The sequence below is a fragment of the Hoplias malabaricus genome, chromosome 12 (assembly GCF_029633855.1).
Source record: "Hoplias malabaricus isolate fHopMal1 chromosome 12, fHopMal1.hap1, whole genome shotgun sequence".
Classification (NCBI taxonomy): Eukaryota; Metazoa; Chordata; class Actinopteri; order Characiformes; family Erythrinidae; genus Hoplias; species Hoplias malabaricus.
The window spans coordinates 40,634,886-40,893,496 of record NC_089811.1 but is presented as its reverse complement, the minus strand read 5'-3'; the positions used below and the strand labels follow the sequence as shown (position 1 = coordinate 40,893,496).

Genomic DNA, 258,611 nt, shown 5'->3' with positions numbered 1-258,611 from the left:
GAGAGTGTGTGTGTGTGTGTGTGTTTGTGTGTGTGTATGTGTGTGTTTGTGTGTGTGTGTGTGTGTGTGTGTGTGTGTGTGTGTTTGTTTGTGTGTGTGTGGGTGTTTGTGTGTGTGTGTGTGCTTGTGTGTGTGTTTTAATAGTGTGCTGTGAGATTAAGGATATGGAATTTCTTCATGAACTTTCTAATCAGAATCACTGCCAGAGCTGCTTCCAGAATGCTGTAGGAAAATTAAACTCATTAATCAATGTTATAAATACACAGATACCGTCACTTTTAAACACTAATAACTAAATAATTGCCTTAAATTACATGCAATTAGTGGAAATTGTGGTGCAGGTCTCACCTTGCCCTTCCCATGTTTTTTCTTGTGATGCCCAGGCCCGTGACCATGCCCATGACCACGACCACGACCACGACCATGACCATGGCCCTGACCGTGACCCTGACCATGACCATGACCATCACCATAGCCAGGACCATGTCCTGGTCCATGCCCCTGACCAGGCCCAAACTGCCCAGGCCCAAACTGCCCAGGCCCATACTGCCCAGGCCCAAACTGCCCAGGCCCAAACTGCCCAGGCCCATACTGCCCAGGCCCAAACTGCCCAGGCCCACACTGCCCAGGCCCAAACTGCCCAGGCCCATATTGTGCAGCTCCAATTCCTTGTGTTCCCATTCCTTGGCACTGTCCAGGACCCATGTGTGGATGGCCTCCCACTCCATACCCTGGCTGGCCCGGCGGATAGGGTGAGGGTTGCTGAGGCATGTTACCGTAGGCAGCGTTTGGATTGGGATATTGTTGTCCAGGCTGCCCCCATTGTCCAGGCTGCTGTGGATAATTAGGGTTCATACTGGTGTCTCTCTGCCTTGCAAAAACAAATAAGATAAACAATACATGTAATAAACATCTTTTGTTACAAGAAAATCAGCCAGTAATTATTGTTTTCCTTCTTTAATCTAACACTCTTTTTTAATTGTAAATCATAAACATATAGTTAGTCAAACATGGTATAATGAGTAGATAGAATGGTAGAAAGGGGAGTTTAAACATTATATTATCTGTAAATATGAGTGTCCCGTGCCTGCTATTGGAAAGAGCTATAATAAAAACTTGGGACAGTTTAGTTATAAAAGTTTAAAACAAAAATAATTAAAACGTATACCTTTTGTTCATGTATCTGAACATTGACATGAAGGACAAAGGACTAAATCAATATTTATGATAGCTTTCTTTACTTGTGTGTATGTACACGTGTTTTCAGAGTGTTGAAGAGTCTTGTGACTGCTCTAATAGAGTACAATACAAGGCAATACAAAGGCAAATACAGAAAGAAATTTGACCAATAAATCTTATTCTAGGTTTAAATGAGACTGAAAATGTCTGTTTAGTTTTACTCATTTAACCAGTTAAACTCATAATCTCTAAGCTCTCCTACTCGGCCTGTTTTTGGTTGATTTTATTTTATATTCTAGTTTTTTTTCTGAATTATTTGTCTTTCTTATTTCACATTATCAGTATCATTCATTCATTCATTCATTCATTGTCTGTAACCCTTATCCAGTTCAGCGTCGCGGTGGGTTCAGAGCCTACCTGGTAATAATTGGATGCAAGGCAGGAATACACCCTGGAGGGGGCGCCAGTCCTTCACAGGGCAACACACATGAATCTGATTTATTAGTAATAATTTATTTCTCATAAATTGTTTTGTTTTTAATAAGTTGCTAAAACCCTAACTTTGTAAATGAATAATGGTCCCATTCAATGTCCTCAAAGTTTGATTTACTGTTATTGATTTACTGTTATTGATCAATTCTACTCTGCTTCAGAAAACACTTACACCGTGGTAATTTGATAGCTTTTAACAGGACAAAACTAAAGGAAAGGCAAAACATGACGTCTAATATCAACATCATCACAATCAACGTCAAACCCTCTTCATAATTATAATTTATAATAGCAGTACATTCAAATAAATTACGTTAACACTTCAAGAAATCTGTTTAAGATGTGCTTAAACCAGAGAATAAAGAGTTAATTAAGAACTTACTGCAGACCTATACACGTGTTAGAGAAGAGTCCTTGCAGGCTGTGTCCCAATCTGTCGTAGTGTAATCTGTCCAAATCTCTCAGAGTCTTTCCATTGTGGGTGACGTCTCAAATGCTTTCTGAATTCTCACCTGTGTGGGTAAAGAACAGGTTAGAGTTTAAAAGGTGCAGCTCACAAACATGATCATATTTACACCTGACAGGTGCTCAAACAGGTTTGTGGGTGTGCCTCAGTCTTTGCTTATCGTCAGAAGCATTCCCTTATGTTCAGAAATGCATTACGGTTTAAGCCCTTTTTAATATATATATATATTTATTTATTTATTTGTAATGGTTCACCAAAGGTTTATCAATGTTTGCCGAAGTGAAGTATCAATATTTGATCTCTATAAATCCTCTATTATTACATAGAAACTTGAAGCTATTACATGGATTTCATTTCATTAATTGATATTTATGTGCAAATAAAATGTAATGTAATGGCAATGGCAAATTTAATATAAACTCTCAAAAAGGTTTGTCCTTTAAGTGGGGAATCCCCTTGATCCAGTGGAACCCAAACACACAAACTCTACAGATAGCCATCAGTTCAGCACCGGTGGTAGGTGAGTGTTCTCCCACCAGTTCTCACCTGTTGAATTGTCACTTTACCAGTTATTTCCACCTTTCGGGTTTCTGGGTTTCAGGAGTTCACGGACTATTGGGGGTGGGGGGTCTGTATCTTTGATAGTGTTAATACACCACTCGTACTCCCGTGATATTTTGTTTTATGTTAATTTCACGACAATAACATTTAACATTTAACAGAACAACAAAGATAACATTATATATATATTTTGTAATTAGCTTCTTATTTATCTGAAGTGTTTTTTTTTTTATTGTGTTTTGTACAAAGTCAAAGGAAACTTGTATAAATACTTTTTATAACACTCCAGTTATTCCTTTGCAGTAGATTGGACAATGAAAAACTTAGACACACACTTTGCTATATATTTTGACACGGAAATTGTACCTTGGGGAAATGTATTTCTTTTAATCCTAAGCCTTGCAGTAAACATTACCTTGATCTAAGGCTTTTCTCTGTCATAACTGTAGCTTTAACCACAAGCACAGGCAAGTACACACATACATATTTAAGGGCATTTCCTGGAATGTTGTCTTCAGAAAAAGACAGAATGGTAAACACTTTGACCCCACACACAGAAAAGCAGATATACTTGTCTTTTAAGGCGTGTGAGGGAGGGAACCTCCCTGCACTGAAACAATTTCTCTCTCTCTCTGTCTCTCTATCTCTCCTCTCTGTGATATGGAACACCATGAGTATTCAGACTAGCCCACACAAACACAGAGAGAACACACCACACTCCTCACAGACAGTCACCCGGAGGAAACCCACGCAGACACAGGGAGAACACACCACACTCCTCACAGACAGTCACCCGGAGTGGGACTCAAACCCACAACCTCCAGGTCCCTGGAGCTGTGTGACTGTGACACTACTTGCTGCACCCCAGTGCCACCCATCAAAATAAATTTCTGAACATGAAACAAAAAACCAAACTGACATTTTAAACCTTGTATGTACAAAATTTTAATAACATTACACTTAAATTATATTTGTGTACATTCTCAGGAAAAAAAAACAGTACGGTAGAGGTACATTATTGCTCTCTAAAGGCACAAACAGTGTAAATGTACCTTTAAAGATACAGTTGTGTTCATTAAAGCTTCATTAGATTCTTTTCTCCAGGAGAGATGAATATTTTTATGTTTCATTATAGAAATGTGTCATATTAAAAACATAATATAAGACCTGGAGGTCAAATGGAGCATATGAAATCAACATGATTTTAAAATCTACACTTATAATAGAATAAGGTACAATTATGTTCATTAATCAAAGGTACAGTGTATCAAATTACATTTATATTATTTTGTATATCAAATTACCAAAAAATAATAATTAAGTTCAGATAGCAGCACTGGACTCCAAAAGAAGATACATTCTTCAGTGATGTTCTCTGAATATCTTAGAGTTTCACCTTCTTGGCACTGGAAGGATAAAGACGCGAGAAACGGCCCAGGGTCCAAATAGGGAACACATTTCTGTAGGATGGGTAGCTGATGGCACAGCTCTTGTTGAAAACACCAGAGATATTCTCCTGAAAAAATTAATAAAAATCTATTTGCAAGATCACTTTCCACAAGAAAAGTAAAAAAAAAAAAAAAAAGAACAACACAAAGAAAGGAGATAATAAACCACATATGGAAGTCACAGGGGAAAAGAAAATTACCTGTGGCCAGTCCCCATTAGGAAGCTGTTTGTCAATCAACACCTGTATTCCTTGCTCAATCACCTTGAGGTCAGGGTATCTACATAAAAAATTATGGTACTCTTAATTTCAGTTTATCGTGACTTGTGAAATGTAAAATGAGAAATACATATTTTCACCAACCAGCAGTGCATGAATGAGTAAATTCTAAATCACTCAGTGACTTACATTAACCACATCTGCATATCTGTATTGTGATGGCTAGTAACACATAACTACTTTTTCAGTAGAAGTGGCTCATATAATTTGCCACAGTGGATTTATAATAAAATAATTTACAGGGTGGGCCATTTATATGGATACACCATAATAAAATGGGAATGGTTGGTGATATTAACTTCCTGTTTGTAGTACATTAGTATATGGGAGGGGAGGGGGAAACTTTTCAAGATGGGTGGTGACCATGGCGGCCATTTTGAATTCTTCCATTTTGGATCCAACTTTTGTTTTTTCAATGGGAAGAGGGTCATGTGAAACATCAAACTTATTGGGAATTTCACAAGAATGGCAACGGTGTGCTTGGTTTTAACGTAATTTTTTATTCTTTCATGAGTTATTTACAAGTTTCTGACCACTTATAAAATGTGTTCAAAGTAGTGCCCATTGTGTTGGATTGTCAATGAAACCCTCTTCTCCCACTCTTCACACACTGATAGCAACACCGCAGGAGAAATGCTAGCACAGGCTTCCAGTCTCCGTAGTTTCAGGTGCTGCACGTCTCGTATCTTCACATCATAGACAACTGCCTTCAGATGACCCCAAAGATAAAAGTCTAAGGGGGTCAGATTGGGAGACCTTGGGGGCCATTCAACTGGCCCACGATGACCAATCCAAGTGGTCAGAAACTTGTAAATAACTCATGAAAGAAATGAAAGAAATTCCCAATAAGTTTGATGTGTCACATGACCCTCTTCCCATTGAAAAAACAAAAGTTGGATCCAAAATGGCCACCATGGTCACCACCCATCTTGAAAAGTTTCCCCCCTCCCATATACTAATGTACCACCAACCATTCCCATTTTATTAAGGTGTATCCATATAACTGGCCCACCCTGTACAATGGTAATTAATGTAAAATTCTTAAAAAGAAAAATATAATTGTACTTACAGTGACACTACATTTCATGGTGTGGAAAGACTTAAGAATCACAGATTTCTCACCTGACAGCCATGAGACCCAGCAGAGCCCAGCAGGTGTTGTGTATCTGGGAGTTTTTGCTCTGTACATAGTTCCGCTGTTCACATGACTCAAAGTCCTCTCCCCAGCCTCCATCTTCCATTTGTTTTGAGAGAAGGAAATCACAGGCTCGCCTCACCTCTGCACACACCAGCCTGCAGCACACACAAGACGCACAATGATTTGAAGTGATGTACTGAGGTTAAGCTGTTAAAACAACAAGCTGCCATGAAGAGGCTTTTCAAACCGAAGACTCCACATGACAGGTTATATAGGACAGAAATCTGAATCAGAAAACAGAACTGGTGGTGGTAATAACCAGATAGCTGAAGAGACTCTAATAACTGACTAATGTCTGAGACATTGTTTCCCAATAATCCTTAAATAACAGTCTACAATGCATTTTTAAAATACGTACATGGCATAGAGGTACATTTTGGTTGAAAATCATTTTTGGATAATATTAGGTGTACAAATAAATTTTAAGGCAGTTTTTTTTGTGTAACCTAATCTGAATTCAGAATTTAAACATTCTCCCACTATTTTTGGTAATCTGGTGTGTTATTGACACTGTAACCCCATAGCACCACAAAAAAAACTGAATCGGCAAATGTCTGCACATCGCAAAACATCTCTAGTACCAAACATGGCTTACTTTAATCAGAAATGTTATAAACCCTAAAAATGCTGATTCTCAGGTGCTTTATGAGTCCACATCTTACCCATCGTAGCCATCCCGGAAGGTATGACCCATACATGCAAATGCCTCCAGGCCAAACCAGACTCCATATGTAAAACACACTCCCCATGAACTGTAAAACACACGTATGCAGAAATTACTAGTTTTATATGGAATTAAATACAGAATTCAATAAAACTGAAGCACTTACATGGAATTAAGATATACTTTGCTAAATAACTATAAGATGAACAGATAAATAATTCCACCACAAATAGATACTGAATAGACTCTTGAGGCCTACCCTTCCCAGGAGCCATCGGGTCTTTGCGTTCTCCTGCAGAAATCGAGGCCTTGCTGAAGTGTACTCCTTTAACACAATAGAGATTATGTCATACTGTTATTCTCTTTCTGTTTTCTAACATGCTGTGAGCTGGTAATTATTTAAAGTAAATGGGTACCATTATAAAACAAGACTACAATTATAAAGGTTTATTAATGCTTTAAAAACCTGTTTATTACGTTGTTATTAATTAGGTGGTAAACACATTAAATATCATTAATAATCATTTGTAACACAGAGATAGGAAGCGTGACAGTGACCTCTTTTTTATCTCACACTAAAATAAACTCAGACCTGAGAATGTGTGTCAGACTCTGCAAACAGAACAGACGCTCGCGGGTTTTCAGCAGGAACAGGTTTAATTTACTGAAGTTTAAAGTACAATTAAGTCCAAAAAACGCCGTAAAAACAATGCAGTCAAAACCAAAGGGGAAGTCTAGAGAACAGTAAATGAACAGGCAGAGGTCAGAAACACAATGCACCAAACACTAACAGTCCGAATCCAAAAGACAGAGTCAGGAGAGACGTAAGAATGGGTCATACACAGGATAGCTTTTACCAACAAGATGCAACAGAATGTGTCACTGTTGCTCTTTCTGTCTAAGTGCTATAACTGATTATTAACGATTATTACTGTATTAATAACCAAATTAATAACTTTTAATACATTGATTTTAAACCGTTTATAAACCATTATAAGTGTAGTCTTATTCTAAAGTGGTACCAATTCATGTCATTGTTTTATTTTAAAGAAGTCTTTGCTTATTCTCTGACACCTTCTCGTGTGTTTTCTACCATGCATTAAATAAAAAATATACAAATCTAGCAGGTACCTGATCTCCTGTGTTCTGTGCTCAGGATAAACACGATGGAAGTGTTGCAGAGCTTGCATTACAGCTGAAGTGCATTCCACATAGGTATAGTCAATCATGATATCACCTGTTGCCGTAGATTATTATAGATTACTAATAAAACCATTAATACACTATAGATGCAATGAATGTAATATCATCACAGATACATGTGATACTCCTGTGTGTATCACAAAATTTATTTTGACAATTTATTAAAACCACATTAAAACCTTACTATAGCATGGCACCATGGAAAGACACCACTACTGACCAGATATTAGTTATATGTCAGTTGCTGCATTACATTGTGCCAGATTTGAAGAGTTACAAACATAATTCCTGTGACTGGTGCCCCCTCCAGGGTGTGTTCCCGTCTTGCGCCCAATGATTGCATGTAGGCTCTGGACCCACCGCGACCCTGAATTGGATAAGCGCTTACAGATAATGAATGGATGGATGGACACTCTTACCAAACACCTCTGAGGGATTGAGTAGTTCCAACAGCTTTCCTCCACGCTTGGTTTCGTAAGTGGCAAAACCACCATCAGCGTTTCTCATGCTCAGAAGCTGAAAGACAGAAAGAGAATTGGTCTAAAAATAATTGGTAGAAAAGCTACTAGTACCAAGTACAAAGTGAATTTACTGCTAATTTTAATGAAATCAAATATTGCATCTGAAGGGGAATCGCGTGGATGTTTCAGTTGAACAACTGGTATGTAAATAATGTTTGAATTTCATTGACTAATCTACAGTGACCTGCCCAATCTCAGACTCATGTCTATTATTTTATTGTATATTCAGATCTGTACAATTGTAACAGTTCCAATTCCATACTGCTCTCACTGTGTTTTTAATTTGCTCTAGTGCTGACTAAAGGAGAATTAGTTTCTCTTTTGCCTTGGTTTCTCCTGAGGTTTTTCTGTGGTCCTTCCAGTTGTCACATGTGCTTGGTTTATGTTCTGTTTTGTTTCCTGTTTGTGCTCCCATTGCCATGTGGTTGTTCTCCTGTCATGTGTTTACCCTTCCCTGTGTTCCTGCTGTCACGTGTCTTGAGTAGTTCCCAGGTGTGTCTTGTCTGCAGTGTCTTTTTATAGCTCATGTCTGTTTCCTGGTTGTGGGTCATATGTCTGTCATCAGTTTTCAGTCAGAGCTTTATGTTTCTGTCTCAAGGTCTCTCTGTGTTGACTACTGTTCTATGTTAAAATCTTCTAGCCCTGTGTTTTAGTCTTCTAGTGCTGTTTAGCTATTTAGCATCATTGTTTGTTAGTGTTTCTGTTCCTTGTGTTTCCTGTGTGTTATTGTATTCAATAAACGTTACATAAACGGCACATGCTTCTCGTTCCCCATTGCGATTCCAGTGACACCAGTGGCCTCAGCTTGCTCAGCTGGTGATAAGACTTCGTGAAAACAGCATTTGTGTCAGAAAATGTGATTTATAAATGTAAGTAAACTAAATTAAATGAATATACTGTACCACATTCACTGCATCGAAGTGTCTTTGTGAAGGGATGTGATTGGTAATGAAACTGCACTGCTCCTGCAATAACATCACTGACTTGAGTCCCTCCGCTGTACAGTCAGCAACGATCCAGCCACAGTCCCGAGTACTGAATGGAAAACCTCCCTGATTTTACACACACACACACACACACACACACACACACACACACACACACACACACACACACACACATACACACACACACACACACAATATAGAGTCACAGTTCCACTATAGAGCCCCAGATTAATTTAATGGATAAAAATTTAATGGAAGGGTAAAATACCTTGTTTGTCTGTCTGTAGTATTTTTTATACTCTGGAGGGTTTTCTTTAATCTAAAAAAATAATAATAAAAAAGCAGATATTTTAATGCTAATAAATAACACAGAGAGTTAGAATCCATATTGAAGAATAATAGCTGTGATATTTTTATACTCATTTCATGTTTATGATCTTACCTGAGTTACATTAAAGAAGTGATGGGCCTTCTTTAAGCACTCTGCAAACCTCGGGTCGTCCTGGGCACCTGCCTGCAGACAAACACATATTTTCATTAAAAAAAAACAGCAGTACAGTGTCATGTTTTGTGTGCTTTCAGCTTCCTGGTTTACAATTTAATGACACAACATTAATACAGCATTATGGCCACGTGACCCATGTGACCCACTGACTGAATGACAGACGGTCAGTGGAACAGACTTACAGAAACAAATAATATGAAAAAAATAGAAGGCAGCTAAATGCTCTTTAGCATCTACCAGAAATGTCGAGTAAGCCGTGCAATATTACAGTGCAGAAAACAGCGAAGATAAAGTAATGCAAAGACAATAAAATAGCATATTCAAAATATATGTAATTATATAATATATTATAGTTACAATACTGTACTAGTATACAGCTGAATAGAAAGAAGACATGGAGCAGTAAATGCAGATTATGCAAGAAATGTACAGTGTTATTTCAACTTAAAATATTCACACCTACAAATAAAAATAATATACAAGTACAATATAAACAGGTCTGTCATGTCCTAAATACCTCAAGAAACGCTTGTACTGCAAAGGCAGTGTCCCACAGCTGAGATCCATTGGTTCCCTGTTCAATTATATACAGCAAAATGTAACAGACACGTCTGAGATGATCAAGATTTCACATTATGTAACTAATGTTAAAGTTGTACATATGTAAATTCCAATTTATGAAATAGCGACCAACCTGCATTTTCATTCCATCAAGTCCTAACCTTCAAAAAATATAAAAAAAGCCACTACGTTGTTGTTCACATGATTTATATATCATAAACATAACTTGTAGTAGCCAGTGTCCCACTGATCACTTACCAGAGGTAGTCTGGGATTCTTGACACATGTTCTTGGAAGATCTCTGACGTAGGTCCATCAACATACCAGCGCACCAACATGTTAACTGTCTTTGAAATCTGAGGATAGAGTTGAGGCATAAATATAAGAGTTGCATGCTGTACTAAAGTTCTAGTTCTTATACAGAAAAACTGAAAAGGATTATACATTTCTATGTAATAATTTCTATGTATAAAATATGCATTTTATATTTTATTTCCCTCAGAACCAACCTTACATCTCCATTTTATCTGTCTATCCATTATCTGTAACCCTTATCCAGTTCAGGGTCACGGTGGGTCCAGAGCCTACCTGGAAACATAGGGCGCAAGGCGGGAATACACCCTGGAGGGGGCGCCAGTCCTTCACATGGCAACACACACACACACATTCACTCACGCAGACACAGGGAGAACACACCACACTCCTCACAGACAGTCACCCGGAGGAAACCCACACAGACACAGAGAGAACACACCACACTCCTCACAGACAGTCACCTGGAGGAAACCCACGCAGACACAGAGAGAACACACCACACTCCTCACAGACAGTCACCTGGAGGAAACCCACACAGACACAGAGAGAACACACCACACTCCTCACAGACAGTCACCCGGAGGAAACCCACGCAGACACAGAGAGAACACACCACACTCCTCACAGACAGTCACCCGGAGCGGGAATCGAACCCACAACCTCCAGGCCCCTGGATCTGTGTGACTGCGACACCTACCTGCTGCGCCACCATGCCGCCCAGTACAGAAACAAATAATATGAAATAAAAAATGAACATTCAAAAAAAGAAAGAATATAATACTGAACTTGCGTAGCAGAGTTGAATGACAATCCAAAAGCAAATGTTGGTAGGCTAATTGGCTGGGCATAACTGTTCAGGGTGTGTGAGTGAATGTGTGTATGATACCCTGTTATAAACTCATGGCTCATGCAGAACTCTCAACTTATGCTGAAGCAGTGGCGGATGCTGGTCTTTCAAGGAGGGGAAGCTCAATTTCGGCCTACATCATAAAATGTGTCGGTTTATTTATACGTAAATTCTACCCTCCGTTCCTTTTCAAGAAAATGATCTGTGACCCTGTCGTACCAACAACGTGTCTTTTCCAGGGACTTGACTAGTGTCCTCTCAATGGCCAGCAGAGCTAGGCTGCTTAAACGGCCTTGGCCCATGTGAAGTGTGTCCGTCTGTGCTCCCACGGATCTTTACACCAAAGGATCGCTGATTCGCTCATTTCGCTGTCAATCAAAAAGGGATTCAGCCTCAGACAGATCATCCAATCATCATGCAGAAGCTGAGCATCTGGGCCAGCCGAGGCCAGCCCACTGCCCCATAGACCCTCAGAGACGCTGAGCGTCCGATGGGTGGGACAAAGCCCAGCATTTATCCAATGACTCGTCTCGCTGCACTTCGCTATTGAACTCTGTAGACGCTCAGTGTCCTCACTGTTTAAATCACTGTGAAGCTGTGGGAATGATTGAGAGGAAAGCCGCGTCTTTACCAGTGATAAGAAGCTGATTCTGATCAAAAGTTGAGCGCGTTGTAGTGCACATTTATTCAATGACATGTACACACAACAGTATATTTTTGATCACTTATTTTTTACATTTTAGGGGAAGCTGAGCTTCCCTTGCCATCTTAGAGCAATCGCCTCTGTGCTGAAGATATGCTGATATATCAAATCTGCGATGAGAAAAGTCGCAGTGTGGAAGGAATAACTGTACTCTTTCTTAATTGTTGGTTTAATAAAGGTTTATAAATAAAGACTGTACTAACTTACCGGCCCAATGCTTATGCACTTTGTAAAGCGATCGTCTGCTTTGATGTGATCATAGAGTTCTTTAACTGCTCGCTCTCTCAGTGCAGTGCTGTGATGAGCCTCATATATGTTCAGCATGACTGTGGGATACAATGTTTTGAGTACACTTCAGACAATGCCAAAATAACAGAACTAGGTACAGGAAAAGCCAGGAAGAGGACAAAGATAAACTTACAGTAAGCAGCAGTCAGCAGAGTGCTGTGGGGGGTGTAAATATCACAGGCTGCAACATTGTTCCTCTGACTGGGCCAGTCTATAGTTGCATAGTCCTGGACATACAGCTCCTAAAAATGAAAATCAAATTTAAAGAGTAAAACACAGTGTTTCCTTTTATGTTTCTTTACATTTAAAGGGAGTTTATATAAATTGTCTATTTACAAATCAGGGCACTTTAAAGTAGTTGAATTTACATGAATATGGTGTGTATACAACTTTCAGACATTCCATGCATCACAAAAGTAATCTTTTCTCTTGCTGTTGTATTGCCCCCTCTACTGGTCTGTAACTGCACCTGTCTGAGGCTGAGCACTAGTGGGTCCTCTGCGGCTACCAGTCTGACTGCATAGCAGTAGCTCATGGGCAGATACACCTGTCTGCAGTGACACCATAGAGTGGACGGGTGGGCTGGCATCCACGTGGGAAACAACCTGGTAATATAAATAAATACCATATGCATACTAATATGCATAATATTGTTATTCATACATTACAGAACATAAAATGTGTTGTGATGGTTGATGAATAATGAAGAGCGTTGTACCACATCTCTGGAAAGAGTGTGTTCATCCCCTCCCAGCTGTACACATTCAGAATCGCAAGCCAGAATTTCCCCCAAGAAGGAATACCTACTGCACCCCCTGAAAAACAAAACACAATGTATTCATTTAGGGGCCTTCGCATCTTCTATAAAAACACATATACTATATAGTTTTTATAAATATATAGTTTTTAACTGTATGCAAATGTTCAACACCTTTGCATTTTTTCCCTTTTTTACAGTAATAACTTCTGTAGGCTGAGTTATTATTAACTATTAGAATTATACTTGTAAAAAATACTTGTAAAACAAAAAAGGCTTGCCCTGGAGGGGGTGCCAGTCCTTCACAGGGTGACAAACACTCACAAATTAAATCACACACTCACACATATGGACACAGAGGAAACCCACTCGGACACAGAGAGAACACGCCACACTCCTCATAGACAGTCACCCAGAGGAAACCCACTCAGACACAGAGAGAACACACCACACTCCTCACAGACAGTCACCCGGAGGAAACCCACGCAGACACAGGGAGAACACACCACACTCCTCACAGACGGTCACCCAGAGGAAACCCACTCAGACACAGAGAGAACACACCACACTCCTCACAGACAGTCACCCGGAGGAAACCCACGCAGACACAGGGAGAACACACCACACTCCTCACAGACAGTCACCCAGAGGAAACCCACGCAGACACAGGGAGAACACACCACACTCCTCACAGACGGTCACCCAGAGGAAACCCACTCAGACACAGAGAGAACACACCACACTCCTCACAGACAGTCACCCGGAGGAAACCCACGCAGACACAGGGAGAACACACCACACTCCTCACAGACAGTCACCCGGAGGAAACCCACGCAGACACAGGGAGAACACACCACACTCCTCACAGACAGTCACCCGGAGGAAACCCACACAGACACAGGGAGGACACACCACACTCCTCACAGACAGTCACCCAGAGGAAACCCACTTGGACACAGGGAGAACACACCACACTCCTCACAGACAGTCACCCGGAGGAAACCCACGCAGACACAGAGAGAACACACCACACTCCTCACAAACAGTCACCCGGAGGAAACCCACGCAGACACAGAGAGAACACACCACACTCCTCACAGACAGTCACCCGGAGGAAACCCACGCGGACACATAGAGAACACACCACACTCCTCACAGACAGTCACCCGGAGGAAACCCACGCAGACACAGGGAGAACACACCACACTCCTCACAGACAGTCACCTGGAGCAGGCCTTGAACCCACAACCTCTAGGTCTCTGGAGCTGTGTGGCTGCGACACCTACCTGCTGCACCACCATGCCACTTTTAATATACCGTGCCCATATTAAATATGCATACAATATTTACATACTAATAGTTACATTATTACTATATTATTATCATAAATATTAGATCTATCTGGTTTGATTTAAAGTACTTTTCACAAAGCATAGTGTACAATTTAATGTAAACACAGCACAAAAAGGAAATTTGTGTTTGGTAGATTATTTCTTTGTTGTAACAATGCTTCTTGGCAATAAATCTTATACCGTCTGAAAGCCTGTTAATTTCCCTTTTAAATGGTGCCAGCATTTAAGGAACATGCATTTGTGGAATGAGCAGTAGAGCTGAGTGTGTGGGTTACACCCATGAAACATTTGCCAGATCCTTTCTGCCAAAGCAGAGAAAGTTTACATACTTTGCTCAATAACGTCTTATATAACATCTTATATAATATGAAATTCTATTAACTTATATTAATCTATCTGGAATTATTTATCCTCAACGTATTTACCTCAAGATTTCATTACCATTTTTCAAATTTGTGGAATTCGTCAATTTGGATGCTGTACAGCTTTCTCAGTTTTATCTGTCATTCACATAATAAATCCTCTTTTTTAAATAGGGTAATGACCCAAAACCTAGAAATGAACTCAATGTCATTGAATGGCAAAAACATCATATTAGAATCAATACAAACAAACATATGAAACACAGCTGGTTATATTTTATTGAAAACATTGCTTCTACATTTTTGAGCAGAACTGAAAGAGTTAAGTCAAACCTTTGCTGTGTAGGTTATTTCTTGCCCGCACCACGTCTGGGTCATCAGGCTCAACTCCCAGAATTCTCAGAGAAATGTAATTTAGGGCTGTGCCAAACACAGTAGACTTGTCTTCAATATGCCTGAAATATTAAACATTAATCAGCAGCGAGTTTTTCAACCACATTCTTTTCTGGGTTTTATAGAAAAGTTTCTTTTATTTCTTAAGTTTACAAAACTGATTATTCTGACACTAACGGCATTAAATATGAGTCTGCCCCTTTTCCTGGGGTACTCTTTTCTCTTCTTGCTAAGAATTAAGGTGCAGGTTAGATATATTGCCGAGGAAGTCTCTGCATTCCGCCAGCTCTCAAAGTCATAATTGAAGTTACGATGTTGAGAGGTCATAAAATAAATAGTAAAATACTACTGTACTAAATCTGTGTGTGCAGGGTGTGTCTGGATATTTTTGAACACACATTGTAGTAAATTTACTTTGATAGGCAATTGCTCTGGGCAGCAGTGCATAACCCAAAATAATAAAATCATACTTACAGACCCCATCCTCCATCTGGCAGCTGCACAGAGCGCAGATACCTCACCATCTCTTTCCTCCAGGCCTGGGGCAGAGAGATCTTAGTAACATGACAAGTGATCAGAAGACCTGAAAAACACAGCAAAACACACATTGATATACATCATTACATCTTCTGAAAAAAAAAGGAAAACATAGTGAAACTACATTCCTCTTAGACGTGTTTTGGGGTTCTTTTCATTTATTGAATTATTATAATTGTTAATATTTTAATATTGTACCTGGAAGTAGGAAAAGTGGTCCTCCATAGTCTCCTGCCCAGTGGCCATCCTCAGCCTGCAGCTGGCTATAAAAGCTCATTCCCTTCAGAGCAGCTTCTACAGCCGTCTGAGCAGCAGGAGAAACTGGACATAGCTCACTCTGAGGGAACAGGGCCAACAATCACTTCAAGTAGAAACCAGTCCTAACGTACTGTCTTTTTCAGCAGTGCTATGTGGAAGACAAATGCACTTATTGTGTGTGTGTGTGTGTGTGTGTGTGTGTGTGTGTGTGTTTGTGTTTGTGTGTGTGTGTGTGTGTGTGTGTGTGTGTGTGTGTGTGTGTGTTTTAAGAACCCATTTTCTCCTTAATTGGTAGCCAATCCCACGTTAGACAATAAATTCCCTCCCAAAATCTAAGGGCAGATTTCAGTCTGAGTTCCTGTTTTGAGCGTTTAAGCTTCTGCACCAGATTGATAGAACTGACATTTATTTCTTGTGATACAATGAAATTAATTGCTTTCAATGTAGTTCCTTGATCGAAGATTAAACATGTACTTAATTCAAGAGGATTATAGAGCACCCTGCCCTCATTACCGTGTCCAGCCCCAGAGAGTGAGCCTCCAGTAAAGTCTGCTTCCTCTCTTCTGTGTCCTTGTCCTCCAGAAAACTCCAGGTCTGCCTGCCCTCCTCGTTCCTCAGCCTCCAGCGGGACAGGTCTGTGGCAGGATCTGTTTTATAGGGTCCACCCCTTCTCCGGAGACTCCTGGGACACCCGTGGATATTGTAAGAATACTAAATAAGATCTTATAATGCAATTATAATTTATGATAATAATTCATTCAATGTAATATATACAGGCGGCATGGTGGCGCAGCAGGTAGGTGTCGCTGTCACACAGCTCCAGGGGCCTGGAGGTTGTGGGTTCGATTCCCGCTCCGGGTGACTGTCTGTGAGGAGTGTGGTGTGTTCTCCCTGTGTCTGAGTGGGTTTCCTCCGGGTGACTGTCTGTGAGGAGTGTGGTGTGTTCTCCTAGTGTCTGCGTGGGTTTCCTCCGGGTGACAGTCTGTGAGGAATGTGTTGTGTTCTCCCTGTGTCTGCGTGGGTTTCCTCCGGGTGACAGTCTGTGAGGAATGTGTTGTGTTCTCCCTGTGTCTGCGTGGGTTTCCTCTGGGTGACTGTCTGTGAGGAGTGTGGTGTGTTCTCCCTGTGTCTGCGTGGGTTTCCTCCGGGTGACTGTCTGTGAGGAATGTGTTGTGTTCTCCCTGTGTCTGCGTGGGTTTCCTCCTGGTGGCTGTCTGTGAGGAGTGTGGTGTGTTCTATCTGTGTCTGCGTGGGTTTCCTCCAGGTGACTGTCTGTGAGGAATGTGTTGTGTTCTCTCTGTGTCTGCGTGGGTTTCCTCTGGGTGACTGTCTGTGAGGAGTGTGGTGTGTTCTCCCTGTGTCTGCGTGGGTTTCCTCCGGGTGACTGTCTGTGAGGAATGTGTTGTGTTCTCCCTGTGTCTGCGTGGGTTTCCTCCTGGTGGCTGTCTGTGAGGAGTGTGGTGTGTTCTATCTGTGTCTGCGTGGGTTTCCTCCAGGTGCTCTGGTTTCCTCCCACAGTCCAAAAACACACATCGGTCAGTGATTTGGCAACTCAAAAATGTGTGTGTGTGTGTGTGTATATGTGTTGCCCTGTGAAGGACTGGCACCCCCTCCAGAGTGTATTCCTGTCATGCGCCCAATGATTCCAGGTATGCTCTGGACCCACCGTGACCCTGAACTGGATGAGGGTTACAGACAATGAATGAATATATATATATACACAAACCGGATTCCAAAAAGGTTGAGACACTAAACAAATTGTGAATAAAAACTGAATGCAAAATAGCAAAGACTTTTAAGTTCTCATCATCAACCGTGCATAACATCATCAAAAGATTCAGAGAATCTGGAACAATTGCTGTGCGTAAGGGTCAAGGCCATAAAACTCTACTGGAGGCTCGTGATCTCCGGGCCCTTAAACGTCACTGCACCTCAAACAGGAACGTCACTGTCAAGGAAATAACAGAATGGGCTCAGGAATACTTCCAGAAAGCACTGTCAGTGAACACAATCCACCGTGCCGTCCGCCGTCGCCAGCTGAAACTCTACAGTGCAAAGAGGAAGCCATTTCTAAGCAGGCTCCACAAGTTCAGACATTTGCACTGGGCCAGGGGTCTTTTAAAATGGAGTGTGGCAAAATGGAAGACTGTTCTGTGGTCAGATGAGCGACGATTTGAAGTTCTTTATGGAACACTGGGACGCCATGTCATCCGGACCAGAGAGGACAAGGATAACCCAAGTTGTTATCGACGCTCCGTTCAGAAGCCTGCATCACTGATGGTATGGGGTTGCATGAGTGCTTGTGGCATGGGCAGCTTGCATGTCTGGAAAGGCACCATTAATGCAGAGAACTATGTTCAGGTTCTAGAACAACATATGCTCCCATCTAGACGTCATCTCTTTCAGGGAAGACCCTGCATTTTTCAACAAGATAATGCCAGACCACATTCTGCAGCAATCACAACATCATGGCTACGTAGGAGAAGGATCCGGGGACTGAAATGGCAGCCTGCAGTCCAGATCTTTCACCTATAGAGAACATTTGGAGCATCATAAAGAGGAAGGTGCAACAAAGAAGGCCCAAGACGATTGAACAGTTAGAGGCCTGTATTAGACATGAATGGGAGAGCGTTCCTATTTCTAAACTTGAGAAACTGGTCTCTGTCCCCAGACGTCTGTGGAGTGTTGTAAGAAGAAGGGGGGATGCCACACAGTGGTAAAAAATGGCCTTGTCACAACTTTTTGGGGATTTGTTGACGCCATGAAATTGTGAAATAATATATTTTTCCCTTAAAATGATACATTCTCTCAGTTTAAACTTTTGATCTGTGATTTGTTCTATTCTGAATAAAATATTGACATTTGCCACCTCCACAATATTCTGTTTTTATTCACAATTTGTTTAGTGTCCCAACTTTTTTGCAATCCGGTTTGTTTGTGTGTGTGTATATATATTGCATTAAATAAATTATTATAATTATTATATTTATTAATTGTATTAATCACGTTCTGTTGAACAGGTGCTGCTCTATAAAATCAGCAAAAACAGATGAAATTGCAAAAACATACATATAAAAAGAAATAAAACAAATGTGGAAGAGCAAAACAACATAATCCAAGAAAGATAAAAGATAACAATATTTTTAATCCCACATGTAAAACTTTAACTAAGTTTAACTAAAATGCAAGGATAATGAACACTTACGTGCCTTCTGTCATCATTTCGCTTTTCGAATTAAATCTCTCCCCATGTTCAAATACGAGACAAAATTCATGCGAAACCGACGCTCCTCCCTTTCGCGAAATGTACTCTGGGTAATGATGTTCATGATCGCCTTAATGTGTACCGAAACCGACGGCCCGCTATTTACTCTTAACTACATTTCCCAGTAACCTTAGCAGCGCCTTCCGAGACAGACTCCTCGTGGAGAGACATGACCAGAGGATCCAACAGCCAATCAAAATAGAGGAGGGCTTGGCCATAGGCGTGGCATGTAAACAATAAACGTCAAAAAAAATAAATAAATATAATAAATAAATATATATATATATAGTTTTACGCACTTTTATGTACCTAACATCCTGATTATCATCTTGCTGTTTCAAATCTCACTGAGTAATTAAATGTTCCTTCACGTGTGGAAACATTCAACAGTTGTTCCAGTTCCTAAGGCAAGTCCCATACTAGGTTTCTGAGTCATTTTCATTCAATGGTTCTTATTTTACAGGTAATGAAATCACTTGAAATTTGCACATTATTTAATCTCAAAGCTACTCGAGATCAGTTAGATCCGCTACAGTTTGTATATCATTCTGTCAACATGACAAAAAGAGACGTTTTTTTTTCACCTGCAGAAACTTTTAATACATATTTTACTGGAGTATGAGCTGATACGTTGGATCATTAATTTCCTGACTCCATGATAAAATAGGGCACAACTGTCTCACATCTTTTTGTATATTTCCAGTGGGTCACCTCAAGGTGTGTAGTTTTTTTATATACATTTTTATAAATAATTATAATTATTATACTGAAATCTGTAGTAGTCGTCATCAAAACCATGTAAAGAATTTGCTGATGACAGATTTGTTGTTGCTGCTCTCTGGTGTGGATCAAGACCATAGTCCAGTTGTGTAGGGGTTTGTGGAATGGTGCGATAACGCACATTTGATGATGAATATCTCTAAAATTAAAGAAATTATCATTGATTTTTTCGAGGTGCAACACTTGAATACAGATACCTGTATAAATTAATGGACTGTACAGAAAAATGGCATTTAGAAATTCTTGGGGAAAACATTTGAAGTTAAGATCAAATTTGAGGACAACATGGAGGCCATAGTTATAAATAGACTTTTTGTTAGAGCGCTTACGTCTTTCTTTGTGAAACATAATGGCTACGGATTTCATTCATTCATTCGTTATCTGTAACTGCTCATCCAATTCAGGGTCGCGGTGGGTCCAGAGCCTAAACCAGAATCATTGGGCGCAAGGCGGGAATACACCCTGCAGGGGGCGCCAGTCCTCCACAGGGCAACACACACACACACACACACACACACACACACACACAAACACCTATGGACATTTTCGGAGTTACCAGCACGTGTGTTTGGACTGTGGGAGGAAACTGGAGCACCCAGAGGAAACCCACATGGACACAGGGAGAACACACCACACTCCTGTTGTGTGACAGCGACACTACCTGCTGCACCAATTAACTACTGAAATATTGACCACTTTCTGCACAAATGTGTTCAAACCATAAACATTCTGATCAATCTCCTGATGACAGTGACAACACTTAGAATGCTGCACCAATCAGGAGTTCCCTGTTGGTGCTTTCATTGATATTCCACAGCATCAAACTCAGTGAGACCTATTTCATTACATATATCATTAGCTATGAAACCTCACACGAATACCATTTTTAAAAAGTGACGTCAAAAAAACAATTTTGATTTCCTCACATCATAACATCAGAGTTACACGGTTATTCATAGTTATATTCAGAACTGTGAGTGGGTGTAGTAGTAGCAAGAATGATACTTAAACTCTAGTTAATTTTACAGCCCAATTTGTTTACTGTGATTGTGAATTATCATTCAGGAAATTTCCGTATCATGCCGTCCCTTATAAGTTTATTAGACAAAATATTAGCTGTATGCACAATTTCGTTTCAGTACCCCAGGAACCAGCCTGTTTCTGTGAACCTCTTTCAGCATTTCAGCTGCTGCTTCAGACTGGGTAATATTTACTGATACATATTATTGAATATTTTCAATTGATAAAAATATAAAATTAATTGTAACCCCAGGAAATAGATAAAAAGAACACTGCTTTATTGGTCGCCCAAACACACATTTTATAAAGTGTATAAATCCAAACATGCCAAAAATACATTGTTATTTATGTTTCTGAAGTAACCATGATAAGGCTTTATACATACACACGTACACAAGAGTGTCAATAACAGTTAGTCCTTCCTAAAATCCTCAAACTGGCATATCAGAAATGAACGAACTCATACCACATTAATATTTAAGATTTTAATTTACATAATCTGAAAGAGGTTCCTGTAATTTTATAATTCCAATAAAACTAAGAAAAGGAAAACTACGTTTTTACAAGATCAAGTCTAACATATAACACTAAAATATTAAAATAAAATAAGTTCTTTTGCCTTTAACAGATGAAGGAGAAGTCCAGAGCTAAAGAACAGTAGAGTAACTGCACTGTTCAGTCTTCTGTGATCTCTAACAGTCCTTTTAACTTCAGGCTGCATGCGAGCTCCGCTTCTCGATTCGCTGTTAAGAGTCTGTCGAGCTCCTTTAGTCGCTGGGTTAGAGACATAGGTGCATCTTTTTGATGGGTGGAAGGAACCTTCTCAGCAAAGTCATCTGTTTCAATAACCTACAAAGAGAGATGAAGCATAAGAAAAACTAAGTGCAGAAATATATCCTGATTTGGACACAGCTCTGAATAAATTGGAACAATCACTAGCTACAGGCGTTCTACAGGCATCAGGTTATTGTCTTCAGTCAGTGTCCCACTGTCTCATGTATGTCTATCAGTGAGCTGCTGGTATCGTACGTCCTGTAAAAAATCTATACAGTGCATAGACTTGAATTTTAACACAGCAGCTCATAGACCCTAAAATATTCTGTTTATTATAGGTACCATAAACACTGCTATGATTTTGATGTTGGGTAGGTGAATTGGCTTCTGTAATAACTGTCCTGGTGTGTGAATGAGTGTCTGTATGTGTGAGCCCAGATATGGATTGGCGCTCTGTCCTGGGTTAAACCCTAGTGCCCGATGCAGTCCTCCAGGTGGACGGTCGTTCCTGGTCGAGAGTACGCTGTGCGCGTTTGGCTGCCGCTTCTCACCAGTGTGTGTGTGTGGATTGAGTGTTCTGAGCGTTCTGAGCAGTGTGGATTGTAAAGCGTCCTTGGGTGTCTAGAAAGGCGCTGTAAAAGTGTAAAGATACATACATGTGATATTGCATTTAGCACATTTAATATAAGCATTTTTAAAAGTGAGTGACCAAATTACACAATATTTACAAATTATATTTTGAATAATTGTAACAAACGTATTTTAAATGAAGCATATGACACAGCAGGACTGTTCTCACCCTGTCTAATCAGCACTATTCAGAATGACTGGTTTCAGCATGTACAAACCGGAGTCCAAAACAGTCGGGACACTAAACAAATTGTGAATAAAAACTGAATGCAATGATGTGGAGATGGCAAATGTCAATATTTTATTCATAATAGAACATAGATGACAGATCAAAAGTTTAATCTGAGTAAATGTAACATTTTAAAGGAAAAATATGTTGATTCAAAATTACACAGTGTCAACAAATCCCAGAAAAGCTGGGACAAGTAGCAATAAGTGGCTGGAAAAAGGAAATTGAGCATATAACGAACAGCTGGAAGACCAATTAACACTAATTAGGTCAATTGACAACATGATTGGGCACAAAAAGAGCTTCTCAGAGTGTCAGTGTCTCTCTGAAGCCAAGATGGTAAGAGGATCACCAATTCCACCATTGTTGCGCAGAAAGATAGTGCAGCGATACCAGAATGGTGTTACCCAGCGTAAAATAGCAAAGACGTTTAAGTTATCATCATCAACCGTGCATAACATCATCAAAAGATTCAGAGAATCTGGAACAAGGCCGTAAAACTCTACTGGATGCTCGTGATCTCCGGGCCCTTAAACGTCACTGCACCTCAAACAGGAATGCCACTGTCAAGGAGATAACAGAATGGGCTCAAGAATACTTCCAGAAAGCATTGTCAGTGAACACAATCCACCGTGCCATCCGCCGTCGCCAGCTGAAACTCTACAGTGCAAAGAGGAAGCCATTTCTAAGCAAGCTCCACAAGCTCAGACGTTTGCACTGGGTCAGGGGTCTTTTAAAATGGAGTGTGGGAAAATGGAAGACTGTTCTGTGGTCAGATGAGTCACGATTTGAAGTTCTTTATGGAACTCTGGGACGCCATGTCATCCGGACCAGAGAGGACAAGGATAACCCAAGTTGTTATCATCGCTCCGTTCAGAAGCCTGCATCACTGATGGTATGGGGTTGCATGAGTGTTTGTGGCATGGGCAGCTTGCATGTCTGGAAAGGCACCATTAATGCAGAGAACTATGTTCAGGTTCTAGAACAACATATGCTCCCATCTAGACGTCATCTCTTTCAGGGAAGACCCTGCATTTTTCAACAAGATAATGCCAGACCACATTCTGCAGCAATCACAACATCATGGCTACGTAGGAGAAGGATCCGGGGACTGAAATGGCAGCCTGCAGTCCAGATCTTTCACCTGTAGAGAACATTTGGAGCATCATAAAGAGGAAGGTGCGACAAAGAAGGCCCAAGACGATTGAACAGTTAGAGGCCTGTATTAGACGTGATTGGGAGAGCATTCCTATTTCTAAACTTGAGAAACTGGTCTCCTCTGTCCCCAGACGTCTGTTGAATGTTGTAAGAAGAAGGGGGGATGCCACACAGTGGTAAAAAATGGCCTTGTCCCAACTTTTTTGGGATTTGTTGACGCCATGAAATTTTGAAACAACATATTTTTCCCTTAAAATGATACATTCTCTCAGTTTAAACTTTTGATCTGTGATGTGTTCTATTCTGAATAAAATATTAGATGTTGACACCTCCACATCATTGCATTCAGTTTTTATTCACAATTTGTTTAGTGTCCCAACTTTTTTGGAATCCGGTTTGTATTCCTTTAAATGACAATGAGCCAAAAAGAAATCACTATCAAGAATGTGAGGCAGGCAGTCATGTTTGCTGTTCAAATTCCTGCTACAATCCAAAGTCCACATCGTATCTAATGTAAACCACTCATTCATCATGAGAGACCAGAACCAAAGCCCCAGTGCATTCATTGTGTTTACAGAGACTTTAACCTTAGAATCAGAGGAAACCGGACGCTGGATTTGCTGTATACTCGCATCAAAGATGCACACAACTCCACAGCTCTTGGGGATGAGAACAGGAGTAATCTTGCAAACAAAGTGAAACCCAAAAAACGTACATGACGTGTGTAAAGATCTCAAAGGCATCACAGGCTATAAACTACAAACTTTCCATTATATAACCATGAAACCATCCCTGTCCCACCTGAGACCACAAGTCAGAGCTGCCCTGTGCAGTTTGGCAGTCGAGAGAATGATGCGGTTCAGTTACCTACTTGCTGAACAAATTATCCTCCCACATGTAACATGGAGGAAGCTTCCACTGCTTCAGGGTGATCAACCATATTAGCACCATTACGGTTAAACATATACACATTTGACTTAATGTATAACTATAACAAATAGCACATGCAGAAACTCTCAGAGATGCCAGGAAGCGAATGGACAATGAACAATAGAAGCTGGTGTCAGCCTTTTTCTACTAGTGTAAACTGAACCTACTGAAGCTCATCGTAAGAGCTTCAACAGGTGTCACATTTTTGTTACTTTATTTTAATAATTCTTCTGTGATTGACAGCTTTCATATTCTTGAAAATTACAAGTCGGTTTTTCCCCAATATTTTTGCTAGTGTCACAGCCATTTCCTTCAGAAACAACTGTTATTTTATATTCTGTTTATACTATGTTCTCTCGTTTCTCTGCCCTGAAAAAGGCATTTTCATAATTAAATTATACCTGTGTGAGCCTGGCAGTGGACACCAGGGGGCGACGGGTGGGAGTCAACATTTCAGGAACAGATAGTAGTGTGGAAGGCATGAAGAGTGGCATAGACACTGAGTGAAGTTGATCCGCTTCCAACCAGCGCTGCAGCTTTTCCTCAAATCTAAGCATATTAACAGAAACTTTATGAAGTTTATACAGATGACAGGAGGTTAATGTGCCCTCACATTTACAAGACAATTCTCATCATTGCTTTAAATGCCAGAGTTGGACTGACCTCTGGCTCTGAGCTTTCTCTTGCTCAATGCTGGAGAGCAGGCGGTGGGGTAGTAGTTCCTGAGCAGTGAGTGTGTGTGTGAAGTCAAGAACAGATCGGCTCTCCTCAGGCTCTATCCGACTCTGAAACAATCTCTGTCTGGGAAATTGTACTGTTGGAGACAGAGTCAGCTTGGCCCTCACATTTGTCCTGGAAGAAAACATAACTGAGTTCTTAAGTAGATGAATTTCATCGACGTAACTGGATACTAAAGTTGTAATGAGGCTGGAACTGGTATTAAAAATCTCTCTTGCACCCAGTCACCTTCATTCTGCTCCAAAGAGCATCATATGACACTTTTTATAGAATTTATTTATATGTTTATTTATTTACAGAATAGTATTTTTATGGAAGTATGTTCAGTAAAAAGTACCAGGCTGAATACATGGAATTAAAGTAATGCTTAGTGGGATTCAGCCCGTTCAACCATACTAACTCATATGGAACCTCTTAGGGAACCGGGGGGATTTGATTATTGGCATTGTGTCCCCTTGTTTTGCATTCCCATGTAAATATTTGTTTATACTCAAATATTTTTGGTTCCACTCAATTGTTTAGTGTTCCAACCCAAATGTGTATCAGTCTAATGCCTCAAGTTTGACTTTTTGATTTCTCAGGTGATTATTTTCCTATGTGAAAATCATAGATTATTTGTACTTTTAATAATCACAGCCTAAGTCACAATTTATTTATTCCTGTTTAAGCAGAAGTGTATTAAAATTTACTTTTGTAAAATGTATTCTGACAGGTAAGTCATTGGGTGCAAGGCAGGAATACACCCTGGAGGGGGCGCCAGTCCTTCACAGGGCAACACACACACCTACGGACACTTTTGAGTCACCAATCCAACCACCAACATGTGTTTTTGGAGCATGGGAGGAAACCGGAGCACGCGGAGGAAGCCCACGCAGACACAGAGAGAACACACCACACTTCTCACAGACAGTCACCCGGAAGAAACCCACACAGACACAGAGAGAACACACCACACTCCTCACAGACAGTCAACCGGAGGAAACCCACGCAGACACAGGGAGAACACACCACACTCCTCACAGACAGTCACCCGGAGGAAACCCATGCAGACACAGAGAGAACACACCACACTCCTCACAGACAGTCAACCGGAGGAAACCCACGCAGACACAGAGAGAACACACCACACTCCTCACAGACAGTCAACCGGAGGAAACCCACACAGACACAGAGAGAACACACCACACTCCTCACAGACAGTCACCCGGAGGAAACCCACACAGACACAGGGAGAACACACCACACTCCTCACAGACAGTCACCCGGAGGAAACCCACGCAGACACAGGGAGAACACACCACACTCCTCACAGACAGTCACCCGGAGGAAACCCACGCAGACACAGGGAGAACACACCACACTCCTCACAGACAGTCACTTGGAGGAGACCCACGCAGACACAGGGAAAACACACCACACTCCTCAGAGTCACCCGGAACGGGAATTGAACCCACAACCTCCAGTGACTGTGACACTACCTGCTGCGCCACCAAAATGTTAATGTTAATTTAACTGTGGGACGGCAGGGTGGAGCAGCAGGTAGTGTCGCAGTCACACAGCTCCAGCGACCTGGAGGTTGTGGGTTCGATTCCCGCTCCAGGTGACTGTCTGTGAGGAGTGTGGTGTGTTCTCCCTGTGTCTGTGTGGGTTTCCTCCGGGTGCTTCGGTTTCCTCCCACAGTCCAAAAAACACATGTTGGTAGGTGGACTGGCAACTCAAAAGTGTCCGTAGGTGTGAGTGTGTGAGTGAATGTGTGTGTGTGTGTGTGTGTGTGTCTGTGTTGCCCTGTGAAGGACTGGCGCCCCCTCCAGGGTGTATTCCCGCCTTGCGCCCAATGATTCCAGGTAGGCTCTGGACCCACCACGACCCTGAATTGGATTAGGGTTACAGATAATGAATGAATGAATGAATGAATGAATAATTTAACTGTGTTTTAACAAAAAAGTGGCTGAAAACCATAGTCTTTTGTAAGAGAATGTTTGTACGGGAATATGAAACATGCAAAAAAAAAAACAGTTGAGAGCGAATGAAAATTATTTGCAAGGGAATGCAATGCCGAGAATTCCACATCCCCCTCTCTTCTCCATATATTCCTTCCACAAATGAGCCTGAAAACATAGGATTTCTAAAATAAAATGAACAACTTCAGGTAGGTAAAATTTTAAATCAGGCCCTGGAACCAAAATCTTAGACTCTACCTGTCAGTATTCTGTTGTTTCTCCCTCTGAGTGTGTTTCACAGCTGCCACCCAGCTGCCTGGTGGCTTAAAGTCCATTAGCTGTTTTTTGTAATAGTACACCAAAATCTCTCCATCCTCAGTGAAGGCATCTGTTACAGAGGCAGAAATTGGGCTCAATATAAAATCATTTTCCAAACAAAAACTATTTTTATAATATTTAGGGACATAAGAGTTAACTAAACACACACTAATATCATTCAAATACATTTCTATTTTAATTCTTAACTATTATTTCTCACCCTTTGTCACTGGGGTCTCTGGTAAAATCCAGTCCTTCATACGATGCTCTATGCAGAGTAATAATACATCATCCCATGGGATGTTGTTAAAGGAAGGTCCAGCTTTTTCATCATCATCCTCCTCAGTATCTGGCCGCATGTATTGGGCATGTACCTTTCCTAGCAAGTGCTCCAGATGAGACATAAGGATGGGTTGACTCTGAGGAGAGCTGGGTATCTGGGATACATACTGAAATATGGATGCACATAAACGGGGCCAAGAAGCTGGTGAAAGAGAGATATTACATATTTATTAATTAAATAGTGTTTTTCAGAAATACTAAATCATACATATGTATCCAGATTAATTTGGGAAAACACAACAAATTGGGAGCCTACAACAAATCACTGGGCGCAAGGCAGGCACACACCATGGATGGGACACTAGATCACAAGTATAACACAAGGCACCACACACTCACACACACACAATTACAGCCTGGCATTTTTAAAGAGGAACAGAGTATTTGGACTGAAGTACAACCTGTAAATTCAATCTATTTTTGTGTTCACCCAAGCTGGGACTTGGCTATCAGTTCTATCAACTGTTATGTAAAATGAACGTGTAAACATAGTGTAACAGATGTACCGCTTTGACGTGGTAGATACCACTCAGGGACCTGTAGGCTCAGGATGGCCCTCTTCAGCCAGTTCAAGTGCTGTGGAGAATTCCAGTTCAGGTGAGGCACATGTTCTCTATTCTCAGGCAGAGAGAACTCAGGTGGTGGCCAAGACACAGCGATCAGATTTTCAGAGCTAACCACAGATGCTAGATATGCCACCACACTGTTATACAGCTGGATGATGGCTGCTGTATTCTGGCATTTCAGTCCTGCCTGTACTCTCTCCAGCTTGTCATTGTGGAATCTGGCATGGAATTCACGACACAGCCCTCCTTCTACAAACTGCAGCAGTGGCTGAGAGGAGAGGACTGTAGAGGCTGGAGAGTGGCCCACCAGCCAACGCACTGCTTCACCAATCTGATAGTGATAAATGAAACACAATTTACATATTTATGAATATTATTATTCACATTGTAGTATTAAAGAAAAATGATCACTTGACCATCGTACATAAACTACACAGTCTACTCCACAGGAAGAAAACTGACATCACAAAATGGTCATTTCAAGCTAGATTATTACAGTACTGGACAAGATACCGTACCTTACCCTTAGATACATGAACAGTAGTTTTTGCTTATATCAGCCCTATAAAAATACCCACTCATATGTCAATTCTAGACAAGCTTTAGGGCTGGGCAATATGGCCAAAATGTATATCATGAAATATTTCTTAATTTCAGTCTATATGACATAACTCAGACATTGATATGAACAATATAAAGCCACAGCAAAAACAACCTTCAAAGGATGCTAGTAGCAAACAAAATCATAAAGAATTTGCCAAGTTTTAAAGGAGGAAACTCCTCCTATAAAACTATGTTAGAATGTGTTAGAAACAACACCATGTTGTTTACAGTTTTAATTTGTAACATTCGTATTTTAACTACATTTTTTCACCTATTCTCCTTACAATAAAATCACAAGTCTCTTGCTTATGCAAATTTTACTTGTTTCACTTTTACACAGCTGTAACACAGTAAACGTCTGTTACCATGGCAATAAAGCCTTTATGAATTAAACTGAGGGAATTGCTGTATGTACAAATTATAGCCGCCTCTGCTTCGGTATGTTATGAAATGTTATGAGGATGGCCTTTAATTTGAAACAACCGATCAGAGAATTTGGGAAGTGATGGCATCCAAGTACAGTGGCTTTCTTTCTAAATCTGCTTGAGTAAATAAAGACCGAAAGAACAGTGACAGACAAAGTACACAAACCATGTACTTGAGTTAAAGTACAGATTCTCAATGTAAAATATTACTCCAGTAAAACTAGACTTTACCTTCTAATGTATTGAAAGTACCATGATGTCTTATGGTTCTAATGTCCGTTATAATTTTTTGTAACAAGACTCATGCTTAATCAATTCATTGTAGGTGAAAAGACTCTAATGTCACTCTTGGTTCACTGGTCTTTAAATAGAATGTCATTAATTAGTCTGACACTGATGAACACATCAGAAACAGCCATAGATTAATTACAATGAATGTTATAAGATCTGTCACATGCATACGCAAAGTGTTTCCCCTTCAAACCAACAGAGGTCGCTGGCTCCTGAGATTTAAGCCCAATTTATGATTCTGCGCCTAGCCTATTCCGCATGGCACACACAACCTGACTCGCACCGCTCCAGAAAATTAACTGTGTCACCTTGACACAGTTGACTTTCTTATTACTTGGTTTTAGGCGAAGAAACCTGTTGTGTTTGTAGGAGTAGACTCCAACTGTAGGGTGACCAGACTTTTACCCGGACATGTCCTCTTTTTTAGACTTAAAAAAATGTCCAGGCGGAATTTCACAAACGTCCGGGATTTTGTTTTTCTAGAGCTTACATAGAACTTCGAGAAGTTTCGTTCACAAACTAGTCCCGCCCTCCCCTACTCCGATTGGTTCGCGTGAGTGAGAAGGTGGCGTGGTGAAGTAGCCTAAAATCTTCTGATTGGACGGTCTGACTGTAGAGCTACCGTTATTGATCGATAACCTTCTCTGTAAACTTTTTAAAAAAAATAAAAAAATTTAATTGGTCAGTCTGCACGTCAGTAGTCCTTGTTTACGTCAGGCAAAGCTCATGTACCCACCCTCATCTCAAGCAGCTGTGCCGAAACGGAAATGTAAGTTCTCGGATGAATTAAAAAAGAAATTCCCATGTTTTGTGCAGCAGATAAAGGTGTAAATGAATAAAAAGTAAGATATTTCACTTTGAAATGTAGTTAAAGTAAAAAGTTGCTAAAAATGTAAATACATTAGTAAAGTACAGATACACTGAAAAACTACTTAAATACAGTAGCAAATTACATTTACTTCATTACTGTCCACCACTGCTAAAGAACATGACAGGACTTGCCTGCTGAGATCCTTGGAGATCACTTATGCCTCCAGAGATACGGACGAAGATATATTCAGAGATGAGCCCATCATGAACTAAACCCCTCAGCTGAAGAACTGTAGAAGAACAGAGAAAATATTACTCACGACACATTGTTACAAAATGTCCAATATAATAAAAATATTAGTCACATGATTAAAAGTAACTGGAAACGTTTCATGAAACCCACCATCCTCTAACTTCTGGTCAGTTAATCCTCCTTCCTGTTGCCCAGGTATTATCAGTGCCAGGGGTAATGCTGAGTTCCAGCCACTAGCCTTTTGCACCTGCTTCAGCTGTAGAAGAGCAGACAGTAAAGGCACATCCTCTTCATCCTGCACAATATTGGAATGACCTCCACCGGGCAGAAGTGGCAACATCACCAGGAGTCCACTGGTTCCTAACAGCTCCTTCTGATCCTCAAGATGAACTTGGCCCTCCTTGTTTAGAGGTCCACGGCTCACCTGCAAAGAGATAACATGTGAAATCACATCTGAAAGCACATTTGCTGCTGTTAGATTACACTATAGCTAGAGGACATATCAAGTTTGTCACTTGATTTGATAAATGCAGTTCAATCTTATACCATCTCAGGGTCTCACCTTTATACAGACATGAACTTTGTGTGTTTTTTGTCCAACATCTCTTGGGTTATTACATATAAGTAGAGTTTCTAGTTTTCCTTCCATCTCCGATATGCTCTCCTCCATCTTTCCTTCACCACCCATCTTAACTTCTAGCCACTCTGTCAGGATGCTGAAGCACAGTGATCAAATAAAAGAGTTTTGTGTGTTGAGCCTGATACACCGTTAGTCCTAATGTACCAGTTGCCTCAACTCTTTCAAAAGTGTTGTTAAATACAAGCATTTCCATGCAACCTTTGCTCTAGTGTGGAACATGTTTGAAAATAAATGAGGCCTCTACAGTGCTACAATTCAAGACAAAGGTGTTAAGATGAATCTGTCTCATACCTGTTGGCAAAATTCATATCACTATCTTGGTTGCTGGGAAGTAGCAGAGCAGCTTTCCAGAATATTCTGTCCGGTGGGTTGGGGGTGCTTTCAGCTACCAGCGTGGGCAGGTCGAGAGGCTTCCACACACGCTGACTACATCAAGGCATAAAAACTCTTACATGTCTGATCAGCAATTAACTTTGTAAAGTGAACTCTACAAGAAATCAACCCAATTTCTATTACCTGAGTAACAAATTATAGTAGAAGTTTACTCTCATCTGATGAATGTTGTCACTCCTTGTTTTTAGCAATCTGCAATTACATCACAACATAAAAATTATTTAGCACTGCAAGAGCTTACACATTTAAACGTGCTACTGAAAACATGAACTTTGACAAGGATGGTGTGGTCACCTTGTGCAGGACACAGCCATATTCCCTGCATTACCCAGGTTTATGAGGCCATGAGCAAGTGTCTCTAAGCAGGGAGTAGATGGGGCACTTGGTGCTAAAGCTCTAATCTTGAAACGAGGGTCCACACAGCATGGGGCTGCAGGGAATCCACGCATCTGTCTCTTTAGCTGTCTGCGTACTGTTACCACATCACGCCACCTAAACATACATACACAATGCTTAATACACACCAAGGGCTGTGGTCCAATCAAAATGATCACATGTGCCCTTACATATATGGTCATCAAGAAATACTGACAGCAATAGCACACCTTTTAATGAACTTGTGAATTCTTCGTAACTCTACATCCAACACCTCCTTTGCCAGCTGTGCAATCTCTAAATCCAGAGTGTCTTCGACCAAATCGTTGCACACCTTTTCTGAGCAATGAGCCACAAATGCAGCCTTCTCCTCCAACGCAAACCTGCGGACAAGGTATTTTACTTGACCTGTTACCAAAAACATTTAAATTGTTGTTTTCTAAAACTTCACTGGAGATAATCATCTGTAGTACTACACTAACAATGATATTTAAAGCTTGATATATATAAAAATGTAATATTTGACCAAATATGTTGAGACTAACCTTATCTCTGCACCAATCAGTTCCTTGGTATACCGTGTAAGGACCTCTTCACTGATCTCAGCAAAAAGCTCTGAGCTCAGCTTGTCCAGGAAGGCCTCATGTTCCTGTTTTCGCCTGGAATCAATCATAATGTTGCAGGAAATGTTGAGCAGGACATGCAAAATGGCTATATCACCACTGGCAAGAAATTACAGTATGTGACTTAAAGGTAATTTGCATCGTTGGCATAACAAAGAGGTCCAAACCACGGCATGTCTCCTCAAATGGGGAAGACTATTTCATGTACTCATCCTATTCAAGACAGCCATAGAGTGATGCAGCTCCTGTTGTGGGGCTAGTTGCAGTATGTTAATAGCTAAAATAGCTTAGGGAGTGAGCCATCAGGATTGTACACCAAGGGACCACAACAGACAAATCAATTCAAAAACCTCATCTACATTGAGGGTATATATTTCTGGTTTTAATTATATTTCCACCACTGGAAATTCACATTCACATTAAGTCACTTATTTAAAGGGAGATTTGGGAGATAGGTGGTAATCTAATCTACATGTTAGGCATTATATCCGAATGATATTTGGATATACGAATGATACTGACTATCCAAACCACGATATTTTGTGGTTTGTATAAGGTTCTTTGGTCGGTCTGTTGCATCTGGAGCATCATGTGCTTCATTACTGCTTTTATTGTCAATTACATTTTTCTGATTTATTGTTTTCCAAAAAATAAATATATACCATACCAAAAATAAACAACATACTTGGCTTCCTCCAGCTTGCGTTTCTCCTCTTCAGTTCTCTTCTTCTCAGCCATGATCTCCGCTGTAGATAGGTCTCTCAGCATTTGAGAAACAACTTCACCAACCACCATCTCCACTTCCCTCTCACTCACACTAAGACATGTGCAGAATATTGAAATAAACAAACAAAAACACACACACATATACATATATATATATATATATAAAATAATTTGAATCCATTATCAAATTAAATAGCCCTACCTCAGAGCTAAAGAGGCATACTCAGCCACAGCTTTAGCCAAGTCTGTGACCTCAGCCTCCAGAACCTCCTCAACCACAGAATCCACCTCAGCCATTATGTCCTGAAGGGAATGCAGAGTGATGCTGATGAGACCGAAGCATTTCTAACTACATAAATAATTACAGGTACATACATACAAATCTCAAAAGTCCAAATGAAAATACAATTACAAATACTTCAAAAGCCCCATATCTGAAGTCACTAAAATTGGCCTCAAAGGTTTATGACATTACAAATCTTAATCTCCCCATTCTGTCTTAGGAACACTGCAGTTTTTAAAGCAGAAACACTAAGCCATGGTGCTGACAGTTAATTTCACTCATGGTAAATCTTCAATCCTATGAACAACACCAAAACTCGCATATTAAGAAGAACTCGAATTTCCCTTGAGGAGGCCTTTAAAAGACAGCATAAATCATCAACAGCAATTTTAAATGATGAATAAACCTGTTCAGTGTATGCTGGTTCTTGTTTTGGAGGAGGTGATGGGGATCTAACAGGTTGAAGCTGTACTTTGGGATGGAGCATCAACTCCGGGATCAGAGGCACCGTGGCCTCAGAGAACTCCCCAGTTTCTGCTGTGTCCCCAGGGTGAGCCACCTCCGCTGCAGAAGGAGGCTCTGCAAACAGCTTTAGCCCCACCTGTAGTTTGGATTTAAGCACAGGCTTTGGTTCTGTCTCCATCAGGGGTTTAATTTCCTGTTTCTGAGGAACAGCCATGACTGTAAAGAGACACAACAAAACTGTTAAACCACCATGTCATGGGTAGAAAAAGAATTATTTTTATCTATAGATAGGATTAGGCTCTCAGCAACTATTCATATAATTACTATTATTTTATTATTACTAATTTTACTTCTACTTTTTTTTTTTAAGAGATTTTAATTGATTTTTTTGCATCTATAGAGACGACATTCTAAAATCTACTAATTATACCTAGTTTATGTTTTATATTTTGTATTAAATTGTATTTTTATACAATTTCCCCTGCTACATATTTCACGCAGTTCCTACAAAATACAACGGTCCTTATTCATCAAACATGCGCGTTGTCAAATTTGAAAATAAAATGAGCACATAACATGCATTCTTCATTTTAAACTTGGCATAGGTCTAAGAGAAGATTCCCATGTGATGTGAGGGAATTAAATTTTAATTGTAACAGTAACACTTGGAAAAAAAATTAACTTAAGTGAATAAATACAGATTTGAAGCTAGTAAAAGATGGTAACACACTACAATAACATTGTTTAAATAAATTGTTTTAGGAAAATGACTGTTTACAATTCCTCAGGAACAGATGTCTTGTGACAAACTTAAAAAAAGGTTTAAGTTGGGTTTACAGCACCTGTCAGTGGCTCTAAGGGAATCATATCCCCTCTGTATTTGTTGTTTGTATCAAAGCTGCAGACTGGTGTGTGCTGTGGTGGGTTTGGAAGAGGTCCTCCATTCACAACCTCCCCAATAAGCACCATCATCTTCTGCTCGATGGCCACAGACTTCCTCTGGGGCAGATGTAGATCTGGCTCCTGATAAGCTGTACGGCTTAGCTCAACCACACTGGAGATTTTACCAGAAAAAAATTGTATAAATGATGGTATGAGAAAATTCATAATGATATACGCTTACATTAAACTTAAGTTAGAAAAATTTAGACTTAGATTTTACCCTTCAGAAACACTGAGCCCATACTGCTGCAGGAAACTGGTGGCTTCAGAGGCATTGCGGAACATAAGCATTCGGACCAAGTCCTCTACAGGGAAGGTGGTGGATCTCTGAGACCCCACAGTGTAGGCAATATTCAAGGCCTTAAGAGCAGAGTGTCTCACCTACACACACACACACACACACACACACAGCATCTTCTAATTTCTTAACATTCAGTTCATTAAACCAAATACAACGTTACCCATGTACAAACCAAATTTCCAAAAAGGTCTGGACAGAGTGCACAACGTAAATAAAAATAAAATGCAATTTAATGTATTTAAAACCTATATTGAATTTTAAATGCACAAAGACAAATTCCATCCACTGTACCTCATATCATTAAAAGATTCTCAGAATCTGAAGAAATCTTTGTATGCAGTGGATAAAGCCCATCTTCGGGCCCTTGTGGAACAGAGTTCAAAACAGACCCATCTCTCATAGTCTTTTTTTGAAAGACACTGCGTTCACAAATTTAAAGTTAAACTCTGCATTATAAAAGGTGTAAACATTTATAAATACATTTTACACACAGACCCACCTTTTATTTTTATTGGAAATGAGCTTTGTACTCTAGGTGTAAACATAAGAACATTAATTACACTCACCTGGTTAAAGTATCTGTGGAGAATGCAGCACGCTAGATAAGAGGCAGCGTTCACCAGCTTGAAGAACCTCACAAAGTTGTTGCTGTTTAGGGCAGCAAAGGCTTGTACCGCAAACTTAACCTCCGCTGAGTCTCGGACATCTTTACGAAACTGCTGCACCTCGCTTTAAAACAACCAACATCCGTTTAGTGTGAAGTGATTTTTTTTACACCCCAGCAAGATATTTAAGACTAACTTATTATTAAATTACTACATCATACCGAAGAATATCTCCATCATTGAGTTTGAGCAGTACATTGTACTGGCGGAACTCAGCCTCATGGGGGCAGTGGACCTCTTTAGTGGCCAGATCTTGATACATCTCCTTCAGACTTTGCAGGCATTTAGTCATGTTTTCATTATTGATCTTAGCATCAAAGGACATCATAGGTTCCTGACACAGGTGATGAGCACAGTGGATATGGAAGCGAGTGCACTTCTCTATCAGCGAAACAGTTGTTGGGTCACACAGATGCTGCTGGGTAATGTCCTATATGATATTAATATAAAAAAAAAAATGACATGTCAGTCACTTATTTGAGTTTAGAATTGATGGAGAAAGATACAACACCACTGATGAAATAAATCACCATCAACAGGAGGAAAGCAAAAAAAAACACACCTTCCGTATTCCTCTGGTCCTGTTCCAGACAAAGTCATACCAATCGCGGTAGTTGCCATCCCCCTGGTCCATTATCTGAGTGACCAGATAGTCCATAGTCATGCTAAGCACTGGCAGGGGTCGCAGCTCATGAGGTAGAGGCTCCTCCTGGTCAGCTGATGACCTGCTGTACTCTTTAACAGCCGCATAATGATCCACCTGTAACAGCAGAATGCTATCATACATGATTTGCCATAACATTACTACTACTTGTTTCTATAGCCACTCTCCATATTTTGTTTGCCCCCTTTCTGCTGGAATCAGACATAGCAGTGCTGCTGAAGATCTTAAAACCCCTCAGTATCACTGCTGGACTAAGAATAATCCACCAGCCAAAAATATCCTCTACCCAAATAATGTCTGCTCTGTGGTGGTACGGACTACTGAAGAACAGTGAGTGGAACAAAAGACAAACTGCACATATATCGTCAGCAGACCTCACTGTTAAAACAAGAAGGTGGTGGTAATATATGTTACATACATTGATGTATACTGGCACCGTAGCGCTGAAACCTTAATCATTCTTATAGTGAAACTATAAGAAAACTTCAAAGGCTGTGATGTTTTTAAATGGGGAAATATATTTTCAGCATTACAACAATCAGAGGCAAATTAACTCACTGTTGTGTACATAACAGCTACCAAATTACAGTCTGTAACTACGCATTCATAATTACAATTAAAGCCAGATTTTGGTCATAAAAACACGCCTGGGTCATAATTAAAAAATATTGCAATATATATATATCACAACTGTAATACTGTTCAGACAACAACTTACAAATTACAACTATACTCCCTCTACAGCTTTCAGCTAGTTCTCTCGCAGATCTAACTCTTTAAAATGTGTTTTGAAAAAGATATTTGACTAGTCCTTGTAATGTGGACCATTTTAAGATAAACATGTAAATAACTGGAATAAAAACAAGAAGAGAGACTTTGTTACAAACCTTTTCTGTTTCAGGTACAACCTCAAAGATACTGAGCTGATTGCGGGTTTCCCTCATGTAGCGCTCCTTCTCTGGACACATATCAGGGCATGTTCCCACAAACACTTTGGACAAGTCCAGGTCTGTTCTCTTTGGTCGCACTACACAAATAAAAACAATGATTCTACCCATTTTTAGATTACGCTAAGAGAGACTAGTACATGAATATAGACTGATAAAGGTTTATTTACATTGCCGAAGCATCTTGTCTCTCTGCTCAAGAAGACGATACTTTTCCTCTGAAGTCTCTGCCAGTTGACCAATCAGAGACTGCAGGGACGACGGCAGGCTGATCACTGGCCGATCCATATTCTGGCCCTCTGTGCACATTTCCTGATGTGGTTCATTCTCAAGCTGGAGGGTATTTGCTACAATGGGTTTCTTGATGGGTGATCTGAAACAACCCAATAAGAAGAAAATAATAAAACAAGATATTTAATAATAAACTCATCACCTGCATGCTAAAAGACTGCATTCATAGGTAAGCAACCAAACTTAATGTGTAATTAAGCTAACTATTTTGTACATTTCTTGGCCCACACTACAGGTTTTTGGGCTGATTTCGAGGCATTTACTCCTCCCAACAATCACAAGAGCTCTCATTCTGATTATTCTGTACTTTGGGGAGTCCACAACCCATACTTCACTCCTCCAATCTTCTCTCAGTGCAGTTGGAGCAGCGCCGATCGTGAATAGTAAGTGAAACATGTTCAATATACAACTCCTGTAGAGTCCTGTAGTGTGGGGTGGACGCCTACCCTTGGGTGTGAAACACAACGTTAAAATCATGACTGAAAGACCATAAACCACTGAGAGAGCATCTGTGTTAGTTCATCCTTTGTGTTTGTTTATATATAGACTGTGATAGGTCCAGAACGCTGTCTACTGAGGCAATATTCAGAGGGAAGAAGGTGCTGAGTTGTGTCTGTATTTATTATTACAGCAGGGATATATATATTATTTTGGCAAGGGAGCGTTAGTGTACAGATGACCTGGCAATGTGTTGAAATATTACTGTCCTTAAAGCCCGTCTCTATTGTAAATCAGTTATAAACATCTTCATTTCTAAAGGCTGTCTTGAGGGGCAGCAGGAGAGCAAGGTATTTGGTGTTTTCTGTTACAGCCAGAGTGTGCGGAAAACAGCTGCCTTCTCTTTCGGTGTAGCAACTCTCACAAGCTTTTGAGCAGAATCGTCTGTCGAAGTGTGAAATCCGAACGTGTGTGTGTGTGTGGGGTTTCATTCAGGGCAGATTGTGTAGTGTGGACCACGAATTAGTGGCATTACATTTGACAAAAAAATAGATAAAACTTCAATGAAACAACTGGCTCAAGTATTTACCCTTGAGTCAGGGAACTGTCGGCAGCTGAAGTTCTGAGCAGAGGTTTGCGCAGAGGAGTGACCTGAGAAACAACAGGTTTTTGTTCTCCATCCGTGGTTTCATATTCCTTGACCAGTAAAGGTCGTTTTGCTTTTTCACTTGGACCTAAATACACAAATACATAAAAATGAATTTGGCAGAATACACTGAATGGAAGAAAACCTTTGGTTTGACTTTGCTGATGCTGAAATGGCATTAAAAATATAAGCAATCACTCACTTTGTTTCTTTCTATTCCAAAAGATTTGAAGTTCACTGCCCTGGAAATGTTTACCCCTCTTTTTTGCTTTAGCAGCTGATGCCTGAAAGAAAAATTAATGCAGCCATTAAAATCTGTGGACTGTATTTCATTTTTGTATAAGGGTTATAAAGGATAATGAAAATGTAGATAAAGAAAACTCACATGATCAAGAAAATGTACAGTGGCACAATTTTTTGCAGGTCTGCAGTACACTTTGCGCACTTTGCCAAAGCGACCAAAATGTTTTTCTAATAGGTCTTTCCGGTTGACGCTGGGTGGGATACCTTTGCACTGAATGGCAGTGGCTTCAGAAGGAGAGAGACCACCCAGGCTGTCAGTGCTTGCCCCGCGCTGATCCCTTCGAACTGGGGTACATGTCTCAGATTCAGGCTCTGGAGCTTCAAAAAGATGTTATGATAGTGTAATGCATAGGGTTGACAATTATATCATAACAATATCAAGATAAAAATAAGAATGTGCTTTTTTTACATTACAAATATACACCAGAGTGTAGCTCTGAACTCACAAGACTTCTCTGCTTTTTCCAAAATATGTCTAATGGGAGCTGGTGCTCTAGGAGGAGTAACAAGTACTTCAGCTTCAGGAACAGCAGGCTCTTGCCTAACTCCTTGACCCCAGTCCACAGGATGATCGTCTTTCTTGACCAAGGGAACAGATGACTTCTTCAGACCAATCAAAGCACTTTTAAACAGTCCACCAGTAGGCCCTATAGGTCTATGAAGGGGCCGCTTGGATGGATGCCTTGAGGCATCAGCTCCGCCTTGGGACACATCAACTTTAGAATTCTTTTCCTGAATAACACTTGGGTCAGTAGGTTCTTCTTTCCGTTTCATGCCCTTCCCAAGACTAACAAAAGCAGCCTTTTCTGAGCTCTCCTCATTCCCTGATCTATTGTCAGTGTTCTGTCCAGTTTTTGGACCTCTAAATCCAAGATTTGGTTGGCCAAAAGCTGTACTACTAAACGAAAGCATATTAGCCTCTGTTTGGGGCTGAAGGACCTTTGCAGAAAATCTGAATGAGGAAGGACTGCTGGGAGTGGTGGTAGGCTGCACAGCAGTGGTGCTGCTGCAGCTGGGAGGGTTGGCAGGTTGAGAGAATGTGAACTGGAGTGGGTTTCCAGTGACAGCCTCTGTCTGAGAAACTTGTGCACCTGTGACTGTGACACACGTGGGTGCCCCAGGCTGGGAGAAACGAAAGCCCAGAGTGCTAGGTTTTACTGCAGAGAAAGGTGAAAAAACAGAGCTACCAGGCCCACTACTGCTTAATCCACCTGTAACTGGCTTGGCAAAGCCCAAAGGTTCAGGAGCAGAAGCAGATTTAAGGTTGGAAGGTTCTGGACTGACACTGAATATAGGTTTGAAGACAGATTCGTTTGGTGGCTTAAAGTCAAACTTGGTGTTGAAGCCACCAGTCTGTACATTGCTTTGTCCCCTCACAGAAGAGCTTGAGATGGCAGCTGGCAAGGAAAAGGCAGATGGCTGATTAAATGCTGACTGGTCAAGTTTGGGCTGAGATCCTCCAGTGTTGTCTGTATTAGAGGACAGTTGCGAATTATTAGAAGGCATGCCAAATGTAGATGTGGATTGTCCAAATGCAGGTGTTTGACCAAATGTTGACACCTGGCCAAAAGCAGGTGTCTGACTCTGTCCAGTAGGGGCTCCAAATCCTAGTGGCCCTTGACCCAAAGTTGCTTGTCCAAATACAGGTGCTTGAGCTATGGATGAAAATGACTGTCCCAATGCAACACCTTGAGTGAAAGAGGGTGTCTGGCTAAATGAAGGTGACTGGCCAAAGACAGATGTTTGTCCAGGCCCCTGTCCAAAAACTGACTGCTGGCCAAAATTTGAAGGCTGGCCAAAGCTTACATTTGGCGTCGTGCTGCTCGTGCCCTGTTGACTAAACGCTTGAAACATGCCACTATTCTGATTTGTGTTACTTGGTATTTGAAAGGCTCCTTGTTGTCTACCAAAAATATTAGAAGGATTCATTGTGAACCAAAGTTAAATCAGCGCTACAATTAAACAAAGTGTTTAATATCCAATATCCAAATGCTTTGGCAGCAGATCACAACATCACAACATGCTGTGTGGCTTATCATAGGACAATGAAAAGGCTTGATTACACTCTGATTACTATAGCTTATGGAAGCAAGTTCATGATATCCATCAAAGAGCAGCTCTTTATGATCTTCTGCCCTGTGAAATAAAGCCAGAGAGAAAATAAAATGTTTATCAAAGTCTGTTAGATTCAAACTTTTTACAGGAAATCTTTCATAAGTGAACGTAGTTTGTCAGATTGTCTACTACTACAGATGCGAAATTACCAGCCTACATTTATCACAAGGGGTAGACAATATAGCAAATATAACACGTGATAATTATTTTTCCGTGAAAAATAATACGCACCATGAGCTCATGACTCAAATAAAATGCACAATTAGTGCGACATTTATAAACTTCAATGGCATTTCATTCAGGTTTCCATACACGGCACAGAATAAATCAAATCAAATAATATTCCCTCTTTAATGAAAGACGCAGCTCTTTGTTCTACTTTAAGTTTACGTGCGGTCCAATCCCAGAATGCATTATAATGAAAATTAAAACCATGACGATACAAAAACAATAATTATTCGACTACCCACCTCAAGTTAATGTCCTTCCGTGGAGTTCATACCGTCGTCAGTTTGCTCAATAATTAATTTTGGAATTGGTCGTTTTGTTTTGTCTATTTATAAAGTGGTGCGACTGGTGTTGACGACGTTAGCTCGTTTTCTTGTCGCATATTTCAAAGCACGTTCCCACAGTTGAAACCGCCGAACATGTGTGATATTGTGCTCATTAAGTCTAACTGCGTTTATCTATTTTATTTATAGAGCTTAGGTTAACGCTGACTATAGCTACAAAACCAGACAACTAATGTTGTTAGCATTAGCGTGTTAGCAACTTTCACCAACACTGTTCTTCCTCGCTGTAATGGCGGCTGTTGATCAGGGAAACTCAAATCCACTTCTGCCCCCTGGCGTTACCGCGGGGAAACAAGTCCAGCTCGAATCACTCATTAAAAAACATTAGACACTTTCTATTGAAGAAAAAATATTATAAAACAGATCAAATGAATTCATGTTCTGTTTGTGAACTGGTTTAACGCTGTCCAAATCTCTCCTCATAACAGTTCAGTATTAATTGGGGGGAAAACAATAACAATCAAGGAGTTTATCTGGAAACAAACTTTGTTCTTCATGCTAATTAACAACACACTACTACGTTTTATAAGAAAAAAATGTTATTTCTGTTTTTGTATTTATGTAATGTTTTAATATATACATTTATGTAAATAATAAATTATATATTTGAATTTATTTAAATTACACAATGTATTATAATTATATATATATATATATATATATATATATATACACACACACACACACACACACGTAGTCATTTCAGAATCACTCATTGTCCATTCTCTCAGCTCCACTGACAATAGAGCATTGTAGTTCTACAGTTACAGACTGTAGTCCATCTGTTGCACTGCATACATACATCCCCCAAGTGTAGATATGATTTCTGTGATGTATCATTTTTAGTGATGCAGTAACACTGATGTAGTGGTAACGTGATAGTGTGTGTTGCATGTGGATCAGACACAGCATTGCTTCTGGACTTTATAAACTCTTCAGTGTCACTGCTGCACTGAGAGTAGTCCACAACCAACAATACCTGGTCATATTCTGATATGCCTAGAGTGACCAGACGTCCTCTTTTACCCGGACATGTCCTCTTTTTTTAGACTTAAAAAAATGTCCGGGCGGAATTTCACAAACGTCCAGGATGTTGTTTTTCTAGAGCTTACATAGAACTTCCAGAAGTTTCGTTCACAAACTAGTCCCGCCCTCCCCTACTCCGATTGGTTCACTTGAGTGAGAAGGGGGCGTGGTGAAGTAGCCTAGAATCTTCTGATTGGACGGTCTGACTGTAGAGCTACCGTTATTGGTCGATAACCTTCTCTGTAAACATTTAATTGGTCAGTCTGTACGTCAGTAGTCCTTGTCTACGTCAGGCAAAGCTCATGTACCCCCCCTCATCTCGAGCAGCTGTGCCGAAACGGAAATGTAAGTTCTCTGATGAATTAAAAAAGAAATTCCCATGTTTTGTGCAGCAAATAAAGGTGTAAAGGACATAAAAGCACACATGGGTTCAGCTAAGAACACAACGGCAGCGGGGGGCGTGACCTCCACCCCCCCATTCATTCATTCATCTGTTGTCTGTATCCACTCATCCAGTTCAGGTTCATGGTGGGTCCGGAGCCTGCCTGGAATCACTAGGCACAAGGCAGGAACACACACTGGAGGGGGCCCACTCCATCACAGGGCAACACACACTCACACACTCATGCCTATGGACACTCTGAGTAGCCAGTCCACCTACCAACATGTGATTTTGGACCATGGCAGAAAACCTAAGCCCCAAGGAAATAACACACACACACACACATAGGGAGAACACACCAAACTCCTCAAAGACAGTCACCCAGAGTCGGTCTTGAACCCACAACCCCAGGACCCTGGAGTGAGATTTAAAAAGCTATTTATCTGAGCAGTAAATGTTTATTTGCTTAAAAAAGCCAATTTTTGCCTTGTGTTTGTCAAAACCCTTTTCAAAGTCCTGTCAGTATGTTTACCTCTGTTTCCCTAGGAGCGCGAGAACAAGCTAGATGTGCACACACCAACACTGTGCACACGTAGTTCTTCCTTATACAGACACACCAGGGTAAAGGGCAGGTACCACCCTCTGTATTTGGGTGTTAGACTTCACAGATTACCAGAAAGGTATTGTACAAAACCCTGGCTGTCGGAATGAGCTTTGGAACCTTTAAATGTAATTCTGAAATGCTCAGCCATGACACATTTGAACTCTTCTTTGTAGCTATAATTATTCTTGGTGTGGTACTACAGTACCTGTAACTTCAGTTATGTTTATTGTCGTGCTACATGTCTCTGATTCATTCCTTCGTTTACTGTAATTACTGCATCCTGATCATGTGTTCTTGGATTGAGGGAAGGTGCTGGAGCACCCAGAGGAAACACAATGACAACAAAACTCTTTAATTTATTTTATTGACTAATACTAATACTCTTACATTTACTCATACATTTAATTAACAAAATACATTTCATTTGAAAGCTACATTTCAAGACAGAAATAGTTCACTGTGATATTCATTGGCTCTTAATCATATTTTACCCCCAGTGTGCTAGAGTTATTTGGAAAGAACTTATATAAATATGGACTGTACATTTCAAGATAGAGAAACAAATGAGTGATGTTTATGGCTGTTGACCATATTTAACCCCAATGTACCAGAGTGTTGTAAACTACATGTGATTCTCAATAGCCTCACTAACAAGTCCCTCTAAAACTGTGACAATGACTAAGTTGTTTTACGATCGAGAAAGTAAAAATTAACCTGCCTGTCTGGAACAAGCACAGTGCGATTGATTGTTTTTACGTCTCCAACTCTTGGGTCAGGCTTCACTTCAAACAATTTGATAACCTGGACGGGAATAAAATGCAACATTTCAGTACCTTCAACTTTTGATGATCACCGATGAGATGCTATAACGTAAATCAGGGGTGTCAAACTAAATCCACGGAGGGCCGTGTGGGTGCAGGTTTTCTTTTCAACCGCGCAAAAGCCCCACACTACTGAAAGTCAAGATCTATTGATTAGATCCAATGATTAAAAACAGGTGGAATGAGGTGTGGCTTCTGCGTGGTTGGAAAGAAAACCTGCACCCACACGGCCCTCCGTGGATCTGGTTTGACACCCCTGACGTAAATAAAAATGCAGTCATACCTTTACAAACAAGAAGATATTATATCGTGAAAGTGCTTCGATGATATCAGTTTATAACTAAGTAAAATATTCATCTTGTGACTTACCCTCGCCAGAGACAGATGCATCTCCAGTTCAGCAATGCGTCGGCCAGCACACCCTCTCACTCCGAACCCAAATGGGATGGATCCAAATGGGTTAGGCCTAACCCTACCATCTCTCAACCAACGTTCAGGCTTGAAGGCCCACGGTTCAGGGAAGATCCTCTCATCCTGACTGATTGCGTAGTGGTAGATTACAAATGTGGTCTGTTCAGAAAAGTCACTGATTAGACACAAGGTCAGTGTGTGAAGGGTTATGAAGTTATAGAGATGAAGAATAATGCAGTACGTTTTTGGGGAAGAAGTGTCCTCCAATAACTGCATCACTACTTGTCAGAGTCCGAGCATTAAAGGGAACAACGGGGTACATCCTGTAATAACACACCAGGACATAGTTAAAGTACATTGCGAATAAATGAAGCAGAATGCATTTTGTTTTCTGGCTGTTTGTTAGCATGTGTACATTTGTTCTGCGTGTAAATAACTGTGTAGTTTGCTGAAAGTTTGTTAAAAATAAAATTTTAATATCTACATGCTTTTGGATTTATGAGACTAATGTCACTAGAAAGTAATAGATGTTTATAACAAAATTAGTATAAGACCACGTAGAATTTCTTATGTTTCCAATGCTAAACGTTGACAATGTTGTAAACAACACTTTCTTCAAAAACTCTACCTGAGTGTCTCCTTGATGACAGCTTTAAGGTAAGGCATATTGATAATATCCTCAGCTGTTGGAATTCTGTCTCCTTTGATGGTGTTCGTCACTTCTTGATATAGCGTGTCCTGTATCTTTGGATCACGCGACAGCAGATACAAGGCCCACAGCATGGTATTGGAGGTCTTAATGAACAAAAAAAGAACAAACAGGTGTACATTTTGCTATTATTGTCAGTATTGTACAGTACCGTACACCCTGACTCTACAGTTTGACTGTTTTGTCTACAGCAGCAATTTAGAACATACACTTTCTGTCCATTGTTTGTAGACACCCGTAATAATTAGTGAATGCTGCCACGTTAAGCTGAAGTTTCCCAGAAAAAGCAGAGGCACGTACTGCAGCAAAGTTGATAAATGAGCAATTAATATCTTTAATTTCACTTGGAATTTTGGATGGTAAAGCACTCACACAATGTGTTCATGAATGTAGCAACATTATTTAAATCTAGTTGAAACTGGAGTGTGTGGTTTGTTTTAAGAACTGTTTTTCTGATATTTCTTGAAATACACTTTACATCCCAATAGCAATCATTCATTCATTCATTATCTGTTACCCTTATTCAGTTCAGGGTCGCGGTGGGTCCAGAGCCTACCTGGAATCATTGGGCGCAAGACGGGAATACACCCTGGAGGGGGCGCCAGTCCTTCACAGGACAACACACACTCACACATTCAGACTCAAAAATCCACCTAAACGTGTGTTTTTGGACTGTGGGAGGAAACTGGAGCACCCGGAGGAAACCCACGCAGACCCAGAGAGAACACACCACACTCCTCACAGACAGTCACCCGGAGGAAACCCACGCAGACACAGAGAGAACACACCACACTCCTCACAGACAGTCACCCGGAGGAAACCCACGCAGACACAGAGAGAACACACCACACTCCTCACAGACAGTCACCTGGAGGAAACCCACGCAGACCCAGAGAGAACACACCACACTCCTCACAGACAGTCACCCGGAGGAAACCCACGCAGACACAGGCAGAACACACCACACTCCTCACAGACAGTCACCCGGAGGAAACCCACGCAGACACAGAGAGAACCCACCACACTCCTCACAGACAGTCACCCGGAGGAAACCCACACAGACACAGAGATAACACACCACACTCCTCACAGACAGTCACCCGGAGTAGGAATTGAACCCACAACCTCCAGGTCCCTGGAGCTGTGACAGAGACACTACCTGCTGCGCCACCGTGCCGCCTCCAATAGTAATCAGTAAACTGAATATATGATGTTTTATGATGAAATAAACAAAAAAGACTCTATATTTTCTATATAAGCCACAGGACTGTAAAAACTCAGTCCAATCATTTGGTTCATTCCAAGTGCATGGCTACCCAGCCAGTCTACTAAATCACTCTGCCCCCATGCACCCACACTGAGACTCCACATGTACCTGAAGAATGAAGGCAGAGAGGGCTGCATCCCTCTTAACAAAGAAAATAAGGAAAGACATATAGTATATTTCCAACAAAAAAGGGTAGATGAAGCCAGAGGACACGCCAGAGTAAATATCAGTGTAGCTGTAGGGTGTTTTCTTACATGTGAATGAGACAGGAGGTAGATGTATGGTGTTTGAAAGTGAGCTGCTGCACACCTCTTTCTGTGTGACTTCAAGCCATGGTGTTTCTGAAGTGTTTGAATGTTTTAGAGGGGTATTTCTCAACCCTGTTCCTGGAGGCACACTGCCCTGCGTTCTCTTCTCCCAGTACACCTGATTCAGTTAATCAACAAGTTCTTTCAGAGGTGCACTGGGTGTGTTAAAGTAGGGATACCTCTAAAATGTGCAGGACAACGTTCTGCCAGGACCAGGGTGGAGAAAACACTGGCTTATACCTACTGGTTTCTACAAAATCCCCTGCTGTACTTACAGTATCCACCCCTGCCAATAACAGCTCAGTGACACTCCCATATACATCCTTTAGGGTCATGTTGTTGTTGGAGAGAAGGTAAGTGAGGTACTCTCCTTCAACAACTTGATTGGCATCCAGACGTCTCTGAATGTCCTCCATCTTCTTATCAATTAACTTGCAGGCTGTACCAAATCAAGTCAGTATTTCTTCTATTTAAAATCATACACATGAAATTTTTGCATTTTTCTAGGTTTTAAAAAAAGATTACAAGAGATCAAAGAGAAACGGTTCTTCTAAATAGATCTCCATCAGCTCACCAAACTTGAAAATGCCATCCCAGCCACTGATAAAGCGCCCCCAGAATGGCAAGTAATTGCGGGTCCACTTGGGTAGAAGAGACACAGGCGTGTTATAGGTGAACATTGTGGCAATGGAGTTAATGAAGTCCTGGGTTTCAGGTGGGATTGTGTTTTCCAGGCAGCCAATGCGAGTTTCAAATAGTATGCGAGAAATCCCTGAATGAAGCAGAAATAGGAACACACCAAGTTAATGCTCCAGATCATAGAAGAAAGTGGTTTACCTTCACTACTTGTACATTCCCAGTATTGTCATTTGTTTAAACCAGTGTTTCTCAACCTTGGTCCGGAGGGAACCAATGATTCATTACTGTCACTAATGGTACAAACAATTAATTTACCATTTAAGGTAAAACAGTGATGTTAAAGTCCTGTTCATTCATTCATTCATTCATTATCTGTAACCCTCACACACACACACTCACACCTACGGACACTTTTGAGTCGCCAATCCACCTACCAACGTGTGTTTTTGGACTGTGGGAGGAAACCGGAGCACCCAGAGGAAACACACGCAGACACAGAGAACACACCACACTCCTCACAGACAGCCACCCGGAGGAAACCCACGCAGACACAGAGAGAACACACCACACTCCTCACAGACAGTCACCTGGAGGAAACCCACGCAGACACAGAGAGAACACACCACACTCCTCACAGACAATCACCCAGAGGAAACCCACGCAGACACAGGGAGAACACACCACACTCCTCACATACAGTCACCCGGAGGAAACCCACGCAGACACAGAGAGAACACACCACACTCCTCACAGACAGTCAACTGGAGCGGGAATCGAACCCACAACCTCCAGCTGTGTGACTGTGACACTACCTGCTGCGCCACCATGCCGCCTGTGTGTGCTAAATCAGGGAAACCACTAAAACATCCGGGGCAGGGTTCCTTCAGGGCTAAAGCTGGAAAAACACTGGTTTAAATAATAAATACTACAAAATTTTTAAATCAGACTAGATAAATTATAGCCTGCCAATACCTTCCAGTGCAAAATGATACAGCTCATTGGACATATTAGGCACCAGGTCTCCAGTGGGGCTCATCTGGCGCAAGTAGTGAATCCTTTTCACAAAATCAGTTACTACACTGTTAACCACACTCTCATACTTCACAGAGTCTTTAGGATGAAGCATTCGTTTATTCAGCACGGCTCTGAGTTTGTACCACTTCTCCCCTTCTCTAGTAGAAAAAAAGTGAAACATTTTTTTGGATTCATGACAAAATCTCATAAAATATCAAGAAATGCTAACGCTTTTTTTATGCTTACAAAATCAAAAGGGCCAATGGCACTATTAAAAGATACAAATAAAGCTCCATATTTATATTTGAATGTATAAGAAAAAACGTGTGCAGTGGGTAATGACCTGTTTGCTGTGTATGTTTTTTTCTCCATTGAACTACAGGGAAATCTGATACTAATTCATGTTACATAACCAATTTATTCCACTCCAGTCACAAGACTGAACTTTAACTCCAATCAGCAGTTTATGGAACAGTGTTTACAGAGTAAATGCTCGAAATAGTTCACTTGTCTTACTCAGTAAAGGGACCATAGCCTAAGTCATTTATATCTCGGTATTCAGTCCAAACAGCCATGTCTCCTCTGCAAGGGAACTTCTCCTCTTTCCTCAGCAGCTCCTCTAGCAATTCCACAGTGCACAGAGCAATGGTTTGTACCTGTTCAGGTATCCCTCTAAACATGGGTCCGTACAGCTTCCTTTCATACAGCTGAGGAAAAGAACAGAGCAACACTAATCTGATCCACAGAAATAACATTTAGGAGGGCGAGGAAGAGGAAACCTTTTACTTGCTGCCTAATGTCTGCCTCACCTGCTATTAAACTACTATTAAACTACTATTAAAATATTGAAAGCTACCTCGCTCAATATATTTACTGTACCTGCAGCTCATGCATACGATTGTAATAGCCTTTAAAGAGGACCCTGTAGATTAAAGAGGGCAGAGTGATCTGAGGGAGGTCAGCCTGGGTCCTGATCTTTCCAGGGCTGCCCTGTAGTGGGAAAGTTGCAGCAGCATTTTCCCCTGTCCACCTCCTTGAGCCCAGACTTGCTGTGGTGGACCTAAGGAAGCACCTTCCTGCAGCCAGCTGAGTGGAGCGCAAAACCTGTTGGCCTGCCATCGATGGAGAAGAGAGAGAAAAACAACAGCTTGTGTTTTTTTTCCACAGGTAGGTGGAGATGGAGGTGGAGTCACAGCCTAGAACTTAACCCTTTCCTCAGTGCCTGGTTTAACTTGGTGGGATTTCTGCTGGAAAGCATTGAGGCTTTGTTTGAAATACTTACAAGAACAATTGAAAGTTTTGCTCATCACATGTGTCTCCATTAATTACATTTCTGTTAATTAAAAGTCCAGGGTTGTAGTGGGTCTGGAGGTTACCCAGAATTGCTGGGATTAAGGCAAGAACACACATTGGACACAGCACCAGTACTCCATCACAGGGTATCATGTACTCGCACAGTCACAGCTATGGTAAGTTTCACACTCTCACACCTGAGGATGCTTTTGAACAGCAATCTCCGACTCCAACTGACGAGTTTTTAAGCAAGGCACCCAACCCCCAGCTGTTGGCAATGGCTGCCCACTGCTTGTGTTCCAGCGTGCCTGTATATGTTCGCTGCCATGGAAGGGTTACACGTGGAAGCCACATATTTTTGTAAGGTGTACAATAAAAAATAAATGCACATTTATAATTTATGGCAGCTATGTCACGTTCTTCAGCACATCTAAAACTTCAGCTGGAGGCTGCAGAGGGTTCCAATGCTCTGGAAGACCTCCTGCAATTGTTCCATTACCAAAGAGTAAAAAACCTCAAAGCACCGAATAACACTGACCTGAAGTACTGATGGCATAGCTGATGAAGACAGGGAGAACCATAAGGACCATTTTCTTTGACTTTTCCAGTGCCTTTAACACCACCCAGCCCCTCCTGTAGATGGACAGTCTTCCTCACCCCGGTGCCCTGGATCATTCTCTATCTCTCCGGAATACCCGTTTGTGAGACTGCAGAAATGTGTGTCAGAGCAGGGCATGTGCAGAACTGAGACTCCAGAGGGGACAGTTCTAGCTCTTTTCTCTTCACTTTACAGGTGATTTCAGGAATGCTTCTGAGATTCCCCACCTTGTAGTAGATTTCAGGAAGAAAAAAAACTGTTGCCATCCTAGATGACCATATCAAAGTGCTTAAAACCTGCAAGTCCCTCTGTTTCAAGAAGGTCCAGAGCCAGCTCTACTTTCAAAGAGAACAAGGTCCTTTGTTGTGAGAGGCCAACTGCTGAGGAGGAATGTTCCGTTAATCTGTGGTGTCAAGTATCGTCTTGTAGGCGGTTGTGTGCTGGGGCTGCAGCATTACAGCGAAGTAACCAACAAGATCAGTAGTTCGGTCAGCTTTTTTTTTTTTGTACATACATACAATCATGTACTGAACTCTAGAGTAAATACACTGCACAGGCACTTTACTGCTGTACACAGTTCATCTGTAATGTAATACTGTACATTGTTTACAGCATATTAATTGTATAGTAAGGTGTCATAACACTTTTGGGATAATCCATCCATCCATTATCTGTAACCCTTATCCAATTCAGGGTCACGGTGAGTCCAGAGCCTACCTGGAATCATTGGGCGCAAGGTGGGAACACACCCTGGAGGGGGCGCCAGTCCTTCACAGGGCAACACAGACACACTCATTCACTCATACCGTCACTTTTTGAGTCACCCTTCAACCTACTTGCGTGTGTTTTTGGACTGTGGGAGGAAACCGGAGCACCCGGAGGAAACCCACGCAGACACAGGCAGAACACACCACACTCACAGACAGTCACCCGGAGGAAACCCACGCAGACACAGGCAGAACACACCACACTCACAGACAGTCACCCGGAGCAGGAATCGAACCCACAACTCCCAGGCCCCTGGAGCTGTGTGACTGCGACACCTACCTGCTGCGCCACCGTGCCGCTACTTTTTATCTTATCTTACCTTATCCATTTTTTTAAATCAATAAAGGTGGTTTTGGCTCTTTGAAACATTGGACACTGTGATCCATACACAGCATTATAAGTGTTGTATTAGAAACCTAGAAAGATTTTTTTTAAACCCATAATATACTAAGATTATCCTCTGAATTTAGGTCATAATTATTACATACTAAACAGGATGTATAGTGAAAAGTGTTTTTTTGTATCTTTGATCCATTAACATAGTTGGTTATGGTCTTTATCCGACTTTACTCTAGTTCTGTGGCTTGGTTTTGCTTCCATCCCGCATAATATCACACACATTTCCTTGGACAAACACATGACTCAAATTTTACAGCTGTTGATGTAAATTGTTTTATGAATTCTTGACATTACACAGAACATCACAAATAAGTTCAATAAGTTCAAATGTTCAATGCTTCCATTAATGTGTTGTGAGTGTTGTCACGCTTTAAATCTTCTCAACATTGTCAATAGAACCAGCAGGGTCCGTTTTGTAAAGCATGAAGTGACCCTGTACTTGAGCTGCAGTGAGCTCAGAGTGGACTGCTAGTGCACACTCAGCAAACCTTTGCCCCTGAGCCACAGGTTCCTGTGGGTAGAATCTTCGAAACATCTGAGCCAGCTGATAGTGTGTGCAGTGGCCAATATACTGCTTCAGGTCCACACGACCAGGTCGTATAAGAGCTGGATCAAGCCTTTAATAAAAAGGGACAAAAAAAAGAGGATAAAGTTAGAGAAAGGGATAAAAATGAAGCATTGTTCAGTTTGTATAACTACTGTGTGACAGGCAGCAGAATTATAAGTGAAATAAGTACAGTATATGCACCAGATGAATTATTAATACATCTGAACACACGGGTGTATAGACATGCTTATAAACAAAGGCAAACACTTAAGCAGCCGTGGTCTAACAGAGGAGGAGGCCAGCCCCTAGGGTCTGTTCACTGCCACAGATGGGTTAAATGTGGAGGGAAAAACTGTCATGTTCTAAGTGCCTTTGGGAATTTAAAAAGCACTGTTTAAACCAATTGTTTAATAATAATTATGGATGACAGGCAGAGATCACTTATACATTATAGGCTTTTACTCAGTCGTCCTGTTGGGGAACAGCGTTTTGGTAAATCTTCATGGGACAAGGCACATCAGTGCTCATGTAAAGCTCAGTCTTTCAACAAAGGGGACATTTTTCAGCAACATTCACTGGTCATTTATTGGGAAATTACTCTGTTTTTATTACATTCCAAAACATGGTAAAAATGACCATTTTCTAATGACAAGAAACACGTGAATGTACAGATTTGTGCAACGTGTGCAAAGGGTAATAGTGGTCCACATTACACTAATATTTCAGTGCCAGCCTGTGAATAAACCTGCACCTCATTAATATGATGTACCTCTCAATGAAGTTAGTAGTCATAAAGACAATTCTAGCCTCTGAAGAAGCAACTCCATCCAAAGAATTAAGCAGTCCACTGAAGGTTAGCCTGCCCATGCCTTGGTAGGCCATCGGGTCTGGGTAAAGAGGACATAAAAACAGAATCAGAGGTCTGTCTGAAAGATTTAAGTGGACATTACCTCTGCAGTGTGGAGATAATCTGTGAAACTGTAATTCAAAGTACATAATAATTAGTTATTTTGTTGTATTAATTAAGCTGTAGGCTGTGATTGTTATATATCTTCTGCATTTTCTAAGATACATTATAAAATATATTTGCACATAAAATATTACTGCATAATAAACTGTGTATTGAGTAATTGGCAATAACATTGAAATAGAAAACATAAAAAACAGAGGTAACTAAACAGGTTATATATTCACATGAACAAAAACATAGTGTAACCGGTTATAAAACAATTGTAAAAGCGCCACCCTGTGGACATACTTTCAGTGGGCTGCAGTTCCCTGCTGACAAAGGCAGCGTCCACGTCCTCCAGCAGAATAATGCTCTGCTGTGGAGCCACACTCAGCAGGTGGTTCAATCGATCATCAGACAGGCTGCGGTCACTCAGACTCATCAAACAGATGCTGTAACCCAGCTCCCCAGCTAAAGCTGTTCTAAAAATAAAGAAATAAAAAAGCAAAACTGTTTCTCAAACAAAATTGTTTGAACACCACTACTCAGGAAAGTTTTTTTATTATTACTATTTATTTTCATTCATTCATTCATTTGTTGTCTGTAACCGCTTATTCAATTCAGGGTTGCGGTGGGTCCGGAGTCTACCCAGAATCACTGGGCACAAGGCAGGAACACACCCTGGAGGTGGGCGACACATACACTCACACACACTTTTGAGTCTCCAATCCACCTACCAACATGTGTTTTTGGACTGTGGGAGGAAACTGGAGCACCCGGAGGAAACCCATGCAGACACAGAGAGAACACACCACAGTCCTCACAGACAGTCACCCGGAGGAAACCCACGCTGACACAGGGAGAACACACCACCCCTCACAGACAGTCACCCGGAGGAAACCCACGCTGACACAGGGAGAACACACCACCCCTCACAGACAGTCACCCGGAGGAAACCCACGCAGACACAGGGAGAACACACCACACTCCTCACAGACAGTCACCCGGAGGAAACCCATGCGGACACAGGGAGAACACACCACACTCCTCACAGACAGTCACCCGGAGGAAACCCACGCAGACACAGGGAGAACACACCACCGTGCCGCCCTTATTAACATTTCTTGCATTTCATAATACTACGAGACATCAAAACTACACAAATATTTATGAAATTGTACAGTGACCAAATTTGTTTTAAAGAACTCAATAAATAAATTATCATCTGTTATTAATTAATTTTAAGATATTTACATCATTACTCTTACATGAAACTGCTCTTTCCGCAGCCTGGTGGTCCAAAAAGTAGATATCCCCTTCTGTATGGAATCCCTTGACAGACAAAACAACAATAAATAAATACCTCTTTCTCTGAAACTCAGAGGGGTTACATCTTAAAGATAGTTATGGTGTACCTCTGTCAGTGTACCACTTTGGATTATTAATGAATTCCTTAACATCAGCCACGATACTCTCAGCCACCCCGTTCTCCAACACAACAGAGGACAAGGGGCGGCGGCGGCGGGGGAACCCAAACGGCCTCCATTCTGCTCCCATTGCAGTATACATCACTGTACGGCCTTCCTCCTGCTTCAGAGCCAGCTCTCGTGCTATGTAAGAAAATTATATAATGAAAATATATATACATTCTAAATGATATACTGACCATAAGGAGCATTGACTCAGGAGATTACAAGTTTCAAATAATGTCACAGACATCCTTAGCTGGCAGTCAAAGACATTAGAACAGATCTCATACTCTCTGGCTGGGTATGAGAGCCCTCTTCCTCTAGCACTCAGTCTAGTATTAAACAACATGGCTGACTTTTAGTTGACACAACAGAGGTACTCTAACCTGTCTGCGACTCCTAACACCGGAAACAGCTGAAATAAATGTTACAGCCATCTTACAGCCATCCTACCTTCCTGCAGTATGCTGAAGAATATCTGCCTGTTTCTACCAAATGCTGTGAATGTGACAGATTCCCATGGGGTTCCTGTGTGCAGATCCACCATTTGCTTCTCTCTGGTTCTCTCCACTCTTATCCATTTGCTTCCATACCTACAACAAAACCATATACATTAATGATTATTCTATTCAGTCAATTACTTATTGTTCCCCAACAGGTATTCAACATATTTCTTGCCTCTTTTTTCACCCTTCAATATATAATTTATACATTTGTTTGGATAATTCATATTTTATGATAATTTTCCAAACTTATGTTTGAAATTAAAGAGGTTTAAACCTGACATACAGACTCAGTTCTAAGTGATATATGGCATAAAACACAGATTTCAGGGTATCATAAGATCTGTGGCTCTAGAAAAACCCATCCTACACATCAAATAATATCCATAAAGCTTTGAACATTTAGGCAATAATTTGGACAAAACATATTCAGCCACGAATGCCCTCTACTATTATAGATTGACCTGAAGGGCCATGTAAGGCAGAGGTCACCAGTCATATGAAGAAAGGACCAGTATGGATGCAGGTTTATATTCAGATCCAGCAGAAGCAAAGCTTTTCTATTGGTTTTATCAATTTGTGTCTGTCATTAAAACAATATATTGGGGTTATATGAGAGGTTTTGTTTTTGGTGCCTCACCAGATGATGTGGTTCCCAGGACTTGGGTGGAAGTCAAACTGTGTGTGGACTCGTCCACTCTCATGCTGCATATAAGAGGTTTCCACACTTAGATGCTGGGTGTGCTTGGCATGTTTGGTGATCCAGCTCAGCAACCAGTGGTAACTCTTATCTCTGCTGGGCACCTCCAGAGTGATCATGTAATGGCGCCTAAAAAAGACCATACCAATCTGTGCCCCCTTCCTGGCCACTGCAAGAGCCGTGCCCACTCCAACCAACCCAAAACCAGCCCCGAAATAGGGGTTGTCTTTCAATGCCCCAAGAAAATCTGAAAGGGTCATTGTATGGATGCTTCAAGTGTGTCCTTCATGAATCCCTGGCTGCAGGGTAACTGCCTCAAAGTTGCACTCTGCAAATAAGAACACACAAAGTCATTCGAAACTGATCAGAAGCAGACAGTAATAATATCCAGATGTGATTACCCAGCTGTTCTCTATACTCTGCCATTGAATTAAGTCCAATGGCTTAGGATCTTACCTTAATAACATGGACATCTCAGTGGATCCTTTCCATGTCATTGTTGGAATAAACTGTTTGTAAATAAATCCATTCTTTGCTGTTAGACCCGAGGACTCCAGTTAATTTGAGAAGCAGAAATCCCCACAGAAGAATGGAACACAAAGACAGGACAAATCACATGGGCAGCACCATGACACTTCGGATGTTACTGGAAATAGTTTCCCCCTGAAACGCGAACCACCAAAACAGTTCCGGGTTACACGCGATGTCAAAGAGCAAATTCAAAAAAAATGTGACGCTTGTTAGGACGTATAAGCGCTTCATTATTTCATTATTTCCGCATTTGAAAGATTGTACAAATGTTTCATTTCTTCACCTAAGTTCGTATCGTTTTTTTTTATGTAAAGTTAAATGTTAAACAAATGGCGCCGCTCCCACGACGATTTCCTCGGTTTCAAGGAGTCTCCAATAAAAGGAGATTAACTGAATAGAAGTTTCACAGCCTTAGTTTCCACAGGTAATTCGGTGTTTAGGCGGACATTTTAAAAGCTCTAAAATATGTCAAAATGAGGTTCGTGTTGTGCTATTAGCCGGTAAGCTGAGAATGCGCTGTTTTCTGGAGAAAAGTCTTTTGAAAACTGCAGGCAGTGACGTGTTTCTGTTTCAGTTTAAAGTTTACTGTGTAACAGTGCTTCTGTTAAAACCCCGAGCTTAAAATACGGTGTGTGCCTTCTATATTCATTTAAAGAACGTAAAAAAACACGAGATGTATCAAATAAAAAAAACCCTGTGGCTAAATTTAAGTAAATAAATTGCTGTAAACTCTAACTGTGCTTTTCCAAACTATGGGAACTGGGATGTGGATTAATCATTTGCTCTTTCTGAAGTAAGGTGTTTGTGGTGAGGACGTGATTTAGCAGGTGGGCCTCCTTTGTAAAAAAGACACATTTTCTGCCTCATTCATTGTCAAGGCTTTAACAAAAGCAGGAAAAGATGGAGGAACAAAAACGAAATCATAGCAATGAAGACCAGCTCCAGGACATCTTACAAAATAACAATTCTGAGCCAAACAGTGGTAAATAATCTACAATGTTATTCTCTAAATTGTATGGCAAAAAGACACAATAATAAATAACAGTAAATGAAACATTACACACAGAGCTGACTCTTGGTATTATTATTCACATCATTTATTTTTATTAACCAGCTCCTAATCAGGAGGAAGCTGCAAAGGGCATACACGACATGTGTGAGAAAAACAAATCTGCAGGTTCAAAGAAGAAAAGTAGAAAGAGAAATGTACAGATTCATACTTCACCTTTGCCACAAAGTGCTACTGATGCTCAGAATCCCCAGCCGAAAGGACAGAAAAAATCAAGCAAAAGAAGAAAGTCCTCACTTCATCAGGAGGAAACCTCTCTAAACTCAGTCCAAGGTGGGCGACTATTTGATAAACCTTCTTTTATATATGTGTTGTTGTGTGTATGAAGGAGTAAATACCTTGTTAATGCTGGACACTCTAGCTGACACATAAATCCAAATGGATGAACCATGCTTTAAAAATGTAACGTGTTAAGATGGTGGTTCTGAATTATGTATATCATTGTGTTTTAGATCACGTGGAAGAGGGCACAGAGCATATTTTTCGCACTCACATCTGTACGGAATGCCGGCGCTGCTTTAAAACTCGCTCTCACTTGATGGAACACATGCGTCTCCATTTTCCTGACCCCAACTTGCAGTGCCCCACGTGCAAGCACTACTTCACCAGCAAGAGCAAGCTGCGTGTCCACATGCTGAGGGAATCCGGTGAGAAGTTACACCGCTGTCACATGTGCGATTATAGTGCAGTGGAAAGTAACACCCTGCGCCGCCATCTCCTCAGTGTTCACGGTCATCAAGGAGAGGACGATAGTGCCACAGACCTCTATACATGCCCGACTTGCAAGAAGAGCTTTGGTCAGAGTCAGACATTAAAGGGCCATATGAAGACCCATCTCAAGACTGATGATGGGCAGCCTCTGCCCTGCCTCCAGAAGGGATGTACTTTTCAGTGCAAAGAGAAGAAAATGCTTCAGAGGCACCTACTAAATGTCCATAGTATCAAAGCCACAGAGTGCCGTCACCATGCATGTACTGCTTTGTTTAGATCCAAAGAAGATATGGAGACTCATTTTCGCACACATCAGGCCTTTCACTGTACACAGTGTGACTTCACATGCTCCAACAAGAGCCGTTTCCAGCAGCACAAAAGACAAGGTCATGCAGGGGACACACAGCTGAACTGTGCTTTCTGTCCTTTCACCACTTTCAATCCGGTGGAGTTTGACCAGCACGTTGGCCACCTTCATGCTAATGAGAAGACGCACCAATGTCAGGAGTGCAACTTTGTGACTGCTCACAAGAGAGTCCTTAAAAGGCACATGCTGCTGCATACTGGTGAGATCACATTCAAATCAGGCATGCACACTGATCTCAGAATCACACCATTATAACAGATATACACAGATTTTAAGATTTGACCAACTTTCAAATCAGTATTTAAAGATGTTTGTTGATTATTTGATTACAATGGAAAATAAGAACATTTGGGATACGACATTTGGGAGTATTCCCCCATTTAATTTGTGTGTGTGTGTGTGTAAAGCATAGTATTAGAATCTGTGGTGGTCATACATTTACTAATTGTTTCTCACAGGTGAAAAGCCCCACAAATGTACATTATGTGACTTCAGATGTCGGGATGAAACATATCTCTCGAAGCATATGCTGACACATTCCGATGACAAGCAGCACATGTGTTCAGAGTGTGGCTATGTTACCAAATGGAAGCATTACCTGAATGTCCACATGCGCAAACATACTGGTGATCTGAGGTAGGTTTAATTCTTGTTCAATAATTTCCTTATCTGTTTTCATCTAACACTTATTCATCTCTGTGTGACATTTATATTTCAAGATATTTCCTGTCTTCAATTTTAGGTACAAATGTAACCAGTGCGTGTACCGTTGTCACCGCATTGACCAGTTGAACAGCCATAAGCTCCGGCATCAATCCAAGACACTAATTTGTGAGGTGTGTGCTTATACGTGCAAGCGAAAGACAGAACTCCACAAACACATGCAGCTCAAACACTCTTCAGCTGAAGACCACCAGCCTCCAGTTTATCAGTGCAAGTTCTGTGCATACACAACAAAGTATCGTCAAGCTCTTCACAACCATGAAAACTGCAGACATACTCGGACAAGGGAATTTCGTTGTGCCCTCTGCTCATACTCAACCTTTAGCAACACCGGACTCTTCCTGCACAAGCGCAAAGCCCATGGGTATGTGCCTGGTGATGTGAAGTGGCTGGAATTATACGCAGAGAAGGAGAGACAAAACTGTTCAGTGGATCCGATGCATAACTTTTACTCTAAAGTTGTAGGCTCTCAGAAAATAGCCGAGGAACCCGCAGTAAAACAAGGGGATTCTGGAGGTCATGATCAAGAGGAGTCACAAAATATCACTGCGACAAATGATGTTAGTGTTCATTTAAGTTATGAATCAGTGAATGATTCAGTGACTGCTGATGTCATCTTAGAACACCAAGACAGATGTTCAGATGTTGATCAGACAAACAGTGAAATGGAAAATTCAGTGAAGGTCAGTGAAGGTGTGCCAGTGGTCTCTGGCCAAGAGCAATGTTATATTTTGACCTCGGTGTCATGCACTGATACTGCACAAACAGGACCCCTGTGTACTGACTCAAAAGAACAGGTAATCACAGATATGTCCTTTAATACCTCCCCTGTATCTCACACAACATGCAGTGTTACCCAGATCCCTGTTGAGTCTGTAAGTGAAGAGGAAGTTTCAGACCATGAGGACGGTAGTGATACTGAAGAGCTGGTGGTAGACAGAGATAATGGGATTTTACTAGGAACCCAAAGCTTAGTAACTAAACAAGTTGCATCCTCATTAACCCATTCAGCTGATGATACAGGTTCAGAAACCCAGCTCCAGGTTATGAGGAGACAAGACAAAGACCAAGCCGAGGCACTAATACTGGAAGGTAGAGTGCAGATGCTGGTGGTCCAAACCCAGGAAAACCTTTATCGGTGCGATCACTGCTCTTATGTGACACGCAAGCAAGCAGCTTTAGAGCGCCATTGTAGATCATCCTGCCAGGTTATGAAAGCAGCCCTCCACTGTCAGGACTGTGGTTTGCGCTTCAAACAGTTACGTTCTTTTAACACCCACCGTCTCCGAAAATGCAGTGCAGTGCAAAAGAATATAAAGGTGTTCTCTGCTGGGAAAATTACAGAGAAGATAACAGATCATGTAAATACACAGGGGTCATACACCATCCACAATAATAATGAGACTGAATGCTCATCGTCACCTGTCACTGTGAGAGATCAGTGTGAAGACAATGAAGCTCAAAGCACAGTAGGAAATAAAAGGGCAAAGATCATCCTGGAGGACAAGAACACTAACCATGATTCTGTTTCAACAAGATTAGGACCGGCAACTGTTGAAACGTGTGGTTACCAGGAAAATAATGATAAGTTCACCTGCAAGATTTGTTTCTTTTCTTGTAGCAGGAAAGCAACAATAGATCGACACTGTGCAAGCTGCTTTAGAAGCACAGATAAAAGTCAGCTGATTGTAAACGAGCCAGAGAAAGATCACAGTGAATTAGATCGTAAGCGGGAAGTGCTAGTTGGAACTGCAGATGGAATGGTTGTTAGAAACTTGGAAGAGAAATTAGTAAACACTAGAACACGATATTCCTGCCCAAACTGTCCATTTGTTTGCCAACAAAAAAGAGCATTAAAAAGCCATGAGATACGTGGCTGTTTAAAGCCTGGCGAGAGTCAATGCCAACAATGTTCTTTTGTGGCCAGGTCTAAGAAATCCCTCAGTCACCATGTCCTGGTTCACAGTAAAAATGATTACATTAAACAGGGCAAACGAGCTCAGATTTGCTGTAAGCTGTGTACTTTCACTTGCAAGCAAGAGCGGTGTATGACACAGCACATGGCACTGAAGCATGAGGGTGCACGTCCGTTCCGCTGCCGCTTCTGTGATTTCAGTACAGCACGGCGCCACCGTCTGGATGCTCATGAGTCCATGCATACTGGTGTTGGTAGACACTGCTGTGAACTTTGCGATCAGACTTTTGGCACTTCGTCCAAACTACGGCTGCATCGTCAGCGGATCCATGACAGACAAGCTACTCATTTTTGTTCTCTTTGTGACTACAAAGCCTACAACCCAACCGATATTAGTCGACATACAGTCAGCTGCCACACAGGTGAATTAAAGTACCATTGCAACCAGTGTGAGGCCCGCTTCAGCTCTGAAATTGCCTTGAAACAGCACTGTAAACGAACCCATGAGGCTGCCATCAGCCAACACTGCAACAAGTGTGGCTTCATATGCAACAGTAAGGCTATCCTAAAAACCCATGTGCAACATGAACATTCTCAAAAAGAGGACGCCAACTCACAAGAAAAGCAACGTAAGGTCTCCCTCACCCAGAAATGCCCGGATTGTCCTTTCACTACTGGAAAGAGGCTGCAGCTCATCCATCACATCTTGGATGAGCACGAAGGAGGCTGTCAGGAGGAAAAAAACCTTAAGTGTGACATTTGTGGCTTTTCTTGTGTCCATCAGCTGGTGTTTGATCAGCACATTCGTTCACATGGTGGTACACGTCTCTACAAGTGCACTGAATGTGAATTCTCAACCCAGAACAGACAGAAAATCACCTGGCACATGCGCATTCACACAGGTGAAAAACCATATCACTGTGAGAAGTGCAGCTATGCCTGCGCTGATCCGTCTCGACTTAAGGTAGGAAACATTATGAATTACACCCACACCAAACCATGTATCAGTGTAAACTTTGTACAGTGGCAAGAGCACTTAATTTGAACACCATGCCTAACAACGTTGATGTTTTTAGAATTGAAATATTGAGCAACCTAATGTTTATGTTTGAACAGCATCAGTGTTTCATGAGTTAATTGACATTCTGTTCTAAAAATATTGTTGTGATTTTTCAGTATCACATGAGGATTCACCAGGATGAGCGCAAATATCTCTGTCCAGAGTGTGGTTACAAATGTAAATGGGTAAACCAGTTAAAGTACCACATGACCAAACATACAGGTAATCACCTTCTGGAAGATTCTCTATGTATTTACTACGCAACAGACCAAATGCTCACCTTGAATTTAGTTTTCAGTCCTAGGTAATTCACTGGTAATTGAACTGTTACTGTAACTGCGAAACCCAGGACCGAAAACTAGACTAATTTCCCTGCATTGGACATATAAAAATCACATAATCATGTAAAAGCTATTTAATAACCCTACAATAATATCTTTTTTGTGTTATAAAAGGAACCAAATCATATGCATGTGAGGAATGTGAATATCGCACAAACAGATCTGATGCCCTACGTGTCCACTGTGAGACTCGTCATAGAGACGTACGTGCCTTCATCTGTGAAAAGTGTGGCAAGGGTTTCAAGACCCGCTTCCTGCTCAAGACACACCAGAAGAAGCACAGTGATGATCGGCCCTACGTGTGCTCCATATGTCAGAAGTGTTTCCGGTGGCCTGCTGGTCTCCGCCACCACTACCTCTCTCATACTAATCAGCTGCCCTTCCGCTGCCTCCACTGTCCCTACCAGGCCAAGCAAAAGTTCCAAGTGGTGAAACACTTGCGTAGGCACCACCCAGATCAGCCCATGCAGGGTGGAGTAGAGAAGGACCCTGATGCTCCCACTGTCCTTTTGCAACAAGCCCGTCTTTTGTTAAAAGAAGAGTTGCAGACAAACAGTTGTGGTGTTACAGAGAAAGAAAATGCAACTGAAGAAAATTAGTCTGACTTTATATCCTTTCAGTTTTACATCCTAGCGTTTTTCATTACAGAAAAGGTCATTGTGACAATCTTGTGACGAACATCCACTCATGTGAACCTGATTTAATGCCTTTTAGCTGAATTAATATATGTTTGTTGTAAACACTTAGATATTTAAAGGGAAAATCAATTAATTCATCACATGTAAAGTGTCAAAATCACGTATTGAGGTCACTGCCGGATCACTAAGTGGACAGCTAAAAATAGTTAATATCCTTAACTGACTGACTCACTGTTAGACTAAAATACACGTGCCCCACGGTGGCAATTCAGGTAGTGTCACCATCACACGGCTCCAAGGTTCTGGAGTTGTGGGTTCAAACCCTGCCTCGGCTGACTATCTGTGAGGGACTTTGGTGTTTTGTTCTCATGTCTGGATGACTGTGTGTGTGTGTGATGCACTGAGATTGATTGCTGACCCTTAGTGAACCTACCGTGACCCTAAGCAGGATGCGTCCCTTACAGAAAACGAATGAATGAATGAATGAATTAATGAACGAATGCTTTAACAGCATCTACAATTATAAAGTACAAAGTAGACTAATATTTCTACACCTGACCCTGTGCAGAAGGACCCTAGTTCTCACATCAATCATTTAATAAAAAAAAATACTATATAAACAAGTAGATTACACTCAAAAACGTTAGCAAACCAGATTAGTTTACAGCTGTCTGCGATGAGTCTTTTTTAGATATGAGTAGAGAAACTATTTTCATTCACTTTATTGGTAATTTTTCAAACAAATCCAGGTATATATCCTAAAGACAATTTTAACAAACACATTAAAAAAGCTGGTTTAATAAATAGTTTCATACTTTTACCTGAAGAGAATGGTGGTATAGTGGCAGTGCTACATACAAATTACCACAAATTGAGGAAAAAAAGCTTGCTTGCAGTATTAAACTGTTATTTCTAGATCATTCTTTTCTAATTTTCACATGAATACATCATTTATAGTAACTACAGATATGTGCAAAGAATGCCATTATGATAAGACTATAGATAACAGCATTAATATGGAAACAGAAATACACCAGGATGCAATTACTACAACACAAGATTGAAGGGGAATAGATATCCTGAGAAAAACAAAATCTAAAAACAACAAATAGACAATAAATAAACATTTAACCGATATACGGACACTTAAAAACCTCAAAACTCTTACTTCACAAGGTCTACAACTACATATTTTACAACTTATGTAAGTCTGCACTGCTTCATAGAAATAGTCCTATAGCATGAACATATATTAATGCTTCAGTTGAATCTACAGTTCTGGAGTGGGTGGTTGGATATACCAAGACTGCTAACTCAGGGGGTTGTACAGCAGAGAAGGCACTACACTGACAACACATCATGGCTACTCTTTTAGTTACTTTATATCAATTTGTTTTTTACTGTATCTCTTGACAAAGCAATATAACTTGAATATTAAAGCCTGTGGTTTCTTTATTTTCTTTAATATTTCATGATGTGCAAAGCAGCAACAACCTAGAAATGCTTCAGCAGTATGACGTCTAAACACATAATCGGTTTTATACGTGCGCACAGCAACACAGGATATATGTTTACCAAGGTGTGAAATGATTGTTGTTTTTGGGAATTGATTACACTGGAGCTTGTCCTAAGACGCCTCTGTAATATTAATGTGCACAAAGAGAGAAGAGGGACAAATACTCGTGCCATCTTTTGATAAAAGATGAATATGGCGGTAACCTGCAGGGATGAAAAAAAAAATCATTTATGGTTTGTAGCTAGTTTATTATTAACTAATTAATTTAGTTTATTGAGTTTATATTAGTTTGAGTGGAATGGCTCTGTCCTGATTGCAAACTCACCTGACTGTATGCAGGAGAAAGGCAGTGTGTACTGCCCTATAAAGTCATTCTTGGTCGCCTTATCATAGTCCTCTACAACAAAGCGGACAAGGGCAATCTCAGGACTATGGACAGCAAACACAAGTGTTTCATTCCAGCACGGGTTGAGTCCTGCACAGAAGAGAAATACAAAAAGGGAACAGTAATCTCATGATTCGTGTAAACAAAATTGTATCAATTCATTTTTAAAAAAGTTTTCCAGCATCTTTTTTCATGTGGAAATGTTTTTGAGATCACTGTTGCTCACCGTTGTTTTCGATGTAGCTGGTCTCCTGTTTAGTCTGGTCGGGAGGAACGCCATATATTTCTACTCTTACGAAAGGGTCCACAATGGAGCCTTCCTTGTTGTTTACTTTGGGAAGCTGCTGGCCGCTTATTACCTAAATACAAATCACCAAGGGATCAGATGTGTAATATTTTTAGTTATATTTGTCTCAGTCAAGTTATGCAAGCCTAGATTAAAACTGATTAGTCAATCTTTCATTGCCTGAATAGTAAGGATGAGGGGGCAGTAATCCTTGCGGTCCTGAGGTCTCTCTGGGTTGAAATGTTGATCACTGTTGCGCAGGACCTCAGGTTTCAGGACATATCCGCAGCAGTTATTCTGACTAAAGAGACCGTCATTAAGGTCCATTTCCAGTCCCGCTGTTTGGAAGTTTAAAGCCACTGTGAATCAGACACATTAGCACATAATTCAGTTTTGCTTTTAAGCAATTTACAGTTTAAGAACTCTTTCAGTTTAAGTCTCTTAGATTGATTTGTGAAGAAAGATCACAGGTTTTGGCTAATTTCCACAATTAAATTATACCTAATTCATACTTCTACTGATAATTTAGCTTCACTTAAATTACATTTGTTGTTGCCTTACCCATTTGACACCCTACATTCCACATGTCTTGGGGGCAGTAGTTTGAGGAGTCTGTCCTTAGGCCACTAGGATACACTCTGGTAAACTGCCTTGCATTGTGCTGAATAAATTCAACAGCTGTGGACGTATAAAACGTCATAAAAGAAAGCAGAAGGGGTTAGGAGGATTTTAAAATGTTCAAGTATAAAATACAAACCAAATATCCAGAAAAGCTGGGACATTTTGTAAAATGCAATACAATGTGTAACTTTTTAAATTCTCTATTTTATTTATCTGACAAATGTACAAAGAAAATATTTCCTGTGTTTCTCTGAACAACTTAATTGTGCTTTGCAGGCAAATATAAAAGGAGCATTCGCCAAAGGAGCATTCTTTGCATGCAAAAAATATGTAAATGCACATCACTTTATGCCAGAGAGCATTGTATGTTCTGTGCTAATGATGCAAGGGACCATCCAGTCCCTCATGGTATGAGAAGTACATTGGTGACGACGGCGTGGGTGACATTTCGAGTAGCAGTTGATGTGGAATTGAACATCGGAGACGCCATTAAGATAACATTTTATAATGGGAAGTTCATGGGAAGATACTTCAGCAAGACAATGCCAAGCCTCGTTTTATATGTACTTTAAGAATGTGTCTTTGTGCACACAAGAGTGTGTACTTGAATGACCCGCCTGCAGTCCAGATCTATCACCTGCGGCGAATCAGGCACCGTCTTAAGCAGCTGAAGTCTTGCATCAAGCAAAAACGGGCACCAATTTCACTCACAAAATGTTGACAGTTGGTATCTTCATTTACCAAATAATTAAACAATGTAATTAAAAGTGGAGGTGATGTCACACAGTGGTAAACAACCTCTTTCCCCACTTTTTTGGAGTATGTTTCAAATTTTAAATTTACAAATTACTTTAAAGTTTAAAACAACAGTTATTTTATTGCGTGTTGCTAAAGGTTACAACTAAAGGTAACAACACAGTATTTTGTTTTTGATGACCAGGATCTGCGATAAATGTATTTCTGAGCTTACCAGCTTCCTTGATCAGTTTACGGGCTTTGGATTCAGAGAAGGAGGAGATGTCGTATTGCTTGCCGTTGATGCGTGAATGTTCAAAGTTGCTGAAGTTCTCATTCTTGCAGTATATGACGAGGTCTGAAAGCTCCTTAGTTAGACTTCGCTTTGATTTCTAGTCATCAATAAAGAAGAAACGTGTGAAACATTTACCTAATATTTCATGCCAAAGAGGATTGGACAGAAAATGTGGATTTTATTTGGACAACCCACCCATAGCTGGTTTGTATATGTTTAATCCACTGTTTCGCAATCACTCTCACCTAACCCTAATCTTTATCCCAATCATTTCTCTCATTATAATAATAGGCAGATGTCGGTCCATAACCTGTTGTACAAGAGCACATTCAATCTGTATCATCCAACAGTATCAAGCTCAGTAGCTGTGACATTGATGGCATAAGGTATTTTATAAGCCATGATCCTAAATCCTATGTTTAAAACACATATGTGAAGCCATATACAAAAAGGACTATAAATAATATAGTGAGACCAAAACAAGCTGGTGTTAATACATATTTTTTATTAACGTTATTATTGCTGGAGAATGTAACAGATGCATACTATGCGTACCTTGCTCTCGGATGGCATGCTCTCCGTTGTCAGGCTGTCTCTACGCAGTTCTGCAGAGTCCTCTTCATCACTCACTTCACCTGTTACTGGATTGTCTGCATCCTCTAGTCCCCCAATCTTCTTCCCTTTCACCAGGATTTTCCCTTTCAGATCCTGAAACATATGGACATTTATGCAAAAAAAAACCAAAGCATTTTTTATAATAAAATACTGACAGACACTTTCAACTAATATCCATTTGATCCAATATCTGTTTTAGGGCATATACTCCTGTATTATGTCGGTCAGTTTAACTCTTCATGCTAACAGAACCCATTATGATACGAAAATTCAATGTCAGTAAATAAATCATGATGAGTATATGATAATCAGACATCCATAAATAAGTGAGAGGTGTGGTCTTATAGAGTTTAAAACAGCTACTAGCTACCACAGAGAGCCAAAACGATTTCTCACCTCTGGAGATGGCAGCACACTTGGGACTTTACCATCCAATGGAGTCCTCAACAGCATATCACCTAAGATATCTTTTAAGAGCTGAGCCATGACTTTCTGCTGCTCCACACTGCATCGGTTTTCAATAGACAAGATGACTGGGTACTCTGAGCTCTGGAAAAGGGGTGGATTGATAAATTAGACAGATTTAGCCAACACAAATAACCAAGTGCATTTCCTGTTGTATTCATCTTAGGTTAAAGGAGAAAATCATTCATTTTTAATGCTAAGATGCACATTAAGGTGCATTTTATGTCATTTCTGTGACTGGACTTTTGGAAGCAACCACTCTCACTGACTTTTTTGTCTTAAAAAAGAAATTAAAAAAATTTCTCTCCAATTTAGTCACCACAAATTCCACCTGATAACAAAGACTCCTCCAATCACACATAATGCCAACAACCTGGGAGGGTGAGAGCAAGCATATGCTTCCCCTGAGACAAGCACATCTTTTTGACTTACTAATAACACAGCACCTATGGACAGCTCAACATACTTGAAGGAGAACGCTAACTGTCCAGATCTGTCATGCCAGGTAACAGACCCTTGCACTGGCTAGCACTATGCTTCTGAAGAGCAGAAAAGGAGGGCAGTTCTATCCACCCAGAGAGCGAGGCCCTTTTGTCGACAGTGGAGCGCAGGGAGTGTTTCAGGAAGCTCCTGCGTCCGCGTTTAGTTAAAGCTGTCATAGTCAGATCTGCCGGAGTCATTAGCCACACTCTGGAAATGTTCACATTCTCTGCTTTACATTCACCCAAACAGATCACAACTAACTCCATCCCTCTACCTTTTTCCGAGTAAACGACTGCCCACCTGTCCATCTGGACTCTGATGGATGACTGTCGAGCTCCTGCTCCACGCTTCAGACCAGCTGTCCACGCTCCAGCCACTACTACTAACTGCCTTGGAGCTGCCCCTACACTGAAGTTTCCACAGACTCCTAACTGTTATCACCAGTAGATTGACCAGAGGAGGGTAGGTCTCCCCCGGTGTGAGCCCGGGTTCCTCCCAAGGTTTCTTCCTCAGCTCAGACAGAGTCTCCATCCCACTGTTGCCCTGGCCTCGCTCACGAGGGGGACGTTTACAGTCTTCAGATTTTTATATTTCATGTCAAAACTTTGTCTTTACTGGAATTCTGTGAAGCTGCTTTGTGACAACATTAGTTTTACAAAGCACTAAACAAATATATTTGATTTGATTTGATTTTTGGAGTACTATCAATCAATGTCTGAAGCATCACCCAATGATAGGATCAAACAGTCTGCAGCACTTTTTATTATTCGCTGAATTGAGTTTAAATCTTGAAAAAAATAGTGAAAGAACTCCCACTGAAGACCAATTACCTTGAAGGCATATTTTGCCACTGTGTTAATTACATCTTTAAAGAGAATCTTGGACGTAAAGGTGTGACCATGGTACACAACAGGCTCTCCATTGGAACCATCCCAGCAATCGATTTCTAAGCAGCGGCAGCCTCGCTTCAGAGCCCTAGAAAGAGGTTTATTAGAGCAGTGTAACAGAGCAATGTGGTTTAAGATACAACAATTACTACTAAATATGCTATTGACATGCAAAACACTTCATTACACACACATTAGAATAATGTCACCATATTAGAATGACAATGAATACTTTTTTGTTAGTGTCTGTTAATAAAGTCAAAAGACTTCAATCAAAATGTCTAAATTTATGTTGATTACTGAATGTATCCCTCTACGCTGCTCCTCCCTTTAAGCTGGTTCTCCAGGAGATAAGTGTTGTGCGAGGAGGAGATGAAGTAATGGTTGAGAGGCTGGGTCATGTCCTGACTGAGACGCTGGTCTTCTGTGTTGAAAATGGAGCCATCAGCTGAAGTCAGATACATCAGGAAGCCATCTATCGACATAGTGTGGTTCATTTTGGCTGCACAGGGACAAATAAAAGACATTCGTTCAATAAATCAATAAGGTATGTCTGCATATACCTTCAACTGATTTGCCATTAAGCAAAATTAATTCATAAGTTAAAGTTTTAAAGTATGAGAGCAAGAGAGCAAACATCCTTGTCCCGTAAGAAGAAACAATACAAAATATGAGAATCAATAAATATTCATGAAGATTAGGAAGGATTTTGTATAGTTGTGCAACTAAGAAAATTTATAGTAATTACATATATATATAGAGAGAGAGCTAGACCACCTTATTTATTATAAAAGTGTACCAAATTCATTCATTATCTGTAAGCGCTTATCCAGTTCAGGGACGGTGAGTCCATAGCCTACCTGGAATCATTGGGCGCAAGGCACACACACACACACCTACGGACACTTTTGAGTCGCCAATCAACCTACCAACGTGTGTTTTTGGACTGTGGGAGGAAACCGGAGCACCCGGAGGAAACCCACGCAGACACAGAGAGAACACACCACACTCCTCACAGACAGTCACCCGGAGGAAACCCACGCTGACACAGAGAGAACACACCACACTCCTCACAGACAGTCACCCGGAGGAAACCCACGCTGACACAGAGAGAACACACCACACTCCTCATAGACAGTCACCCGGAGGAAACCCACGCAGACACAGGGAGAACACACCACACTCCTCACAGACAGTCACCCGGAGCGGGAATCGAACCCACAACCTCCAGGTCCCTGGAGCTGTGTGACGGCGACACCTACCTGCTGCACCACCGTGCCGCCCTGTACCAAACTTGACTGCCCAATACAAGCTGGAATTCCAAACAGAGTAAAACATAGTAATAGAAAGAAGGTATTTTAAGGCCTGCATCTACAGATCTAATAGCACATGCTGGAAGATAAACATTTTGTAATGTACACAGGTGCTAGACCATTTACTTTAAGCAAATAATCTTTTCCACGTACCTTGTAGGTTATATTTCAGATAATTATATAACCAAATATTGAAGCATTTTTGCCCATAGCTGACAGTACCTGTGTCTGAAGGCTCATATCGTTGGATGAGCTCAAGCGCATATTCTTGACTCCTGTCCCCCTCAAGTTGCTCCTCCCGCAGAAACTCCTCCAGATCGCAGTGTGAAATTGTCTGACCATCACTGGAGTACTCCTGGAACAGCTCCAAGACATCAGTCCTCTGAGTCAGCATTTTGTAGAAATGGACAAACTCCTCACCTCCCAGGACGCCTGTCTGGCTCTTATCTGCCATCTATGTCAAGAAGAGTACAAAAAAAAGAGGAAAAATAAGTTAGTTTATTATCTTTGAAAAAACCTATCAGCCATAACATTTAATATACTTCCTTTTTTTCTACACACCCTGTCAATATTATCAGCTTCATTTACCAAGTAGGTGCACCTTGTAGTTCTACAGCTGAAGATTGTGGTGCATCTGTTGCTCTTTGTACTTTGTTATCCCCCTTTCACACTGTTCATCAATGGTCAGAACGCACAGAGGACCTCCACAGAGCAGGCATTATTGGAATCTTAGATAATAATCAGAACTGCAGTGACACTGATGTGGTGGTGTGTTAGTGTGTGTTGTGGTGATATGAGTGGATCACAGAGACACAGAGAGATGAGGTCACGCCCCTCGCTGCAATTGTGTGCTTAGCTGAACCCATGTGTGCTTTTAGGTCCTTTACACCTTTATTTGCTACACAAAACATGGGAATTTCTTTTTTAATTCATCCGAGAACTTACATTTCCGTTTCGGCACAGCTGCTCGAGATGAGGGTGGGTACATGAGCTTTGCCTCTGACGTAGACAAGGACTACTGACGTGCAGACTGACCAATTAAATGTTTACAGAGAAGGTTATCGACCAATAACGGTAGCTCTACAGTCAGACCGTCCAATCAGAAGATTTTAGGCTACTTCACCACGCCCCCTTCTCACTCAAGCGAACCAATCGGAGTAGGGGAGGGCGGGACTAGTTTGTGAACGAAACTTCTGGAAGTTCTATGTAAGCTCTAGAAAAACAAAATCCCGGACATTTGTGAAATTCCGCCCGGACATTTTTTTAAGTCTAAAAAAGAGGACATGTCCGGGTAAAAGAGGACGTTTTGTCACCCTAGTTCTACGAATACAATGATATAATTGTTATGTTTATATACATAAAAGCAAAGCAAATAAAACCCATGCTTTCCTCACCCTAAAAAGAGAATTAGCATGGTCTTCATTCATGTCCATGTTCATGAGCTTCAGCAGCCTGCGAACCTCCTTAAAACTTATCCTGCCATCTTTGTTTTTGTCTGCTTTTAGGAACAAGTCAGAGACCCAGCTGAGGAGAGTGTGTTAAAGGGAAATATATTCTAATATTCATGCTAATCTGGGTTGCTGTAAACACAGGCACTATAAACTTAGCGTTCAATTACTGCAAATGATTTGTTAACTACTTTGAAGCAATGTACAAATTGGACAATTTCCTAAAATTTAAATTAAAAAAATGTTAAACTGCTTAAACATTTATTTTACTGATAGAATTATTTTTTACATTTCATTAAAAGTAATCGGGCAGTTTCCACAAATAGCATGTTAACTGGTAACAGATAAGGTCATAAAAACATAGCATAAAAGGAGAATCCACAAAAAGCTCAGTCTTTGCAACAAGGATGGGTCATGATTCACGCCTTTGTGACACACTTCAGACGGGAATTGTCAGTCAGTTCAAAGACAATGCTTCTTAGCACCAGATTGCGATAAAATGTAACGTCTTTCACCATCTTCATTTCCCAATGTTCTGAAAAGATTCAGAGAGTCAGGGGAAATCGTGGTGTGTAAAGGCCAAGGGTGGAAACTTCTGCAGAATGTGTGTGACCATCATGCCCTTATAGGAGGTAACCATTATAGGCACAGTGATGGACACAAACACGTGGGCTCCTGGAAAGTACTGTGGAAAATAATTTTCAATTAACACAATTCAGTTAACACAATTAATGGCTGCATCAAGAAATGCAGCCTGAAACTGTATTATTCAAATTGGATTTTATATCAATTAAAATTGTACATAAATGGTTGGCACCGCGACCCTGAAATGGAGAAGCAGAAAAGAAAATGTATGTATGTATGTATAAATGGTTGGGCCCTGTGAAGGACTGGCGCCCCCTCCAGGGTGTATTCCCACCTTGCGCCCAATGATTCCAGGTAGGCTCTGGACCCACCGCGACCCTGAATTGGATAAGGGTTACAGATAATGAATGAATAAACGGTTGGGAGTTCTCTGGGCTTGAAGTCATCTCATGGGGTCAGAAAATTTGTCTGTCAAGAAGGTACTATGAAGTACAGGAAGAAATCATTTAAAAAAAATTGCTAATCAAGCTGGTGTTCTGAGAACTATTATTTGGCCATCTGTATGAAGACATGAATTATATGTAAAAGTATCTTTGCATATTCCTGTTAAGATTTTAAAGCAACTACCCTGAAGTGAATAAAGACACTACATTCTGAATACCATGTGTGATTATACTTGGTTGATCATGCCTCTGTTAATTAGTTTTTCCCCCACACATTGTGAATAACCTGTACCTAAAGTTAATTTTTCCTTGAAATGAAATAAAGGGTGTATTTGCAAGGCCTAATATTTTACATATTAACGAGAAAACAATAATGTAAAGATCATAAAAATGCCTGAGTGTCAGTTGCACGCAAGAAGGATACTGGTCCAGTTTTTCACTCTCGCCCATGTTTTCAAAGTTCTCTATGAGGGTCCGCATGCCCTGAATCCAAGCCTGAGCCTCCTCGGCTGACTCAGCCACAAGGTCCAAGTTCCCGCGGCGTCCACGGAAAACAAGTGTAAAGCAGCGTTCTGGAGGAAACTCATCCGCTACGCTCAGGAACACCTCCGACTCGTGGCCCTCGCGAACTGCCTCCACATCACCCACTGAAACTGCAGGCAAAAACATTCTGTAAAACTGAAGTGTTAAAATATATCAGTGCACACCTTTGGCAAACTCGTGCTCATATTTAAGAGCCAGAAAATTGCAAAAAAAATGGGAAAACACTATTTGTGGATCACTAATGAGATCATGGCACAATCAGCATTGCTCAGTTATAATCAGCAGTGCTTTGTTGGTTGATTTTAAGCAGCATATTAACTTCAAAACTGCATACACCAAAACCATGAAACTGATCAGCGGTTGAAATGAATATACTGCTTAAAATCAGTCAACAGAGCATTTGTTGTGACCAGGCAGGAACATGAAAGCACCAAATTTTGCCCCTTCTACCTTTATGTGATTATGCAAATGCAAGTTTTCAATCAGTACCCAGAGTTTCACATAAATTAATCCACATAAATTCTGACTAATCCAGCGGAAAGGGATGAGCCTGATGGATTTCTGCATGGATACTAACAATAGCCTCTCTTACTGCGGAGGGTCTGACACATTTTGGAGTACCTACAGGTCGAGTAGGAGTTCATAGCCCAGCTGGATTTGTATGCAATGGTCTTGCAGTCGTCCTGCAGTTTGTAATGACGGTGTCCTCTCCAGATGCGAGACTTTGCTTTTCTCAAGACACTTCCAATCTTCATGATCTCCAGGCTAGCATCACCTAAAAGGTGGAATAAGGCTTCAGTAAATCATGCTGAGTTCTCTCATATTACTTATATTGCTTGGGCAATTATGCCAATAGGTTGGGGGAGGGGATGAGGTCAAATAAACTTACAACTTTTTGGGAGGGATTCCATTTCCAACACACAGCTTATCTGCAGACATAATATTTATTAATTTTTTGTAATCACCTTCCATCCACAATACATTGTATCTTTTCTGACCATATAATCACAATGAATGACAAAGCCTTTTCCTGAATGAAGTACATGTGGCGAGCACAGATTAAACACCTCACACTGTAAGCCATTACTGAGATTGTTGTTAATTGAATCCCAATTTATCCAGCACTCACAGACTAAGTGCTCCACTGATGTGGTTCCATTCATGAAATTCGTCCAGAGACAGGGTGGGCACCAAACACATTTCAGTGATGAAACCCAGCAAGTGGTTTTGTTCGGAGAACATACGAGATATCTCCAGAGACCTATCAGGTTTTCTGTACGATGCTCTTGTCACTTGTACTTTATCTTGGAAACAAAGGCCTGGTTTCTTGTATTACTGGGAAAGAGTGAAACTGATACGCCTAATGATATTTAGAGATTCTTTCAACCATTTTGAATGAACACATTTTTTAACAGAGTGTCAGCACATTGTTTGTTTCTTGAATAAATATGGTTTTAATCACATTACACCACTGAATGGAATACGAATATTTCTTTTAAGTGGTTTAGAATGGAATCGCAAAAGAGCAGTTGCAAGATTAGTAATTTACACAGTCCTGCAGAACACATCTCTACACTATAATAAAGGTATGGTAGAGGTGTATGTTTGTCACTAAATGTACAAACAGTGTAAAGTGCTTTAAAAGGTCCAAAGGAGCTTTAAAGATCCAGGTGTGTTCCCTAAAGGTAAGTTATATTCTCTTCTCCAGAAGAACTGCGTTAAACATTTTACAACCTACCTTTATAATAGAATAAGGTACAGATATGTTCTCTAACTAAAGGTACAGAATATGTATCACTGAGTGTACCACCACACCAACGATTCTTCTGACCATGGACATTTCATACTGCCTGCCAAGACTGGTTCAGGACATGAGCAGGGTACATCACTCTACAACCATAAGCTAAATGGTTATACAGGTTTATCTACATCTATTCAGGTTTTAAGCCTCATGATGACTTGCTTTACTGGCACTCAAACATGCAAAGGCTTCTCCTGCAAAGATTTCATGTCCAGTGCAAATGTTTAACATTATTTAATAGGCATTTACACACAGAGCATGTACATTATAAGCCTTTCAATGACACTTTTCACTGTATATGTCACTGTGAGTGGGCTTTATACACACAAGAAATATCAATACTTCAATTATAATAATAATTGTTATAAATACCTGATTTATAGGAGATAGAACAATGTGTTTACCATTACACATCTTTTGTAAAAACTAGAAATTGTAGCTTTTTAAAATGAATCCTTTATGAGTTTGTACAGGATCAGCATGTTTTAAAGATCTTTAAAGAGCAAAGAGCTAAGTGTAAAAACTTCAAAACTGATCCTAAATTTAGCCCTGCTGTAACATGAGCTCTAACCCCATTACACTAAGAAAGCAATATAACATTTCTATTACATTCACAGTGAAGGGCTGTACGTCTATGGGTAAGTGATGCATTTTAAATTTGTCATTGTTCAAAATAAATTGCAGGCAGGGAGGGCACTCACCAGACTAAAACTTGTTCTGCTGATCCAGACTTCGCGATGAAGGAGAAGCAGGGTCTATGTGAGGCCTGTGAGGCAGGGAGTGTTTGCCTGAGGATGTGTCCTGTGCTATGACTGAGAACACTGAGACTGAGAGAGCAGAGTTGAGCTCCATGCAGCTCTCCTCCCTCTCCCTCCCTCCCTCCTCACCACTCCCCCTTTCCATTTTCTACACTGTCATTCTGCCAGGCATCTGTTTGGTAACTGCATTACATCTTTTCTGTTACAGTGCATGTTGATTTCTTTCTCAGACCCCAAGCTGTAATGTCATCTGTGTTTTAGTTTACGGATGCTTATTTAACACCATTCATTTTTAATGTGGTGATATTGCTGAGATGATTTGTACTTGTCTCATGCTAAACTTTGAGCACCCTGTTAGAATGATTTGGTTGAAGATATTGGATGAAATTAAACACAAACATAAACAATTATAAAATGTCTCATTTTCTTTTCATTGTAGTCAAAATCTGAAGTAGGTGACATACATTTTGTTTAAAAAATATATTTTGCACTAAAATATGCAGAAGTGAATTCTCTGTGTAATGATCAATAAATAAATATAGAAATAAATTAATTTGACAAGGGGCAACTCAATTTTGCATGTAACTGCACAGAATTAGAGAAAGTCCACTGACATCTAGCTGGGAAAGGTGTATGTCCAACTGTTTAATACACACTTAAATAAACAACAAACAAACAAACAAAACTGATTTTAATGCAATCCTGGTGTTGTGAATATATTTGAACAAACCTGTATTCAGTACGTGTAAATATACAGTGCATTTTCCAAGGGGTACAAAGAATATATATTTTTTTATATAATAATGTTCTCTCAGGTGGTGTGAGAGTCGTGTGACTTGGTAATTGGAAATCATAGCAGAATTCCACCTTAATATTCATTCACTGCCTCTAACTGCTTATTCAATTGAGGCGAGAATGGAGCCTACCTGGGGTTGTTGGGTGTGTGTGTGTGGGGATGGGGGTGTGGTCCTTCACAGGATGACAGAAATGCACACACATATGGACAAGTTTGAAAAGCCATTCCACCTTTTGGTGGCTTTTGGATTGTGAGGAAGCAGGAAACATACGCAGACATGGGGAGTGCACACCAAGCTCCTCAAGAACAGTTGCCCGAAGCTGGGATCAAACCCACTACCCCAGGGCCCTGTGTGCTGTGTGACTGCAACATTACCTGTTGCACAACTGTGCAATATTTAAGAATTTAAATTATTTGAAAGGTTTACATGGTAGAATTAGAATTTTCTACAGATTTTTGTTATTAAACTGTAACAAAATATGATTTGTTTTAAAACTTGTGTTAATCAAAGTACTGTATCTTCAATAAGCAGCTAAAATAAAAGGAGACATTCTCCCACTGGCCAAAGGATCCTCTACCACGCAGATAAAAAAACACATAATTCTTAAAAGGGGCAGATTATGAAAGAATTAAACAAAACAGTTTTAGTGGGTTGCCTATGTCATAAAACATGTCCTTCTGATGTTACTCCAGTTTTGACATCAAGTGCAGAAACTTTAGAATTGTACGTCTCCTTAGTATCTCCAGTCACATCAATGTACCTGCATGTGAGAGTACAAAAAACAAATGAGCACAGGGAATTGTAATGAATAGAAATGAGATTAGAATTTAAAAAATAAGCCAAAAAAAAAAAAAAAGAAGAAGAAAAACAGATTGTCTGGTCCTTGCTCCTATATTGCTCCTCAGGCTCTGAAACTTAAAGTTCTGATCAGGGCTGTTTAGACTGGGGAAAATGGTGTCTATTTAATCCTTGTGGTATTTTGACTAAAGCATGTCAAAGATGATTATTTAACACCCCAGGGAACTGTAAATCTGATGAAAACGAGAAAAAATGTGTCCCCTTTAACAACGGAACATTCTGGCTTTGTGAAAATTGCCACAATCAATTTCAATTAATTCATTAATTGTCCATAACCGCTTATCCAATTCATGGTCATGGTGGGTCCGAAGCCTACCAGGAATCATTGGGTGCCAGGCAGGAACACACCCTGGAGGGGGTGCCAGTCCCTCTCAGGGTGACACACACTCACACCTATGGACACTTCTGAGTCACCAATCCACCTTCCAACATGTGTTTTGGACTGTTGGAGGAAACCGGAGGAAACCCATGCAGACACAGGGAGAACACACCACACTCCTCACAGACAGTCACCCGGAGGAAACCCACGCAGACACAGGGAGAACACACCACACTCCTCAGTCACCTGGAGGAAACCCACGCAGACACAGGGAGAACACACCACACTCCTCACAGACAGTCACCTGGAGGAAACCCACACAGACACAGGGAGAACACACCACACTCCTCACAGTCACCTAGAGCGTGGCTCGAACCCACAACCCCAGGACCGTAGTGCTGTGTGACAGCAATACTATACCCGCTGCGCCGTGCCATCAATTTTAATTAAAATATTTTAAATAAAGCATTTATTTCCAGGTTGAGTACATTATACATACAGAGTATTATAGAAACATTCAATGTGCAGGATTAAAAAGTAAGGAGTCACATTAATTTGCTTTAACAAATTTCAGCATAAGTCTATAATTGCAAACCGGTCAGTTAAACTGAGCACTTGTAAAGAGCTGTTGGACCAGTTAAAACATGGACCAACAAGAAACTCCTTCAAGAAGTCCAACCTTCTGTGTGGCCAAATAATTTGGTTGTTCCCAGGCAGCTATGTTTAAAAGTTATGTATAAGTATAAACAAAATGTGAAGGTTGCCAAGATAGAAAACTCTAAGCAATACTTTGAAAACAGAAAATGCACAATGAAGCAAATGGAAATTGAGGGGTTTTTCCTAAAACCAGAAGATTCAGTTATTAAACACAAAACTTGTGTTATATCTGATTTATCTATGCTTTAGAATTTATCTATATTAGTGTGATTTTTGCCAGACATATATCTACAGCTTTTAAAAATGAAACATAAATGTTTTTAACAATATATTCTTATTAAATAAGTTGTTTTTCCACAAGCTAAATCCATTTTAACACATTTCTGTGGATATAACATCAAAAAGTTTGTGTAGTGGCGGACACACAGATAAACACAAAAAACAAAATTAAATAAAGTTGAGAAAGACAGAGGTTTATTTCACTAAGCGCGCACAGCATAGTTCACATCGTATTTCGGGTTTTTATCTGCTGCGGAGTAATACGTGCCCAAAACACATCAACCTGAATGAGCAAGTCTCGCGTTGTTTGCGCTGTTCTCGCCTCCCATTTCCTCTCAGTTTTTCGTTCCCGCCATCACCGCAGCGCGCCGCATGCCGGCAGGTCTCTGCACAGGACACGGCATATTCACTGCCATTATAACCTGCCGGATTAAGCCTGGAAACGAGGTATAGAGCCGCTGCCTTCTTCCTTCTAAGTGGAAGCGGGCTGTGTTTTTCTTCAGATAAATGGTATAAATGTGCAGCAGTGCACTGTGGAGGCTGGTCACTCCGGCCTTTAGCTCCGTGCTAATCATTTTTACAGATCTTGTATTTATTTGTTTGCTTCATATTATCAGCTACGTACGTCGATTTTCTAAAGTGTCTCCTACCTGCAGTGCGGCAGGCATAATGTTATCAAGTAAGTTTCTCAGCTTGCGGACAAAAGTGAAGTTTGCTTCTAATTGGACAGCTTCTTTTTCTAATTTTCCGCTCCACCTTAAATGATGCAGCGGTAACGTTGTTGCGCCTGAAGCTGAGGCGCTGGAGTAGAACTGCTGCGCCATTTAAGGTGGAAGGGTAAATTTGCACAGCAAGCCAATTGCATTCTCTCCCGCTAGCCAACATTGACCGTTTAATGTGTAGTTTGATAATTTAACCTCTTGATTGTGTTCCACCGTTTGACAACCACAGATACGTTGTTTTGTTGGTTATTTTTCAGTTTGTACGTAAAAGCTGTTTACACGCCGTTGTTGTGGCCCACACACGACGAGTTAATGTTAACTTCGAAATGTAACATTGTTAAGCTAAATATTTTGTGGTTAGGTTGATACTTTGTCTTTCGTGCAGACGTTTCGATGTATATATTATCAGCGTGCCTCAAATAAGCTTTTAAGACCATAATATAACAGTTCACCCGACACTAACCTGAATATTTACTCTTTAGCTTCAGAGTTGTTGAACTAATTTGGTAATAAATATACATGGGTTTTTCCATATCTTTAAGTGCATTTTTTAAACTGCTGTTTTAACTTCACTTCGCGAGCCACGTGAAAGTTGTTGATGGTCCCGAGGCTCAGTGACTCATTGCTGTTTCGTGTGTTCAATTCAGTTGTTTTCAAACGTTAAGGTCTCTTCGGTCGAGTATTATTTGTTTTAATGGTTTTCTAAGTGGAAACATCCTATACGGAGAAGACATTTAAGCAGACCTTTTCTGACATTATATATATATATACTTATGTAAACATATTTTTGAAATCTAACGTCCCTTTTGCACAGGCCACGTTTAATTCTATTTTATAAGTATATTTTAAGTTTAGCAAACAAAGTCATGCGGCATTTTCTTCGGTCGTGGATGAGCATGCTTCCATCGAAATCAACATAAAAGTAACAAAACAGCTGAGGGACATCCAGACTTTTGCATCTGACTGTATGAAGTCAAACTATGCTGATTACTGTGCAGCACTGAACTGTGGTGTTTGTTACCAAAGCGTCAGTCCTCATCCTCTTTCTCTCCCTCCTTTGTTAGGGCCATTGTGAGGGGCACTGGCCTCATCTGTTCGTCCTCAAATCCATAAAAAAGCTCTAGATTTAAGCGCCTCGTGTCCAGTTCGCCCACTGATGGCTGTTGCAGTCCCCAAACTGTCCAGCGGTGGCGCTGTCCGCATCCGCATCACCAGCCGGGAAATGGGCACCAGCAGATGGAAAGAAGGTGTATTTGAGATTCATGAGAGGGATAACAAATCAAATCTGGTACTTAAGTTCAACAGTGGTGGGACTCCCAAAAAATTTCTGGTAAGAAAATATTTAGTCAATAAAAGTCCTTGCAGAAAAAAACAGGTCTGTGAAGTATTATTTCAATTCAGTATTTGATAAATAGTTTGTTCAAGAAGTGCAACGTATTTAGGGAAAGTTGGTCTAAAATGTCTTCATTTGATTGGATGTGTAGTCAGATCTACTTTGGAAAACTGTTCCAATGACTGATTTCTTCACTTTTAAACATAATATAATTTAATGATGAGTATTTTTCTACACGTCACGTTTACATATTGTTTGAAAACAAAATCTGTGGTTAACATGATTGATAACTGGTAAAATAAATGGTGAAAAGTTTATCAACTGACAAACATGTAAAACATTTGAAACTGACAGATGTATGTATATATAAAAAACATGATGCAATTGTGAATAGAATTTGAAGGCAGTGCGGTTTTTAATAAAAAAAAAAATTTCCCCCTGTTTACAGTTGAACCAGAATGTGAAAAACGTTGTTTTGACTCACAACCGTGTGTCGCTGACACTTAAGGACACAAATGTTGTCATTTTTGAAAAAATACCTGTAATAGTTGCTAAGAAGTTGAAGGACTACCTTGAAGCAATTAAACAGGGAAAACATATAGGTAAGTTTGAAAAATACAGTTTACAATGGTAGCATCTCTAAGGAACCAGTAAATATTTGGAGAGCACTCTTTATGAAAATTTCATTAATTCATCCATTCCATCAGCTCTGAAGACGAACCAGGGAAGTGCAAGTTTTGGATTAGTACTCGGGAATCGAACGGTGCAGAATGATCCAAGCTTATCTTCTTCAGAAAAACAGGTATTGCTATTTTACTGACCTTTTTTGTAAATCGAATGTCTGTGCTGGGTGACTGTTAACCTCCGTTGTGTCTTCGGTCTGTGCTCATAAGACAACACCAAGACGGGCAAGTTTAGACAACAAAGAAGAAAGCGTTCCCCGGAAGCCGCTGGGCAGTCCTAGTCGAGTCACGTCAACACCTGTGCGTGGTGGACTCTCTGAGAACAGGTTTGTACATTTTGAGGTTTTTCACATATTTCTTTAAATGTGGAAAAACCATTATTATTAATGTTGTACAGCACTCAAGCTTTACATTTCAGTGCACAAATTGGTAAACTACACAATATTAGACAAAATTAAACCATCAAATCAGGTGGATATAAGATCATATGAAAAAAATACTAATTTGAAAAGAATTAAAAAAGACAATTTAAAGAAAATCATCAAAACAATGGATAAATGAATGCTTAAACAAATAATAAATGCAGATTGCTAATTATAAGTTAAAAGAATATATACATTTGTTTATTATTATTATTATAGTTTATTTTTTTTGAGAGTGTTGGTTTTGTATTTTGATTAGTATAAGGTTATATAATTAACATGGATTAATTTTTGAGTACATTACCACATTACGTTGAGTATCTGGAGCTCCTACCAACCCAAAAATTCTAAAATACAACAACACAGTGACGTTTTTATGGTCTGCCTAAAGACCTATTCAGGGTACCTTTTTTATCTTAAAAAGATCCAATGGTGGACAAAGTACACAAGCCAAGTTAAAGTACAGATACTCAATGTAAAATATTACTACAATAAAAGTAGATATATTACTCCACTTCAGTAAAAGTACAAAAGTGTAAAAGGGTGTTTTTTTATTTTTATTTTTTGGACTTGTTGATCTCGCTGTACTGATTTTCAGGTTTTGGAATAGTTCTGGTTTTGACCTCACTTCAGGTATTGTGTTAATTTACACAGTAAATTGTTAAAAACTGTTAAATAAACCTGTGACTGATTCTCACTCTCGGTTTGGAGTGATTAATGACATTTACAAATCTGTGAACCATGTAATATGAATGAATAGTAGTCACTGCTGACTCTAATGAAACGGTAAAAATCATTTTGTTAATTCCTAACGGTTCTAAGGATTCAAACAAGTGATTGTTTACGGTTTCAAATACACACAGTTAAAATAGTATAACAGCATAAACGGTTAAAATAAAACATCTGCCTTACTTATTACTTGTTTTTAGGCAGAGAAACTTGAGGAATAGCAGATTTTGATAATGTAGTGGAGTAAAAAGTAAGATATTTGACTGTGAAATGTGGAGTTAAAGTAAAAAGTCAAAGACATTTTCTTTGTTATTGTCTAGGAGTGAGTTAAATGTGGTCGAATTTAAGTCAGGTGGAACTTAGGAGCAGCAGAATGTTACCAAGCACTTTTTAAATAGAACTCCTTTCGTAAACAACAGCAATTCAGTGTGCTTTACAGAAACGACGTAGAGATATTAAAGTAGTAAGTGCTGTTGTACATCTCTGCTGTGATGTCCCCTTTCTGTCGGTAATACTGTCTGGACACAAGTGCCATTGAGCTGTTTACTGATTTGCCAAGTTCAACACTTCTGCTTACAGTTCTTTTAACATGTAGATGTGTATACCATGACTTCTTGTTTGAGCCGAACTTGTGTGTGTTTACTCGAGGTGTGAGAAGAGGAAGAGGCTGTTGAGTTCGGATGCTGACATGACCGAAGACTATCCGAAAGAGAATGACTCCTCTAGGTAAGATAGGTCTTTCGAATGGCCTCAAGATTTATCAATGCAAATTATTACCATTGTTTTGGAGACAATATTTCATAACTTAAAACTCTGCTATATAATATACCAAGTAAATGACATGGGTAAAGCTGATTGTAAATTTTTTTTTACTCAGTTATGCCTTGAAATCTGTAAGCATGATTTGTCTTGAAACGTAAACACCCTGTTAGGGGTAATTTGTAATAGGCTTCTTCTTTTCAGCAACAATAAGGCAATTTCAGATCCATCCAGGAAATATCTGCTGAATTGCAAAGAGAAGTTGAAGCAATCAGAGGAGAATAGGACCTCAGGTTGGTACATTTCGAGGAGGTCGTGATTGTGGATTTCCTCACTTATTTTATTGTTATTTATTGTTTTGTGTATTATTTGTTCACAAACAGGTCCCCTTGCGTCTGCACCCCTTCAACCGTCATCTTTCTATAGCAGCAGAACAGGAACTAAAGACTACTCACAAACGCATTCATTCTTGGACAGGTAAATGATGACTTTTTAGTTCCTTGTAGTTCATTATTTATATAAAATGTTGTCGTAATATATAACCAATAAGAATGCACTGAGCAGAGTGTGTTTAAGTTCAAATGGATTTTTACCATAAAGGTCCACCAGTACAAGCCAGTCCCCCTCAGCCAAAAGAAGCTTGATGCTGCCTAATCACTCCACTCCCTTCAAGAAAGTCCGCCCATCTCTGGAATATGGAGGCTGGAATAAGCAAAGACCTTCCGCTCTAACTCAAGCTCAGCCTCAACTGCAGGGGTGTGTTTTTTTTGTGTGTGTGTGTACTCACCTTTACAAGCAATTTTTGATGATTCCAGTGCAGTGGTGTAATACTTTTTTTGGATTCCTCCCACACCCCCGTTTGTAGGTTCTCCAACTTGGGAAACACATGCTACATGAATGCCATATTGCAGTCACTTTTCAGCCTGCCCTCTTTTTCACATGACCTGTTGAAACAAGGCATTCCATGGAAGAGGGTTCCCATCAACGCCCTTTTGAGGTACTGCTGCATCACAATATGGGAAGTATTATTTCACTTGGGTTCAAATTTTCACATATTTTATTTTTTCCCCCTCTATTTCAGACGATTTGCTCATTTGCTTGCCAAAAAAGACATCTCCTCTCCCGATGTTAAGAAAGATTTGTTGAGGAGGGTTAAGAATGCCATTTCTTCTACGGCTGAGCGTTTTTCTGGGTACATGCAAAATGTAAGAAATTGGATTAGATCTGTTGTTTGCTTACAATACCTTACTTTTATTTCCTCTAGTACTTTAAAACCTAGTCTTAATTTTCTAAAAAATCATCTGTTTATCAGTCTTCGGCCATGTTGCATTTGATTTAAGATGCATTTAGTTACAATAGGCAAGGTTGTGACTAGGGATGCGTTTAACAAAATATGATAAATTAACACAGCTATAAATTTACTGAAATGCTACTTATTTGTCACTAAAATTAACAATTGTGCAAGAACTTTGCAAAGCATATCTAATTCAAAATAAAAAGTCAAACTTCTTAAAATATATTTAAATATATAAAATGTATCGGCCAAACATGTAAGTAGCTTTGCTTTGTCAAACACAAACAGTAATCAGTCTTATTTTTAAATATTTAGTGTAAACAGAAATCCAAAACAATATCTAGCAGCTGAACCTGAGAATAAACAAATAACTTGGTCAAATACATTCAGTGATAAAACATTTAGTGCAATTCAAAATAAAATGTAGCAGCTGAAAATTTGAAAATAAATGGATCGGTCCCATGGATTGGCATATTTATCCAATACCAGGTTCTTCTAATTTTGTTAATATCGGGACCAATATCTGATCGTAATATTGGATCAATGCATCCCTAGATGTGGCTTAATTAATTAATACTTTGCCCTCAGGATGCTCATGAGTTCCTGAGCCAGTGTCTGGATCAGCTAAAGGAGGATGTGGAAAAGGTTAATAAGAACTGTAAGAGCGAGCCCATGGCCTGGGATGAGCCTCAGGGCACAAGGCTAACAGAGGAACCGGATACTTCACGAATATACACTTGTCCTGTCACTGTCAACATGGAGTTTGAAGTGCAGCACACAATCACATGCAAAAGGTGGGATCTGTTACTAATATATATATACATATATAATGTGTGTGGGGGGGATAGGTATTACAAGTTATTCTCAAATGCAGTGCACCAAATAAATATTTGTGGTATTTCTCTTATTACATGACACGCAGTTGTGGGGAGGTAGTGACAAAGCGTGAACAGTTCAATGACCTGTCAATTGACCTGCCTCGCAGAAAGAAAACTCTCCCTCTAAGGTCTATACAGGACTCGCTGGATCTTTTCTTTAGGGTAAGGTTATTTGTTGTTGTATGCATCTCATCGCAATAACACACTTATAACATATTTAAATACTTTTTGATGTTTCTGACAGATTTTTGTTTGTTCTTTGCTCTTTCACATGCTTTTGGGTTTTTGTGTTAGAACATTTAAATTTCTTAGTGTGAAATAGCCATTGAGTATTTTGGTCATTTTTGTAGATGGAAGAAATTGAATATTCCTGTGAGAAGTGCAGTGGGAAAGCTGCTACGGTCTCACACAAATTCAGCAGGCTTCCAAGGTTTGATATGCCATTTGATATTCCTTATTTTTAATGTCTGCCAAATCTGTAATACACAGCTTAAGCTCATTACCCGTTTCCTTCCTGTTTTTCAGGGTTCTGATTCTTCATCTGAAACGCTATAGTTACAATGCACAGCTGTCTCTTAACAGCAAGCTGGGCCAGCAGGTCCTGATCCCAAAATACCTCACTCTACTCTCCCACTGCACAGAGAATACGCGCCCCCCACTTAGCCTTGGTTGGAATGCTCATTCAGCCCTGTGAGACCCTATGCATGATTCACTATAATATCTGGCTCTCAGTGTTTGATCACAAAGCTATGTCAAATAAGCGGTTTTCAGTCTTGAATAAGTGTTATACAGACCTATTTTTTATTCTGATTAAATTCTTCAGCTAATAGTTAAACCTTTTTTTTTTGGTTGAGAATTTGATATCAAGAAAAACACAGAATGGTATTGAGAAAAAATATCTGTTTTTTGCCAGATTTATAATGTTTTGAACACATTTTGAAAACAGTCCAAGTGCAGATGCTGAGAGGAAAGATCAGACTGATGCCATCTGTTGTTTGTGTTCAAAACATTTGAATCTACATTTTGCCAAAAATATAATGTAAATATAATTGATTCATAAAAATGTGAGCTGTGTAGCTAGTCTTTGTTTTATTTTTTTAAAAAGGTGATGTTGAATATATCAGCTAAATTCATTAGCTTGCAGAAATACAAAAATATTGTTACTTATTTGGAACATGGTTCAAGCTTTTAACCGGGACATTTGCTTACAAAGGGCAAACATGTTTGAGGAAAACAGTTTTACATTTCTCTCTCTCTCTCTCTCTCCCTCCCTCACACCCAATTTATGTGCAACATGTTATTACAGAGCCAGAACATTGAAAACGTCACAGTCTGTAAACTCCTCAACACTACGGTAAGGCAAAAGATATTGTAAAGCCCTTCTGAATATTGACTTCCTTTTAAATGTACTTTTTTTTATTACTCTTTAAACTGTACATTTCTGTGTTTACAGGAAAGGTCCTATAAAGTCTGAGAACACTGTCACCATCCTGTGTGACTCTGATAGTGAAGAGGATGTAACAAGAAAAGTTCATTTTAAACATCGACTTGACGGATTACACCCAGATGATGACAGGATAGAGGAGGTGAGCTGATCAGCTCATCTTTCACTTGGTATCTATTCCTGAGAAGTGGTAGAATTTTGTTTTTTTTTTTTTAATTTCTGTATTGAGTTGGAGGAAAATTTATTTGGGGGATTTTTTTCAACTGGTCCAGGCACAGCATAGTGGCCCAGTGGAGCACACAGAGTTTACAGGGATGAATGATGATGAAATGCTGGCTGCAGTTCTCGAGATGAGTCGCCATGATGCTGGTCTTTCTGGGCCCAATGACGATGAACCAACCAGCAGCCCTGATACAGGTTTTGGGGATACAGATGCTCAGGAGCTTACTCAGCATTTGGACCTGTTGGATGGAGATAAGCCCTCTGGAGGTACAGCATGCAGTGGTCTTTTTATTAGGATTCCACATAAGAATCACATGTAACAAAGTCTTTTTAAATTATGTCTAATATTTATTTACTCTCCATTTGATCTTTTTCAGTGCAATGGGTAAAAAGCAAAACAAATGTGTTTTTAGTGGTTGTCTTCCCTTGAAATACAATTGTCTATCACTCAGATGTGCTGGGCACTTTGGACCTGACCATGGATGAGAACAAAGAAAATCAGACTCCAGATGGGGTTCAGGGTGAGCTGGACTGGGTGCAACAGTATAATTTGGATCAGGAGCGCGAGGAGCAGGAGTTACAGCAGGCCCTTGCACAAAGCTTACAGGAACATGTATGTCTGTTTTATATAGTCCTGATGTGGCTTAAACGTAATATCGATCAGTCTTATGTTTTGAATTTACGTTCACAACAAGTTACATGGAAAAATCAATATTGAGATCATTTCTATATGCAGGAGGCAAGGGAAATGAGGGAAGATGATGATCTGAAGAGAGCAACAGAGCTCAGCTTGCAAGGTGAGGTTGAGAACTGCTTTAAAAACCTAAAGCAGTGGTCACCAACTCATGCCATGTATATTTTCCTTTCTGGGGTGCTCTGCCTTCAAGTGGTATTTAGTTCCACCCACAAGCTGCTATATTTGCTCCAGTTAATTTACATAGTTTTCAGTCTTTGGTCGTCTGAATCTTACAATAGGAGGGCAGTAAGATGTATACATGTTGGAACTAAAGTCCTGTAGAAAACTAGATTTCTATGAATAAGATTAATGACTACTTATTATTTTTTTCCCCTCTATTCTGTTTGGTTTGCTTAGAGTTCAACAATTCCCTTCCTGATTTGCTGTGCTCTGATGATGACTCAGGCAATGAGGATGCTCTAGACATGGAGTATAGTGAGGCAGAGGCTGAGGAACTGAAGAGGAATGCTGAGGTACAACTACAAGGCAATTAAGGATTTGCATGCATTCATATCCCTGTTCACATTTGAATTACATTATTATAAGGCAATAACTTAATGTGAATAAGGAAACTGAATAAAATATACATTTGATTTGATTCCATTTGGTTACAGAACATTTCTTTTTAATTCTAATTTTTTGCAGAGTGGTGAGCTCACCAACTCCTTCAGACTCATTAGTGTGGTCAGTCACATTGGTACAAGTTCATCATCAGGTAAGAATATCACAAAATAGTAAATTTATACATTCATTCATTATATGTAAGCGCTTATCCAGTTCAGGGTCACGGTGGGTCCAGAGCCTACCTGGAATCATTGGGCGCAAGGCGGGAATACACCCTACGCCAGTCCTTTACAGGGCAACATACACACTCACACTTACGGACACTTTTGAGTCACCAATCCACCTACCAACATGTGTTTTTGAACTGTGGGAGGAAACCGGAGCACCCGGAGGAAACCCACAGACACAGGGAGAACACACCACACTCCTCTCAGACAGTCACCCGGAGGAAACCCACGCAGACACAGGGAGAACACTCCTCATGGCATTGAACTTACAACCTCCAGGTCCCTGGTGCTGTGTGAATGCGAAGCTACCTGTTGGAACACCGTGCCGCCCTGTTATATTCATTTTGCAGCAAAATTGTTGCTGCTGCTGCTTCAGAATTTTATGACATGGCATGAATTCCAAATTAAAAACTACAGAGGGCTTTTAATTTGAAACGATGGATACAAGGAAGAGTAGGGAAGATAGAAAGGTAGATTAAAGTAGCTAACATTAAGTTTGATAGGTTTAAAATATTATAATTTAGAACTAACCTAAAGTCAATCTCTCACCAGAAGCCCTGCGCCATGTACAAGACACAAGCACTTAATCTTGATGCATGACTCCGAGCTCTGTTTAGTTGCTTAATGCCACAACTTGCTATGCAACATTTTGACAGCACTAAATTAAATTAAAAAAATATCCATACCAAAAAAAGCCACAGTAGATCATGCGATTGGAAATTTCTACAGAGGAAGGCAACCAGTTCTTCACTAAATAAATACTAAAGCTAACCTTACTACCTTAGCCCTGTATGGCTTGTATCTCCCAGCTCAAAAATAGCCAATTTGTGAAGAGGTAGTAAACTGAAACCAATTGTGTCATGCTCTCGCTTCCTTTTGATTTTCAACAGTGGGGTGGGGGGCTGACACAGCTGCTGAAAAAATTCTAGCTGAAACACTAGGTTCTTGTCCTTGTTAAACAGGAGTACCTGCTTTCTTACTGTTTCAACATCTCAAAAATGTGGCTACCTCTACTTTTTTTTAACTGCATCAATGACGATGTTCCCCACTTTTCAGGTCATTACATAAGTGATGTTTATGATATGAAGAAACAGTCCTGGCTCACTTACAATGATTTAGATGTGTCCCGTACCCAGGAGTCTACTGTTCAAAGGGACAGAGACAGAAGTGGATACATTTTCTTTTACATGCACAAGTAAGTATTTGACATGACTTCTATCTGTTTGACTACGTTCACACAGCAGGTAAAAGTGCCCTGAATCCGATGTTGTGTTCTGCTGTATAATATGACGTATATCTGACATCAGTATGAACAGATCATGCTCTCAAACTTGGCCGCATGTGAAAAAGTAGGATGCTTCAGTCTCGCTGACCAGAAGGAATTCAGTTTTCATACAAAGCACTTTAGTTTTTGAAATGAAGTAATGGGTCCGGACTGGAGTTTGACCCTCACAAAATGACCCTTTTCTTTATTAAAGACTTAATTAAAACACTTCACTCCAATTGCAAAATTGCCGTGTCTCTCTCAAACACAAGGCCTCCAAAGAGAAGCAGACAATGGAATAACGGAGAGTAGGCGGTGAATGTGGGGAGACGAAGCGTAGATACGGCTTAACTTAGCACGAATTTCCATGTCTGCTATTTACACTAATGCTAAATTGCTAAAGCTACAATGTGCTAATCTTAAAAGCTCACTCAAGTCTGGGGGGCGCTGGGAGACTCGCCTATTGGGGTCAGTGGCCATTTCCAGCCGCCGGCTCGGAGGAGGCTCGGGTTCGTTTCTAGAGTCGTGGTTCGTTGGTGGAGGCAAAAAATATTCAAATGCCTGGTTCGTATCTTGGAAAGTTCGTTAGTAGAGGTTCCACTGTACCTATGAATTTAACTGCCTTTGTACAATTGCAGACCATGAGAAACAGACTGGGACATATTCATTTGTGAATAGTGAAACATTTTTATGATTTGTCTAATTGGTGGAATATATATATATATATATAAAATAGAGAGAGCTCTCTCTCCATAGACCAGTCCATTTCCATGTCCTAAACACATCAAGGTAAAATGAAAAGGCTAAAAGTCATAATGCTAAAGTCACATGAAATCAAATCTGGCAGTTCAGAGGGAATCACATTGTTTACAGATCGGATATGGATTGGATTTCAATGTCACATACAGAAGTGGCACTTTTTTTTTTTTTTTGTAATTTAAAGGTTTTAAAAAAGTTTGATTCAATGCGATTTGTGCTGTTCACACAACCACAGGTGGATTTTAGTAGTGGATTTGGGTCATTACCTGCTGTGTGAACATTGATTTTGTTAAGTGGTAATGGTTTGTTAGAAGGACGTTTTACTTAAAGAACCCATAAGAGACAATGCTGAATTTCTAACTATTAATATGTAACATGCTTCAAAACCTGTTTACGAATACATCAATGCATAAAAAAGCAATTCCCCAGATCCACATGTTTAGCCAACAGAATTATTCTGATGAAATACATTTTTTTAAATTAAAATACTGTTAAGAGTGTTTTCTCCAGATAGTGATAGTGGCATTTGATGTGAACGTGTTCTCTCCTCAGAAATGTGTTTGAGGAACTGTCAGAGCTCGAGAAGACGGGGGGAAGCTGTGACACCAGCCGCACCGTCCTGCAGCCACTGTGAGAGGTGGGGTCACCAGGCCCTAGCTGCTGTCAGATGGGTACATGGGGTGATGAACGGATGAGTCTAGGGTAGAAGTAACATCTCTGTCCAATACTACTGATCACCGTCCTCACATGCTCCCCTACTTTAGGCACTTTCTTTTTTTTTTTTCTTTTTGTTCTGATTTTCCATCTGGTGAAATCTTGTCAATCTTTCTAAAAAATAAATTCAGCATTGATGTTGTTTAACTCCCTGTAACAGTTTGAGGAAAAAAAAAACACAAACAAACAATATACTGAGTTTCTGAAGGATTTCAAATTCAGCCTTGAGACATTTGTTCTTCTATTTTTTTAAATCTTCCTCTTTGCTGAATATTGCCTTTGATAAAATAAACGTCCCTTGGTGGAAAAGCCTTTATGCATTAATAATTTCAGAGCAAATGTCTGAGGGTCAGGGCGTGTTTGTCTCTAAAAGCTATTACTTTTTTTTTTTTTTTTTTTTTTTTTTTTTTTAACTTTTCCAAAATTCTTTCTGATCTATTAAATATAAAGATATATTCTTATATGTTTAAGGGTGGTATGGGGTCTCTGTTTCATGTTTGATATGCAGCTGAAAATGTTGTGCAATATTTAATTTGCCATTTGGCTTTTATGTCTGTCCTATAGCGATGAAAGGGTTCTGGTTTATATTCAAGGCTTTACTGACTGTTTATTGCTATTTTAATCATTTTATAAATATAATCTAACAAGCTCAATGATTAATGTAGCTTGTCATTTTTTTAAAAGGACATTTTTGAAGGCTTCTTCATGTTCCTCAAATCTAAACCAACTAAAGTATTGTCTTTCCACCTGCATAGAGCTATACATTGTGCGTGTTGCAGGATTTCTTTTTTTTTTTTTTTTTTTTTTTTTTTTTGGGGTAGGGCCTCTTTCCTCAGAACGAAGACAGATTAAAGAAGCTATTTCAGTGTGACGTTGCCTTTTGTGAGGTCAGCAGATGTGAATATTTATTTTATAACTTTTTAACCACTGTCTGGTTATGTTGTCTTTGTTTAGTGAAACACATCTTCAAAACTTTATTACTTTTTTCTAATTTTGCATTTTTCCGATTGCATTAAGATTGGGCTGAATAATAAATTCTGTTTGGTGTTTGAGGAAACTTTCATTAGTCGCAAAGTGTTCAGTCATTGATTTCCTAAAGACCATTTTAAAAATAAAATTTATTTAGAAAATAAATATAGATTTTGCTGCAATCAAGTATTTTTGAAGGTGATTTAATTTAATTCTACATTTAGTTGAGTTCAGTCATTCCAGAGGTTTGTCATCTCTCTCGAGTGGTTCTCTTCGTTAAAGGTTCAAGATGACCGCCAGTCAGCCTGTTGAATTCGCTCAGGATGTAACTTTCTCTCTGAAACATCTGTCAGTAGAAAAATAACATTTAAAAAACATGACATCACGTGTTTTTAAATATTTTTGGCTCAAATTTAATTGAAACTGAATTTATTTAAAAGGTCTAAGGGTGTGTTTATACGTGTTCCTTAGTCCAACCCCAAAAAACAAATGTATACTTCCAGTTGAGCTCTGGCTTAGTGTTCACAATGACAAATTTACAGGTAAAAAATAAAAGTATATTTTTGAGCCAGTCATTAAAACAATGCACCACACTGATGTTGATGCGTTTGTCGGGGTTGTGTATTCCTGCCGCCGGTACTGTTACCATATTGAAGCACCACAAGCCACTGGACAATGGACAAAGCATTCAACAGTCCAGGTCCTCATTGTTCCAGGTTTGTCTTCTGCTTATGGTTTTTAATGCATTCTATTGTCTCATGACCCCTTTAGAGCTGCATCTTGTGACATCACGTTTTGTTTTTGCTGAGGCTTGATGCCTTTGGTTCTTACTGTGTTCAATTAACTTCACAAGAATTAGCTTAGAGCCAACTGCACAGGCAGTCTCTCTCGCTCGCTCGTGTTCTCTCTCTCTCTCTCTGCTTGAGTGGTGTGTGCCAGAGTTTGAAAGGAAGTGTTGGCACTTGCACAAACAGCATTTTGTTTAAAATGTAACTTAAATTGTTATTTTTTTGGTCAAATATTAGACTCTCAAATGCTACGTTTCTGTGGATTAACCCTTTCCTGACCTATAAAGTGTATGATGAGATATTTACTTCATTTAAATCTAGGTTACTATACTGCGGATTGTGCTCTGGTATGTAGATTAGATTTACGTGTTTTTGAATTAGGTTAATCAGTGATATGATTCCTGCAGTTGCTTTCTGTTAGATCGGTTGTTGGGCTGAATGTTTCTAAAAATGCTTTTCATGGGGTACAGCCACAAGCAAGTATTGTACCCTAATGTTCTTGCAAAAAAACCTCACAATATACTTGGGTTAAGTAGTTATTTTGGGGGGGGGGGGTGTCTAGTGCCCGTCACCACCACTAAAGAAATGAGTGAACTCCACTGTGAAACTCCACATCGAATCCCTACAAATAACTTGCATCTCAGCGTCTGAATTACACAGAAATGTTACTGTTGGAATTCCCCTTTAAATTGGTTGCCAATATTTTTTTTGTTTACCTCATCCCACTCTTCATCTGTCTCGTGTCTATACCCCAGCAAGTGACAGATCCCATGTGCAGCAACTACCTGTAGGACATTAAAACTGGAGTAAGTGTTTTCTTTTAAACAAGTAAATATAAATATTTTTTATCCAACCAAAAACAAACACTACATGTAGTCCTCCTCCTAAAGCCACGCCCCTAAAACAAAGCTTGATTTTGTTGGACAGAGGTGTGCAACTCCTTTTCAAACATTATCCACCTTCTTATTTATACAAGAAAACACCTGACATTACCGTAATGGACAGATGCTGTGAAAGTTAATTCTGAATTTCTTAAGCGTAACATTTGCTGTCGAAACAGCAGCATCTCTACAGTTCCCGTGCATGTGAGCTGGTTAATGTAGGCAAGCAGGTGCCATCTCACATTTCACAGTCCTGTGGCAGATACAGAAAATGACACTCCTCAGACCATTTGGGAACAATCCCAGTTGCACAAAAGTATAGCCCAGAGAGTTTTATTTAAATGTGGACTAAGAGTATAAGTGTGTGTGTTGGTTTAACTCTTTCCAAATCTCTCCTCGTGGCATTTTAGAATGAGGTCATCACCAAATACCTAGATTTACAGAGGTTAATATATACTTCGTTATGTTGAATCAAGTGTGCTGTTAATTAAACAAATTCATACGATCGAGGAGAATTTATATTAAGATAATTATTTTGAATGGTCTTAGGTGCTTAAGACTTTAGGCTCGTATCTGAAACATGTCAATTATAACACATGCTTTTTCTAATTACCTTTCTGAGATACTTACTGTTAAGGTTCCATGAAAATCGCAGGATGTTTCTTTACACTGCTGCATCACATATTCCACTCCCAGGAATATATCTCCCAGATTAAATTCATCTCGGTAAAGTGCACATGGCAGCTTCCCTGGCCGCAGGTCCTCCAAGGAAACAAACGATTTATTTAAAATTTCACATGATGCACTGAATCTATTTAAAAGCACTAAACATTCAATGGGCGGCACGGTGGCGCAGCAGGTAGGTGTCGCTGTCACACAGCTCCAGGGACCTGGAGGTTGTGGGTTCGAGTCCCGCTCCAGGAGACTGTCTGTGAGGAGTGTGGTGTGTTCTCCCTGTGTTCTCCCTGTGTCTGCGTGGGTTTCCTCCGGGTGACTGTGAGGAGTGTGGTGTGTTCTCTCTATGTCTGCGTGGGTTTCCTCCGGGTGACTGTCTGTGAGGAGTGTGGTGTGTTCTCCCTGTGTCTGCGTGGGTTTCCTCTGGGTGACTGTCTGTGAGGAGTGTGGTGTGTTCTCCCTGTGTCTGCGTGGGTTTCCTCCGGGTGACTGTCTGTGAGGAGTGTGGTGTGTTCTCCCTGTGTTGGCGTGGGTTTCCTCCGGGTGACTGTCTGTGAGGAGTGTGGTGTGTTCTCCCTGTGTCTGCGTGGGTTTCCTCCGGGTGACTGTCTGTGAGGAGTGTGGTGTGTTCTCTTTGTGTTTGTGTGGGTTTCCTCCCAAAAACATTGGTAGGTGGATTGGGGACTCAAAAGTGTCCGTAGGTGTGTGTGTGTGTCTGTGTTGCCCTGTGAAGGACTGGCGCCCTCTCCAGGGTGTATTCTCGCCTTGCGCCCAATGATTCCAGGTAGGCTCTGCACCAGAGGCGATTGCTCTAAAACTGCACTCTAAAATGCCAAAAAATAAGTGATCAAATATATACTGTGGTGTACATGTAATTGAATAAATATGCACTACAACGCGCTCAACTTTTGTTCAGAATCAGCTTCTTATCACTGGTAAAGACACGGCTTTCCTCTCAATCATTCCCACAGCTTCACAGTGCTTTAAACAGTGAGGACCCTGAGCGTCCACAGAGTTCAATAGCGAAACGAGACGAGTCATTGGATAAATGCTGAGCTTTGTCCCGCCCATCGGACGCTCAGCGTCTCTGGGGGTCTATGGGGCAGTGGGCTGGCCCGGACGCTCAGCTTCTGCATGATGATTGATGATCTGTCTGAGGCTGAATCCCTTTTTGATTGACAGCGAAGTGAGCGAATCAGCGATCCTTTGGTGTAAAGAGCATTACATTTTCATTCTGTTCTGCGTTGAACCAGACTTTCTTAATCCTCTTAGCGGCATTTTCTTTGTTAAAAACTACTAGTGACAAATCGAGCTTCTATTTCTGGTGGGTTTTTTGTAGCTGCTTGTGTTTGGGGACTGACCTCTATCACTCTTTCTGACTTCTATCACAGTTTCTGTCCAGCGGGTGCTGCTGAGCCCCTCCACCGTCACACACACTCACAGGCGGACACACTTCACATGGGCCAAGGCCGTTTAAGCAGCCTAGCTCTGCTGGACATTGAGAGGACACTAGTCAAGTCCCTGGAAAAGACGCCTTGTTGGTACGACAGGGTCACAGATCATTTTCTTGAAAAGGAACGGAGGGTAGAATTTACGTATAAATAAACCGACACATTTTATGATGCAGGCCGAAATTGAGCTTCCTCTCCTTGAAAGACCAACATCCGCCACTGCTCTGGACCCACCGCGACCCTGAACTGGATAAGGGTTACAGATAATGAATGAATAAATATTCAATTTGCAGTGCATTTTAAAGGGGATTTCTATCAATATTTCAAACTGACTGCGCACTGATCAACATGACCACCTTGTTTCTACATTCATTGTCCACTCTCAGCTCCATTGATTCTACACCACTGAAACTCAGGGGTTGCTCTGCATACTTTGTCTACCCTCTTCTACAAAGGGTCAGGAACACCACATGACCCGACAGAGCAGGAATGACGGGTGGTAGATCATTCAGTACTGCAGTGACACGGATGTAGTAGCAGTGTGTTAGTTGCACTGGTCAGTGGACATTAAGAAAGTCAATGTAATTCATTAAGTACTTTAGTGAATCTGTACTTCACTGGAGTATTTTTATTGTGGGGGGGCCTTTTACCTTCCTTGTATTTTAATTTCATGTCTTACTTTTTACTCCAATAAGTTATGAGATGTTGTTACATTTGTCTACGCATAAAAAAATATTTTAATAACAAAAGAAATGCATAATCACACAAATCAGGTTACAGCACTTAGTTAAAGGTGGGCTGGTCTAGACAGCTCTCTCCAGGTTAAAGTCAGTGCAGAAGCATCAAGTGCCACCTGGAGTTCATGTCATAAGAATGGATTAGAATCCTAACTAGACCCTGCACCCCTGGCATTTTGTGAATTTATACAAACTCCATGTCAAATTTGTTCATAAACAAAGACCTAGAATTCTTAAAAGTTTGCATTCTGTGTTTTATGCTTCATACTTTTAATAGATAGCAGTGAAAGACTAATTAATGACATTGTAGTGAAATATTGGTGAAGCAAGGGTGACTCTTTTTACCTAAAATGAGTCGATTAATCTAGAGTCTTGTTACAAAAATGATAATAGGACACTATAGCCATAATAAATCATGATACTTGAGGACATTTGAAGACAATTTTTATACTTTTACTCAAGTGAAAAGTCTAAATGGGTGACTTGATTTACTGGAGTAATATTTTACCGTGGGTATCTGTACTTTTACTCAAGTACATGATTTGTGTACTCAGTCCACCACTGGTGCTGGTGTAGAGTGGATCAGACACAGCAGTGCTGCTGGAGTTTAAACACTGTGTCCACTCTTAGACACAACTACCTCGTTGCTCCACCTTGTAGAAGGAGTCAGGGACAGCACGGTGCTGAGAATGATCCATCATGAAAACGGTCCTGACCATTGAGGAACAGGATGAAACCAAGCAGAGAAACAGATGGACTACAGCTTGCAGATGTAGAACTACAGAGTGCTCCTGTGTGGTCAGTGGAGCTGAGAATGGGCAGTGCGTGTAGAAACAAGGAGGTAGTCACAATATTTTGGCTTAATTACTGTTTTAAAAAATTAGAAATTGAACAAATTGATGATTTCCACAAAAAGCTCAGAAACCAACCCTGTTCAAGATCAGATTTAAGATAAAATAATCATCCTATCACCCACTTTCCTGCTGAATGTACTCTGAAGTGTGCTGATATAACACTGTTTTTCTCCCATTCTTAATTTTATGAAAGAATCCTGACATCATCAGATACTTTAAGCCTGTGTCTAACGCCCCCTTGCGTGGGACCCTCTTAATGCACTTTAAATGCTTTCAAGCAATTAGATTCTTCTGCTCTTGAAATGACCGCTTTTGTTTAAACGTAAATAAAATGATAACTGCTCATAAACCACTCTCATTAAAGCGGTAAGCTGACTGTTAATGATTGTAGTGAAGGACGTGGGTGTCGTATGGTGTTACCTCGTGAAACGGGAAGGACAGCACGTCTGTGGGTTTGTTCTTCTTCCTGTAGGTCCTGTTGAGGTGTTGTATTTTGCGGTTGTCCACACAGATAATTCCCAGGTCAAATTTCTGGACACCTAAGATGAGCCTGAGTGTCTCTACGTCTTTCCGGAGTCTAGCGCGCCGCAGGGGAACAACGTGTTGAAGGTTTCTCAGAACTACACCCATAATGTGAACCAATGGGAGAAGACTCGTGAGTGTTCGACCGTTACCCTTTGTTAACGCTGGGAATCAGAAAGTGATTCGGTTCAGGATTACAGTTCAAAACACAGATAAATCATTGTGCCGACCAGCCAGGACTGCCCTCATTCACCTGTTAGACTCATTTCTGAATTTTTGAGAGGAAACGAACATATCTGAACACCGGCCGGCTGCGTTGTTTCTCTTCGGGATTTAAACAGCAGTGGACAGGAAACACTACTGCAACATGGTTGCCATGTCTGCGTGAAATCCCCCCAAATAAACCTGGCGAGAAAATGGCAATGTCCTTAATGTAAGCGCATATATATATATACTGCTACAGTATATTATCGTTACACTTATATAGCGCCTTTCTAGATACCCAAGGACGCTTTACAATCTACACTGCTCAGAACGCTCAATTCACACACACATACTGGTATATCGAGCTATATATATATATATATTAACATATACAATACTTCTGTAATGCACCTGCAATATCCGTGTTTAGCAAACAATATATACAGTTTTTTTAATTTAAAGCTGCCAGGTGGAGAAATAAATGTGCTGAACCTGAGACCTGGTGTTTGTGGGTTCGAGTCCTGCTCCGGGTGACTGTCTGTGAGGAGTGTGGTGTGATCTCTCTGTGTCTGCGTGGGTTTCCTCCGGGTGACTGTCTGTGAGGAGTGTGGGGTGTTCTCCCTGTGTCTGCGTGGGTTTCCTCCGGGTGACTGTCTGTGAGGAGTGTGGGGTGTTCTCCCTGCGTCTGCGTGGGTTTCCTCCGGGTGACTGTCTGTGAGGAGTGTGGGGTGTTCTCCCTCTGTCTGCGTGGGTTTCCTCCGGGTGACTGTCTGTGAGGAGTGTGGGGTGTTCTCCCTGCGTCTGCGTGGGTTTCCTCCGGGTGACTGTCTGTGAGGAGTGTGGTGTGTTCTCCCTGTGTCTGCGTGGGTTTCCTCCGGGTGACTGTCTGTGAGGAGTGTGGGGTGTTCTCCCTGTGTCTGCGTGGGTTTCCTCCGGGTGACTGTCTGTGAGGAGTGTGGGGTGTTCTCCCTCTGTCTGCGTGGGTTTCCTCCGGGTGACTGTCTGTGAGGAGTGTGGGGTGTTCTCCCTGCGTCTGCGTGGGTTTCCTCCGGGTGACTGTCTGTGAGGAGTGTGGGGTGTTCTCCCTCTGTCTGCGTGGGTTTCCTCCGGGTGACTGTCTGTGAGGAGTGTGGGGTGTTCTCCCTGCGTCTGCGTGGGTTTCCTCCGGGTGACTGTCTGTGAGGAGTGTGGTGTGATCTCTCTGTGTCTGCGTGGGTTTCCTCCGGGTGACTGTCTGTGAGGAGTGTGGTGTGTTCTCTCTGTGTCTGCGTGGGTTTCCTCCGGGTTACTGTCTGTGAGGAGTGTGATGTGTTCTCCCTGTGTCTGCGTGGGTTTCCTCCGGGTGACTGTCTGTGAGGAGTGTGGGGTGTTCTCCCTGTGTCTGCGTGGGTTTCCTCCGGGTGACTGTCTGTGAGGAGTGTGGGGTGTTCTCCCTGTGTCTGCATGGGTTTCCTCCGGGTGACTGTCTGTGAGGAGTGTGGGGTGTTCTCCCTGCGTCTGCGTGGGTTTCCTCCGGGTGACTGTCTGTGAGGAGTGTGGTGTGATCTCTCTGTGTCTGCGTGGGTTTCCTCCGGGTGACTGTCTGTGAGGAGTGTGGTGTGTTCTCTCTGTGTCTGCGTGGGTTTCCTCCGGGTTACTGTCTGTGAGGAGTGTGATGTGTTCTCCCTGTGTCTGCGTGGGTTTCCTCCGGGTGACTGTCTGTGAGGAGTGTGGGGTGTTCTCCCTGTGTCTGCGTGGGTTTCCTCCGGGTGACTGTCTGTGAGGAGTGTGGGGTGTTCTCCCTGCGTCTGCGTGGGTGCTCCGGTTTCCTCCCACAGTCCAAAAACACACGTTGGTAGGTGGATTGGCGACTCAAAAGTATCCGTAGGTGTGAGTGTGTGTGTGTGTGTGTGTGTGTGTGTGTATTGCCCTGTGAAGCACTGGCGCCCCCTCCAGGGTGTATTCCCGCCTTGCGCCCAATGATTCCAGGTAGGCTCTGGACACACCGCGACCCTGAACTGGATAAGGGTTACGGACAATGAATGAATGATTTATCATACGGTTCATCACTGTGAGCCCTTCATAAATGACACAAACATACTTTTTGTGAGATGTATAGACATCTGATGTAGTTCAAATTCCAATCCAATCAAGGCCTTTTAGTCCAACATCAGTGTCTGACCGCACAAATTCACTTCTGGAAGAATGGTCAAAAATTCCTATTAACACACTCCTACACCTTGTGGAAAACCATCCAAGAAGAGTGAAAGCTGTTGTAGCTGCAAAGGATGGGCTGACATCACATAAATCCCTATGGATTAAGAATGGGATGTCAGTTAAGTTCATATGTGAGCGAGGGCAGATGAGTGAAAACTTTTGGCAATATCAGGGTGACCAGACGTCCTCTTTTACCCGGACATGTCCTCTTTTTTAGACTTAAAAAAATGTCCGGGTGGAATTTCACAAACGTCCGGCATTTTGTTTTTCTAGAGCTTACATAGAACTTCCAGAAGTTTCGTTCACAAACTAGTCCCGCCCTCCCCTACTCCGATTGGTTCGCTTGAGTGAGAAGGGGGCGTGGTGAAGTAGCCTAGAATCTTCTGATTGGACGGTCTGACTGTAGAGCTACCGTTATTGGTCGATAACCTTCTCTGTAAACATTTAATTGGTCAGTCTGCACGTCAGTAGTCCTTGTTTACGTCAGGCAAAGCTCATGTACCCACCCTCATCTCAAGCAGCTGTGCCGAAACGGAAATGTAAGTTCTGGAATCAATGATGTGGCTTTTTAACTCTCCCTTTATTATCATTCTGCTACTAATTGTTACATGGTGTAAACATAGGGTACTGGTCACTTTGGCCTATCATATGTGAACACCTCCATGACGTATGTTTTGGAATAGGATGTCAAGCCCATAAATGTCCATATACTTTTGGCTGTGTATTTAAGTGTTCGTGCCCAGGTTGTCACATGACCAAGGAAGGAGTGTTGTATGTGGAAATAGTTTAATTATGGTTGTGGTGTTTTGTAGATACAATGCTTGGGCATTTAACATGTAATCTGATATCATCCCACTGTTGTACAGCCAATGTTTGTAACAACTTCACCCTGTTTTTGTTGGAGAGCTACATATTAAAACATATTTACTGGAGATATACTGTCGAGAACTTACAAAATATGACATGTAGGTAACTCGGGTTAATAAGAAGATGTTAATGTTAAAAAGTGTGTTTTAATGTCACCACGATGAAAATTGGAAAGCATTTTGATCCTTAATGTGTAGTATTTCCAAATGAAACATGACGCTTGAACGGGATGAAATATGGGTGGGTTATATTGTGTGTGTGTATATATATATATATATTATATCACATAGCACATTAAATTGTACTTGTATTGAACTAGGACACAAACCAACAAGATACATTTTCTTGATTTGAACTTGACTTCAGTGTCTAATGAGTCTTTTGTGATGGAAGCTAAGTGAAGTGTGGAGCTTGACACACATTTTAGATCCTGAGCCAGACTCTTTGCCTTTAGAATTCTAACTGAGGAAAGCGTATTTGTAAAAATGTTTTTATCACAAATGTGAACAATGCAGTTAAACCTCCCCTGACCTTAAATACAATGTTGGAAAATCATTAGCTTCAGCTTTTAAACAAATAGACAGTATATTTCCTGCTGCTATAGAGAGTAAAATAGGACTTCTCTTGTGATGTCCACTAGTTTAACTTCACAACCTTCCACAGCAGCGTTAATGGTGACAGGACCCTATCTGTGCTACCCTCAAGTTTATACCTTTATCCCATATTGCAGTCACATTGGCTCCAAAGGTTACATATTTCATAACTCACACTATGATACTGTTGTTTAAATGGCAGTTGGTGTCTAGTTCATACAGCGCAGAACCCTTAACATTCAATATTGCTATCTGCAATCAGCTTATGTGAGTAATATTTTATGTATTTTAAAATCAGTGTACTTATATTACACTTTAATGACTACAAAAACATAATGAAAGGGAACATTTCTAAATCTTGATTTATTTTTCTGTTTCACAGCAGCCTTCACTAGTAACTATGAGTGTGTCCAGAGATGCCAAGGTTGTGGTTGTGGGTGCAGGATTTGCAGGTTTGGCTGCAGCAGCTACTCTGTTCCAGGCTGGTTTTCAGCATGTCCGGATCCTTGAGGCGAACGGACGAGTAGGAGGCAGAGTCCACACCACCAGACCATTCAGCAAGAATGTTATCGAACTTGGCGCCAACTGGATTCATGGACAGGACAGGAACCCCCTTTTTCAACTAGCAAAAGAGCATGATTTGTTGGCTGAAGTGATGACGGCCAGTAAAGTAATGTGCTTGCCTTGCTCAGTATCACCTCGTGATTACTTTTTTAAAGAAGATGGGAAGCAGCTCCCTGCTGAAGTCGTTGATCAGGTGTGCTCTCTGTTCAGTAAACTCACCTCAAAGGCCTTTGAATCAGAGCTGGAAGACAGACACCGGGTCCTAAGTCTGGGTAGTTATCTTGATGCTGCCTTTGCTGAATCTGTTTTAGCGCCTTCAGAAGATGAACAGAGGATTTTTGAGTGGTGCAAGAGAAGTGAATGCACAGATGAGGCAAGTTCATCTCTGTATGAAGTCTCTGCATCGCAGATTGGTTATTACATTGCCCTTGAAGGGGGCTTTTTTAATTCTTTGGGTCCTGGGGGCTACCAAGCTATACTGGATATTATTTTGAAACATATGCCTTCAGGAAGTATCCTCACCAATAAACCAGTGAAGGGTATCCAGTGGGACTGGAAGGAAGAATCTCAGGACCTGGGAGATATGAGCTGTCCTGTGAAAGTGATCTGTGAGAATGATGAAATATTTGAAGCTGACCACGTGATTGTGACTGTGCCTTTGGGGGTTTTAAAGCAAAAGGCAGCATCCCTGTTTAAACCCTCCTTACCAAAGTCTAAACTGGATGCTATTGAGAGGCTTGGCTTTGGTGTAGTCGACAAGATCTTCCTGTGTTTCAATGAGAGGTTTTGGCCAGAAGATTGTGCTGGAATCCAACTTGTTTGGGATGAAGGCCCTGAAGATAAGTCAGTGTACACTTCCCAAACTGAAGGAGAAACCTGGAAAGAGACGTGGTTTAAGAAGATCTGTGGCTTTGATACTTTGGCCCGTCATCCTACTGTGCTCTGTGGCTGGATTACAGGCAGAGAAGCCCTTCATATGGAGACACTTCAGGACAGTGAGGTTGGGGAGACCTGTGTGAGGTAAAACATATCAAATAGTTTTGAAGTTTATGTTCTACTAGTAAAATATAAGATTCCTGAAACTTTGTGCTTTATTTTGAAAGATTGCTCAGGTCCTTCAGTGGCTGGTCTGTTCCTGACGTAGCCCAAGTGCTCATCTCGAGGTGGGGTTGTGATCCTCATGCTCTTGGTTCCTATACATTTGTTCCTCACAATGTGAATGGAGTGAAGGAGCATGAGGCACTGGCAGCACCTCTGCCCCTTCAGAGTAAAGTCCCTGAAAGCAAGGTATATATATTTTTTCTACCATCTTTGCTAATGTAAATTAAAGGCAATGTCTATGTTTGTGGGGAACGACAGTAATCCCTGCTTTGTTTATGTTCAGAAGCTTTTAAGGTGGAAAGGTATGTTTGAGGAGAAAACAAATGTTGCTTATGCTTGGCAGAAATTGAACATGTTTGTTAGGTTTACTCACGTTTGAATCATCACAGAAACATGTGTTCATTTCTATTTTGATTTAATCATTTGTAATTGCAGTTGTTTTGTTCTTTATCACTTGCACTCTGTGTTTTACTTTAGCTACTAGTAATAGCTACTACTATTACTTTAGTTAGCTAGGGTGACCAGATCTGAGACGGAGAAAAAGAGGACACGTCTCGGGGGGTGGGGTTGTGTTCTTAGTTGAACCTATGTGTGCTTTTAGGTCCTTTACACCTTTATTTGCTGCACATGGGAAAACATGGGAGTTTCTTTTTTAATTCATCAGAGAACTTACATTTCCGTTTCGGCACAGCTGCTCGAGATGAGGGTGGGTACATGAGCTTTGCCTGACATAGACAAGGACTACTGACGTGCAGACTGACCAATTAAATGTTTACAGAGAAGGTTATCGACCAATAACGGTAGCTCTACAGTCAGACCGTCCAATCAGAAGATTTTAGGCTACTTCACCACGCCCCCTTCTCACTCAAGCGAACCAATCGGAGTAGGGGAGGGCGGGACTAGTTTGTGAACGAAACTTCTGGAAGTTCTATGTAAACTCTAGAAAAACAACATCCTGGACGTTTGTGAAATTCCACCCGGACATTTTTTTAAGTCTAAAAAAGAGGACGTCTGGTCACCATAGTTTAGTGCTCTCCAGAATTTACTCAGTTCCAACTGAAATAATCTGAAACAGCAAAAATAAGTCTATATTCCCAACCTATGGAACAGGAATAATAAGGAATAATAAAATCCCCATTTCTTTCCATGATTTTCAACATTTGGAGATCTCTTCATATTTTCTCTGCTGTGAGCAGAGAGAGAGGAAGCCTAGCATGTCTGACTAATTTTTTATTTTTTTAAACTCGTTTACTGACATTTTGTAAACACCTAAACATAGAAAACGGTGTTACACTGAACTCTTTGATCGTCAGGTTCTGTGACCCTAGGGGTGCTACTTCATAGCCTTGGCATAAGAGAAACAAATCCTGACAGCTACCCTTAGAACTAGTTACCCAACTGAATCTACACAAAGTAAGGCAACCTTCCTGATGAAGTACATTTATGTAATTAATATTCAGTCTCACTCAAGTGTCCAGTCTTAATAGCCTTGGGATTCTGAAAGCTGCCAGAATTTGTGACCACTATCTCAAGGCTATGAAGACTGGAGAGTTAGCAAATGGTGAGGAAAGAGTGGTGAGATTTATACAAAGTTTTTTTTTTTTTGTTGAAATTGTGAACATCAGCTTTGTTACAGTGTATTTTCTTGACTTGTTAAAAATAAATCAGCATCAAACTAACAGGCTGTCTGTATGTGAAGCCTCTGCAGGTGCTGTTTGCAGGGGAAGCCACTCATGTGAACTTCTACACCACCACGCATGGAGCCTACCTCTCAGGAGTCAGAGAAGCGCAGAGACTCATAAACCACTACAGAGACAAGAAACTCAGTCCATAGAGAACAATAATCACATGCATTTTTGTGGCATTTTTTATTTTTTATGGCTGGTCAATAATTGAGAGGCTGTATGTAAAGATGATTTTTGCATTTACAAAGACACGAGTTGTAGGAGGGTAAGAAGTGTTATGTTGCAAAACACTTTTAAATGCCACATTAGCAGTGTTGAGAATTAAAGGCTAAGCACCACTTACTGACAGATATAAGTATGAATTAAAATGAAAATAGCAGCTTAATTTGCTTTAAAACTGACAATTTTATTAAATTGACGGAAAAACGCGACCGTGACGTCACTGGTGGACAACAGCCGAACAACGGAGAAACGCCGCGGTAAAACACCGTTATGACTGACTGTTATGACAGTATCTAGCTAAATAACCAACATTATTCATGACAATAGCCTAGCAATAAGCTAAACTCAAATGTAGAGGTACCGTTATTCTTGTAAATGTGATTGAAGTCGAACTCGAATTCATCCGACACTATAAACCTCCGTAATGCAGCTACGTAGCCGAGTATAATCTGAGCACCGAGTTTAGCGAGTCAAGCTAACGTTAACTAACACCAACTAAAACAGGCGAAGTGAGTGTCCTCACCCTGTTTACCTCCATGTTACAGAGGCTCTTATACACCTTTCGTTGGTGTCCTTACATGCCCAAGAGACCAACTTTTAAACCTTATTCCTTGAATTAGTAAGAAATAACATGTTTTCTGACTATCAATAAACACAAGTTAGGAACTCAAATTCCACTGTATTTTTTTTGTTTGACACTTTCATAGAGCTGCTGCTTAGCCTTTAAGCCAGTTTGGAACTGTGTGCAATGTGCACAATGAAAGAAACTTTCCTTTTTCTTTGAGCACTGATTGCTTTACAAATAATAAATGTACTTGGGATTAAATGGATGTCATATATTTAACTAAATAAGAATGGGATTTCTACACACACCAGTTTCAGTGAACTGTCAGTTACATTCAGATTTTGTTGGAATCACGGTACAAAGAACAAGGCAGTAATGAATTCACATTCAATCAATTTACTACAAGACAGTGAACACCTAATTGAAACACTTCCCTTCTTTCTTACCTTTTGTTCTCATCAGTGTCTTTTTCTCCCATTGATGTATAAATGTACTTGGTTCTTACAAGTCACAGCAAATTATTTAGCATTTGAATTAAAGTTTAGTTTGCAGAGAGACTTAAATGCTATACATTCATTCACTCATCCATTCATTCCTTTTCTGTAACAACTTATCCAGTTCAGGGTTGCAGTGTGTTCTACCTGGAATCACTGGGTGCAAGGCAGGAACACACCCTGGAGGGGGCGCCAGAATTTTGCTATACATTTATTCAAATCTGTTCATTGTAATAGCTGATGTTGAAGGTGATAACACTAGAAAAGGGTGGTAAATTGATCTAAATGTGGGGTTTAACATCAGTAACTTACATAACTAGCCAATCAGAGATTTGATTTCAAAGAACACTGTTTAAGCTCGAGTGTTTCAGCCTTTAAGTGAAATTCAGTTGATGATGGATAATTAATGTTAGTATTTGCACCTCAACTTCAAACCATGACATGAGTGCTAAAAAGTCACAGTGGGTCCAGAGCCTACCTGGAATCATTGGGCACAAGGCGGGAATACACCCTGGAGGGGGCACCAGTCCTTCACAGGGCAACACAGACACACACACACATTCACTCACACTCGCACCTACGGACACTTTTTGAGTTGCACCCGGAGGGAACCCACGCAGACACAGAGAGAACACACCACACTCCTCACAGACAGTCCCCTGTAGGAAACCCACGCAGACACAGGGAGAACACACCACACTCCTCACAGACAGTCACCCGGAGCGGGAATCAAACCCACAGGTCCCTGGAGCTGTGTGACTGCGACACTACTTGCTGCGCCACCCACGTTAGTATTTAGTATTTATGTATTCTAAAATACTAAATGTGCACTGCTGCAATACTGTTTACGTTATTTACTTAAAAGTACAGTAGACGAGACCCCTGGGGTTACCCAGGACATTTCTAAAAGGGAGAAAATCATTGTATTTGATGTTCTTGATGCTTAATCAGTTAATACTTTAACACAGACCAGTCACACAAGGCCAGCACACTTTCATCTGGGGCATTGGGCAGCTATCTCAAAACGGGCAGATCTATTCACAAAATAATCCTACATGTTTTATATGTAAATAAATATAGAGTGTTTTCTAATTAGAAAGGAGTAAAGCTGAAGTTAACATTTATAAACTGTAAAAACCAGACTTGTTCACCATGGCCTCAACCAAATGGTGCCACCTCAGCCTTCTGTTGAAGATCTCTGCCAAAGGTCAGAGTTAAAGGTCTGAATGAGGTAGTAATCACAAGTCTGTACTGTATTTTGACATGAAAAGCAACTCAAACTAAGGGTTTATATATATTTTTTACTTCTATAAACATGGTACGTAAGCATGACCTTTTATTTATGACAGATCAGTGGCAGCAGAGTGAGTTTGATGTTGCCACAGTGATTTATTTGGAGTTAAAGTCACATGCAGATTCACATGCGCTTTGATATCTACCTTATGGGTGTGTCACATGAGCCTGGAATGTATGTATATGTTTCAAAGGTGACTCACACAGCACTCCCTGAGCAGGTGTTTGTTCAGTACTGCAGTATAAAGGCAGTGTACATGCTGCAGAGATCGCAACACCTAGAATTTGATGTGAGTAGCATTTTTCTAATGAAGTTATAATCTGTTTAACTGATAGTGTAACCATGTGGTCTGCATAATAGCTTCAAAATAAACGATTTTAATTTAATTCATTAATTTTGCTCATTGATCTCAGAAAAACAGCAAATATGAGTGCGTCTGTAGATGCCAAAGTTGTGGTGGTTGGTGCTGGTTTTGCGGGTTTGGCTGCAGCACTCACACTGGTCGAGGCTGGATTTCGTCGTGTCCAAATCCTCGAGGCTAACGGACGTGTAGGAGGTAGAGTTTGCACCACTAAACCATTTACAAAGAATATTATAGAATTTGGTGCAAATTGGATCCATGGACAGAAAGGAAACCCTCTCTTCCAGCTCGCAAAAGATCACAACCTGCTAGCCGAGGAATCTTTGGACGTTGATTCTGATGATTCTGAAGATTACTTTTTTAAGGAAGGTGGGAAGCATCTCAAGAAAAAGCTTGCTGACCAGGTCACGTTTCTGTTTGAGGAACTAACCACTAAGGCCTCAGAGTCAGATGTGGAACACGAGTATAAAGGCTTGAGCTTAGGGGATTACCTTGATGTTGAATTTGCAGCATCTCCTTTAGCGTCTTCGAAAGATGGATCAAGGATTTTTGAGTGGTGCAAGAGAAGCGAATGCACAGATGAAGCAACAACTTCCCTCTTTGAAGTGTCTGCATCTCAGCTCAGTGAATATATTGACTTGGATGGAGATTTTTATAATTCCTTGGGTCCAGAGGGTTATCAAGCAATATTAGACCTTCTTTTAAAAGTTCTGCCTTCAGGGACCATCCAGACCAATAAACCAGTGAAGACCATCCAGTGGGATTCTCCGGGCTCTGAGAGCAGAGAAGTGAGTTGCCCTGTGAAAGTGATCTGTGAGAATGAAGAGGGTTTTGAAGCTGACCACGTGATCGTGACTGTGTCTTTGGGGGTTTTAAAGCAACAGGCTGCAGCCATGTTTGACCCTGCGTTGCCAAAGTCTAAACTGGATGCTATTGAGAGGCTTGGCTTTGGTGTAGTCGACAAGATCTTCCTGTGTTTCAATGAGAAGTTTTGGCCAGAAGATTGTGCTGGAATCCAACTTGTTTGGGATGAAGGCCCTGAAGATAAGTCAGTGTACACTTCCCAAATTGAAGGAGAAACCTGGAAAGAGACGTGGTTTAAGAAGATCTGTGGCTTTGATACTGTGGCCCGTCATCCTACTGTGCTCTGTGGCTGGATTACAGGCAGAGAAGCCCTTCATATGGAGACACTTCAGGACAGTGAGGTGAAAGATACCTGCTTGAGGTAGAGTGCGTCTTTTTGTCTCACAAATGAATGACTTGAAGTTTTTGGGTTTTTTTTTTATGAAACATTGCTAACAGTTATTCCTAATGTTTATAAAGACTGCTGAGGTCGTTCAGTGGCTGGTCTGTTCCTGATGTGTCCAAAGTGCTGATCTCCAGGTGGGGTCATGACCACAGGGTCTTTGGTTCTTATTCATTCGTTCCAAAGGGTGTGAATGGTGTGAAGAGACAGAAGGCACTAGCAGCACCTCTTCCTCCACAGGATAAAGGCTCAAATAGCAAGGTAACACTACATTCATCATCTAAAGCACAGTTCCATATGTGTGGTTAATATATGGTTTGGAACTTAAAGAAACACAAAATATTGTTTTAAATTGACAATTATTTTCCATTTTTGTGATGATTTACTTTTTATTTCCTCAAGATTTTCAAGTGCATAAAACTTTAAGGTGGAGACATTGGCACGAGTTGTAGAATTAGATGTTGCCTTGTAATTAGCTCATGACAGAACACGTACAGGGATTCAAGTGTCCACGTTTTTTTGATGGTGTAAGGTGCTGTTGGTGTAACAACCCTGCTATTTAGGATGTTGAAAGGTAGTGCATTTGTGGGAGAGACTAAGGAACTGTGCCTGGTATCGAATTAGGGCCAGCATTTGTAAAGCTTATGAGTGCGTATCTCTGTGGTTTACTCTGGCTTAATGAGAGAAGCAAATACTAGATGAGCGCGCATTGTGTGTTGAATTCCAACTTTAAAACAACAAAAAGGTCATTTTAAATTGTGTGTATGTGAAGCCTCTGCAGGTGCTGTTTGCAGGGGAAGCCACTCATGTGAACTTCTACACCACCACGCATGGAGCCTACCTCTCAGGAGTCAGAGAAGCGCAGAGACTCATAAACCACTACACGAACAAGAGACAGTAATTTCCTGTTTTTGTTTTTAAACCAAAACCACTAAGCTTTTCAAGAATATTTGAATGGGGGATTCATTGACATTATCAGATGCCGTCGCATCAGTAATCATATAAACATAGACTAAACCGATTATGTAGCCATTTACAATTAGAAATTACATCTCTTAACTCTACTGTTGCCCATATATTTTGTAAGTTAATGTCCTGTGTTACAGGAGCTGAGATGTACTTCAGACAGAGATTAAACTGTTTTTCATCAGATGGCGATGTCATACAACCTCATTTTTGGTAACTTACAAGGCAGTTGTGCACAAAATATTTCAGCCTTTGGTCTGTATCATGTACCACCCTTAAACATTCACATCATGTACAAAACTTTGTAGTCATCTTTTGAATGAGTGAACTCATTTAATCAGCTGTGGTCACAGATGTTCAGTACGACACACACAGCTTGTATCATGAGGAATGCTACTAATTAAATGAAACTGGGCTGTCTGGAGTTGCGGCACATGCCTTTAAGGTTACCATACTCAATACCAACTGTGGGCTGAAGGGGTATACAGGCCTCCAGCACTGGGTTGTGGAGCAGTGAAGCAGTATTTTCTGGAGTGAGGGAGCAGAGTTGATATTTGGTGCCTAAACTAATGCTTGTGACTTAATTGAGAATAGGAGGATAGCCTGCAACCCACACACTCAGCTCTACTGCGCATCCCATAAATGCATGTCCCTTACAAATGTGGTACCATTTAAAAGGGAAATTATTAGGCTTTCAAACGAAGAAATAATCAATCACAATTTTCCTTAATTTTTGTGCTGTTTATAAAACACGGTTCTATAATAAAAGCTTGCAAATGTTGACCTCTCCTTCTGGAGCAGAAAACGTGTTTCTTTGAGACCTACCACTGGACTTTAAAATCAATGTTTTACCTTTACAGGTTCATTTACACTGTGTGTGTGTTTAGTGACAATGATGCACTGTACAGCAGCTTTTATCTAAGAATGTAGTACGCCACTTTTATGCCAAACTTAATGAAAGAATTGCCACATAAGTTCCAAGTGAACACCCCCAATGTTATTGAAGACCAGAAGCCACTGTTGAGTGAATATAACGTGAGAAATCTTCAAGCTTTTGAAAAACAATTGTAACTTAACAGAGCCCCTGAATCAAGAAATGGAATCTGAAACTGTATCATTCATGGAGGAATACTTACATTAATTTTGCACAGAACTGCATTCAAATTCTATGGCCCTGAAGTCATTTGAGACGAAGTGAAAGACAATGGAAACATATTTTGGGGTGAGACAAGTCCAGACAAGTCTATGTGCCAAAAATGAAAAAGACTATGCAAAGTTTTACCAAAGAAAAGTGCAAAAGCTAGCATCTGTGATGGCACTGGGGTTCATCAGTGCCCATGGCTTTGGTGACTTGCAGATGTGAATGTACCATTGATGCAGAGGCTTCTACTGGAATGTTGCCCTCAGGATATTGTCTTTTCCCAGGAACCCCATGTCCGTTTCAGCAGACCTCATTCTGCATGAGTTAAATCAGCATGGCTTTGTAGAGTGTGTGTGCCTGCCTGCAGTCCAGATCTGTCTTCTTTTGGAAATGAATACCTCATCATGAGGAGGAGGAGAATCAGATGTGACCACAGACGTTTGAGCAGCTCAAGTATTGATTACAGCAAGAATGAACAAAAATTTCACTTAAAAAGAACAATTTAAATAAAGCCTGATGTGTACAGAGAGAGATTAGTCTCAAAATACTTTACAAATGCGTAAATGTTAATCCACAAATGAACACATCACACTCTGTGTCTCAGTCTGCAGTTTGTACAAATACAGTTACATTCATAAATACCTGTTTTTGTTTTTCATAAATATATCATACTTTTATGTGGAAAATAAAAACATTTGTTTAAATTTAAATTGCAAATATTTCTAAAGTTGAAGTCTCGAATTTAAAATTTATTTGTAAGTTGTTGAATCTGCGTTTGTGAATCGAGTCACTCACGAGTTCTCCGTGACGTGCATTTATTCATTTCCTCTCGCGGGTTTTTGGATTTTGAAACTTTTCTTTCGCATTTCACCGGATCCACACACAAATGCAGCCTGATCTACAAATGTGGCCAGCAGGCGAACAAACCACCGCTAGAGGGCACTGTTGTTTCCCCCACTGTCTCAGGACTGACCTGTTGCTCTCAGGGCTGCAGCAAAACAACCCCCTGTATGCGGGACTATGACTCCATTGGCTGCCGCAGTAAATGATAGCCAGCTAACTCTGGCTGATGATTGGCTAAATAAAAGTGATGACCAATGAGAAGCGCATATTCTGTTGAAGAGCCGTGCGGTATCTGCCCCTCCCTCTGGCTGAGAGAGAGCATCTGTTTGAAACAAATTACCACATCATAAACACATCAGTCCTGTATCAGTCCAATAATCAACCCGCTCTTAGTCCAAATACCGGATGATTTTCATGTATTTTATTTGACAACCCTAGTCTGCGGGGAAATTAGGGAAGTTCCGTTGGATTTTAACGTCGTTAAATTTAGGGCACCTTCAAAAGTGTTCCCCGGTGGTCCCCCTCCTAACTGTCTGTGATATGAAGCTGAATTCAGCGGATTGGGCGGCATTTTGTTCGAACTTCCACATTAAATGTTGCGAAAATGCGTCTATTTAAGTTGGCCCCCACGTCCTAAAACAACAGTGCCACTCAGCGGTAGCCTGTTCGCCTACTGGCCACTTCTGTAGATCAGACTGCGTTTGTATTTGGATCTGATGAAACGCAGAAGGAAAGTCTCAAAATCTAAAAACTCGCGAGAGGAAATGAATTCTCGAGAGGAAAACTCGTGAGTGACTCGATTCACAAACGCAGATTCAACAACTTACAAATACATTTAAAAATTTAGACTTCGACTTTACAAATATTTGCGATGTAAATTTAAACAAATGTATTTATTTTAATTAAACTTGTGATATATCTATGAAAAACAAAAACAGGTATTTATGATTGTAACTGTATTTGTACAAACTGCAGACTGAGACAGTGGGATGTGTTCATTTGTAAACAAATTTGTGACTTGTGTTTAATTTGTGGATTAATATTTACGCATTTGTAAAGTATTTTGAGACTAATCTCTCTCCATAGATGTGACCCTGAGTGTGCAGCATACAGCAACTTAAAAATGTGTTTATATTTAACGAATAAACTTAAGGTAGTCCCTAAAAACACTGATCATAATTTACTTGATCTCTTCCCTTTTATATAAATGTTCAACTGAATTAACAATATTACAGATTTAAGTATGTATTGCATTTTAAGAAAGTGTCCCAATGAGGTATGTTTTATGCATCATTTTATTTTAAAGTTGAATATGATTTACTGTGTTCACAGATCATGAGAGGCAGTGAGTATAGCATTTATCAAGTTGAAAGTAAAGGAAATAATGGAAGTGGAATTGAAATGAGAACATTCCTTTATTTGCAACTGTATGGCAAGTGGATTGTAGTTTATAAAGGAGTGGAGTTTGTAGACACTTTAGAAACCTTAACACGGGGGCCTTAACACACATTCCAAAGCCACCCTCCACTACTGCCCTGAGTTTGCCTCCATGTGTCAGCCTTGGTGTGCATGGTCCTTATCGGCAAATATTTTATATGGCCTTTTAAACTACTATTTCATCAGCTTATTTTCAACACGCTGTCTCTCGAGTGAAACTGGTAATTAATAATTTATGTTCAGTACACTACCGCAAACAAGCTGCCTTTCAAATGGACACCCTAAGGTTAGTCCGGTTACTGGCTGTTAATAGGCCTTAAAACAGCATAATCGCATTTAATTAACTATGGATCATTTTTTAAAAGTGAAATAATTCCTAAACCTTCTCATATATTAATTTATACTCCATTCTGTGCAATTGTATTTCTGTATGAAATGTATACAGAAAAAAATTAAATGTAAACAAATAGATCTAAAATCTCCCATAAGGCCCAGTGGTCTGTAGTGTAATCTCATTGCACTATGCCTGTAAATCAGGCATTCGAATGGACGAGGGATTTCTGTGAAGGCTATTAGTAAGTTTGCTTAAAACAGGCCCTTCTCCTTTTTCAGGTTCTGCTGTTTCCACAAAGGCATTGAGTAGAAGTTGATTCGTGAAATACCCAGCACAAGAGCGAACTCCTCCTCTGAGAGATACTCCTGAGGAGAACAGAGAGAAGAGCTAAGGTTCAACATCTCCTTATCATTTACAAAATGTGTAATACACAGTGTAATGGATTCAGGGTGAAATCATTCAGGCTTAAAATACATAAAAGTAACACTGCATTGTTTTGCACGGTTTCTAATGCGTGGCACATAATCACTTACCAAGAAGAATAAGTTCCCTCTACTTAAAAAAAGCAAGAAATTCCACAGATTCAGGGACATTTATTGTAGAGGCCAGTGGGAGGATGTTTCTGTCCACTCTCTTCTATTATAAGATGTCTTAAGGGAAAATATTTTCTATATATTTTATTTCTGAATACTAAGCTTGGGCAATAATATACATTTAGACAGACATTGATCATCTGCAGAATTATCATAACAAACAATCACTGTGATCTATAATCATTTACAAAATACTACATTACAGAGTTACATTAAAGTTGTATCCTAGAGCAGGGGTCGGCAACCTTTACCACTCAAAGAGTCGTTTGGACCTGTTTCACACAGTAAAGAAAACACTGGGAGCCACAAAACCCTTTAGAAAATTTAAATGAAATAACACTGCGCATAACAGGGTTTTTTTTTGCCTTTGTGCTCTGTATAAACAAACTACACTGAGTTACATTTATGACATCATCATCAGAGGGATCAAAGAGCCGCGGGTTGCCGACCCCTGTCCTATAGCTTGTGTTTTCTCTGATGTAAACTAGATTGGAAATATACTTTAATTGTAGCACATAGCAGGCAATATTTAGTTGATACATGTGTCAGCAGTGTTGCCATTTTTGCAAATAGAGATTAGATCGATAGTTGTTATTCTCTGTGGTAAATGAACAGTGGAAACACGATAGATATCAATTAGTACCTCTTTCTTGGCAGGGTCTACCCCTTCAGGCAAGTCATCTGTGAGGCAGTTGATCAGTTGTTCTGCTGGGTGGATTGGGCGTGTGGATGGGGGCAGGACTGAGTTACTGGAGTTGTTACTGGGGTTTGGGGTTGTGTTAGTGTTAGTGCTGGGCGTTGTCATGTCCTGCAAACAAAACACAGTTTGGTGTCCATTGGTTGCCACATAAATAATGCTGTACAAATGAGAGTAAAAGCAGTGTTCATCAAGAATAGAAAAATAAATGCTGGCTTTGAACGTGGGCTTGAGATGAATGATTTCACTTCCATCACCTTCCACAGCTGAAGTACCCGGGGTGCCATGGGGTCTGTTGGGTTTGTGTGCGATCACTTCACCTAAATGTGTGTGTGTGTGTGTGTGTGTGTGTGTTTTAACTGACATGGAATGATGATAAAAGCATGTCTCATATTTCTATTGCTCTACCAGCTGAAATCAATCTTACAATTATTTTTTTTAATCCCAAATGATGTAGATGAAGTTCACATTGTTACAATAAATATTTGGTTTCTAGAGCAATATACAAAAGCATGCTATAGTTTTAGCTCTGTAGCACATACAGGGGTCGGACAATGAAAGTGAAACACCTGGTTTTAGACCACAGTAATGTATTAGTGTGGTGTAGGGCCTCCTTTTGCGGCCGATACAGCGTCAGTTGGTCTTGGGAATGACATACACAAGTCCTGCACAGTGGTCAGAGGGATTTGAAGCCATTCTTCTTGCAGGATAGTGGCCAGGTCTCTACGTGATGCTGGTGGAGGAAAACGTTTCCTGACTCGCTCCTCCAAAACACCCCAAAGTGGCTCAATAATATTTAGATCTGGTGACTGTGCAGGCCATGGGAGATGTTCAACTTCACTTTCATGTTCATCAAACCAGTCTTTCACCAGTCTCGCTGTGTGTATTGGTGCATTGTCGTCCTGATACACGGCACCGCCTTCAGGACACAGTGTTTGAACCATTGGATGCACATGGTTCGGTAGTCCTTGGCAGTGACGCACCCATCTAGCACAAGTACTGGGCCAAGGGAATGCCATGATACGGCAGCCCAAACCATCACTGATCCACCCCCATGCTTCACTCTGGGCATGCTACAGTCTGGTGGTACGCTTCTTTGGGGCTTCTCCACACCGTAACTCTCCCGGATGTGGGGAAAACAGTAAAGGTGAACTCATCAGAGAACAATACATGTTTCACATTGTCCACAGCCCAAGATTTGCGTTCCTTGCTCCATTGAAACCGACGTTTGTCACTGGCGTGAGTGATCAAAGGTTTGACTACAGCAGCCCGGCTGTGTGTATTGACCCTGTGGAGCTCCCCACGGACAGTTCTGGTGGAAACAGAGTTGAGGTGCCGTGATTTGGGCAGCCGTGGTTTTTATGTTTTTTGGACAAAATCCGGGTCAGCACCTGAACATCCTTCTCAGACAGCTTCCTCTTGCGTCCACAGTTAATCCTGTTGGATGTGTTTGGTTCTTCTTGGTGGTACGTTGACGTTACCCTGGATACCGTGGCTCTTGATACATCACAAAGACTTGCTGTCTTGGTCACAGATGCACCAGCAAGACGTGCACCAACAATCTGTCCTCTTTTGAACTCTGGTGTGTCACCCATAATGTTGTGTACATTGCAATATTTTGAGCCTCTTACCCTCTGCTAATTAACCCTTCACACTCTGCTTGTACTGGTGCAATGTGCAGTTAATGAAGATTGGCCACCAGGCTGCTCCAATTTAGCCCTGAAACCTCCCACACTACAATGACAGGTGTTTCAGTTTCATTGTCCAACCCCTGTATATTTCCCATTCTGAACAGTAATATTTCATAGTCAGAAGCATTTATATCAGTCTCTTCAATATCTGAGTTTCATTGTATGCTTAATGAGAGCTTAATGATAAGTGACTAAAACTACAAAAGCTATTCTAAGAAAATTTAAAGCTCTATGCAGTTTATGGCAAGTGATGATGTAGGCCTGTTAGGTCTGTCTGCTGGCGTATGAACTGTACTAGGCTTGTAGCACCAGTCCAAAACTAAAGAAACAAACTTCATATACGAAACAATATTTGAAATTCACTTTTTTGACTGGTTTAAAAACTCGGAAACTCATTCTTTTATTTCCCTGTGATTAACACTCTCCATGTCTGTGCTTTTGAGGAACTGACTACCCACCACCGTGATCTTGATGATGTCGGTTGCGTCTCCAAGCTCTGACTTCAGCTCCTCATAGGACTTCCCACCCTGAGAATGCAGAACCCATCTCAGTTAGATACGACTGATAAAGTTGCTCTTTAGTTTATTTGACCAAATAGAGTGGGAGTAGTGCCTACACTCCACATGTGTGGGTCCCAGGCGTGAAACCAGCCGGTGAAGGTGGGTGGCTCAAAGCCTTGCTTGACCACTAAGATGGGCGTGTCTTGGTCTCGGCCGGCCGGGTGGCTTTTCAAATACTCCTGAGCTGTGAATACTGCTTCTTTTTTCTCTGTGTCATTGGCTCCTTTACCGATCCACAAATACACCTGGAAATTCAGGAGGCTTTCAGTTACTTCCAAAAGAATCTCAAGGATATTTAGTGAGTTTGATCATATTGCTCTGATGTATCTAAATAAAAACCTTTACAAGAGAAAGGGATAACATTATTATTTTTTTAGAATGAATGTAACAAAATTTAATTTGAATTTATATCAGTCTCTTCAATATCTGAGTATGAGTCTGACGTCATATTTGCATAGAATGCTTAATGAGAGCTTAATGATAATCCTCACCTGGTCCCAGATGTCCAGCAACATGACATCATCCTCGTCCAGGTCATCCTGGTTAAAGTTTGTAATCTCAGTCGCAACAAATCTGCCGGTCTGATTGGAACACTCAAACAAACGGGGTGAGACCTGGCTGTTTTCTGCCTGCAATCTGTTCATGAGGAAAAAAAAAAGTGGAGATGCGGTCATGGGTCAGAGTTAGAAATGATCCTTTCAATTTATTTCAAAGCAACAGTTAATCCATTCATTTTCTAGCTCCAAAAACAAAGCTTACTCCTCAAAAATATCTTTTAAAAGTGGATGTTCTCTGGGCTGTAGATGTATTAATGCATTTTGTGTCCTGGATTTACAGTTGTCTAAGGACTGAAACATGCACAATGTAAATAAATATATCGACGATGAGGATTGTTTTCACCTCTTGCTACTTGCATATGGAGACTTTCCCCCTAGGTTCACCCAGAAGTCAGCAGGTTCCTGACCCTCTGCTATGACCTGCTTCTCCCTCTTAGAGATGATGTCAGCAAGGGATTTACCCATCTCTCTCTCATCTCCACTGCAGCCCTGCAGAAGATCATAGCTCACTTTAACAAACCTTGTTCTACCAGAATGTTAATGTTGCCACATATTAGTGGTGAATATTATGTGCACTGAAATCTCAGCAGTAGATATACAGAGTATCAAAAGAACATGCTGCCCTGGTGTTAGTATTTCCCTGACAAGAAAGGGATGATTTCAGCTTTTTGTTGTTTGACGGACAAAGGGAAATACGGTGTCACTCAAACGCTACATAATGTTAGAGATATGGGCAAATAAATTCTACTCCAGTCAGAAGACTGTTGGATCCAGACAACGTTCATCTCCTGAGGTGATGTGAACATCACACTGACCTTTCCATACCACAGGTAACAGCAGGTGGCAGTGCTGAGTACAAACACATCGTTGGAGTTGAGTGAGGAGGCACGAGGGGGGACCTCAGTGGCACGAGTGTTAAACTCATTTGAGCCATGAACATGGAAGAGTCTTACTGCAGGCTGGATGTAGGTGGAGTCATCCTTGGAACTTCCTTCCTAGAAAACAATCCAGTTATTTAACAGTTGTTTTATGGATTTCAAAGTGTTAACAAGTTACTGTCAATACTGTAGAATATTCCCAGCACTGGGAGAGCTAATACACATACCTCATAAACCACCATCTTGCCCTTGAAAATAGCCATGAGGTGCATGGGTTCCTTCCCCATTGGTACTCGAACCTGCACTGGTTCTCCATTATATTTCTGGTCCAGAATGACGGCCTGATACGCAGAAGCTGTCAGCTCTGCTGTGCTTGCGTGACGGCCCTATAAGAGTCCCATACAGTGAGCATTAGTATTCCTATATGTGACAAATAACAGCTGACCTTTCAGGCTAAAGTGAACGCTGCCCTTTTTAGTGAACTGTTCTTTTGTGATCTGTATTACAGCCTCAATAAGGACTTGAAAGTTTGGTTCAAATTCAAATACAACCCCACAGATTTCTGACCTTGACCAACACATAGCACAGAGTTTTAAGCCCAAAGCACATGCCCAGCTCATAGCAGCAAGCTTTGTGCTGGACACTGAACTAAGCACAAAAGTGTATCTGGGTTAATTTGACCTCCTTGGACAAATACTCCAAGCTCTTATACATAGTAAATATTAATGATACTCACTTGCCAAATGTACAAAATGTAGTGCAATTTGCTGCTGACTTCATACTTGTAGAGGATAAGGTAGCAGTCTCCACCATAGAAATGCCCCAGCCATTTCCTCTCCACAGGAACTAGCTCATTGTTCTCTATTCTCCATATCTGCAATTTAGATAAATCATATTTACTTCCTTAACCTCCTGTGTGCTGAATTTTGGAATGCGTCCCTTGCAGCGAAAATAAAATAACTGCCAAGTGTTTAAAGTTGGGCGGCACGGTGGAGCAGCAGGTAGTGTCTCTGTCACAGCCCCAGGGACCTGGAGGTTGTGGGTTCGATTCCCGCTCTGGGTGACTGTCTGTGAGGAGTGTGGTGTGTTCTCCCTGTGTCTGCGTGGGTTTCCTCCGGGTGACTGTCTGTGAGGAGTGTGGTGTGTTCTCCCTGTGTCTGTGTGGGTTTCCTCCGGGTGACTGTCTGTGAGGAGTGTGGTGTGTTCTCTCTGTGTCTGCGTGGGTTTCCTCCGGGTGACTGTCTGTGAGGAGTGTGGTGTGTTCTCCCTGTGTCTGTGTGGGTTTCCTCCGGGTGACTGTCTGTGAGGAGTGTGGTGTGTTCTCTCTGTGTCTGCGTGGGTTTCCTCCGGGTGACTGTCTGTGAGGAGTGTGGTGTGTTCTCTCTGTGTCAGTGTGGGTTTCCTCCGGGTGACTGTCTGTGAGGAGTGTGGTGTGTTCTCTCTGTGTTTGTGTGGGTTTCCTCCGGGTGACTGTCTGTGAGGAGTGTGGTGTGTTCTCTCTGTGTCTGCGTGGGTTTCCTCCGGGTGACTGTCTGTGAGGAGTGTGGTGTGTTCTCTCTGTGTCTGCGTGGGTTTCCTCCGGGTGACTATCTGTGAGGAGTGTGGTGTGTTCTCTCTGTGTCTGTGTGGGTTTCCTCCGGGTGACTGTCTGTGAGGAGTGTGGTGTGTTCTCTCTGTGTCTGTGTGGGTTTCCTCCGGGTGCTCCGGTTTCTCCCACAGTCCAAAAAACACATGTTGGTAGGTGGATTGGTGATTCAAGTGACCATAGATGTGAGTGTGTGAGTGAATGTGTGAGTGTGTGTTGCCCTGTGAAGGTTTGGCGCACCCTCCAGGGTGTATTCCCACCTTACGCCCAATGGTTACAGATAATGGATGGATGGATGGTGTTTAAAGTTATTTAACGACAATGTTTAATTTCTTAGCAGCAGCTAGTGGTTATAACAGCCTTATTGTACAAACTTGAATCCAGAATTGATAGTGGGCCTGTTGGTATAGCAACTGCTGAGCCAAATTTTTTTATTTATTTGAATTTTATTTTATTTGAAAGTTTCTTAAGAATTCTTCACATATTGTTTAGCACATATGTCGGCTTTGGTTCCCAGGAACTTTGAAAAAGCCTGTATTTCCATGGGAGGATTTATCATATAGCCATGAAGCTAATTGCAAAATCTAATCTATCCCATCTAATTTACTCTCAGGATTAAATCAAATTGTTAACTCTAAAATCTCAACAGCTGGTACTTGTTTATGAACACTAAATAACTAAAGAAATGAAATTATATTTTCACGTATTTGTTTCATTTTGATATGAATGATTAGTAATGTTTACTAACCTCTGCTTCACCTGTACCATCATCCACCATTTTCTCCCGGGCTGCAATATCTGGCCTGGCATGCATTGAATTTACATCAAACTTGATCTGCTCCACCTTGGCTACAGGAAAAATTGAACAGCACAAAAAAAAAACAACAATATTAACTTTATGGTTCACTATTGATGACTTAAGTAAAACAGTTGGTAGTATTTATTGAGCACGTCATTTGCGCTGACCTATTTTGCCTGGGCTGTGTGTAGTGCCCAGTCCAACTGTCTGGCTTTTCACTGTCCATTTTTGGAAAAGCTGCTTGAACACAGAGGACTCAGAGCCATCATTTACTGTCTCCACGTAAGTCGATGAAGGGTAGCCTTTAGCCTTTTTGTAAGCCTAAGATCAAAGATGGAAAGAAAGTTTTTATTTGCTAATGCGAATAGGCAGTGGTAATCTTTAGTGCTTTCTGAGGGAATTTTTATTGTTACAGCAGCACAAAGCACATCAGGACATACCAATAATAGACTGTAAACACAATGAAACAATCACATAGCTGAAGTAAAAGAGTGACCCTGAACTGGATAAGGGTTACAGACAATGAATGAACTAATGTATTTATTTAGCCATTCTTTTTAATTGCTTTGTTGCTGTGCCTTTAAGAGTGCTATATGTAAAGAGTTTTGACTGCCAGCTCCGTATTTTGCCTCGAAAGACTCCACATTCCTTTTACGTGGTGGTGAGGAATAGCTGGTTACCTGTAAATATATATTTTATGACATCACAAAACAGTACATTCAAAATAAGCTTCTTGTATATCGTAATTTCCATAAATGGACTGAGCATAATGTTTTGAACTTTTAAGTGTTTGTATACAACATACAAACCTCAGGGCATCTCTTTCTGTTAAATGACATGAAAAGGTTTTCCACTTACCTCTGCCATGTTCAGAGATTCTGATCTTTCTCTTTTTGATGACTTCCTGCCTTTCCAAATAAACACACGGATTCCACCTTGATCCAGTAAGTAGCAGTCCTACCACAGGGTTTAATGAAATCAGCCATAAGATAAGGACAAGAACATTTTTTGGGTCCTGATGCCCTAATGAGCAAGACCACGGAGGAGAAACGCCTCATATCCACTTAGTTGTCAGCCTTGTGTTTATTAATGTTTCTTTATGATGTTAAAATTTTACACAAAGACATTGAACCAGAGCAAGATTTTTTTCCCCAAAGGTTTTTAGCCACCCATTATAATTACTTTAAAGTTCAAAAGAGTTTTGTTGTTTTTTAATTTAAGTCTTCGGATTTCCACCTCTGAGTATTTTGCTTCGCAATTATCCATCTGAATATAACTGCTCTTAAACTGAACTCGTGAATTTTCAAGAACACGTTTTCATTGTTATTATTCAAAGATAATAAAATTCAAACAATATATTCTGGAGTTGCTCAGATTCGATAGGCCAAAATACGATTTAAAAAAATCATAGCACACATCCGGGACACAAAGGATAGCAATCAAACCAACATCCAATCACGACGCTGAAGTTAGATACTGATTCGCCAGTTTCTTATTTGAATTTTCTGTTTCACATTATGCCCTGTGAAGGACTGGCGCCCCCTCCAGGGTGTATTCCCGCCTTGCGCCCAATGATTCCAGGTAGGCTCTGGACCCACCACGACCCTGAACTGGATAAGGGTTACAGATAATGAATGAATGTTTCACATTATATGATGCAGTAGTTGCATTCTGTATACTAACACAACTTCCACACCGTGGAAAAACTACACGTTTAGCTTCCTTCCGCTGCTATTATCTCTTTATTTTCAAGTTTCAGTTTTTTTCAAGTGCCTCAAAAATCTGAATGGTTCACTGAAGATACAATGTAACAGACTATTGATGTCCTGAAGATGAAGAAATGTCATTGTGTTATTTTTGTCATGGCCCTGTGAATATAACAAGTGACATGATGAACATGTGGAAACATGAACTGTGGGGTATATGTCGTATGGCATTTTTATTTTTTAATTGTCAGATATTACAGAGGGTGTAGTACAAATATAATATCCCAAAGTGCAGAGCTGAATTCATAAAGTGTTTGTTTAAACACTGAATGTCAGTGTGTGTATTCACAATGTCTGGTTATTTCTAATATTATTATAAATATTTATGTAGAAATGTGTGTTTGGTGGATTATCTTTGTTGTAACAAAGCTTCTTGGCAATAAATCTTATACCGTCTGAAAGCCTGTTAATTTCCCTTTTAAATTGTGCCACACTTGTAAGGAACATGCATTTGTGGGATGAGCAGTAGAGCTGAGTATGTGGGTTGTGCCCATGAAAAATTTGCCAAATCCTCTCTGCCAAAGCCAAGACGTATTGGCAGTTTAACAGTTTATTAATTTAACAAACAGGAGCCTCAGTAGCGTGTGGAAGAACCACAGCCACTACTGTTTGACACCTCCTCCTCACGCTGCTCACCAGCCTGGTCACACACTGCAACAACCAGCATTTGTCACAAGTCAGCCGACGTGGTTGTGTTGGTCACTCTGGCACCAACAGCACGCCCAAGATGATCCCACAAGTGTCCAATGGGGTTGAGGTCCATCCTCTCCACTCCCACATTCTGGAGGTAGTCTCTGATAAACCCCGCTCTGTGGGGGGTGAGTGTTGTCATGTTGGAGGATAGAGTTTGGTCCCAGACTGTGGAGATGTGGGTTTGCCACTTCATCTCGATATCTCTCTGCATTAAGAAGCCTCCAATGATGAAAATCCTAGTTCTTCCAGTGAGGGAGATGCCGCCCCACACCATCACACAGAATAAGCTGTTTGGCACAACCCACACACTCAGCTCTACTGCTCATCCCACAAATACACGTTCCTTACAAGTGTGGCACCATTTAAAAGGGAAATTAACAGGCTTTTCAACTGTATAAGATTTATTGCAGCCGATGTGGTGCATTCATTCATTGTCTGTAACCCTTATCCAGTTCAGGGTCACGGTGGGTCCAGAGCCTACCTGGAATCATTGGGCGCAAGGCGGGAATACACCCTGGAGGGGGCGCCAGTCCTTCACAGGGCAACACACACACATTCACTCACACCTACGGACACTTTTGAGTCGCCAATCAACCTACCAATGTGTGTTTTTGGACTGTGGGAGGAAACCGGAGCACCCGGAGGAAACCCACGCGGACACGGGGAGAACACACCACACTCCTCACAGACAGTCACCCGGAGCGGGGATCGAACCCACAACCTTCAGGTCCCTGGAGCTGTGTGACACCGTGTCGCCCCGATGTGGTGCTCCCGATTCTAAATATAGACATTTTAAATAGTGATAAATGTGGGGGTGTCCTAACTTTTTCCTCACAAGAAATATAAATTGTTCTTCTTTATATTGTACAAGTTTATAAGTAATTTCTTCAGTTTTATTTGTATAAGCTCCATCTCTCAGTGCTGTTCAACTATAAGTCAAATGTCCACATGTTTAAATATGTTCAAAAAGACAAAGGCTTTCATGGGGTGTTCTAATTTTCACATCACTGTATCCCCACAGTTCATGTTTCAACATATTCTCATATCACATGCTCTGTTCACAGGGCCATTACAAAATAATTCTACAGTCTTCTTCACGATATTAATAGTCTGTTATATTGTGTCTTCAGTGAGCCTTTCAGATTATTGAGACACTTTGAAAATAAAGAAATAATGTGCAATGAATTTAGCCAAATAAACAATTTCCCCACACATTCTATTATGTCCAACGCTATGTTTATTGGGCAATTATATAAAACCTCCACAGTCAAATTTCTTCATCTTCAGGACATCAATAGTCTGTTATATTGTGTCTATAGTGAGCCTTTCAGATTTTTGAGACACTTTGAAAATAAAGAGATAATATCCGCGGAAGGAAGCTAAACGTGTAGTATTTCCACGGTACGGATGTTGTGTTCGTTTTAGCGGCGACAGAATGCAACTACTGCATCATTTAAGGTGACAGAGAAAATCCAAATGAATCGATTGCTCATCCTTGGTGACCCGGATGTGACTCTGAGTTTTTGGTGTCTGTATTTCGTCTGTCTAATTTGAGCAACTTCAGAATATATTGTTAGAATTTTTTTGAGCTTGAATTTTTTATCTGAATTTATTAATGTTGAATAATAACAGTGAAAACGTGTTCTTGAAAATTCACGAGTTCTATTCTAGACCAGTTATATTCAGATGCATAATTTCGAAGCAAAATACTCAGAGGTGGAAATCTGAAGACTTAAATTCAAAAGCAACAAAATTCAGATCCATAATTTCAGTGCAAAAAAAAATTCAGTGCTACAAATTCAAAGGTAATATTTCAAAATCCGATGAGACAGATTTGCTTCCAAAGTCTTCGGTCTTAAAGTGACAGTGCACCAAAAATTACAGAAAAATGTCACATTTCAGAGACAGGTAATCCACATATCTAATACAAACACGGCAAACACACAACTGTCATGTAATTTAATTAAATGTAAATGCAAAAACAACTATAAAGTATGATAAAATCGTTTATCAGTCCTCTGCTATTTTTACTTATTTATACGTCCCTAGTGATGTCATATTATATTTATTTTGTTTTATTTCTATATTTTAAAAAGTTATTTATTTTATTATTGGCCTCAGCAATTATGTTGTGTGTCTCTACAATGTACTGCTTACCAATGCATTGCTTATTATCACAGTAGAAAAGCATGAAGTGGAATGGGAAGCAGCAGCACATGAGCTTAATGCCAAGTGTTGGCAAAGGGGTATATATCCCCCCCAGACTTACTCTGTGAATCAATAGTACTGCTTTCTCTGCAGTGACGGAGTTCCACTGTGAGTGGCATTCGTTCTCTATTTCTAATCATTCATCACCCACCCTTATTATGTTTATTTTAGCTGAATTCCATAAACACATCATATAAATATTCCAACATTAAGCATAACTGTGGGGACAACATAAATATTTCAGAAGCAATTGTGATTGGTGTGTTAATGTTAAACTCTTTATCAAATGTCTTTATGCAGTTTTGGTTCTCTTTCTTTGTGCCTGTCTAGCTTCTTAATTTAAAACTGGTTTAAACGACAGACCACAGAGTTAACATTTGACTTCCAGTATCAGAGCACGGCCTTGAAAGAGAAGTAGGGTTCTTTCAATTCCTGCCAGTCGAGACTTGTCTTGAAAGACCATCTCTCTGTTGTAGCTTTACGAGTCTTTTGTTATTGATTAATGTAGACCTTATATCATACTGTTAATTGTTTTATTAGGCATTGCTTTCAGCAGTGGATTGGTGGAAATACCTGTTCATGGACGCTGGGTTTGATATTTGCCTATTGAATAACATTAGAGCGTTGATTATCAACATGGCCTTTGCACAGAGTGGTTCTCTTTTGCATGCTACACGACTTGTACTGCCAACTACGTATATAACTGAGACATGGTTCTGTGCAGGCTGCTGCGACTACTGACTCACTTTTGAGAGACTCTTAGTGGTGCAACTGGTTGTGTTTCACTGCCATTAGGACTGGCCCTTGTAATCTTTGGGTGACAATAATGGCTCTAGTGGCCCAAGGCGAGGAAAGATGCCCCCTTGAAAACTTGATATGCCCTATATAAAAAGTATGACAGCCTAAAAGGCACATTACTGGAGTAAGATTTTCAGGTGACGGAGTTGAGACTAGAGTGAGATTTTAAATTGTGCACACACGAGCATATTCACTTGGACCCTGCTTAAAATGCTAATTTGAACCGCTGCCCTTTGTATTTAGCAAGCATTGTGCACTCTGCCCTAGTGGCTCATCGACGCTGTTCGTCAACTTCATATGTGGAGCTGGACATTAATGATCTGATCTGTATGAATGTCTGCTATTATTTCATATGAATTATTTTATAGAAAACCTTATTTGTTTACATGATTTATTAATCCAGCTAAGCGTATTCTTCATAAACATTAAGATGTCCAAAGTCAGGCAGGACAATTTCAAATAACAGATATTATACTTTCATATGTATTTCATTGTTTCAGACACTTTTTATCACAAAGGAAACAATGTAAATGTACTGTTTTATCCACTGTATCGTATTGTACAATATACTAGTATTTAATATCTAGTATGAAATGTTTTTGGAGTCTTACTTCTGGGTTGAGCAGATCTTGTGTCAGTGGCTTTACAGCCACTTCCTGGACCACCAGGCTACCTGAGGCATCTGAAACACTGCACAGAACCCACAGACCCTTCAGTGATGTTCATTTATACAGCCCTGAGCAGTTTAAATTCCATTTTAAAGTCCATCCGTGAATAATACAACCATAACAACATGACCACCTCCTTGTTTCTACATTGACTGTCCCTTCTCTCATCTCCACTGACCAGAGAAGAGCACTTTGTTGTTCTCCAGTTACAGACTGTAGTCGTCCTATACGGACAAGACCCCCAAGGGACCCCCACAGAGCAGGTATTATTTCGATGGTGGATTAATCTCAGCGCTGCAGAGATATTGACATGGTGGCGATGTGTTGCACTGGTATGAGTCGATCTGCTGGAGCTTTTAAACACCGTGTCCACTCACTCTCCACTCTGTGAGACACCCCTACCTCCTTGGTCCACCTTGGAAAGTCAGAGACAGTAGCTCATCTGTTATGGCACAGTGTGTGTCACTCATCCTCTAGTCCTTCATCAGTGACACAGGACACTGTCGGCTGGATATTGTTGGTTGGTGGACTATTCTCAGTCCAACAGTGACATGGAAGGGTTTAAAAGCTCAAGCAACTCTGCTGTGTCTGATCCAATTGTACCAGTACAACACACCATAACACAGCACTACCAAGTCAGGGTCATTGCAGCGCTGACAGTATACAGATGGATTACTGTATGTAATTCTACAACTACAAAGTGGACCTGAGAGAATGGACAGGGAGTGTAGAAACAAGGAGGTGGTCACAATGTTATATCTTTGTATATGGATAGAGTGCACTTATAGTGTATTGAACATATGAATATATCCAGAGGAAAGAGGTAAACTATATATGTACATTATTTGTGTTCTAGGTACATTTAAATATGCCCAAAAAATGTAAATGTACAATTTCTTTTGTGCAATGATCTTACTGAAAAAGTTTGACGCTAGACTTCAGCTTCTCATCAACCACCTCATCAGCAATGGGGTCCTTAATTTCCCTTCTCTCTCCCAAGGCCTGTTTCATCAGTTTCATGGCCTCTTCAGAAGATTTCTCATCGTCTCCCTCCACCACAGTCACCTGCGCTCGACCCCCTCTCTCTCGGTCACGGATATCTTTTGCCAAATTCATCCCCTATTATTTGCACAGAAGCTGTCAATACTCATCAGATTAAACAGTCTTAAACACTGATGTTGTTTCTTTGATGTACAAAAGACTGAACATATCAGGTTTGACTTGATTCTAATAACTCATACATTATTCACTGCAGAGTGTCAGAGCTCACCTTTAGTCTCTCCATGCGATTGCTCCGAGGGCCATTCCACTGAATGATGAGGTTTCCCAGGTCCAATAAGAACACATCCCCTTTATTGAAGCTGTTCCAGCTCATGTCCACCTGAACACAGAGCAAAGAGACGTATGATCACAAGACAACACTGTGTTCAAACACCTTGATACTAATCTGTTCATCTCCTGCTACTAACACTACTTAATATTTTAATATAATATAATGTATATACAAGTTAGGTTACAGTGGAATGTGTTAACCATTGATAAGACAGTGCTTTGGGTGGGACTGGGTTTTGTAAATAGATTACAAGCTTGAGTTCCTGTGGTAAACTGAGGGTGGACTTTTTCTCACCTCACCAGCAACCACATGCTTCTTGCCCTTGACGTGCAGCAGTCTACGGACATTGTATGTGTTGGTTTCCACTTGCTTCATCCCCGAAGCCACGCCTCCTTTCTTGTAACTGTGATAAATAGAGGTATCTATGTTCCTTAATATGGTTATAAGGTCTTCTGACAAGTTTTTTTGCATGCACTTAGTTGAGTAAATGCAGAAGTCAGTGGTGTCATCATTAAACTTCCTCAAAATCACCTCTGTTTCAGTCTTGTTGACTAAGAGCATTATGGTGTGATGTTGTAATGTCAAGTATATGACAAACAAGGTCATCATTACGGAAAAAATAGCTTGAACAGGTCTCAGATTATAAAGAACGTTTCAGTCTCAGATACAGTATGTTTTCATGATTTGGGGTGCTCTAATCGGTTGTGCATATAGAAAGAGACATTAGAAAGGGACAGGTTTGAGTAGAAGCACAAGCCCAGTCATTGGCTGGAGAGATATAACCACTTAGAACAGGGCTGAGTAGCATTATTGCGTTATTCAGTGACTCAGATGGTGTTTGTGATGCAAAGCTAATCATCCAGCATCAGTATTAGACCCCACTAATAGTCCTTACTACAGTTAACATTACAGCAATGTGTAAAATGTAGAGCTTGCTAATGCCAAGGATTATGCCTTCACACAATATTAAAGACTGGTACTCTGGTTAAAAGCAAGTAAACATTTGCAAATATCCTTTTACTAAAAAAGTTGGACGATATACATTTCATCCAAGGCCACATCAAGGCTTTAATTAATCAAAGTATTACAGTATCTTACATGATGCCATTTTTGAAGTATCCCTGAAACTTTGCGCTCTCATGGCCCTGAGCTTCCCGATGTTGCACAGCCACACCCCCAAGGTGCTCGTCCATCATGGTGGTGTAAATGGCAGCTGCCCCCTGCTCATCCACAGAGGTCTCCTTGCCCAGCCAGTAATGGATATCATAGGTGTAGGAGCTGCTGGTCTTTTGTGTCTGACAGTACAAATACAATATTCAACACGCATTAATCTGTGTATGACTTTTATTGTGGATGTCTAAGTCTTTACATGTCCTGTATCTTGCAGAGAGCACTTACATAGAGTATGACATAGCTGTCTCCCTCAAAAAACTGTCCATGTGTTTTAGGAGGGCAGGGAACTAGTTCCATGTTCTGTGTAATAAAGTGGAGGTCTGATAAGAGACATGTTCATATACACAGTGAAGTATTCATAGCTCAGTTGTGAGGAAACGACTAAGCAGTGCATTCTCAACCCTCACCTCCACCCTCCATATCTGCAATCCTGGTGTGGTTTTATTAAGGACTTTAGGGACTTCGCTCTTTACTTCAATTTGTGGCATGATGCCAGCTTCAGAATCTGTCACCTTGAAAAGACAGGAGATAAAGAGAAGTTAAGAAAAAAGACTATTAAGCCTCAGTGGCTAGGGCTGAGCTATTTGTAAACGATCTAATTGCAGTTGTTCTCACCATTAGAACCAATATAGAGATTGCAATTAAAATGGATCTCCAGGCCTGTTCTTGACACTTAAACGCTGAATATAGATTGCTACTAATGAGCTCTGTATTATTAGCTTTAGCTTTAAAACTCAAATGTTAATGTAAAAGTTATGAATTTTTCAGCAATACAGCCCTTCCCACACACACACACACACACACACAAACACCTTTCAGATACGCTGCAGGTAGTGTAAGACTTAACAGTGCCTAACAATGATCTTCAACATTTCATGTCCATCAGTTATTGCAATATAGACTATATTCTATCTACAGAAGATAAGACTTGGCCTAGTCTACATCCTGGAAACAGATGCTATGCATTAATCATCACAAAATATGCCTTTATCCGAGTTTCATTTTGTGCAGAATAATTGTGATACTTTTTATTTTGTAATGTTTTCTTTTCCTTTTTGTAGCGTGGGTTTAAATGAATGCAATTGTGCTTTTGAATAAATTACTTCCCTCTGCTAGGGATTTACCTTGGTTATCTTTGTTATTTTGGTAACTGTGGGTATTACGTGAGCATTTAAAAACAGTTAAGGACACTAGTTTCTCTTATCTTCAATTCATTAAAATGCTCTGTATTCTCGGTTTACCTCTGTGTATATACATGAATGAAACATTTTTAAAGAATAAAATAAAAATTCAGACAACAGAGTGGTTGACACCAGATGGCGCAATTAAAAACAAGGCCGCAAAAACAGAATTAGATCTGATAAACTGAATGAAGAGCTGTGAAAGTGAAAGAAAGACATTGGTTGTGAAGGTGAGCATGTTTCTAGGACAAATGCTCTGGTACATCATTGGTTTAATTATCAGTTTTTAGGATATAGACTGTACAGTTTTACATTAGTAATACATGCATTTTTACATTAAGCAGTATGTCGTGCATATGCATGAATTCAGACTGATGCTCAAGATGCTCAGCCAACCTTCCGTGGCCAAGAAGACAAACCACAACCACAAGTTCTGGTCTGCAGTGCAGTTTTTCTGACAGATTTTCTCAGGCACACAGTGCACTCATGTTGATGCCATTGATAAACACAGTTACACAGTTAATTTTACTAGTTACAAAATAAGTAAAAACATCTATTAAATTATTACTAAATTAGAATTCAGGGCGGCACGGTTGTGCAGCAGGTAGAGTCACAGTCACAGCTTCAGGGATCTGGATGTTGTGGGTTTGAGTCCTGCTCTGGGTGACTGTCTGTGAGGAGTGTGGTGTGTTCTCCCTGTGTCTGCGTGGGTTTCCTCCAGGTGACTGTCTGTGAGGAGTGTGGTGTGTTCTCCCTGTGTCTGCGTAGGTTTCCTCCGGGTGACTGTCTGTGAGGAGTGTGGTGTGTTATCCCTCCTTCTGTGTGGGTTTCCTCCGTGTGACTGTCTGTGAGGAGTGTGGTGTGTTCTCCCTGTGTCTGCGTGGGTTTCCTCCAGGTGACTGTCTTAGAGGAGTGTGGTGTGTTATCCCTCTTTCTGTGTGGGTTTCCTCCGGGTGACTGTCTTAGAGAAGTGTGGTGTGTTATCCCTCTTTCTGTGTGGGTTTCCTCCGGGTGACTGTCTGTGAGGAGTGTGGTGTGTTCTCCCTGTGGCTGCGTGGGTTTCCTCCGGGTGACTGTCTGTGAGGAGTGTGGTGTGTTCTCCCTGTGTCTGCGTGGGTTTCTCCGGGTGACTGTCTGTGAGGAGTGTGGTGTGTTCTCCCTGTGTCTGTGTGGGTTTCCTCTGGGTGCTCCGGTTTCCTCCCACGGTCCAAAAACACACGTTGGTAGGTGGATTGGCTTCTCAAATTTGTCTGTAGGTGTGAGTGAATGTGTGAGTGTGTGTCACCATGTGAAAGACTGGCGCCCCCTCCAGGTTGTGTTCCTGCCTTGCACCCAGTGATTCCTGGCAGGCTCTGGACCCACCGCGACCCTGAACTGGATAAATGCTTACAGACAATGTATGAATAAATTAGAGTTCAGTGACTGTTTCTGTGAGTCACAGGAATATTCTGAAAGTTTCTGAGCCAGTCGAATCTTAGTGGAACATTGTTTTTAATTCTATTTCACTTCTGTGTGCTTCTTAAATTCAGTAATTATGTCTTCAGTGAACAGTGACACTGAGCAAAAGCTCAAAGGCCACATGTAAATAGAGTATGAAAATACTATAATCTAGTAAAATGAACTGCAGTGCTAATTAAAAATGAAAATGCCACCCTTTAGCTGTTACTTGTACACTGGAGGAAATAGTAGTTTGTAAATATTCCACAGGAAGAACAGCTGATGATAAGCTGAGGGCTGTAAAGAATTGTTTGTTTAGTGCATCTCTTGTGTTCCCACAGTACCCAGCTGTTTCAATATAATGTGACTTATGTGTTTAGGCAGAGTTAAATTAATCTAGACTATATACTGCAGCGTCATCTCACTGCCTCAAAACCACATGACCAACACCCACTTGGTTTTGTAACTACAATGTGTATGCATTTATATTTGTTGCTGGAAAGAACAGATGAATCAAATGAGTTGGTAAGGCCTAAGTTGGTCTGAATCAGCCTGTTGTGCACTATTTTGTAACAGTCACATGCGTCAGAGCTGCTTATTTTGACTTCTAGGAGGTATTGCACTCTGCTGCATGCTTTGCCACTCTTGGCTACCAGAGCAGGGATGTAGCTGATTTAGAGAGCAAGATCTTCACAGGTCACAGAAAGCATTAACATTAACATTATCACTGTGCACTAATTCACATATCGTCTTTTTACACTGTGCATGAGCAAAATTATCACGTTAATTTACAGATATTTGAGATTTTACAGGGTCAAGTCTTCTGGTGGCACTTGTTGAATAAAACATCTATGTGTTCGAAGACTTCAGTTTGTCGTTAAGACGGAATCATTTGGATTGATCTACGTGATCTAAAGGCGGCAGGGCTATTTACTATTGTGTGTTTAATGAGAAAAGAACATGGCTGCTTCTGTATCAGCTAAGAATGAACACAACTGCCTTAACACTCTCAGAACTGACTGGTTAATTTAATTAAATCTTAGCTTAGCAGCATCATCCCAGCAAATCAGTTTTCACTAGCTTCACTACCCAGTGCTTGGAGATGCTTGCCTACCTGTGTAAGTTTGTGTGAGTGTTAGAGCAAGGCATCCATATGTTTAACTGTTATGTAAGCTGATCTGATCTGAGCTTTATGAGAGATAATTGCTACCTTTGCTGTCTACATGTCAGTCTGCCTTAGTGTCTCTTTCACTGGGCTCCTCCTATTCTTTCGCCAGATCAATCTTTCTAGAACAATCCCTGAGTCACTCGGACTCAGCGTTTTTTTCAGTGTAGTTCATTATATAATGCAGTTTACTATATACACTGTTGAACAACACAGAAAATAATTATTATTAAAAAAAGTTTAGTTTGAGACAGATATCATTAAAAGAACAACCAGAAAAATACTGAGAAGTTACAGAAAGACCACACCCTTAGTGCATAGTGTGTAAAGCAAGTAATGGCAAGTAAGGAAAATTTAAAACAGCAGCCAATAAAACCATAGACAACGTTATGAATTAGCATAAAATACTGAACCAAAATGTCATTGTCATAGCAGAAATGGCCCAAAGCTAAGAAGGATTTCTTTTGTTATTTGGATATAAAGTACATGAGCTGAAAGCTATTTTACATTTGCAGGGACAGTATTTACCAAGTCTCATCCACAGACAGCATGTTCACTCTCAAAATGGCTTCTGCTGAAACGTGGTACTAGCATGTTGCTTGATTAATGTTTAAGTGCAGGCCCTATAGCTCCGTCTAAGGCACACCGTGGAACCCATCGGTGCGTCTAGATGAAATCTTGTCTCTACATGCCTTACCTTTTACTTTCAAAGTAGTTTGTTCATAGCACTTAGTTCACATTTCTAGTTAAATAAGCCTTAACATTAACAACTGAATAAGACTTTACCAGTACTTAGAGTGAATAGTAATGCCTGTACCAGCTGCTCTAATGCCCTTTTCTTATTAGAATCACTGCTGGAGATTCTGAAGAGGAGCACAGAGAGGCACTTACCTGGTGAGAGAGGAGCCGAACAGAGAGGTGTTAGGGGAGTGAACAGATGGTGCCAAAGTGTCCCTGACGTCTCACTCCCTGCTTTACAGCTACTGCACTTTGACTCTCGCCCTGGCCGCCTCTCTTTAACCATTCAGGGCCACTCTGACCTTTTATGGCAAGTGTAGGAAATCTGCATACAGGTGTATGGGGCATTATCTGTTTGACAGGTATGAGTTATCAGCACCATAACCTACTCTGTACATCTCCTATTAGCAGCACACACACACCCCTCAGGAACTAGGTCTACTGACAATACTGAAAAAGATAAAATAGCAGTGCATTAAATATACTTGGTTCAATTAAAGACATAATTAAAATTATTGCTCAAAGCAAGTAACTTTAAAATACCTGTTTTGTGTTATTTACACATAAATCAAATAAATATAATGCATCACATTTTCAAGAAATTAAATATTCACATTTCATTATGACTGGGGTATATGCAGTAATGAAATTAATTATAACTAATATATACTAAATTACAAAAGTTAAACTGAAGAATAAACAGAGGATAAATGCAGGGGCGGTTCATTTAGAGTGATGGGGTGACACACTACCAGTAAAAACCCATGGCTCTGTATTAACCAAGCTCTGTCAGATGGTTTGTCCCGCCTCCACAGTTCAATCAGCGTACATGAGCGTTTTGTTCCCTACAGTCCTGCCTCTTTTTTGGGCAGTTTCAAGATGGTGGAAATTGCCCCAGATTCCTCTCATACACTGTAATGTTAAGGCTCTTTTTTTTAGCTGCAGAGCCTTCAATTCATTCTCAGTGGGTTCGAGGGGGGGCAATGTACTTTCTTCATATACAAGGTGAGGTGTGTTGATTTGCTGTAGAGGAAAAGTAACTTTATTAAAAAGAACCTTCATAATGAACTCTTGGATAAAACTGTCCACAAACACTGTACAGTATGCAGATAAAAAGAAAGCTTTATGAACCTTGTGGTTACTGGTGGCATTTCCACACGAGGTGACCACAGAAATAAAACTCTTCAACGTTAGATGACACTATCAAATTAGATTCCTGATTAATTTGTACAGTGCAATGTGCCTGTTCTTTAGATGCCTAGCTCTTAATTTACACACTGACCAAGCCATCATTGCAACCGTTGACCTCCCTGAGAGATTTGCAGCAGGTAGTGTCGCAGTCACACAGCTCCAGGGGCCTGGAGGTCGTGGGTTCAATTCCTGCTCCAGGTGACTGTCTGTGAGGAGTGTGGTGTGTTCTCCCTGTTTCTGCGTGGGTTTCCTCCGGGTGACTGTTTGTGAGGAGTGTGGTGTGTTCTCTCTGTGTCTGCGTGGGTTTCCTCCGGGTGACTGTCTGTGAGGAGTGTAGTGTGTTCTCTCTGTGTCTGTGTGGGTTTCCTCCGGGTGACTGTCTGTGAGGAGTGTGGTGTGTTCTCTCTGTGTCTGTGTGGGTTTCCTCCGGGTGACTGTCTGTGAGGAGTGTGGTGTGTTCTCCCTGTGTCTGCGTGGGTTTCCTCCGGGTGACTGTTTGTGAGGAGTGTGGTGTGTTCTCTCTGTGTCTGCGTGGGTTTCCTCCGGGTGACTGTCTGTGAGGAGTGTGGTGTGTTCTCTCTGTGCCTGTGTGGGTTTCCTCCGGGTGACTGTCTGTGAGGAGTGTAGTGTGTTCTCTCTGTGTCTGTGTGGGTTTCCTCCGGGTGCTCCGGTTTCCTCCCACAGTCCAAAAACACACGTTGGTAGGTGGATTGGCGACTCAAAAGTGTCGTGTGTGTGTGATTCATTCAGATAATGAATGAATAATAATGAATGAATTCTATGTTAGGAATAATCTCAAATCCCTCTAAAATATTTGCTTATTTGTTGCTTAAAAACCTATTAATTTTATTCATTAATTAATTCATTAACAGCAATCTTTATAATAAACGTTGCAAACTCTGGTCCAGAAAGTATAAACTGCCTTTACACCTGAGGCATGTTTGAAGCCAGGCAGCTGGAATGAAAACCTGGATATTTATTTTAACTTTTGTGAATAGGCAGGGCTGCTGTAGCCCATGTAGGCAGATATACACTGATAAACCATAACAATATAAACACTTGTTTCTACACTCACAGTCTCAGCCCCACTGACCATGCAGGAACACTTTGTAGTTCTCCAATTACAGATCGGACTCCATCTATTGCTCTGTATACATTTTTTGCCCTTTTTACCCTGTTCTCCAATGGCCACTACTGGACTGAGAATAGTCCATCAACCAAAAATAACCAGCTGATGAAGGAATAGAGAATTGTGCAGCAACAAATCAGCAACTTTTAGTGGACCAACAAGGAAGGTGTGTCTAAAAGACAGTGAGTGAACACAGTGTTTAAAAGCTCCAGCAGCACTGCTGTGTCTGATCCACTCTACACCAGCACAACACACACTAACACATCACCACCTCGTCAGCGTCATGGCAAGGCTGAGAATGATTCACCACCGAAATCATTCCTTCACTGTGGTGGTTCTGACAACAGGGTGAAAGGTTGAAAATAAAGTATACAGAGCAAAAAATGGACTATAGTCTGTAATTATAAAACTACAAAGTGTTCCTGTATGGTCCGTGGAACTGAATGGACAGTGAGTGTTGAAACAAGGGGTTGTTTCTGGGAAATAGCAAAAAAAAAAAAAAAATACTGACTGTTGGTGCAGTTTAGTTTGGACTGAATGCACTAATGATTATGGTATATTTAATCTTTATTGTTGGGGGAACTTGAGTTGCCTTGAGTTTTTTGAGGCACATATCCTTGATTTTAGATGCAATATGTAACTCAAATGGGCCCATTGTTTTACCAAAGTTTACAGATTGGTTTTGAGGATCAGGCAGCGTTTAGACTGTCCCTGCAGCAGTGAACAGTCTGGAGCTTGAGGGGGAAACCAACCGGCAATTTGTTAGATGTCCATTGGCAGACTGTACAGACTCCAGGAGCAGTCTAATGGCCTCTGCTTTTGTTCAGCCCAAATCATGCAGTGACACAACACTGGATTCTTTGTGAATAATGGTACTTATGAGAGCTGCATGGGGAAGTTGAGGGGGAGGAGGCTTCTGATTTACGATTCAAAACGTACTCTGCAATCTCTGACCCTGCCACCCTCACATACTCACACCCTTTTGTTGCACTAAAGATTTCAATTCCTGATAATTACTTACACCCATAAATCTTCCAACTAATGCTCAATGAAAACATATTTTATTTACTTTGTTCATCATAACTGTTCCAAAATGTTTGACTGCTACATACAGAAATGAAAGTACAAGAATTATGTTCCTACCTGTTTCTGGCCTTGTGCGTGAGTGTGTTATGTGTCTCCTAGGTAGCAGAATGTCAGGCTGTTTAGGTCTCTGAACTTCAGCCTCCAGCACACTGCGCCGCACCTCTTCTCATCCACACACTCATTAACCACTCAGCAGAGAGAGAGAGAGCAAAAGAGAGTGCCAGAGCTTTGCCCACCATTACCCCAGCTACCCTCACCCTCCTCCTGCTTACGTAATCCTTCACTGTTATAGTACCTCGGTTCTGTCCTGAAATAAGAAATGGTTTTCTTTTGCCAAATGACATATTTTGTCTTTTTCTTCTTCTTTTTTTGGGGTCTATAAGAAACACAGCCTCGGTAGCTAATCAGATATAAAACAATGTTTTTGGCTAATCCTAAAAAAACAACATAAAATACCTATATAATTATTGTGACTTAATCCTTAAGCACTGCCAAGGTTCTGATTATTTTTGACATTTTTCAGGCCTTGATTAGCAAATCAGCCCTGAGTCACATCACAGCTGAAATCAGGAACAATAAACTAAACTCAAACATGTGTTTCCCTGAGCTACTTTCTGAAGATTTAAACTGAATAGACACAGACGCTCACAAGAGTTTTAAGCTTTCTCTTTCTACAGGATTGTTGCTGAATATTATTAAGTTACAGTTTGCAGAATATATTGAGTTTGATTAGTTACACAAGCTGTGTTTACTACTTCTCAATTAGAAAGAAATGTGCCTTTTGGACAAAAGTGCCCAAACTTTGCATATGACTGTATGTTAATCTGTAACAGACTCTTCCTTGGTTTAACATTCAGTCATTAATTGTCTGTAACTGCTTAACTAGTTCAGGGTCATGGTGGGTCTGGAGCCTACCTGGAATCATTGGGTACAAAGTGGGAACACACCCTGGAGGGAGCGCCAGTCGTTCGCAGGGTGACACACACTCACATATTCACTCGCACACTCACACCTATGGACAATTTTAAATTGCCAAACCACCTACCACGCGCTTATGGACCGTGGGAGGAAACCCGCGTGGAAACCCTGGGATAGCACACCAAGCTCAATCACCCAGGATGGGGCTTAAAACCAAACCCAAACCTTAGGACCTATGTGACAGCGACACTACATCCTGTGCCACCATGCTGCCCTTCTTGGTTTAACAGTGGTAACTAATTTACTATGACTGCTGTAAAGTCAATCAGTATGACCTGCTTAAACAATATCAACAAATAATAATAATTAGTAATTGCCCAGTCTGCTGTATATATATATATGTTCATTTTAATTGTTATAAAGCAAAATGTTTTACACATTTATACATTCAAAAATACACAAATAATATAAAATATTAAAATGTGATGTTTACAATCAACAAATTTATTTCTGAATTTTTGAAAATATTTTTATACATATTTCTGTGTTTTCTAATTATATATATATATATATATAGCTAAAATATGCACACGTGGTCTCTCCTGGTATCGCGTTTCTCCTGTTTCTGTTTCTTCCTGTTCCTCTGACTCGGCTCCCTTGTGTTTCTCTCGTAGCTCCGCCCCTTCACCTTCATGTGCACCCTTCTTGCTCTGTTCCTTCCTGTTGTGGTGTTAGCCTCCCCGTGTAGTATTTTTCTTGTGTACTTGCCCTTCTTTTCAGCCCTCTGCCAAGCCTTGTCTTTTAGTCCTTAGTTTACTGAATCCTTAGCCTTGTGTTTAGTTTCTATCTTGTTTTTCATATTCTCCTTTGTTTCATTTGTTCCCCTTAGTTTTCCCCTTAGAATATTTCTTTTTTTTATATACAGGAAATTTTAAAGCAACATCAAAAACATGCCACATTTTAACAGGCCTAAGTCAGTTAAAAAACTGGTTTACAGCAGGCTTCTCTTCTACAGTACACAACAACAAGCATCTCTGCCTTTATATCACCTTTTGCTATTTCCATGCACCCCCCCCCCCCCCCATAGAGTAGAGAATAACTCTACTTCATTGAAAACAGAACAAATACGTTATTTCATACAAACGATGAAACTGTTATTATTATTATTATTATTATTATTATTTTAAATGCCCCGTTTGATGCCAACAACACCTTGCAAAAAAGTTGGGAATTTGTAGGGTGACCAGATTTGAGATGGTGAAAAAGAGAATACGTCTCGGGGGGGGAGGGTGGACGACTACTGACGTGCAGACTGACCAATTAAATGTTTACAGAGAAGGTTATCGACCAATAACGGTAGCTCTACAGTCAGACCGTCCAATCAGAAGATTTTAGGCTACTTCACCACGCCCCCTTCTCACTCAAGCGAACCAATCGGAGTAGGGGAGGGCGGGACTAGTTTGTGAACGAAACTTCTGGAAGTTCTATGTAAGCTCTAGAAAAACAAAATGCCGGACGTTTGTGAAATTCCACCCGGACATTTTTTTAAGTCTAAAAAAGAGGACGTCTGGTCACCAAAGAATTTGGGATGGTAACAAAAGGTTGGTATATTTGTGTAATTCTAAACAAATAACATGACTGGGTGTTAAAGTCTCAGGGAGGCAGAGTCTATCAGAAGTAAAGATGGGGAGGGGTTCACCACCATAATTATAAAAGCTTAATAAACATGTCTAGAACGTCAGGAATCTGTTTGGTGACCATTTTTTATTTACATGACCAAACATAAAATATACTCAAATATAATACACAGTAATGCGCAATAACGACAACAAAGAATTTTCTAGCAGAGGAAAAAGCTCCCAAATTTATAGTAAATATTTTAGAAACATAAGAATTTAGAAATTTTTTTTAAAATATTAATGTTGGAAAACCCAAAGAATCTGAATCGATTCCTTGAGGTAATAATAGGCTGCACAATGCTAATTACCTGGCTCTGGGGTTGAACTCTTACTAAACAGCTGAGAGGAAGGTACAAAAAAAAGCTTGTCTGGGGGTCCACCACTGGGCTGGTGATTTCACTCTTTGGCAGACACAGGCTATTTATCTACAGTAAGATTCTGGTATGAGATAAAGTCCTCCTCCTGTTCTGCTGCTTTAGGAATCTCCAGTAAATGTTGGATTTGCAACAGTAGTTGTAGCTTTTTGAAACAGTGGATTATCAGCCTTGAAAAAAAAGAACAAATCTCAGTTAAATGCTTCATCTGGAGCACAGCAGCTGAATGAGTCTGCAGACAGAGTATTACTAAAACAGGGTAGTGGTTGGTGTAGTGTAATGAGTTACAGTTTTCACATGGAAATCTCGATTTTACTTTCCAGCCCAGGTAACCACACCACATTACACCTGGGCAAGACTCTAAACACTAGTCTTACCACTAATACATAATAAGAACTATACATTACTCTGAATAAGAGTCTTTTATGCCATCAAAACAAATACGATTTATATTGCCATCAACTTAAAGCAATTTTAATATATTATTATTATTATGTCCAAACCAACAGTATGTACCTCTGCCCATTTGCGGCGCTGCTGTTCCCTCTCAAATCTCTTCCACTCCTTCAGGTCCTTCACATACATAATCCCCTTGATGAGGAGAAGGATGAGAAGTCCAATCAGTGCCACACCAGCCAGAGATCCACCGACGATAGCTCCTACATTTGGTGCTTCAGGACATTCTGTGATGAGATGCACATAGAGTAAGACAAGGCGAACCTCAGCACATGCACTGGTTCTGTGCACACGTCACTCTTAATTTTATTTATTTCCAGTCAAAATGGCTATTAAGCAAGAACACTAGGGATGCACTGAATATTTGGGAACTGAAAGTATTCGGCTGAAAATGGCCCAAAAATAAAAAATAAAAAAAGTCCACTTTCTGTGTTCGGCCTAATAATTGAAAAGAGAGGAAGCAGACTGGAATTTTACTCCTAAATTGGGGAAGTGTTTGAGCTTAATACCCACTTTAACTCGATATTTTTTGACACTGAACCACACCAGAACATGTTGGAGTTTCCCAACTTTATTCAGTTTTTTAAGCATTTAAGACAAACTCCAGAACAGAGCTGTGGTGTGTACGAGCATACAGAGCTGCACACGGCTTCTTAGCCCGCAAACGTTCGCGGCACACACACACACACACACACATGCTCTCTCTAGTTCCTTTTCTCAGTGCTTGTGACAGGTTTGTTATAGGTATAAAGACATGTACTATGTTACTTTCTTCTAACTCATTTATTTGTGTTATGAAATATGGCCATAGTGTATTTTTTTGTTTTATTAATTTATTTAAGTAATATTCACATTTTTTATTTTTACTTTTACAGGATGGGGGCGTGTATATATATATATTTTGCTTGTTTGTATGTCTGCTGGGATTTTAGTGTTAATTAAATATTTTAAATAGCAGTTTAGTCATTTTTTTCTTTTAAAATCATAAATTTAGCCTGTTTAATTCGTGGTGAAAAAATTGCAGAAATTAACACTGCAAAAAAAAAACAAAAAAAAAAAAACAAACCTGTTCCGTATTTCTTTTTGTTTGGTTTTTGGCAAAAATATTTCATTTGGGTGCATCCCTAAAAACTACATTTCCAAAAAAGCTGGGATGCACTGCAATTGTAAATAAAACAGAATGCAATAATATCACTGAACCTTATCATAATATAATAGAATAATAATAATAATAATATCGCTGAACCTTATTTTTTTTTTTTGAAAATGTTACAAAGACAACATTTCATTTGCTGAAACCTGGGAAATAAATGAAAGGATTCAAAAGAATGGAAGTAAAAATTAAAAGCAAAGGGTGGAGAATATATTTTCTGGAGAATATTTATATTTAGTTATTGATGTTTCTGAGTAATTTTATTTCTGATGCTGAAACATGTATAATCTCATACTTTATGGCTATTTTGATTGGGAATGAAATACACTCAGGTTTGTTCCTGAATTTTGCAAAGCTGTATTTATGAACTTTAAAGCTTGCTGTCTATGGAACACAGAATGTACATTGTCCTAACTACATTGCATCTTTTATTGTGTTTCCTTTAACGGTGTAGAAGTTGATCACAAAGCTCTCTGTTTGGAGCAGCTACCAATGTTACAATGCTTGACTTTCCACTTGGTCCAGTAGGTTAGTCTCTTTCTTACCTCTTTTATCGAAGATATCAACAAAATATTTGTCAAATCCGTCTTGTTCATTCATGGTAAAGGACATCCAGCAGCCCTCTTGGTCTTTGACTCGGCAGTTACCCTTTTCTCCTCTTTGCACCTTCAGAGTGGCATTGAGATGGGAGCAGGACACACTACAGTTTTTCTCAAATGGTCCTTTCTTAAAGCCCAGACATTCAATACAGTTCCTGTGGAGATGTGTTTATGAATTACATCAGAAAATGAAAACTAATAATCAGGAAAGGAAAATTCAGTATGGGTCAATTATTAAATATTACCCAATTAGAGACAATATAAATATATATATCTTTTTTAAGGCATTAAATTAGAAATTAATTTTATATAGTTGTCTATAATATTAATAAATAATAATAAAGCACACGTGTTCATCTGAGAAATATGGTCCATTTCCGCCCCATGCTACATGACCCTTTTTTAGAATTACTAAAGACCACAAAAGACTGACCACAATTTGTTCAGAAGGTTGCAGTCAGAGCAATGAAAAAGTAGTGAACATACTACACTTGCTTATAAATGTTTAGTTCTTCTAGAATTGATAGTAAACTTTTTATTCACATTTCAATTAATAGCACCTCGAACTTCTCAAAACACCTGACACACTCTAAAAACGTATGTGTTACATCACCTTTTCTTTTTAATTACAATATTTATGTTTGTGAACTGAAGATAGTAATTAATAATAGTTACAGTTTTGGAAGTGGAAGTGTTGCCCATTCTCTCTTGATACTATTGTCAAACACTGTTTATAGGGGACAGACTTGGACTGAAGGCAACAAAAGGCGTCACCTACCTGTCAGTGTATGTCTCTCTAAATCCCAATATACACTATTACATCAAAAAGTACTTTCATTGCACCTCCATAGCACGAAAGGGGTTGGCTTTTGCACCGCTCTGTCGCGATGTTATTTTTGACACAGATAATCTTTCTAAAAACAGGCTCAGATGACAGTGTGCCAGCAAAGAGTTGATGCAAGGCTTCTCAATGCATAATATGTAGTTTATGGTTGCTATTCTTAATGCAGAGGTTATATTGTATGAACTGATGTTTTTTACTGACGTACTTATGAGCCCATGTGGCTATATTTCTCACAGAAACATGATGGTTTCTCCTGCAATGTCATCTGAAGGCTTGAAAATCAACAGTGGTTACCTACATGGCCAGATTTCTATGGATTCCCTAAAAATGTTCATTGCTGAGGCGGTTTGACTCGAATATCATATCCCGCTGTTTTGAAAAAAGTTGCTGGCATTAAACAAATGATGTGACATTTTTTTTTTAAACTGCAGTGAGGAATGTCCCTTAAGATTACAACCTACCACAAGAAATGTACTCCTTGTGAGGCCTGCTCAGTGAGCTCAGTGCAACTGTGTCTATTTATCACCTTGTGTAATGTTTCAAAACTTGAATTTGCCACAAACCTTTCACTCAAATTTCGCCCCATACCAACTTTTGTGGCCTATATCAAATTCAAAGTTTCAAACTGAAGTAAAATGGTCATTGCTTCTCTTACCCAGACTTTGGGCATGGCAGGGGGCAGGTATGACACTTCTCACACTTGGGTCCCTTGTATCCCCTCTCACACACGCACTGGTTACACTCACACCTGCCACGTCCATAACACACACTTCCACTTCTGCTCATACAGCCTTCGTTTGATTTCTTGCATTGGCACGCTGTTCCCTCATAGCCGTCATTACACTTACACACTCCACACTTACAGTCACCATTACCTGAAACAGGGGAACCAACACATGCACATGTTTGGATATCTTTCTTTAAAACCCATATTTCATTCATTCATTGTGTACGGTGATATGCAAACTTCTGAATTGTTAGATCATTTGATTCGTTAATATTCTAAGTGAAAAAGTCAAGAAACAAACCCCAAAATGCCATTTTTCTGCATATTTCTATCTAAATGAAAGGGAAACCTGCGATAAGTAATAAGTAGGAAGAAAAAAAACTTTATTTTGCTACAAACATGACATTTAAGCCCACTTCCAAGGCTGTATACGATGCAAACATGTACGGGCTCAAACATCATGTTGTATTTGAATAAAGTCAGGTTTATTTGCTCCAATAAAGGAACCTTTTCATTTTTTCCATTAAAAAAACCTTTATACACAGTAAATTGATTTCTTATATATTAATTCTAATATGTTAAATTAACCAATAAATACATAAGTTGTGCATTAATATAAACACGAGAGTGTCCTATGTAAAGGACGATTCCTTAGAGTCACAAAATATATGAACAACTAAACACGATATTTGAGCGGGGGTGTAAATACTTCTGCACATGCTTTGGATGTGTATGTAATTACCTCCGCAGAGAAAGTTCTGGTACTTTTCACAATGTTCGTCATCACATTCGCAGTGAGATCCATAGTAGGATTTTCCTCCCTCTGAGAAATGACATTTGCACACTCCACACTCACAGTCTCCTCTTCCTTCACACTCTGTGCCATTGTCTTTACGGCACTGTGCTTTCAGCGCAGCCTCGTCCTTCTTCCCAAGGCTGCACTCACACCGCTGGCCCAGGTAGCCTTGATTACAGCTACAAGCAGAGAAAACAAATGAAAACAAGCTCTAATGATTCCCCCCCCCCCATAATTACACTCATTTGCTAATCTCAAAATGTTTCCAAGCTAGGAGGGTGCAGGTTAGCATACGCTTCCTCCAAAACCTGAAGCCAACCACTAAAATCTTATTAAAAATACTGCCAGTGTCACTGAGACCTGCCCAGATATATCAATCAACCATAACATAACCACCTCCTTGTTTCTACATATACTGTCCATTCTCTTGAGTATTTTTCCCCGAAAGGACCACCAAAAATCAGGTATGATTTGGGTGGTGGATCACTCCTGGACTGAGAACAGTCCACCAACCAAATATGCCCAGCCAACAGCATTCTGTGGGCAGCTTCCTATGTTCACTGAGGAAGGACCAGTGTACAACTATAGACTGTGCAGGAACAGATGAGCTACTGTCACTAAATTAACAGAAACTCTTGTACGGACAGTGGACAGTGAGAGGACACAGTGTTTAAAAACTCCAGGAGCACTGCTGTGTCTGATCCACTTGTACGAGTCCAACATACACTAACACTCCACCACCATGTCAATGTCACTGCACTGCTGAGAATGATCCACCACCACATCACACCTGCTCTGTGGGGGTCCTGACCATTGAAGAACAGGATTAAAGGGGGAAAATAAAGTGGACTATAGTCTGTTATTATAAAACTACTCCCCCTGTATGGCCTCAGAGAATGGACAGTGAATATATACCTATAGAGCGTACATCAACACAGGAGTAGGAGGTGATGTTGCTGTACCTGCAGGTTCCACAGACTACACTGCCATTATATGAGCAGTGCTTATGCCTATTATTTATCTCATTGTCGCAGTCACACCGACATCGTGTTTTCACTCTGACTGTCAGTTTTTCACTGAACGTCAGGGGGGCGATGGTGAAATTCTTGAAGTCTATGCATGTCGATGCCTTCACAGTCACTTTGAAAATGACCTAGAAAAAAATTATAGCAATAAAGCCAAAGCAGGCAACATTTAGACCAGTCACAAAAGAGAATAAGTGTGATTATATTAATACATGTCTGGTGCAGGGTCATATTAGACGGCAAGTAATCAGCTGGTTCGTACAGTCAAAATGTTGACCAGGCTGAATCGTTACTGCCTTAAATGGACTTGTGAGTGGCCTTAACCTCTTCCAGTGCTGCTCTTTAGAATTTTCTATGCCAATATAATTGATAATGGGTTTGTCTCTGCATACCTCCTCTCCAATGCCAACATTATTGCAGATTCCTTGATCACTGGGCTTATCATCTTTGTTACAGCTTGAGGTGTATGATACTGAGATGTGTTCTGGAAGATTGTCATGGGTCACGATGATTTTGGAGGACAGTTTCTGAAACAGAACAAAAAGTAGTGTTACAGCTTTTGTAGTTGGATAAAGTTGATCAATGTATATATAGAACTGCCACACATAGATGTTTCAAATAATTGTTTCTAATTTAAAGAATTTGGGTAAAAAAAACGTACTTTGTATGCGTCCACAATTAATTTTACCACATTACTTGAATCATTACTCAGTACTCCAACAGCAGATTTGGGGATCAGTTTGCTCAGCTCCTACAAAAGGAAACATTGTTACATTGTGTTTGGTTGACAATTATACAGCTGCTACAAGGCAAGGCAAGGCAAGGCAAGTTTATTTATAGAGCACCTTTCATACAGAAGCAATTCAAAGTGCTTTACAGAAAAAGAAATTACATTAAAAGCCAGAGTAAAATCATAAATTCCAATAAGACAATTACATAAAAAGAGTAAAATGATTAAAATGATTAAAACAATTTAAAATGACAATAAATGAAAAGAAATAAAAGAAATAAAATGCCGTTACAGAAAAGTGCAGAATATTTTAAACTGAGCTGTAAGCCTGCTCAAACAAGAGAGTTTTAAGTCTTGATTTAAATGTGTCTAACGTTGGGGCACTTCTAATATTCTCAGACAGCTGGTTCCATTTAAAAGTGGCATAGTAGCTAAATGCTGCCTCTCCATGTTTAGTTTTGACCCGAGGCAGGACTAACTGACTAGTTCCTAAAGATCTGAGATCTCTGCTCGGCTCATATCTCTGTAGCAGATCTGATAAATACGCTGGTCCTACCCCATTGAGACATTTATAAACCAGTAATAACACCTTAAAGTCTATTCTATAACAGACTGGTATCCAGTGTAAGGATTTGAGGATGGGGGTGATATGATCTCTTCTTTTGCTCCGAGTGAGAACTCTGGCAGCTGCATTTTGAATCAGCTGAAGCTGTTTAATGGTCTTTTTTGGAAGTCCAGCTAAGAGACCATTACAGTAATCAATCCTGCTAGAAATAAAAGCATGGATAAGTTTCTCTAGGTCTGGTTTAGTCAGAAAATCTCTAATCTTACTGATGTTCTTAAGATGGTAAAATGCTGATCTAGTAACCGCTTTAATATGACTACTAAAACTGAGATCTGAGTCCATTGATACACCAAGGTTGCGAGCCAGTTCTTTAGATTTGAGGGCTCTCGAGTCCAGATACGTAGCCAATCTTTGTCTCTCAGTGCTATTCCCAAATAGTATAATCTCAGTTTTATCTTTATTCAGCTGCAGAAAATTGTGTCCCATCCAGTTTGTGATGTGTTCAAGGCACTTGCTTAATAAGTCAACTGGGCCAGAGTCGTTTGGGGACAGGGCCATGTAAATCTGAGTATCATCTGCATAGCTGTGATAGGACAGCCCATAGTTCTGTAGAATCTGGCCAAGAGGAAGCATATATAAATTAAATAAAAGTGGACCAAGAATAGAGCCCTGGGGGACACCACAGGTTACTGGCATGTTCTCTGAAATATTATTTTCTATTTCTACAAAGTAGTTCCTGCCTTCCAGGTAAGAAATGAACCACTTCAGGACTGTTCCTGAGAGTCCAACCCAGTTTGCGAGTCTATCTATAAGAATCTTATGGTCAATGGTATCAAAGGCAGCACTAAGGTCAAGAAGTAATAGAAGAGATACCTTTCCAGCCTCTGTATTTAAGCGGATGTCATTAATTACCTTGATTAGAGCAGTCTCAGTGCTGTGATTAGACCGGAACCCGGACTGGAATTTGTCTAGGCTACTGTTTATGGACAAGAAACTAGTGATTTGCCTGAAAACTATTTTCTCAATGATTTTGCCCATGAACGGTAGATTAGAAATTGGCCTGTAGTTACTTATCAGAGAAGATTCTAAATTTTTCTTTTTTAGAAGAGGCTTTACAACTGCAGTTTTTAGTGAGCTCGGAAAAACCCCCGACATGAGTGAGGTGTTTACAATGTGGAGTATGTCTGGTGCTATAGTGTGAAACACACTCTTTAAAAAATTGGTTGGTAGTGTGTCAAGACTGCAAGTGGATGATTTGAGATGATTAACTGTGTCAGTTAAAATATTACTATCAACAGTACTGAACTCTGACATTTTAACTAAGGAGTTTTTATGAGGTGATGGAGAGGGTACAGACTCATTGTTGGATATAGATGTACTAATCGCTTGTCTGATATTCTGGATTTTAGTGTTAAAAAAGAATGCAAACTCATTACATCTCTCAGTTGATACTAATTCAGGGGCCATTGGTGTGGGTGAGTTAGTAAGTCTGTCGACCACGGTGAAGAGGATTTTGCTGTTGTTAGTGTTATTGTTGATGATGCTAGAGAAATAGGATTGTCGTGTTTTGCATATTGTCGCGTTGTATTGACGTAGCCTATCTTTGTAGATTTCTTTGTGAATATGAAGACTTGTTTTACGCCATCTGCGTTCTGCCTTGCGACACTCCCTCTTTTGGATTTGAACAACAGAAGCATTTCTCCATGGTGCTTTCTGTTTGCAAGACAAGGCCTTCATTTTAACTGGCGCAATCTCATCCATTACACTGACAATTTTTGTATTAAAACTATTCAGCAAATCATCAACAGAGTTGGATCGTTCACATGGTGTAGTGCACAATTTACTCATGAAAAGTGTAGCTGTGCAGTCCTTTATAATCCTTTTCTTGACAAAAACTCTTCTATCTCTGATGACTGGTGAGGCCCACATATCAAAGAACACACAGTAGTGATCTGACAGTGCGACGTCCTTCACAGTCACTGATATGTTGAGACTCTTTGAGATAACAATATCCAGCGTGTGACCATGACAATGAGTACTCCCTGTAACATGCTGTGAAAGACCAAAAGAGTCCAATATGGCAAGTAGTTCCTTGGCAAAACAGTCCTTGGGATTGTCGATATGTATGTTAAAGTCACCAGCAATAACAAAATGGTCAAAGTCTGTAGAAATAAAGGACAGCATCTCTGTAAATTCATCAATAAAATTAGCGCTGTACTTCGGAGGCCTGTAGACAGTTACTAGTAATATCTGTGGTGTCCCTTTCAAAACTACACAGAGATTCTCAAATGTTGTGAAGTCTCCAAATGATAACTGCTTGCACTGAAAAGAACCATGGAACAAAGCAGCTAGACCTCCACCTTTTCTGCTGGCACGAGATGCATTTAAAAAATGAAAATCTGGAGGAGCCGACTCCAATAAAACAGTTGCAGCACTACATTCATTTAGCCAAGTCTCAGTTAAAAGTATAAAATCAAGCCCATGTGCTGTAATAAAATCATTAATTAAGTGTGATTTGTTTGTGAGAGATCTGATATTTAGAAGAGCTAACTTAGTAACTTGTGCACTTTGCCACAGAATCTCTGTTTCACATTTTATTTGCTGTAGATTGGCTACATTCACAGAATCTGACCTGAACTCTCTGTTCTTTCTCTCTCTGATAAGTACTGGAATGGGAGAGATTACAGGCATCAAAGGTCCAAGCTTGTTTTGAAAACATGTACTGCTGACATCATCACTGCAGCAGCCAGGACCCGAAAAACATCACTTTTCTTTGCCCTTATCAGCTGACGAAGCTGTGTGAAGCTCCTGCTGGCGATGGGGCCGTGAGCGAAGCTGCCTTTCCGGGGGTTGAGGAGCTTGTCTTTTCCGTTGAGGTGCTCTAGGTGGTGATGGAGTGTGATTATTCTTAGGGGACAGTCTGGGGGACTGCAGTGGAGAAGTGGCAGTAGATGATGGTGGAGTACACTGATGAGGACACTGATATTAGATCAGTAGTAACTTATTCAAGGGTGGAATCTACTTGAGTAATTGCATTTTATTGCTTACATTTCAGGTCTTAAGTTTACCTTAACCACATTCATTAAAATACCCGTTTTTCTCAAATTTACCCAACTACACCTTCTTCCTCTAAGGTCAATTAGGATCTCGACTATATATTAAGAATGTGAAATGTCAAGAGACAATGCTTTATTTCAGCTTTCATTCCCTTCATTACATTCTCAGTGGCTCAAACTTTCCCATACATGTTTTTTGTAACATTTTTATATTGTTTATAAAAATATTTTGCTTGAATTTTGGCCCATTTCTCCATGGCGTAACTGAGGTTTCCCTGCTCACATGCTTTTTGCCTTTCTGCCCATATTTTCTATGGGCTAGCTAGAGGTCAGGGCTTTGATTACCTTCTTTGAGCAATTTTACCACAGCTTTAAAAGTATGCTTGGGGTCATTGTCCATTTGGAAGACCCGATTCACAACAAAGCAACCCAACGACATGATTCAGTCTTCATGGTTGGGATGGTGTCTATTGGCTTGCAAGCATCCCCAATTTTCCTCCACACATAACTATGGTCATTATGGCCAAACAAAATTCAATTTTAGTGCCATCAGAAACAGAGAACATTTCTCCAAAAAGTAAGACCTTTGTCCACATTTGAACCTGGCTCATTTATGGTGGTTTTGAGTAGTAGCTTTCGCTTTGCTTAGTGGCAACTGATGTCTGTTGCTGTTGTTGTTGACTGACTTTTATTTTTGAACAAAAGCATATACGTGCAAAGCATCTGATCATTTCACAAGGTGAACATGACATGGCCATACATTTAGAAATTGCTCCCAAGTTCCATTTTTGTGGAGGTTCAGATTTATTTGTCTGGTGTCTTGGTTTATTTATTTTGATTTTCCCATAATGTCAAAAAAGAGGCAAGGCTTATGACATGGTATTTGGCAGACACTCATATCCAGAGCAACTTAAAACGTTACAGGCTTGAAGTAGCTGAATAGGCTTTAAAATACTGTCAGAGGTACACTGCCAGTTTTCTCAGATTATGTCAGTTAGTCTTGATTTTTTTTCTGGAATTTTCAGAGCTATTATATGCTATTATATGTCTTCTTGATATATGTAAACTCACTAGAATTCTGATTAGTGAAGGATATATTTAATTATATAATATTTAATATAGTGGGATAGTGAAGTACAAATTTGTTGGACCCAAATAGATATCTTAAACAAATGCTAAAATGAGAGTTTGTTGAGATGTGAAATTGTGTGTGTAAATTTATGACAAATGTAATAATATTGTTGGACACCAATAGTCCAAATAGATCAAGTCTTTTTTTTATCTTGCCCCTCCATTGAGTTCTGAAGCATCTAAATTTATGATTTTATTAAAACATACAATAAATACAGTTTATTAAAACAACGTAAAATCACTGTAAAATTAACCTGGTCCAAGCTATACAAAGTTTCACTTTCACTGTTGTTAGCACTGCATTTTCATTTTTATCTCAATATTCTTGCTTTTCCTTGGACACACTATCCATTCTTGTACTTTTGACAATTTTGCATTAGATAATAAAAGTGATAATACTCACAGTGTAAACATCTGCCACTTTCTCAGTTACTGCAAAAATGGGCTGTATGTTATTATCCTTCAATTTTCTTGCTATCTGGCCAACAGAGGGGTAGTCCTAATGGAGAATTCAAGTAAAAACACATGTATGACACATCATCCAGCCATTAAAATTATAGACGTCCAAGAAAGTTAAGCATTTAGAAAACAGCTGTCCTGCCTTCTAATTGATGAGACATACCCAGAGATTGCTCTTGCTGTACATCTTGTTTTTGTCCAGCTGACAGGACCCTTGGTTTGGTTCCAGAATTCCAGCCAGTTTCCCATCCCCTGCCATGTGGAAGCCTGCATCAGTGGCCAGCACCAGTAGACGTGTGCTGTCCCCCCAGCCAATCTCATCCTGATGGTTCACATATGACCCCACAGCGTTACGTATGTCAATGTCATATTTACGGTTGTTTCTTATGAGGATGTGCAAAACTATTTTCACTTAAAAAATCAAGACATTCATTTGACAAGGTGTGTCTAAACATGTGCAGATGCCAGTTGAATTTATTAATTTCTTTTCATAGCTGCATCATCCTATTGAGTGTCGTGGTGGGTCCAGAGCCAACCCAGATGTACTGCACAAGAGGCAGTAACACACACTGTACGGGGTGACAGTCCATCAACAGGTCATCATACACACAGTCACACTCACACCATTGCATATGAAATAAATATGTAGTATCTCTAATTTCTGATGGCTTCCAGGTGATGTATTGAGTAAAGCCTTACCCCACAAGTGACAGCTTGCATGATGGCATCCAGGCTGCCCTCTGGTGTGTCCAGGTTGCCTGATATGCGCTGCTGAGAAACCATGGCTTTGAACTGGTCTCCATCAGCTGTCAGATTGAGGACGTGCTTATAACCAAACGCAGCATCACAATCATTTTCTTCAGGTGGACAGGGCTTCTTTAACTTCTCTTCATTTGTGTCCGTAAATGGAAGAAGTGTCTTATCAACGAAAGACCCAAAACCTAAAGGAAACATAAAGTTCAGTGCACCTGTCACTACTGATTAAAATTATATGTTCACATTTCTTCTTACCAATCCTTGCAGAACCAGTGATCTTTTTCAGGCTTGAAAGTAGTTCTATTCCCAGGTTTTTCACATTCTTCAAATCATCATTCATTGAATAGGACAGATCCATCAGGTAGTACAGATCGACAGGGTAATCTGCCCTTTTAAAAGCGAACTCAAAAGTGTAGGGTTCACCTGGGAAAACAAGATCTCAGTATTTATAAAAATATATATATATCCCACGACAAAAACTTTCATTAATATTTTGATATTGTGTTACAAATAGCCTTAAGATTAGAGAAAGGGGCTTGAGACTGGAAAGTAGCCCCAGGACCGATAAGACCAATGGGGAGGGGGTTAGTGAAGGAACTTTTACATCCACTATTCATGGCTGAAGTGACTTGAGCAAAGCATGCAATGCATGTAGAAAACATGGACAGCACAATGTCTCTCAAAAGTGAAGCCAGGCTACAATGACGTGTAGCTTCACCTTTCCTCATGTTTCTAAGGCAAAGCTGCTCATTTTCTTCTTTTAACCTTTTTTTTTTCATCTCTGGCTTTTTATTCCAACTATTAGTTTTCCCTGAACCAGTCCTGGCACATTTTCTATGTCCCCATATTGGTCTGTCCTGATAACATTTTGCAATGCTTAAATGGCCTGGGGAGTGGAGCTAGCATACCTGGTCTTAGCTCCAGTGTAATATCTTGTGGCTGAATCTGCACCGGAGGCGTTGTCTGTGTGCCTTTCGACAGTTGTTTGTTTAAATTTTTACTAAAGGTGCTGGGGGGGTTAACTATCTTTTCAGGAGCACAGCCTCTCTTGAGGAGTTCTGTTTTGGTGTCACACCGTACCGACTCCAGCTCTCCAGTCTGGGTGAAGTTCTGTAGGAGAACATTGTTAATTAGCAATAGTTTGTTTGTTTTCAGAGCAATTTCCTCAACAGAATGTTGAATCTGTTAACACCAAACTCATGTCAAGATTTGAGTGTAGATGCTCAGGACATTTGCCAGGGAAATTGCAATGAATATCAGAGCACAAACAAGGGATGGTTTACAAGAGTAACAACATGAGTAATGATCTAATATTTAATAATAATAATTATTTTCTTAAACAGAGGCCATGTGTCTGTAATTAGAAATTAAAGTTGTTTTAAGTCGCTTTATTCCACTGGAAGATCATTTAAAATACTTTTTTCTAAAAATAATAATTAAAAACAATAAAATTATCTGCCAGTGAATTAAGACACTTTCTATTCAAATGTATAGAAATGGGCTGAACAATCGTAATATTATTACAACAAACTCATAATAAGAAATAGTACATATACCAATGTGATTTATTATTATTATTGCTTACTAAGATAACATTCATTGTGCAGTGTAAAGCTTAGTGCAGCACTCACCAGTTGCTGGCACCAGACGCAGGCCGGCCCAGACTTAATGCAGTCATCACATGTCACCACTGAGGTTTTAATACATTCCTCCTGGGAATGGACTAAAACAATACTGAAATTAGGCCATATTTATCACGTTTATCAAATCAAAGATAAACTTGAATCATATTGTGAGAGTGCTGTGGGCTGTGTAATCACATAAATTTGTTGTTGTTTGTTTGTATTGCTTTAGGTTAATTTTGTTGTGCTGAGCAACTCTGTCTAGGTGCTTTGTTTTCAAGATAAATATAATAGTGTCAGTGTATTTTTATTTAAAGAGATGGAGAAACATCAGTGCTTTTTAAACTGTGTCAAAATCTCTTGGTAAGTGGACAATTAGAAGGCGACTAATAAGCGCTCTATACATTTCCATTTAAAGTTAAGACAGACAGGAAAAATATACTTAGCTTATTAATGTCAACTTAACATATTCAAATATTTTGCCAGAAAAAAAGCGTACAATTCTTCATTATATGTGATGTCACTCAGTCTGTTGAAATCTTACCATATCCTCCTAAGAACAGAAGGTAAAGGGTTATTAAACCCACTGCCTGATGCATAACCTAATGAAAAACACACAATTGTTCATCATTAATACCTTCTGAACTGATGAACCACAACACATTACAAACACCAAGTACTGTGATTCATTTGTTTCAAACTGTGTATTTCTCGAATCATGATTAGCGTTTGAAAAAGGAAGGGTTTTTCAATGCAATCTGCAAAAGCTTGTAACTTGCTCAAAATCCTAGCTATAATTGTGTTATTATTGATAAAAAATTGGCTTTTGTGAACATTCAGTGACTAAGTTAAGCTTAAATTTCCTCAATGTCTGACAACTGATGACTGTATCATTACACATTAAACAGTAGTTTATTATAGTGATTAATTGCTAAGGTAAATGTGTATTACTTACTGCTTTAATAATCAGACACCAAAGTTAATTAAGGAAACATATTTTAAACGGTTAGAATTTTAATGTCGTTAGAGAGTAAACTGCAGGATACAGCCATTTATAAACTATTAAAAATCATCTGGTGAAACCTTAGCAATGGTAAGCAATTTAAAATTTGATGTAAAATTAACAAATGATGCTGAAAGAAGTAGATAATACACAGGGTTGAGTCAAATATTTAAAGGAAGGAAACTGCAACATTGCCGTACTTATAATTTTAGGAAGGAAGACATTTCAAAAAGAACATAGAACCTAAGGTTTAAACTTAAACTTCAGTGGCTTGAGGGATATATATTAAAAGTTGTACAAGTTTTTTTGCGGTTGTCAAAAACTGAAGTGAATCTTTGGGTCTAAAATTCTCTAAAATTAGGGTCTAATTTATTTTTTACTTTGTTCCAGAGCATTCCCCTGAAGAGAAATTATGGAGTTTACTTTTAATAAAAAAGATAAACTTAAGACCAATGTTCACTTGATGTTTTTTTGTAATCTTAAATATTCAACACAACCATGTTACGATATGGAAGGGGCCCCAAGGAAAGGCCCTCACTTAGTTAAGATCGATTGAGGCACACCATGTTTCATTTGTATGACAGTCTGTACGTTGCAGTACTTTCTGACACTACACCTTCTTCTTATTAGTTAGTATTCATGTTTTAGAAACCAAAAATAATTCAGTTCTCTCTCGTTCTATATATCTATATATACACACACAGATAGATAGATTGATAGATAGATCTATAAATAAATAGATATAGATATATAAAAGACGTGTAGAGAACTCAGTGCTGGAAATCCCCTTTAAGGCCAGTTTAGGTTTTGCAAGATGCAGAATATGTGAAGAACAAAGTGATGCTCTCTGCATAGTACGTGTGAAGACGAGGTGAGACTGCCATAATTGGTCAGACTCTGTTCGTGAGGCATGCATTCCTTAATTATTTTTTTTATTTTTGTACAAATTTTAAAATGATGATTACGTTCTGTTTATGTCCAAGAACAACTAGTTGAAAGAATACCTTGAAAAAAATGCTTTGTTAACACCAACAGAGAACGCAGAAATGTTTTAAATTTTTAAAGCAAGTTAATGTTAGAAGATGTTACCGCAAGTGACTTGGAGCACTTTTAAAATACATCAAATATATGGTTTTGTTTGGACACTGATTATGTATTGATTATTTAAAATGACAGTATCTTTTGTCATTGTCTACAGTTTGTTTGAGAGTTCACAGAAAAAACAATGTGCTTTGTTAAATGTGTCAGATTCTTAACACGACATTAGCCTCTGTCAGATCTGTCAGATCCAGAGAAAGACATGGGTAAAATTTGTTAAAAAACTTTTAATGGCAAATTATTATTATATGATTCCATGAGATATTACACTTTCTATAAATCTGTTTCTGGAAATTACTTTTTCAAGATGCTATAAAAACAAGAATTGGTGATTCTCTTGAATTGAAGTCACCATGTGATGTAATTTAGGAGCTAGACCACGCCTCAGTAACATCTCCACAGCTCCATTTATACCCCTTCACTCTCACTCCATCCCCGTATCGAACAACATTGCACTCACCACCACCCCATCGTCCCCCTTTTCTCTCTGACCATTTAAGCCCTGGGGGCTCTACACGCATGCCTCTAAGCCACCTCGAACTCCAGCCCAAACCTTCTGAGTTCGCCCTCCTCTCCGAAGCGTCTCTGGGCATGGTCTATACTAGTAAAGCTTTATTTAGCTTAGAAAAATGTTGTGCCATAGAACAAAGACCTGAACAGCAGACAGGTCAGTCATGCACGTCCAATCTGTGAAGCTATGCAGTAAAACACCTGGCATTGTCCTAGAAATGCCTATGGACTTCCCAAAAACAGACATCACCTTAATGGCAGAATATATCTGTCACAGCATATGCTTCGACATCGACGTAACCTTCACACAAATTCAAACCCTACATGCTGTGGGCACTGCTACATTTAGAGTAGATGGTGATTAACCAGTGTACTCTTTTGCTTTCAAAGACTGAGCCTTTGGTTGATGCTCTTTTATACCTTTTAAATTCAGCTTTGTAGTTGAATTATTTAAAATGGTTTAACTTGAATATTCTATAAACATAACAGTCTTATAATGAGCTGTTCTGAGTTTTGAGTGAGTTGCAGGTATCAAATTCAAAAAAATGTCTTGTATTTACAAAATACATGCAAATATTGCAAAATTTACTTTGTACAATTTTCGGTTATGATGCTCAGATGTTTTTTTAGTTTTAGGTTTAATTTTTCTGCATTTTACCAGAAATCCCACATTTTTTAATCAAGAATTTTATTTTTAATCAAAAAAATATTTTAATGTGTAAGGCCATAAAATTAAACTGAAAATTAACTCTGAACAATTGAAAGAATCAACATAAAAAGTTTCTACAACTCAAGTAACAGTTATAAATATGATTTATCTTTTCTTACTTACAGATATTGAAAGCGGTGTTCTAAGACGATAGTTTTCTCATGGGCGTCGATGTGAAAGTTTACTTCCTGCCACAGATGACAGTTACAAAGATAGAGGATGGAAACTTACAGGCCCTATTACAGAACAGCAGCAAAGGAAAAGTCAAAAAAGAGGGCAGGGTCAAAGAAGTAAAAAAAAAAAAAAAGACCTACATCCTTCAGAATAGAAAAAAACAACACAGCACTTTTTGCTGCACTTCTCCATTTTCTTGAAAAAACACAAAAATCCAACATTTTCCTTGTGTTTATTTTTCCCTAAAGTTAGTTAATGGTATGTGTGTAGCTTTGTTGCTTCAAAATCTGTGATCACACATTTTTCTCTTTATTAAACAGGCTTTTATTCTTATAAATCCATGACTATATGCAAATACGCTTTTGTCTGATTGGCTAAGGCTCAAAAGGCCACACCAGACAGTGGTGCAATGGTAAAAGAACAAGCTGAAGGAAATTTTACTTAATGTTTCCAGCACGTACACTATATTTAAATATAATCAGACCTAAACTATGCATCTCCAAAATTGTAACTTTTCATTTTGATTTACTAAGTAAATCAGGTAGTGTCGCAGTCACACAGCTCCAGGGGCCTGGAGGTTGTGGGTCCGATTCCCGCTCCGGGTGACACACTCTGTCAGGAGTGTGGTGTGTTCTCTCTGTGTCTGCGTGGGTTTCCTCCGGGTGACTGTCTGTGAGGAGTGTGGTGTGTTCTCTCTGTGACTGAGTGGGTTTCCTCCGGGTGACTGTCTGTGAGGAGTGTGGTGTGTTCTCTCTGTGTTTGTGTGGATTTCCTCCGGGTGACTGTCTGTGAGGAGTTGGTGTGTTCTCCCTTTGTCCGTGTGGGTTTCCTCCGGGTGCTTTGGTTTCCTCCCATAGTCCAAAAACACACTTTGGTAGGTGGATTGGTGACTCAAAATTGTCCGTAGTGAATGTGTGTGTGTATCTGTGTTGCCCTGTGAAGGACTGGCGCTCCCTCCAGGGTGTGTTCCTACCTTGCGCCCAATGATTCCAGGTAGGCTCTGGACCCACCACGACCCTGAACTGGATAAGGGTTACAGACAATGAATGAATGAATGAAATTAAGTTTTCCTGAGTCCCAATCCTTTACAGAAAACACACATCCACTGTTTAATCAACAATTACTGTTTGATTTGATTTGATTGCTGACATTATCCTATTAAGTGAAAAACCAAGAACAGGTTTTTCTCTTCTTTTCTGCGTGAAGCTCATACAAGAAAAACTTTTTATACAATGTCCACAACATCTTTATACAATAATGTAATGTAATCTTCAACACCAGGATCACGTTTACACCTTTTAGAAGTTTAAAGTTACAGTAATTTGATAAAAAGTTAACGATAGTAAATTTCCAGCAACCTCTGCAACAGCTTCCTCCCACCTCTGACCTCCCACCAAAGACATTTCAGCCAGATACCTCTCTGTGACATTCAGTGACTGATTTACATTTCTTATATCTTTAAGACAGTATGTAAATGAGCTTGAATAATACCTCATTCAGAAACTCCAAATAAATTTCACACGAATGGGCAAGACTAAACTGCTGAATACATATTTGTAAATTCATCCATTTTGTGATGCTATGGTGGTGCAGTTTGAAAGTTTAACCACAAATACATACTACACACAGTAAAGTTAAGTCCATAATATGGGCTCTTTGAATCCGTTTTTGGTTTCGCTGGCGTTATGAATGGCATTCTAGATTCCTTAACATCCGCATTTATCTGCCTCTTCTGATTTGAGCCGACACAAAAGAGTTTATAACCGGGTTCTGATTTTGTTGTTAAGTTATTAATATATTAAAACATATTTCTGCAGAATGTAGAAAAGCTTAATTTGAAACTCTTAAATCACATGATGAATGTGAGATATTATTAACGCAATGCTCTGATTTAGCTGAAAAAGCTATTTTTAACTCCTTTAATGCAATGTGCTTTAAATATTTAAGCAAGCGTTCCAGTCCAGTCCACCAAACACTTTAGTGACACTGAAGCTTTATCCAGTGAAATTACAGAAATAATAATAACAACAACAACAATAATAATAATAATATATAATAGAATAATCGAGTTAATCACAATGACATTTTTTTGATTAATCATGATCAGTCACAAGTTAAAATTCTTAAAAGCTATTATTTTTGAATTTACTATAATACTTCAGAGTGTTTTTCATTATATTTGAATTAGAATCTCTTAATTTGCTGAGTAAAAGTTTCATGAAGGGAGTTAACATCAAACACAGCAAAGCTCTGACACAAGCTTTAACTGAAAAGAACTGCAGTGCCCAGCTCACAGCTCGGTCAGTAAAACATCTCCATATTCCTGCTTCAACAATTTTATAAGAGATACATGTGTGTTAAGCCAGTCATGAGGGGAAAAAATTGCAGAACCTCTCACAGCAGCTGTTAGAGAGAGGAGAGTTAAGTGAGAGGGAAATAATAAAGTTATGAGACTTAAAGACGACGTTGACCATTGTAATCATTTGCTAGGTCTCCAATCTGTTTGCGTGTTTGAAACCTGTCTAATATGTTTAGGAAGCCCTGGTGTCAGTGAATGTGTATGCTAGACTTTCTCTCTCTCTCTGCTCATGGCAGAGCAAAGGCATCTGGAGATTTTAGACAGCAGAGAGAACCCCAAATGTTAATAATCATGAACTGTGATGACTATATTATTATATTCAGGCTCCAGAGGTGGGTGATATTGACTGATTTTTAAAGTTTCTGATCACTTAAGATGGACTGTCTCCAAATTAAGCTCACGGCATTACCAAACGTGCTACAAAACTAAACAATTTCTGTGGTAATTCAAACAGTGAATAATAACTTACAGACAATTTAAACTCCAGCATAAATATAATGTAATTTACCTACCGAAATAAACGATGGGTTTAAATTGCATAATTAAACAGCTCACTACAGTCTGTAAAATAAGTGAATTAAATGGAATTAGCAGGATGTTGTACCCAAATTTGGTTAAATTATTCATGTTAAAATAGTGTTCTGTTAAAGTGGTGTTTCCTAATATATGTCACCCAATAATCATTTAATGAACTGAAACTACTGAAACTAGAGCTTGAAACCAAGAGGCTGGACTCATGGTCATATTGTAGGTTTACATGAAGTATCTCTTCATTTCATGTGACCCACACAAATTCACATGATTTTATGATATAGATGTCAATACACTGTACCTTTATCAAATACAAATGCCAGTATCCTCTATTCTACCAGTTGTGGTGTAATAAAGATCATGTCATGGCTTCAAATCACAACAAAATCCCTTTCATTTAGTTTTGCTGGACAACCCAATGAGCTGGAGGATTTTAAACCATTAACAGGGTGATATTTTTATGTGAAAGCTGTATTAGCAGTTGGAAAATTGAAGTGTAAATCCCTGCTGGAACACCATGCTATACTAGTGAGAGTGGCTTGGATTATCTCTTAACACTACAACTGTATCATGATTAAAACTGTAAGTCACTTTTAATAATAGCATCTGCCAAATGCCATAAATTTACATATTATCCGTTCAGAAAAATGAATGCTAAAGAAAAAATATAGAGAACAACTTTACTTGTGTCCTAATGAACAAACCAAGGGTCACTATATAAGAAATTCCCTAAAATCATGAGGAAGAAAGAACTAAGACTCAAAAGAGGAACCTTAGACCACACCAGATAGTGGTGCAATGATAATAATAGAACAAGCTCAAGAACTGTGCTTGAGGGGTTACACAACTATAGATAAGCTGGGGACCAGTATTTAAATTTGGACATGTTACTTATTACTTGAGGCATGTACATGATTCAGATATCATCAGTCCAAAACTATGTAGCTCCAAAATTGTAACTTTATAGAAGGAGGAAAAACATACTGCCAATGTACTTGAAATGTATGTTTGGACCCTGATCTTTTGATTTGTGTTTTTTATTGTTGATTTACTAAATTAAGATTTCCATAATAAAACTCCGCTATGGAAAACCAATGTAATGTCACCAGGCTCTACACTTTTATACACTTAAGTACAACTCTGTGAGTCACTTTCAGGAAGTTAATGATAGAAAACTGACAAAAATTCCTGGCCGCCTCTGCAAAAGCATCCTCCCTCTGCTGACCTTCTAACAAAGACATTTCAGGCAGTTACCTCCCTCTTACTTTCTGTGGCTGATTTAAGTAATCAACGTTGTACTGTGTGTCTCTCCTGCTCTCTCTGAGAAATGTAATAAGATATTTTAGGAACATCTATATTCAATAGAAATACAATAGAAATGTTTACAGTGTGGGTTAAAGAAGAGATGACAACACATTGGTACAGACACATCTCTCACAACGTATTTGAAATGTGTAAGTGGCATCTGAGGTGTTCACTGCCAAGGATGAGTTAAATGCAGAAGACACATTTCATTGTACATTATATATAAATATTTTTTTGCAGTTGTCATTGCCTAATGTACAAAAAATGTGTGTATATATATACACGTCTGTATGTGGCTGAAGTTTATCAAGCTGTAAGTTTTATTCAAAAGTTACACGTTTTATCGGTGTCCTGCAGTTAGCCATCTCCAGAATTTAAAGGTATTTCCATCTTAAATAAACCGAAACAGTAAATATAATTCAATATTACCCACCTTTGAGGAATAGAGCAATATCCTCATTTTTGGTTTGTTAATTTTATTTGTAACAAACTTGAGCGTCACCTTTGCGAGCCCAAACTCTGAATCTGGGCATTCCCTGGTTTTTAGAAGTGACATGGATTATAAATCTCCTTCATTTGCCTTTTTCTTCATTTTCTGGGCCACCCTCCAATAGTTACGTGCCCCCTAGGGAACCACTGCTCTGTGTCTTTTCCAGGGACTTGACTAGCGTCCTCTCAATGGCCAGCAGAGCTAAGCTGCTTAAACGGCCTTGGCCCATGTGAAGTGTGTCCGCCTGTGCTCCCACGGATCTCTACACCAAAGGATCGCTGATTCGCTCATTTCGCTGTCAGTCAAAAAGGGATTCAGCCTCAAACAGATCATCCAATCATCATGCAGAAGCTGAGCGTCCGGGCGACCTCAAACTGAGAGAAAATCTTAGGGGTGAATAATGCAGAGCCAGACTTTCATGTCCAATTTAACGTCTGACCTCTCAGATTCACTTCTGGAAGAATTGTCAATATTCCCATAAACACACTCCTAAACCATTCTAGAAGAGTTGTTGAAGATGCCAAAGGTAGGCCACCATCATGTTAAACGAGCTGATTCTCACTCAACAGTCGTTCAGTTAGCAGCATAAATATATAATGTAAGAAATGATAAATGTTCAATGTTTCAAAATGAATGTGTTTTCAGTTGAGTCACTGGTATCTGCTGCTTTGGGAAGAAGCTGTTGCACAGTCTGGGTGTGAGTGCCCGAATGCTTCTGTGCCATTTCCCAGACTGTAGAAGTGTGAAATGTTTGCGGGATTGTTCACAATGCTGGTTGTTTTACGGATACAGCACATTTTATAAATGTCAGTGATGGAGGGGAGAGACACTGATGATCATCTTAGCTTTCTTAACAATCCACTGTAGGGACTTATGATCCAAAGCGGAGCCATTCTGAACATTTACATTTACAACATTTAGCAGATGCTCTTATCCAGAGCGACTTATAAAGTGCTTAGAGTTCAGACTAAATGTGTATCCTAGCTAGTACAAAGGTTTGAGTCCAAACACCTCTTGAGCTCAGACACTACCAGAACAAGTTCTAGTGCTGATACCAGAATGATCTAAATATAGTATTAGTATTAGCAATACACAGCATTTAGTCATTTAGTAGTAATGCAGATGCTCAATACGTTTTTAATGGCCTGGTTGCTTTGGAATGTTCCCTCAACAATCTGTCCAATTTACTTAACAATTTCAGTTTGGAAAAGTTATGAAAAAGTAAAAGATGAAGTAAGTAAAAGATAAAAAGTAATAGATTATTTTAAATGTATTATTGAATTAAATATAATAAGACAAAAAAAAAAAACATGTATGGGGGCGGCACGGTAGCGCAGCAGGTAGTGTCACAGTCACACAGCTCCAGGGGCCTGGAGATTGTGGGTTCAATTGTGGGGTCTGTGAAGAGTGTGGTGTGTTCTCTGTGTCCGCGTGGGTTTCCTCCGGGTGCTCCGGTTTCCTCCCACAGTCCAAAAAAAACCACAAGTTGGTAGGTGGATGGCGAGTAAAAAAGTGTCTGTAGGTGTGAATGTGTGTGTCTGTGTTGCCCTGTGAAGGACTGGCGCCCCCTCCAGGGTGTATTCCCGCCTTGCGCCCAATGATTCCAGGTAGGTTCTGGACCCACCGCGACCCTGAACTGGATAAGGGTTACAGACAATGAATGAATGGATGAAAACATGTATTTGAACACAAACAATTGTTCTTTCAATGGTGTACCTTATCTCAAACATTGATATAAAACAGAGGAATCTTTCCTAATATGTGTCTAAAGAATATCATTAGACTATTTATATATATATATATACATACTAAAAAAATGTTTAAAAAACATTCATGTAACGTTCACATGGAAAGACTAACACTGGGCGAACTTTTATCAAGGTCTAGTAACGTATATGAAACAATGCATTGACGTTACTGCAAGAACGTTTGCTTCTAACATTAGGAGAACCTTTATATAACGTTAGCCCCTGTGGTGGGATAATGCACACTAAACAGACAACATGCAGTGAACAGTGTGTAGAGCACTTACCAAAGGCTGAGGACAGATTTAAAGAAAACAAACGAGATTCAAGATCACAAGTAACTTCTGTTCAGGCAACGGTTTACGGATCCAGGGAGAGGAACAGCTGCGGGGAGGAGGAGGATTAAAACCGAAAGCAAAACCGTTATATGCTCAAACAATGTATAATACTAGCTCTCTCTCACAGGGGAAAAGGAATACAGCCAACTCCTTCCTGTATGTCTCTGGACAAAGGACTTTCCTAAGAATGTTTCACTCTCTCTTTCCATCTCTCTGCTGCTCTTATAATCTGGATACGAGATTACTGTAAAATGAGTGTAAACAACTGTGAAGATTACAGAACATTACTTTGTTTCTTTACCAAAACTACTTCTATTACCACAGTTTTGTAATCGAGACATAATGAGATGTTTGTGACATGCTGCTGTTGTGGTACGTCGTGATTTTCTTTTGTTAAAGATACACACACACACACACACACACACACACACACACACAAGGGGCTAGTTGCATAGCGTCTCCTTGTGGAAGACCTACAACTGGAAATCATAATAGAAAGTTTAAAAAATGTCTCAGTCTAGACTTTCTCTCTCTCTCTCTCTCTGCTCATGACAGGAAAACACAGCAAAGAGCCGTTCTAAATGTTGAAAATCATGAAAAGAAAGGAACATATTACTTTACTCCTGTTCCAAAGGTGGGTAAAATATTAATTTATTTTTGCAGTTTTAGATTATTTATGTAGGAACTCACTACAAATAAACACAGACCAAAACTTGATCCTAAACAACTCGTGTTACAAATGAGTTTCTGTGGTAATTCAAACAATGAATAAAAATGTACAGACAAGTTACAGCCATGAACACCCCTTCAGCTTTGTACAAACACCTCAGACACACTGTTCCCTCTTAAAAGACGCGGCACTTTAAAAAATAAACAAACCAGAGAGAACTAGCTACAGTTCCCCAAAATCGTAGATATTCCCTTTAAAGGCATTCATAGAAGAGTTCTCGGATTTCTCTTTGTCCCCACGTAAGAACTACCTGCTTAAAAGGTAGGTTTTAAATTGGAGCAATAAGAGGAAACGACCACGGGAGACGGCTAACGGCATTAGCAAAGTTGCTACAAAATTAAACAACTCGGGTTACAAATGAGTTTCTGTGGTAATTCAAACATTGAATGAAATAATAGAATGTAAACAACCACAGAGAACTGCGTTTTTCCGCAGTCGTAGACATTCCCTTTAAGTTCAATTACAATGTTTGAAATGACTACATAAACAGTACTGCCATGTTTATATTCTACTCAAATTATTTATCTTTTTTTCTTCTTTTTTAACCAATGTAACAATACTCGATGAGAGATTAATTAAATGTGAACTTGGTTATTATTACTTTTTTAATATATAACTTATTTAGGTGATTTAAACCAACTGTTAGTCATTCACTCTTAATTGTTCATTTGGTTTATTTGTTTACTGAAAATTATACATGTAATTTTAACAGAGGTAATTACATTTAAAAAATATATATGACTAGAATAGTAGTGTTAAAAAGCATTTAGGAAAATACAAATACTTCAACATTGTACTTATGCACATGTATTTGAATAATTTGTTCTAGAAACTACCTTTGGTCACTGTTACATTATTTGGAGCCACTGGAGTTACTGACAAATTCAATCTGTAATGGATTAACAGGTCATCTTTACCACTAGATGGCAGCAAGAAACAGACAAACTATTGTTTTTACTGGGATCATTTCCACTGCCTAGAATCTAGGATTCAGTGTGGTTCTAAATAATAAACTGCCTGGGGACAATGATTTACAAACACTGAATTTTTTATATGAATGTCACGTAGAAGCTTAATCCAGTGTTTTAGAATACTTGTTTTTGGTATTTTAATACATATTGGTGTGTAGGCAGAAGCAGCGGTTCCTAAACTGTACTACAGCTGGCAAATGCAATCACAACACGCTGAGGAAGAAAGACTTAAAGACGACGTTCAAAATTGTAATAATATTAATAATAAAACACACTTTTTATAAAATTCAGAAGATGTTTCCTCACCATTTTCTAATGCTCCGTTCTGTTGTGAGCTCAAAACCGGTCTAATGTGTTTATGAAATGGCAGCATCTGTTAATGAGCAAATGAGCCATTTACTAGGCTTTCACCCTCTCTCTGCTCATGACAGAGGCATCTGAAGACAACGGAGAGAGTTGCAAACACTGTGAAGCATGAACCGAGATAAATGTAATGCTCCTGTTTCATAGGTGGGTAGACTTGTTGACTTCAGATCACTTTAGGAGGAAATGTCTCCAAACTCAGGAGATGGCTAACTGTTTCTGCACAATCATAGACGTTGCCTTTAAACTGGAGCAGACTGATGGGAAAAAAAACAACAAAAACATATAAACCTATATTTTTAAGAAGTGCCATATAAGTCCTGGCAACAATTTTGGAATTACCACAGTTAGAGGATGTTTACACACTTTTATTTTATTTTATTTTATATTTTAATTTGTAGCAAATCACAGATATGTGTAGTTTTTGAAACATATCTCAGATAAAATAATTTATGTCATTGCAAACCATAATGAGCTGTTTCAATCGACGCATTGAAAGAAAACATGACCCCAACATGTGACATGTAAATTGAAACAATGCAGAGGATGATAAAGAAGGGAATGCAGTGTAGCAAAAATGTGTATATATAATTGTATCTTATTGAAATACCCAATGATAACTAACTGAAGTAAATGTATATATATTCACCACACATTTATGATATCTGAAGGACCAGGGTCGATGGCAGCCATTACTTTAACAGTCAGTGCTCAAGCGTACACTCAGTCTATCATCTTACCCCATTGCAAAAATTGTTCACATCAAATTGAAATTTATTTGTCTCATACAAAGTTATACACAGTACAGTGCTTCGACGACTATCTGCACACGTTACACAAATACAAGAAAAAAGGAAATAGCAAATAAAATAGAATAGAATAAAGTAAAATATAATAAAATAAAATAATTAATGCTAAACTATAGCTAAAAAAAATAAAGTTAAAACTCTACAACATACAACTTTGCAAAATATAAAGAGTATTTTAAAAGTGAGCAGCGTGTAAATGTACTGATGGGAATTAAAGTGGTAATGTGCATCTGAATGCAACTTAATGCAGTGCAAAGTGACAACTGAAAAGTCACTAGAAGCAGTTAACAGCACTGTATCTGGTGTAATGTGTGAGCAGTCTGCGTCTTGATTTTTTAAATTTTTTATTTGCTGCACATCTTGAGGGTATGGTGTGGTGTATGGGGTACAAAGATAGTGGAGCCATTCTTCATCAATGGAAACCTCAAGGCCACTGGATATGCGAAACTTCTACATGATGATGTGTTTCTGTTTTGAGGATTTTTATCCACTGAAGCTGTTACGTTCCCTGAGTTTTTCCAGCAAGACGGTGCACCACCACATTATGGGTGTCAGGTCCGAGCATTCCTAGATGAACAGTTTTCTGGAAAGTGGATTGGTCGTCGTGGGCCAAGGTCTCCCGATCTGACCCCCTTAGGCTTTTATCTTTGGGGTCATCTGAAGGCAATTGTCTATGCTGTGAAGATATGAGATGTGCAGAACCTGAAAAGAGTGGGAGAAGAGGGTTGCATTGACAATCCAACACAATGGGCAGCACTTTGAACACATTTTATAAGTGGTCAGAAACTTGTAAATAACTCATGAAAGAATAAAGTTACGTTAAAACCAAGAACACCATTGTTTTTCTTGTGAAATTTTCAATGAGTTTGATGTCACATGACCCTCTTCCCATTGAATAAACTAAGGTTGGATCCAAAATGGCCGACTTCAAAATGGCCGCCATGGTCACCACTCATCTTGAAAAGTTTCTCCCCTCCCATATACTAATGTGCCACAAACAGGAAGTTAATATCACCAACCATTCCCATTTTATTTAGGTGTATCCATATAAATGGCCCACCCTGTAGATCATCTCTACTTGATAAGGAAAAATATTTTAACAAAGCCTAAAAAATAATAACCCTAGCTATAAAAACTGTTATATATGTAAATAAGTGTGAATATTTTAAGTGTGGTAATTTCATAACTGTAACTGTCCCTGGCTGGCTGAAGTTGGTTAAGTTCACAATGACACAAAACAGTAAGTCAGGGCTTTTTAAAAGTCTTTTTACGGTTATTATTATTTTTAAAGTCGTCTAGTTATGTTTTTAATTAGTAAAGTGTCGAAACTGCACATGTATCAGATTATAACTGCGATATAACATGGAATATAAATTCTATATGAAGCAAAAATAGAACTGCAGCACATGTTTAAGTGAAAATACAAAACAAATTTAAGCCTGAAGTGACCTTGTAGGGTCAAGGCGAATGTTTGCGACTGAAAAACAGTGAAACTAGCTGAAGCTGACATATTATTTAAGGTTTCGTTCCACCTTAAACTAAGCTGCATGCTGGACTATTTAAAAATGAATGGAAAAGTCAAGAAACAGCTGACATGTTAATGGCAAATTCAACCTCGTCAAGTCGTTTTCTCGAAGTGGAAACATGAACGGAATAATTCAGGTAAGAAATTAACAACTTAATTAGCCTCGAAATTTGCTCATTAAAGGTGGAATTCATAGTTAGCAGCCCCCATTTAAGGTAGAACAGAATATTCTAATGAGGACAGTGAATACGAAGCCAGAGTGCTGCACCATTAAAGGGGTTACAGACTGCACACACCGAACATAAACTGGGAGATGTAGCTGTGTTTGATATAATCTTTACATTCTTATTGCGTGTTAATGTGTGGGTTCTGGTTTGCATTTTTATTACTTCATTTGGCATAACAACAGTACAAGAAAATGTTTTAAATGTAATTTTCTGTAACATTTTAATTGGACTTGGGAGTATTTATTGCCTCCAAAATAAGGTCACAGAAAGCTATTAAATACAGTGATCACAAAAAACCTGTCATTTTGGACAGTAAATAAATGTCACTTGTCATTGCTGTTGTTTTTGTACTTGCGGCCATCCCTGGCTGCTCTACAAGGAACCATTTCATGTTACATGTTACCCAGACTGGCTTTGTTGACCCCTGACCCTGTATTATGCAGAAATTTGGAAGCATTTCCTCTTTTCACACAGTTAATATTTTAATTGCAGCCACAATAGGAGAATTGTCTAGTTTTCCAGGCACATGACGTTCTTCTAATCTAAAATATTTACTGAGGTGAATACGGTGGAGCAGCAGGTAGTGTCACAGTCACACAGTCCCAGGGACCTGGAGGTTGTGTGTTCGAGTCCTGCTCCAAGTGACTGTCTGTGAGGAGTGTGGTGTGTTCTCTCTGTGTCTGCGTGGGTTTCCTCCGGGTTACTGTCTGTGAGGAGTGTGGTGTGTTCTCTCTGTGTCTGCGTGGGTTTCCTCCAAGTGACTGTCTGTGAGGAGTGTGGTGTGTTCTCTCTGTGTCTGCGTGGGTTTCCTCCAAGTGACTGTCTGTGAGGAGTGTGGTGTGTTCTCTCTGTGTCTGCGTGGGTTTCCTCCGGGTGACTGTCTGTGAGGAGTGTGGTGTGTTCTCTCTGTGTCTGCGTGGGTTTCCTCCGGGTTACTGTCTGTGAGGAGTGTGGTGTGTTCTCTCTGTGTCTGCGTGGGAGGAAACTGGAGCACCCGGAGGCGACTCAATATGTCCCTAGGTGTGTGTGTCACTGTGAAGGACTGACACCCCCTCCAGGGTGTGTTCCTGACTTGCGCCCAGTGATTCCAGGTAGGCTCTGGACCCACTGCAACCCTGAACTGGATAAGGGTTACAGACAATGAATGAATGAATTTCCACTGCTAATAAATCCTAATACACATCTGTGACCAAATGGAAGCTTTTGAAGGGTCAAATATTTAAAGAAACCTGAACACTCAAAGAACCTTTTGCAAAGGGTCCTTATCATTATAAATGGGTTCTTCAGATTGATGGAGATTGTGCTATAAATGGTTCTATACGGCACTAAATGTGGTTCTTCTGTTGTAACCAGCTTTACGTCGTGACAACAGAAGAACCCTTTATTTTAAGTGGTGAAAAAGGTTCATAGAATAATTTTCTTTACTATGGAACCCTAGAACCAAGATTTTTAAGTGTGACATACCTTTCTTATCCTGAACGTTAGAATATGACGTCAAATGTGTAGTAGTGCTCTTATTCCTTTTCCTACTCACGAGACATACTTTGAGTTTTGCAGCGATATTATTTTTTGAATTCACGGCACTCAATGCACTTCTAACAGTTTCTTCTAACAAAGAACATTTGTAATTGTCGGGGAAATTGAAAATACTAACTGCCAAGGTTTGCACATGGATTTCTTACCCTTTTTTCCTTGATACCTCAGCTGTTCAACAGGCCATGGTCATCGCTGTCTGATTCTTCTGTTCATGATGAGCCTTCAGCTCCAGACTGCAGGCAGGCCACTCAAGCACAAACACACACACACACACACACACACACACACACTGTGTCAACAAAAATCACACTATTTGCAGCATGTGCAGAATGAGGCAAGGCATGGTTTTGCAGAAGTAACCACGGGCTTCTCTGCAAAAGACATCACATTAAGGGCAGCTAATGTCCGTCTAAAATCCAAGTATAACCTCTGTGTGAAATATACTTTCACATATGAATTGTCCCTGATACACCCCTATAACATGAAAGGTGTTTGAGTAGGGCGACCAGATCTGAGCTGGTGAAATAGAGGACACGTCTCGGGGGGGAGGGTGGACGACTACTGACGTGCAGACTGACCAATTAAATGTTTACAGAGAAGGTTATCGACCAATAACGGTAGCTCTACAGTCAGACCGTCCAATCAGAAGATTTTAGGCTACTTCACCACACCCCCTTCTCACTCAAGCGAACCAATCGGAGTAGGGGAGGGTGGGACTAGTTTGTGAACGAAACTTCTCGAAGTTCTACGTAAGCTCTAGAAAAACAACATCCCGGACGTTTGTGAAATTCCGCCCGGACATTTTTTTAAGTCTAAAAAAGAGGACATGTCCGGGTAAAAGAGGACGTCTGGTCACTCTAGTGTTGAGTTTTGCACCTTTCACTTATAACAGTCTGGGGTGGGGGTGAAGTGTGTGTGAGGGGGGCGGGTACCTTTTTGTCTTTGTCCCAAAAAAATTAACATTGTGTTTCTTGAAAAACACGAGGACCCTGACCACAGCAAATATTTTCTATGTCTTTCGGACCATCAGAGATGAGCTAGGGCCCATAAAACTACTCATACTTTTCTGCATAAAAATGATATATGGATCATTAATTTGCATTTGTTTATGATTATTGTTTGCAGTTGTTGATGCAGGAGGTCCTAGGCAGCATTTCCTGCAGTGAGCGTAAGTTCTGAGATCTGAGTGATTAGGACATAGCTGTGAGCACTGAGGCATGCCGTATGCGTATGGTTAATGAAGTGCTCTCAGTGGGACCTCTACTATGTTTTTATATAATTTTTCTCCAGAGATTAATATAGGAGAGAGTCAAGTCAAAACATATTAATGCCTCATCCTGCAGTAATTCATTCTGTCACTCTCTCAAAACATTTTTTGTCTTCTACCCTTTACATTTTTCTGTCCATTTTTCCCTCTCGTTTTTTTCTCCTTTGTCCTCTCCTCTATTTCTTGGAGTAGACAGCACTGCAGGGGTGTGTGTGAGTGTGTAAGAGTGTGTTAGAGTGTGTGTGAGTGTGTGCCGCAGGTCTGCAGTAGGGGAGCTGAGGGCTGCCATGTGCTGCGGGGACAGTGCTATTAATAGCAGGCGCTGTATAAATAGCCCATGCGTAAAAGGAAGGGTCCAGCAGTGGATGTGTTGACTCTCTGCAGCTAGCGCATTGCAGGAACCTTATAGACTAAACAAATGCAGATGATAGAAAAGTGCAGAGAGGACATTATAATTATATTTACATTTACATCATTAGCTCCTGAAATGACTTCGCATTTTAATGAACATTTTCCTAAAAGCTCTGTATGTACTTTGCTGAAGATGCTCCATCAGCTTTAACTGCAGCTGGATCTTAGAAACACAAAGTGTAAATATTTAGTTTTGTAGAGTTGCAATTAAATAGGAGTCCATTTTTTAATTATATTTCTGCACAGTTGTTAAAATGTAAATGAATCATTCAGACGTGGTTTGACGTGAAATACGTAATACTAGAGAAACAGAATTATTCATGTTTTCATTTGGTGGAAGGAGCATAAAATACTACTAAAAGCTGCCTCAGAGAAAATTAGTACAGAAAATGCTTATGAATGTTATGTAAATCAAAAATGGTCTTAAATATATTTTTTTTCATGCAACGTAAATCAGTATCTAAAGAAAACCTTGTAGTTTTAGTTTTTTACATTACATCTAAAAATGCATATTTAAACCACTCAATATCCATCTACATGTCAGCCACTGAAACACTGAATTTTGGAATTCATTCATTCATTCTCTGTAACCCTTATCCAGTTCAGGGTCGCGGTGGGTCCAGAGCCTACCTGGAATCATTGGGCGCAAGGTGGGAATACACCCTGGAGGGGGCGCCAGTCCTTCACACACACACACACACACACACACACATTCACTCACACCTACGGACACTTTTGAGTCACCAATCCACCTACCAACGTGTGTTTTTGAACTGTGGGAGGAAACTGGAGCACCTGGAGGAAACCCACGCAGACACAGGGAGAACACACCACACTCCTCACGGACAGTCACCCGGAGGAAACCCACGCAGACACAGGGAGAACACACCACACTCCTCACAGACAGTCACCCGGAGGAAACCCACGCAGACACAGGGAGAACACACCACACTCCTCACAGACAGTCACCCGGAGGAAACCCACGCAGACACAGGGAGAACACACCACACTCCTCACAGACAGTCACCCGGAGGAAACCCACGCAGACACAGGGAGAACACACCACACTCCTCACAGACAGTCACCCTGAGCGAAAATCGAACCCACAACCTCCAGGTCCCTGGAGCTGTGTGACTGCGACATCTACCTGCTGCGCCACCGTGCCGCCCATTCACAATTCTGAATTGATTTGCTTAAATAATTATGCATTAAACATATGAAAATCTTCACATATCCTTTACAAAACATGTAAAAACTTTTATACTTGTAACTGGATCTCTTTCGCTATGTTAAAATCTGTGGTGATGGTTCAGTTATTGGGCTGTCCATTTGGAAATACTTCTGAGAAATCTGATGCCGTAGAAAAGAGCAGTGCTGCCATGCGTATTTTTGGCCTATTGTTAGAATGAATGTGTTTTGACTCCCAGTGGAGAACATTTCGATCATTGATCCATGACCCACTTCAGAGAGTGTTCATCAATACAGTACCCAGCTGCTGACTGGCAGTGTCGCTGTACCTGATTGAACTAGGCCAATTCTCTCAGTGTCTGCAAACAAAGATGTTTCATTACGGTTGATGTGCTTTCTAATGACCCCTGTGCTTTTTTAGTCATATCTGGCATAGCACTGGAAAGGCACATCTAAAATGTCAGGAGACTACAGAGCAGGGATATTTAGCTTCAATAACATAATGTTTATCCTGATTGGAAATTTTCCAGGAACACAAATTATGAGTCAGTTAACTTAAAGAGAACTAATTAGAACCCGTGCAACATCATCACTTTAATATGATTAATGTTGCTAAACCTGCATTTGTTTACCTTCTGTATGGTCTTATACTTCAGGGGTACTACATGAAACAGTTAAGCAGTTAGCATCCTGTCTTGCTCTGATTAACCGTTTCATGCAGTACACTGTCAACTTTCTAGTCATTAATTCAGTTAAGCAGGACCAAGTATCCTCAACTTGGGTTCAAGTCTAGTGTGACCGGACGTCCTCTTTTACACGGACATGTCCTATTTTTTAGACTTAAAAAAATGTCCGGGCGGAATTTCACAAACGTTTGGGATTTTGTTTTTCTAGAGCTTACATAGAACTTCCAGAAGTTTCGTTCACAAACTAGTCCCGCCCTCCCCTACTCCGATTGGTTCGCTTGAGTGAGAAGGGGGCGTGGTGAAGTAGTTTAAAATCTTCTGATTGGACGGTCTGACTGTAGAGCTACCGTTATTGGTCGATAACCTTCTCTGTAAACATTTAATTGGTCAGTCTGTACGTCAGTAGTCCTTTTTTACGTCAGGCAAAGCTCATGTACCCACCCTCATCTCGAGCAGCTGTGCCGAAACATAAATATAAGTTCTCGGATGAATTAAAAAAGAAACTCCCATGTTTTGTGTAGCATACGTACGTAAACTCTACCCTCCGTTTCTTTTCAAGAAAATGATCTGTGACCCTGTCGTACCAACAAGGCGTCTTTTCCAGGGACTTGACTAGTGTCCTCTCAAAGGCCAGCAGAGCTAGGCTGCTTAAACGGCCTTGGTCCATGTGAAGTGTGTCCGCCTGTGAGTGCTTTATGACGGTGGAGGGGCTCAGCAGCACCCGCTGGACAGAAACTAACACAAACAGCTACAGAAAAACCCATTATTATCTAAAAAGGGGTTAGACTTAAAGGTAACATTCCTGATTGTAAAAAAAAAAAAAACACTATAAAATTCTGAAGATGTTTCCTCACCATTTGCTAGCTCCCAGTCTGTTTGTGTGCTGGGTTATTTAAGGTAGAAATGCCTCCAAACTCAGGAGACAACTAACTACATTGCTAACAGTGCTACAAAACTAAACAACTCGAGGTACAAATGAATTTCTGTGGTAATTCAAACATTGAATAAAAACGTACAGAAAACTTAAACTTCAGCCATGTACAAACAGTGGTTTCTTGCTCAAACGCACCATTCCACTTTAAAAGACCCAGTGCTTCTAAATATAAACAAACAGAGAGAACTGCATTTCCTCACAGTTGTAAACATTCCTTTTAAATTGTGTTAGCATTATTAGAGTATGGGTAAAAGACGCTTCAGCCACTAAAACAGCTGGCTAGCGTTACAGAAACAGGACTAGGGAAAGATCTGGCTTTCACAAAACACAAATAAATAGCATTTAAATGATGTATAAGAAACTATTGACATCAAATTGTGTTACACCATATAGTTATTCTCTAATGGTGTGCTGGCTGAGTGATGTAACCTCAGGACCATTTAAGGTGGAAGAGCTTTAATCTCAGCTTCATCCACATTTCCATAAAAAATTTCTAAGGTAGCACATGATTTACTTTTAATGGATAATGAATCTTAATTTCATGAGCTGGGGGGACAGCAGAGTTTGACAAATGCTTCTATATCACAGTATATCTACACACTACTTTTCTTTTTTCAGTAATATTTCAAGCAAAGACACAAACCCACATGAAAGGACCTGACTTTAACTAACACCAAATCACACATCGTCTTTCCACCTCTGCTTTGTGCCAAGAGCCAGTCCTTGAGCCTATGCATTTCAACAAATTTCCATTTTGGTCATTCAGTTAAGTGAAAAAGCCTCTTTTAAACTTTGTGGCCTATAGATGGAACATTTGAATGTATGTCTATTGGAAAACATCAGTAAATATGGCTGTACACTATTATTAATTACAAACATTCACTGTGATGCTGATGTAGTAGAGCATCTTAGCTGACTGAGAAGGATATGAGTGTATGACGTGATCAGTGTGTGTCAGCAAGAACAGCCTGCACTGTCTACCATAATACTTACTGCCCAGCTAGCTAGATATTTACCCCTATTTTTAACCTGCAGTATGTATTACGTTTATCTTTCTTGCTAAGATTCAGTTTAGTAAGAGCTTGTATTGGTAATGTTCTCCCTGAATGGAAAAAATCATCCTCAGGACTCCAAGCATGTTTCATGATGATTAGTATTGTGGCCCCAGATTGATGCCACTCTCACCATTATTATTATTATTATTATTATTATTATTATATATTCATTCATTCATTGTCTGTAACTGCTTATCTGTTTACAGACAGGTGGGTCCGGAGCCTACCCAGAATCACTGGGCACAAAGAGGGAACACACACTAGAGGGGGCACCAGTCTTTGCAGGGCCATTATTATTATTATTATTATTATTATTATTATTATTGCATTAATCCCCATTACTTACATCACTTCTCTAATAACTAATAACTATACTGTAACGTAATGACAGACTTAACTGAAGATACTGTTCATTTCTAGCAGTTGTTTGATCAGAGGAGGATGGGTCCTCCTTGTGAGTATCTCAAGGTTTCTTCCCCCAGCCTTGAGGGAGTTTTTCCTTGCCACTGTCGCCTTTAGCTTGCTCGCATGGGGTGTTCTGATACTAATTCTGTAAAGCTGCTTTGTGACAACATCAGTTGTAAAAAGCGCTATATAAATAAATTTTGATTGATTTTGATTGACTGGTCAACATTTTGGTATTCATCACCCAACACACTCCATCAAAATAGCCCACTTCATGTGGGAAATGTATTCCAACCTGTTGATTGCGTTGGGAATATAGAAACAAGGGAGTAGAGTAGTGAACCAGTTTTAACGGCAGTTCATGGAACGCGATGATTGTTGCTGCACAGGTGGGACAAATAACCCAGTGCTGAGCTTTGCCAAAACATTTTTATGGTTTATGGTTGTTACTATACTTTATTGCTTTGTTAAATTGATCGTTCACGCTGTCAACTAAGCCGTGGCAGAACTCGATTTATTATTCACAAATTTACTTCCTTTTTTATCGAAGCCATATTTATAAATGGAAATAGTCTGAAGGATTCTCTATATTTTTCATGGTCATCAGGGGTTCACTGTCCAGCCATGTCCACTGCATACCATTTCCTGGAAATCTCTTGCGTTAGATGGGAATAATGAGTCTTCTTTAGTGCTATGCTCCATGGCAAATGTTCGACATCCTATAATCGACCGCCTTGTGAACGTTTTTCCATTTTAAAGAAGTGTGCCAAACTTTACCTTGGAGAAGAGTCCTCCAGCACTTGAAGAGAGCAGAGAGAATTGGAGAAGATGGAGTGTTCTCAGTCAGAGCTGCATGAAGTCTGACAATCTGTTAGCAATTAATCTCACCGAATTCACATTCCCTCTCCATTACTTCCCAATCTGTAGGCCTTCACCAAGGACCTAACCTGGTGGACAGAAGTTGTCCCAAGGCCTTGTTAAGAACATAACAACTGAAACAAGATTTTATTTTCATTTGTATTTCACCTATTTACTGCTTTCTCTTTTTTATTATTATATTATTATATTATTACCACAGCTTTTCTGAGGTCAGTTTACAACCATTTTTTTTACTGCTGATTGTGTTTTCTTGGTGTTATTTGGACACTAAATCTTATGATTAAGATAAATAAAACCTTCTAAAACTACCTAGGTCTGGACTTCTGTGTCTTGCACTGCATTGCCAAAATGATTTGCTTGTCTGCCTTCACACACAAATGAACTTCAGTGACATTACACTTTTCACTTAGCACAGTGCAGTCAAACAAGTACCGTTCTCCTGGCAACCGCCAAACCCAGCTTCGTCCTTCGGATTGCCAGACAAAGAACACGTCTCCACTGCTCTGGAGTCCACTGGTAGCATGCTTTACACAACTGCATCTGATGCTTTGCATTGTGCTTGGTGATGTGAGGCTTGAATGCAGCTGCTTGGCCATAGAAACCCATTCCATGAAGCTCTCTACACACTGTTCTTGAGCTAATCTGAAGGCCACATGAAGTTTGGAGGTCTGTAGTTATTGACTCTGCAGAAAGATAGTGACCTCTGTGCACTATACGCTTCAGCATCCGCTCACCCTGACTCTGTCATTTGACATGGCCTACCACTTTTAGGCTGAATTGCTGTCTTTCGCAATTGCTACCACTTTGTTATATTACCACCCACAGTTGACTGTGGAATATATTGTAGCGAGGAAACATAATGACTGGACTTGTTGCATAGGTGACATCCTGTCACGGTTCCACGCTGGAATTCACTGAGCTCCTGAGAGCGACCTGTTGTTTCACAACATTTGAAGAAGCAGTCTGAATGCCTGTGTGCTTGGTTTAATACACCTATAGCCATGGGAGTGATTGGAAGACCTGAATTCAATGGTCTGGAATGAGTGGGAGAGTGAATACTTTTGTAGCATACATTCCTGGCCTTCTCTTTCCTAAGACCTTTATTGTTAGATGTGCACATAATCAAAATATCAAATTTGATTGATGAGTGTACATCAAAAACTGACTTAAAGAAAAATGCATTTGTTATTTATTTTGGAAATTGGTTAGTGCTAAAACCCATATGTCAAAAGTGTCTGTAGGTGTGAATGTGTGAGTGTGTTTGTCGCCCTGTGAAGGACTGGCGCCCTCTCCAGGGTGTGTTCCCGCCTTGCGTCCAGTGATTCTGGGTCGGCTCCAGACTCACCGCGACCCTGAAATGGATAAGCGCTTACAGATAATGAATGAATGAATAAAACCCATATGAAAGTTTGTTCTGGCAGTGTCATTTATCAGTAATATTCTTGGCTTTCTAGAATGCAATTATAATTATTTAGTGCTTTTCTGTGGCCAAATACACTAAATATTTGTTCATAAATGGATTTACCCTTTTCTTTTGTAATAGTATATGCGTGTGCTGCTGTGTTTATCCACTGGTCAGAGAACCTGGCTGTAAATCAAAAGGTCAGGAGGTTTACTCTAAGCTGAATGTGGCATTTTACCCAGACTGTGCTATAGCTATTTAGAGACCATGTCCACAATTGCCTTGGGCAAAGACTCAACCAAATGTCATTATAATGTTCAGCCTTAACACCATACCCTCTGTTTGTCCTTGTACGGTAGGTATTTTTTTATAAAGTCTTATTGCATGAAGTTATTCCTTCTGTGACAGTTGAAATAAAGTGGTTTTAAATGATGTCTAACTTAAATATACAATGATTTGTTAATTTATTAACAATTCTTTAACAGACAAAAGTTCATAGAAATGATTAAAAAGTTAATTACCTTCTTGATGGTGGTTTTGAATTTGATGACTTCACCACAAGCCAAAACAATTGATACAGGGGAAAGACATGGGAAGAGTGAAATGTTTATATAAAATATAATTTACACTAATTTAAATTTCATAAGAAGAAAAGCAGTTCAAAAAGAGCATTTTTCAGTGAAAGATTGCAAAAATGTATATAAAATGTTTGTAGAATTTATTCTCAGCCACAGGGGCTTAGGAGCACTTTGGAAAACTATTGTAACTTAACACCGGTTGCTGCACCAAGAAGAATGCAAGAACTACATAAATCAAATCTACACAGGGACACTGCCAAGTTTTGGGCCGCCACATCTCAAACGGTCCTAAAGACAGTATTATAGTCAGATGAGACCACATTGCAGCATTTTTTCAGTGAAACTGAACATTGACTTCACTGTATCAGGGACTATCCAGACACTTATCAGTTAAAGGTGTAATAACTGACATATGTCATGCACTCTCAAAATAAAAAGGTACAGTATGCATATATTTATTGATCAGTAAAAGGTACAAACAGTGTAAGTGTACAACAGTGGTGTTAAAGTCCTGTTGAGTTTCTTAAAGGTACATTACATTCTATTCTCCAGAAGAAGAGGTGAACATTTTTAATCCTTTATTACAGAACTATTCATTCATTGTCTGTAACCCTTATCCAGTTCAGGGTCGCGGTGGGTCCAGAGCCTACCTGGAATCATTGGGCGCAAGGCGGGAATACACCCTGGAGGGGGCGCCAGTCCTTCACAGGGCAACACACACTCACACACATTCACTCACTCACTCACACCTACAGACACTTTTGAGTCGCCAATCCACCTACCAACGTGTGTTTTTTGGACTGTTTTTTGGACTGTGGGAGGAAACCGGAGCACCCGGAGGAAACCCACACACACGGGGAGAACACACCACACTCCTCACAGACAGTCACCCGGAGGAAACCCACACAGACACAGAGAGAACACACCACACTCCTCACAGACAGTCACCCGGAGGAAACCCACACAGACACAGAGAGAACACTCCACACAGACAGTCACCCGGAGGAAACCCACACAGACACAGAGAGAACACACCACACTCCTCACAGACAGTCACCCGGAGCGGGAATCGAACCCACAACCTCCAGGCCCCTGGAGCTGTGTAGCTGCGACACCTACCTGCTGCGCCACCGTGCCGCCCCACGCTGGCTTAGAAAACCACCGGCAGTAAAGTTAGGCACTGTTTACTCATTGTATTCGCGTGTTGTTTTTGTAGTTTGGACTGAACATGGCTCCGTGCCCCCGGTTCCCACAGATCAGATTTACTAGTTGCACGTTTGGCTTTCACTGGAAATTTTGATTGGCTATCGGCTCAAGGAGCATTTAAACCTCTTCAAAACACCTCGAGGTAAAGTTTCAAGCTGCTGCTGTGAGTCCAATAAAAATAAATGTGAAAACAGCTGTAACTTAAGAAATTTTACAAGCAGTGTTTTGTGCTGGATTTGAATGTGCTCTGCATTTTGTGATGATTGACATGGCTCTGGCCAATCAGCACTTTGCAGGGTTTACACCTCACCATTTAGTACCTACTCAGCATGGTTGGAACCCGGAGTGAGCTGGGACTGAAAACTTACGCGGTTCCAGGGACCAGGTCCCAGATTTGGCCAGTGAAAAAGCAAAAGAACTGCCGAGTAGAGTAGAGCTGTGTAGATTCCATGCAGTGGAAAAGCACCACGAAGGTACAGGCTATGTACCCTTGTCGGAACCACATCAGTGACAGCAAAAGGTACCACCACAGTGACCATTCTCACAGTGTGGGATGAAGGTTTATTGTGCCCATGGAATGGGTGTGAAGGTACCAGTTTTGCTGAGTTGTTGTATCTTGAGAGTGAGAGGTCCTTGAGTAGACTTTGAGTGTGTATATATATATATATATGTATGTCGCAGTCACACAGCTCAAGGGTCGTGGTTGTTTTGCGTAATAATCCCACTCCAGGTGACTGTGAGGAGTTTGGTGTGTTCTCCCTGTGTCTGCGTGGGTTTCCTCCGGGTGACTGTCTGTGAGGTGTGTGGTGTGTTCTCCCTGTTTCTGCGTGGGTTTCCTCCGGGTGACTGTCTGTGAGGAGTGTGGTGTGTTCTCCCTGTGTCTGCGTGGGTTTCCTCCGGGTGACTGTCTGTGAGGAGTGTGGTGTGTTCTCCCTGTGTCTGCGTGGGTTTCCTCCGGGTGACTGTCTGTGAGGAGTGTGGTGTGTTCTCTCTGTGTCTGCGTGGGTTTCCTCTGGGTGCACCGGTTTCCTCCCACAGTCCAAAAACACACATTGGTAGATTGTTTGGTGACTTGGTGTCCGTATGTGTGAATGTCACCCTGTGAAGGACTGGCACCCACTCCAGGGTGTGTACCTGCCTTGCACCCAATGATTCTGAGTAGGCTCTGGACCCACCGCAACTCTAAATTGGATAAGTGGTTACAGACAATGAATGAACATACTACTGAAAAAAATAAAGTGAACACTAAAATAACACATTCTATATCTCAATGAAGGAAATGTTCCAGTTGAAAATCTTTATTCATTACATAGTGGATTGGGTTGAGAACAAAATAACATAAAAATGATCAATTTAAATAAATATTATTATCCCATGGAGGTCTAAATTTGGAATTATACTCATAATAAAAGTGGGAAATCAAATTCTGTGCTGATCCAACTTCAGTGGAAATTTCTCAAGACAAGTTCAAATGAGGCCCAGTAGTGCCTCCACGTGCCGTATGACCTCCCTACGCCTGGGCATGCTTCTGATGAGGCAGTGGATGTTCTTCTGAGGGCTCTTTTCCCAGACCTGGATTAAAGCATCAGTCAACTCCTGGAACGTCTGTGGTACAACGTGGGGTTAGTGGATGATGTCCCAGATGTGCTCGATTGGATCCAGGTCTAGGGTTATTTCCCGTTCTGTGTTTTATCAGGGCTCAACACTGCAATATGTGATATTACCATTCCTAATGACTTAATTCATCCTGATTCTAGAGCTACACTCCTCACTGTCACCTGGATCCAGCCTGAACTGTTACGTTTGAGGCTGCTCCATGACTCTGTGCTGGAGGAGGCAATTGGGCTTCGATAGTTGGATTATAGGAAACTAGATGAGACTAAAATTAGCATTTCTCCATTTCACAGTGACTTTTCCGGCAGAGATTTTGCATTGCTTCGTCTGAGTTGCCTGGTTCTTCCTTTTCATTTGGTCGAAAGCTGAAATGCTCAAAAACTGTTTAAGTTGCATTTGGTTTTGTGACTAGGTTTGCTGCCGTTGTGTCCATTTTATAAAACAAAGCCATTCAGCCACAGTTCAGATGTCAACAACTGGGATAAATTACACTCTTAACTATTTTTTCAATTTTAAAAACAAATTTATTTAACATTCATTACACACACACCCCTAAGTGTAAAACAAGAAAGACCATGATCAGGAAAAATATGTTTACATTTCTGTAGTGGTGGATCTTGGTATTCCTTGCGGTTGGCTGGTCAATAGCACGGTATCACCTTATTGGGGTTATTCCTACAGCCCTATTTAGGTGTGGGGAAGGGGCAGGCCAGTCCATAGCAGCAATGCCTTCATCATCCAGGAACTGCTGACACATTTCAGCCACATGAGGTCTAGCATTGTCATGCAACAGAAGGAACCCAGGGCCCACTGCACCGGCATATGCTCTCATGATGGGTCTGAGGATCTCCTCCCGGTACCTAATGGTAGTCAGGGTACCTCTGGCTAGCACATAGAGGGCTGTGTGGCTGTCCAAAGAAATGCCTCCCCACACCATTACTGACCCACTGCCAAACCTGTCATGCTGGAAGATGTTGTAGGCAGCAGAACGTTCTCCACAGCATCTGCAGACTCTGTCACACATGCTCAGTGTGAACCTGCTCTCATCTGTGAAGAGCACAGGGCGCCAGTGGTGAATCGGCCATTCTTGGTGTTCTCTGGCAAATACCAATCGCACTGCACGGTGTCGGGCTGTAAGCACAAGCCCCACTTGTGGACGTCGAGCCCTCATACCACTCTCATGGAGTCTGTTTCTGACAGTTGGTGCAGAAGCATGAATATTAGTGGTCTGCTGGAAGTCATTTTGCAGGGCTCTGGCACTGCTCCTCCTGTTCCTGCTTGCACAAAAGAGGAGGTAACGGTCCTGCTGCTGGGTTGTTGCACTCCTACGGCCCACTTCACATCTCCTGGTGTACTGCCCTGTCTTCTGGTATCTCCTCCATGCTCTGGACACTGTGATGACAGACACAGCACACCTTCGTGCCACAGCTGACACTGATGTTCCATCCTGGATGAGCTGCACTACCTGAGCAAATTCTGTGGGTTGTAGACACCGCCTCACACTACCTCTAGGGGTGAGAGCACTGATAAAATGGAAAAGTGACCAAAACATCAGCCAGAAAGAATGAGAACAGAGAAATGGTCTGTGGTCACCACCTACAGAAACAAACACTCTTTTATAGGAGTTGTCTTGCTAATTGCCTCTCATTTCTACCTGTTGCCTGTTCCATTTGCACTACAGCAAGTGAAATCGATTCACAATCAGTGTTGCTTCCTAGCTGAACGAGTTGATTTCATATTATGATTGACTTGGAATTACATTGTGTCGTTTAAGTGTCCATCCATCCATTATCCACCGCTCATCCGGGTCCGGGTCGCTGGGGAAGCAGTCGGAGCAAAGAAACCCAGACCTCCCTCTCCCCAGCCACCGACGCCAGCTCCTCCGAGGGTATACCGAGGCGTTCCCAGGCCAGTCGAGACATATAGTCTCTCCAGCGTGTTCTTGGTCTGCCCCGGGGCCTCCTCCCCGTTGGACATGCCCGGAACACCTCTCCAGGAAGGCGTCCAGGAGGCATCCGAACCAGATGCCCGAACCATCTCAACTGGCTCCTCTCGACGTGGAGGAGCAGCGGCTCCACTCCGAGTCTCTCCCGGATGTCCGAGCTCCTAACCCTGTCTCTAAGGGAGAGTCCAGACGCCCTGCGGAGAAAACTCATTTCAGCCGCTTGTACCCGCGATCTCGTTCTTTCGGTCACTACCCAAAGCTCGTGACCATAGGTGAGGGTTGGGACGTAGATTGACCGGTAAATCGAGAGCTTTGCTTTTCTGCTCAGCTCTTTCTTCACCACAACGGACCGGTACAGAGCCCGCATTACTGCTGACGCTGCACCGATCCGCCTGTCCATCTCACGCTCCATCTTTCCCTCACTCGTGAACAAGACCCCGAGGTATTTAAACTCCTCCACTTGTCGTTTAAGTGTTCCCTTTATATTTTTGAGCAGTGTTTATTGGTGTGGTACAGCGGTATCACCTAACCTTTGCCTAACATGTGAGAGACCTGAGTTCAATTCCAGGTCTGGACAACCAGTCTGTGCTAAACCAATAAGAGTCCTTGGCCAAGACTGCTAACACCGTGTTGTCCTACCTGTAATACCAGTTACCTTGTAAGTCGCTCTGGATAAGAGCATCTGCCAAAATGCCATGAATGTATATAGTATATAAATATATATCCTCATAATTATATATTTTTTCTGCTATATATTTTGCCTCTAATTTTAAAAGGCACTGTTATTCACACTGTGTGCTGGTCTCCCAAATGAATGCTATAATGAGTTAGCTCCAAAAGTAGCTAGGTCCTACTTAGGTACCCTGTGTATCTCAACACAGTCGGAAGTCTTCTTCTCCGCAGCAGGCTGTATATCTTTTAAAAACGTTAGCGAAGCTTAGCACAGAACATGGGACATATTAATATTTTTGATCTAAGACAAAAATTCCTTTAAAAAGTGAATGAATTGCCTGAGAGTAGGTGTAATGTGTGGGAGTGTGCATCTGTGTCACCAGTGCAAAAGCAGACCCTCAGTGCAGTGCTAAATTTATGATTTTTTACTATACAATTTTTATATATTTGTTTAATTTTATACAGAAGGGAACATAGCATTGTAGCCACCACGGTGTCGTAGTTGCACAGCTCCAGTTGTTTCCAGGTTGTGGGTTCAAGCCCCGCTCGTGACTGTCTGTGAGGAGTGTGGTGTGTTCTCACTTCGGTTTCCTCCCACGGACCAAAAACACATGTTGGTAGGTGGATTGGCGACTCAAAATTGTCCATAGGTGTGACTGTGTGAGTGAATGTGTGAGTGTGTGTCGCCCTGTGATTGGCACCCCTCCAGGGTGTATTCCCACCTTGCGCCCAATGATTCCAGGTAGGCTCTGGACCCACCGCAACCCTGAACTGGATAAGGGTTACAGATAATGAATGAATGAATGAGAAAATAGCATTAAGCTATGCAAGTGCCTGTTGACACAAGGGCCATTTTTATATATAGTTTTATAATTAAAAACATAATTGTTCATTACATTTTATTGAAATGCTGCAGAATGTAAGGTTCATTTTTAAAGTCTTGTGTTTTAAAATAAACCAATAAATAAATAAATAGTTGACAGTTTAATAAATTCTAAAAACAATTGTTGTTTCTGTCCTATCAGACTCTATAAAAAACATTTTTTTAATAACATTTTATATAAGGATAGTGTTACAGTCAATCACAGGGCATCGCACACTCACACATTTTGTCACTTTTGAACCCAGATAGACACAGGCAAAACATGTCTACCTCATATCTGGAGCCCTGATTAGGGGGGAAATATTCAGAGGTTTTTTCACATGTCCTTTGATGTTGTCCTTCTTTTTGTAAGTGGTCATCAATTCTACTCTGACATAACTTTTGAATATGGAAAACTTATTGACATTTTTTCATGGGCTGATAACATGTGGACTTTGAAATTTGAACTGTATGTCTTACTCTCAGAATTGTAATAATGATGCTGGGGTCATAATGAGAAGCTTGTTACAATCCCCACAATCCTCCATTGGTCTATTTCATGAATGGCCTTTTTCCGACGTGGAAAGCAACATGTGGGCGAGGACGATAGAAGGGAGTGCAGTAGTCATCCTGATGTGTTTCAGAGCCTGACACTGCTGCTTGTGGTGTAGTAAGATGGTGAACAGTCCCTCTATGTGCCAGACAAGTGGGTGGTAAACCTGGGCGAGGAGATCAGAGCAGTGGTAGGAGGCTAACGGATGGTGTGAGAGATCACTGGGACAGAAGGCTTGGTGACATACTGAGCATCAGCCTATCACTGCCGCCTCCAGCATCACACAGTCAAAAGCACAGCCTACTGCTGAAATGACATTTAGGAGGTGGGTGTCAGGTGGGGGATGATGCACACTCACATAGATAAGCTCACCTGAAATGAGCAGCTAAACTGGGTCACAACAACAAGCCGAAAAGTGTGACTTTTTGGCAGAATGACAAGAGATGAGGAGAGAGAGAGAGGTGGTGGGGGGAAAGGAAACGTTCTACATTCCTCCAGGACATTGTCAGCCTGCGAGACAGACAGTCAGACTGTGACGCCCTACTCAACAGTCCAGGGAGGGGAGGTGCTCCATCCTGCAATGCATTTTAAAACCTGCTACCTGGCAGGCCTCTGTGAAGCTGGTCCTTTCTTCCATTCTCTGCCTCTTGTTGCATCTCCCTTGGGTGCTTGTTACTGCCCAGGAGATAAACTCTTATCAGAGAGGTATAATTGGATCAATTCAATTACTGAGAGGGGTTTTCACTCCATGCACAGCATAGTTATGGCTATTAAAGTGCATCTTTGCATCAGAAAAACAAGGATATATTAGGGATAAAGATAACAGTCCTTAAACGTTCTTAAAACTTGGGTTGGAAGCAGGAAAAATGAATTTGACAAGGGCCAAATTGTTATGATCATCTTGTTTTGATCAGAGCATCTCTGCATCTCATGGGGTGTTTCTGGTATGCAGTGGTTAGTACCTACAAAACTTTAACACAAACTGCTGAACAAGTTCATGGGGGATAAGAAAGGAATTTGTTAGAACACAAAATGCATCACAGCTAGTTATGTATGCTGACCCCTGTGAGCCCTGGGAGCCCATGTTCCTGCTGATCACTGGTGCTTATCACAACACCCCACAAGAAGATGTTCGGACCAGTATGTCTAACCAATTTGGCCTTGATCAAATGCTCAGATCCTTATGCGTACCCATTTTTCACAGCTGCCTCGACCTCAATTTCACTGTTCCATGCTGTTTAATATGTCCAACCCTGTGACCAGTGCCATGTCAGTGGTTTTAATCTTGTGGCCAATCAGTGTAAGTAAAGTAAATATTAACTATACATGGATTACATGTATACATGGATACGATGGCGCGGGTAACCTGCTGCGGTCGCGTCTGTTGCACACACCTAACCCCTGTTTCCTGTTTATGTGAGTGTACAGACGGAAGCTAATTTCGCTACAATGTTGTACTTGTATAACTTTGTATGTGACAATAAAGATCTATCTATCTATCTATCTATCTATTATGAATCTGCCTCCAGATTCTCTCTTTAAAGTACAAGTCTGTACTTTGTTTGTAAATATCAAAGGACAAAAATGAAGATCCCTTTAGAAATAAGGAGTATTTGAATGATCTAAACGTCTCTCCAGGGTGTGTTCCCACCTTGCGCCCAGTGATTCCAGGTAGGCTCTGGACCCACCGCGATTCTGAACTGGATAAACGATTACACACAATGAATCAATGAATGAATGTGCTAAACCATGATTTAATTTGAATGTATTACAATCATTATTATAAGCCGTATTTCATATTTTGTAAACCATGATTTACACCTCTGCTAATCTAATTACACTTTGTGGGACAAAATCTAAGGAGTAGAACTAGTAACACCATGAAAAACGCTATGTTTATAAAGGACTCTAATATTTTACAAAGTGAGTGAATGCTGTGTTCTGAAATCGCAAAAAAAAGGCTTATTTTACAGTATGTTTAGCTAGCTAATAAGCTCCCTAGCCTAACTGGGAGCATATTCAGTCTATTAAAGTGGCTCCTTGTCCCCTACATGACCAACTGGACCAATAACCAAGATATCACTATAATGTGTGGTACAAAAAAAGGCATAAATTACTTTATTATGGTTTCCAGTCTGAGTTGGACTTCGTCAGGGCTGCCCGTTGTCACCAGTTCTGTTCATAACTTTTATGGACAGAATTTTCGGCATAGCCAAGTGGCGGAAGATCTCCGGTTTGGTGGTCTCAGGATTCCATGTCTGCTTTTTGCGGATGATGTGGTCTTGTTGGCTTCATCGAGCCGGGACCTCCGGCTCTTGCTGGACCAGTTTGCAGCCGAGTGTGAAGCGGTAGGGATGAGGATCAGCAACTCCAAATCCGAGTCCATGGTACTCAGTCGAAAAATGGTGGAGTGCTCTCTCCAGGTTGGAAGTGAGATCCTGCCTCAAGTGGAGGAGTTTAAACACCTCGGGGTCTTGTTCACGAGTGAGGGAAAGATGGAGCTGGAGATTGACAGGCGGATCGGTGCAGCGTCAGCAGTAATGCAGGCTCTGTACCGGTCCGTTGTGGTGAAGAGAGAGCTGAGCAAAAAAGCAAAGAAAAAAAAAATCTTTGTCCCAACCCTCACCTGTGGTCACGAGCTTTGGGTAGTGACCGGAAGAACGAGATCGCGGGTACAAGCGGCTGAAATGAGTTTTCTCCGCAGGGCGTCTGGACTCTCCCTTAGAGACAGGGTTAGGAGCCTCGGTATACCCCCCAGAGGAGCTGGAGGCGGTGGCTGGGGAGAGGGAGGTCTGGGTTTCTTTGCTCTGACTGCTTCCCCCGTGACCCGGACCCAGATAAGCGGTGGAAAATGGATGGATAGTTTATTATTTAAGTGTCATTACTAAAAACCACTTTCTTCAACATATTTTAATTTGCAACAAGTGGTTATCAAGCAGGTGCCTGAAGAAATTAAGAAAGACTTGATGTCAACATGTACAGAAAATGTGAGTAGGATTGCCTCCTTCATATTTTCTAAGAAACAAACCTCAAAATGCTCCTCAGCTCAGGATGATCAGTTTAACACTTTTTACTTTGGCGAAACGTGTTAAAATTTAGCCAAAAATGTGTGCTGTTGAAGCCTGTTTGTTCTTGTGAAAAAGTTTAATTTTGTCCAGCTCACTCTGACCTTGTTCATAGTGACAGGATTGGTAGCATAGACAGCAATGCAAGCAGAGCAGGTCTGTTGAATGGATTAGAACTTGGGTTTATATTGGAAATTCCTGATGAAACACGACCCAGACGTTTGGGCCCTCGTACATTTTCACAAGCCTCTCATTTCCTGTGAATGGGTTCCTCTCTCGGGACACTGAATGCCTGTGGTCTGCCACTGACTGGCACTTTGAGTGGACACATAATCCTCTTCAAATTACTCCTGGTTCTGTTGGTCACGCAGAGAACATGCTTCTGTCTCAGGCTGTGGCTGCTAAGAGCACAGGTGATTTACAGCATGGTGCACTGATTTGTACCAGGTCTTTGAACATCATGAAGTGTAGAGAGAAAGAAAGCAACACAATCAGGGGATTCAGAGCCCAGCCTAAGGAGGAATGTAAATGGGTATTACCCACCTGAACCCACCTGAGAGGGCGACACGGTGGCGCAGCAGGTAGTGTCGCAGTCACACAGCTCCAGGGGCCTGGAGGTTGTGGGTTCGATTCCCGCTCCGGGTGACTGTCTGTGAGGAGTGTGGTGTGTTCTCCCTGTGTCTGCGTGGGTTTCCTCCGGGTGACTGTCTGTGAGGAGTGTGGTGTGTTCTCCCTGTGTCTGCGTGGGTTTCCTCCGGATGACTGTCTGTGAGGAGTGTGGTGTGTTCTCTCTGTGTCTGCATGGGTTTCCTCCGGGTGACTGTCTGTGAGGAGTGTGGTGTGTTCTCTCTGTGTCTGCGTGGGTTTCCTTTGGGTGACTGTCTGTGAGGAGTCATTCGGGTGCTCCTGTCATTCCTCCGGGTGCTCCAGTTTCCTCCCACAGTCCAAAAACACACGTTGGTAGGTGGATTGGCGACTCAAACGTGTCCGTAGGTGTGAATGTGTGTCTGTGTTGTCCTGTGAAGGACTGGCGCCCCCTCCAGGGTGTATTCTCGCCTTGCGCCCAATGATTCCAGGTAGGCTCTGGACCCACCGCGACCCTGAACTGGATAAGCGGTTACAGATAATGAATGAATGAATGTTATTTGAAGAGTCTACACTGAAAATCTTGAGTCTTGGATTAGTCTTGCCCTGGTGTCTCATGTAAAGGCCCTGATTTGTTCTTGCTCTTAAACAGTGGGATCAGACAGCATGTCTGTGTTGAGCCTCCTTGGCCTGACAGTGTTAGCAGTGTGTTTCTGTGAACAGCTTCACACAGGGAAGTGTCTGTGGGAGTATGAGGCTTTTGGAAGTGCAGGTTAAAGATCATTAGCGAGGATTTGTGAGCCATGTGCTGCATCAGACATGTCCGCGCTGACTCAGGAACTTTTCTATTTCTGCTGCTGGTTCTTTTCCCATGTGTTTAATCACATTTGCCTAAACCCTTCCTCACATTTCCTCCATTGCCTGTAAAATCTAGATTTGCTGGGTGCTTACAAGGAAGGATGTTTTTTTTTTAATCTGCGAGTGGGATTTGTAGAATGTGCTTAGAACAAAGTAGTTTTACAACCTCCTGGAGACACTATGAGTGTCACAGTTTAAAAATCCGTTGTGAATCTGTGTTTCTATCTGGAACATCTGTCCTGCAAGCTTTTGTGACATGGCCATGTCCTCCTCACAGTGCATACCAATGGCTTCTAGTGGATGACTTTTGTTGTGCAGAAAAAAAGACCCGTTTGTCTCATCCTGAGATATGAGAAAAACAGGATGTGATGTGGCGATAGTTTTTATCTTATCGTCATTGCCTTTCTTCTTCAGCCGCAGCGCTCATCGTAACACTAGCTCAGCATAAACTCGAAAAGAAGTGAATAAGTGAGAATCACTGAAGAAACATGAAGTTAAACACTGAGCAAACAAATGGTGAAAAGACAAGAAACAGATCAAACAGATACAGCCCACATTTCAAATCTATAAAATACCAGTTCAATATTATTCAGTTTCTTCCTTTTGTAGCGAATATTAAATGAGCTAACAGGGCTAAATCTTCCTTATGGCTTTGGCATTTATATCATTAAACTTGTTGACAACTAATAAATAGCAGCTTAAATAAAATCTTGTTTTATTTAGACTTTTGTGAGTACATTTATCAAAACAAATATCAAAGTATTTAATTAATTAGTTCTAACTTTTACATACAGCAGGTAGTGTCTCTGTCACAGCTCCAGGGACCTGGAGGTTGTGGGTTCGAGTCCCGCTCCGGGTGACTGTCTGTGAGGAGTGTGGTGTGTTCTCCCTGTGTCTGCGTGGGTTTCCTCCGGGTGACTGTCTGTGAGGAGTGTGGTGTGTTCTCTCTGTGTCTGCGTGGGTTTCCTCCGGGTGACTGTGAGGAGTGTGGTGTGTTCTCTCCATGTCTGTGTGGGTTTCCTCCGGGTGACTGTCTGTGAGGAGTGTGGTGTGTTCTCTCTGTGTCTGCGTGGGTTTCCTCCGGGTGACTGTCTGTGAGGAGTGTGGTGTGTTCTCCCCGTGTCTGCGTGGGTTTCCTCCGGGTGACTGTCTGTGAGTAGTATGGTGTGTTCTCTCTGTGTCTGCGTGGGTTTCCTCCGGGTGACTGTCTGTGAGGAGTGTGGTCTGTTCTCCCTGTGTCTGCGTGGGTTTCCTCCGGGTGACTGTCTGTAAGAAGTGTGGTGTGTTCTCCCTATGTCTGCGTGGGTTTCCTCCAGTTTCCTCCCACGGTCCAAAAACACATGTTGGTAGGTGGATTGACTAATGTAAAGTGTCCATAGGTGTGAGTGGTGTGAGTGTGTGTTGCCCTGTGAAGGACTGGTGCCCCCTCCAGGGTGTGTTCCCGGCCAGTGATTGACTGTAGGCTCTGGACGGACCCTCACCCTGAATTGTTGAAAAGTTATAAAGAAAGAACAAAAAATGAATTAACTTTCACATAGAGCTTGTGAAGGCTTGATTCCTATGTCCTGCAAGTACCATGGTGATTAGAGAACTTGACTTTGTCATCTACCGCTGATGTTGTCCTGCTGTTGATGTGGTGAACTAGAGGAAGATATTTAACACCATGTTACCATCAAGAAACTCTTTCCTTATTATGTTCTTTTGTGGTCCTTTACACAATAGATTATGATGTTAGCTGCACTAGGGCAAGAGGACTTTTCCCAGGCCTTGACACAGAACAAAATTGGGGGAAACATACAAGTCCATGTAGTTTTATGGCATGGTTTAAGAACATCTGGAACTGTTCTGCTTTGATTTGGTCCATGTGTCACTCTAATAGTTTTCTTAATTTGGTTCATGTTGCTTTAAACATCACACATTTTGCATGAGAACACAATGTTTGATAATAATAGACTACATGAGACTACATGGATAGCAAATTGAAGTTGGAATAAGTGTAGGATACCTTTTAAAAACTGTGTTACCCAAAGGTAATCTGAAGGTAAGACTTAACATTGAAAGGTTATGTTACATTTTTGTGATTTGTAATCAGGACTGTAATTTGTAATCTACACGACAGCCAAACCCCAGCCTTTGACAGGAGGGTGGTCTTCAGGAAGTAATTATGCATGTGAACAGCTTTACTGCTAGAAGCCCTCAGCAGCCTGACCTCTTTGATTAGAAGCTACAGAGACAAAATCAACCACAATAGGATACAGCAGCATCTGCTCTTGACCTCTGTAAAGCCTCCATTTAACCTCTCGTCCTCTTCTCTGCGGGTAGGGCAGTGGGCCACATCTTAGTAACAGTCTATCAGGAAGTTAGAAGAAAGCAATGGAGATACTGACAATAAATGAGTAGCTGCAGGCAGAGGAGGGTAGCTCCACAAAAATAGAGAGATATTGCCTTTCCCTGCTGTGCTTGTGGTCACAACTTAATGCTCTCAGTGGGGTATGTGGAGGACGTCCGATCAAGGCAAACACAAGCTGTGAGCTGGATCAGGTTGCATACAGTGCACTGTGATAACAGTTGTCTCCAGATGCCTATCTCTTCTGTAGCAGTGGGACAAAGAATGCATTTGTTGTTTGGGTGTTGGCGATGTGGTTGATAAAGAGTGGCTGCTGAACTGCAGCAGTAAGCCTAGGACCTCAGAGCAAAAAAAAAAAAAGAAATAGGAGAAAGCTTGCTGAAGGCAATGATCAACCCAGCTGCCCAAAGAAGAACAGCTAACAGAGTGAGGATGATGGGCAAATAACAGCAGGAGCCAAATGGCTCTGAGCATATAATGAGGTAATATGCCATCCTCAGGCCAAGATTATGTTAACCTGGCTATTACAGTTATATTGATGGCAGAACATCTGGATAGAGTCTAAAACGATGATGATACCAGCATAACTATTATGATGTGACATCTGATCTTTCATGTAACAAGGAACCTTCATCATAGCTTACGTGGAAATTTGGACAAAGCACATGTCATTCAGAGGATTTCAAAACCCTGTTATGACTCAATTACATATTTGATTCTTGGCACACGTCTCCCAACCCTGTACATCACTCTACAAGTCTTTAAGGTAAAACTAACACATAAAAGCACTGCCTTTCTGTGTAGACATGGAGTGCTGAAGTCAATGTACTGTTTTTAAAATGTTTTAGGAATGTTATCCTGCATGGATTTATAGCCTTTGCCATCATTAGACGTAACAGGATATTGAACTTGGTCTTGTCTCAGACACCAATAATCACATAAAGTAGAGGTGTTCGATATGAGACTTTTAATTAAGTTTCCAATTGTGTTCAATCATGTTTAATTGTGTTCACACACACACACACTCACACACAACTAAAACACATGTACATGTCTTTCTTCCAGACTGGAATTTATTTTAAACCTTGTAATCCATACAAAACTGCAATTTCTTATTGAACAAATCAAATTAAAGTGAAGAATCACCTTTATAGAGTAACATTATTCCAAGCTGCGTCCTACTGTTCTGCTATAGTTCTGAGACCCAGGAAACCACTGTGTTAATGTGTCACTGTGAAATCACTGTTTGAAATGATGAAGTTAGAGCTCAAAGAAGGGACAATGACGGGCTGATCAACATTTCCTGATGGACAACAAAGTTAACCTGTTGTGCTGTAAGTGAGTATAGCTAAGAAGACCCAAAAAACTCAAAGAAACCTTAGATTCGTGTAGTGTTTTTGAAAAACCTTTATATGCAGTAAAGCCTTAATCCTGAAGAGAGCACAGATTATAGGAATTTGAAAGTAGGTTTTTTTTGGAGCATCCTTGTTAGTAAGTTTTTGTCCCCAGACAAGTATTCTTGTTAAAAGGCAACGTCTGCTCCCACAAGACAAATTATTGTAAGCCTCATTTCACATTTAAAGTATCATTCCTTTAATTAAAACAGTTTAAAACCGGTGCATAGTCAAAAAAGAAGAGGTCCACTCCTTGACGGTGAGTACTTGGGAGGGAGTAAATAAACTGTAAATATCCCAGTCCAAGAGTTGGTTACAGTGAAGTTCTGGCGAACCTTTGCCGCGAGAGCTTTTGACATTTTTTTTTCATGAATGTGAAGTGGTTTCTTGCTGGAGGGCAACTCGGGCATTGCAGTGGCAGCGGTTTCTGAAGGTCACAGCTGATCACCTCACTGAGCTCTGCTCTCTGCCCATACCTCGTCCTCCCTTCCACCATGCAGCGCAGAACATCCATTATTCAGACACGGCAGCCCTTTCGCTGACAGCTCTGTGAGAAGGATTGCTCTGACTCCTCACCCGGACTATTAATTTGAAAGACCTCCGCAAGGGATCCCTGTTAGCTTTATTGAAATCTGTCGACATAAGTCAGTTCCTTGCGATGTCTGTGCTTAGCCATTTCCTATTGCCCCCTGAAGAGCAATAAGTGGCTGTCCGGACGCTGATTGAATTCTTACTCCACGATGACTTGGTGTACGCAAACCCCACACACATCTGCTCCCTCTCTTTTTGTTGATGAGCTAGGTTTAATGAGTGCAGTTGTAATACTCTTCTCTATCTGAGTAATTGAGTCATGGAGATTGCAAAAGCCTTTTTTCTCATGTTTTTTTTATCCAGTATGTATTTCCTCTAAAGAGAGTGGATTGCTGAAATGCCAAAACTATGAACAAAAACTGCTTGGTTTGTTACCAAAACGGATTGTGTACAATATTCCATTATGTAAATACGTATATCTTAACTATAATTTATTTCATATTAATTATTCTGAAAGAGTACTTCACAAAACAATACAATGCATTAAATATGCTACAAAATTAGATTAAAATCATTATTTCAAAATAACAATTGTACCTACTCTACAATTATCTCTTATAGATTCATTCATTCACCCTTATCCAGTCCAGGGTCACGGGTGGGTCCAGGGTCTACCTGGAATCATTGGGCGCAAGGCGGGAATACACTCTGGAGGGGGCCTTTCACAGGGCAACACACACACATTCACTCACACACTCACACAAATGGACACTTTTGAGTTGCCAATTCACCTACCAACGTGTGTTTTTGGAGCACGGCAGGAAACCGGAGCACCCGGAGGAAACCCACGTAGACACAGGGAGAACACACCACACTCCCCACAGACAGTCACCCGGAGGAAACCCACACAGACACAGAGAGAACACACCACACTCCTCACAGACAGTCACCCGGAGGAAACCCACGCAGACACAGGGAGAACACATCACACTCCTCACAGACAGTCACCCGGAGGAAATCCACGCAGACACAGGGAGAACACACCACACTCCTCACAGACAGTCACCCGGAGGAAACCCACACAGACACAGAGAGAACACACCACACTCCTCACAGACAGTCACCCGGAGGAAACCCACGCAGACACAGAGAGAACACACCACACTCCTCACAGACAATCAAATCGAACCCACAACCTCCAGGTCCCTGGAGCTGTGTGACTGCGACACTACCTGCTGCGCCACCGTGCTGCCCTCTCTTAGGTAGATGTATAGTTAAATATTATTAACTGACTGTTAGTGCCAGATTAAAATGGTCACTTCTTCAGTCTGCTTAAAAAAATTAATTAATTTGTACATGCTTGAATAATCGCCTGAGGGGAAATGGAGAAAAATAATCCAATTGGATTTTATTCTGTAGAAGCTGAGAAGTTTCACTTTGCTCGTTGCCGACCATGAGGTTTAAGTGTAAATGACCCCCCAAGTATTCAAATGTGAAGCAGTAGAACTGTGTTCTCTGGAGTAAAGGAGTCTCATCCTGTACTTTTCAGATGAGTTGGAGTGGTGTTTCTGGTCTAAAAAAACAGCACCTGACCTCAATATTAAGATAATTTCACACAGACTTGGTAAACTGTAACACACACCATGCCATGGTTGTCTCTATCAAGAAGTATAACCACACCAGCCGTGCACGTCACGCAGCACCGTGGTGGCACATGGAGCTCGAAAATACACTTTGGGTCTTGTTTTGATGCATGTCATGTGCTGCACTTTAGCAGTTTCTATGTAGAGACAGTACAGAATCAATGTCCTCCTGCTGAATGTACAATCCAGTCCAATACATACGGTACCAGTCAGAAGTTTGGACACTTCATTGTTGGAATAGGGCTGTTCACTGTATAGAACTGTGTACCAGCCCCTACCTCTGCACAGCCCAAGTTACGGTCTCAAAGACATTACGAAGGCGAGCAGTTCTACAAATTAACCCTTGACGAGGCCACAGCTGTTCTACTTCAAAGCTGATTGAGAGGACGCCGAGAGTGTGCAAAGCTGTCATCAAAGCAAAAGGGGACTACTTTGAAGAATCTAAAGTATAAAACGTATTCTGGTTTGTTCATCACTTCTTTGTTTACTACATAATTCCATATGTGCTTCTTCATAGTTTTAATGTCTTCCACATTCATTTACAACGTAAAAAACAAAGAAAAACTATTGAATGAGAAGATGTCCAAACTTTTGACTGGTGCTGTACAATTCACAACATGTGGAAAATGGCCCAAAACAAAGGAAGCCCTCCCTGAGCGGGTGTGTCCAAACTTTTGACAGGTACTGCATTAGTAAAGTTTAAACTCTGACCTTGTAGAAGTTACCAGACCAACAGCTCGATGAGGCGCCAAGGAAGTTCACACTAAAAGCTGTACTTAAATGTAGACAATTTAAAGCTTATTTTTACCTCTGTCAATGCTGTTATCACAGGACAACACAGAGCAAGCAGAAATTGCTTTCACCTCACGATGCCACATCCAGTATGAAATAACAAGCATTGCAAAATAGCTCAGACACTCCTTGCACTCTCCGCCACCTCTGGTTTGAAATTGTCATTGCTCTTGTGACTGAATGCAGTTAAATCCTCACAGCAATGTTCTAATATTACATTTAAAGCTTTTTTAGAAGACTACATTTCTTTTGTAAATGAAGGAAGAATGGACAAAAGAATCCTTCCTTGAATTAACAGATTATTGAACAATTTTTAAAGCATTTGCATGAAGTTGAAGATAAATAATGATTGACTTTTGAATATAAAGAGACCGAATCCCTCCATCACATTTACCTCAGGCTTTTTATTTTCCATCCGTTGTCCTAGCACACCCAGATATTGACTGTACTGACCTCTGAATACGAGAGAGATCATACGGTTATGGCACTGAGCATTACCACGTTAGTACCCTGCAGACAGTAACAATTAGGCACCCAATCAATAACTTTTCCATTAGAGAAGCCTCATGAGCTAAAGTTGATTCACATCATTCATTCCTATGACTATGACCTCTACAGAGTTGTATAAATGAACATGAACATACGGTATGCTTCACTCTGCTCTAGAATAATATTTGTAATTAATATCGTTGTAATTATTCCATCTTATTCTACATGGGGCATTAGGGATGCTTTTAAAAGTGCTTTTAATATGTTTATGTTTTCACCTGATGACATAGCAACAGCTTAGTGTCTTCGAGCACACCCTGCAAAATGAGATGTAATGGGTAATTTTACTCAAGGGTGTGCTGACATGGTTTTACTCTTAGGGAGTGCCGCTATTAGGTTTCAGAATGGACAAAACTGAACTATAGAGGAGTAAACAGTGAAATGGCTTTGAGCTCAGTCATTAGTGACCAAACTTCTAATGTAATTGCACCATTCAGTGGTAAAATCAGCAGGAGCTGGTGTACTGTAATTTCCCTTCTTGGGTGTTGTCTTTTGGAGAGAAAGAGGACACCCGTCTGTCTGTTTGGGGAATTGATTTATCATTCAGCTGTTGTGAAACATGAATATGATATGAGCATGACTGCACCCGCAGGCTTCAATTACCAGCCCTTGCTATCACATAGAGACTTTGATCTCTGTCGGATTAAATGACTTACAGGCAAATGAAGACAGGCATGTTTCCTCAGTTATAAGGTCTACTGAATTTTGAGATCTGTCTTTTATGTTCCTCTGTGTGTCTCAGGCCGGTTGAGGAAAGTGTTATTCAGGACAAGGAGGAAACACCAACGATGTTTAAGAGTCATTACAACACATAGAGGAAAAAGGTTAAGGACCATTTCATAAGAACAGTATTTATTTACAACAAAGCTACATCATTTCAATATCATTTCATGAGTTTAGCATATTTTCACCCTCGTGCAAAACCTTGGTAACTTTTCAGAAGTATAATACATATTTAACATTGATTAATGATAATGCGATTTTTTTTCCAATGTAGTGTTGCAGTTTTTATCTGTTTGTATCGTTCTGTTAAAGTTGAAAGACGGAAAGTGTCACACCGTATAGTGTCATTGTTACTGACCTCCATGTTCCTGTGGCTCTGGATGTGATACTCACATTGGGTCACTGTCTGTGAGGAGTTCATTTATTTTCTCCTGTGTCTGGTTTGAGTTCTAACATCTGTCACTTTTGTATTCACACTGAGGAAACGTTCATTTTTTGCTTCAGATCAAATGTTGTGCCTTAATCTAGTCTTTATATACATTCACCATTCAGAATATTAGAATCATTGATGTTACACTTCCACACACTTTCTACAGAATGAGGCTGAAATATAATATAGGTTCAGAGTGGAGGTGTACAGTTACAAAATGTATTCATTAGTCATCTTTTGTCATCGACAGTTTGTTTCTTTGTAGTCCATTCTTTTAGTATCTGACTGCAGAGCCACTGCCTGATATTATTTAAGTGCAAGACCAGCTTCTGAACATCAGTGTCACTGTAGTATTAGTGTGTTTCACAGTCTACAAGTGTATCAGACAGTGGTGCTTTTTCATCGGACCTGTCGTGATTATTTTTTTTCACATGTTTAACACACATTTAAATCCTTTTACTGCTGCGAGGAAATGATAGCTATTTTAACAGAGGAATATTTATTACAGGTCATGCATTTAAACTATACATTTCCTCTTTATAGATCACCAATCAGGTGCAAACTGCAACAGATGACTGCACAACTTTGATTGAAAATCTGTGCAGTGAAGCCTGGGTGCAGGAAGCACCAGAAACACCTCGAACAGCGTCCATTCATGCTAATTTAAAAACTGATGGATAAAGAAGTGTGTTCTGTAGAAAAGACCCAACCTTCCTCTTCACCACTATATGTTCTTTCCTTAAACATCATATGATAAGATCATCAGCTGTTAATATTTTTAATCAGCGCTGCTGGCTGTGTCCTTCGTAAAGTAATGACATTAGCATAAGTTTTAAATGGGATTTACAGTGATTAGCTGTTTATTTTACTCAATATTTTACTGAAAATACTAAGTTTAATTTTTAAACATAAAAATAAAATAATTAATAGTTACATTTTCTACAAAGTGTTTGTAAAATGATCTAATTACAGTTGGAATTAAGTAATTAGAAATGCAACATTGACTTAAAAGGTTAATATTTCGCAGTGAGAAATAAACATATACCTGAATGCTGTGTATGCTTATCACTTTTTTTTGTTTTGAAACCTATTATATCTGTGTCTAGGAAGAAGCTGTGATTTGAGGTAGATATAACAGTGGATATCAGTCAACCTAAGTGCTTTATATAACTCACTGAGCACTTAACAGATGGACAACTGATGGCATAATAAGCTTCTCTTCTAAAGTGTTGTCATCAGAGCTTTGCCAGATTTGTGAGCTTTAAAAAAGGAGGCTGATAGCTCTTGACAGACCTCACAGAGCCAGGGAAATACCTGCATGTTTATGTTAATATACTGGTTTTATAATTTAAAAATAGAATTCACCCAATATGTTGGTTCATTTCAGGCCTTCCAGTGTTAGGACCCTGTTAAAGGGGAAACCGTTTAAAACTATAAGGCTGGTACCAGATGTGCTACAACAACAACAACAACAACAACAAAAAACTTTTCCTGAAGAATAGATAGTTTTTTCCTATATATTTGTATCAAACACAAACAAAAACAAAATATATATGAAAATAACTGATATAATTAGAGTGCCTATGCTGTTGGGAGGACTGAAATTTGCCAACCCTCAGCTTATGAACTGTCTGTAGAACAACAACCAAACTCCCACATGCTGTGACATAACAACCACACCCAAGAAAAATACAAATAGGTCTGGACTTTAATTTGTAGAAGACAACTACAATTTAAAGGAGACATATTCTACCCACTTTCAACAAGTTAACACAGTTCCCTGCTTTCAGAAAGGCTCATTTTATCCCACGCATTTACCGTTTGCATGTACTATCTGTAATATCTATTCCCTTAAACTGTGTCTTACTTAGGGCGGCACGGTGGCACAGCAGCTCCAGGGACCTGGAGGTTGTGTGTTCGATTCCCGCTCTGGGTGACTGTCTGTGAGGAGTGTGGTGTGTTCTCCCTGTGTCTGTGTGGGTTTCCTCCAGGTGACTGTCTGTGAGGAGTGTGGTGTGTTCTCCCTGTGTCTGCGTGGGTTTCCTCCGGGTGACTGTCTGTGAGGAGTGTGGTGTGTTCTCCCTGTGTCTGCGTGGGTTTCCTCCGGGTGACTGTCTGTGAGGAGTGTGGTGTGTTCTCTCTGTGTCTGCGTGGGTTTCCTCCGGGTGACTGTCTGTGAGGAGTGTGGTGTGTTCTCCCTGTGTCTGTGTGGGTTTCCTCTGGGTGACTGTCTGTGAGGAGTGTGGTGTGTTCTCTCTGTGTCTGCGTGGGTTTCCTCCGGGTGACTGTCTGTGAGGAATGTGGTGTGTTCTCCCTGTGTCTGCGTGGGTTTCCTCCGGGTGACTGTCTGTGAGGAGTGTGGTGTGTTCTCTCTGTGTCTGCGTGGGTTTCCTCCGGGTGACTGTCTGTGAGGAGTGTGGTGTGTTCTCCCTGTGTCTGTGTGGGTTTCCTCTGGGTGACTGTCTGTGAGGAGTGTGGTGTGTTCTCTCTGTGTCTGCGTGGGTTTCCTCCGGGTGACTGTCTGTGAGGAGTGTGGTGTGTTCTCCCTGTGTCTGCGTGGGTTTCCTCCGGGTGCTGCAATTTCTTCCCACAGTCCAAAAACACACGTTGGTAGGTGGATTGGCGACTCAAAAGTGTCCGTAGGTGTGTGTGTGTGTCTTTGTTGCCCTGTGAAGGACTGGCGCCCCCTCCAGGGTGTATTCCTGCCTTGTGCCCAATGATTCCAGGTAGGCTTTGGACCCACCGCGACCCTGAACTGGATAAGGGTTACAGATAATGAATGAATGTGTCTTACTTATACTTTTTAAAGATTACTATCCACTGACCATGCAGCAAAATGGATTATTTTAAATTTGTATGCATTCTTCATCTTTGACCTTGTGTGATTATATCGGTGCTCCTTTAGCCTGCAGTTGAGAAGAGGAAAGGACGACTGCACACCAGTGATTAGAGGTCTTTGGGCAATCAGAGCAGGACAGATTCACTGGGACATTATGGCCTCTCAGCACTCTTCCTAAATGAACACTCATCAGCAATGCATTCTCATTAGTAGCAACATAGGTCTGGTGTGTGAATCACACTTTTAGGGGATTACTGAATGGTTCCTCATGAGACCGCTGACAGAACAACAACACCACTGTCCTATGACAGACAGTAAGTTTACTAATATAGAACAAGGTAAATGTGTTTGTTATGCTCTTTAGTGAGGGCATTGAAGTGAGTGGAAGCTTCACTGTAGCACTGCCTAGCTGTAGTGACTCCTGATTATAGACTTAATTAAGTCTAATCTCTTCCCTGTGAAATTTGGAAAGATGGGATTGGGAAATATTTCATTTTGAAAAATCCCCTTATTAACATATAAATTACTACAAAAAGTTTGTAGACTGTTTCCTGTATAATCTTGGTCATTTCATGAATCTTGAGTGTCAATGTTATATCCACAGATAGGGATTATCCACAGAAAAATGCCAGTGTAAATGTTGATTTGAATGTCCCTTAATTTATTATGCATTCTTTTCTGCAACATCAGTTTGATATATTTTATTGAAAATATGTATGTTTTTGGGTGGAGCGGTGGCGCAGCAGGTAGGTGTCGCAATCACATAGCTCCAGGGACCTGGAGGAAGTCTCGCTCAGGGTAACTGTGTGGAGTGTGGTGTGTTCTCCCTGTGTCTGCGTGGGTTTCCTCCGGGTGACTGTCTGTGAGGAGTGTGGTGTTTTCTCTCTGTGTCTGCTTGGGTTTCCTCCGGGTGACTGTCTGTGAGGAGTGTGGTGTTTTCTCCCTGTGTCTGCGTGGGTTTCCTCCGGGTGACTGTCTGTGAGGAGTGTGGTGTGTTCTCCCTGTGTCTGCGTGGGTTTCCTCCGGGTGACTGTCTGTGAGGAGTGTGGTGTGTTCTCCCTGTGTCTGCGTGGGTTTCCTCCGGGTGACTGTCTGTGAGGAGTCTGGTGTGTTCTCCCTGTGTCTGCGTGGGTTTCCTCCGGGTGACTGTCTGTGAGGAGTGTGGTGTGTTCTCCCTGTGTCTGCGTGGGTTTCCTCCAGGTGACTGTCTGTGAGGAGTGTGGTGTGTTCTCCCTGTGTCTGCGTGGGTTTCCTCCGGGTGACTGTCTGTGAGGAGTCTGGTGTGTTCTCCCTGTGTCTGCGTGGGTTTCCTCCGGGTGACTGTCTGTGAGGAGTGTGGTGTGTTCTCCCTGTGTCTGCGTGGGTTTCCTCCGGGTGACTGTCTGTGAGGAGTGTGGTGTGTTCTCCCTGTGTCTGCGTGGGTTTCCTCCGGGTGACTGTCTGTGAGGAGTGTGGTGTGTTCTCCCTGTGTCTGCGTGGGTTTCCTCCGGGTGACTGTCTGTGAGGAGTGTGGTGTGTTCTCCCTGTGTCTGCGTGGGTTTCCTCCGGGTGACTGTCTGTGAGGAGTGTGGTGTGTTCTCCCTGTGTCTGCGTGGGTTTCCTCCGGGTGACTGTCTGTGAGGAGTGTGGTGTGTTCTCTCTGTGTCTGTGTGGGTTTCCTCCGGGTGACTGTCTGTGAGGAGTGTGGTGTGTTCTCTGTGTCTGTGTGGGTTTCCTCCAGGTGACTGTCTGTGAGGAGTGTGGTGTGTTCTCCCTGTGTCTTCGGGGGTTTCCTCCGGGTGACTGTCTGTGAGGAGTGTGGTGTGTTCTCCCTGTGTCTGCGTGGGTTTGCTAAATGTGAAGTACAATGTAAACAAAAAATCTACAGACTTTTTGACTTATTTTATTCATAGCTGCTGTTCAGTTGTTGTGCACTCTGTAGCTGTTTTTTTAGAGGATTTTTCCACATTGGCTTTTACAGGTTCAGAAGTGTCTCTGGCCCAAAGGCTTTCTTGGGAACTTGGAGCCTAATCATTGACTAGCTAGCACCCGCTAATCTGACCCTCTATTCCCAAATGAGCATCACTGAGGTCACTGATATAGAGTGGCAGGATCTGAATTCTCCATTCAGATTACAAAGTGAAATGAGGTTATCTTTACTGGACCAGATGATAGAAGTTACAGAGCCTGTTATGAAGCACTGTTGAAGCACTGGTGAAATCTGGTTTAATTTCCCCTGCTTCCCAAAGGAATAACCCAGAAGCACAAGTACTATTAGCCAAAGTAGTTAGCTGACTCCTAATGTGAAAAAGATGTTAACAGTATACTTTTTACAATTTTGGTGCTGTCGCATATAATGACACAGGATGTTGCATTTTGGCTACGGGGAACAGTGTATATCTACATGTATATATTATTTCCCATCTGCCGCCTATCCATCATCTCACGCTTACATCTAGTAAAGAACTTCTTCCATTGTATGTTTGACAGTCACGCTCCTACTCCCCAAGCCTATTGTTTCCTGTAGACAGTGTGTAGCTGGGAAAACCAACAGTGTGGAGAACTTTTCCATGTATTTATATTCCAATTAATTACAGGACATAGATTTTTGTCTTCTCATTATGTTTGGTGCACTCAGGGAAAAGTGGAACAGACAGGAGGGTACTACTGCAGTAAAAGCTTTTGGCAAGGTAAGCTCTCATATAATTAAGCAGAGAAAACTATCTATCTACTGTCTGTGGCTCATATCCAAGGTCCAGTGTTCCATTCCACATTATAGCAACACTTTCTGTCAGTATTGTATGCTATAAACAAAAATGGCTGGATTTTACAGAGCTATATTTGCCTTCATAATCTCAAGTATGATTTACATAGCTGCTGCTCAACTAGCTTAGCAAAGCCTAAAGTGCAAAGGCCTTGTAAAGGTGTATCTGGGAGGGGATGTAGTTGAATAAAATAATAAGACATTAGGTCATTATGCTTTAGGCATTTTTTAAACCTAAAATTAGCACTGTAATTTAGTTTGGCTGTTTTAGAATGCATGAAGTGCTGTTGGAGACATGAGTATGCGGTGCATAGATACAGATTGTTCAGAATGACCCTGCTAAACCCTGCACACTGGAACTGGATAAATGTTGCTTGGTCCAGAGAGCCCTATTCTCTTATATATCACAATGAAGTCATAGCAGGAGGATGCAGGGTGGGGAGCCGACAAGTCAGTGGGGAGGGTATGAGCTCTCTGAATACGTTCTTCTGGAAAATCTTGGGTCTTGGACTTAGTGTAGATGACATTTGCCACTCATCAGAATACAGGGCAGGTTTTCGAACGAAACAGCAGTGGTGTGAGTTCTCAAAATGGAGATACTTCTTTATGAAATATATGGAAATGATGAAATGTGAAAAATAGTGGAGATATCATTTCGCATGTAATTCTTACCCAGCCATGTCATATGATAGAAGAGCTGTCATCTACAGATCAATAAGTGAATTGCTAGCAAAGGGCCCCAGGTGAACTCTCAGGTTGACATGTCCAATCTTATCCAATTGTGTGAGCAGCCTGCACTGAAATCTAATTGCCTCCTGTCTATTCTCCCTACATCTGACGCAGTTGAATTGTAGTATGTGTGGAAGAGAGGAGTGCCCCCTCTGAAAGTGGGACAATGGAGAAATCATGTCCTGTTGCAGAGAGAACAGCGCTGGTGCCGGTGAGGCCGCCCGCTAGTGTCCTCTGTGCTGAATAATTGAGAGAAAGACCTGGGTAATCCATCAGAGCTGAGGATGCATGGAGGCACCTGTCATATCTACCTGAAGAGAGGGAACGTAGAGGAGGGGCACAAAGGGGTGAGGAGTCACCTCATGACTCATCCATGCATTATTGAACAGGCTCTCTGCAACTTCACTTTTTGCTTTTGGGGCTGGAACCATCAAAAACCTGCTCGTTATTGAAATTAGTCACGGGCTGCTTGTGGACTCTCGGTTGTTTAACCTCTCCACTTGCTGTAGACAGTGATAAGAAACTCCATAGTCTGAGCAATAAACAGACGACTGTGGGCTATAGCTGATTTATTGTTGTTTATCCAATCTGGTATGAATGTGTTTGTTTGCCCTAGGCATACACCGATTACAGTGATATTATTGTTAAAGTGATGTTTGTGCAGTAAAGGGTTATGCTGATTTGGTGAAGCATTTCAAACAATAGAGTACACAGATTAAATTAATTAAAACGTCTAAAGTATAAGGTGTGTGTGTGTGTGTAAAATTCAATCTATTGACAATTATCAATTTATCATTATGCTGACCAGAGGCAATTGCTCTAAGACTGCAAGGGAAGCACAGCTTCCCCTAAAATGTAAAAAAAAATAAGTGATCAAATATACACTGTGGTGTACATGTCATTGAATAAATATGCACTACAACGGGCTCAACTTTTGTTCAGAATCAGCTTCTTATCACTGGTAAAGACGCGGCTTTCCTCTCAATCATTCCCACAGCTTCACAGTGCTTTAAACAGTGAGGACACTGAGCGTCCACAGAGTTCAATAGCGAAGCAGCGAAGTGCAGCAAAACGAGACGAGTCATTGGATAAATGCTGGGCTTTGTCCCGCCCATCGGACGCTCAGCGTCTCTGGGGGTCTATGGGACAGTGGGCTGGCCTCGGCTGGCCCGGACCCTCAGCTTCTGCATGATGATTGGATGATCTGTCTGAGGCTGAATCCCTTTTTGATTGACAGCGAAATGAGCGAATCAGCAATCCTTTGGTGTAAAGATCCGTGGGAGCATTACATTTTCATTCTGTTCTGCGTTGAACCAGACTTTCTTAATCCTCTTAGCGGCATTTTCTTTGTTAAAAACGACTAGCGACAAATCGAGCTTCTATTTCCGGTGGGGTTTTTTTTGTAGCTGCTTGTGTTTGGAGACTGACTTCTATCACTCTTTCTGACTTCTATCACAGTTTCTGTCCAGCGGGTGCTGCTGAGCCCCTCCACCGTCACAAAGCACTCACAGGCGGACACACTTCACATGGGCCAAAGCCGTTTAAGCAGCCTAGCTCTGCTGGCCATTGAGAGGACACTAGTCAAGTCCCTGGAAGAGACGCCTGGTTGGTACGACAGGGTCACAGATCATTTTCTTAAAAAGGGTAGAATTTACGTATAAATAAACTGACACGTTTTATGACGTAGGCCGAAATTGAGCTTCCCCTCCTTGAAAGACCAGCATCCGCCACTGCTACTGACGTAGGGAAATAATGATCAGAATTTTCTTTTTGATGTTGTTGCTTAGTTATAGTTAAACACACACAAATATTTCTTTGTCCTCTGTTTTACTGTACTTTACCCAATGAATGGTATTGGTGTAAATCAGCCATACATGTTCAAACTAGGACCGCGTTCCCCTTCAGCAGTGAGCCATCCATGGTGAGCACTAAACACAGTCCTTGAAAAAAAACAACACCCTCAAAATCCACAAATTCCCCACAGAGTTCAGTCAAAATGATCAACAAAGACATTCTCCTACGCTATGCCCTACACACCTAACCCCTACACTGTTGTTGCCACCCCTTTGCCTCTTGCCTGGACTCTTTCAGATACATTGACATCTCTTTTGAGGTAGCCGAATCTTGGGCTCTTCTGGAACTCCCCACACACACAAAGGAAATATCAACACTTTCTACAGATGGAGTGTTAGAACAAAGCACAATATACAGCAGCTCTTAGAGAACAGTCTTTTAACCACTCATTAATCTTTGGGAATTTTGACCAATTGGGATAAATCAGCTGTGACATATTGTGCAGCTCAAGTCATCAGTCCATTTGGCCTTAAGCATTATGATAATATAATGCACACATTATTACTGGCTGTGTGGCCAGGGCTTCCAACAAAACAATGCAGATATACTACGGCACTGTATATTTTTAGCATTTGTTCGTGTATTACACAGAGATACAGATGCAGCCAATTGTGTTTTGTAGAAAGATAAACTAATATGCTTTGTCATAACACATTGCATTAAGAATATATTTTACAACCCTAGCTATTGGCTCCTGTAGAGGGAAATGATGCATGGTCCCTGACAGAGGGCGGGTATGAGGACGGTGACGCTCCCGCAGCCTTGCTTCTCTACTGCTAGCACCAAATGACCTACAGTGTCTCATTAATGGGAGCAGCTGAACTGTGCAAATTGGCGTGTCGGTGCACCTTGGCTTCATTTGTCCCAATTTCCATGGGGTAATTCACAATTTCTTGCTTTAAATTGCATCTGAACAAGGGGCTGGGTGAGTGACTGGCAGAAGGATAGCATATTGCATACGCTCTGACCTCATGCACAAGTCAATATTCAAACCCAGCTGCCAGTGTTGCAATGACCTTGTCAATAAGCTTTTGGAAGGGCGTTGCAAAAAAAGTGTCAGGGCTTCACTAAATTAAAAGTAACCCCCTGAGAAGACTATTATTTGGATGGCTCATTCATTGCATCTGGACTGAAAGTGCAGTAGACAGCCAGCACTCCCTGATTAAGAGGTAAAACAACAACAACAACATGATCGACATTAGCCTGGCTAATCTGTTGTTGCCTCATTCATTTAATTTTCTCCATAATACAGTCTGGAAATATTTCCCTCTGTAACTTCAGTCACGTTTGTTCCAGAGGCCTGTGGATAGAGTTTACCGAGCCTGCACTCATGATGTGAAACATGCTTTGGTACTTTGATCAATCAATCAATCAGTCAATCAAATGTTATTTATATAGCGCTTTTCACAACAGAAAATCGTCACAAAGCAGCTTTACAGAGATTCGGGTCCGAGCCGACTATGAGCGAGCCAGGGGCAACAGTGGCAAGGCTCATACGGGGAACCCATCCTCCTCGGGTCGACACCGGAGACACAACAGAGAACAGAACAGGAGTGAAAGTGAACTGATGACAGATGAATGGGTCACAGTAACGTGAAGGTAGTATATCAGTGATATAGGAGCATGAGGAAGGAGGAGGTTGTCAGTGATTCTGTGAGAGGTAAATGTTGATGTTTAAGATGCAGTCCAATTCCTAAACAATACTTTTTGTCTTTGTTGATTTCTTATTGTTGTCGGTGCAAGTTAAGAGAACAATTTCATTTTCAGACAGACTTCTTGTGACGGATAGAGTAGCGGTCTAAAAGTGAGGATGAGTCATGAAGCTAGCTTCCTATCAGTAACTGAGGGCCAGTGGGTTAAAACCAGGATTACACCAGCTCTACTGGAGATTATTTTAAAGTCATGCAGCATTAGTCATGGGCTGAGCTTCCAAGTCTAGCACTAATTGCTAAGCCTTTTGACATCTTTTAAATGAATGTCCTTCCGTGCCGAGAGACCTAAGTCAGTTAGTCAGTCCCTCAGGATCGCACAGACATGAAAAACAAAAGTAAAGGAAATATTCAGGAAATTTGGATTTATATTTCAGTTGAATTCTGTAAAAATGGAAACCTATGAATACTTCACCATCCTGTTTAAAGTTAATTAATTGAAGGGTACAGGATCGTATCCTTATTTGACCTATTCCAAATAATCAAATAAAATTATTTAATGGCTGTATAGTTTACAAACTTTTACTACACTTTCTTGGAACACAATGGGCCCTTAAAAATAATATAAACAAATAGAAACCACATCTTTTATTTGGCACAGTGTTGTTTCGGAATAAGAAACTTACTTTTTTATTAAATATATGTATCTCCCAACATCATAACTGTACAAGGGAAGATAAAGACCTTTCAATTTTAATGGAAATTAAGGTAAAGATTTAATTCCAAGTTTTTTAAGCACATTTCTATTTGTCCATTCATCATGAACTTGTCACACAATGTAAAGGGACAGCTGCTGTGTTCAAATTCTGTAGTAAAAATCCACAAAAATGGAGATACATGTTTTAATTGGACGGCGACTATATGTAACTCTCTTTTGCTAAATATCAATTCAGATCAGTGAATACATTTTTCAGTTCTAGTTATTCCTGGACCACTACAGGTTTCGCTCCAGTCCCACAGTATAATAAATGTAAAGTATTTACTAATAAGTATTTCAGATATGATTATTTGTCAGAGGTCTGTGCTGGGAAGTTGACCACCAAAGGGCCTTAAATTTAACAAGGTCAGATTTAATATGACAGAGGCTGATAAAATTGACAGCAACAGTGAGGCAAGTCACTTTCACTGTCAATATGTCTTAAGCTAACACTTTATCAAGTTATTAACGTCTATCTGCTGTGGCATGCGCAATATACAAGGGATGTTGGCAATGCCACTGAAAGTTAATGATTTGCAGCCAGTATCTTCACATCTTGAAGGTCTAATTAGGCTGTAAAAGCCTCACAACCTCAGGCTTTTCTCTGCACACACGGTGATGCAGGACATAAGCTGTCAGCCAGCCGCGACCTCGTGAAGCCACAGGTAAAAATAGGACATGAGGAGACTTTTGATGTCAATTATGTTCACAGTATAAACAAAAATATCACCAAAATTTAGGATTTTACATTTACCATCTGCCAATAAAGAAAATAAAGATTTAAACTATCAATCATAACTTTCAACATGTAGTAATCATGTGTAAAATATGCTAAAATAAGTTAATGTAAGAGATTTTATTTCAAATATATATTTGCATTTGGTCCATTCATTAATCTCTTTTTGTTATTTATTGTAAATAACGTCTATTTTTATTTTATTTTATTCCAATGTTTTTAGGCGGCAAGGTGGTGCAGCAGCTAGTGTCATAGTCACACATCTCCAGGGTCCTGGAGGTTGTGGGTTCAAGCCCCGCTCCGAGTGATTGTCTGTGAGGAGTGTGGTGTGTTCTCCCTGTGTCTGCATGGGTTTCCTCGGGGTGACTGTCTGTGAGGAGTGTGGTGTGTTCTCCCTATGTCTGCGTGGGTTTCCTCCGGGTGACTGTCTGTGAGGAGTGTGGTGTGTTCTCCCTGTGTCTGCGTGGGTTTCCTCCGGGTGACTGTCTGTGAGGAGTGTGGTGTGTTCTCCCTGTGTCTGCGTGGGTTTCCTCCGGGTTACTGTCTTTGAGGAGTGTGGTTTGTTCTCCCTGTGTCTGCATGGGTTTCCTCGGGGTCACTGTCTGTGAGGAGTGTGGTGTGTTCTCCCTATGTCTGCGTGGGTTTCCTCCGGGTTACTGTCTGTGAGGAGTGTGGTGTGTTCTCTCTGTGTCTGCGTGGGTTTCCTCCGGGTGACTGTCTGTGAGGAGTGTGGTGTTAGTAGTATATTAGCACTATGCTAACTGAGAGATGCAGTTATTGTTAGCATTGCTACATAAAAATTGATATTTGAAGCATGGAAGAGACGTTCTAATTTTCATTTGAAACAGACACAGAATGGAAACCAGGTTTAAGTATTTTTTTAAATCTAATTTATTAGTAATATTTGAGTATTTTGTAAGCATTTGTGTAGCTTTAAGCTTTTACTGGTTTCTAACTTAACAAACCTAAAAATATTAATGCTAGGAACTGATCTGTTACTGTAGTTTCAGTAAATTAGTTTTCTGCTTGTGACTCTGATGAAGAGGGACAAAGGAAGTTCTACACAGACCTCTTCTTCACTGATGTGGGTTCTCACCAGTAGAACTTTCACTCCTACATCACTCCTACATGTCTTTTTTATTTTCGATCCAGCACTTTGTGTTTTCTTTTGTTTGGTCGCTCTCAGAATGCTGAGTTTGCTTGAGAATGTTAAAAGAGAAGGATTGTCCCAATTGACTTAATTATTCTGGTTATCTGTTGTTTTGGGGGTTTGTGTTTGTGTGGCTTTTTTCTGCTGGAAGTTCTATTTCAGCAGCAGTGACCTGAGAGATTCATCTGTCTGTGCTCTTTGTTTTGATAAAACAATATTGAACCGAAACCTTGGACCAGGCTGAAAACTGTAGTGCAAAAATATATATTCATAATATTGCAGTCTACAATTTCAGATGGAGCAGTTTTCCATCCTTTTTCCACTGTACACTGGCCGGGCATGTAAACAAAGCAAATCAAATTTGTTATAGCTCAGGGCAAATTGACTACGCTCAGAGGTGTGTTATGTATTGCATACCATTAAACCCAATTTAGTTATTGTCAGCATGTACTTTATTTGTTAACTAGCCCATGAACACAAAGATACCTACTGTTCTTTTTTTATTTATTCTTCCTCCTTATTTATCATTGTGTAATTCAACGCAGAGCATTTCACAAATCATAATCATAAACATAAATCCCAATCAGCATTCCCAGTTTTGCTGTGTTCTCTTGATCTAAAAAGCCAATTTGGAGATTTATTCAAGCATGTCGATAGGGTAATTCAGAGCAGACACTGCTTTTTCTCAGCATCTGTACAAGACGGCTCTTTCTCTGCCACAACATTAACTTACACTTTTTTGAAAAAAATCATGATATGAAAGTCTTCTCTACTGTTTCAGTGACGGTTTGAGCTGAAACCCTCAAATCCAACCCCTGGCTAAGCCGAGCCACTTCAGCAAGACAGATATTGTGTCTGACAGAATCAGTAATTACTGGCGCTCGTAGGGGGAGCTGAGCAGAGGGTCCAAATTCGATCCGCCGATTTAATTCCCAAGTGTTGTGAGATGGGGGGGGGGGGAGAGGGCCCTGCTGATATCTCTGGGGGAAATCCACTGCCTTTTGTCTAGACACATATGTTCCAGTGAGAATGGAAAGGGCAGGAGATGAATAAGAGGGAAATCAGATGCTCTCATTTATTAAGCTCCTTTTCGCAAATCCATAGGGGCAGGGAGATGAATTGTGAGATGGAGGAGGTGCACTGGCTGCACCAAAGGGGCTGGCCAAGACCAAAACACTTAATCTTATCCATGTGAAGGAAATCAGACATCGTTTTCAAGATGCTGTTCTATTCTTTTCTTCATTCAGTGGCTGTGTCCTCGGTAGACTTCATGAACTTGTGCTTTACTGAATGTACATTGAATACAAATGTGTGTTACTTCAGTAATCTTCCAAATTGTGTCAGAAATGTTTACGGGAATAAGATGAACATAACGATTTGGATTAATGTTGTCATCTACTGAAATTTAGGTTTGAATTATATTGGCAAGGGGCTTCATGGCAAATATGAAAAGTAGAGGACTGTGAGAAGCATTGCCATGCAGACAAAAGTGCCTTTTGAAGTGGAGGTAGGCAGTAAGAGCCGTTCCCAGAGACAAAGATCCACAAAATGTAATGATTTAAGAAATAATAAAACTAAGGCTGGACTATATATATATATAAGTTGATACAATATAATTCCAGTATCGATATGAACACTATGAAAGCTGCAGAAAAATCTCCAAACAACAAACATGATAATGTAAACCTCTTGGCTTTGTCAATATTAATAATTTTGAACTAACTTTTGTGTGATTAACTGATGGCAGTGTCCTGTAATGAATGATTGACAGATACTGTTAACTGAGTATACTGAAATATTAAAAACGTGTTAATCATAATTTTATATTCATTCAGGAACACGCGCCAGTCCTTCATCGGTGACACGCACACACTCACTCACACACACTCACACCTACAAACAAATTTTGAGTCGCCAATCCACCTACAAACGTGTGTTTTTGGAGAGTGGGCGGAAACCAGAGCACCCGGAGGAAACCCACGCAGACACAGGGAGAACACACCACACTCTCACAGACAGTCACCCGGAGGAAACCCACGAAGACACAGGGAGAACTCACCACACTCCTCACAGACAGTCACCCGGAGGAAACCCACACAGACACAGGGAGAACACACCACACCCCTCACAGACAGTCACCCGGAGGAAACCCACGCAGACACAGGAAGAACACACCACACTCCTCACAGACAGTCACCCGGAGGAAACCCACGCAGACACAGAGAGAACACACCACACTCCTCACAGACAGTCACCCAGAGGAAACCCACACGGACACAGGGAGAACACACCACACTCCTCACAGACAGTCACCCGGAGGAAACCCACGCAGACACAGGGAGAACACACCACACTCCTCACAGACAGTCACCTGGAGCGGGACTTGGACCCACACCCTCCAGGTCCCTGGACATGTGTGACTGCTACACTACCTGCTTAAAAAAAAAACAAAATAAATGTGCTTTTTTTTGTTTTGTTTGATGTCTTTAATGTTGCCATTTTGACAATGTTTTGTACACGCAGGATACCTACCTGTAGCACTGAGCAATTTAAAAATGTGCAGATCAACAGCCAAAAACTATATCACACAATGTTTAATACATGTTAACTTTTTCAATTTTTATAATCTTTTTATTTTTTTGTCAAGACAGACTTTCGAAAACAAAGAACATAATTAAAAATTAAACTTTGGCATTTACTCGAACCAAAACTGTCAGTGGTCTGTAGTTTGTGAAATACACCGTCCACAAACAGTGCCCTGTTCTAAATGCAGTATTAACTACAGACCAACACACCTCTCAAAAATGATTTATTTTCTCTTTTCATGTGTCAGAGCAGGTCAATGATTTATCAGATTTCAATAGCTTCTAAGCTGACTCTGACTTGGCAGAAGAACAGGAGGAGCCTATCAACACTGAAGAGTTCAATATGCATTTAATACTCAATATGATGTATATCCTGAGCGAGATAGGTATCCAAATGAAATCTGTAAAAGCTATTTGGCTAAATGAGTGCTACCCTTATTGACAGTGACTAATTAGACTGAGAAAGACATAAGCCTCAATCATTTCTGATACTGCGAGGAAGTCCTACTATACACTTTAAAACTCTGCCGTTGAGCACTGATGCCTTATGTTTGTTATACCCTGAGGCTAAATCACTGTGACAGAATTAAGAAACATTTTTTATTATTATCACAATATAAATTATATGATATTTTCACAATATAAAATGTGAAACTCCTCTGTGAGGAGTGAGGTGTGTTCTCCCTGTGTCTGCGTGGGTTTCCTCCGGGTGACTGTCTGTGAGGAGTGTGGTGTGTTCTCCCTGTGTCTGCGTGGGTTTCCTCCGGGTGACTGTCTGTGAGGAGTGTGGTGTGTTCTCCCTGTGACTGTCTGTGAGGAGTGTGGTGTGTTCTCCCTCTTTCTGCATGGGTTTCCTCCGGGTGACTGTCTGTGAGGAGTGTGGTGTGTTCTCCCTGTGTCTGCGTGGGTTTCCTCCGGGTGACTGTCTGTGAAGAGTGTGGTGTGTTCTCTCTGTGTCTGCATGGGTTTCCTCCGGGTGACTGTCTGTGAGGAGTGTGGTGTGTTCTCCCTGTGTCTGCGTGGGTTTCCTCCGGGTGACTGTCTGTGAGGAGTGTGGTGTGTTCTCCCTGTGACTGTCTGTGAGGAGTGTGGTGTGTTCTCCCTGTGTCTGCGTGGGTTTCCTCCTTGTGACTGTCTGTGAGGAGTGTGGTGTGTTCTCCCTGTGTCTGCGTGGGTTTCCTCCTGGTGCTCCGGTTTCGTCCCACAGTCCAAAAACACACGTTGGTGGATGGATTGGCGACTAAAAACATGTCCGTAGGTGTGAGTGTGTGAGTGAATGTGTGTGTGTGTTGCCCTGTGAAGGACTGGCGCCCCCTCCAGGGTGCATTCCCACCTTGCGCCAAATTATTCCAGGTAGGCTCTGGACCCACCGCGACTCTGAACTGGATAAGGGTTACAGACAATGAATGAATGTATGAATAAGTCTCATTACACAAATTTCAGTTTGTTTGTTTATTTCTGCATCCACATCTTTGTCATGATTTATCTACAAATTACCAAAATAAATAGTGCTGCTTCTAGTTGTAGCAGTAATAGCAGAGACCTTGGGGTTTAACTGAAGTGCAGTGTTTCCTGTTGTGGAAGGCAGCTTACATATGTCAGTTGTAAAGGTCTTGCCCTTGGGGCGTCTTATACTTAAATGACTCGCTCAAAGGAGGAGTAGCATTAGCAGACTAGTATCAAACCTATGACCCCGTGGACTGTGGCCAGATTGCCCGACCTCTGTGCTGCCACTAGCCTAGTTCTTCCATGCGTAATTCAGTAATATGACATTGTCTCTGACTCTGCTGAACTTTAAAAATCAAGCACATATTAAATATGTCTGTGTTGTCCGTGGTAGTCTCTGCCTTTGTGTTCTGTGTTATATTCAGGCCAGGGACTGCATTTTCAAGCTGTTTTTTTTCCAAATATTCCAAATTATTTTGCTTCCTTGACTTTACAAATATTTAGCTTCTATTCCAGTCTTTCTCTCCAGTGTGCTTCTGTAAATTGTTGTCTTTTTGTTACCTTTTCTGTTTACAACAGCAAACACATTAATTACCCATTGTGGATGCAGTTTGTTTAAGGCCAATTTTTTTCTGCTTTATTCCAATATGCATAACATTTTCTTTCTATCTCTTGGTAGAAGCCTTTGTTAAGCTCCTGTGCTGCTATTTTTGCAGTTTTATAGCAACTGTTCAGAGGCTTGAGAGTTTTTTTCATGCTCTATTTCTAATACGTCAGTAGAGAAGTAATGTAAAAGTTCATCCAGAGGCAGGAATTAAAGCTGGACTTGGTGATTTCATAGAAACCCGTGTGTAAGCCAGATTTATAACAAAAAAACTCCAACCCCTAAATAAAGTTCTCCTTACAAAGCCACTCCCCTAATATCTACATATCCATGGGTTTATAAGTCACACACAATGCCTCTCTGTCCAATATTATACACCTACATCATGTCTAATTCACATATAAGACAACACCCTACCCTTGCCCTTTGGCTACATCCAGCCACTTTTGGTTTAAAGACTTCTCTGTTCATGACTCTTTTCTCCCTTCATGTGTCTCTTCAGGCATGAGTCTCAGTGCACGCATGGTGCGGTGTGACCACAGAGGCCCTAGGGATGATGGAGTAGACATGCAGGTAAAGCACTGAATCATTCTGAATTAAATGATTGGACTGGGTTTTTATGTTCCTGTGGTCTATAAAGGAAAGGCATTTTTTGCTTAACTAATTACTAATAAGATGTAAAGAGTATTTCTTAAAATACAACAGAAACTGTACGACAAATCACCTAATCCAGCTTTAATTTGCTATGTCATACTGTGTGGTACACTCGTCTGGTGTTTTATAAAATGATGACGTTGTTTGCTCATAATCACTTGTGACTGAGCTGACGCTCATTAATAATTCATTCCTTCAGATCGGCCCGCTCAGTATAATTTGATATAAATCTTTGGTTCTTAATGCTGTGTAGTCGTATTGAGATCCAATAATCCCCCCCCCCCCTCTATATTTGCACTTGTGAAGGAAATATTTTGATACATTATCTTTGTGGTCTGGAAGCCAGTAGTTTATAAAATATTCACTCATTTGCTATTGCTTAAATTCTCATCTTTCTGAAAGTTGTCCAGACTACTGTGCTTCAGGGACTCGAAACCTAGCCGCACATCATTCATAGGCTTCCCTCTGAGATGCCCTGGGCCTTCACTTCTGTCCTATTTGTTTGTATGGAACAGCTGCAGCTCTGTTTGCTTGGGGCTGGGCTGATGTTAATCACCAGCCCACAGAGCTAGGCCAAGCCTGTTAATTGTGATAATTACAGCCAATGTTCATTTGGCTCTGTAATTATGTGCTATGGGAGTTTCACCTTAAGTAGACCTGCGTTTAGTAAATCAAACCAGTGCTTAGCCTTTGCTAGGACCAGGGCTTTCAGTTTGTCTTAAGGCATTATTGGAGGCAAAGAGGTCTCAGAAATACATTCTGCATTAAGCTCGCAAGTTGGCTTCATGAATACAGGGCTGAATTCATAATGTTATAAACATGGTTTGTATTTATTTCACTCATTAATGTGAGAGTACTGATCAGCCATAACATTAGCACGACATCATTCTTTCTACACTCTTGGTCCACTTCCAAGCAATTATATAGTTTTACAGACTTTATTAGAGTTATATATACTGTTATGTTATACAGAGTGTAGTCCATATGTTACCCTGCCCCTTGTTCTTCAGAACCACCACAGAGCAGATATTATTTGGGTAGTGGATCTCTCAGACCAGCAGTAACCATGAGGCCAGCAGCACTGCTGTGTCTCATCCATTTATACTAGGACAACACAAACTGACACACCACCACCACTCTGTTCACCAGATCACACCTGCTCTGTTGTGGTCCCCTATGGGCCCTGACAATTGAAGCACGGGGTGATAGGGGGTTTACAGAGTATGCAGAGCAACAGTTGGACTACAATCTGTAATTGTAGAACTACAAAGTACAACTCCATGGTGAGGAGTGTGGTGTGCTCTCCCTGTGTCTGCGTGGGTTTCCTCCGGGTGCTCTGGTTTCCTCCCATGGTCCAAAAACACACGTGGGTAGGTGGATTGGCGACACAAAAGATTTGTGTGAGTGTGTGTGTCACTCTGTGAAGGACTGGTGTCCCCTCCAGGGTGTGTTCCTGCCTTGTGCTTACAGATAAAATGGTGAAGTGGTTAAAAAACGAATGAATGATGAATACATACATCATTTCCACAAAAAAAATTATTACATCAAAATTATTATAGACAAATTTAATCAAATTAAAAGAGTATAATGCTTGTATGAAATGTGTGTGGATGTAATATATTTAATTCTGGGAATGATACTGTTATAGATTTTTATGGCCAATTTCCTGTTTAAAGCGAATATTCATCTGCTTCTCACATTCCTGACTTCAGAAGGCTTAGCTCTGAACTATCTCTGCACCTTGATTCAGAACCACACACCTCCATGCCAGCTTAGATCTTTTGGGCCTCTTAAGGCGTTGCGGTATAGATTTGACCTTCCTTAAAAGCAAAACCTCCCTGTGAAGCTGGGTTTCACTGATTTTGTACCTTAAAATGGTCCCTTTAATTCCACAGTGAACAGTCACATAGTTATTTCTTCTGTGGCCAGAAACTTAACTCCTTATTGCGCTTGAATTTGCAATTCATTTCTCAGTCACTGCGTCCATTATTATTTATTATTTGTTAGTTATCAATTTCACCCACTGGCTTGGTCTCTCTTTACCCCACAGTACTACTACTGGTTTCTTTTGGTTGTATTTGGATGAAATGCTGACACAGTGAGAATCCCCTTTGGAGCATATTTAACACCTTTGCTGCTGGTGGTGTGTAAGCAGGTGTGTTTACAGCAGGTGTGACGTAGAGGCTGCATGCGGATGGATCCGTTTGTCTAAGCTCTGAGTTTGACTTTGACACATCCATCCTCTGAGAATCTCATTTCCAGGTTGCCAAGTATGTGACGGCTCCAGCTCTGTGCCCTCCTAATGCTGCATCACCACTCCCTGCACAGATGTGTTCCCTGGACCAAGGGCACTATCATAACCTATTCCATAAATCAAAGAACTCCAGCGTATGACATGCTGACTCGAAGCAATTAAAAGACTGCAAGCCAAAAAAAAAAAGACACAGCTCGTCGGATAAATAAAGTGATGAACAAAGGGAAGTGCTGTACGGGATTAAAACACCTCTCTGACTCCCTCGGGGGGCAGCTGGATCTGTAATTAAAAACGAGGAATGGATTGGAATGAATTTGCCATCCTAATTGCAGAGCTGTTTCATCTAGGGCCGAAAAGGGAGCTGGCAATGGGCAGTGGACTGGGTTTCAGTGAGTGGTCTGATGGTCTGCCTACTGTATGAAGAGGCATGAAGAATTGGATGGAGAATCACTCCGGATATGCATGAGCTTTTTGGGAAGATCCAACACAATTTTTCTTTCAAAACTCCTGTACTGGGGAAGTTACCTAGTCATTGCCATATGCTCTGCATTGCATTTGCCGCTGACTACAGCTTGGATTGCACACTATCTTCACTTTCTGGTCTTTTATATGGGTACTGGTCCTTAACTGACCTTAACATGTATTTGTAGATGAACTGGTTGGGACAGTAGATACTATACACTGAACCATCACTGGATTAGGAACACCTACCTTGTATCTAACCACTTTGTAGTTCTACAATTACAGACCCTAGCACACCTGTTTGTCTGCATAGTTTCTAATCCTCATTTTACCCTGCTTTCTAATGGGCAGTGTACAGGATCACAACAGAGCAGGTATAATTTGGGTGGTGCATCATTCTCAGGGCCCCAGTGACACCTGATTTGGCTGTGTCTGAGTGTGTGTTATTCTGGTGTAAGTGAATCAGACACAACAAGGCTGCTGGAATGAGAATAGTCCACCAACCATAAATGTCCATGCGACAGCATCCTGTGTCCACTGATGAAGGACTAGATGACAATCAACACAACCTGTGCAGCGACAGGTGAGCTACTGTCTCTGATTTTACATCTACAAGGTTGACCAACGAAGTCAGTGAGTCTAACAGAGCAGAGAGTGAGTGAACACTGTATAAACTCCAGCAGCACTGCTGTGTCTGATCCACTCTACACCAGCACCACACACACTAACACACCACCACCAGGTCAGTGTCACTGCAGCGTTGAGAATGCTGCACCACCCAAATCATACCTGCTCTGTGGTGGTCCTGTGGGGGTCTTGACCTTTGAAAAGGTATGCTATAGTCTGAAATCATAAGACTACAAAGTGCTCTCGTATGATCAGTGGATCTGGTAAACTGGACAATTAATGTAGACATAAGGGAGGTGTTCCTAAACCAGTGATCGTTCAGTTTAGAGTGGGCCACTTATAGTATTGAGTGAACACCAGAAACTACTGAACGAACACTAGGTACAATTGAGCGAGCACTAAATACTGATAAGTGATCATGACATAATATATAATGAGGTGACACGTAGCAGCCCACTTGAGTTTGTTCCAGTCTTTACTGTTTTTTGCCAATTTTCCTTTATATTAGTGACAGTTTCACAAAAGTGCCTTTTTCGTTGAGGGACATTAGTAAACGTCTCATTCAACGTAATGAGAACGTATAAATATAGGTTATGTTGACAAAACTTGAGTGCTACAGTTTCTCATTAGGTTGAACTGATGGCTTAGAACAGTGGTTCTCAAACTTCTTAGACCAAGTACCACCCGTTATCAAACCAAAACCTCCAAGTACCACCTATGATTTTAACCACAGAAACATGTGGCCCCTGGCTCTTCCTCTGTATCGGGGCATAAGGCGAAATCTCGCTTGAATTTTTGAATATTTTTGTTGCTTTTTATTTACTTGAATGTTGCATTCTTCACACAAAGTTATCTAAAGGAATTACTAAAAATGATAGAGAGAATACAAATGACTATAGGCCTAAACTGAATGTTTTAAACACAATTACACATTTATGAGAACGTATAAAATGTATTGTAATAAGCGTTTTGAAAGAGATAAAAAAACAAGAGGTCAGTTCTATGCTTTAACAGGCTCCAGGTGAAAACAGTGAGTGCGGCGGGGGCTTGGGGCAGGTCACAGCTCTCTGCACTTGTAGGTGAAGGAGGGGCAGTGCTGTGTTACACCTTGTTTTAGGGCTGTAATGATGCGAAGATCTGCCACGTTTTCATTCAGCCGAGTGTTTTCTTCTGTGTTGTTTTCACGTGTACAGAATTCTCGCTTAGTTTTTCTCTATTTCTGCCTCTGGATTTAGTCGTTCTGGGCTTCTGAGTATTTCTTGGGCTTCTTGTCGTTCTCGTTTTGGCTTTGCCCTTTTTATAATAAAGTCCAAATTGCTCGCGTCTGTCTCTAGCCTTTGCCTACGTCCATTAAACAACTGAAACTGGGCTTTCTTTACACGGATTTCTAAAAAAAAAATGGGGGATCGCGTTCCCTCTCTGGAAAAAACTATGCCCCCCACCCGCCGTTCCCTTACAGACGTAATCAGCTACGGTGGATGTGTAGCATGTTGTATGTTTCTACAACACACATGAATTTCATTGGGGCATAATTATGGAAAATATGATTTAAACATAAAAACTTTATATTTTCAGTTAATTATAAATTCCTTAATTAAGGAGTACATATTTGAGGTCATTTGGAGTACCACCTCTTGCTGCTTCACGTACCACTAGTGGTCCCTGTACCACACTTTGAGAACCACTGGCTTAGAAGAACCGAACTATTCCTAACATTGGTTTGGTGGCAATTTTTCAACTTGCCTACATTTAGTTAGTGTCAATCTAAGTGACAATGTTCATATAGTCACATTTGGATATAACAAGCAAAGCATGTAGCAATCCAGTTTATCGAGCTTGAATAAATTAAGGCTTTTAACAACCATTTTGAGCTACAATTTTATATTTATGTAGATTGGCTTCATTCTCCTGTACAGCTTGTCAAGTCTTTCAGTCATTTTTTTTTCATTCATTCATTCATTCATTGTCTGTAACCCTTATCCAGTTCAGGGTCGCGGTGGGTCCAGAGCCTACCTGGAATCATTGGGCACAAGGCAGGAATACACCCTGGAGGGGGCGCCAGTCTTTCACAGGGCAACACAGACACTCACCTTTCAGTCATTTTGAAAATAATTATTTTGTGGCTGAAACACAAATAGATCAATTATGGCAGCAACTTTAATTTTTTGATGCCCTACCACATCTCCATTTATAGCTCCAGGTAAACCACAGCTTTGTGTTCGAGAGACAGTTGGCCGGGTCAGCTGGTGTCTTACCCAAATCCCTCTCTCAGTGGGTCATCACAACATGACCCTGGACGTGCAGAATAGTGTAGCCTCACACCCACACTGGCTTCATTCTCCCAGCCTCACCACATCTCAGAAGCTTTTTGAGGTCCGGTCCAAACATCTGGTTTAAATGATCAATAAAGCCAAGCATAGACCATGTGCTTTTAGAAATCGTTGTTTTGCACGCAGCATGTTTCAGTTGGCTGTCATAAACGGCAAATCCTATGATTCCCATGCTCACACTGTGTGAACATGGTCTTCCTAAGTGGCAGGGTATGGAACGTATGTACACATTGTATGTGAAACACAATCCCTTTGGACAGCTTGGTCTATGGACGGTTTGTGAAAAAGCTGTTTCAATCCAAGTGACATGCTACTGAGATCTGTGTGCTAGAGACTAAAAATGTGGCATACGCAGATCTGTACCACATGCTTTATGTCCAGATTTTGTTTTAGTTTTATTAGCTAAATTGTTTACTTGGTTAGGGACAATGGGTGTGTTTAGGTGGCTTTGAGAAATAGGTTGCTACCTGGAATCACTGGGCATAAGGCGGGAACACACCCTGGATGGGGCACCAGTCCATCAAAGGGCAGCATAGAAGGACACCTAAGAACACTTTTTGAGTCGCCAATCCTCCTACCAATGTGTGTTTTTGGACAGTAGGAGGAAACCTGGAGAAAACCCACACAGACACAGGGAGAACACACTAAACTCCTCAGAGTCACCCAGAACTGGGCTCAAACCCACAACCCCAGGACCCTGGAGCTGTGTGAAGGACACAACCTGTTATGTCATTGTACCACCCAAATATGTCATACATGTCAAAAACACTTCCTGATCTCCAACTAATTACAGTGTATGTGGGTTGTTAACTGGGTATTACTTCCCCTCCAAAACTGGCCGTCAAACAGTGGCTGAAGAAGCAGAAATTCTGTCTGATCTTGAGGTACACAGAACAATTTTAAATCTGCCTTTTAAGTGAAAAAGTTCTCAGTGCACGTCCGGTTTAAAGTAGAACCATAACCAAGAATTGTTGCTAAAGGGCAAAATAAAAGCTCTCCCACACAATAAAATGTTTCCTCATTTAAAAAAAAAAAAGAACGAAAACTGCAGTGTGAATGTACTCTGCACCTCCTGCTGTGTTGAAATATAGCTCCTCAACTTCATTCACCTTCACGCCTGCCCTCCACTGTGCCCTGCAAAAGCAAAGGCTGACAAAACACACCTCGGGGAAACAGCTTCAAACACACAGACACACACACAGGCTGTCCCTGGAAGACTGAATTCACAATGAATAGAAGAACGAATACATGACTCCTGGCATTGTGGGAAACTGTCCAGGAAGAGGAAAGTCTGCAAGAGCTCTGTAATTAAGCAGGGCATGACTTGAGAGTAAACCTTACAGGGATTTAATGACCACATTTCATCATTTAACTCAGCCAATGGCCAGCTGTTGGGAGTGAAGGTGGGGGAACTGTTGTCACTCTGGAGTGAAACGGCTCTCATTCTCCTTAGCACTTTGTGGGAGGAGTGAGTGGGCTAAGGCAGGCTATTTCTGTAAGAACTGACATTGTATTACATAACCCACATAAGGTGATGCACAGCACAAAAAGCAGTTGAGTTAATATTTATACACCACATTTGGAGACTCTAAAAACAGGTTCTTGTTCTGACTTCTCGTTATCTGGCACCAGAGCTGTTGCTGAATATAGATCTCCATTATGATCGTTTATAATCGTTTGCAGATGTGGCAGAAACGGCTGGGTGGAAGACAATAGCATTTACTATAGCAACAGAGTCAAATCCTCTGGTGCAAAAATAGGCCTCTAAATGTTCTACAATGGTATTTCATAATTACCACATTATTGCAAATCATCAAGACGCTTAAGGAGACTTTAATTTGCTTCGACCTGGATTTTAAATCAATACACAAATGTTATTATTGAAAGGTCTTTAACATGTAGTTATAGCATGAGAAAAGACTGTATGGCAGTAAAAAAAAAGACAGGAACAGTGATTCCTGAGGAAGTTGGAGGCAGTGTATTGGTTAAGGTGTGTGAAACAGGGTGCAATTTTCAGATTGATGTTTGAAATATTACACAGCAGCTGTACTTCACATTGTGCAAAATGTTTATGACGAATCGACCAATAGAAATGCTCTAAAATTTCTTGGAATACAAAGTTTTTACATTGACTTCCACTGAGAGTTGAGATCATTTCCTTCTTTATTTAAAGTACTATTCTGATACATATTTTTCATGGGGCAGCACAGTGGCACAACAGTTAGTGTCACTCTCACACAGCTCCAGGGTCCTGAGGTTGTGGGTTCGAGCCCCGCTCAGACTTTCTGTGAGGAGTTTGGTGTGTCCCTGAGTCGGCATTGGGTTACCTTTGTGTGTTTCATGTTCCTCCCATGGTTCAAAAACACAAAATTCTAAAAATAATTAGCGACTCAGATGTGTCCATGGGTGTGAATGTGTGAGCCTGTGTTGCCCTGCAAAAGACTGGCGCCACCTCCAGGGTGTGTTCCTGCCTGGTGCCCAGTGATTCTGAACTGGATAAGGGTTACAGACAATGAGTAAATGAATGTTTTTAATTGGACAGCGATGATATAAATGAGTGAAAGTAGAAACATGTCAAAAACCTAAGTATATGAAAGTAGAATGTTAACAAGCATTAACAAGTAAATGTATAAATATCGTTGGTCGTGTTCCATCCTGTGTTGTGAGCAGTGGTTAACAGCACTGCCTTCCATATGTCATACAGGGTGAGACTATGCTTCAAAACGAAACACATCACATCAGACTAAAGGTTTGCCTCTGTTAGAGTGTGTGCCAATTGCCATTAACATAAATGCTTGTGGTCAGTGCATTGAAACTACTTTGTATTTTTGTGGGCAGCCTTATATTGCATTAATAAAATTTGACAAAATGTAATCACACATTAAAAGTTTGAGTATATGAATTGATGAGAAAATGCAAAGCCTGCCGTTTGAAATTGTGAATGAATATGTAAGGAGTAAAAAGTAAATAAACGGTTTTTCCACTTGGGAAATGAGTAAAAGTAATATCTTCCAAAACAGTATTTAATTGTAGTAACAAAGTACGATTTCACAAGGAAAAAAACATGAATAACTCATGATCATGATTTGAGTTGGTCTCTTTGAAAACAATAATAATGGTTATACATAATTCTGTTTGTGCAGAGGACACATTTTCCTGAATGAATTTGTTTGCATCAATGGCCGTACATGTTTTTCTTCCAAGAAGCCACTTCTGAATGTTTTCCTTTCATTAGTGGCGACAGCGAGGACCATTGTCTGTCCACGAGGGCTAACTGATACCATGAATGAATGATTTTCCAAAACAGTGTTTAACTACAGTGTGGCTTTGCCTCATCACTGTGGTCCACCAGTATCCAGTGATTAAAAGCCTCTGACTTATACACAGCCTATGTGGCTTGCAGCTCCGCCCGAGGGGAAGATTTGGAAGTGGAACAGCCTCGTTCTGACTGACGATAATGATATGCTTCAGAGTGAGTCGACTAGCTCAGGCCAAAACCTCAAACAAACAGCAGATTTCCGCAAAATCTGTCCAAGATGCCTATGAAGATTATTATTAGCCTCAGCACTTGATATTAGTTTAGAAAAATGACCAGGGGCTATCCTTAGTCGTGCTATATTCCAATGGTTTGCAGAAAATATATGGCTGGCAATTATGATAAGTCACCAAACTTATCTTTAATAGGCTGCTTTTCCAAGAATGTGGGCAAACTGTTTTTTTTGCATGATGCCTGTGGGTGGATTTTGTGGCATCCCTCAGATGGGAACAGGTGAGGTTCCTGGCCCATAAAAGTAAAATAATAATGTTCTCAGAAAGAGTATTCCCATATTGTCGTATGTAGATACTGTAATTTTACCCTTTCTTTGCGAAAGACATTCTTTCAGTGGCTGGCTGTGTACTGTCTGTTCTCTCGGTTTGGTCTGTCTGCCTCCCCAAGGCATTTTGAAAAATGACCATTTCCCTGTGACATATTCATCTTTGAGGTAAAGAAACATATGGAAAAAAAATGTTTCAAACCATATCCCAGATACCCAATGGAAATAATCTGTGGTGGCTGTGCATGTAGGTAGACTGGTTTTGATTGCCTTAGATTTATTTAATTTTATTTAGCAAAAGTAGTATATAATCACTGGTGGCTGCATGCTCTGGCTTCTGACATTAAACTATGTTTAATTTCAACAAAAATAGAAGCTCTATGTGTTCCACTATGTGTTCCATCATTTTTTTTTATTTCTTTTCACTTTTTATTGAAGCTTAAAACCACCAGGGAATAACGTACAGTCATGGCCAGAAATAATGACACTCCTGCACTTCTTTCAAAAAAAAAGTATCACTTCTCAGAAATTGTTGAAATTATAAATTATATGGTTTTCACATGTTTTCTTATAGTTTCACAAAAAAATCACATATTTTCACTAAAAACTACTGAATAAAATCAAACCTGAAAGAACTGGATGCTGTTATCCAGAGCGACTCAAAAAAGTGTACAGTGGTAACAGCATTGGCTCCAATGTGAGAGACCTGGGTTCGACTCTAGGTCTGGGCAACCAGTCTGTGATACACCAATAAGTATCCTTGGGCAAGACTCCTAAACATAGTAAGTGCAATACTCGATACAATTTAGTCAGTGGTCATATGTAGAAAGAAAGGAGATAAGTGCAAAAACATTTTAGGTTGATCACTTACATTAGTGCGATGGGTCTCTGGTCTGCGTTTGAAGACTGCAACTGTTCAGACAGTCAGTGGAAGTTCGTTCCACCATTTGGGCGCCAGGACTGAGAATTGACCCTAGTCCGCCATGTGACTTTAGGGAAGGCAGGACTAAATTATTGGCATCCTAAATGTTGCATGCAGTGTCACACCCTTTGGAACCAATAATTGAAATCTTGTTACGATGAATGACATTACACTTCTCTACTTAGGACCACTATCATTTTGCCAACTGCTCAAACTTTGCTGGTTTAAGATACTTTTAAAGGTGGTTTGTGGGATTTAGATCTGGATTCATTGCTGGCCGCTTCTGTATCCTTGAGATCTTTCCTTAAAACTCTCTGTGCTGTTTAAGGGTGCTTTGGGCCATTGTCCTGCTGGGAGACCAGTGAGCTCTGATGGACGCTTTCTCACACTAGGTCCTACATTGTCCTCCAAAAACTTTTATAAACTTCAGATTTCATGAAAATCAATGCATCCAGCAAAATGACGTAAACATTTAATTTTTTATGAAAAAAGTTCAATGATGTGTTTTACTAAAGAGCCCCAGTTTGGTCTCATCTGACCACAGGAGGTTGGTAACTCTGGTAAAGTTCTGGCAAACGATTGTCTGGGTTTTTTATGTCTCTTTCAGCAGTGGGACCCTGTAAAGTCTCCTACCGATTTCATTCAGATTGTGACAGTTAGTGTGAGGTGATACTTTATTACCAAGTGTCACCTAAAGAACATGCCTTTGTTGCATTCTTCAATTTTCTTTTTGCCCATGTCCAGGGAGGTCAGTTGTATTGCCATGAGCAGTAATTTTCTAATAACGCTGCACACAGTGTACACAGAAACATTAAGATCTCTGGATATTGATTTTTAGGCTTGAGATTGTACACAATTCAACACAATTATGGTTCTTACATCTTGAGCTAATTCTTTGCTCTTCTTTCTTTTCTCCATCCTCAGTGTGCTACATACAGACACAACTATGCAATCAACTTTTCTCCATGTAAAGCAGAGAGTCCATCCATCCATCCATTTTCCACCGCTTATCCGGGTCCGGGTCACGGGGGAAGCAATCGGAGCAAAGAAACCCAGACCTCCCTCTCCCCAGCCACCGTCTCCAGCTCCTCCTGAGGCATTCCCAGGCCAGTCGAGACATGTAGTCTCTGCAGCGTGTTCTTGGTCTGCCCCGGGGCCTCCTCCCCGTTGGACATGCCTGGAACACCTCACCAGGAAGGCGTCCAGGAGACATCCGAACCAGACGCCCGAACCACCTCAACTGGCTCCTCTCGACGTGGAGGAGCAGCGGCTCCACTCCGAGTCTCTCCCGGAAGTCCCATCTCCCAGGCCTGGTTCCAGGGTGAGGCTCCGGTAACCCTTCATCTTGGTCTTTATGGATCACTATTTGTCTGGCCCATCACCTAGGACCAATTTGCCTTGGGAGACCCTACCAGGGGGCTATTGCCCCCGACAACATAACTCCTAGGCTCACGCAGGCACGCAAACCTCTCCACAACGTTAAGGTGGTGATCCAGGGAGGGGTAAAGCAGAGAGTGTGATTTCTATTCTGCCAGCAACAGCCACAGGTGAGTTATAGTTCATATTAGAATTTTACAGAATATATATATGCTTAAAAAGCAATTCATTTTATTTCAACTTTTGAAAATGGGCCAGTCGTTTTGTCCATTTCATTTCTGAGGATCTGTGTGGAATTAGGTTAGAAATCTACATGGACACTACATATCCAAGCACTCATAGAACCTTTGTTAATGAGTAAATATAGCTGCTGTAATATGCACCAACTGTAAAAACACAACATTAAATCGTACATGCACATCTTGTATAATCTCAAAAAAAAAAAGAAGCATTGACCAGAATAGGATGCCCTGCCCAGTGTGAAGTGTCAGCTAAGATGTGGAGTCAAATCCTATCATCAGTGTTCTAGCTTCTAGAGTGAAGCCTTTCCAGAATAGCAAGGGGGTCTGGAATGAAGCCAGAAAGTGACTGGTAATGGTCTTACGATGTTGGCGCAGCAATGATTTCTCTTACACTGTACTTGATTGGTACCATTCCTGTCTTCGGGCTGAAAACCACACTGTACTGTAAGTGTTTATGACTAAATTGATCACAGTCTTATGCTCCACCAAAAACACTGATTCAAGTTTTCCAGTGTAGCACAGACAGACTGAGTGGGACATGTGAAGATCTACAGGACAGTGTTATATTTGAGAACGTCCCGCAGGGTGATCCTTCAATAAAAAAAACACCTCATGAAATGTTCTCAGTGTGAGACAGATTTGATCTAAGCCACTTTAATCATGAGTGTCATGCAGAGGAAAGGCTATAAAACGTCAGGCTTATAGGTGTATCAGCTGTAGCCGTGTTGATCCCCACTCAAGCGTGTGGCAGTCAGGAGGATGTAACGCATTATCTCTCAGTCCTCTGAGAGGGGATGAATTTTTGGCAAAAGCAGACTTGTCTCTCACATGTGCGGTCTCTCTCTGACAGGACAGCAGGGTAAAGTTTAGGGCAGGGGATCCAGTGCCTGGCACAAAGGCTCTATCTGTCATTCTCAAGCAATCAAATGCACCCTGGGAGAATATAATTCGGAAGTTATACACCACTCAGCCTTATCCAGCTTCACCCCAAACTGTGATACTGACATTTTGAGGGCAGAACAGAAACATGTTCCTCACACAAGAGAAAATTCTTACACTGTCAAATAGGTCAGGACTTCTGTGTTTAGCTGTTTGCTTTTCCTAGTGCATTATGAAATTAATCCACCATCCAATCCATTAATTTACTGATGTCTTATTTAACAGGCTGAATGGTGTTTAGTAAAAATATTCTGACACTCCACTCTAATATTAGGTTGCATTGTGTAAACTGCCATTTATCTGTTTGTGTCAATCATATTCAAAACAGAATTTAGTAAAATATTGTATGTTGAAAAATGTTTTTTAAATATTTTTTTGTTCTCTCTAGTCTACCCACGTCTTGAATCAGTTTTGAAGGTCAGCGCAGCAAATGAGAAGGAATATTTATACTCACCTGTTTTTTTTATCATGTTTCAGAGAGTACATACTGTATCTTACTGCGAGGTCTGTGTGTTTACTGGTAACACTCTCAATACAAACTGACAGGAGCATTTCATGTACAGCCTAAACTCCCTAAACCCCAAATCAGAAGCCTACATTATGTAATATAAATGTAAATAACTTGTTCTTACATTTTATTTTCAGTTCATTTCAGCTTATTTCATGACTGACATCGATATACATGTATCTGTCTAACTAGATGAGCTACGCAAGAACTGAAGAAGAAAAACAAGGTCTACACAAAGGTCTGTTTCAAACTTCTATGTCCTGTGAAATACCCAATACCTGCTAATACTTCTGTGACTGGACTGCATCCTAAAGCCTAGGCTGCAGCTGAGGTAGGCCACTACATAATGAAAGAAAGTTCTACTCATAAGGATCATTTCAGTAACCGTGCAGGGCACTCCCTAAAGCCCTGGATACCGTACACAACTTTAACTTTCAAGTCGGAGCCGATTATAAACAGGCACACACTACACAAATGGACATACAACAACTCCCTGTGGTTACTGTTTGTACTGCTATTTGTGTAGATCCAAAGTTAAAAGAAAAAAACATGGTTCGCGTGGTCTCTACAAACCGCAGAGGGAGCTGGAGATAAGTAGAGTAGCACATACTTCAGAATACGTTCTACCATAAATCGTTCAGAACATGTTGGCAGTTGTCTGTATCTAGTGCATGTGTTATTCTCTGTGCTCTGTTTTCATTGGCTGTTGGTGGGACTCATTCAGACTTGAGCTGGTGATGAGTTTACGCTACTCAATTACATTCATAGTTGGGTTGAAAATTTGTATGTGCCGTGACTAAAATGCGATCTGGAAGCAAAAAAATAAAGTGAGAGCCCCTTGCACGCTACACAACTTTCCCCTCCAACTGACAACTGCACTAGAGTATGCAGACTATAGCCAACTAGCACAAACTCTGCCCGGAAATTGGCGTTAAAATCTGGCTTAAAGTCATGTAGTGTAACCCCAGCTTTAGCGATTATTTGGATGCAATCAGCAGATTCTTTACAGCCTTCAGATACCCACTGTTTCATGCACATTTATGACATACACATGAAAAACAAAACATGGTGGAACACATTCTTTCATTTGGATGTGGTTTTATCATTTTCTATAAGTTTCCTGCAATAAACTGCAAAAAATGTCAGACCCTTTCCAAGACCACTGCTTGTTAGACTTTTTTTTTTATAATCTCTAGGTTACTAAGGAGGAGCTACTGCTACTCTCCGAACCTCACACCTTTTTTTTAGATGAATCATTTATTTTGCACCAAGAACACATCAAAAATAAAATAAACTACTTTGAGATGTGTCACTGCAGTTCTACAGCTCTGTGCTGAAACAGTTTCTTGCCCTGATATTTGGTTAAACCAAGAATATGGAATGACTCAACGTGGTATTTTGTGTGCTGATATATGTAACATGTTCATTATAGATGTCAGTACATGTATTCGTTTGTTTTTTAATTGTAAGAAGTGCTACTCATATCTTTCTTGGGGTGGTTACATTTCTAAACTCTTACTTCTACACTCTCAGAAAAAAAGGTACAAAGTACAGGTACATTGAACCGTGTAAATGTACTTTTAAATGTACAGCAGTGGTTGTAGAGCGCAGATGTGATTCCTAAATGTACATTAGATTCTCACCTCCAGGATAAGATTTGAATATTCATTCATTCATTCATTCTTTGTCAGAAACCGCTTATCCAGTTCAGGATTGTGGTGGGTCCGGAGCCTACCCAGAATCACTGGCCGCAAGGTGGGAACACACCCTGGAGGGGGCGCCAGTCCTTCACACATTCACACCTACGGACACTTTTGAGTCTCCAAACCCACACAGACACAGGGAGAACACACTACACTCCTCACAGACAGTCACTCGGAGGAAACCCACACAGACACAGGGAGAACACACCACACTCCTCACAGACAGTCACCCGGAGGAAACCCACACAGACACAGGGAGAACACACTACACTCCTCACAGACAGTCACCCGGAGGAAACCCACACAGACACAGAGAGAACACACCACACTCCTCACAGACAGTCACCTGGAGGAAACCCACGCAGACACAGGGAGAACACACTACACTCCTCACAGACAGTCTCCCGGAGGAAACCCACGCAGACACAGGGAGAACACACCACACTCCTCACAGACAGTCTCCAGGAGGAAACCCACGCAGACACAGGGAGAACACACTACACTCCTCACAGACAGTCACCCGGAGGAAACCCATGCAGACACAGGGAGAACACACCACACTCCTAATAGACAGTCACCCGGAGTGGGACTTTAACCCACAACCTCGAGGTCCCTGTAGCTGTGTGACTACAACACTACCTGCTGCGCCCGATTTAAATATTCGTAAGTTTTATTATAGAACTCTGTAAAATAAAACAACAAAATATAAAGTCCTGGAGATGAAATGGGGTGTAAAATCAACATAACTTAAACATTTACAATATAGAATATGATACAGTTCTCTATCCAAAGGTACTGAAGATGTACTTATGAGGGTACCAGTGACAGCAAAATTTGCCACCACGGTGATAGTTATTTTGAGAGTGTATAAACAATTTTTAATTGTAGTTTAGTCCAAGATGTCTTAGATCAAGAAATTTACAAATGATAGTTAAGTTTGATGCTCATAAAAACACCATGGCTTCACATATTGTGCAGTTGTAAGTCCACACACCTTTCCCTGTTTGCATGATCTTGTTTATTCTTGCAAAGTGACTTGGGATCCCGTTACTTCCAGGAACACAAAATGCCTTCCTCCCAAAATGTACCAAACAGAGCTAGAACTTCACTGTAAAAATACTTGACAAATAAATACCCACTCAACAATAAACAGAAAATGCTGGTGCTACATTTTAAATGCTTTTCAGTATAATTTTTATCAATGAAAATCTTCGAATATGGCATACAGTTATAAGACAAGTGCGTCATATGAACTTGTTTTGAGTGTACATATATTCTGGATGATGACGTACTGTTGCATATCTTAAAAATAAAAACAAAACTGCAGCCAAGCACATGGACGTTGCTGATAAACAGTGCTTCAGACAAGTTGTTAAATTATATCCCCAATGTGTAGGGGTGCTCAGCTGGGTGTTCTCAGGCTATTACTGTGGGTGTCATTTGGCAGAAAGGATTGTGGGAAGGCAGTACCAGGCTCAGAAATAGTTCTTGATTCTGACAAGAGATTTGTGCTGCTGGGATTTATATTTAGAATTCAGGAAAATTGAGTCTTGTTCAAAGAAACGTGTTCAAGCACTTGGAAAAAGCTGCAATTTAACACTGGCAATTTTACTGCACTCATCTCTGGCAGCTTGTTTGTAACTCTGGAGGTAGGAAATAAAACATGTTCACTGAGCCTTACATTTTTATGTGAAGCAATTAGCAGTTCTCTGCTGAAGGACACCACACACACTAATAAGAAAAACATGCACACGATGTTTAAAATGAGTCATACACAAATTCATGTGAAACTAAACCGAGTGAACAAGTGACTAAATGAATGAATACATTGTTTTGCAGTAGAGGCTATACTCAGCACCTTGACTGAAGGGTTTTGCTGAATGGGGGGAAAATATCATGACCTGACCTTGGAGGGATCGTTCACAAATTTATTGTTTTTAATCTCTTTAGCACACAACTGAGGGGGGGAGACACTGGCGTCTGATCGGAGGCCATCAATCAGAGTAATGGAGGAGAGGGGCAGGAGGTGTAGGGAGGAAGCCCTGCCCCCTCATTCAATCATACACACACACACACACCACCGGGCCGATACCCACAGTTCAGTGCGGCCGAGAGGAATACTAATGCGTCCTTCTGAAAGACAGGGCAGTCTGATTATCCAAACAAGAGATGCCTGCTGTTGGCTGCCGTATAACAAACATCGTTAGGGACAAACAAAAGCAGCATCTTGCGGCAAGGAGGTAATAATATCGTCCTTCAACCAGTGGGGTTCCAAACATCCAGAAGGACCACTCAAGGACTCAGGGATCACTAATTACAAAAGCAATCCCATCACAGCTCCAAGAATAGAGTGCCAGAGCCCTGACACTCCATTTCACAAAGTCATGGAAACGCTGAAGTATCGATCCCATCTGTTCCTCCGCTCAGAGGACGCTCCATACAGCAGACGTTAGCCAGTTCCTCCCAACGATCCAGACTTCCATTTTCTTATAATTTCCTTCTTGTGTTCTTCTAATGAGCTGTGAGTTGTTTTTTATTCTGATGACTCAGAGAATGTATACAACAGCCTGGATCCCCAGGTTACTGTAGACTGCTTACCAAGGCTACGGCTCGGTCTGGCTTCCCTGATAAGAGTGGCAGATTGATGCAGCCTTTTTTCCCCCCTGTTTCACAATCGCTCTCATGTAAGCCCCATCCTTCTTAAATTAAATATAAAAATATCGGAACATGGGCTCAGTAGGGGGAGTATAAATTACGTTCACATCAGACTGGAGTCGACAGCTGTGCGTTTTTTTGGGGGTTTTGTTTTTTTGTGTGCCAGCATTTGTGCCCGGTTCTGAAGAGGGTTCGACTGCCAGGGAGTGAAAATGCCTCAAAGCACATGGCTCTAAATCAGACTCTGTGCCACTGACTTTTTTTCTTTATGGGTTTGTGTGAAATTGATCAGAGATCTGTTTTTGTGAATATGTTTCTGCACGCGTGACTGCTTGATGCTTAAACAATGTTCTGCAGTGTCTTCTCATTTAAATTCATTTGTAAATCTGTCATGGATCCACGTGGCTTGGTGATCGTGGAGAATGAACTGTTTCAAAAGAGGTTCTCACTTACTAATGCTTTCTTCAGATAGTAAAACACAGTCTATGGTCAGTGCAGGAATGCACTTTAAATGACCAATTGTTCAAAAAGAATGTCAGAAATCCTCTCTGGCTTTGAAGCAGAGAGGCCCCTTCTTCTCTGCTCTCTTTTCTTGGAAGTGAAGTTTGATCCTTGAGGCCAGAGATGAGTGTCATTGGGATTCACTCTGTAAACGACCAGTGTGTCCAGCCTGTAACTAGTTAGCTGGATTGGTTCGTGTTCACTAATGAATCACAATTACTGTGCATCTTACGGAGGTATGTTTACTTTTGCTCTCTGAGTGAAGTACGCTCATTCATTCGCTTTCTGTATCCACTTAATCCTGGTCAGTGTCAGGGTGAGTCTGGAACTTACCAGGAACCATTAGAACCATTAGGAACCACAGAGCAGACAAACATCCTGGATTGGGTGCCAGTCCAACACAAGGCATCTCTCTCTCTCTCTCTCTCTCTCTGAGCACCCTGAGGAAAGCCACTGGGAGTTAAATATACAACCTGTCACATTGATCCCAAGGCGAGGATCAAACCCAGGGCCTATGACCCTGTAGCTGTGTGGCAGAAACTCTACCTGCCACGCTGCCATGTGCCCTCACAAGTATATTCTAAAAGGAACAAAAATAAATAATTAAATAAATGAGGTTATTTTCTTTTATTCCATTTTAATCTTTTTCATTTACTTTTTAAATATTTAAATCAGAGCATGTTAATCCTGGTTGGTGCAGTTTGTTAGTCAGTCTTATTTATTTATTTATTTATTGTTGTCAAGTCATAACAAGGTCACATCTTACATGATACTGATTCACCAGTAAAGACAGCGGTGCACATTCGAGGTGAACCTGGCTACAACAGGGCAACTCTGCAGATGGCAATCGCCCCTCACTTCATATTCAGATGTTTTCTGTACAATCCCCCAAACCATCAGTCACATAAGTGTTTGAATCATGGGGTGCGGGGACAGCGTAGTCCAAAAATAGTCCTGAACTCTTTTAAAAACAATCTCTGAATTTTCGAAGGTTGAGGCTTTTTAACAAGAAACCACTGCCACTTGTTTACGTTCTCCCACTGACTTGTGTCTGTCCTGTGTGGTCTATTTTATCTGTGAAGCCTGGAAAATATCAGCATTTCTCTGCTGGTTGTTGTGTGGGGGTGTTAGCGTGTACATATTTATTATGGTTCAGTAATCAGCCATGATTTTAAGATTCAGTTATTGTTGTGCAACTCGCTACTTAAATAGTAATTTTAAATTCACTTATACATACATACATCTTCTATTCTGCTTGTCCATTTCAGGGTCGCGGTGGCAACAGGGCGAGCAAAGAAGCCCAGACGTCTCTGTCCCTCGCAACATCCACCAATTCCTTCTGGGGGATCCCAAGGCGTTCCAAGGCCAGCCGGGAGATATAATCCCTCCAGCGTGTTCTGGGTCTACCCCGGGGCCTCCTTCCAGTTGGACGTGCCTGGTATACCTCCAGTGGGAGGCGTCCAGGAGTCCAGGCGTCCTGATCAGATGCCCAAACCACCTCAACTGACTTCTCTCAACGCGAAGGAGCAGCGACTCTACTCCGAGCTCCTCCCTAGTCACTGAGCTCCTCACCCGATCACGGAGAGTACGCCCAGCGACCCGTCGGAGAAAGCTCATTACGGCCGCTTGTATCCGCGATCTCGTTCTTTCGGTCATTACCCAGAGCTCATGACCATAGGTGAGAGTGGGGACGTAGACTGACCGGTAAATTGAGAGCTTTGCTTTATGGCTCAGCTCTCTCTTCACCACAACGGTGCGGTACAGTGACCGCATTACTGCAGACGCTGCACCTATCCTACGGTCAATCTCACCATCCCTCTTCCCATCACTCATGAACAAGAACCCGAGATACTTGAACTCCTTCACTTGGGGCAGGTTCTCACCCCTTACCTGAAGGGAGCATGCCATCTGTTTCCGGGAGATAACCATGGCCTCAGACTTGGAGGTGCTGATCCGCATACCGACCGCTTCACACTTAATTCACTTAATGAAGCAATAATTTAGATGACATCTTGATCTTCTTCTTATGTAATTATTATTTTAAAGTAGCAATACTGAGGTTTGAGGGCACACATACCCACAGTGGAAAATGGCAAACCAGCTGATTCATCTTATTCATTCATTCATTGTATGTAAGCGCTTATCCAGTTCAGGATTGGGGTGGGTGGGGAGCCTACCCGGAATCACTGGGTGCAAGGCAGGAACACACCCTGGAGGGGGTGCCAGTCAATGACAGGGCGACACACACACATTCACTCACAAATTTGTGTTAACAGTCCACAGACATTCACCCGGAGGAAACCCATGCAGACACAGGGAGAACACACCACACTCCTCACAGACAGTCACCCGGAGGAAACCCACGCAGACACAGAGAGAACACACCACACTCCTCACAGACAGTCACCCGGAGGAAACCCACGCAGACACAGAGAGAACACACCACACTCCTCACAGACAGACACTTGGAGGAAACCCACGCAGACACAGGGAGAACACACCACACTCCTCACAGACAGTCACCCGGAGGAAACCCACACAGACACAGGGAGAACACACCACACTCCTCACAGACAGTCACCCGGAGGAAACCCACACAGACACAGGGAGAACACACCACACTCCTCACAGACAGTTACCCAGAGGAAACCCACGCAGACACAGGGAGAACACACCACACTCCTCACAGACAGTCACCCGGAGAAAACCCACGCAGACACAGGGAGAACACACCACACTCCTCACAGACAGTCACCCGGAGGAAACCCACGCAGACACAGGGAGAACACACCACACTCCTCACAGACAATCACTCGGAGGAAACCCACGCAGACACAGGGAGAACACACCACACTCCTCACAGACAGTCACCCGGAGGAAACCCACGCAGACACAGGGAGAACACACCACACTCCTCACAGACAGTCACCCGGAGGAAACCCACGCAGACACAGAGAGAACACACCACACTCCTCACAGACAGTCACTCGGAGGAAACCCACGCAGACACAGGGAGAACACACCACACTCCTCACAGACAGTCACCCAGAGGAAACCCACGCAGACACAGGGAGAACACACCACACTCCTCACTGACAGTCACCCGGAGAAAACCCACGCAGACACAGGGAGAACACACCACACTCCTCACAGACAGTCACCCGGAGGAAACCCACGCAGACACAGGGAGAACACACCACACTCCTCACAGACAATCACTCGGAGGAAACCCACGCAGACACAGGGAGAACACACCACACTCCTCACAGACAGTCACCCGGAGGAAACCCACGCAGACACAGGGAGAACACACCACACTCCTCACAGACAGTCACCCGGAGAAAACCCACACAGACACAGGGAGAACACAGCACACTCCTCACAGACAGTCACCCGGAGGAAACCCACGCAGACACAGAGAGAACACACAACACTCCTCACAGACAGTCACTCGGAGGAAACCCACGCAGACACAGGGAGAACACACCACACTCCTCACAGACAGTCACCCGGAGAAAACCCACACAGACACAGGGAGAACACACCACACTCCTCACAGACAGTCACCCGGAGGAAACCCACGCAGACACAGAGAGAACACACAACACTCCTCACAGACAGTCACCCGGAGGAAACCCACGCAGACACAGGGAGAACACACCACACTCCTCACAGACAATCACTCGGAGGAAACCCACGCAGACACAGGGAGAACACACCACACTCCTCACAGACAGACACTTGGAGGAAACCCACGCAGACACAGGGAGAACACACCACACTCCTCACAGACAGTCACCCGGAGGAAACCCACACAGACACAGGGAGAACACACCACACTCCTCACAGACAGTCACCCGGAGGAAACCCACACAGACACAGGGAGAACACACCACACTCCTCACAGACAGTTACCCAGAGGAAACCCACGCAGACACAGGGAGAACACACCACACTCCTCACAGACAGTCACCCGGAGAAAACCCACGCAGACACAGGGAGAACACACCACACTCCTCACAGACAGTCACCCGGAGGAAACCCACGCAGACACAGGGAGAACACACCACACTCCTCACAGACAATCACTCGGAGGAAACCCACGCAGACACAGGGAGAACACACCACACTCCTCACAGACAGTCACCCGGAGGAAACCCACGCAGACACAGGGAGAACACACCACACTCCTCACAGACAGTCAACCGGAGGAAACCCACGCAGACACAGAGAGAACACACCACACTCCTCACAGACAGTCACTCGGAGGAAACCCACGCAGACACAGGGAGAACACACCACACTCCTCACAGACAGTCACCCAGAGGAAACCCACGCAGACACAGGGAGAACACACCACACTCCTCACAGACAGTCACCCGGAGAAAACCCACGCAGACACAGGGAGAACACACCACACTCCTCACAGACAGTCACCCGGAGGAAACCCACGCAGACACAGGGAGAACACACCACACTCCTCACAGACAATCACTCGGAGGAAACCCACGCAGACACAGGGAGAACACACCACACTCCTCACAGACAGTCACCCGGAGGAAACCCACGCAGACACAGGGAGAACACACCACACTCCTCACAGACAGTCACCCGGAGAAAACCCACACAGACACAGGGAGAACACAGCACACTCCTCACAGACAGTCACCCGGAGGAAACCCACGCAGACACAGAGAGAACACACAACACTCCTCACAGACAGTCACTCGGAGGAAACCCACGCAGACACAGGGAGAACACACCACACTCCTCACAGACAGTCACCCGGAGAAAACCCACACAGACACAGGGAGAACACACCACACTCCTCACAGACAGTCACCCGGACGAAACCCACGCAGACACAGAGAGAACACACAACACTCCTCACAGACAGTCACTCGGAGGAAACCCACGCAGACACAGGGAGAACACGCCACACTCCTCACAGACAGTCACCCGGAGAAAACCCACATAGACACAGGGAGAACACATCACACTCCTCACAGACAGTCACCCGGAGGAAACCCACGCAGACACAGAGAGAACACACCACACTCCTCACAGACAGTCACTCGGAGGAAACCCACGCAGACACAGGGAGAACACACCACACTCCTCACAGACAGTCACCCGGAGAAAACCCACGCAGACAAAGGGAGAACACACCACACTCCTCACAGACAGTCACCCAGAGGAAACCCACGCAGACACAGGGAGAACACACCACACTCCTCACAGACAGTCACCCAGAGAAAACCCACGCAGACAAAGGGAGAACACACCACACTCCTCACAGACAGTCACCCGGAGAAAACCCACGCAGACAAAGGGAGAACACACCACACTCCTCACAGACAGTCACCCGGAGGAAACCCACGCAGACAAAGGGAGAACACACCACACTCCTCACAGACAGTCACCCGGAGAAAACCCACGCAGACAAAGGGAGAACACACCACACTCCTCACAGACAGTCACCCAGAGAAAACCCACGCAGACAAAGGGAGAACACACCACACTCCTCACAGACAGTCACCCAGAGAAAACCCACGCAGACACAGGGAGAACACACCACACTCCTCACAGACAGTCACCCGGAGAAAACCCACGCAGACAAAGGGAGAACACACCACACTCCTCACAGACAGTCACCCAGAGAAAACCCACGCAGACACAGGGAGAACACACCACACTCCTCACAGACAGTCACCCGGAGAAAACCCACGCAGACAAAGGGAGAACACACCACACTCCTCACAGACAGTCACCCGGAGGAAACCCACGCAGACAAAGGGAGAACACACCACACTCCTCACAGACAGTCACCCGGAGAAAACCCACGCAGACAAAGGGAGAACACACCACACTCCTCACAGACAGTCACCCAGAGAAAACCCACGCAGACAAAGGGAGAACACACCACACTCCTCACAGACAGTCACCCGGAGAAAACCCACGCAGACAAAGGGAGAACACACCACACTCCTCACAGACAGTCACCCGGAGGAAACCCACGCAGACAAAGGGAGAACACACCACACTCCTCACAGACAGTCACCCGGAGAAAACCCACGCAGACAAAGGGAGAACACACCACACTCCTCACAGACAGTCACCCAGAGAAAACCCACGCAGACAAAGGGAGAACACACCACACTCCTCACAGACAGTCACCCGGAGAAAACCCACGCAGACAAAGGGAGAACACACCACACTCCTCACAGACAGTCACCCAGAGAAAACCCACGCAGACAAAGGGAGAACACACCACACTCCTCACAGACAGTCACCCAGAGAAAACCCACGCAGACACAGGGAGAACACACCACACTCCTCACAGACAGTCACCCGGAGAAAACCCACGCAGACAAAGGGAGAACACACCACACTCCTCACAGACAGTCACCCGGAGGAAACCCACGCAGACAAAGGGAGAACACACCACACTCCTCACAGACAGTCACCCGGAGGAAACCCACGCAGACACAGGGAGAACACACCACACTCCTCACAGACAGTCACCCAGAGTCCCTGGAGCTGTGTGACTGTGACACTACCTGCTGCTCCATCGTGCCGCCCCGCTGATTCATCTAAAAAAAATTTTTAGTCATAGAAAATCATTATTTTGCAGTGAAATATAAGTTTCTTTTGCAAGTTTGTCTTACTGTTTTCCTAAATACAGTCTCCTTGTCACTGCTCAATGTAAAACATGTATATCCAGCACTGCTTTCGGCAGTGGACTTTGCAAACCCTCTGACTCTACCTCTGTTCTGTAGGTTAAGTAAAGAAAATTCACAGGCTCACACAACTGTAGCCACAGGGATTTCTGTTCCATCAATGGAAAGTTTCTTTAGTTTTTTTCTGTGGCATTGCTCAAAGGATCCTTTTGGTCTCCTTTTTAAAAACATTCAGCCAGGGTACGCGTTCCCTCCTTTTTGCTGGTGGAGCAATGGCCATCTCAGTCCTCATGCTGCGTCTGAGCAAAGCTGCACGCTGCTCCTCACAGAGTCTTTTATACACTTAGTCCGTCAGCATGCTGCTAAAAAGCCCCAGAAAGCCCCCTTTTTCCTTTCAGGAGAAGCCTTTTTCTCATCCTTTTTCCTTTCAGGCAGTCTTTTGCTATTTATTTCTCGCTGGCTCCTGATTCAGCAGGACTTTTGTGTGATGTGTTTGCCTCCTGCCTTTACCAAAGCCTCAGATTCTGCAGAAAGCCTTGCATCACTTCAAATTATGCAAACTTCTATGATAAACTAATAAAAGATTGTTTTAATGACTGAACTGATAAAGGAATTAAAGACTGTTTATATGAGTTGATGTATTCTGTCAGTTCTGTGTGTGATGAGCTTGTAGATTCCTGTTGGAAAGTGGTTGCTCAGAGCCTCAGTATATAGATTTTTGTTTTTTTTTCTTGATAATTCAGCACTTGCCGCAGGTCTGTGTATATATGTGTGTATATATGCTGACTAAATCTTTTATGGAAATAAACACAGTCAAAATAATATATGAGTGTAGCACTCCCTGAAGCAAAAAGAAAAAAAGAGCTTGTGTAGTCTGCCTGAGAGCTCTGGAAAGCAGCACTGCTCTGTGTGAGAGTTATATGTATTTAAACTTACAGCATTTTCCATTTCTGGGGCCTTTGTGGTTTATCATCAAAGACTGCAAACCATACAGCACATGTTTAACAAACCTATGAATTATTATGAGCCTGAAACAGGCCTGGAATATCACATGCCTCAATGTTTTTTATGTTTTAAAGGAAGTCTCAACATGGCTGACAAAGCGAGGTTCTCCAGGATTTATGCTCCATGCACTCATCGCGGTCAAACAAGTGCTTTTTTTATTGAACACATTTCTCTGGGATAATACTTTGAACATGTTGTAGAAAGAATTAGGTTCAAAAATCATCTAAAGTGTCCTCTCTATGTTTTACATCCACGCCAGTGAGATTTTCTGTTGTCTTCTTCTTTTGGTTTGTGTTTTTATGCCCGTTTACTGTGTTTTTTGCCATTCTATCATCTGAAAATATTCCCACTGACAAATGTCAAATAAAAAATGAAGCCCTTGATTTAGGTGTTTCTCTTTGTGGCAAAAGAACAGTATGGTGCAGTGTGACTTCCCACTCTTGGTGCTTGATATGAACATACAAAGTGCTGAATCTTACAGGTTTTTTGACAGATATCACATGAGGAACTATATTACATTGGAGAATAAACTGTTTGGGTTACACGATGTTGTAGCAGGTAGGTGTCACAATCACACAGCTCCAGGGGCCTGGAGGTTGTGGGTTCGAGTCCCGCTCCGGGTGACTGTCTGTGAGGAGTGTGGTGTGTTCTCTCTGTGTCTGCGTGGGTTTCCTCCGGGTGACTCTCTGTGAGGAGTGTGGTGTGTTCTCCCTGTGTCTGCGTGGGTTTCCTCCGGGTGATTGTCTGTGAGGAGTGTAGTGTGTTCTGTCAGTGTCTGGGTGATCACAATTAGAAGTCGGTCTTCAGTTTGTGTAATGTACATGTAAAAACTTAGTAAAATACTGCCATGCTAGTATCTGCTAGTATGTGTCAGGGATCACGGGGCGGACTGACTGAGGCGAACGCACACGCTAAAGCACAGATAAACTTTATTATAAAAAAAGGAATAACGAAACAGACTGGGACTGGGAAACACACAACAACACGACTAGACTTGGGGAATGAAACGAGTAAGAGAACGGTATGAGAACAAATGGACAGATAACGAGGGGGTAGGGTAACAAATGAGACAAACGAGGAGGCGGAACAAAGGCGGGACTAGAACAACAACAAAACAGAGCCATGCGCTGAGAGAGCCCATGGCCAAGAAAACAGACACGACAAGACGAGGGCGTGACAGTATGTTAACCATGTGTTTCACATTAGCTTTAATGCTATTCTAGATTAAAACCCTGTATTTCAGTGTAATAGAAATGATACCTGTTTGATTTGAAGGTTATACTAGACATAGTCACATATTATTCAAATTGTATGTAAGAGTTTTACATTTTTCACTGAAATCAATGTCTAGCATCTGATGAAAATACAACTACACCTCACTCACATTCATTGACATATCTAGGACTTCCAGAATGATTAGTGTTATTTTTTTTTTCAGACAAAATTTGTCCAACTTTTTTGACAGTTAAACATGACTGAGTTCACTTCTTAATTAATTTACAGGTAGGTCTCATATGTTAAGCTTTGATTCCTGCTCCTGAATGTGTGAGTTCTTAAATTTTGTTTCCAAAATGTCTACTACTAAAATATAATATTAAAAAGCATTTTCCAAAAGTCATAGAATGCATGTAACACCAGCCTGGGAACATGGAGAGAAGAAATGCTATAAAGCCATTGTTCCTAAACAGAGAAGAGCAGGGCTAACTGTAGCGTGAGTCCTTGGAACACATGGCTTTGTGTTTTGAAATAGAACTTAACCCTTTTAGCCAGTTGGGCCACTTTGGGAGACGAAGCCTTAGTTATAATTCTCTTTGTCGGCCCTTTCATAAGATACACGTGAATAATTTAAGAAGCTGTTGCCCTGCTGTAGGCGTAGAACCATGTATCTGAATCAATGCTGTGCCCCATGTATGATCCATCATTCAGGCTCAGGCTGTGTGACTTTGACTCTCCTTCACCTTGCCCTGATGGGATCTAAATCTGAATCCCAGCACTAGGACTACACCGCTAAACACAAACTTGAGGTTCTCCTTGGCATCCTGTGGGGGAGCAGTGGGGTAAAGTAAAAGAGTGTCTTTCTTTGTGTGAATCCTGTGTAGTGCAGCAGACCGTGATCACTCCTGCCTGTCCCCGTGCTGTTTGTGCCGTGACATTCTGTCTGAAGGCTTATCTGAAAGAAAACTGATGAATAAATAAAGACACTGATGTGATTATTTGTAGGAGCAGAAAGTGCCTCAGTCTGCTGGGCTTAGAACCTGCAGTGTATGGAAGAGGCGGTTTGGCTCCCTGCAGGACATTTGGTGATTTGATGAAGGTTTTTAACAGAAATTAATTGTCAGACTTTGCAAATGCCTCTTATTCTACATATTTATTGTATTTCCTCTAATTTTTACTTATAATATTTGTGTTAATTCATTCATTCATTGTCTGTAGCCCTTATCCAGTTCAGGGTCACGGCGGGTCCAGAGTCTACCTGGAATCATTGGGCGCAAGGCAGGAATACAGCCTGGAGGGGGCGCCAGTCCTTCACAGGGCAACACACACACACACACACACACATACACATTCACTCACACACTCATGAGTCTCCAGTTCACCTACCGTGTGTTTTTGGACTGTGGGAGGAAACTGGAGCACCCAGAGAAAACCCACGCAGACACAGGGAGAACACACCACACTCCTCACAGACAGTCACCCAGAGGAAACCCACGCAGACACAGAGAGAACACACCACACTGCTCACAGACAGTCACCCAGAGGAAACCCACGCAGACACAGGGAGAACACACCACACTCCTCACAGACAGTCACCCAGAGGAAACCCACGCAGACACAGAGAGAACACACCACACTGCTCACAGACAGTCACCCGGAGGAAACCCACGCAGACACAGGGAGAACACACCACACTCCGGCGCAAGGCAGGAATACACCCTGGAGGGGACGCCAGTCCTTCACAGGGCAACACACACACACACACACACACACCCATTCACTCACACACTCACACCTACGGACACTTTTTGAGTCACCAATCCACCTACCGACGTGTGTTTTTGGACTGTGGGAGGAAACCGGAGCTACAGAATTTTAATATATAATAATATTTCACTTCTGTTGTTACAGGTCCTTTCCCACAGACTAGACAACAGAACTAGTTCTTGGGTTTTAAAGGTTTATGTGCCCTCATTTGCACCTGTTCTGCACTTCCATGCCATGACCATCTGGTTCCAGTATTTCACATTGCCTTTGATCATTCCATTTAATCAAGTCTGTAAAAGTATCGTGCTTGGAACTCACATACTGTTGGCTGATAGTCTTAAAACTTAATACGAGGCTTGCCACTGAGTGCAGGAACAGCAGGTATTCACTAGTAGAACATCGAATCACTGTGAAACAATCATTGTTTCAGTTATTTAAATATCAGGGGCTTTGTTTGTTTTAATCATTCCCTGTCAGCACAACAACAGCCCACACATTCCAGAGCTCAGTGATATTGTGTCTTCATAAAACACTTTATGGCCTAATGTATGGCCATTTTATTGACATTTGCTCATTTATTAAAAAGTGACTTGGCCCTCTTTGCTGCTGCAGCAGCCTCTAATGTTCAGGAAAGACTTTTGACTACGTGTTGGAACATTGCTATTAGAATTTGATGGCATTCAGCCATAAGAGTGGTGAAGTCAGGGGCTGAGTTTGTACGATTAGTTCTGGCTCACACAAGCTACTCGTCTCAAAGTATTGAATGCTAAACTTCAATATTACTGCCAGTATAACCACATGTGCTATGAAATAAAGCTGGCATCCTCTAAGCACTCGTCAACAGGATATAGCTGTTTAGCGTCTGTCATTTCTTCCTTTTTAAACATTTCTGTGCAAAATTTCATGGAAATGACTGCACAGCAGGTGCAGAAAGGCCTTAAAGCAATGCTTCGCCCACAAATACTAATGAGCTCTATTAATGAAAGCTTGAGCGGACCTGTTAGCATGATCTTATTTGCATAATGCCAACTGATGCTTACTAGCTTTCGTTCTTTATTAGCACCATTAGTGCTTTGGGGCTTGACATGTTTCTGTAAGTTCCAGTGACAGGAGTTTATTTTACTGTCGGTAAAAAAGTTCCATTGAGAGTAATTGCACTCAGGCGGCTGATGCTAATTTCTCCAGGACTTGCCCTCTTCGTGTTTCCTTCAACATTACACAAGATTTGTGGCTGCTGCAGTGTAATTCTTCTCATCCATCTTCCAGTGTGAACCATGCCTCTGCCTGCACCCAGCGATGCTCATTAAGATTGTTTTTGTCTGTATATATGGAATTTATTTGTAATGGTGTTTATCTACTTTTCTGAACAAAGTTCCTCCTGTGACAGTGCCGTGGAACCATCAGTGCATTGAGCAGTACCATTCGTGGAGAAAATCACTGGGACAGTCAAATATGGGGACCACTCAGAGTTCAGGGACTTCATTAGGAACCATATTTATGCTTTGCCTCTGCACGCTGTTAGCATTCCCCTGTGTTCCTGATAGCCTTATGAGCCTGTAAGAATTTTGCTGTAAACCTTTCACTCTGGCGTAAGGAGCTCTGTACATATTTCGGATCAGCAGGATCGTTCCCAGTGTGTGTGTCTATCTTCGACGTTGCTAGAAAACAGAAACCTCTTAGAGAAATGAAGAAAAAAACTACAGAGGTGCACTGATGTAAAGATTTGGGTTGTACTCAGTTTTAGTTTTTCACAAAAGTTATACCTGGCATAAGCAGAAGGTTTTCCAAGTTTCCATAAACGCCTGTCACTTTGCGACATTTCAGCATTGGCTAGCCACTGTGAGGGACACTGGCTTCTTCCCTGATGGACTGTGCGCTGATTACTATGCAGGCAGTAACTCAACTTGTTAAAACGCAGTGCATAACAAGGCCAGGGATTATATGAGCTGGACTGTGCTCTACAAAGTAATATGCTGTATTCCAGATGAGCAGATAACCCAGTGTAATAAACGAAAAGCCAGCTGTCTCACGCATGGAAGATTTATCTCTGATGAACTGCGCAGCCATTGTTCTTTCTCATTTGCTGTAAATTGATGGTCCTCTCCAGAAACATGAGAGAGCCTGCTCTACTCTCACATGCCCCTGAGAAATACACAGAGCTATTATAATGTGGACTTGCATTGAGCCTGTTTATTTGTCTCTGCCTTTGCCCTGCAAGACCTTTAGAGTTAACCCTGTCTAATGAAACTTGGTACATTTTTGTTATGTTACTAACACTTAAAAGTAGGTACTGTATATATGATTTTAAGACAATAAAGCACTCATTACTTTTTTTATTTAAAGAAATTAAATACATATTTACTTCACATTCATTATCTGTAAGCGCTTATCCAGTTCAGGGCCGCGTTGGGTCTGGAGCCTACCCGGAATCATTGGGCACAAGGCAGAAACACACCCTGGAGGTGTTTGCCAGTCCTTCAAGGGGCAACACACGGACACTTTTAAGTTGCCATTCCACCTACAAACCTGCTTTTGGACAGTGGGGGGAAACCCGGAGGAAACCCACACAGACACAGGGAGAACACACCACACTCCTCACAGACAGTCACCCAGAGGAAACCCACACAGACACAGGGAGAATACACCACACTCCTCACAGACAGTCACCTGGAGGAAACCCACGCAGACACAGAGAGAACACACCACACTCCTCACAGACAGTCACCCAGAGGAAACCCATGCAGACACAGAGAGAACACACCGCACTCCTCACAGACAGTCACCCAGAGGAAACCCACTCAGACACAGAGAGAACACACCACACTCCTCACAGACAGTCACCCTGAGGAAACCCACGCAGACACAGAGAGAACACACCACACTCCTCACAGACAGTCACCTGGAGGAAGCCCACGCAGACACAGGGAGAACACACCACACTCCTCCCAGACAGTCACCCAAAGGAAACCCACGCAGACACAGAGAGAACACACCACACTACTCACAGACAGTCACCCGGAGCAGGACTCGAACCCACAACCTCCAGGTCCCTGGAGCTGTGTGACTTCAACACCACTGCCGCCCCATTTAGTTTAGAATAAATACAAATACATGCTAAAATGTAATATATATTTTCTGCAATAAAAGACTGAACACATAGCTTTTGTCAAATAATAATCTTAAAAATATCTGCATACTTTCAAATCCATTTTACTGATGGGAGTTTTCCACAGTTTCAGTAGAACGTCTTTGCCCATTTAAGAGAGTTTCAAGTAAAGCACAAGCGATAAGTGTGATATGCATGTTGGTGTCCATTAATGTTCCTAGCTTTACGAGACTGTAGGTACGCAGCCATGGAAATGTCATTGAAACGGCACCACTGTGGATAATTTATCATAGGAGACATTAGCATTAGTTTAAAATAATAAAGGGTATGGATTTCTGTAAACTTAAATGCAGCAAAGAAACTCAGCTCTCTTGCTAAACTGAAATACCCTACCATCTACCATCATCTGAAAATATATAATCAAGCCCTGTTGTAGGGCAGCGTGTGTTTGATACAGTAGAAAAACAGTGACATGTGAAGAATACAGAATATTGTGGTGTGAGCTTGTGTTTGTAGGTGAGAGATGGCAATGCTTTGGTAAATATGCTTCATACTCCACATCGAGTCTGCTCCCTGACTCATTTCTCTCAGTCCACCAAGATACAGAGTAAATGTCAGATATCTGCAGGTTCTAATGTCACTGGCTTCCTATGCTACTCTGTCACTGCACTCTGAACACGGCATGTACATGATGTTAAGATCTCACCGAGCACTGACAGAATCTTTTAATGCCAAGAGGCATTTCATTTCTCCATGGTTCTCTACAGAGCCTAATACACTCAGGAAAACTGTCCCTGGGATGGTCCCTTACAATTCCTTAAAGGTACCCACCCAGTGATATGAATCATATTAAGTTTCAGCTGTAGTTTTCTAATAATATATATAATATTTGTAATATTTAACTATCCATCTGCAGTGTCTTTTGGTGTACAATGTTGGACTTTGAGTCCCATTCACTTCTGAAACTCCAAGATACATTTGCACTCATTGTACAGTGTTATCTGACAGGCCTCGCAAAGCTGAACAGAAGGATTTTAAAATCTCTCAGCCTTTGTTATATATGTATAAAGTTTTTTCTTCATCAACAAGGATTATTAGTGATTTACTTGAAGTACCCCATCAACTCTGCTGTTTTAAACATATGGGACACTTTTTAAGGAGGTGTAACTCATCACAGGGGTTGATAACGTGTTTTCTTCGTGTTCTGTTTAATGTCTCAGTGCTCTGTATATGTCTGCTGGTGTGTATATTAAAGGACTAGGACATGCATATCAATTATTCATTAGGCTGGGGTCTAGGGCGAATGGTCCATTTATATTTCAGCTAGGCTCGGTGAAAGAGACGAGTGAGGAGTGAGTCAGTGATTGTGGAATGAGATGCAGTGAAGGGAACTCCTCTTTGAAGACCTGCCACAGCTGTGTAAAAGAACAGCCACAACACGTATTCCGTCACTTGTACTGGGCTTTAACACGGCTGTAAAAGAATGAGCAAAGCTCATAAAGTGCAAGAATCATGCGATAAGGGCCGTGACAGAAAAGATAATGAGAAGGCAAAGGGGGAAGAGTCAGGATGAGAGGGGATGACAAAGAGAGAGAGAGAGAGAGGTGGGGGAAGTGAGACATAGGCTATAAAACACAGAGGCTACCCTCTGACTGGATATACAGTATTGCAACACAGTAAATCAACCTAAGCCTCGGGCTGCAGTGCTGCTCAGTTACTTCTACACCTCCCTCCACCCTGCTGCACCAGTCAGCTTTTGCTCAGCTCGTACCTGGCCATAACGAATGGGAAATGCAAACAGACCCACTTGTGCATGACAATAGAAAATACCTCTGTTCTGATCAGCGCCCTGATTTGAAAATGAAGCCCTTGATTTAGGTGTTTCTCTTTGTGGCAAAAGAACAGTATGGTGCAGTGTGATTTCCAACTCTTGGTGCTTGATATGAACATACAAAGTGCTGAATCTTTGACATAGAAACTCATAGAAAATTTCAGACTTGAAACTGTGATAACAGTATGCACACTGACTATAAATATACCATACATTAACATGATACAGTAATACAAGGAAGAACAATGCCACCCACTTATAACATTGTCAGTGGATGTATTAGCTTTAGAATAACAGTTATCACTATTTTATTATTATTCTTTATAACATTTATTTTCAGCTACGAGGTGATAAGTAGTACGAGTGATTGTTTGCATTGGACAGTGCAAATGAATCATTATTTAATAATATGATTGCCATTATATATACATTATAATTTGAGTCGCCAATCCACCTACCAACGTGTGTTTTTGGACTGTGGGAGGAAACCAGAGCACCCAGAGGAAACCCACGCAGACACAGGGAGAACACACCACACTCCTCACAGACAGTCACCCGGAGGAAACCCACGCAGACACAGAGAGAACACACCACACTCCTCACAGAGGGTCCCCTGGAGGAAACCCACGCAGACACAGAGATAACACGCCACACTCCTCACAGACAGTCCCCTGGAGGAAACCCACGCAGACACAGAGAGAACACAACACACTTCTCACAGTCAGTCACCCGGAGGAAACCCACGCAGACACAGGGGGAACACACCACACTCCTCACAGACAGTCCCCTGGAGCGGGAATCGAACCCACAACCTCCAGGTAGCTGGAGCTGTGTGAATGCGACACTTCCTGCTGCGCCACCATGCCGCCAGTTGTATGATTATATTCGTATTTACTATAAAATTAAACATATTAGATATTCAGAGTTGCAGAGGCCTACACCAGTGGTTTCTAATTCATCTTTGGGCCTTTGCATTATTGAGGTGTTTCCCCTGCATTAGCTCCCACATTTCATTAGGAAGGGCTTTGTTAATGAGCTGATTTGTCGATCGATCTGATATGTTACAGCAGGGAAATCTCCAAAATTCATAGGGCAATCGGAGCTGGACATCACTGGCCTACACCAATTAGAATTTTTCTCCACGGACCAAACAGCGTGAATGCCTGCGGGTATGAAGCAACAGAGCTGAACTTGTTTCTGTTTTCGGGCTTTCAGTGCTATAAACCAGCTGCAATCGCAGCAGTGAAGTGAGGTCACACTCTATCATGAGAATCTTTCAGCTGGATTTGTTTGGGTGTTTCAGTCTGCTGCTTCTGGTGTGGTGTTTATGTTCTCTTAACATGCCCATTATGGCCTGAGCGTGCCTTGTGTGGACCTCACAGGGCATTTCTGGCATGGGTGCACTGATAGAAGTGAAAATGTTTTTTGCCTGCTGAGTCTTTTCAGCCTAGTGTGAAAGGGTCCAACAAGGTACTACATAAGCAAGTGTTATTAAAAGTAGTATTAAAGTGAAGTAGAATTGAATGTCTACATAGGCATATGTTATTAAGTGGGTGCAGTACGTGGAGTGACCCATTGTTCTTACATTTTTGCCTATATAGGGGTTTTGTCTCTGTGTGAATGGGATGTTGGGTAAGCTTTCCTGGAGGTAGCAAGACAGGATGTCCTTACAAGTTATCTCTCTTTACCAGGACAGTAAATGAAGTAAACAAAGGCCATAGTATTCCCCACATGTTGACACTGACTAGCCTATATAAGCTATACCTGTGAGTTAGCATAAACCTGTGGGAAGATATTGGCTAACTTCTCACCAAGCTGTCCATTGGGGCTTGTTGCTCTTATTTTCACTGTAATAAACCTGATTATTTTGTAACGAAAGAATGGTGTCTGCATAGAAGTCTTTTTCAGCGTCTTCTTCACAGCACTGAAAATAAACTACACAAGCTTTACTCTTCTATTTTATAGGTAATTACCCTCAACTTCCCTGATTGAAACTCTTAAATTACAGTGCAACTCTCACTTATCAAAGGTGGTGGAAAATGCTGTAGAATACGGCATTTAACCATTTAACTGTTGTCCAGGACCACCCCCTCTCCTCCAACTTCCGCTCCTGAAAAGTCATATGCTGACGGTTGGTATAAAATGACTTGGAGGGTCCATTCTTCCCACCTATCCATGGCTCATGATTGGATCACTGAGCAGTTCCCTGGAAGCTGCAATCCATCAAGTGAGCATACGGCGTGACAGTTTCAGGGCATTCATCTTCCCGGTGCCGTTTACTACCTCTTACATCATCAGGCCAGTGTGGCACACACTCTCTTACACACACACACACACACACACACATAAAACCACAGATAATCACAACTAAGGTTCACGTACTCTTTCATCTTCATGTTTGATCAAAATATCAAGGAGTGGGGGGAAAAAATCACATCAGAAACAAGTGAAAAGGTGTGAAATGATAGATGTGTGTGAGGGAGCATGGTCCATGGTTGGGGTGACATGGCATCTACTGACATTCCTTTAATCAAAGGCAGATTATCGCTGTTGCAACACCTCTTGTCTCTAGTATTTTTCCGAGAGCCGCGTGGGCCTAATTAAATCCAACAGATGAACATGGAACGGCCTTGGAAGGGAGAAGTATTGTCAAGCACTTGCTGTCTATGGCAAATGAAAGAACAGATGGCATGTAGAAATAGCTGTAGCCATGTGCCTGGGAGGCCTGACAGAGGAGGTGGGGAAGCAGGAGACAGCAATCGCAGAGCATATGCTTTATATATTGCGCTCAGACAAAGCAAGGCTGTCAAAACAGCGTGATATGTGTGAGAAAGAGACAGATCTGTCACTACACTGACGCATAGTTGAATTCCTCGCTGAAAGATGTGAGGCTCCATAATTTGTCCCGCCCCTTTAGCATAGCTGCAGTGCTGGTTACAAGTGCTTTAGTGGTTTAATGTTGTCAGCGGTGTCCATTTGCTTTAATCCTAGAATAGGAAGGCTGTTGGGTAAACAGAGCCCCTTTTACAGTGCAACATGTTGTTTTCTTATCCAGTATGCCAAAGCAATGCCTCTAAAAGGAGACGTTTCCGCTGTATGATGGATGTCCAAGAAGAAATGTACTTCCGTGGCTTAGCGCACTGTCATTCATTTTCGAAAGGTGTTTTCTTTTCAGCTCGGAATGCCAGGAATCGGCTTCACCCAGGACCCTGCGTGAAGTGATGATGTATCTGATGGAAAGGGCTGGAAGGCATAGCTATTTATCACGTAAGGCAGATGGGTGTGAAAGCTGACAGACCCTAGGTTCCATCACAGTCTCCCATCCCAGACACGTCCTGTCTTCAGCAGGCAGGACTAACCCTGTCCTTCCACTGTCAGGAAGATCACCTCTCCAGCATGAGAACCCTGTGATTGCTCTTATCCTCCAATATGCCTCCTTTCTTCTCTGAGGGTAATTGGGTTTTGATCCTTATGCCCATCTTTATTTGCCTGCGCTACACTGAATCAGACGCTTTCAAAGTGCTGTCTGTTCTGCCTGGTGTAAAGGCTCATCAGAGTGATGGGTTTACATAAGGTGGAGATAAAATGACTACACTCTAAGAGATATCCAGAAAGAGTTGTACAGAGATTCGCTCACGCACAGTCTTGGCCGTCATGATCCATTCTTGTAATATTTCGTGCTGCTTTGCAACTTTAGGGTTCACTTGTCTGTGTCTGGCCATGGCTAAAGAAATGTCCAAAAAAGGAGTCCAGACTCTGCGTCGTTCAGAGCAGAAATCCACAAAAATGTTCAGTGCATTAAAATAGAATTTTTCAAGATTTTTCAACATAATTAAATATTTAAGAAAGTCATTTGTTGTATTTTAATGTAAAAGGCACCAGTAGAGAACTATTTCCAGCTCAACCTGTTTACCTACCTGCTACGCAATTTGTCATTAGGCATGAGTTATAATGAAAACACATTTCAATTAATGTTGACAAAAGCTGTGTCCAATATTCATACGATTTTCTGTTCAAATATAAAATATCATGAAGTAATGAGACTTTATGATTTGCAGAATGACAGCAATATGTGAAAACAGAACGAAAAAGTACTGTTCTATTACAAGATACAAAATGTCTTCCTTAGATCTAAATAGAACAATAAGGATCTCTTATTTTAATGTATGTTACATTTGAGACTGACATTGACATTGAGTTTTACTCAGCCACAGGCAGCAGGAGCTCTGAAATCAGTTTATAAATACAATTCTGTTGTTGAATGTTATTACACTATGACAGTTCACCCTGTGGCATCATCCTGTTGCACAGTAAAGCTTTAAAGACAGCCTTACATAATAAATGTAACTTAATTTTGGACAGTCTCCAGTCAAAACGACTCATGGAATAAAAGACAGGCTTTGGTCTGCATCGTAAAATCACATAAGATTTCAGACATGAAACATAGATTAAGACATAACACTTGAATATAAGCTCTAGCCCAGGGCTTTTTGACTCTCAAGGCATTCCTGTCAATCACTGAACAACATCAAGGTCTGCGGGAATTAAGAAAGTTAAGACTCAGAACTCTCTCTCACACACTTTTTTGATTAAAATTGTAATTAAAGTTGGGCTAACGTAAGCTGATCATACCAGAGTAGCCTGAATGTTTTTGTCGTATATATTTTTTACATTGGTGTGTCATTATTGCAGGCATCATAGCGTTTTCCTTGTTAAACAGTAACACCCTGCCCTTCCTTGTCCTCGGTTTTGTCTGCTTTTCCCTTCTCGTTTACCCTCTGTGTCCCTGGAACACAACACACTTCTCACAGTCAGTCACCCGGAGGAAACCCACGCAGACACAGGGAGAACACACCACACTCCTCACAGACAGTCACCTGGAGGAAACCCACTCAGACACAGGGAGAACACACCATTCTCTCTGTGTGATTTTGTGATTGTTTCTTTGTCAGCCTTTGGCACATCTCCTCATGTGTACGCTTCGTCTCATTACTTGTGCTTACCTTTAGTCTCCTGTCACTGGTTTCCTGGGAACCCCCAAATATTACAAAGATATTATGTATTGCATTTCTATTAATAAGTCAGTTTTTAAAAATGTACAACGTCCCACTATGTACTACTTACTACCTCCCCATCACTATAGGCACAAGGACCACCGGAATGTGGTCCAGTGCCCAGAGGTCAAGAATCACTGCTCTGTTCCACTTTTTTCAGCTTCTGTGTGGA

At 41.1% G+C, this 258,611-nt stretch overlaps 12 protein-coding genes and 1 long non-coding RNA gene across 20 annotated transcripts; 5 read left to right on the top strand and 8 right to left on the bottom strand.

Moving 5' to 3' along the window:
* Positions 1–3,945: 3,945 nt before the first annotated feature.
* On the bottom strand, positions 3,946–19,072 carry lss (lanosterol synthase (2,3-oxidosqualene-lanosterol cyclase)). The gene is made up of 22 exons (XM_066641187.1): positions 19,041–19,072; positions 16,349–16,517; positions 15,776–15,914; positions 15,515–15,623; positions 14,981–15,102; positions 12,895–12,991; positions 12,646–12,781; positions 12,310–12,418; positions 12,096–12,214; positions 10,282–10,379; positions 10,157–10,184; positions 9,980–10,036; positions 9,400–9,471; positions 9,226–9,276; positions 8,913–9,062; positions 7,909–8,005; positions 7,418–7,523; positions 6,546–6,611; positions 6,285–6,374; positions 5,547–5,717; positions 4,347–4,425; positions 3,946–4,214 (listed from the first exon to the last, which is right to left on the bottom strand). The coding sequence occupies exons 1-22, from the start codon at positions 19,055–19,057 to the stop codon at positions 4,083–4,085; spliced, it is 2,214 nt and encodes a 737-aa protein (XP_066497284.1). The 5' UTR covers positions 19,058–19,072; the 3' UTR covers positions 3,946–4,082.
* A 1,967-nt stretch (positions 19,073–21,039) lies between these two features.
* mcm3ap (minichromosome maintenance complex component 3 associated protein) lies at positions 21,040–42,515 on the bottom strand. Of its 2 annotated transcripts, XM_066686271.1 has the most exons (29): positions 42,195–42,515; positions 40,056–41,745; positions 39,692–39,927; positions 39,509–39,590; positions 39,250–39,394; positions 38,102–38,304; positions 37,872–38,011; positions 36,883–37,080; positions 36,482–36,750; positions 36,222–36,384; positions 35,575–35,735; positions 35,255–35,466; positions 34,354–34,628; positions 33,867–33,967; positions 33,624–33,755; positions 32,861–32,974; positions 32,546–32,698; positions 32,235–32,432; positions 32,064–32,132; positions 31,839–31,973; positions 31,470–31,623; positions 31,058–31,331; positions 30,847–30,944; positions 28,466–28,856; positions 27,838–28,101; positions 27,558–27,687; positions 25,285–25,473; positions 25,023–25,170; positions 21,040–21,749 (listed from the first exon to the last, which is right to left on the bottom strand). In XM_066686271.1, exons 2-29 carry the CDS (start codon positions 41,536–41,538, stop codon positions 21,576–21,578), a joined length of 6,291 nt encoding a protein of 2,096 aa, XP_066542368.1. In that variant the 5' UTR covers positions 41,539–41,745; positions 42,195–42,515; the 3' UTR covers positions 21,040–21,575. The 2 variants fall into 2 exon arrangements, with proteins under 2 accessions (XP_066542368.1, XP_066542369.1); XM_066686272.1 differs by lacking the exons at positions 21,040–21,749; positions 25,023–25,170; positions 25,285–25,473 and adding an exon at positions 27,186–27,467.
* Positions 42,516–44,768: 2,253 nt separating this feature from the next.
* On the bottom strand, positions 44,769–50,596 carry LOC136710448 (sterol 26-hydroxylase, mitochondrial-like). The gene is made up of 9 exons (XM_066685947.1): positions 50,357–50,596; positions 49,994–50,184; positions 49,436–49,635; positions 48,399–48,596; positions 48,100–48,263; positions 46,169–46,335; positions 45,782–45,863; positions 45,499–45,699; positions 44,769–45,109 (listed from the first exon to the last, which is right to left on the bottom strand). The coding sequence occupies exons 1-9, from the start codon at positions 50,594–50,596 to the stop codon at positions 44,987–44,989; spliced, it is 1,566 nt and encodes a 521-aa protein (XP_066542044.1). The 3' UTR covers positions 44,769–44,986.
* Positions 50,597–52,804: 2,208 nt separating this feature from the next.
* bcs1l (BC1 (ubiquinol-cytochrome c reductase) synthesis-like) lies at positions 52,805–58,517 on the bottom strand. Of its 2 annotated transcripts, none has more exons than XM_066686076.1 (9): positions 58,460–58,517; positions 57,160–57,366; positions 56,644–57,031; positions 55,954–56,093; positions 55,447–55,641; positions 55,300–55,363; positions 54,341–54,513; positions 53,852–53,969; positions 52,805–53,152 (listed from the first exon to the last, which is right to left on the bottom strand). In XM_066686076.1, exons 3-9 carry the CDS (start codon positions 56,961–56,963, stop codon positions 52,906–52,908), a joined length of 1,257 nt encoding a protein of 418 aa, XP_066542173.1. In that variant the 5' UTR covers positions 56,964–57,031; positions 57,160–57,366; positions 58,460–58,517; the 3' UTR covers positions 52,805–52,905. The 2 variants fall into 2 exon arrangements, with proteins under 2 accessions (XP_066542173.1, XP_066542174.1); XM_066686077.1 differs by lacking the exon at positions 58,460–58,517 and adding an exon at positions 57,518–57,601.
* Positions 57,929–65,523, top strand: znf142 (zinc finger protein 142). The gene is made up of 7 exons (XM_066686075.1): positions 57,929–58,216; positions 58,349–58,576; positions 58,756–59,580; positions 59,840–60,017; positions 60,124–62,983; positions 63,196–63,301; positions 63,535–65,523. Exons 1-7 carry the CDS (start codon positions 58,135–58,137, stop codon positions 64,017–64,019), a joined length of 4,764 nt encoding a protein of 1,587 aa, XP_066542172.1. The 5' UTR covers positions 57,929–58,134; the 3' UTR covers positions 64,020–65,523.
* Positions 65,524–65,642: 119 nt separating this feature from the next.
* On the bottom strand, positions 65,643–77,382 carry plcd4b (phospholipase C, delta 4b). Its single transcript, XM_066685946.1, has 15 exons — positions 77,268–77,382; positions 75,304–75,453; positions 74,560–74,788; positions 73,054–73,183; positions 71,882–72,113; positions 70,647–70,848; positions 70,290–70,434; positions 68,908–69,060; positions 68,452–68,604; positions 67,837–67,993; positions 66,807–66,923; positions 66,426–66,604; positions 66,186–66,318; positions 65,900–66,049; positions 65,643–65,777 (listed from the first exon to the last, which is right to left on the bottom strand). The coding sequence occupies exons 1-15, from the start codon at positions 77,380–77,382 to the stop codon at positions 65,686–65,688; spliced, it is 2,337 nt and encodes a 778-aa protein (XP_066542043.1). The 3' UTR covers positions 65,643–65,685.
* A 3,071-nt stretch (positions 77,383–80,453) lies between these two features.
* On the top strand, positions 80,454–93,565 carry usp37 (ubiquitin specific peptidase 37). 2 transcript variants are annotated; one of them, XM_066686745.1, is made up of 24 exons: positions 80,454–80,594; positions 81,934–82,199; positions 82,651–82,804; positions 82,910–83,004; positions 83,096–83,211; positions 84,685–84,762; positions 85,000–85,088; positions 85,179–85,272; positions 85,396–85,551; positions 85,661–85,792; positions 85,877–86,000; positions 86,678–86,883; positions 87,012–87,129; positions 87,318–87,397; positions 87,493–87,657; positions 88,274–88,321; positions 88,421–88,553; positions 88,684–88,900; positions 89,086–89,246; positions 89,370–89,430; positions 89,727–89,842; positions 90,015–90,084; positions 91,217–91,355; positions 92,736–93,565. In XM_066686745.1, exons 2-24 carry the CDS (start codon positions 82,026–82,028, stop codon positions 92,815–92,817), a joined length of 2,808 nt encoding a protein of 935 aa, XP_066542842.1. In that variant the 5' UTR covers positions 80,454–80,594; positions 81,934–82,025; the 3' UTR covers positions 92,818–93,565. The 2 variants fall into 2 exon arrangements, with proteins under 2 accessions (XP_066542842.1, XP_066542843.1); XM_066686746.1 differs by lacking the exon at positions 80,454–80,594 and adding an exon at positions 80,609–80,826.
* A 437-nt stretch (positions 93,566–94,002) lies between these two features.
* LOC136710884 (endoribonuclease YbeY-like) lies at positions 94,003–100,176 on the bottom strand. Its single transcript, XM_066686747.1, has 5 exons — positions 100,028–100,176; positions 99,673–99,938; positions 96,166–96,297; positions 95,371–95,439; positions 94,003–94,212 (listed from the first exon to the last, which is right to left on the bottom strand). The coding sequence occupies exons 1-5, from the start codon at positions 100,038–100,040 to the stop codon at positions 94,117–94,119; spliced, it is 576 nt and encodes a 191-aa protein (XP_066542844.1). The 5' UTR covers positions 100,041–100,176; the 3' UTR covers positions 94,003–94,116.
* Positions 100,177–103,884: 3,708 nt separating this feature from the next.
* On the top strand, positions 103,885–108,071 carry zgc:66484 (uncharacterized protein LOC327557 homolog). The gene is made up of 3 exons (XM_066641233.1): positions 103,885–105,218; positions 105,302–105,485; positions 106,999–108,071. Exons 1-3 carry the CDS (start codon positions 104,035–104,037, stop codon positions 107,131–107,133), a joined length of 1,503 nt encoding a protein of 500 aa, XP_066497330.1. The 5' UTR covers positions 103,885–104,034; the 3' UTR covers positions 107,134–108,071.
* A 1,821-nt stretch (positions 108,072–109,892) lies between these two features.
* LOC136664247 (spermine oxidase-like) lies at positions 109,893–112,817 on the top strand. Its single transcript, XM_066641360.1, has 3 exons — positions 109,893–111,145; positions 111,244–111,427; positions 111,939–112,817. The coding sequence occupies exons 1-3, from the start codon at positions 109,986–109,988 to the stop codon at positions 112,065–112,067; spliced, it is 1,473 nt and encodes a 490-aa protein (XP_066497457.1). The 5' UTR covers positions 109,893–109,985; the 3' UTR covers positions 112,068–112,817.
* A 2,714-nt stretch (positions 112,818–115,531) lies between these two features.
* On the bottom strand, positions 115,532–132,374 carry vil1 (villin 1). The gene is made up of 19 exons (XM_066686358.1): positions 132,294–132,374; positions 132,112–132,186; positions 131,812–132,008; positions 131,008–131,116; positions 130,651–130,761; positions 130,297–130,499; positions 129,324–129,402; positions 124,106–124,204; positions 123,415–123,568; positions 123,197–123,297; positions 121,600–121,737; positions 121,091–121,249; positions 120,801–120,980; positions 120,329–120,474; positions 119,920–120,064; positions 119,485–119,673; positions 119,327–119,395; positions 117,124–117,288; positions 115,532–116,252 (listed from the first exon to the last, which is right to left on the bottom strand). Exons 1-19 carry the CDS (start codon positions 132,372–132,374, stop codon positions 116,139–116,141), a joined length of 2,514 nt encoding a protein of 837 aa, XP_066542455.1. The 3' UTR covers positions 115,532–116,138.
* Positions 132,375–142,197: 9,823 nt separating this feature from the next.
* LOC136710668 (uncharacterized) lies at positions 142,198–169,237 on the top strand. Of its 4 annotated transcripts, none has more exons than XR_010804655.1 (6): positions 142,198–142,332; positions 143,355–143,488; positions 154,528–154,679; positions 154,820–154,921; positions 167,521–167,599; positions 169,098–169,237. It is a non-coding gene; the product is annotated as an uncharacterized lncRNA (long non-coding RNA). The 4 variants fall into 4 exon arrangements; XR_010804654.1 differs by lacking the exon at positions 169,098–169,237 and adding an exon at positions 168,825–168,905; XR_010804653.1 differs by lacking the exon at positions 169,098–169,237 and having other exon boundaries at positions 167,521–168,042.
* On the bottom strand, positions 142,332–167,256 carry itgb2 (integrin, beta 2). Of its 2 annotated transcripts, XM_066686399.1 has the most exons (18): positions 167,091–167,256; positions 166,915–167,011; positions 160,147–160,259; positions 157,248–157,305; positions 156,713–156,804; positions 155,990–156,191; positions 155,337–155,504; positions 155,025–155,266; positions 154,489–154,647; positions 154,270–154,365; positions 149,046–149,135; positions 148,777–148,911; positions 148,322–148,512; positions 147,306–147,538; positions 146,492–146,711; positions 144,939–145,147; positions 143,301–143,467; positions 142,332–142,954 (listed from the first exon to the last, which is right to left on the bottom strand). In XM_066686399.1, exons 4-18 carry the CDS (start codon positions 157,300–157,302, stop codon positions 142,886–142,888), a joined length of 2,328 nt encoding a protein of 775 aa, XP_066542496.1. In that variant the 5' UTR covers positions 157,303–157,305; positions 160,147–160,259; positions 166,915–167,011; positions 167,091–167,256; the 3' UTR covers positions 142,332–142,885. The 2 variants fall into 2 exon arrangements, with proteins under 2 accessions (XP_066542496.1, XP_066542497.1); XM_066686400.1 differs by lacking the exons at positions 160,147–160,259; positions 167,091–167,256 and having other exon boundaries at positions 166,915–166,930.
* Positions 169,238–258,611: the final 89,374 nt, after the last annotated feature.

Bases quoted from the DNA above. Each gene is read 5' to 3' on its own strand.
- lss (XM_066641187.1), bottom strand. The intron at 15,103-15,514 runs GTAAGTATGATT...TTAATATTTCAG, and splicing joins CCAGATGGAGGATGGGGTCT to GCATATTGAAGACAAGTCTA. The intron at 10,380-12,095 runs GTAAGTTAGTAC...CTCTATCCTCAG, and splicing joins AGTGCATAAGCATTGGGCCG to ATTTCAAAGACAGTTAACAT.
- mcm3ap (XM_066686271.1), bottom strand. From the start codon at position 41,538: ATGAATCCTTCTAATATTTTTGGTAGACAACAAGGAGCCTTTCAAATA. The intron at 31,332-31,469 runs GTGAGACCCTGA...ATCTCTTTGCAG, and splicing joins AAGTTCATGTCTGTATAAAG to GTGAGCCGTGGACCTCTAAA. The intron at 25,474-27,557 runs GTAGAGTCTAAG...GTTTTCTTCCAG, and splicing joins AAACAACAGAATACTGACAG to GACAAATGTGAGGGCCAAGC.
- LOC136710448 (XM_066685947.1), bottom strand. From the start codon at position 50,596: ATGGCAGGCCAACAGGTTTTGCGCTCCACTCAGCTGGCTGCAGGAAGG. The intron at 45,700-45,781 runs GTACTGCATTAT...TTTTCTGAACAG, and splicing joins GACACTTCTTCCCCAAAAAC to ACCACATTTGTAATCTACCA. The intron at 45,110-45,498 runs GTAAGTCACAAG...ATTCCCGTCCAG, and splicing joins TGCATCTGTCTCTGGCGAGG to GTTATCAAATTGTTTGAAGT.
- bcs1l (XM_066686076.1), bottom strand. From the start codon at position 56,963: ATGACCCTTTCAGATTTTCTTGGGGCATTGAAAGACAACCCCTATTTC. The intron at 55,642-55,953 runs GTAGGATGGCTG...TTTCTTACATAG, and splicing joins CTTCAGCATACTGCAGGAAG to CACGAGAGCTGGCTCTGAAG. The intron at 54,514-55,299 runs GTAAGAGTAATG...CTTTATTTTTAG, and splicing joins TGCGGAAAGAGCAGTTTCAT to AACAGCTTTAGCTGGGGAGC.
- znf142 (XM_066686075.1), top strand. From the start codon at position 58,135: ATGGAGGAACAAAAACGAAATCATAGCAATGAAGACCAGCTCCAGGAC. The intron at 59,581-59,839 runs GTGAGATCACAT...TGTTTCTCACAG, and splicing joins GCACATGCTGCTGCATACTG to GTGAAAAGCCCCACAAATGT. The intron at 62,984-63,195 runs GTAGGAAACATT...GTGATTTTTCAG, and splicing joins CTGATCCGTCTCGACTTAAG to TATCACATGAGGATTCACCA.
- plcd4b (XM_066685946.1), bottom strand. From the start codon at position 77,382: ATGGAAAGGGGGAGTGGTGAGGAGGGAGGGAGGGAGAGGGAGGAGAGC. The intron at 70,435-70,646 runs GTAATCAACATA...ACCTCTTTCTAG, and splicing joins AGCGTAGAGGGATACATTCA to GGCTCTGAAGCGAGGCTGCC. The intron at 68,605-68,907 runs GTGAGAAATCGT...CATATGTTTCAG, and splicing joins GTGTGCTGCCATCTCCAGAG to GATCTGAAAGGGAAAATCCT.
- usp37 (XM_066686745.1), top strand. From the start codon at position 82,026: ATGGCTGTTGCAGTCCCCAAACTGTCCAGCGGTGGCGCTGTCCGCATC. The intron at 87,658-88,273 runs GTGAGACCCTAT...ATGTTATTACAG, and splicing joins TGGAATGCTCATTCAGCCCT to AGCCAGAACATTGAAAACGT. The intron at 89,247-89,369 runs GTATGTCTGTTT...TTCTATATGCAG, and splicing joins CACAAAGCTTACAGGAACAT to GAGGCAAGGGAAATGAGGGA.
- LOC136710884 (XM_066686747.1), bottom strand. The intron at 96,298-99,672 runs GTAACACCATAC...GTTTCCTTGGAG, and splicing joins TGTCCTTCCCGTTTCACGAG to GACCTGCGGCCAGGGAAGCT. The intron at 94,213-95,370 runs GTAAACAAAAAA...TTCTACTGACAG, and splicing joins CAGATGAAGAGTGGGATGAG to ATGTTTCAGAGAGAAAGTTA.
- zgc:66484 (XM_066641233.1), top strand. From the start codon at position 104,035: ATGAGTGTGTCCAGAGATGCCAAGGTTGTGGTTGTGGGTGCAGGATTT. The intron at 105,219-105,301 runs GTAAAACATATC...TTATTTTGAAAG, and splicing joins GTTGGGGAGACCTGTGTGAG to ATTGCTCAGGTCCTTCAGTG. The intron at 105,486-106,998 runs GTATATATATTT...CTGTATGTGAAG, and splicing joins GTAAAGTCCCTGAAAGCAAG to CCTCTGCAGGTGCTGTTTGC.
- LOC136664247 (XM_066641360.1), top strand. From the start codon at position 109,986: ATGAGTGCGTCTGTAGATGCCAAAGTTGTGGTGGTTGGTGCTGGTTTT. The intron at 111,146-111,243 runs GTAGAGTGCGTC...ATGTTTATAAAG, and splicing joins GTGAAAGATACCTGCTTGAG to ACTGCTGAGGTCGTTCAGTG. The intron at 111,428-111,938 runs GTAACACTACAT...GTGTATGTGAAG, and splicing joins ATAAAGGCTCAAATAGCAAG to CCTCTGCAGGTGCTGTTTGC.
- vil1 (XM_066686358.1), bottom strand. From the start codon at position 132,374: ATGCCACAAATTGAAGTAAAGAGCGAAGTCCCTAAAGTCCTTAATAAA. The intron at 123,569-124,105 runs GTAAGTGGAAAA...CTTTGATCTTAG, and splicing joins AATCTCTGAACATGGCAGAG to GCTTACAAAAAGGCTAAAGG. The intron at 120,065-120,328 runs GTGAAAACAATC...CCTCATGAACAG, and splicing joins CCATATGCAAGTAGCAAGAG to ATTGCAGGCAGAAAACAGCC.
- itgb2 (XM_066686399.1), bottom strand. From the start codon at position 157,302: ATGCATCAGGCAGTGGGTTTAATAACCCTTTACCTTCTGTTCTTAGGA. The intron at 145,148-146,491 runs GTAAGAGAAGCA...ACATCTCCACAG, and splicing joins CTGCCATGCCCAAAGTCTGG to GAACTGTATTGAATGTCTGG. The intron at 143,468-144,938 runs GTAAGAAAGAGA...ATCTCATCACAG, and splicing joins TGATATCTTCGATAAAAGAG to AATGTCCTGAAGCACCAAAT.